The sequence below is a fragment of the Danio aesculapii genome, chromosome 21 (assembly GCF_903798145.1).
Source record: "Danio aesculapii chromosome 21, fDanAes4.1, whole genome shotgun sequence".
NCBI classification, from domain to species: domain Eukaryota; kingdom Metazoa; phylum Chordata; class Actinopteri; order Cypriniformes; family Danionidae; genus Danio; species Danio aesculapii.
In genome coordinates, this window is record NC_079455.1 from 8,958,795 (window position 1) to 9,211,593 (window position 252,799).

A 252,799-nucleotide genomic window follows, 5' to 3' on the forward strand; every position below is an offset into this window, starting at 1 on the left:
TGGAAATTAAAATTTCGTTGACGTCAGAACCCACCGTCAGGCCAATGTCAGTGTCCAACATCGGACAGACGTTGCATTTTGGTGACTTTACAACGCAACATAAAAACAACCAAATATCGTATAAATATATCAAACAACATCTAATGATGTTACAGCTTGACGTTGTGTGTACTTTACCAATGTGACGTCTATCAGACGTTGGATTTGAGTTGCCATTCCTGATGAATAAATGTCAGTATTTGACGTCAATATGGTGTTGGATTTTGGTCACTTTCCAACACAACCTAAAATCAACAAAACATCAACATCATTTTACATTGTTATTGGACATCAAAATAACATTCCAGATTGATGGTCGGCCTGAAAGAGGTGGTCTGGGATATTGTTTGCACAAACTCTGGTCCGGTTCACTTCTGATATGAATGCAATCATACCCAATAATGGAAGTGATCTGCCAACTGTAAAACAAACTTTAGTTTTCATAACGTTCATTCATGTGTGTATGACTGTGTATCATGAACTGTACCTTGGTGACAAGCGGGACTGAGCCAGGGCAAACACAGTGATAATGTCTGCTTGTGCTACTTCTGCAGACATCACATTATGTTTTTGATATTTTTGTAGCAGATAGACGCAAGTTGCTCTCTGTATGTTACCAAAACCAAAACATTCAATAAAAGCAGAATAACATTGATGTGCATAAGTCTTTCCTTTTTGGCACCTTGGCTTACATGGACGTCATCAAGCAACAGCTGTACACACAACAGCAGCTTGATGACGCAACCGCACCAAGGTTCAGAAGGACAAAAAACAATGTGAACACAAACCAGCTAAGAAAGTGGCTAGGGGGTCATTGGAACTTGGGTTCAGACCAGGCAATCGACCCAAGTGTGAAAGTACCCTAAAAGGATCACTCTACTTTATTTTACAACTCCCTTAGAGTTAAACAGTTTTATTATTTTTGAATCTGGCGAGAGCCTTTTTTGAGAGCCTAAGCTTAGCTTAGCATAAATAGTTGAATCAGATTAGACCAATAGCATCTCACTCAGAAATGACTAAAGAGTTTTGATAGTTTTTCTATTTAAAGCTTGATTTCCTTGCCCCTGCAGCAGCCATTGTACAGCAACAACATCACCTGATTGTTACACTGGAAAGAGAGTATAGTTTCTAGCTATATCAGCAAAGTAAAAAGCTATGTTTTCAAGAGTTCACATTTAGCTGATGATTGATAATAAAGCGTGTTTGGCATGCTGTCCCGGGAGAGAGCCCTGAGCTCAGGATATCCTCGATCCTGGGGCTTCCTCCCGTTTGAAGGGCGAGAGGAGAGTTTGAGCTCATGTAGGTCTCAAGAACTGCCCTGCTTGTGAATGTGCTAAGATATATCTGCCTAAGAGTTTGTTCCTAAGATTCTACTTTGAATTTACTTATGGTGTATGTCTTTGGATTGTGGGAGGAAACCAAGAAAACTCACGCAAGCACAGGGAGAACATGCAACCTCCACACAGAAACGCCGACTGGTTCGGTGAGGGGTCGAACCAGTGGCGTTCTTGCTGTGAGGCAAAAGTGCTAACCACTGGGCTGCCGTGCCAACCTATCAGGAGAAGGGGAGGAGTAGGGGTGGAAGAGGGGATTCTTCAAGATGAAGATGAATGGATTGTAAAACTGGTTATTTATAGTGAGTCAGTATTTATCTGATTGGTGCAATATACGGGGCTGATGAGGTACCAGCTGTGTTCAATCATCAGCACGTGATCCTCTCGAAATTAGTTTATAAATAAACCATATTTATTTTCCGTTGGTACACAGTGTACTGTAACTACCAAAGAATCAAGCTTTAAATTGGAAAATTATTGAAACTTTTTGGTCATGTTGAGTGAGATGCTAAAGGTCTAATCTGATTCAAAGATCTATGCTAGGCTAAGCTAAAAATGCTCCCACCAGACTCAGAGATTGGCTCAGATTTAAAATGGTTAAACTCTCATGAACTTGTTAAATGAGCATATTTTCAAAAAAGTGAAGTGTTCCTTTGATTTTATGTAAAAGTACTATTGTCTTTTTTTAATGAATACAAGATATCTGTATGGATAATGATTTTTAAAATAGTATTAAATCCATCCTCTTAAAGTGCTCCTCAGATTGATAGCACCTTGTTTGTGATGACCCATAAATGGGATTTGTCAACAGTTCATGCACGCGTGGGATTTGCAATTATTTAACAAATCATGTTCATATACTGGTGCTTCTCTGAGTTCTCTTCTCAGACTGAACTGAATCTCTTTTTGCCAGGCAGTTTTTTTCTTCTTCTCATCATCATCAATGTGGTGATTGCTACATTGTGAAAATGCTTGATTTAATTTTTTCCTTTTATTGCCATCATTTCTATTATGTCTCCATGCCCTTAAACGATTCTACCTCAATCCATCTAATGGCGTGCCATTGTCAGCTACACAACATATAACTCTACTTTCATGCATGCGCTGGATGCTTTCAAATGACATTTGATTAAAATAAGCTCCATTTTGGAAATGTGAAAAAAGCAATTAGCTGCAAATGTGGGCAAACGTTCAGCATAATGCTTTTACTACATCATAGTGATGTCCTTTGGTCCATTTTATTCAATAGGACAGGCATTTTAGACCACTGGAAAATAACAAAAGCATAAAAGAATTGTACTTCCCACAACCCACATTATATGTAGACAATATATAAGGCATTGTTCAATGCTTTATTATTAACCTGTGCTGGGTAAATTACACAATAGTAGGATTAAATAGTTCCCATGTGATATGAATATGAAATGATGAATGAATGTGCAAACATTGCCCAGATGGATTCTTCTGAAAATGTTGATAAGATGAAAAATAGGAACTAAATCAATACGCCTCTTAAAAATAACTATACTTAAAGGGACAGTTCACCCCAAAACGAAAATTTTCTCACTATGTACTCACCATCAAGTGGTTCTCTCTATGCCTTTATAAGTTTACTTTTCCTGTTGAACGCAAATGAAGATATTTGAAAGAATTTTAGAAACCAGCCCAGCAGACACAGGATGTCAAAATGACGACAGATTGGCATTGTACCCCAACGTCATGGGACATTGCATTTTGTTTGGAAATGAAAATTGGGTTGACGTCAAGCTAACATCAGTGTCCAACATCGGACAAATGTTGCATTTTGGTTACTTTACAACGCAACATAAAAACAACCAAACATAAAAACAATTATTTTCGTTTTGGAAGAATCCCCCCTTCCACCCCATCTCCACCTTTTTCTTCTTTTAGGAGCTCTTGAGACCTACCTGATCTTGGACCCCCTTACATGCTAAAAGACCTGGCGGGAGCACTGGGCTCAATTATCTCCGAGCTCAGGGTTCTCTCCCGGGACAGCAGTGCCAAACCTGCTAATAGCATCAAGCAATATCTAAGTGTGAACTCTTGAAATTACTTCTTTCATGTTGAACAGAAAAACCCCTAACTCAATCAGGTTTGTCACGAGTGAAGCGTGAGTAAATGATGATTAATAGTTTTGGGGGAACTATCCCTTTAAATGGCCAAATATTGATCAATTCAGGTATTTATTTTTTTGCACAGTGATTGCATGGAAAATCATTCAAAGACAATCAATGAATGTAATGCACCTTAATGTCATTTCATGGACAGACTTGTACAATAGGTTACACAACCGTACTCAAAATGTGACTACAGCCTCAAAATCCTTCCTCTGTAAACCGAATCAATAGTAAAGTTTTGATTTATTCTTTAATATAGCTGTTCAAAATGTGCTTGGACCCTGTATTTATTTATTTTTTGAATATTGGGTTACATCACTATAGACAAGGACGTAAACTGTCTTCAATGTGCCAGCAATGTGTTGCTAAGCAACCGTAGCAGAGCCGCATGAATCTGTTTGCATAGATGAAGTGAGCAGCACTGTCACTGCTCTGGTACACAGCCTTCTCACATCTACTATGATAAGTGGACTGCAAATTAGCATATATGAGGCATATCATGTGCCAAATATACCCCATTTGTGTCATTTTCAATGAAAGCCGTCATCAATAGGCTATGGTCTATCAATCAACAAGGTCTGCATGCGTAAATCTCTTTCCAGTCTCCATTTAGATGATATTTTGTGGCAATCTTGAAACCAAATTTACAGTCCAGGTTTTCTTTCTCCGTCACTGAACAGACTGTGAATGGCAAACTGTAGAAGTTTATCATGTTCATGTAGCATGCAGAGTGTGCGTGTATGTGTGTGCAGACAGAGTAATCGGAGCTGTACTAATTCATACACTGCAAAACCTTAATTTCTAAACAAATATTAAGTCAAGAAGTATTTTCTAGACACAAAAATACGGTTTTGTTTCCAGAAATGTCAAAACTAAGTCAGTTTTTCCTTAAAACAAGCAAAGTATTGGGGTAAGAAATCATTTTATTATAATCCGAAAAAAAATATTATTTTACTTAACCCTTTGGCAGATTATTTAGCTTGTTTTAAGAACAAAAAACAACATTTTGACTTGATATCTCTGAAAACAAAACAATATTTTTTATTTGTCTAGAACAGTGGTTCACTAAGTGGGGGTAAGGACCCCCCCTAGGGGGTCATGGGACAATGAGATGGAATCACTTGGCGATTTCCAAAAATCAAATTAATTTCATTAAACTATTAGAAATACAGGGCAGCACGGTGGCGCAGTGGATAGCACAATCAGCTCACAGCAGGAAGGTCGCTGGTTCGAGCATCGGCTCAGTTGTCATTTCTGTGTGGAGTTTACATGCTCCCCCCGTGTTTGCGTGGGTTTCCTTTGGGTGCTCCGGTTTCTCCCACAAGTACAAAAACATGGGGTATAGGTGAATTGGGTAGGCTAAATTGTGTGTCGTGTGTGTGAATGAGTGTGTATGGATGTTTCCCACTGAAGGGTTGCAGCTGGAAGGGCATCTGCTGCGTAAAACATATGCTGGATAAGTTGCCGGTTCATTCCGCTGTGGCGACCCCAGATTAATAAAAGGACCAAGCCGAAAAGAAAATGAATGAATGAATATTAGAATTACCATATTTTATCCATAACCTACTGAAGAACAAAATAGTAACTAATAGTAACATTATTATCATGTTAATGATAAACATTAAAAAAAGCAACATGCAAATAAAAAGCCATCAGCCTTTCGTTTTTTTTTTTTTGCAACCCCTGGCGTGATTACATTATATTAAAGACACAGCAATAGCGTCAGATGAAGCAGATTGATTTTATGGCACCAGGGTAAACTTTGACACCTTTACAGTACTCACGTACATTAACGATAAATACAGAAAATAAAATGAATAGACTTGGGCCTATTGGTACTGTATGTTTGCGTCGTGGTGTGCAAGGTTTATACACTACCTGACAAAAGTCTTGTCATCGATCACAGTTGTAAGAGCAACAAATATTAACTTGACTTCTAGTTGATCATTTGAAAAAAGTGGCAGAAAGTAGATTTTTCTGATGAATCATCTGTTGAACTGCATCCCAATAATCACAAATACTGCAGAAGACCTGTTGGAACCCGCACGGACCCAAGATTCTTTTAGAAATCAGTCAAGTTTGGTGAAAAATCATGGTTTGGGGTTACATTTGGTATTGGGGTGTGCGAGAGATCTGCAGAATGGATGACAACATCAATAGCCTGAGGTATCAAGACATTTGTGCTGCCCATTACATTACAAACCACAGGAGAGGGCTCGAAGACCACTCAAAGCATCTTGCTGTGAGGCAACAGTACTAACCACTGAGCCACCATGTTACCCACTTTTTAGATATTTGGACTTAAAATAATATAACATAGTAGAAAAAGCCTTTTGTTTTCATATTTGGTTAGTTTTCTAGTACTTCACACAACACACAAGACAATGGGTGATATCTGATGAATCAAACTGATGCACAAAGTCTGAGGTTTTGATCGTACTTCAACATTTTTTTGCCTCCCTTTTGTCTCAGATTGAAAACCACACAATAACTGAAGGATTTTAAAGTCTTTTATTAACATACATAAGCACGTAGCATGTCACAAAAGATCTTGTGCTTGTTTCAAAAACAGCATGTGAGAAGCGGACGGAAAAAAGGAAGAGATAGAAAAAAAATTATTAAAAAAACAGAGAGAGAACTTTCAGGAGTTGCTAAGCCTTGCTTCAGGGGCAAAGAAGAAATTACTGTAGTAGAACAGTAGTAGTAATAGTAATAATAGTAGTGGTAGTAGTAGTAGTCTCCTATAGTAGTTTGAGGGAGAAAGAGAATAATAATTACTACTAAGGAGGTGAACAGGAATACATGGAGGTCATTCCAAAAGAGGCTATAAGTTACTGTTAAAGATGCGGGTTACTTCCTGTTAGCTTTCATACCGAGCAACCTTGCTTTCTCTCTCACCAAAGAATCTAAATCCAAACGAATGCCAACCCTGGAGCTTTGAATCAATACATGTTAGTAAATGCAGTACATTTGACATAAGAGCTATTTACAGAAACAAAAATACTATTGGTTTAGTCTTATTGCTCGGTTTTTCACTCAAAAAAGATATGTAAAAGCAATATGTGACGATGCCGCTTTTCAACATGACTAAAACTAAAAAGGAAGACGGTGGTCAGTCAAGGAGCAGGACAGTGGGTGGTGGTGATAACTTAGCTGTTGATGGTGTGGGCTGGTACAACAAAAGATTACAGTTTGAGTCAGTGAGATACGCTCTCACCTTTCCGCCCTTCAGCAAGGTTGCGTTTCCCTGCAGTTGTCTTTGTGTAAAAGTAGGATACAAATCCTAATTTCATTTCAATTTTAGGTTCATAAAAACATCTTACAAATCTCAGGATGTGCTAAAGTCACATCACTTTGAAGAAAGACCTGGGTTACACAATTTTACCTAACAACGAAACATTAAAAGGATTATATCAATGTTTTTTGTTTTTTTTTAAATAATAAGGGTTACCTTGGCTTGAAATGTGTGACTAATTTAAAAGGTTGATGATAAATTGCAGTCAAAACTATACTCTATGCAAGTACATCAATCCAAAAGCTTCTTTTTTTGTAGCTTGCTGAAATGTGTTAGAAGATGCAATTCAAACTCTTCACCCAGGGGCGCTGTAGCTAGCGTTAGCATAACTGACTTCGCTATGATAAAAGCGACCACAGACTACTGTCGTATATGGAGAGACAGTTTGGTATGCGAGTGAAGCCATGGTCACACTAGAGTTTAAGCCTCATATCACAAATGCGACAGACCATAAACGGAAGGTCGTGCAGCAAGATTCGCAGTTCGCTGCATTGGAAAGTTCAAGCTTGGTGAATTCTGACCTGTGAAGTCACATCACAAGACCAATCGAAGATCAAAACATGATGTCTCTGTACAAAAATTTAAAATATGGACCAATTGCTTGCTTTTTTATGTCTAATCATCTTGTTTAATCCTGCACCTTTTTGCAAAGTCGTACAACTGAATTTTGCATGCTTGAACTCTAGTATGACAGCGGCATTAGTTAAACTGCCAGCATGTTTATAGCTTGCTACTTGAATAATAGCAATTTGACTGTTTTTATATTGGCGTCTTAAAGAGATAGTTCACTAAAATCCACCGGGCTATTGACTCACGCTTCACATGGTTTTCCAAAATGTGCTTGACTGATCATCTGCTAAACACAAAACATTATATTCTGAGGAATGCTAGAAACAAATTGGCCCAATATACTTAATGAAAACGCAATCAACGCACGGTGGCTTTTGGGCAGCATTTACACTGCAGAACTTGATGGTCAATTCCGATTTTGTGATTGTATCAGATTTTTTGATGACCCGCTTACATCATCTTTTAAAAGTGACTCGTTTCCGATCGTCTGCATTTACACAGCACACAAAGGTGCAATGAGCAGGAAAAAAAAAAGCAGGCGCTGACTGACAGCTGATAATAAAAGAGCGCCCTTTTCTCCGTTCCTGTATTTAATCTGTTTCTATGGTTTTGTTTTTTAAAATTCTTCTTGACAAGTTGTTTTTACAATAGTTTATGACAGAAAAGTTCTCATTTGGCCATCTTCTTTTAATCTAGGCCTTTTCCAGTAGGCATTTTAATGTAATGTCCATGGTGTGATTTATGCACATGATGTATGCAAGAGTTTTGTATTAGTTTATATCGGTTATGTGGTGGACATTGCGCTCTCTCGCTCTCTTGTTAACATGCTTAAATCCTTTTACTACATGATAATATAAGAGCTTTTTTAGACTTAGTCTTTGAGATTTAAGGTTTGCGACTCTGCTGAAGTCTGTTCTGGATTGAAAGTGTCAGACTTGATGTCATTTGCTACGGTGTTTAATGACGTGTGACTCGAATTGACAGGTGAAAATCTGATCAACCTACTTACACTGTAGACACGACGGCATGCATCCGATTCATAATGGATAAATGTCCACATATGAACAAGGCCTGAATCTGATTTGAGCAAATCCGAGTCCATGTGATTTTTTCCTGCTTACATGTACATGGGCCATATCCGATCTGTGCCACATGGGAGAAAAAACCCCGGAATTGAGTCACTTGAACCATGCAGTGTACATGCAGCCTAAATGCAGCCTTGGAGGCTTGAGATGCTCAAAACAGTTCTGGGAGGTCATAATACTGAACCACTGTGATGACAGACTTTGGCTGAGGGATTTTAGAATGACCAAAACAACATTTCTGATGTTTTACAATGTGGTCTTTCTGCTGGTTTGTCCGTTAATGCACACATATAATCACACGATCTGTTAAAACAAAATCACATGACTTCTTGATGCGCATGCTAGAATTTATTCAGTAAAATGTGTTTCGAGCGCAGTTTCTGCGCAATTTTTTTCAAAGAATTAAAAGTTTATTCTACTCAGTTGTGCATGTATAGATATATTAAGAATATTAAGGATAGTGCGCATGTCAGTAGGTGGATGGAAACAGATAATGTTGCTTTGATCTCAACTGAAGAAAAGAAATGACCCAGAAAAGATTTCCATGTTAAAGAAGGCGGAGCAACAGGGCCACACCTACCTATTACATCACCATGGGTCAATAGTTTTTTTTCCCCAAAGCTAATGTTTCACATTTTGAAACAAATCTCCAAACTAACTTCGAATTTAGTTTGACTTTTCAAAACAACATCACTCCTGTTTAGCTCGAAGTATATTGGAGGCTTTAAAGTCATCATGAAATCTAAATTTACTCTTCGTATTTTTATAAGTATATAGTAGTGCTTGTTATAAGCAATGTATCCGTGCACTTAGTTATTTTGTGCCGTCATAAAGTTTAATCAAACTCCATAACCTTGCTTCCCTCCCTCTCGAAACCATTTAGGGCGGGGCTCGTTCCTGCTCTGAATCTGTCCATTCGTCAGTCTTCCTTCATTTTGTTAGCAATGCCCATCTTTCAACAATCCAATCAGTTCATAAAGAACAAAATCAAGCACCTACATTTTTTATTATATCAAGTCCATTTCAAGTGGATGTACATCACGATAACGGGGAAAAAAGGACAATCTTAACTACCATTTTGTGTCGACGTTAAAGTTTTGGTTAGCCCTTTTTCAATTTGTATTGAAGAATTCACTGTCCTACCATGGAGTCCTACCAAGTCATGGAGGTGAGTAAATGATGACCAAATGTGTATTTCTTTGTGAACCAACCCTTCAAGTTAGCTGCATGCTGCTTGCACAAATGCATCAGCGCATGTGTACTTACATAGAGTATGATTCTATGATTGCTTTCTGAAAATAAGGGACTCTATTCTCCCGTTTTTCTTTAAATTAGATGTATACACAAACAGTGCATGCACACACACACACACACACACACACATACACACTACCAAATATATAACTAAAACAAATCCCAATGGAGTCCACTACGACTGTTATTGCCTAAGTTTCTCAACAAATCAAAGCTCTATTGCAGCTGCTCCAAAAGAAACGTCAGTTTCAGCCATTGTTTATACACACAGACTCATATGTAGTCAAAATATACATATGCCACCTGGCGCTAAAGTCCTAAAAGGCCGTTACACCGACTCCAAATAATTGGCACAACACAAAATTGTTTCGCAATCACAAATAAACCCCTGTCGTTTTCAGTTTGCTAAATACGAGCGACTCAACTGAAGCTAAGATCGGGTTCTGACATGCCTTTGCTTCGACCTATTGAGTCTCCAAAGCAAAAGCCCCTGTGGGCGAAAACACTCAAACGGCATGTTGGTTCAACTAATCTACTAAGATTGTGGGGGATTGAAGCTCATCGTTGATTAAGAAGAAACTCAAAACAGTACGGTCTAATCTGCTACTACACACACCTGTTAGGCACAGGGATCGATACGACACAGGTGAGCGCTAGAGACGCACTGTGCTATACTCTGCATAGCAAAAAAAAAAAAAAGATAAAGAGAAAGAAAGATAGAAATAAATAATAAACACATTCACACACATACAGGAACCGAGAGCGCTCATACCCACTGGCATCTTTAACAATAACCCCAGTCCTTTTCTTCTGTGGCTAACGTTGTTGTTGTTTGTTTATTTTTTCTCTAAAACATTTTGATGCAAGACTTCTGTAACTGCTGTGAGATCAGTTTTCGTCGCTTCTGTTTCTCCTAATCATCGTCCTCCATCACAGGGTCTGTATCCCAGCACGTAATGTCGATTTCTGCAGGAGGACAATATGACAAAAATCATATATTATCATCTGAGGCGAGGGAGTGATGTAACGTGAAGAAAGTATTTTCGACGCAGTATTCTACTCCAGAGATAAACTTGTGTCTTTTCCCACAGCACACATTCTAGAGGTAAATCAGTTAGACGCATCAACACGGAAATAAACAAAAGGTGTGTTTATAGCCACAATAACTCCCATACAGTGTAGCTAATATAAACAATACATGCACTCTGGTGTATTGTTAAAAAAAGGACCTCCACTGCACTACATGTCAATGTTAAATTTAAACAATAGTGTAGCTGGAACACTTTGAATAGCTTCATACACGTATAAAATTATGACTTCACAAAAAGTTCTCATCACGAAGGTTAACTAAAACAAAAAGCCTAATTTTAAATTCAAGTACAGCACTATAAAATAATACAAAAGTAAATACAAATAAACAATTAGTAATACAATTAAAACAACTAAGTTAAAATGTTAAAGAAAATTAACGAAAACTGCTATATTGGCTTAATGACTCTTAAGAAGCCATTTCCAATGGAATTTAAATAAATTACACTAAAAATAGCCTTTTTTTGGTTAATTTAGATCAAATTAAAATTTTTAATAAAACTACAAAAAAAAAAGGAAATATAACTAAACCTAATTTAAAAAATGAAAACTGCAATATTGGCTCAGTGACAATATTGAGCTCAATATGATGCTCATTAAGTCACCTTTAATTTGCAATTGAATTTAACTAAAATATCCTGAAAATATCCCTTTATTTGGTTCAATTTAAATTAAATCTAAATTTTAAATTCAAACTTTAAATAAAATTACCTAAAATAACAAAAAATATAACTAAAACTATTATAAAATAAAATTTGCAATAATCACTCAATGAGACCTTTAATTTCCAACTGAATTTAAATAAAATATCCTAAAAATAGCCCTTTATTTGGTTCAATTTAAATAAAATTTACATTTAAAATTCAAACTGTTAACAAAATTAACTAAAAAGCTAAAAATATAACAAAAACAATTTTTTTAAATAAAAACTGCAATAATGTCCTAATGACATTAAAGAATCCTTTAATTTACCTTTAATTTTCAATGGAATGTAATATGAACTAAATTATACAGAAAAATAACCCAGAAAAATTATTTAAGTGAATATGCAAATTGAATCAAAACAAGAGCAATTATTGTGTTTATTATACCATTTCTTGTGCTTTAACCTGCTGGGATCTCACCTGGTGGTTTGTTGTAAAAAACTGGTGTAGGGTTGACTTTTGCAGTGCAGTCATCTGACTGGACAAAATCCTCCTCCTGTGATTGGCTGAAGTAGCCTTCACTCGCCTACATGCACACAAATGTATACAATGATTATGTATAAAGCTCCATGCAAGAGTAGTATACAGTTGAAGTCAGATTTATTAGCCCCCCTTTGAAATTTTATTTCTTTTTTAAATATTTACCATATTATGTTTAACAGAGCAAGGAAATGTTCACAGTATGTCTGATAATATTTTTTCTTCTGGAGAAAGTCTTATTTGTATTATTTCGGCTAGAATAAAAGCAGTTTTTAATAATAAAAAAAACATTTTAAGGTCAAAATTATTAGCCCCTTTAAGCTATATTTTTTTAGATGGTCTACAGAACAAAGCATTGTTATACAAAAACTTGCCTATTTACCCTATCCTGCCTAGTTAAACTAATTAACCTAGTTAAGCCTTTAAATGTCACTTTAAGCTGTATTGAAGTGTCTTGAAAAATATCCAGTCAAATATTATGTAGTGTCATCATGACAAAGATAAAAATGAGTTATTAAAACTATTATGTTTAGAAATGTGTTAAAAAAAATTCTCTCCGTTAAACAGAAATTGGGGAAAAAAATAAATGGGGACTAATAATTCTGACTTCAACTGTATGTGCATCTGGCATTAGATTGTACATGTTGCCATCTAGTGGTACTTTGATGCTTCAAAACAGTCTAACATTCACAAGAATTTTTTGTTTATTTATGGTTGTGAATTGCATTATGGGACCTTGATCTCTGCTCTGTCGACTTTTGATGTTGAAAATTCAACTATACGGTTAATCAAAGTGACTTTCACATTTTATTAGTTTGTAATAATTTAATGTATAAGAAATTATATATAGAAAAATGTGTCTGTAAAATAACAGAAAATGTACTGGCGGTTAATTCCAAGGTTTTTGTAGCGTAATATACAACACAAACTCAGACAATGTATCACTTTAAACTATTACCAATGTTATTAAAAGTCACTTTTTGGAACTTTTCATAGCTAAAAGTTGTTAGCAGAAAGGTCAAGGTCTCATAATGTAATTCAAAAGCATAAATAAAAAAGCATAAATAAAAATAATAAATAACAAAATACTGAAAACTGCAAATTTTCAGATATTTTAACCAACATAGGATGCCAAATCATGGGCTAATTTTCATTTTTAACCCTTTAACAGTGAATTGCACTGACCTGAGTGCCTTCTTTAAGCAGCGTGTCTCCATTGGTCAACAGCAGCTGTCCGTCATCCATGTCCTGACTATCGGAGCCGGATGCATGCTGGAGGGCTTGCTGGTAACTGAGGGTCATCTGGTGGGGTCCAGCCACGTCCACAAGGCTGGAGGGGTCGTCTTCTGTACCGGGGCAGTAGGGGGTGTCGGGCACCTCATCGAAGCTCAGGAGAGGCTGCGCAGGAGAGGAGCCGGCAGGATGAGGCTCCGGGGTGTCCTCCATCAGATCCATAATGTGGGTGGAGGCCTGGGAGGGGGCTATGGCCGGGGCTGGGCCGCTGTCCCACAGGTCTAGCAGGCTCTCGTCTGTGCTGGGCAACGGAGCGACGCTGCTGGGCTGGGGGGAAACGCTCGGAGAGGTCTTGGCAAAGCCGGATTCCTGCACTGGAGTTTGCTTGGGAGAGTCAAAGCCTTGAGGAGGAATGAAGGAAATGTAAGAAACTATATCAATTCTGTCTAAGAGTAGCACTTTACTAAGTATTACTTAAAAACCAAAGAGCTTTTACAATCCTCTCAAGGGAAATCTCATCATCTACTACCAGTGTACATCAGCATTCACCTGGATGATGCAACAGCAGGCACAGGTCAATGTGCCTGTACACTCAGGTGGAGAGGAGAGATGGATAGAGCCAATTCAGGGCTGAAGGGGGAATATGGCTTGGACACTCTTTATAGTGAGCAAAGTTACATCTCTTGTTACATCAAAGTTACATCATCTTGAATGTACTTGTTTAATTATACTGCATAATATGATTAGGCTGCATTACACTAGGAACTCAAGGACTATTTTTAGGACAATTGTGAACAAAAAATATTATAATAATACCACTATACATCACTACCTGACAAAAGTCTTGTCGCCTATCCAAATTTTAGGAACAACACATAACTTGACTTTTAGTTGATCATTTGGTATCAGAAGTGGCTCATGTGAAAGGCAAAGGCCTCTAGATTACGCTTATTTTACCTAAATAAAATATGATCATGCCTTGATTTTTAATTATTTAATTTGGACAGTAAGGTGTGACTTTGCTTAGACAAAAGTTTTGTCACTTAACAGAAATAATGTACAGTATAAAATATAAAGTCATGGTGCAGTGGAAAAAGAATTAATATTGTCTGTGACTCCAATGAGCTTGGACGACTGCATCCATACATCTCTGCAATGAATCAAATAACTTATTAATAAAGTCATCTGGAATGGCAAAGAAAGTGTTCTTGCAGGATTTCCAGAGTTCATCAAGATTATTTGGATTCATCTTCAATGGCTCTAGATGTTTCCCAGAGATGGGTTGCGGCTGGAAGGGCATCCGCTGTGTAAAACATGTGCTGGATAAGTTGGTGGTTTGTTCCGCTGTGGTGACCCCAGATTAATAAAGGGACTAAGCCGAAAAAAAAAAATGAAAGAATGAATGAACTTTGATCACCAAACATGACGGATTTCTGTGAGAATCTTGGGTCCATGTGGGTTCCAGTAGGTCTTCTGCAGTGTTTGTGATGATTGGGATATAGTTCAACAGATGATTCATCAGAAAAATCTACATTCTGCCACTTCTGCCACAAATGTTCAACTAGAAGTCAAGTTATAATTTGTTGCTCTTCCAACTGAGATCGACGACGACAAATTTTTGTCTGGTAGTATGTATGCACCATACCCCTTTGAATTAATTTGTCATACAGCCTGAAATCCAATCACATTCTTACCTTTTCCACAAATAACTTTTCCAGCCTTTGATTTTTTTTTAGTCTTTTCCTAACCTGTGTCGTTGTACAATTTTATCCCAAAGGTCTTTTAAAAGCAGGGTGTAATGTGAGTAAAGGTATAGATTTTCACAGGGTATGATGATTTTCTATAGGCATTGTATCTTATATATTTTTACAGACATTTAAGGTACATTAGCAAAAAAACTAAAAACTAACTTTTGCAAAGGCACACAAAGATATTATATTAGTAGAATTTTTGTTGAATTTTGGTAAATTTAGACTGTTATTTCATTATTTCCATATTTCATAACATAGGAATATGATGTATTTATGTAATTTCACTATTCTGTAACACAGCAGTCAGTAGTTAAAAAGTATAACAAGGCGTCTTAAAAAGCGTAATGAGTTTTCTAACACATTATAAAGCACAAAGATCAATATTGAGATTAATATTGAGTTGTGTTTTAATGCATTATACTCTTTAAATGTACATTCAAGGCACTATTAATGCTTTTTAACTCACTGAAGTACTGTATAAACACTTGAAAAGGTGCTGTTCAAAACCTTGCATAAATGCAGAAATAATCACTCATCTTAAGGGAGAATTTGTGGTGAAATAAAACACATTATTGGTATTTTCTTCCCGTTCTGATTGTGAGTAAACCGAGCTTTCCTAAGCTCAATTATTGCAGTTCAGGTCGGACACACAAGAGCTGAGAAAGTCAGTCAGCTGTGAAGGCAAACACAACCTGGACAAACAAATGAGCCCCAGGCCACATCACAGGGGCCCGTTTGCATGCGGAAGATGATTTCTGGAGAGCAATAACAGCCTCTCATTTGAAAAACAGATAAGGCTGATGAAATGCTACATTTCACATCCCAAAGTCCTGCCTTACTTACAGCATTACCTCCTATTTTCTGGAGGACACAGTGATAGGATTTTATGTTATAGCATTTTAAAAATACTACTTTCCACCATAGTGCAAAGCAGTTTAAGTCGTTTCAATTTCAATTAAATTAAAACGACTAAACGTTAAATAAAAATGATTTTGACACCAAAATGATTTTAAAAGGTAGGATAGGTCAGTGTTTTCCAACCCTGTTCCTAGAGGCACACCAACAGTTCATACTTTGGATGTCTCCCTTATCTAACGTCAGGTTTTGAAACGTCTTCCTATGTTCTGATGAGTTAATTTAGGTGTGTTTGATTATGGAGAGGTTGAAAATTTGTACTGTTGGTGTGCCTTCAGGAACAGGGTTGGGAAACACTGGGCTAGGTTATTATAATTTTATGTAACAAACAAAACATATAGGCTAATTCATTCATTCATTCATTTACCTTTGGCTTAGTCTCTATTTTAGAGGTTGCCACCAACTTTTCCGGCATATGTTTTACATAGCGATGCCCTTCCAGCTGCAACCCAGTATTAGGAAACACCCATACACACTCACTCATTCACTATGGATAATTTAGTTTATTCAATTCACCTGTACAGCATGTCTTTGGATTGTGGGGGGAAATCGGAGCACCCAGAGGAAACCCACATGGACACGGGGTGAACAAGCAATCTCCACACAGAAATGCCAACTGTCCCAGCCAGGACTCGAACCAGCGACCTTCTTGCTGTGAGGCGATAGTGCTAACCTTTTAGCCACCATGCCGCCATATAGGCTAATTTCAGCTTTAAATTGTCTATAAATATAATAAGGCTTACTATTTTTTATGTATTAATGTATTAATATATTTTGAAACAAATTGTAAATGAAAATAACGTTTATTTTAATAGGCAAATCAAATAATTTGTTAATTTCGGTTCAACTGGTGTTCGGCTTTTTAGGCTATAACGATAAATGAAAAGGTTTTATAACATGGATCTCGATATTGCTTAAAATATGTAATGCATAATAACTCAACAACAGAGCGCTATATGCAGTGCAAACTTTATATGGGGGGTTGTTGGCAGTAATACTACTTATCACGCAATTGAACCATCCAGATTCACTGCATGAGAAATCTGCGACAGCCCTATTATAATGAATGACCTTTCAAAGTGAAACTTCACAGGTTGAATCGCATTTCTGATTCAAACTCGTATTGCCTGATGGCTTACTGTGTTGCAACACAACCACTCGGCCACAGATTTGTCATATTGATACACTAATAAGACATCAAACTAATATCAGCAAGAGCCTTACCAAACTCCTTTCGAAAGAAGTCATCTTTTTCCTCCTGAATAGCGATTCTGGGGATTGGAGTACATCCAGTGGTCATGCTGCGCTCCAGGATGCCTTCATCAAAGTCATCTGAGACATCAAACACAGAGTAAACATCTGATCTCAAACCAGCCAAAATATCAATCACAACACAGATGACAGAATTTACAAACAGTCTAAAAAGATCACCAACAATGCCAAAACAAGAGCAAGCAGTGTTTTGTCTGTCAAAAAGTGCCTCGTTCAAGTGTCCTCGCCAGTGACATTTAAACACAGACATGCCAATGTGACCATGAAGACACAACACAGTGCGCACCACACAAAATCAGCTCACTAATTGCTTGTAGTTTGCTGTTTTATTTGAAAAAAAAAAGTCAAAACAGTACTAAAGCATATATAATCATGTGCATCCACCAATATGTTGTGGCATTATGGAACAATTCATACAGAAACACTGAAGGTCGACTTCTTGATCTCATGACAAGCTAAAACAAGCTTATTTAACTTATTGAGGCTAACGTGGTTAATGTGATACAAGATTTTAAAAATAACAATGTAACTGTACAGACAGAATTTCTAAGGCTTTAAGACGATATCTAAATAATGACACGTCAATCTACTGGAGCTTTCTCTAATATCTCAGTTGTTTCTCCTGAATTTTAACGTAAAGCAAATTATCATTTTTAAAATGTATTATACTGTACGATCTACTGTAAACTGTTGCAACTTGTGCTTAGGTTGAAGAGTCTACAATCACATGTCAGACTGTCCTCAAATTAATTGCAAGACTAAATACTTTGATGTAATAACCACTGTACGGCAGCAACAGTAGTTATTAACAACAGTAGTTTTCATTTTAATTAGGGAGATCTGTAGGGAGAAACATCTGAGTAAAGTTACTTAATCATTATGTTACATTATGACTGGTAACAAATTGAGTTGTCAGAAATAAAATCATTTTAAAATAATTGAAAATGAAGATTTGATTATTAAAAACACTATGTTTTAAATCTTGTGACAATTTTTGAGTTCAAGGGTATCAACATGATATCACAGAAATTCGTAACTTTTTGATTCAGTGGCTAATTCAAATGAATTGTACAAACTCATTCGTACAATTTAGTACGATTTGCTCATCTTCCAGTGATGTTTGGGTTTAGGGGCAGGGTTGGGTGCCACGCAGCCTTTAAAGTCGTACATTTTTGTACGACTGAACTCGACAAAATTCGACAAAACATAAAATAGTTACGCTTTTTTGTGAGATCAGGCTGAGTTATTGTGAAATGTGTGTAAGATTTATCACGTATACCTTTAATTGTGTGTGTGTGTGTGTGTGTGTGCGTGTGTGTGCGTGTGTGTGTGTGCGTGTGTGTGTGTGTGTGTGCGCGTGTGTGTGTGAGTGTGTGTGTGTTTGTGTGTTGGTTTATGTGGTTTATGAGGACACAAAATTGTATAACGTCATGGGAATGACCTAGTTGTGCTCAAAGGTTTGCAAGGACGTACCTTGTGTCCCTCATAATTCATAACGTCATACTTAATCGTTTTTTTGACATTCAAATTATGGTTCGGATCACGTTATGTTTTTTAGTCACGGATCGGACCATTTTTCAGATCAGCAAAAAAGAGGAGGAGATAAATGTCATTTGCTTTCCATTTATTACAAAAACAGTACTGCAAGAAACTTTTGGTTTTAACAAACAGAACTGAGGACCTGTAATTTTATATTTAAAAAAAGAAGAAATAAACAGCTGAATAAAAATAAGATTGCAAAATATTCAGTACTGTGAAAAAAAATTACTGTTAATACTACTGTTGCTTATAATGCTAAATATATTAATCTAACATAATTTGTACAACCCATAATTATTTTTAGTCTCATTTTCATTAAATTATTCAGTTATTCACTCATAAAACTTCATTTTTGATGAATTATTCAGTGGCATATTTTTTATGGCTGGTTGTTGCCACCGTTTGGTTAAATAATATAATTGCTGTCTACAGATTTCATTTTTGAGCATATGACAGTAATTTTAATTTTCACCATAAACAATGATTTTATCTAAACAATAAACTGTTATCCCAGTACTTCTGTGTTATTTGACTCTTTGTAACTTTACTTAAAAGACTAAAGACTGAATCTGTTTCTTATTGTGTTTTTCAAACACAGATTTGAATGCAGAGATTCGAAGGATTAATAAACATATGCAAATCACCGTAATTTATAATTTATGTTGTGCGGGTGTTGAGATCCCGATCTTTTAATGAGTAATCGTGCATCTTACACTGAATGCATTAATGCAGGCTAAACAAGTGACAGAAAACACCTTAAACAACCTAAGAAACCCACCACTTCCCAAATAACCCACCACAACTTCTTCCGCCATCATTAAATTTTACAGAAAAGCCTAAATGCTTTCATACATGTGATTTTAATTACATGAGAGGTGATCTCTTTGCGATCGCTACAAATTTAGGATTAATGTACAAAAAAATTTATTAATCTGTGGGTCACATGTGTTCTGAACCGTGGGTTGTAATCTGTACGAATCATGGATTAACCGTGATACGTTACACCCCTAGTGTCAAAGGTTTCCTGTGAGGGTTGGTTAGGGTTAAGGGTTGGGTGAGGGCATGTATTACGCCTATGGAGAGTCCTTGTAAACCATATATACAAGTGTGTCCGTGTGTGTGATTGTAGGTGAACTGTATCGAATCCAATAAGGTTTAATTTATATAAATCTAAAAAATTCTGCCCAGAATTTTCAGATAGCATGAAGGTTAATATGAAACTTTCTGAAAACTCAATCTGAAAGAGTAGCATCTAAGCTACATCAATAAAGTTTTTCCTTTGAAAGACACAAACATTATAAACTCAAAACACTGAGATGCAAATTTTAAAGCCAAAAAATACAATACATAAAGACCTCACATGACACAACGAAGAAACCACAATGACTCGTTGCACAGGCAAAGTGACTCGATTCAAATCCACCCATTTCTGAAAGTGAAATCCACTGTGTTGCTTTATAGATAAACTCTAAATGTTGGGTCTTATAGTACAGACAAGGTATTTAGTCCTCATGGGCGCCATTTGTCCTCGTGTTGCTGTTTAAAAACACCACAAGGTCGGCTTCACAACGGTCAATCACGAAACCACAGTCACACAAGTCCAGAGGACGAAAGCCCAAGGGCCCGGAGACCATAGTCACATGCGGCGCAGCGTGGCAAACACTCACAGATCAACAGGACAGAAGAAGGCGCAGGCGGGGCCGCCGGTTATCCGTCAGAAAGAGCATAAGAGGAGAGGAAGGGGACATGAGGGGAGTAACATTGATGAGTTTCAAGCAGATCTCCATAACCAATAGAATCAGTTTGTTCTCCAAACGTCCACGGCATAGTCTCAAAATAACACATACTGAACGTTTCCTGTGCAAAATGCAAAGTCAATGGACAACAAGTAGAGAACACATATACTGAGAAGATGGCAGTATGGATCAATTGGTTGTCCTGAGAAGGAAATGGATTGTGACACTGAGACAGCTGTGGTTTAGTTAGCGAGTACAGAAGGTTACTCGAGATGGGACATACGAAAGGGTAGATGGACATACAGCTTTAGCACCTGAATGTCTTGAAAAGAGCTTCTGTCATCATCAGGACACCCTGAGCCTGCTCCAGAGTGGGATGAATTTAATTTCATATTGAAGGAAATTTACATTGTTTACTCTGTTATGTTGTTTCAAAGACTGAATGTGGATTTTTCCTGTGGATTGCAACAGGAGATGGATTAATGATGATTAAAGGGTAATTCACATTGAATGGGTATATGCCGACCAGTGTTGGGTGTATTAGTAACTAGTGACTGTAATTAAACAATTTAGTTTTTTGCTGGAAAAGTAAAGTAAGGGATTTCTTATTTTATTTTTAATTTATTTAATTCCTGGTACTTTTAATGTACTTATAAAGATAAATATAAGTAAATAGATAGATTAGAAATTCCAAGAGTTCAGTCAAAGCAGGGTGAATCGGCTTTCAGCTACTACGCCCCTCGCTGCTGGAACCAGCTTCCAGAAATGATCACATGTGCTCCAACATTAGGCACATTCAAATCAAGACTGAAAACACATCTGTTTAGCTGTGCCTTTACTGAATGAGCACTGTGCTACGTCCGACAGATCGCACTATTATGTTTTTCTCTTCTTTTTAATTCTTTTATAACACATTTTATCTGTTTTTGTGCTTATTAATTGCATTTTTTTTTACCATTTTGTTATTTGTTTTTATTTCTCTTATACTTGTTTCTTTTATACCTGTTTATGTAAAGCACTTTAAATTGCCACTGTGTATGAAATGTGCTATATAAATAAACTTGCCTTGCCTTGCCTTACTGGCTTTAAATATTAAAAATAAATTAAACATTACATTTATTTTTGATGAATAATTCTATTTTTTCAATTAGAGAAAGTTTCATTTAAATTAAAAAGTAGTTAGAAAAGTAATGTAAATACAATTTTAATTACACAATTAGTAATTAATTACTTTTTTGGAGTAACTTACACAACACTGATGCCAACCAATGACAAGGAAATTCATTTTTTGGGCTGCTACTTGCTACTTCAGGGCTGATCAGTTAGCATTTGTTATGGCTTGTGTGGTTTATTACTACCAATACTTGACGCGTTATCTATTGGTTGACTATTGTTATAAACAGAAATGCAGGATCAATGAAACACTTTGGACTTTCAATGGACTTTGAGTTTTTCAGAGGATGTTTTATACAATTCCTTAAAGCAGAGGTTCCCAAACTTGGGTGCGCAGTCTGACCACCAGGGGTGCGCGAGAGAATGTTTGTAATGGCGGAAAATTTAATCTTTTATAATTTTCATGCATTTATTTTGGGTAAACTTCACATGTCATATTTTTTAGAGAAAAGAAATTCACTGAGAGAGAAAAAAAATCACATTACAAATTGTAATTCACAACCTCTGCATACTCACTCATCTCGCGGTTTAACGCCTGCGTCACAATAGCCCCGCCCTTTCCCATTAGGCGCTAAGTGATAGTACATTCATAGTTTTTTTTCGCTTACTATTTTCATCAAAATGGACACCTGGTTAAAAACTGGCACTTTAAATAAGTCAAGAGACAGTAGGGATGAACCATCTACATCTGCCTCTTCTATGGAGATGTGCAGCGGGCTTAAAAATATGGACTCGGAGAATAACGAACAAGGTGAAGAGGCGCAGACGGGAACAGAGAAATTCAGCAGAGATGTACTGATGAAGGGAATTAGGCCTATGCTAGAGGGTGAGAAAATGTCACGTAAGAAACGCAAATATGGGCGACAGTTACATTGATTTCTGGTTTACATGAATTGGAGTCCAAATCCAAATTCACAATGTATAGTCTGTGGTGAGGTTTTAGCTAATAGCACTCTTAAGCTCTCATATATGGTCCAGCAATTACAAACAGACACAGCCACTTACAAGACATGTCTAAGTTTTTTTTTCAAGGAAAATAGGAGGAACTGCAGAAGAAGAAAAAAGGAGGCACAAAGAAGCAGTAGCTTTCATCCGAAAAGTTGCCCTATCCGTTTTCAGCATTCACCAAGAAGCTCTAGCTATGAAAAACACGCCTATACTTGATGATGCTGTGAAAATTGTCAACTTCATAAAAGCTTGTCCTCTTAATTCATGTATTTTATTATTTTTATTTAATCACGTCCAAGGAAAATATGTTTATTTAGTTATTGTAGTTAAAATTGTGGAGTTTAATCAGAGAAAGGGGTGCTTGACAGGTGTCAAATATTAGAAAGGTTTGCAAAAAATGTTTGGGAACCACTGCCTTAAAGGTATAATTCACCCCAAAATAATATAAATTATCTCACCATTTACTCCCCTTTATTAGTTTCTTTCTTCTGTTGAACACAAAAGAAGATATTTTGAAGAATGCTGGTTGATATTATCCATTAACTTCCACAGTAATAATAATTATGTGAGCCAACTGGTATCACCAACCAGCATTCTTCAAAATAACTCATTTTGTGTTCAACAGAAGAAAGAAACTCAAATAGGTTTCAAACAAGCGAAGGGCGAGTAAATTATGACTTTTTGAGTGAACTATCCCTTTTTATCCAATATTTCCAATTGACAAAATTTTTACATTTACAAGAAACTTTGAAATGTGATGGGTCACAATTCAGGAAGCTGTCATATGGTCAACTATGGTCAGATTTTGAATAACACAAGGCTGAGTTTAAATTTATGTCAAAGCGACTATCTAATACTAGCAGATATTGACACTGGAAGACCTGGTGCATCCCGGTGTAGTGCAGTTACAGTGAATGCTTTGAGAAGAAGTGCGGTGCTGCTGAGAAGGCCAAAAGAAAATCCGTAACCCGGTGAAGGGGTGGCTACAAGCTAGGCTGGTGACTTGGTGATCCTAGGCTGATGCCCTCAGTAAGATCTGTCCAGTACCTACCAGGTAGACCTGGCTGCCGCCGCGATTGTGGCGGAGTGCGAGAAGGGGATGGACTGCAATCAGATGGACTGTGCTGCTGCCTCAAGAATGGACTGTCCAAGCGGCCTGGTAAACGGGAGACAGGACCATCGTGCGGGACACGCGGACACCCACATACACACAAACAGAGTGACGGATGACAGATGCAACAGTGGAAGACCAGACCGGAGAGACACAAGGAAAGAAACCCAGGGATAGATAGAGAGGAGGGTAAATTGGTATAAAAGAGAAATGATTAAAGAAGCACGAGTTCAAAACAGAAGAGACGATGGATGTGGAGCGGTTGGGTGGAGGTTAAATGAGATCCAGGATCATCAGAGGAAAAGATGTAATGGATGAATGGTTGAAAATGGAAAACGAACAGATGTTAACAAGCAAATCATGGAGTGAGTAGAAGAGAAAGAAGATATTAACCGAGAAATAGAGAGAAAAAAAAGTGAGGTAGAAGGAGAGAGGTAAGAAAACAGAAGTTAGTGTGATGTTTTACACCTCCAAACTTAATGAAGCAGTTGTAGATGGTAGTGAGGAGTTTTATATTCACTCCAATACCGAAACGTCTATAATCTTATATAAGCATGGAAATCACATCCTCAACCAGTAATCGTATCGCGATATTCAACAGAAACATAGAGTCGGTTGGAAAATGCACCAATAAAGCATTCTTGACAATAAAGCAATCTTTGCTAGAAATAGTCCAGCTGAAACCACCTATATGAAAATTAAATATGACAAAATATGGTAGTTTACTGTTATAAAACCATGGTTAACTTTATAATTTTGTAAGGGTAACCTAAGCTGGTCTACAGTCAAATGACAGACTGCATGTCAAATTTTCAGTGGCACATTTTGTCCTGTCTTAACAGGAATATTTAATAGAAATTCTTTCTTTACTCAACCTTCAGATGCAGATTCAAAGCTAATGTGATAAATCTGTAACAAGACTAAACAAAACATCTTTACTTGGAACAAAGCATCTTATAAACTAGTCAGTTTAGATGAAAATAATATTAGCTATTAGAATTAGCAAACCTGAACGACTTAGCAAAGTACAATGCAGTAAAAGATTCCGGCAGAGTTTACTTGTTATTAGCATGTTGCTAGGCTAACAATACTCTATTAAGCATACAAATACCAAGTACACAAACTATTGTGGTTGTTTTTTTTTTATAGCCAAATTAGATTAGACAACATGAACTGATCAAAATGACAGCCCATTTGAATGTTATGGCTTGATTGAATCAGTGGATATCAGCAGATAGATTTGGGCCAGTAGGGGCCTTCTGCGCCTACTAGTATGCTCAGAAGGCTGTTATCATCCATCCACATGGTTAATTAGATAGATCAAATATGGCTGCAGCTGGAAGTTAACGAGAATTATTTATATTATTTATAAAATTTCCCATTAACTGTATTTTATTAACGGCTACCCCTACCCGAACCCTAAACCCAACCATCACAGTAATGTAAAAACAGATCTGGATCTGGAGTCTTCTCTAGTAGTATAGCTGATTAACCATGTGGATGGATGATAACAGCCTTCTGAGCCGACTAGTGGTCACAGAAGGCCCCTACTGGCCCATATCTATCAGCTAATGATCACTGATAACGCCCATTCAATCTTGTGAAAACATTCATGACCTACCTGAGTTGGTTTGACTGGTTTAGCCAGATTCCCACAAACTCCCCTAACAAACTCTAACCTTATGATATCCATTTTTTATTTGTAGTTAAAATGTAGTAACTTTGGCTTTTCTTACAATATATTTTTTTATTTACTAGTAATTTAAATTTAAGAATTAGTACCTCTTGAAAACCCCTGTTATATATACATATATTCATATTTTTCTATCTACATCTTTTATCTTCATACATCATCTCTCTATGACCATTACAAATCAGTGGTGATGATTGAGAGCAGAGATTTCAGCACACTGTGAGACAGATGGTCTCCCCTGAGCTCTGCTGTTCAATTCATTAAATAACAGACTGAGAGACAAGTGAAAAGCAAGTAACAGGACAAACAGAGGCTTAGGATTTAGCATCAGCTCTTTACTATGATCTTACCGGTCCTGTGTGTCATTACGGGCGAGATGTCCACGCTGTTGGCTATGGCCCTCTCTCTCTGCTTGAAGAATTCCCGTGGGTTACTGGGCCTCTGGGCAATGATGGCTGCCGCTTCCTATAAACATTTGAAACAAACCATAGTTTATGCTGTATGTGTGTGTGTTTTTAATGATCAGGATCATTATTTTATTCAAATTATGCTACATACATCATAAATATATACAAACAGATGTCAAACTGTCCACTTGTACAAAGGCAAGAGGGAAAAATATATATATTTTTATTCATTCATTCATTCATTTTCTTTTCGGCTTAGTCCCTTTATTAAGCAGGGGTCGCCACAGCGGAATGAACCGCCAACTTATCCAGCTTATCCGCGACCTGGAAGGGGTGCCCCTGGTCTGTCCTATGCACCAGGTAGTTTTTCATGAGTTTTCCGGGAGAAATTACAAAACGGGAGATAGGGCTGAAATACGGGAGACTCCCAGGAAAAATGGGACTGTTGGCAGGTATGACCACCACGCCGCCCAATAAAAAATATATAACTAAAAATCAGATTTTGTGTGTAGTAATATTTATTTTATGAGCATTGTGAGCATACCTAAATTTATAAGCATGCATGCTGAAACTAGCAGAGGGCCTAAAACAGATCCTTTTGGCACACCATATTGAACACAGGTATGATCTAAACCAGTGGTTCCCAAATTGGGAGTCAGGACCCCTCTGGGGTCGTAGCACAACGAGGGGAGGACGCTTGGTAATTTCCATAAATTCTAATTCATTTTAATATACTATAAGAATTACCATATTTTGTCCAGAAGAAAAAAATAGTAGTTAATAGTTACGTTAAAAAAAACAACATGCAATTAAAATGCTTTTCGATTTTTTTGCAACCCCTGGGGTGATACATTATATTAGACACAGTAGATGGATTTTATGGCACCAGGTTAAACTTTCTGACACCTTTACGGCACTCACATACATTAAAAATAAATAAATTTTTGGGGGTCACGGGCTGAAAAGTTTGGGAACCCCTGATCTAAACCACCTTAGTTCCTGCTATAAAACAGTAATATAGTTTTTACTGTTATATAACATATAAATTGCATTAATTTGTTGTTAATATTATTAACGACTAAGATTTTTGAAGGATGTTTTAAATCTAACTATAGTGGGCTTCAGTAAAATTACAAGAGGTCCTCAAATTAAAGTGTTTTAAAACAGGACAATGTACAAGTACAGTAGAAATTAAAAATGTTTTGTGTCCTCAGTCGTTATTCCAATAAAGGACAACAATTCTTATAAAAAAGAATATATGACTGTTTATTAATGATTTTATTGGGCTTAGAAAAATAATACAATATTTATTTTAGGTATATATTTAGTACAAAAAACATAATCTAATCCAGTAGGATATAATTGAGTGCTATCAATTGATTAATCATGATTAATCGCATCCAAAATAAGAGTTCATATTCACAAAATACATTTGTGTGTACTATGCATATTTTTGTGTATATAAATATATGCATGAATATACTGTATAAAATGCTTGTTTATATTCACATAAAATAATTAGATAATAAAAATAATACAAATTAAATATAAACTTGAATTTATATGTAAATATATTTCTTTTGTATACTTTTCATATTATGTGTACTGAACGTGTGTGTATTTATACAAATATACATAAAATATAGTATATATAAACAATAAGTATAAATTTAAGTATATATTTTGTAAATACAAACTTTAATCATGAATGCGATTAATTGCCATAATTTGACTAACAAATGATTTATTAATCATTTGACAAAGGCTATGCCAGTATACCGGAGAGGAGGATCTGGCCAATGTTTGAACCTAGGATTCAGGACCTGGGATTTAAGAGGAGCAATGCGGTTTTCGTCCAGGCCTTGGTACACTGGACCAGCTCTATGCCCTCACCAGGGTGCTCAAGGGTTCATGGGAGTATACCCAACCAGTCCACATGTGTTTTGTGGACTTGGAGAAGGCATTCGATCATGTCCCTTGTGGCATTCTGTGGAGGGTGCTCTGGGAGTATGGGGTCTGTTAAAGGGCTGTCTCGTCCCTGTATGAACAGAGTAGGAGTTTGGTTCGCATTGCCTGCAATAAGTCAGACTTGTTTCCAGTGCATGTTCGACTCTGGCAGGGTTGCCCTTTGTCACCAATTCTGTTTTTATGGACAGGATTTGAAGGTGCAGCCTTGGGCTGCAGGGGGTCCAGTTCAGGGACCACAGGATTTCGTCTCTATTATTCACAGACGATGTTGTTCTGTTGGCTTCATCGAACATGGACCTTCGGCATGCACTGGGGCGGTTTTCTACCAAGTGTAATGTGGCTGGGATGAAAATCAGCACCTCCAAGTCCGGGGCTATGGTGCTCCACCGGAAAAAGGTTGTTTGCCATCTCCAGGTTGGAGAAAAGGCTCTCGATTTACCGGTCACAGGTCACAGGTTACAGGGTGGCAGGGTGCACCCAAATAAACAGGGTGAAGAGCTCTGTCACCTGGGAGGAGCTCGGAGTTGAGCCGCTGCTCCTCCACATCGAGAGAAGTCAGCTGAGGTGGTTTCAGATGCCTCCCCCACCGGGAGGATGCCTAAAGGAAGACCCAGGACACGCTGGAGGGACTATGTCTCTTGGCTGGCCTGGGAACGCCTCGGGATCCCCCCCGAGGAGCTGGAGGAAGTGTCTGGGGAAAGAGAAGTCTGGAGTTCTCTCCTAAGACTCCTGCCCCAGCGACCCGGCCCCGGAAAAGCGGTTGAAAGTGAATGAATTATAAATGGATGAACGAATAATCATTTGACGGCACTAATTTAAAAAATGTAAAGTCTTAGAGTTTTTAAGTATTTTTGTGAAGATTGAAGAGAACCGCTGCATTGTAAATGCAATCATGTGAATATTCAAAAAGGTAACCTCTGGATTGTAAATGAAATCATGGATTTAAAACAATAATCAATTCTGTAACACACGGTAATAACTGCAGGTAAGAAAGATTTGCCCTGGGATTTTATTTGGTCACCCAGATCCTATTGACTGTACACTCACAGAAAACAAACACACACCATCCTGAAATAGTAGGAGGAATTCCAATGACCCATATGTAAACCCCAGCAGAATATTTGTCATCATAACACAAAACTGCCCCACATTTGAGCCTTTGAGGGTCAGAGTCTGTTCTCCTTTTGAAAATCCTTCTCTGTGAAATGCAGAGATGCTGGTGTGGCATTTAAAAAAAGCTCAGTTTTAACCCACCTCAACTTCAGATTCCTTCTTCTCCAGGGAAGGGTCTTCACAGCTGGGCTCTGTCTGTTGAAGGATGAAGGCGCATGTTTATTTCCAGCAGGGGGCAGCAAAGTTTAATCTGCTTTTAAGGTAATGTAAACAGGTTTCATTATGAATTGATAGAAAATGTGTAATTTTATTATTGTGAATTAAATGTGTATTATGTATATTAAAATTGTGTTATACACTGATAAACATAATGATAACTAATGATAATTTAAGTGGTCAAACAAGTAAAAATAAAATATAACATACAACCTAGTATTTAACACAAATGAATAAACACAAAATGTGTGTAAATGTGTGCTGATAAACGTTAACGTCTAATAAACAAGAGATCAAAATTTGTCAACAGTTTAACAATAATGCTATGCAAACATTCTAGTTTTATATATATGATGTGCAGCAGCAGGGAAAAATGAAAGAGCAGAAAATTTTTATTTTACATTATCTGAACATGTTCACATTCGAGTACTTCATACAGTAGACATACTATAATAAATCCTATCATTTGAAATTAGTAACTCATTACAATAAGCTACTAGCATTCAAGATGAGGGAATCTTTTGATGTTGACTCCTTTTGAATTGATTTGTAAATTAAGTAAATCATTAACTGAAAACTCACTTTGACTGAATTATTTGACTCTGTGAGTCATTTACTATAGACTCGCTCTGGGGTGCATTTCCCAAACAACGACGTAACTGGCAGCTGAACTATCATAGTAGGATGCATCGTTTGGGAAAAGAACGCTGTAGTGATGATGTAGTTTCCCATAACCCGTAGTTTCTGTCGCAGATCCATCGTTTGACCACATTAGTTATAACGTAAAACGCCCATAATGATGCTCTAAACGGGGTGGTAACAACTTCTTTAGAGAAGATCCTTTGTTCTTTGTGCAAATTATATTGTTTTACACACACACACATTTAAAAAAACATCCAATATTAGTTTTGGTAATGCACTCGCTTTCCATATTAATTGAAATATATGTACAGTAAATGGGACATGTAGGGCCTGTGTTTCCTTTACAAATATTATTAAGAACATTACATATTTTATTCTAAATTAACATAACATCACTTACAAAAGCTAACATGTATTATAATATCATATGCAAATGAATAAATAAATAATGAGGCTATTTATTAAGAAATTAAATTTAATATTTATTAATTAATAGGAAATGAAAAAATCCAACTTCAATAATAATATTAATGATGATGATGATGATGACGATAATTATTATTATTATTAAGTAGGATATTGTTATTTGAATTTTTTATTTTTTGAAAAGTCTACTTGTACAATTTGACACATGCAAACCACTGCATCAATGTTCTAACCAACAGGCCAATGTCATATACAGTACAGATAATTAATAAATAACCTACTATAAAATTTGTTTTCACACTCTTTGGAGACGTAACGTAAATTCCTCTTTTAAATAATAGGTCATCTATAGCTTTTGTCATGAGCCACGACTGTGTTCAAAATGACATCAATGTTGTCAACATGTTGTCAACAAAATTGTAAACATGAAGATCGCTAAAACTAAACTGTAAAATACTTTGAAAGAACTTTGACTTTTTTTTATCATTCCAAGTTTAAATGTCAGAATGTTCTAAATGAGTAGGGCATAGGGTGGATAACTGGGAACAGAACACAGCCAGGAACAATGTTTCTAAATACAGCTCCAGAGGTGTAGGTTGCAAGCGTACAAGTTTGCGACGAAGTTTGCGAATGTAAGTTGGAACGATGGATTTGGGAAACGTCAAATCAACGAACTATGTTTGTAATGACGGAACTTGCGACTTTAGCTGGCTAACAATGGTTTTTGGAAACGCACCCCTGAATGGATCATTTGAATCATTTATAGTTAAGACTCTAGAACAGATGCAATCAGATCAGTCCAATCCACGAATCAACTGTTCAGTGTGATTTGTCCCAATTTAAGAATTAATACATTTTATGGGAACCAATAAATGAAACCACTATCACATCTCTGACCAGGTGACAATTCCTCTGGTTCAAAATAATGTTTTACTCAGCTACATTTATGAAAAAGTGGTGAAGTAGTGAAGTAAAAAATACTGTCAGGTATGCCGCTTATAACTCTTGGGACCTCATAAAACACACTTTCCACACCACATATACTAGCCAAATTATCCAAATCTTTGTATGCAATTTAATAGCACTGACTACTTGATCCCTTATAATATTAGAAATGGTTTATTGGGACAAAATAAATCAGTTCCCACAAGCAATCTAAAGTGAGTTAACGGTCTCAATTTTTTCATGTCTTGTGTGAATCCAGGATATTTGTGACAAGGGTCAGTTATAACTCTTAAATGTTTTAGCTGTTGGATAAGGTAAATTCATGGCCACATAACTCTGGGTCACTTGTAACAACAAAACTCTTGATTAGTTGTAAAATCAGTTAAATGTTACCACCAGCTCCAAGCAAATGTAACTGTTTTGATATGATATCATTCCTGTAGCTCTTGAATAAAATCAGCATACAGCATCACACTGGAGGACATGATATTCAGTGACAAAATGTAACAAGTTCCAGTGTTTTTAGAAATATATGGATGAAGAAAAAATTATTTACTAAAATTCCAGCTTGTAAAATTAATGATTTTTACGATTTTCTTTTTAATATATACGAGCTGTATTTTACTGAACTATGCTTCACAGAGTCACATCATCGGATAGCATTGAGATTCAAAAATTCATCCATGACCAACCAAAAGAGATCCATGATGAACAACAACCACTGCAATCATCCACTGCATTTTAAAATATAACAAAACTAGTTATATTAATTTTTGTCATGTGTGTGCCAGTGAAAATGCAACATCACGTCAACAACCACCCACCCATATCCACTAATTACAAACACAGTATAACAGATGAAACATGGCTCACAGTTACCAACCACAAGACATCAAGCGCTCTAAAAATTTCTGAAACCAAAAACACTATTTCAGACACCAAACCTGGTTTACTGTACTGAAAGCGTACGCACTCTTACAATCAAAGGTTGATTCCTTGTCCTTTCTTTGGCCTCTTCTTCCTCCAGCAGCTTCTTTCTGTAAGCGCACACATAAGCACTGTGAGTTTGAGGATAATGCAGCCCAGGATCACTGAGGATATGTACTCAGGTCTACATTTCTGGGGACATTGAAATATGTACCTGGAGGTATGTCTGCTTGCAGTTTTTGTTTTCTCAAATTCACCAGAGGCTGCTTTGTATACATTTTGATGATCTCAAATTTCTTTTATGCCTGCAATTTGCGCATCCTCTTCTCATGGAAATTCACTAGAGGGCGCAACAATATACTCTTCAGTCAAACAGTTTGCTGTCGAATGACTGTCTGAGCGACCGACCTTCCCCCTTTTCTAAATAAAATCGATAGTGTTTTCAAAAGTAAACTAAAAAAGAAAAAAGTCGTGGCCATGCCATTTTACCAACTTTATCATGTTTTTAGCCTGTTATTTATTTAGTTTTTAGCTTTTGTTTCACCTGGTTTCTGAAACTGTTGTACTCCAGACTCGAATCCTGTAGTCACGGTCTGGTCCGATCTGGTCCACTCCGTTCCACGTCCCAAGTCCATCAACCTATGCAGCAAGCTACTGGGCTAACTGGCAGTGTTGGGGAGTAACTAGTTACATGTAACGACATTACGTAATTTAATTACAAAACAGTAATTAAAGAGTAATTCATTACAGTTACTGAGAAAATATGTGTAAGTAAATTACAGTTACTTTTGAAAATGTTAAAGATTACAAATGGGGTTACATCTAAAAATTTTATTTAAAAATCTGGGACATATTTATATATTAATAATATTAATCTGTTGCTTTGCCTGTTTTTGATATGCACGATGCCTTTTGCTAAGGCCATTTATTAAAGCGGTGCTCTTCTGATGCTTTTGATTGGTTTTCCAGTTTGAATTTGCAGCGCACCTCCTCTTTGCCGCTGAAAGTGTTAGGCCACTACAACCAGCCTGAAAGCTGCTGCCATGACGAGTGATAAAAATGCATTTCATTGCTGGAAATTAAAAAAATTATTTCACCCTAAAATTTGTCCTAAAAGGGCACAAACACAACAGTTCAGTTCAAAATTAGTTTGCCAGTTGTTACAATACTTTTAAAATTAAAGGCTTCAATGTCGAACCTGAGAAAGCATCTGAATGTAACCTAGCCTTTCTTTATTCTATAAAAGCAAATAGTGATTATTGTGAGTGTATAATAAAAACAGAGCCTTTCATTTCAAATGATATATTAAGTTATCGATTTGTGAAATTCAGGGCACCAACAGACTCCTTCGGCCAAAGAGATTTTATCACATTAACAGTGTTGGGCAGATTTATTAATAATTAGTGATGCTATCAGCTTAACTATATTTCTCAGTAGCGTGGCGTAGAATATAGCTTTTCAGTGGCAAAGCTATTTTATTTGTCAAGTAGCACAGTAGCGTCCACATAAGCTACATTTACCGATTGCAAATCAATAAGTGACAGCATCGACATTCACGGAGCTGTGAAGCCGGTGTCTAGCCGATGAAAGTAAATCTATATGATGGCGAAAATGACAATTTCTTTCTTCTTTCTGTTTTTCAGTGGTCAACAACAAACTTTTTGATGCATTACTGCCACTTCTTGCTCTGGTCGGAGACATCGCCAACCAATTAGGCTAACACTAGAAACTAGCTTGATGGAAAGATGACTAAGGGAGAGGAGTCCGCTATATATATCGTCACCTTAGAATTATAAGGTTCTATTTGACATTTTTGTCAAAATTGAGTTATTCACATATTCTCATTAAATGACATCTTATTTACATGATGTGATGTTTTTGTATAAGTTGTTTACATTTTAATACTTTTTATTTAAAAAACAAAAACGGTTTATCTACAAAGTTGAACTCTAGCTTGGCTCTATAAGGTTCTTTCTGTGAGCCAATCAGCATTTTGAATGCACGCATGAGGATCAATCAGGATCAGCTTTCTTTACCATTTCACCAGACTGCTTCATTGACAGCGGGAAAGACCAGAAAGACAAAATCACACAAAATCAGAGTCGACTAAATAATGCCACACCACACAAAATTGAGAAGTGTCTATATGTGATGATTTAGAAGCTTTTTTTGACATTGAGATGAAATGCTAAATTTGACATTGTTGAAAAAGAAACTAATATTTAAAAAAAATTCTATATTAAATGTGAAATATATTTATTTGTGTATTTATGGCAAGTGAAATATTTTTTAGCGTTAATTAAACTCATTTGCTTATTGTCTGTTTTCTTTTAAAGTCTTTAAACTTAATATTAAGCCTTGAAGGGCAAATACTTAATTTAAATCATGCAGCATATAATTCAATCAATATAATTCAATAATTCATATAAAGCATAAAATGTTATACATATTAACATATTAATTAGATAAAATTGACATCTGCACTGGACAAAATATTTAGCACAGCCTTGTATGCTTACTTTAAACAAGAAAAAATAGTAATCCTAAAACATGAAATAAATGTTATAGCTTTGTAACTTTCCCAAGCATCAACATTTTGTTACAACCCCAAATTATATATTTTATGATTGTATTTCTTAAAAAATGATTCTTCAATGAATGATCTGCCAGATAGAACCTTATAATTTCAAGCAGAAATGACTTTTCAGAATTAGAAGGTTCTATCTGCATTTACTGTGTTTTTTTCACTCCAATTTGCAAATGTAAGAGAACTTTGATAATTTACATTTAGAGAGCATTTAGTGTCTCTGTCATGTTAATGTATGAAAGAGAACTGTTACACACATATTGTTTGCTATATGGAATGCAAAAACTTTGAAGCTCAATATCTCAGAATCATGTAGAACGCAGATCGAACCTTTTAATTCCAAGGTGACGATATATGTATATAGTAAAGGCTAAAGTATACTATGGTAATTACTATTAGTTCATGATAGTTACTAATGATACTACATAATGTAGTGTAATTTATTAATGAAGAGTTTTAAACCTATTGTATATATATATATATATATATATATATATATATATATATATATATATATATTATAATGCTTATAATAATAATAATAAATATTTTCCTTTACTATAAATTACTACAGTATTTTACATGTGTAACATTTGCTGTTATGTACTATAATTTGTTTCTGTTTAGTACAGCAAATTATATATAGTAAATACGTGAACTGAGCAGTTTTTTTGTTATAAGGTCTGGTTTTGAGCAGCAACTTTAAAATTAAATGAATACAATCTTAATTCAAGTGCTGAAAGATTTAGAAATTCCAACAGTAAACAGAGCTACTGTAAGGTCACACCTGCTTGCTATAAATGCTTGAAAATGATTTAGTTGATAATATCCATTAGAAATTTAAAAGTAATCAAAAAGTAATCAGATGTAATCAATTACTTTACTTTTATAAAGTAATTGAAAAGGTACACTACTTATTGCATTTTAAACAGAGTAATTTATAATCTGTAATCTAATACATATCCAAAGTAACCTACCCAACACTGCTGGTAACACCGGAAAAGTCCTCCACATGGAGGTAACAATCAGCGGTAGCAAGAAAAGGAACAGAAGCTCTTGGTGGTGTCATACCACCCCTTAGCATTTGTTTCTCAAACAAAATGCAGTCAGAATCTGCCCCAGGTACATATTTATGGTTTCCAGAAATGTCGACCGGGGTACATATCCACAATGAGCCTTGTGTTGGGATAATGTGTGTCGGAGGGTCATCTGTTTTGGTCATTGTGTTTGTTTATCACCTGTGCTCCTCGATCTGCTGCTCTCTTTCGCGGTATCGCTTCTCTCTCTCCTCTTGCTCTTTTCTCTCCAGCTCCATCCGCTCATTTTCGAAGCGCTGCCGTTCCTCCGCAGCCTTCCTTCTTTCTTCCTCCTTCCTCGTCTCCTCTTCCCGCTTCATGCAACATACATCAGGAAAATATGAGTGACATGCATTCACATTCAACAGGAGGATGATGACAGTTACATCTGTAGAGAATTGATGGTTTCATCGCTATTTTTATATAGAGGTTTTTACGTTTGAGCGGATGCATTTAGATCTAAACGAGGTTGACCTCATGTAACTGATGTGTTTAAGAATTATTCTCAAAGATATATGTCTCTATTTTTATGTTTTTCCTCTGCAATTAGTTGAGTGTTTTTTTTTAATGGACAAAAAGACACTTCTAGAAAAAACAAAACTTCCAAATATTTCCAATTTAAAATTAAATCTTTTTATTTTCACAGTATTACTGAATATGGGAGAAATTATAAAAATTTATTCTCAAAACTCCTTTATTATTATTATTATTATTATTATTATTATTATTATTATTATTATTATTAGTAGTAGTAGTAGTAGTAGTAGTAGTAGTAGTAGTAGTAGTGATATTTAACACCAAAAATATATATTTTATACTTTAAATGCATTATTAAATATTTAAATAATAATAATAATAATAATAATAATAATAATAATAATAATAATAATAATGGTAACAACAAAAACAAAGACATAGTTACTATTGTTATTAATATTTAATTTTAATGTTTACATTTACAACTGTTAATGACCCTTGGCCACTTTTCATTTAAAGTAATTCTATATTTTAAAATGCATTATTAACAACAACAACAACAACAATAACAAATAAATGAATAATAAATAAATAAATAAATAAATAAATAAATAATAGTAACAACAAAAGAATACATTATTATTATTATTATAATTATTATTATTATTAGTAGTAGTAGTAGTATTTAATTTTAACATTTACAACTGGCATTTTTACAACTAAATAAAAACTAAATTATAATAATAATTTAAGTATGCAATTAATTGCAAACATTTTAGTTAAAATGCATTAGAATAAAAATTCTAGATGTGCAATAAATGACTGCAGAACAGAGAGCAAAATGATTGAGTGTGCAATAAAAATTGTGGGAACTGCATAATAGGAAAATAGTTTATTTTTTCAATCCAAAATATGTTATTATTATTGACATAAGTTTTTTAATTATACCATTTTTTTATTTACAGCTTTTTTAGTTCTTAATTACTATGTACTTAATTTCTTCCCAAAACAAAATATTTTTGATTAAGTTATAAATAAACAAAACCAACTTCATACATTATTACATATTTACTACTACTACTACTACTACTACTACTACTACTACTACTAATACTACTACTGATAATAATGATACTTATACATAATAATAATAATAATAATAATAATAATAATAATAATAATAATAATAATAATAGGGTGGCACGGTGGTGCAGTTTGTCAGCACAAGTCCAAAGATATGCGCTATAGTTGAATTGGGTAAGCAAAATTCTCTGTAAATTGTCTTTGGTAGTTCATTCCGCTAAATCCCAGATTAATAAAGGGAATAAGCCGAAAAGAAAATGAATGAGTGAATAATAACTACTATAATTTTTTCTATTAATCATGTTCCTTACAGATATCTTAAAAACAAGTAAACTACTCTTTAAGAACATATAATAGGACAAAATGTTTAACAGTGACAATGACACCACACTGTATTTTGATTATTATAGTTTTAGAATAAAATAATTAATAAAATGGATTAATAAATGGATTTTTGTCAATAATTATGTAATAAAACATTAAATATATGAGGTAGTTAATATTTATACACAGAAGAATGTTTCAAAGAAGTTCTAAAAATAAATAAATAAAATTAAAAAAACAACTTGTAGTTTATATTATATTTATAGTATTATATAAAAACGATATACTAATATTTTAGCATAATTATTTTAGTAAACTTATCTAATATATTTTAGTTTACCATATTTTTAGACATGAGACTGCATGTTAACCATGTAGTGATTAAACGACACCAAACAATCTGATGAGCCACTTCCTCATTAACATTAAAACACAAGAAACACAAGTCCATCGAAGCGAACACTAGTTGATACACACCGTCGTCCTGAAAAGTCCAGCATCCCTACAACACAAACCCCCCCAAAAAAGCTATCAAACTTGTACCTTGGCTTGCTCCCAGAACTCCTCTCGATTGATTTTCTTCATCTCGATCTCTGCATTTGTTTTCTGGTAGGTGGTGCCCTGCGGTGGAAGGAAAGGGGAAGTGTGAGGACTGACCATTTTTATTGGACAGCAAGCGGAGGACAAAGATGTTGATCCAAGAGAGGCTCTATGGGGACAGTTTGTTTCTTCTCCAAACATGAAGTCAGCTAGAGAGTGCACTCACACAAACACTAGCACAGCTATCTTTATGGGGACTTCCCATACAGTAGATGTAATATTTTTTATACTGTACAGACTATATATTCTATACCCCTACCGCTAAACCTCTTAGCAAACAATCTGCATTTTTTTTTTCAACTTCAAAATACCTTATTTGGTGTGATTTATGAGCTGTGTTCCTCATAGAGACAAATAAAGTCCCCATGAAGTCAAAATATACTAGTATTGCTATACTTCTGGGGACATTTGGTCCCCACAACGTAAGGAATACAACGATTCCTTATTTGGTTTACAGCAACATCGCTGGTGTTTGAATCTGATTGGCTGAATAGCTGTGGTGCAATATACACTGAATTTGATATTTATGCTGAACACAAAATTAATTAGAAAACATTTTGGCAACAATACAACAACTTAAAGGTAAGTACAAATGTTCAGTTGTTTTAATGTAACATTTTAAACTCAAATGTTGAGTTTGTCCATATTTTAATGTATAATTTAAAGTAAGTATATGTTTAAGTCACTAAGTCAGTATTGAAGTAGTATACATGTATAATGATAATAAAAATAATGTAATATACTTTGATATTAAAATACTGTACTTACAGCATACAGTACAGTATACGTACAATACTTGACATTAATTAAAGTGATCATTGGTTCGTTGAAAACCAAAGAAGATATTTAAAATAATGTTGGAAACCGGGAGCCATTGATTTCCATTGATTTATTATTTCTTTATGTATAGTCAAAGACTATAAAATACACAAGCTGTGTCACATAAAGTTTTATATGGGGAAAAGTGTAACCGTCAATATGACGAATGAAGCACCGTCTACTAATACAGGAGCCAATCATCGATTACTATAGACCAGGGATGTCCAAACTTGGTCCTGGAGGGCCAGTGTCCTTCAAAGTCTAGTTCCAACCCCAATCAAACCCACCTGGGGTAGCTAATTAAGCTCTTACTGGAATTTTTAGAACCATCCAAGCAGGTGTGTTGAGGCAAGTTGGAACTAAAATCTTCAGGACACTGGCCCTCCAGGACTGAGTTTGGACAGCCCTGCTATAGACTGCCGTTTCTCCGGGGGAGAAGCTCAGACCAGAGGTGTGCTTTTACGACAGTTTGTGTAGTCAACAAACACACTGGAATCTCAGCAAATACTTGCTTCACATACATATGAAATATTCCCACATAAAGCTTGAAATCTGTATTTTTCAAATGAATCAACTACACTTGAAAGCTTTTTGTAATCTGTATAAAACAAACGCGAGGTACAGTCCCTATGGTAAAACGCACACCACATGACAGCAACTACTCAAATGCCCACAAACTTGTAAACAAAAAGTTGCTGTCATTTTAGGAGGAGATTCACCATCAAGAACAAGACCAGTTTGTGAATTACTTTAGAAGACGAGCGCGATTAGACAATCAGTATCCAGAAGATGATAATGTGTAGAACGATCATAAATGAAGTTGCTGTTGTGATGTCGTTCCTTTTGAGTGCACATGTGCATTAGCTTGGACAACCTGAAATTATGCAGATTTTGTTTGATTCGAATTCAGATGTTGTTTAATTTTATTGGTGCTTTCAAATATGTAGTTCACTCATAAGCTTGGCAAACAGTTTTTGGAGCATTTGATGTTTCCCCATTTAGACAGAATGTCCGAGCATACTGCCCGAGAGACATTTTAAAGATGGTCAACGAGTGAAATGACTTGCCTTAAAGGGACTTTGGTATAGTATACTATGGATGCTGACTTGTATTGGATTCTTTGTGAGGGAGCAGTAAAACATACAAGTACAAAACTATTTTAAAAAATTTACTAAATAAGAGTCTCTTGTGCTAATCGTGGTTGAATTTATTCAATAAGGTAAAACAGTAATATTCCTAATGTATTGATGCTATATTAAATGATTTTGTATTTCAGTGTATCATAAAATGCCATTTATTTTTGTAATGCAAATCCTTTTATTTTAGAGATGATCTTTCAGAATAATACATTATATTTATTTGTTGTTTAATTATTATAAGTTAGTACTTGTACTCCAGAAGTAATGAACTGCAACCAATTTTTATTGTGGAAACTAAGGTTCAAAAGAACAGAATTTTGGCGTAATTAAACATTTAGTTCATTAGTTATTTTTATGTCTTTATGTTGTTTAGGAGGAATTTAACGAATCCTTTATTAGATTTCCATTATCCTTTATTATAGAATTTCATTACCATAAATTGTATTATTATTATTATTATAAATATATATATTTTTTATTATTATTAATTTAAAATGTACATACGCATGCATTATTCTTTCTGGATTGTGTGTGAGTATATGTGTGTTTAAATATATTCCTATGTTTAATTATATATATATATATATATATATATATATATATATATATATATATATATATATATATATATATATATATAGTTAGAAGAGCAAGGACATTTTGACAGTATGTCAGATAATATTTTTCTTCTAGAGAAAGTTTTATTTGTTTTATTTCAGCTACTATGAAAGCAGTTTTCAATTTTTTTAAAACCCTTTTAAGGTCAAAATTATTAGCCCCTTTAAGCAATTTTTTCCCGATAGTCTACAGAACAAACCATCGTTATACAATAACTTGCCTAAATACCCTATCCTGCCTAGTTAACCTTATTAACCTAGTCAAGCCTTTAAATGTCACTTTAAGCTGTATAGAAGTGTCTTGAAAAATATCTAGTCAAATATTATTTACTGTCATCATGGCAAAGATAAAATAAATCAGTTATTAGATATGAGTTATTAAAACTATTATGTTTAGAAATGTGTTGAACAAATCTTCTCTCCGTTAAACAGAAATTGGGGAAAAATAAACAGAGGGGTTAATAATTCAGGGGGGCTTATAATTCTGACTTCAACTGTATATGTGTAGGAAACAGTTGCTATTAATTGTAATAGAATTTCACACCATTACTGCATGCATTATTTACAAATGATTTGCATAAGTGAATTTTACTAAAACATCAACAAACTTTTACCCAGTAGTGCATACTTGGTTGAGCCATCATTGAGATAACTGAAAAAAAAAAAAACAGGAAGGATCTTGGCTATTTTAAAGTGTGTGAATCAACTCAGTGTTTCGCATCATACAGAAACGATCATTGTTTCAGTTCCTCTGTATCAACAATGCGGCTCTAAGAGCTCTTTCCTCTAAAAACAGTAACAAGGCTGCGCTCTTCTGTCAGACATCACACTATTAGAGAGCCATTCACAGACAACTTGATTTGACCCCTTTACCGTCCGAAGGCACGCAAACAAGCCCACACACACTCACATGCACACACATGCAAACACACACACTCACAGCAGCCACTTTTTATCACTTACCCTTCAACTGGTTCCAAACCTTTATGAGTTTCTTTCTTCTATTGAACATATTTGGAAAAATGTTGGAAACTGTAAACATTGACATCCACAGCCAATGCTGTTTACTATTTTATACTGTATTCTGTCCTATTTGAATTTTTAGAGGTACTGTTTGTTTTATGGCTTAACTGTACTTTGCAGCCCTACTTTGTTTTAACAGCAAGGACTGCAATAGAAATAAACCGAGGGCTTTATTTTGTGTTTTATTCTTGAGGACATAAATCAAAATGTATGGGTTGCTTATAATTTGTACAATTTGTTTAAATCTGTCAAGTAAAAATTCGATTAAATTAAATTCAATTCAACTGACGTCAAATTTATTCTATAGGGAAATTACAATCTACGTCGCACATGACGTCACACGGGTTGAACTGTGCATATCGGTTGCAAAAAAAGATCGGTTGCAATAGCAAACATGTCATGTTGTGCGGTAGGATGCCAAAATCGAAAGTCCAAAAATAGAAAACTTAAATTTTACTGTACACCACACTGCTGTTAATGCCAACCGCAGACGTCTTTGGCTAACAGAGCTGAATGGAGTGAGGACCAAATTTAAAATGCTCGACTCTGCACGCTATGCTGAATCATACACATTACTCGTTTTTGATTGCAGCAATGATTTCAGCAAAAACATATGTATATATATATATATATATATATATATATATATATATATATATATATATAAATGCTCTTAAATAGAAGACATGGTTTTAAATTGTGTCACATTTGGTAACAATATATGTTTGATCCAATTTGTCTTTAAAATACTTTTCTGATATTTCTGTTAATATTTCAGAATTAATATTTGTAATCTTACAAGTTTAAGATCAGCAAATATAGAAAAGACTACAATTAAAATGTATTCTAAAGAAAAAAAAAGTAAATAAAAGGTTCACATTTATTGTCTCCTTAGACATAAAATGTACCTGCAATTCTGGATCGGGTCCAGGCCTGTAGCCAGTCGGGTGAAATGGGTGGTCCTTTTTTCTCAAAAAAGTGGACCTTTTTGCAATTACACGCCTCATTTTCTATTTAATTCTGAAATTTAAATACTGCATTTTAGTGACATTTTAAGCACTCTTCTGAATTAGCTTGTTGGATGGTCATCATAAGCACACTTTTGACTATTTTATCCAAAATAGTATTCAAATCAATTTTAATTTGTGCTTTACACCTTTTATTATTTATTTTTGTTTTTGACAAGAATAGGTCCAAGATTTAGAATAAAAGTTACTTGTAAAAATCTTTTCTCAACAATACACTAGCGAAAGATGACTTCTCTTTTATCAGATTACACAGCTGGATGTTGGCTTCATGAAAAATATTTGTTAGCATTGGCCAAAACTGATTAGCTGAAGTCACACCGAAGCGACAGCCAATAGAGAATGGTTCTGTTTGGTCTTAAAGCCTTTTTCTATGGGTTATTTTCACCATAATGGCATAAAAGTTGATGTATGGGACAAATTCTGGACCTTTGTCAGTGAGAGGTGGGTCTTCCAAACCACCCAAACTCCCCCCAGGGTACACACTAGAACATTCTTGAAAAATATTTTAATCCACTTACCACTTCAAATGGTGACAAATATATCTACATGTGTGTTTTTGTCTTTTTCCATTTTTTGTGATAGAACTTATTATAGATAGATATTATAGATTATTATTGCTACTACTTACAATATGTTTAATATGCTTCTGAACATTAATCACTTTGTCGGCTTTAGCTTCAACTGATTTGTTGAAGGTCTTTGAATCTGGTGGAATTATGTGAGAAGAGGATGTGCGAGAGCAATTTGAGATCCTCAAAAAGTGTACACAACAGCATCTGGTGGATTTGCAAAAGCAAAAACTGTGAGCAGAAGCACCTCCAGTTACGTATTTAGATGTCCCCAGAAATGTAGACCTGGGTACATATCCGTAATGAGCCTAGGTTGGGATCATGATTTCCAGAATTACAATCTGATCGTATCGCTAAAGATCCCTAAAGATTTCCACCCTTATTGTGCTGAAATCACAGAGTTTAGAGAGTTAGATATGCTGTGCATCAACTAAAAATCTGCCCCAAATTTATAAGCCTCCAACTCAATCCTTTGGGAGTAAAATCTAACCGTTTATTAGCGAGTGGCTCACCATAGACTTCATTTAGTTGTCAAGCATCAAATTAGGACATGCATTCATTCATTCATTCATTTTCTTTTTGGCTTAGTCCCTTTATTAAACTGGGGTCGCCACAGCGGAATGAACCACCAACTTATCCAGCATTTGTTTTATGCAGCGGATGCCCTTCCAGCTGCAACCCATCACTGGGTAACACATACACACTTATTCACACACACATACACTATGGACAATTTACGGTACGGACCTGTACCGCATGTCTTTGGACTGTGCGGGAAACCGGAGCACCTGGAGGAAACCCATGCAAACACAAGGAGAACATGCAAACTCCAAACAGAAACGCCAACTGACCCAGCCGAGGCTCGAACCAGCGACTTTCTTGCTGTGAGGCGACAGCACTACCTTTTGCGCCATTGCATTGCCCTCAAATTATGACATACAGTTGACATCAAAATTATAGTTTTATATATATGCCAAATGATGTTTAACAGAGCAAGGAATTTTTCACAGTATTTCCGATAATATTTTTTCTTCTGGAGAATGTCTTAATTGTTTTATTTTGGCTAGAATAAAAGCGGTTTTAATAAAAAAAAAAAAAACATTTTAAGTTCAATATTATTAGCCCCTAAAGCAATATATGTATTTTAGATTGTCTGCAAAATATCTTTTTTTTATGTCCAACAGGCGAAATAAACTCAAACAGGTTTGGAACAAGTAAAAGAAGACTAAATGATGACAGAACATTCCTTTTGGGTGTTCTTTCCCTTTAAGCAGCTTTTCTGTCAGCCATCACCCACCACGTTTTCTCCATTCTCCTCGTCTTTCATCTTCAGGCGGCTCAGCACTGGACTGGCCACTGGAACCGTCCCGTTGGTGAGTCTCTGTCCGATGGCGGAGGGGTCGATGTCGTCCAAGCTGCTGGCGTTCACAATGACGTCGACACCCTGGAGAGAGAAAAAGAACATTAGTAGCACTGCAGTACAAAGAGCACCTGGCAACCAGCATCTGCCACGCATTTCAATTACACGTTCTGTTTAAAGTCGCTATGGCACAACGCCTGGCTGGCACAAGAGTGACAGACTAAAGAAGAAAGTCACTAAAGCATTGGGCTGCTCCGAAAGTCCTCGGTAAGCTAAAACAGGCACGAAATCTACTTGACAATTTAGTAAAGATAGCTTTAAGTTGTTTCCTGTCATGTAGATTTTGAGTGTTTTATGGTATGTTTATGCATTTTGGTCATTCATTTAAATGTCAAGGGTGTTTTGGGGGCCCTAAAAATATTAACTTTTGAAAACAAAACCATTATCGTCAAATGGTTCGGTGAATGGCACGCATTTATTTCATTATATTTACCACTTTTCTTAAGGGTAGAACAGTACTGGTATCTTTTGAACCACTGCTAAGGGTGTACCTTTACCTAGGGGGCTTCTATTCAAATTATTATTTGTCCTCCTATAGCAGGGCTATTCAATTAGTTTGTCATGGGGTCCAGTTCAAGAAAAGCATCCCAAACAAAGGGCCAGAGAGATATGACTTGCTATACGAGTGATAACACAACTGCAAATAAGAGCCCATATATTTTCCCTTAAGACACCCACGTTGGCTTTTTCGACATTAAAAAGTTTAGTATATTGTATTTTAGAAACTACATAATGTCAGAGCATTGTACAATAGAATTTTTTTTTTTTTTTTACAACCATTCAAATGTTGTATGTCAGAGCACAACAAAATCAGTGCATTGCTGAGGTAGGCTTCTTCTACATTCAGTGTAGGCTTCTTCTACATTCAGTGTAGGCTTCTTCTACATTCAGTGTAGGCTTCTTCTACATTTAGCTTCTACATCCATGTTTTTTAACTGCATAACAATTAGGGATGCAACAATTATAGATTTTGGTTGTACAATTATAATCTGAAAAGTAATCATGGTTTCACGGTTATCACGTCAAATGTAAATTCAAGCTTTTTATCGGGTAAGTAGCTATTTAGATTATCTGTTGTTGCCATCTGCATTCATACATACATAATCATTTTAATAATAATTCGTAACATATCTATTGTTTACATTGCACTGAAAGGCACGCGCAACTCTCACCGTGAGATGTTATCTACTGCGTGCGCCTGGAAAGTCGCAAGCTCGTTGCTCCGCTTGTGCGCACACATTGTCATATATTCTTACAATAGAAATAACAAACCTGCAAGCGGAAAAGACGTGATATGGGAACGGCCGATGCTATAGGCAATCCGGTGTGCGTGCGTATTAGCCTCGGTGTACATACTTGGAACTTTTAACTAGTGCACTGTTGGCAACTTGGCACAATTGCAGCAGTTTCGTTTTGTTCCGTGCAACAGAAATGCGAAATAAAAACAGAAATAAAACAGAAATAAAAAGCCTTTACGAATAATTAACTGTGACAAATTAATAATAATAATAATAATAATAATAATAATAATAATAATAATAATAATAATAATAATTTTTATTTATATAGCGCCTTTCCAGAGCTCAAGACACTACAAAGAATGCGAAAAAAAGAGATAGTTCAAACAGATAAATGTAGACAGCATTAGATACACAAACATACAGGAAGTCAAATATAACAAACTGGAAATACAAAAACAAGAATTAAAGTGCAGTTAATAGTGAAATCGGCTAATCGTTGCATCCCTACTGACGATATCAGGGCACATTACAAAAGGTCTTTTCTACAAACATATCCAAATGTTTTCGGCTGCCCCCGCCACTCGCTTATGATTCACTCTCCGCGCAGCTCGTGCTGTATTGAACAGACGCACGTCACTTCATAACTATAGCGGCCGATTTTCGACTGAACTAAATTTATTTTTGATGTCTTGGTCACACTATTTGGGAGGCCAGAACAAATTGCCACGGGGCCGGGTTCGGCCAGCGGGCCGCCAATAGCCCTGTCCTATAGGCAGAAACTCTTCAGATCTAAAATGCCCACACACACACCCCACCATAAAGGAGATCCTTGGTTTGACTACTTAAGGGAAAGTTTCTAAATGTTCGGGGCGATTCTGTAACCAGATTAGTCCATAGTATAGAGCTCTCATGCTCCACACTATGTTTATTTTGAAGTCAGGTGTGCATCTTCAGCCTGATCTCACGAGAAAACGTAAGTATTTTATGTTTTGACAGTTTAGTGGCTAATTCGTACAAATTAGTACGAGTTCAGTCGTACGAGATTGTACGATTTTAAAAAGGAGGCGTGGCACCTAACCCTACCCCTAAACCCAATCCTCATTGGCGGATGAGCAAATCGTACTAAATTGTACTAATTAGCTCGTACGAATTCGTACGAATTAGCCACTAAATCAAAAAGTTATAAATTGTCGTGAGATTGTGTTGGCATCTTTTGATGTTAGATTTATCTTTAAGAATTTGATCTCCAGTATTGATCATTTATGAATTGACTGAATGAATCGGCATAATACACATTTACCTGACTAATAAATTGTTATGTTTTGAATTATTAAAACAGATTTAGTGTTATTATATCTAGTAGATTGTGTTAAGTCCATAGCACCACAACCCCCTGTACAGGTTAGTAACGGACTAAAACACGATAGACGGAGCAGCGTGGCACGCTATACGATGTTCTTAGAGCTTCGACTAACACATTGGCATTAATTCAAGTATACTTAGTCTGTAAAAGACATATCTCAGGTGGATAGGCCTTCATCTCTAAACTTTTATTCTATTTAAATGACTAAGTTACTAACAGTTTAAGTAAATCAGTCTGCTTAATTCTATAGTAATGATAATGGTATGAATAAATAGCTTTGTTTTGATTTATTAGATAGCAGATCTATGGGGACCACACAAAAAATACTCCAATCTGAGAAAGCTCTGCCTTTTTAGAATAGTGGTTAATCTCCTCTGTTTAGTGACCAAGACTGACATGCTTGTGTTTAAAAGATTGTATACTCGGCTGGTACAAGACTCAGGATGTTATAGGAATCAAAAGCAAAGCTAAGAGAAACAAAAATGAAGGGAACGGAGCTGATGGAGCATAGACTAACCTACATATTATTTAGTAAAAAGATGGCGCCAAATAGTCAAAAACAGTAACATGAGACAAGCATTAATATGGATGTGAACGTATTCTCTGATGATCAGGATGATTGGAAGTACCTGGATGAGCCTGTGGAATGTCACGACTGACCAATAATAAACAGTGAATGAGTATGAATAATGTGCACAAACTTTCAAAATAAATGCAATTTAGACTTTACCTACCAAATAAATCAAGCCATCAAAATGTTTGTAAGCTAGTATGTATGAGAATACAGAGCTCTACTGATAACAACGCTTGTGTAAGTACATCAAACATCTACATCTCATGTGTATTTCTGCATGAATTCATCGGCTCAAAAAGAGCAGCCGATGAGTTGACTGGCACTTTAACTCAATTCACTCCTGATGCACGTCTCTCTTTCAAGCCAAAAGCACAATCTCTGCTGCGGCCTTGGTCGACTCGTCGATGTTTGGCGCTGGAGTTTCTGTTTCTCTTTTTCACCCACGCAGCAGCGTTGAGGAGATTGAGAGCTTTGAAAAGGCGAGCGGCCCCTCATTCACACCGACAGACACCTCCAACACAATGGCCCCTGAAGAGGAGCGCGTTAGTCATCCCAAAACATCTTCTGCTCCACGTTACCAGCTGTTAGGTACATACATGCGCACACACACATGCGGAAAACACCACCCACAGCACTCTTATCTGCTGGAGCACAGCGCTAAATTACTGCATGATGGGAAACAAAGCCCAAACAGCTGAGGAGATAAAGCATTGAAGAGCATGAAAATGAACGCTATGCTGGTGAGGATTCATGCAAGGTGAGTCAATGTTTTAAGTGTTCATTTCGAAGTAAGCCGTACAAAAATGACAATTAGGTTTTAATGGGTAAATGTTGTGAAAATGTTTCTGGGTTATATTGTAGTGAATAAAAAAGTTTGCATGCATATGTTGTTACACTGTAAAAACAACAAAAAAGGAAAGAATGTTGGATTGTTGCAACACAAAGTTGGGTCAAAATATGGACAAACCCAACTGTTGGGATAAAATAAATAAATAAATAAATAAATAAATAAATAAATAAATAAATAAATCAATCAATCAATCAATCAATCAATCAATCAATCAATCAATCAATCAATCAATCAATCAATCAATCAATCAATCAATCAATCAACCAATCAATCAATCAATCAATCAATCAATCAATCAATCAATCAATCAAATTAATCATCCAATCAATCAATCAATCAATCAATCAAATTAATCAATCAATCAATCAATCAATCAATCAATCAATCAATCAAACTATCTATCTATCTATCTATCTATCTATCTATCTATCTATCTATCTATCTATCTATCTATCTATCTATCTATCTATCTATCTATCTATCTATCTATCTATCTATCTATCAACTTATCTAGTAAATACATTTTTAAATTACATACTACAAAGCATATATGTAACAGAGGCCAGCTAGCAAAGTGCTATGCAGGTAAACCTGACAGATACTAGCCATGGTCTTTAGCCTTCTTGTTAGAGCAACCAACTCCCAAATAAAGAATTGCCAGTTGGATGCCAGCTCAAATCGGATTGAGTGAAGTATGACCAGTGAGTAACACGTGGGGGCTCGTCCAGGATGGGAGTGAGGTTTAGGGGGTGAGTGTAATGGAGGCCAGTTAGCGAAGTGCTATGCAGGTAAACCTCACTCCTCTGACCTCTAAAGTTGCTCTAGTAACAGACGCTAGAGCCCATAGTCTTTAGCCTCCCTGTTAGAGCAACCGACTTCCAAATAAAGAATCGCCAGATCAATCCCAACTCAGAGTGGGTTGGGTGCAGCAGGGACTGGTGGGTTACATGTGGGGGCTCATCTGGGATGGGAGTGAGGTTTAGGGGGGTAAGTATAACGGAGTCCAGTTAGCGAAGTGCTATTCAGGTAAACCTCACTCCTATGACCTCTAAAGGTGCTCTGGTGACAGACGCTCGAGGCTGGTCTTTAGCCTCCTTATTAGAGCAACCGACTGCCATGCAAAGAATTGCCGGTTCGATGCCAGCTCAAAGCAGGTTGGGTGCAGTATGACCGGTGAGTAACATGTGGGGGCTTGTCCAGGATGGGAGTGAGGTATAGAGGGTGAGTGTAATGGAGGCCAGTTAGGGAAGTGCTATGCAGGTAAACCTCACTCCTCTGACCTCTAAAGGTGCTCTAGCCACAGACGCTAGAGCTTATAGTCTTTAGCCTCCTATAGAGCAACCGACTCGCAAATAAAGAATCGCCGGTTCGATCTTAGCTCAGAGCGGGTTGGGTGCAGTATGAAAGGTGGGTTACACATGGGGGCTCATCCGGGATGGGAGGTTTACGAGGTAAGTGTAACGGAGGCCAGTTAGCGAAGTGCTATGCAGGTAAACCTCACTCCTTTGACCTCTAAAGGTGCTCTAGTGACAGACGCTAGAGGCTATGGTCTTTAGCCTCCTTATTAGAGCAACCGACTCCCATGCAAAGAATTGCCGGTTCAATCCCAGCTCAGACCATTTTGGGTCTGAATTATAAATCTAATAATAACAATATAATTGTTTGTGTTAATTTTTTTTTGTTTGTTTATTATTTACTATTAATTCTCTAATTAAAAGTCAAATAAAAAATATTCAAATGATAAATGTATGAATATTTATAAAAAAATACAGCAAAAATAATGCAATAAGGATTAGAATTGTACAAATCACTATTTTACACAATGAATGAATCCCTTCTTTTCACACTTCACTTTTCACTGAAAGTAACAGAAGACGAATGTACAGAAAAAAAGAACAGCAAACACCCAGAGGACAGAAAATGTGGAAATGGCTTCATGTGTCTACAATGAGTTTTTACCTAATTGAAAAGGGAAGTAAAAGATGTCCGTTTTTACCTTGGGAAGACCCACCTGGAAAAACTCGGCTATGGTGGCTACATGACTGGCACAGGCGCACTTCCGGGCATCGGGAACATCTTCACCAACCTAAACACACAAACACGGCTTTATTCGCACAATACAGGAGCAGAGTGTATGAAAAAAAACACACACACTTCAGAGTTCAGGGTCTAATTGTCTCCATTCGATACAAACACCCACAGCTTTCAGAAAAGCAGAAACCCATAATCACATCCTTAAAGCTGTAATACTGAGGTGAATTTCCTGCTCTGATCAGAATCCATTCATAACAACAAAGCTCACAGAATACATAATAACTGCTTTGAATAGCACAAAAACATGCTTGTGATTAAAGGCGCATATACAAGTGTAATGATGGTATCTTGAGTCTTTCATGTGAGTTGTGTGGTACTTCGCTTTTTTGTATGTATACTTTCAAAATAAATCATCTTGATGATTTATTTGAGGACATTTTATCCCCCAGCAATACAATCACTTAAGATTTTTTTAATTGTATTGAATTCCTATTGAATTTTTATTGCTGTAACAAAGGTAATTTTTTTAAAAAAATAAAGGTTTTAAATATTTGTGTAAACGTCTAAAAGGATAAAGAAATTAAATATACACTGTAAAAAATGCTGGGTTCCACACAATTCCTTCCTGTTGTCCCAAAACTAATCGATAACTTAATTGTTTTTAAATATTTAAGTGGACTTTTAAAGTACACTGTAAAAAAAGTTGACAACTTAAAATTTTAAGGCAACAAACCTCAGGACAGTTTTGAGTTTACTCGAGTCAAGTACAGTAATTGGGTTGAAAGTTGAGTCAACTCAAAAATGTCCTGAAGTAGATTTTTTTTTAAGTGTAGTTTGAACAAACAGAAAAAGTCAGTTTTGAGTTTTTAATTTTTTTTTTATCAATTAAAGGTAAAAATGTTTCATAATTAAATTTGTTTTTGTTTTTACTTTTGATTGTGTTTGTAAACATAGCTACTTTTGATATTCTATCTCACGGTTTTAATTTTACTAAAAAAATATATATATATGATATTGTGTGAAAAACAACTGCATTAATTACAAGCGACCATTTTCCCCAAAAGGATGATATTAAACAAATCAACCGATGAGCTAAAAATCATGCCTGGGGGCTTATTTAAGGTTATGTTCATTCATTCATTCATTCATTTTTTTTTTCAGCTTAGTCCCTTTATTAATCTGGGGTTGCCACAGCGGAATGAACCGCCAACTTATCCAGCATATGTTTTAAGCAGCAAATGCCCTTTCAGCACACTTTGGACAATTTAACTTCACCTATACCACATGCCTTTGGACTTGTGGGGGAAACCAAAGCACCTGAAAAAAACCCACATTAACACAGGGAGAACATGCAAACTCCACACAGAAATGCCAACTGACCCAGCCAGGGCTTGAACCAGCAACCTTCTTGCTGTGAGGCTATTGTGTTACCCACTGCACCACCATGCTGCCTAACATGTTATAACAGTATGGAGGCTTTCTGCCTTTTCCTCATATTTCAAGAGTTCACACTTAGATATTGCTTGATAATATTAGCAGGTTTGGCATGCTGTCCCAGGAGAGAACCCTGAGCTTGGAGATAATAGAGATAAAAGGGGTTCTTCAAAAAACAAAAATAAGGGCGTAATGCTCGATGGGATATTTATAGTGGGTTTGGATTAATCTGATTGGCTTGCTAATGATTACAGATGAGAGACCAGCTGCGATCAATCATATCACGTGCTCCTCTCGAAATTAAGGTGCAGTCACACTGGGCTATTCCTCCCAGAGACTTCCATTCATAGGCACGCGAATGCATCAGACCGGAAACGCAAGGTCATGCGTCACGTTTCGCAGGTTGCTGCGGTGCAAAGTTCAAGCTTGGTGAGCTCTGACCTGTGAAATTGCATCACTTGACTGCGTGGGACCAATTGAGGATCAAAACAGGACCTCTCTGGACAGAAATTTAAAAATGGAGCAATCGCTTGCTTTTTTAAATGTCCAATCATCTTGTTTAATCCCTCCCCTTTTTGCAGCGCCGCACGACAGAATTTCACACACACAAACTCTAAAGCTGCGGTCACATTGGGCTTTTCCTCCCATAGACTTCCATTCATACGCACGTGAATGCGTCAGACCGGAAACGCAAGGTCATGCGTCAAGTTTCGCATGTCGCTGCGGTGCAAAATTCAAGCTTGGTGTACTCTGACCTGTGAAATCGCATCACTTGACTGCGTGAGACCAATCAAGGGTCAAAACACCACCAAGCTTGAACTTTGCACTGTAGCGACCTGTGAAAAGTGATGAATGACCTTGCGTTCCCGGTCTGACGTATTCGCGTGCGCATCAATGGAAGTCTATAGGGACAAAAGCCCAGTGTGACCGCAGCTTAAAGCTACGGTCACACTGGGCTTTGTGTGTGCGAAATTCTGTCGTGCAGCACTGCGAAAAGGGGCGGGATTAAACAAGATAATTAGACATTAAAAAAGCGAGCGATTGCTCCAAGTTTTTTTTTTCATTTCTGTCTAGAGAGGTCCTGTTTTGATCCTCAATTGGTCTCATGAAGTCAAGTGATGTGGTTTCGCAGGTCAGAGTTCACCAAGCTTGAACTTTGCGCCGCAGCGAACTGCGAAACTTAACGCATGACCCCGCGTTTCCGGTCTGACGCATTCGCGTGCGTATGAATGGAAGTCTATGGGAAGAAAAGTTCAATTCACCTTTATTTGTATAGCGCTTATACAATGTAGATTGTGTCAAAGCAGCTTCACATAAAAGGTCATAGTAAATTGGAACAGTGTAGTTCAGTTTGTAGTGTTTAAGTTAAGTTCAGTTTAGCTCAGTTCAGTGTCCAAGTCAAGTGTGACCGCAGCTTAAGTAAGATAATTGAGTGATTCAGCCATCATTTCTGCTCAAGATTAGGATTACATATCAAACCACTGACTTTTACACTGAACTCTATCATCACCATAGACTATCTTTTAATCTAATGTTGGATGTCTAACCAGTACCAATTTCATAACTACTAATTGAAGATTGAGTGGGATAAATACATAAATTACATCCCACAACCACCATCACAAACACACATTTCCTGAAGAAGAAAGCACGTCTAGTTTAATTTAATTCAAGTCTGTGGTTTTATGTTGACTCGTCTGTCTCGGTCCACCTCTAGAGCTGAAACGTCTTTGCTAAAGGCTTATTAAAGTCAGTTGTGTGTGTGTGTGTGTGTGTGTGCGTGCGTGCGTGCGTGCGTGTGTGTGTGTGTGTGTGTGTGTGTGTGTATGTGTGTGTGTTTTCTCACCCAGTTGATGAGGATGTAGCGCGGCAGGGCTGATGTGGCGTCCTTCAGGCTGCAGAAACCATACATGATCCTGGTGTTATCAAAGGTCACTGCGATCTCTGCCAGACCACCATCTGTCAAAAACACACACACACAATAGGTTACAGCTTACAACATTTCTTTCTTCATTGGGTTGTTTTTTAACTAATTGAAAAGAGCTGAAAACTGTAGTAAATTTAAAAGAAAAACATGTCGTTTTTCATTGTGGGTATTTATTTTGGTTTATAAAATAAAATAAAATAAAATAAAATAAAAAATAAAATAAAAATTCAAATAAAAATAGAAAAAAATCAATTCAAATAAAAATACAATATAAAAATAAAATAAACTTAAAAAAATAAAATCAATATAAAAATTAATGAAAATAAATAAAAACTCATAATAAAAAATTTTAAAGGAAATAAAATAAACATACAATATAAAAATAAGTGAAATTTATTTATAAACTAATTTCGAGAGGATCACGTGATTATGTTTGAACACGGCTGGTTCTGCATTAACTATGTATTATCCACCAATCAGGCCAGTCCTAACCCACTATAAAGAGCCAGGGTTTCTCACTACAGTCATCTTCAATTTGAAGAATCACCCCTTTCACCCCTACTCCTCCACCTTTCCCTTCTTAGGGTGGCATGGTGGCCCAGTGATTACCACTGTTGCCTCACAGCAAGAACATCACTGGTTCTAGTCCTTTAACTGGCCAGCTGTCGTTTCTGAGAGAAGTTAGCATGTTCTTCCTATGCTCGCGTGGGTTTCCCCCGGGTTCTCCGGTTTCCTCCCACATTCCAAAAACATGCACTGCAAGTTAATTGATCGATCTAAATTTAGCACTACAGTCAAACTCTCATCCAGCAGCATATCTCTTCAGAGCAATCATTTTCTGTCATCAGCTCTTATCAAAAAAGGGGGAGTTGACGAGATCTACCTGAGCTCAAAGCTCCCCTCTTGCCCTGCAAATGGGAGGGAGCCCAGTGCTCAAGGACCTTTAGAGCTCAAGGCTCTCTCTCGGGACAGCATGCCAAACTTGCTTATAATCAATCATCAGCTAAGTGTGAACTCTTGAAAATAAATAAAACCCTCATATTAAATAATTACAAAAAAAATAAATAAATACAATATAAAAATACGAAAAAGAACAAAATTAAAACTTAAATAAAAAAATTATAATAATAATAAAAAAAAAAATCACTATTCTGGCCTGATTACACAACATTAGAGCATGCTTTCTAATCTAGTTGAATCTTCTGAATGTTGGATCTTTGGTGAAGTGGTTATTTCACAACTACTGGTATGAACCAGATGTATTTGTATCAGGGGAAAGAACATTGACGTTGTCGGACATGGACATTGGGTTCTGATATCAACCCAATTTTCATTCCCAACCAAAATGCTATATCCCCACAACGTTGGGATACAACATCAATCTGGCGTTATGTTGATGTCTTGTGCCTGCTGGGTGTTTAAGGCCATTTTGGTCATCATACAGTAAACATCTGTCATCTTCTCATCAGTGACATGCATCTAAACAGACTCTCGGTCAATATGTGTAAAGACACTTTCCAAACAGTTTGCTGGCATTATAAATCACCCATGTCTTGAGGTAGTTCATTTTGATGCGATTTACCTTCAATGTGTGATTTGATTGGACTCGCAGGACAGATTTTTCTAACCCCCATAGAAAAGAAAAAATAAAGTAGTGACTGCAGGTTAAAAGAAAGTAGAAGAGTAAAAGTACAGATACTGCACTAAAAATGTACCAAAGGGAAAGTAAAAGTACATATTTTTAAAACTACTTAGTAAAGTACAATTCCTGAGAAAAAATTGCTTAGTTTGAGTATTTGTAATTTGTTACTTTACACCACCGTTGCCAAGTCAGCATTGTCAGCAGTATTCTTGACACTGATTTGTACTGTTTGTCTTTGTCTTTTTTGTCCTCTTCTGCTGCCATTAATCTGCTTTTGTTTTTTTGGCTTTGTTTTATTGTATTTTATATATGATAGTTTATTCTATGTTATTATGCTGTGCTTCTATTTTAGTTGTGACTTTTTAGCATTCTGTAAGGGGTCTACAGATGACAAATAGCCATTCTTGGCTAATTCTGGCACATTTTATAGTAATGTTTATTAATGTGCATTGACCCTGTAAACAAATAAACTAAACTAAAGCAATTCAGGATTGTGGGGTGTTTCTGTGGGGGGTCTGGCACATTCAGAAAAGTATTTCCTGCCTTTATAAAAACAAGTTTTATCTATAGCTGTTTCCTCTGATAAATAAATAAATAAATAATTCAAGCAGACAAATATATAAGCAAATAAAATACATCTTTGTAGTCTTGAAAATGACTTTTAAGAACTTATTTGTGAAACACTCGTTTGTATGATTGTATGAATAAGTTTTTCTTCAAAATAACTTATTACAGTAATATTTAAACCACACCTAAAATCAAACTCCTTAAATCAAGCAAGCAAGTGAATATGTAAGTAAAATAAATAAATAAAATCAGTTTTTGTTTTGCTTTCAGATAAAACAACCCAAACATCATTAAAAGAAAATTAAGTTTGATATTTCAAATATAAGAAATAAGATTTTAACTACTAATTAATTCAATAACTGGCAGGAGGGTGGCTCAGTGGTTAGCACTGTCACATCACAGAAAGTCGCTGGTTCGAGTCCTGGCTGGGTCAGTTGGCATTTCTGTACGGAGTTTGCATGTTCTCCCCATGTTCACGTAAGTTTTTCCAGGTGCTCTGGTTTCACCCATAGTCCTTAATTATATGTAATAGCTTTAGCATTGCCATTTGGTATATATATATATATATATATATATATATATATATATATATATATATATATATATATATATATATATAAATAAACTATGTATATGATGGTAATTAGTATGGTTTTTTTTTAGAAAAACTATATGAAATGTATGAATTGATATTTATAAATGAAAAATTAAGTATTTCATAATAATCCCTATTTTGATCCTAACTAAATCTGTTGCAAATAATGTGTGCTGGTCACCTAAGACTGATCGGGTAGTTACTGCTTCTCATAAATGTGCCAATAGGCAGAAACAAATCTCTGAACAGACATAACAACACACACATGGACATATATGGTGTGCGTGAGATTAACAAGGAATCTCCATAGGCGAAAAGTTATATGGCCTTACCCTACCCCTAAATCCAACACACACAATGGCATGTCCTCGTAAACCCTCTTTATAAAGTGCAACTAGGTCCTACCCATGTCATAGAATTGTGTGTCCTTGTAAACCACATAAAAAAGTACACGCACAAAGACACACACGGTCTGGTGGAAGTTCTTTCCTGCTCCGGAAATAGGAAATTACCCAAAGCAGCAGACACACTGTATAAGCCCACCACTGGCCACATGAAAAATCTGATTCCATGTCTATGATATCAAATTTGACTCTGAACTGATCTAAACCAAACAGAAGTCCCAGTCATTTAAGAGCATAATTTGAGATTGCACTGATTGAAATCAGATTGACTAAAGCTATTTTTGTACAACTCAGACTTTCATACCCACAAACCACTGGCGAAACATCTGAGGAACAAGGCACAAAATTGGAAACATTCAGGAGTTTCAAAGGCACCATGTAATGCCATTTATAATGCAGCTGATTGTGCAGCCAAACCCCCTTATTAAAGGTCCTGTAAAGTGCTTTATAATATGCATTTTTATTCAGTGTTTGACGTAACCTCAATTAAAACATGAAGAGAGGGTGGGACATAGAGTAGCTCCTCCCCTTTGTAGCATTTTGTTTTATCACCTCTCTGCCAGTGAGGGTGCTTGAGCTTAAGCACATCAAATGAAGGGGGCAGGGCATGTCAGATACTAGAGAGCATTCAATTGGTCATAATTTGAAGTATAAGGTGACGTGAAAAAATTCCATTTAGACGGAAGTGACAAACTGCAAGCTGTACATGTATATATTATTTTTATATTTTCTGAATTGCAAATTTTGTCACTGTATTGGTGCGCACTAACTTACAGACTTCATAAAGACTCACAATACTGAAACTAAGAGTACGTTCACACCGAAAGCGGCGAGAGCGGCAAAGTAGCTGGAAGTCATTGATTTTCAATAGGAGCCAGCGGCGACAGGTGGCGAGGAGCAGCGCGGCGCGTCTTGCCAGTGTGAGCGTTGAGGAGAGTTGAAATCAAGTCAACTTTATGGTAATGATCTATGATGTGACTCCCTTCAGATTCATCACACAGTGCTTCCAACAAAAATCCTTCCTTGGTTTTTTCCATATTTCTTTGCACGTTGTACACACGTTGGACACGACAGTAAATAAAAAAACTGCAACTGTGTTAATTGCGTTTTTTTTAAAGGCGTTAAATATTTCAAATTAATCACACGCGTTAAGGAGCAAAATTTTGACAGCACTAATATTTATATATATCCATTTTGCGGCAGCCCCGCTAATAACCACATGGACCTGAAGTCCCCATCAAATCTTGTCTTGCATGGCACAGTTGCATCGACTGCAAAAAATAAATCCGTAAAATTTACGGTAAAAAAACGGCAGCTGTGGTTGCCAGTACTTTACCGTTAAAAATATGGTACAAACCGTAAAACTAATTCCTCATTTTTACATTAAACTACCGTATTTCATAAATTTTAGATGTAATATGTCTGTACTGTATATGTCTACACATCTTTTGTTACACAGACAGACGCGTTAGCACAGCCATATGCAGGTGGTGATGAGAAAGTTACATAATACACCAATGCTCATCACAAACAACTTTTCCCACAAGCAGAAGAGCGTATCACGCATAAAATTAAAGCCATGAAATAAACATTGTTTATCAACATTAGATGTAACATAAATCTCTAATGTACATAACGGATGGAGAAACAACTAAAAAGATCCATAGTAATGTCAACAAAATGCATAAAAAGGGATGTGTCATGCAGGGAATTCTGGGAAAGTCAATTTACTTTTATATACTGTATTAAAGAGCCCCTATTATGGGTTTCTGAGAATGACCTTCCATGTAGTGTGTAATACAGCTCTAAGTGAAAGTGAAATATCCAGCTAAGGCTTAAATCTGAACGTGGACAGTGTTTAAAACTATTGATTCATTTATAAAAGAGTCGACTCCTAGTACTTCAAATGAATCGTCTTGATAACGAGTCTTTAGCCATTTCGGCATGACGTGGATACGAAACTTAAGCCCCGCCCAGTTGTTGCATGCACAAGGCCGGGAAAAATAAAACCTGCGGTCCCGCCCACTAGCACAGTAGCAAAGAAAAAGAGGTTAAAATTAAGGGATAAATAACAAAATGGGTGGGTGGCTGGAGATAGGTCTGAAATACGGGAGATTTCCAGGAAAAACAGGAGTGTTGGCAGGTATGCTCACACATAGACTCTGCTCTCTGACTACTTCTATATTGTTGATAAGCTGTGCGGGGCATTTCACTCTGTCTTGCGCTGTACGCTGTCAGTGTCGACCAATCGCAACAGGCTGTCATCGGTCCAATCAGCGCAGATTAGCTTGGCGCTAAGAGGGGTTTGGGTTCGCTTAACGATTCATATGGGAGTCACTGGGATAATTAGGTAAAAATAAGTGCATATTATGAGACTATGAAAGTGTTTTTTTTTAACTTGCATGCATATTAGACTGTTGTTGGAGACCCTTACAGCTAAAAAAATGACCCTATTTCATGTATAATAGTGGTTCTTTAAGGAAATATACTATTAACCAGGTTACGGATTTTTACCGTAGAATTTTTACAGTTTTTTACTGTTAAATCATGGCCATTTTTTACAGTAAATAATTTAGGTCTCAGAGGCGATTTAGCTGGGAGAGCGCAGTGATATGCATTGATTTCATAATTTTCCAACATAAAATGGAATGCAAATGAAGAATATTAAATAAGTAAAAATCAGTTGAACTAAATTAAATATGTTTAGAAGTGATTAAAAAAATGAGCAAATAAATAAACATAACACTACATCTCCCCTATGCGATAGTATTTGTGACCTCACAGGGGGACGATATGGCCATCTGAAAATTTCGTATATCGCCCAACACTAATTCCTATGATGAATTTGTATTTGAAAGGAATTTAAAATATAGTTTAATATCACTGATTCTAACTTCCAAAAAAATTAAAAAATACAACATTACAAAGGAACATATTGTTGCACTTTTCAATGACAAATCCACTACAGGACCATATGTACATTTTCATGAATCTGAAATACATTACTTATAGTACGTTTTGCTGTATGTTTCAAGTACACGTCTTTCTTGTACACATTCACAAGAAGGCCAGATTTTTCATACAGATCACATAGACCAGCAAACCACTGACCTAAACCCGATAAATAATGCTTTCAAAAACAAAGTGTAAATGCAACCATGTAGATTTACCTTGATTTTACATTGATTTTATCTCTTTTGCTTCACCGGACTCGAATTTGAGTGCTCTGACCACACCAGAAAATTTATGGGTATTTTTTTTTTGTTTTACGCAAAGAACTGCATGAAAACAGTCTGTTATTTGTTGATAATATGCAACTGTAAATATAATTAGTGTGAAAAGCAACAAAAGTTGTTTGCATCATACTGCCCCGTATTGTTCATTTTACACAGAAACAGCAGTCAAACAAACGTTGACGTGCATATTTGCAGTTTCACAAAAAATGTAGATCAAAGTATTTCCAATAAGACTGTGTTGCAAAAATAAAGTGTTGTTAATCAAAATCACACAAGCCGAATCAAAGTTAAACCCCAATGAGAGGTTTGTGCAAAAATATCAAATGAAATTAGCAAAGAATAAGCAAAATTGTTTGAATCACATTCACAAATCTTATGAAAACCATTGGATAAAAAATAAAGTGTATTGGAACTTAATTTTTTTAATAGTGTATTTCTATGTTGTTTTTTTAAGTTACATTTGTTTATATTAAGCTATGCTCATTTTTATTGTGACAAATATAATTCCGTATATTCACATGTATTTTTAAAGCAAGCTAAAAGACTAAATGATAGCTTCGCATACAAATGCTGCAGGAACAAAAACACCAATTGTGTACTGCAAATAAACATTGTGGCAAATCTCTTGCAAACAATTCCCACAACAAATCAAACTTCTGAATGGTGCCCTCTGTGCTAATCAGCACGGCCCTTAATAATAACCTTCCATCAGTCACAGACTAAATGATTGTCATCAGTGAGAAATGACAGGTTTTCCTCCTCCGGCTCTGAGGGAAAACAGAAGCCATACGGTTTGATGCATTATAATAGTTTGAGGCACACTGAGATTTGAACTGCTGAGCGACAGTTATGCCTGGTATGCACTACTCAATTTTAGACACGGCTTTCATTTCGACAACACCTTTCTGAGGTTAACTGATCCTGGTTTATGTGAGTGATCATCGAATAGTATGAATTATCAATTATGCTAATTACATATAAGACATATAAGGTCATATTTGGATTTCACATATAAAAACATGTCATATATGCAACATATATTTCAAAATATTGCCAAAAATAGCCATTTACATGTATATTTTATATATCAACGGAATTATATATACAGTCAAGCCCGAAATAATTCATAGCCCTGGGTATATATGTGTTCATATATGGGCATTAAGTATATAATATTATATGTGATATATTTGAACACATATGTACATATTTCATTCCATTTATAGCATATATTACATAATTTGAGGTAATTTGCATATATATTTCCATAGATTAGATTTCTATATGGGATAAGTGCTGATGCCTGAGAAATGCACTTACTAGCCACTTTATTGGGTGCATTATGTTAGTACCAGGTTGGACCTCATCTTGCCTACAGAACTGCTTTAATTCTTTGTGGATTAGACTCAAAAAACTTGCTGAAAACATCCATTTGAGATATTGGTCTATACTGACATTATATATTAATATATATTATATATTCAAGAGACTTGAAGTTTGCCAAGAAAATATTGTACACATTACACAACCAGCAGCCTCAATCACTCATAAAAGACACAGACAAGAAGATGCATGCTTTAATGTTGTGTGTCGAATTCTAACCCTACTTAATTCACGCTACCCCTCATGTACTGCTGTGCTGACCACCTGTGAAATCTAGGTTGCTACTGAAAGAGGGGTTATTCAAGAGTTCACACTTAGCTGATGATTGATTATAAAGCTTGGTTGGCATGCTGTCCCAGGTAAGAGCCCAGAGCTCATAAGATCCTCGAGCCCGGGGTTCCTACCCGTTTGCAAGGCGAGAGGGGAGTTTGAGCTCAGCTAGATCTCAAGAACTCCCCTGCTGTAGTAGCTAATAAATAGATAGTGATTGCTCTTAAAAGATATCTACTTACTAGGTGCAGGTCTATAGTGCCGATTGGGATTAGTCAATTAACTTAAGTTGCATGTTTTTGGACGGTGTGAGGAAACCAGGGAACCTGGGGGAAACCGACGTGAGCACGGGGAGAACGTGTAAACTCCGCACAGAAATTTTGGCTGACTTGGTAAAGACTAGCCTCTTAATATTGCTTTTTAAAGGATTAACAAATGAACTACAGCCAATAAGCAAAGCACAGTGCAAAAGAAATTTCAAAATATGAGTCCCATCTCCTCAAAAATTCTCTACTTCACATTATTCTGTTGATGTTTTTTAAACTACAAATTAACATACAGTATAGACCACCTTGATCACAAACATCTTGCGGATCACCATTTTGACTGGCAGGAATTTACTAGAATTCTGCATGTATGATATTGAAAAACTGAAAGTAAGTGATGTGACATCGAAGTATACAGTAGTAATCAATACTCCAAATATGTGCTATGCATTTCACCCAAGTGCACACACACACACACACACACACACACACACACACATGGGCATCCATTTTGCAGTGCACACAGGAAGCTATTAGTGGATACAGTAGGTGCCTTGCTCAAGGGCACCTCAGTCATGGGTATTGGGGGTGGAAGAAAGCGCTCTGCTCATTCACTCCCTCCACCTACGACTCATGCAGTTACTTTGAATCAAACCTGTAATTTTTGGGTTACAAGTCCAACCCTCTAACCATTAGGTCATGATTGCACTTACATTATATTCTGTCACTGAAAACTAATGCTCAAATAAAAGTCTTATTACTTGCCAAAAAAAACGTAGTGCAAGTAAAATAATATAATCCATCGTAAATACTTAAAGCAATGGTTTCAAACTCAATTCCTGGAGGGCGGCAGCTCTCAGCTCTCTCTGAAAACCTTCGTAATAGTCTCTTGTAGTCTTGAACTCCTTGATTAGTTGGAGCAGCTGTGTTTGATCAGGGTTGGAGCAAAACTGTGCAGAGCTGCGGCCCTCCAGGAATCCAGTTTGAGATCTAGGACTTAAAGTATGAGTTAAAAGTAGGCCTCTATTTAAAAGTACTCAAGAGTGGCGAGTATTACCCTGTGAATACGCTGTGAAAGGTGTTTACATGCAGAGTGAAATCTGTGTAACCTATGGGGCAAATATCTAGATGTGATGATTAGTTTAATGCTTAGGTTATCCACTTTGACTAAAGGCTAGTTTATACTTCTTCGTCGAGTGATCGGCGTGACCCACGGTCCCTGCCTTGTGTGTAGCTGTGCATTTATACTTCTGCGTGGTGTTTGTGTTGCTCTGCAATAACACTTTTAAAATGTAGCTGGCAGTGGGTTTTTATGTTCGAGTTTCTTCGTGGGTGTTTTGTTTTTTCTGAATCGTAATGTACAAGTAGCTAAAACGTACTCATTTAGAGGTGAGAACTAGCTGATGTGCAGCGACTTTAATAATAAGGTAAACACAAAACAAAAGTTTCCAGCTGGAGCTCTTTCACAGGACTCGACACTTATAAACACTCGCTCCATCTGGCTCGCGGCTCTCAGCATCACACAAACTGGTCACCGCTACCAAGCCGACCAATCACGGAGCTTGCGCTACGGATTGTTGCGACGTGTAGTAACATTTTTTCAGAGGTGCATGTCAGCGTCGGCGTCAGGCACGGTGAGGGCTATGCGACTGTGTGAAGGCTGCGCCGGACCATTCACTTGCACTTGACGAGTGTCCAGCAGTTGGCACCATAAACCAAGCTTGTGTAGCACTGATAGAGTACATGCAAATGTGTGCATGTGTTTGAAAACGTAACATTCTGTAGTGCATTTAGCTTTTGTTTAAGGCTGTTTAGTGTCTATTAAGACAACATACAGGTTATTAAGTCATCATACAGTAGACATTCTTCATTGCCAACCTGATTTCACCAAGTAGGACATGTTCCTGGATTAACATCTATGTTGATCCTGGAACAACATTCCAATCAGCCAATCACAATTGAGTGATACATTTACTGTCTATGTTAAGTTTAGGCTTACGGTTTGGTTTATGCACTTCTACATGATTGTTGTCCAACTATTGTTTGCCTCTAATCTTGGGAATAATTTACAGTTATGGTTGGGGTTTAGGGGTAGGGAATAGGTACTGATTACATTTTTGAACAAAAATGATGTTCCAGGATCAACATGGATCGCATCGTACCTGGCAAAATCATGACGTCCAATCCTTTATATCATCCATCTCTTCAAGGGTTCACACTTAGCTGATAATTGATTATAAAGCTTGTTTTGCATGCTGTCCCGTGAGAGAGCCCTGAGCTCATAAGATCCTCGAGCCTGGGGCTCCCTCCCGTTTGCAAGGCGAGAGGGGAGTTTGAGCTCAGGTAAATCTCAAGAACTCCCCTGCTGTAGTAGCTAATGAACAGATAGTGTTTGCTCTTAAGAGATAACTACTTACTAGGTGCAGGTCTATGGTTCCGATTTGGGTTAGTCAATTAACCTAAGTTGTATGTTTTTGGATGGTGGGAGGAAACCGGGGAACCCGGCGGAAACTCACGTGTGCACGGGGAGAACGTGTAAACTCCGCACAAAAATGTTGGTTGGCTTGGTAAGGACTAGACCAGTGGCATTCTTGCTGTGAGGCAACAGTGCAAACTGGTCCACCGTGCCACCCATCTAGGAAAGGAGGAGGAGTAGGGGTGGAAGGTGGGATTATTTAAAACAAAGATGGCTGTTATATGGAACTTAGGGTATTTATAGTGACTTAGGAATTGTCTGATTGGTGAATCATAAATTGGATTATGTGGGACCAGCCGCAAGCAATCATAAGCATGTGATCCTCTCAAAATTAGCTTATAAATAAACTTCACTTGTTCATTGCGTGTAATGATTTTGTGTCTTCTTGGACAGTTTTAATGCTTCAGCACTGTACATGTTTGCTGCATTTAAAAAGTGTCAGCGTCTGAGTGGTGTAATTCGTCTATGTGTGATCTGATTGGAAAGGAATCACAGGACTAAATATTCTACTTAGCCAATTACCGTAGACAAGACAATTTAAGTAGTGCAGGGGTTTTCAAACTTTTAGGACACACGCCCCCCCCAAGTTTGTCCAATTTCACTCACGCCCCCCCAGGCACCCCTCCCTCGAGCCAAAATTATAATGTATGCGCAAACGTCATTCACATATTACTTGCTGCGTTTAAAGTGCGTAGAATTTATTACATTGGAAGATAAATACTCAGCTTACCTGATTCAGTGTGATGGCTGAGCCTGTTTCTGTGAGGACAACATGCTAATCTGTGGTCGAATTCCTGACACGCCTAACCGTATATCATCTTCCACTGTCAATATGAGCATGAGCCATAGCATACTTGCTTTTGATGTGCATACATACAGAAAATGCTGCTTCGCAAAGCCAAGTTCACAGAGCCCTGATGGTGTGATTGATCCAGTCAAACATTGAGTATTACATGGGCAACAATACTTTAATACGATTTTAATACGATTAAGACAATACTCTGATTAAGAGTCACCATGTAAACAGCAATTTTTTTTGATTACCCTAATCTGGCTAAAGTCATAACTGAACTAAAAAGTAATGGAATTAAGATGTGGAGTGTGCATATATTAGGGGCATTATTGAAGTAAACACTGCAATCAAACTATTACCGTCATATTACCGACTTTTCGCCACATTTTGTGATAAGATCCACACACGCGGCTGTCAGTAAAGGACCGCATACACACAGACAAACATCACAAATGCGGAAGTTTTTTTTCTTTCCATTTGACGTGCGGTATCAATAAAAGCAACACTCTTCCACCAGTCCTTCATATTCCCATCAAATACCCCAGTTTGTCACAGGGGCATGAATGAAATGTTCATGAGTAAAAGTTAGACAGCCGAACTGCAGTTAAAGTCGAGAAATTGAAGATGAAACATCCAAATTTACATGAGACTCTGCAGACGTGAATAGCCTGGTGATGCAACATTCCAAAAGCACTTCATGTAATTTTATTATTGTCTTTTTCAGGTTAAGGCAAATAACTATTACTGATGTCCATGTAAGCGTAGTCATTAGTGTCTTCAAAGTAAGTGAAAGATCCAGATGGGCATCCTGCTGATTTGATTCAGAAGGGCACTTTTTTGTCAGACGGCTCACCTGTTTGACTCATTCATTCACTGTCATTTGTTTTAAAAAGCACCCGGTCCATTTCATGTGTATATATTTAACTGGAACACATTAACTCTACAGGTGCCTGATAGTTAGCTGTGGAACTAAAGTTGATCATATTATTACCTCTCGTGAACGCATAAAAATCATCATCATAATTTACTCGAGTGCACGCCTAAATGTCTCGCTCCCCCCTTAATAGGTGCTGGCGTCCCCCTGGTGGGGCGTGCCCCACAGTTTGAAAACCCCTGAAGTAGTGAAGGCAGGTAGAAGGAAAACTAAGTAAAAGTAACGAAGTAAAAGTACTGCTACAGAACCAAAAATGTACTTAAGTAAAAGTAAACGTACACAATTTTACAGTACAATTAGGTAGAATTTCTGAGAAAAACGACATTATTACAGTGATTCAATTAACACTGATCAATTATTGTGCATGCACAGTATTCTGTAATGTAGTGTGCAAGCCAAATCCACTTCATGAAGCCCAAAACAAATGTGTAGTGGAGCAGTATACATGCTACGGTATCAGTACAGTCCATTGATTTTTATGAATATCATAGAAATTATGCAAATAACTACTAATTGTCTATGCACAAACCAACTGTGTTAATATAACATGTAATGCATTTGTCCTTCGTCAGGATACAATCGCATGGTGGAATTCACTAGCATTATCACGGTACATCAACATAGCAAATGAATGTTATCAGTCACAGCCGACTGGGTTATTGCTTGTGCTTGACTACATTCGGGTTGGTTATTATTAGATTGTCTTTTTTTAGATAGGAAGCACGTTGAGATGTTTCTTACCTCCTGATGCAGACAGGATCAAATCATTACTGTCATCTTCATATGTGTATAAAGCCCTGCAAAACAGAGAAAGAGGAATATCTTCAGTAAAGCCACAGTTTAAAGAATAACCGCAATACATCAATACAACAGAGATAAAAAAGACAGAAACATTTCAAAACAATTATGAATGATGTTAAACTTAAATAGTGTACATTTAATGTGGGAATGCACAATATATCAATACCATATGACTTTTAAAGGGATAGTTTGCTCAAAATTCACAATTCTGTCATCATTTACTCTCCCTTTACTTTTGCTACCTTTCTTTTGTTGAACACAAAGGACGATATACTGAAAAATGTTTTGTAAAAAATAGCCATTCATTTCCATAGTATTTTTTTTTTCTTCTATGGATGTCAATGCTGATTTCTTTTCACAACATTCTTCAGAATATCTTCTTTTGTGTTCAAAAGGAGAGAGAAAGTCATACAAGTTTAGAACCACTTGAGTAAATGGAGTGGTTATTTTCTTTTTTGGTTAAACTATGTATCCCTAATATTAGCTAATATTAGTATCTCCATCCATCCATCCATCCATCCATCCATCCATCCATCCATCCATCCATCTATCCGTTCTGTTATTCTATCTATTGTTCCATCCATCCCATTCGTTCTATCATCCATCCATCCATCCCCTACCATCCCTACATCCTTCAATCCATTCTATCATTCTATCTATTGTTCCATCCATCCAGTCCATCCATTCTATCATCCATCCATCCATCCATCCTAGTGTTTCCCCTACCATCCATCCATCCAGCCATCTTAGTGTTTCCCCTACCATCCATTCATTCATCCATCCATCCATTCATCCTAGTGTTTGCCCTACCATCCATCCATCCATCCATCCATTTATCTGTTCTATTATTCTATCTATTGTTCTATCCATCCATCCATTCGTTCTTTCATCTATCCATCCATCCATCCATCCATCCGTGTCTCCCCTACCATCCATCCATCTATCCATCCATCCATCCATCCATCTATCTGTTCCATCATTCTATCTCTTATTCCACCCATCCATCTATCCATCCATTCTATCATCCATCCATCCATCCATCCATCCATCCATCCATCCATCCATCCATCCATCCATCTACAGTGTGAATTAACAGTAACTGAGCTTGAATAAATTGTTGATAAAGTCCATATTTCTAATACTCCCTTTTATGGTCAAGCATGACAGTTCTATAGCCTTTAAATATTTCCTAGTTAGATTTCACCCTTCCTGTATATCATTATAGAAGATGTTTTATTCTTCCAGGATGTATTATTTTTATGATTTTGCCGCAAAAAACAAATAAAAACACAACAAAAAAACTTTCTGCTTATGAATATGACAGACAGTATAATAAAACAAACTTCTGTCAAAAGCCTGTAAATAAAAAAAATGTTGTAATGCATAAATGTAACATTTAAAACAAATAATTTCAACCAATTATTAGACAAAACAACTGAGATTAATCGTGCTTTATCTTCTAATGACCTTAATATGCCAATAATTATTCAGAGAACCATAAAGGTTCTCACAAAAAACAGTAACTCTGGGCATTTATACAATAACGGCACAATTATAATTGGAATCTGCGTAATATCATTGTGCCTGCTGCAACCATGGTACGACAACAAAGTTGTGATGATTATTATGCTGAAATAAGAGGATAGTTCCTAGCCATATCAGCGTAGAAAATAGCAAGTTTTCATTTCATCAGTCTTAGTACATGATGTAACTACAGAAGAATCAAACTTTGAAAGAGAAAATCATCAAAGCACTTTTTTTTTAAGAGAAAGACACTAATGGTCTAATCCGATTCAATAATTTATGCTAAGCTAAGCTAAAAGTGCTCTGGCCAGATAAAGTGGAATGTTCCTTTAATACTTCAGGTTATGGGTTCAAATCTAATGCACAGACGACAAACAAATAAAAAAGTTTTTATTTCCAGGTCAGCCCACGTGCATAACATCTTTATAAAACTCATCTCCACGGTTTGGACAAACAGGAATGCGTTTTATCCAGAGGGCCACAGCAGAGCAGTGTGGGTCAATGGTACTGTTAGCTCAGAGGAGAAAACAGCATTATCCTCCGTCATCTAAGAGCTCTGTGTAGGAGGATCACTAGTACTTGTTATGCTTCTAATAAAAGTGCAACTACTGCTTTTTTTCATCCCGCCTCATGCTCACCTGCAAAAGCAAGAGGATTCTAGTAATAACCGTGCATTCTGGAGCGATATCTCGAGATATTAATAAATTGTGTATGCTCAGATAAAACATACCCCAGTTTCTCTAACATGCCAACGCTTTGATGTTTTATTCCTTAAATATAAATAATAGAGATAATCATTAACATACCGAGCATGCAGCTAATCTCATTCTCCATCACTGAGATATAATGAGTGGGAGTTTGGTGCTAGAAAAGACAACAAAGAGAAGAACAGAAGTTCCAGCGCCGAGAGCTAAAGCACAAATCATGGGAAATGGGTGAAAATGGTGCATCTTGCTGTTTAGATGAACTCATGTACAGTGTGAATATATTTGCATATATATAATATTAATTCATGACTATATTTCTTTGTACATTTAAATGAAAAATTATTCTACATTGCAAATTACTTATAACCTAAAGACATGTTTTACACTTACGTCCAAATTACTGAACTAATATTTAGTTGCATTATTTTGATGACTCAACTTCTGGCACCCAGAAACAGGCATTTTAACCCAGGTAGAACATACTACATCCCACAAAATGTTTGGTTTTTAATGTCACCTCAGAAGTTTTTTAATAGGGTTAAGATCAGGGAATTTAGTTGGCCATTACATTATCTTGATCCTTTTTGCCTGAATGTTGCTTACTTAGGCAGCATGGTGGCACAGTGGGTAGGACAATCGCCTCGCAGCAAGAAGGTCGCTGGTTCAAGCCCCGGCTGGGTTAGTTGGTGTTTCTGTGTGGAGTTTGCATGTTCTCTCCGAGTTCGCATGGGCTTCCTCAGGGTGGGTTACCCCCACAAGTCCAAAGACATGCGCTGTGTAAACTGGGTAAGCTAAATTGTCCATAGTGTATGTGTGTAAATGAGTGTGCATGGATGTTTCCCAGTGATGGGTTGCAGCTGGAAGGGCATCCGCTGCGTAAAACATATGCTGGATAAGTTGGTGGATCATTCTGCTGTGACGACCCCAGATTAATAAAGGGACTAAGCTGAAAAGAAAATGAATGAATAACTGACATTCATACATATTAGTATGATTTGCTCGCCCCCTATTGAGGGGTAGGTTTAGAATCATATGCTTTCATCCGAATTAAATTGTATAAATTCTTACAAATTAGCCACTTTTCTAACAATACAAAAAATAGTTACAGTACGTATCCTTGTGAGCATTGGCTGAATTCTCTCTGCTGCTATTATTTTGAATACACGCCTTTCAATGCATTGGCAAATTACTCAGAACAAACAGTTGTTGTTGTTTTTTTAAATTTCACTGCTACATTCTCAAGACTATCTTTTGCAATGAACAAATTTCACTTATAATTCATGAAGTTACTAAGGTTGTACTACTTTTTTAACACTCTATAAGATATACTTTAGACAGTTCAACCAAATGTCCAACAAATTGCCCTTAAAATAAACAAAATCTTTAAACTATATTCATTTATTTTGGGAAAAAATTCTTCTTTTCAACATGCAAACAACAACAACAACATAGTCAAAGTCTGTTCACATACAGTAGATCCACAAAAATAGCTATGCATGCCAGGCCAGTATTTGGCAATGTCTCATTTTAAAGAAGCACATGTTGAGCACTAAAATCTGCTTAGATTGCATCAAAAGCACGAACAGTAGAGTTTATGTTAAACACTAAACAATATTTATTTTGCCAAGGCAGTGGTCTAAAAATCCAAAATGCAGGATGTTTCCCTAATGAAACTATCCAGAAGGCTTTATCAGGTTTTATACTGACAGCAATACAAAGAGACGAATATTATAATGCAAGGAGTCATGTGCAAATGTTCTGAGAGAAAACAAGCTATGCAACGTTTGGCTGCAGCCAAGTGTAAAATTACTCTACAGCTCTTCTGAAATATGAATTACAATATTCGATCTTGATGGTGGTAGAACAAAATGAACAAATATTTCCAAGAAGAGCTTGTGACGATCTCTGTTAAAATGAAAGTACTGTTAGTGATTGAAATTTTCATTTCCCAATTGATTCATTAAGATAATTAGCTTTAGCAAATGACATTTAGCAGAGATCAGTTTATGATGACATCCCAATGGCAGTATTAATTTATTGCAGAATGACAGGAGACTGACAGGAGTCAAGTATTTTATATTTTTTATTGACTACCAAGATGCTCTACTGTTTGAACGACATGGCATTTTTTTAATAAGAAATGCTGTAATGACTAAATTCACTTTTGACTTAAGCACTTGACGTTTCATTTATTCAGACAAATAGTAAAACATGTTAATCTCATCCATAACAGGAACATAATTATGCAAGCTATACTAATTGGAAAAAAATGGAATTAATACTAATAGGAATTATTTGTCTAGATTTCTGAAAAACATTGCTCCGGGTATGTTTTGCTGCACTTTTAAGAACACATTTTAAGGGCTACACTTTAAAAATGTAATAATTCAGTTTTTTCTGTTTTTTTTATGGTTATGAATTGCATTATGGGACATTTGTCGACTTCTGATCCTGAAAATTTAACTCTGCACTTTAAAAGTAACTTTTATGGACATTTTAGTAGTTTGGAACAATATATTCATTCATTCATTTTCTTTTCAGCTTAGTCTCTTTTGGAAAAATATAATGTATAAGAAATAATATAGAGAATGAAGTTCATAAAATGACAGAAAAAATACAGGCAGTTTATTACAATGTTTTCGTACTGTAATTTTCAAAACCAAACCAGACAATATATCACTTCGAACAATAAAAAGTTCAATAAAAGTAATTTTTTCAAACTCTTCAATGTCAAAAGTTGTTCTAACTCAAAAGCATAAATAAACAAACAAAAAAATATGATTCACAAAATATGAAAAACTGCTATTTTTTTACTATTTGCTATTTTTTTTTACAGTTGACAAGAGGCTACAAAAGTTAAAAAAAACATCTAGTGTATATTAAGGCTAAAAACAGCAGAAAAATGAATGGATATGTCCATTTAGTAAGTTGTATCAGATAGAATGTATAGTAGTGGAGTCCTGTTCCATATTTACACTTTCTAAGAAAGAAAAAAAAGTTGTTTCTGGTCTATGCTGAAGGTTGTGCTATTGTATGTTGTTTCCAGATCATTGCTTGGGGGTTGCTTGGAGGAAACCCTGAGCAAAAAAAAGTGTTCTAATGAGTTGTGCATTCACTCCTAGAGTAAGTGAATATATATTACCTGACAAAAGTCTAGTTGCCTATTCAGGTGTTAGGAACAACAAATAATAACTTGACTTTTAGTTGATAATTTGCTATCAGAAGTGGCTGATATGAAATGTAAAGGCCTCTAGATTACTGTACGCTTATTTAACCAAAATATAATATGATCATGTCTTGATTTGTAATGATTTAATAAGGACAGTAAGGTCTGACTTTGCTTAGACAAAAGTCTTGTCAATTAACAGAAATAATGTACAGTATAGAATATAAAGTCATGCTGCAGTGGAAAAAGAATTAATATAGTGTATGATTCCTGGAGCTTGGAGCATCCTTACATCTCTGCAATGGCTCAGTGAAATAACTTGTTAATAAAGTCATCTGGAATGGCAAAGAAGCGTTCTTGCAGGACTCCCAGAGTTAATCAAGACTTTGGATTTATCTTAAATGCCTCCTCCTTCATCTTACCCCAGACATGCTTAATAATGTTTATGTCTGGTGACTGGGCTGGCCAATCCTGGAGCACCTTGACCTTCTTTGCTTTCAGTAACTTGTGGAGGCTGAAGCATGAGAAGGAGTGCTAACCTGCTGAAGAATTTGCCCTCTCCTGTGGTTTGTAATGTCATGGGCAGCACAAATGTCTTGATACCTCAGGCTGTTGTTGTTGCCATCCAGTTTGCAGATCTCTCGCATGCCCCCATACTGAATGTAACCCCAAACCATGATTTTTTCTTCACCAAACTTGACTGATTTCTGTGAGAATCTTGGGTTTTTGCTAGTTCCAATAGGTCTTCTGCAGTATTTGTGATGATTGGGATGCAGTTCAACACATGATTCATCAGAAAAATCTGCCTTCTGCCACTTTTCCAAATGATCAACTAGAAATCAAGTTATTATTTGTTGCTCTTACAACTTGGATCAACAACAAGACTTTTGTCACGTAGTGTAGTTCCACCTGCAATTTTTTGAGTCATTTAAATTAAAATTTTAATTTGTGAATCCCATGGATTGCCTAGAACATAAATAATAATAATAATATAAATAATGTGAATAACATTGACCTCCCAGTGCAAGGTCAAGTATTATGTGTATATCCAATACAGAAAGTGATGAAAGAATCAATCCATTGCATGTGGCAGCTTAAATCCAGCAATTATTATGTTGATTATAGAGAAGCTGCAAATAAGTCACATGTTTGCTGGAAAATATATAGCCTACAGCACTAAAATAGACCTACTTGACTACGCTCTAATTGTTTTCCGTCTGAATGGTCCCACAATTAAGCATGTAGGGCAGAATCCTCAACTCTCGCCTTCACCAAACATTCCCCTTTACGAATTCAGTTCCACTTTCATCACCTCCAATCATTTCCCCTCTACTAAATATCACCCTTCCTGTCAGGGCCCCTAGCTTGAGTCATTAGGTCCCTGGTTCATTCACAGTCTGTCTCACGACCCCCCTGGCTAACATAATGTGCACAAAAAAAAAACCCACACACAAAGCCGAAAATGCCACGGCGAAGAGTAGAAAATGGGGGAAAATATGAGCAACTGAGAAACACAGCAAATGTCAGTGTCACAGAAATTATATCAGAGAAAAATAATACAGGAAGGAGGTGCAGCGCTTGCTGTTGCGCATCTATAAATATTCCATTTAAAGCAGGCTTGTTTTATTATTCATAACAGACTCTCATGACCTAGAAACGTGGCTCAGAGCGTCAGCGAGCCCATGGTGAAGCTGAGCGTGTTTTGTTGGAGCTTGGGAGTGGGGGGCTCCTCTATTGTCTGGTAGGGTGGGAATCATGTGAACAAACACTCTAGAGCCACGCTAATTAAACCATTCCCTTTAGGTGAATGAAGCATTGCTGCGTTCTCGCCATTTTAGCTCTACAAAACCCTCTAGAGATGTGTTGCTCTTTTTTTCTTGGTGTAAACCGTATAAAGTAACTTGAATGCTTGATGGCTCCTTTGATGAGAATAAGTTTATTTCTGAATACTTTTTTACCCACCATTTGATAGTTTGATTCAATTCATTCAATACATTTTTATTTCTATCGCACTTTTACAATGTAGATTGTGTCAAAGCAGCTTAACATAGAAGTTCTAGTAAAGTCCAGATTTCAGTTATTGTTCAGTTTAGTTTAATTCAGTGTGGTTTAAATTTCACTGCTGAAAGTTCAAACACTGACAAGAAAATCCATCGATGGTGTGCGAAAACATGTACACAAGAAAGATTCATTCTTGTCTAGTGTTTTGTTTTTTTTCTCTCTAAGGTAAATAAGAGTGATAAAAATTGCTTGTTTCTAACTGATCTTTTGTTGTCAATGATAATTCCATATTGACAACAATAATAGTTCCACATTTTTCCACCTTGAGTAGTTTGTTATTGTTCTTGTTCCATCTTACTTGCTTCCTTTTTGAATGTGAAATAATAATGCACTTCATTTCGACAACATGTATGTACAAAAAAGAGGATACACAAAGCAGAAAGTAACACAAGGTCTTAAAGTCTTATAAATCAACAGACAATTTAATACAGATCGTAATGTAAGATTAGTTTAGGTTGTAAAATCCTACGTCAACGTCTAACTACAGGGGTGCCTCAGGGCCCAGTTCTAGGACAATTTCTCTTCTCTATATGTATGTCATCAAAAGATGAAAGATGAAAGATGGCTTGGGTATGGCACAAATATTACTTTGCTATTCAATTCAATTTCAATTCAATTCACCTTTATTTGTATAGCGCTTTTACAATGTAGATTGTGTCAAAGCAGCTTCACATAAAAGATCATAGTAAATTGAAACAGTGTCAGTTCAGTTTTTAGAGTTTAAGTTATGGGATGACCTGCGCATCACTCCTGGCTAACTCTTCAGAAATGGCTTATACAGGAGGATTAGGCCCTTTCAATTGGGGAATGCTACACAACTACTTGTTGAAGTTCTTGTTCTGTCCTGGCTGTACAATGGCAATGCTATTCTGGCAGGCCTTCCAGCAGAGCAAATCTAATCTATAAAATCTACAGTCAATCAGAAAGATGGTTTCATATCGCTCCGATATTCAAGACACTCAACTCTGCAACTCATTCCAGCCTCAGGATTCAACCATAGATGCTCACGTCAACAAATTTGACAGACATTTCTAACTGGATAAAAGACAGTCACCTTCAGCTCAACCTTACCAAGACAGGACAGCTTGTGATTTCAGGCAACCTGACACTTAATCGCTTCTCCATCCAGTTAGGTGTGTCAATCATAACTCAACCCTTGACAAGCAGGAACCTTGGACTTATGATAGATGATCAGCTGGACTTTACACTGTTAGTACTGGCCGACCCTTCAGAATTGGCTTATACAGGCGGATTAGGGCCATCCAATTGGGGAATGCTACACAACTCCTTATTGAAGTTCTTGTTCTGTCCTAGCAATGCTCTCCTAGCAGGGCTTCCAGTCAAAATCTATGCAACTGATCCAGCAAGTGTGGTCTTTAACAAGAAAAAAAGAGCCCAAGTCACATTTCTGTTCATCAGTCCACTCTGTCATAAGTAGACACACATTCAAAGCACTCATTCGATTTAAGGTACTGATTTTTGTCTAAAAACAACCACTGGCTCTGTACCGCTAAAGTTACAATTGTGACATAAAAGCCCTACAGAAGCTTGTGCTCTCCAAGTGAAAAGTACACTGTGGTTCATCCCAAAAAGGTACAAATATAACTGACTTTTACCTTGAGACCTTTACCTAGTCTTTACCTTGCTAATTTTAGGGCTGATCATAGCATTTACATATTATTCCACTTTTGTTAGGCTGACTGCTTCTATTGTCCGCGTTTGTAAGTATTTTTAAAGCATCTAATAAATAATTGAGTGGAATATTTAATAATTCTCTTCTGCAAACCATGTAATGAATACATCTTTTATTTAATCTCCTTACATTATTTCCCTTATGCAAATCCTTCAAATATGTGAATAAGTAAAACATACATAAATCAGCCTTGTGACATTCCCCATTGTTTATTACGTGGCAGACATACTGAAATGCCTAAATGAAACGGAATCTCAAAAGAACAGAAAGTATGCACATGGAATTTGGTCAGTTTCTGCGCTGATACAGTTCATTCCATTCTGGGCTTTGGAATTTATTCCTGACCATGTCATTATAATTACTCCGCCGCACGCCTAAGCAGGGGCTACTAATCCGATTGTTTCTCAGAGGGTCGCCGTGTCCAATCTGCCCCATACCCATGACAGCACTCCTTTTTTTTCCAGGAAGCCAAAGCAATCAAACATTTCCGAAATGTTGCCTACAGCCTCTCAAACTGATACCACATGTGTAATACATCTCAGCTTTATGAGAAACAAGACACAGGTAATTTTCTCGAAAGTGAGTGCACATGTCCCTTAACGCAGAACTGAAAGTTTCTTTCCTGTTATGCAGATGAGGGAGAGGAATCGTTTGTGACATAAAAAAACAAAAGGTCACAGTGTTATAGTTCACGTGGGAATGAAAATGCTTTTTGGGCTGTGATAAGAGATTTCATTACATATTATCGGGTGTGCTCTGATGAAAACCACTGAAACTGATATTGTATATAAACAGTAGAGATTTGAGGTTGACAAACATGGTATATTCAGTGGTTGATGTCGATATTGTCAGGTTATGCTGGCATGTGTAGTTTTCATTTTCCACCGTAGTGCTGATAACGGAGTTCATTAGAATGTAATACAACTGCATAAGCCATTGCCTTGATAACACCAGTTTAATTTAAACAGAGCCAGCAACGCGGTGGCACAGTGGGTAGCACAATCGGCTCACAGCAAGAAGGTTGCTCATTCAAGCAAAACAAAAAAATAAATCCGGGTTAATGCTGTCAACCCTTCAGGTTACGCACATACACCCCACGCAGCAAAGGGATGTGGCCAAAGATGCTGTAATGTAGCAAAGAGTGGTAAAAATCTGTCCAAATGCTGCTATTTTCACAGAGCTTCTTCTGTTTCTGTATTTGTGCTTCCAAAGGACACAACACAAGAGAGAGAAGTGCTTAAATTTTTATTTTAATTATGTTCCAGAGCTTTATAAAAAAGATTTAGCTCTAGCATTTGACAAAGGAGAGCTTCCAGAATCTCAGTCCCAGTTCAGAGCTGGATTCGGCTGAAACTCCTCAAAGGAGCAGCGCCAACCATAATAGACGAAGCTGTGGATTGTGAGCCACAACCTGTAAGTATTTTTATTCGTTAAAATTGATATATTGCATGAATATTGTCTAGCGTTAATGGTACGTTGTAGCAAGGACATAAACAAGGATGTAAACAATGCGAAATGCTGTTTGGCACTGTTAACAATTAGCTACAAATTCATATTTATCCATCAAACCTTTGTAAACACCCACAATCTTCACCAGCACATGCAGTGTCTCACTATGTGTCCGCTCTCTGTGAGTTCTACATCTCAACTAACAATCTCAGAAAAGATATGTAAATGAAAAATAACATGCTTTTTTACAAATGAAGCATGAACACACATTGCTTTGCACCCCACAAACACAACGAAGCCTTAAAAATACACTCTGGACCACTCCTTTAAGCAAAAAAATTATAAATATTGCCAGATACGTTTGGCCAGGCAACAGAATGTTGACATTGTGCGCACATGCCTCGAATTTTGTGCGGAGAATGGTTTGTAAGCATACCAGGTACCAGGCTCATGTGAAAATACAACGGGAACCATACCTGACTGTTATTTGAACTGTTTGGTCTGATAGTGGAAACTATTGAAGGTGGCTTTCAGTGCGAAATTGTTCAATAATCAAAATTCTTAGAACTTTTACTTAAAACTGTCGCCTCACAGCACGAATGTTGCAGGTTTGAGACCAGGCTGGGTGTTTCTGTGTAGAGTTTGCATGTTCTCTTCGTGTTCACGTGGGTTAACTCTGGGTGCTCCAGTTTCTCCCCACAGTCCAAAGACATGTGGTACAGGTGGATTGGATGAATTAAATTGACCGTAGTGTATGAGTGTGTCTGAATGTGAGCATGTATGGGTGTTTCCTGGTACTGGGTTGTGGCTAGAAGGGCATCCGCTGTGTAAACATATACCGGAATAGTTGGCGGTTCATCACCCCAGATAAATAAGGGACTAACCCGAAGGAAAATGAATGAATGAATGAATGAATGAGCTACCATAGTAACCATAAGCATTTGTTATCATAGTAACAAACATTCAATTAACAACAATTTAACAGTAATGGGAAAAACAAAAAACAAAACATAAAATGGTATTGGCAGCTCTATCTAGCACAAAAGCCATTAACAAATAACGGTAACACTTTATAATAACGACACACTATGAATCATTTACTAAGCATTAACATCTAGTGAATTCATTATCTGTTAAGCATTAACTCTAAATTAATAAGTGTTAGTAAGCAGTTTATAACCGCAGCTACAAATGGTCTTTTCTTGACATAACCACATTTATAATCTGCTTAATAATTGTCCTTTCATACTTTGTTAATGATTTATTTTTCATTACTAGATGAAGTATTGCATTATTTACAAATTATTTGTATTCAAGAGTAGTTGGAGGTTTTTAAGATCATTCAGAATGAGTTAGTAAATGATTAATAAACTATTGAAAAAAAAACGTTTATATATCTTATCTTATATATCTTTATATATCTGATTATTCATGCATATAGTAATGGTTACTATGTATGTTAATAAATGTTTTATTAACTCAACTTCCTCCAGTTTTGTCACCTAATCTAAAGAGAAAACTATTTAGGCTTTATAAATCACTTATAATTTACAATTAAAGGCTTGGTATCAAATGAACAATACTTATATCTTTGCAATCTTATATCTTTTCAATCTTATATAAAAAGTAAAATTCCTGTAAAGTTTAAACATTGCTGAATAACAGGGGTGTCAAAATACGACATAAAATTAGATAAAACAACAACAATATAATAATGTAACAATATAATAGGATGCAATGTTTAAACTGTACAGTCGTTTTATTTTAGATGAGGTTGCAAAGATTTATTTGTGATTTGATACAGATTCATTTGTGTATCTTCAAACGAATAGAAATGAATAATGTCATTTATTTTCTTATTTCTGCATTTATTAATATACAAATTAACTATAAGTATATGCCTGAATAATAAAATATATGAATGTTAAATAGAATAGTTTGTATTAATTGATTTGAATAATGAATAGAATCATTTACTAACTCATTCTGAATGATCTTAAAAAAACAACCAACTATGCTTAAATAACTGGTTTGTAAATAATGCAATACTTAATTTAGTAATAAAAAATAAATCACTAACAAAGTCAAGAATAGAGCATTTGTAATTGCAGTTATAAACTGCTTACTAACGACGGTTGTTAATGTAGAGTTAATTCCTTACAAATAAAGAATTCACTAGATGCTAATATTTAATAAATGGTTCATAGTGTGTAGTTATTATAAAGTGTTACTCAAATGACTACACCGTAGTAACAGTACATGGAAGCTTTCATGGAATTTTAGTTTTTTTTGTGGATTGCTGTGTAATATCTCCATTCACGGATAGTGTGTGCAATATTTATTATTTTAACATTTATTATTATTATTTCACTATATTAAATGTCTTATGTTCACAAAGCTTGCATTTATTTTATATGAAATACATAAAAAAATAGGAATATTGTTAAACCAAATTACATTTTAAAACATTCATTCATTCATTTTCCTTCAGCTTAGTCCCTTGTTTATCAGGGGTTGCCACAGCTGAATGAACCGCCATATTTTAAAACAACTTTTGTCTATTATACTATATTTTAAAATGTATTTTTTTCCTTCATTCCTGTGATGCAAAGATGCATTTTGAGTAGCATTATTCTAGCCTTCAGTGTCAAATCTCTAGAAATCATCCATATAAGCTGAGTATAAGCTGTTCTTATTATTATCAGTATGCATTATCAGTGTATGATCATCTTAATCAGTAAAACTGTGAGAATATAAATAAATCATAAAACCACAAATATAGCTAGTAAAGATGAAGCAAATATTAAATGTATGCAATTTATTCTTGAGTCATCACAAAATAAAATGCACAGCACATCTTGTATAAAAAAACAGGAACACACATACACACACATACACAATTAATTCTCTGGGAAGCAATTGCCTCTTTGCGAAAACCGAAGCTCAGCAAAATATCCAGCCACAGAGGAGCTCATGCAATTAAATTCAGTGCATCGCAAATCAACTGTGGGAGGCAGATTCCACCTAAATATAATTATCAAAGGAAATAAAAATAACATCATTTAAAAGAGGCCAAAACAGCCAGTTCAGAGGAAGAACAGACAGTACTGTACAGTTTTTTAAAAAACATAAGTCTGTATATCTAAAAAAATATCTAATAAATGTGGAAAATAATCATACATCTAATTATAAAATGATGCTTCTACTCGGACCCGCTGTTGAAATATAATTATTTAGACAGTGGCTGTCACACTCCACTTTTGTTTTCATTTATTTAAACATCCACTAAGATGTCGCTAACAGGTTTGGTAAAACATATAGGCTAATATAATGCAAATATTTAGAGAAATACTCTTCCCTAGAGCTAATTTTTCTAGTAAACTAACAAGCTGTAGACACCAAATGACTTTTCTGAGGTAAAGCTAATGTGATGTGACGTTGTTTACAAGCTGTTTTACTGATGTATTTCCACGTTTGAGTGGTTAAATGAGATATGAACTGTTTATTAATGTTTATTTTGTGCTATAACTAAAAGTAATATACAGGAATTTGTCATGCCGCTTCAAAGAGTGTTGGATCTAATTAATAGTTTGTATTAATAATAAAATGGATGGAATTTCAAAGATGATTTTTAGTTGGTGGCTGGGACGGGGGATGGGGGTTGTAACCGAAAGCAACCAAATACAAGCCTTAGTGATTATTGGATTTGAAGTATGGCAAGCCATTTTATTATTAAACCTACTATTAATACAGACTAGTATCTATTAGTGGACGTATGTTTTAGTTATTAATAATTACATACACACTATGTGACAAAAGTCTTGTCGTCAATCCCAGTTGTAAGAGCAGCAATTAATAACTTGACTTCTAGTTGATCATTTGGAAAAGTGGCAGAAGGTAGATTTTTCTGATGAATCATCTGTTGAACTGAATGCCAATCATCACAAATTCTGCAGAAGACCTGTTGGAACCGGCATGGACCCAAGATTCTCATAGAAATCTGTCAAGTTTGAAGGAAAAATCACGGTTTGGGGTTTCAGCAGGATAGCGCTCCTCCTCAAACTTCAGCCTCCACATCAAAGTTCCTGAAAGCAAAGAAGGTCAAGGTGCTCCAGGATTGGCCAGCCCAGTCATCAGTTATGAACATTATTGAGCATGTCTGGGGTAAGATGAAGGAGGAGGCATTGAAGATGAATCCAAATCAGTCATTGCAGAGATGTATGGATGCAGTCCTCCAAGCTCATGGGAGTCATACACAATTTTAATTCTTTTTCCATTGCAGCATGCCTTTATATTCTATACTGTACATTATTTCTGTTAAGTGACAAGACTTTTGTCTAAGAAACGTCAGACCTTACTGTCCTAATTAAATAATTAAAAATCAAGGCATGATCATATTATTTTTTTAAATAATCATAATATAGAGGCCTTTGCCTTTCATATAAGCCACTTCTGATGCCAAATTATCAACTAGAAGTCAAGTTATTATTTGTTGTTCCTAAAACTTGAATAGGCGACAAGACTTTTATTCAGGTAGTGTACAGTTGAAGTCAGAATTATTAGCCCTCCTAAATGATTATCCTCCCTGTATATATTTTTACCTGAACTTGTTTATTAGATACTCATTCGTTACAGGTTAGGATTTTTATAGTTACTAGTCCAAATTGTAATATTACTTGTAACAGATTTCACATTTTTTCCATTGAGTATGAGAATCTGTCATTGTGATTTTACGTTTTAAAAATTAAATGTTTAAAACGGCTTGCCTTACTACATCTCCTGACAGCATGTAATTCACAACACTGTCCATTTATAGAGTGGCTTCAGCTCATGCATTTATATATGCACTGCGTTTGATGTTCTGAAGAACAGACGCTTTAACTGGAACACAGACTGAGAAAAAAAAAGGAGAAGCTCATTACAGAGAGAAATGACAAACACTTCAAAGAGCGAGGAAGCGCTAAAGATACTGAAAAAATGGCCTGAAATAGATCGGTACTTGTCGTTCTGGAGCTCACGGTTGATTAGGGCTGATGCTGGATTATCATCACCTCCGTCCCACGGCCAGATGTTCATTCATTTAATCTCTACAGCCTCGAAAGAAAAATGTGGATGTCACAGAATAGAGGGATGAAATTATTATAGTATCAGGTAGAAAGTCGTAGGATGGAATGAAAGGGGGAGGGGCTTCATTCAGATAAGTGAGTGAGTAGATCAACTGAAATTAAGATTAATTATTAACTGTAGCCATAAGTGTGTATTTTTATTTGTTTACAGCAACAAAAAAAAACATTATTTAATTATTTTTATTTAATTTAGAATATATATTTATTTTTGAATATATATTTAGTTTTTTTTTTTGTTTTTTTAAAGTTTTTTTAAAATATGTTTTGAGTTTTTCGTTTAATTTGATCTATTTTGCATTGGCAATGCAAGGCTAATTTATGTATAAAGCACATTTTATACACATTTTTATACACACACTTACTACTTTGACATGACTATTGAAATTCAGATCTGACTCCAGTATCACACCAAGATTCTTGACCTTCTTTTTTGTTTGACCTTTAGAGCCAAGGTACGCATTCACCTTGAGAACCTCACCTCTGCTCCCAAATGCAATGACTTCAGTTTTCTCTTTGTTTAACTGAAGAGAGTTTTGGCACATCCAACTGTTAATTTCATCAATGCATTGGCTTAAGTTAAATATAAATATGTATTTTTACAGGTGTACGTCAAAATGAATAAATTACACAAATATGACTATAGTGTATATATAATTTAGTAATACATCCTAACGTTTAAGGATTTTTTTTTAATATTTATTCCAGCGGATGCCCTTCCAGCTGCAACCTAACAACGAGAAACACCCATACACTCTACACTACGGCCAATTTAGCTTACCCAATTCACCTAAAGCGCATGTCTTTAGACTAGCAGAGAAACCGGAGCACCCCAGAGGATACCCACGTGAGCACGGGGAGAACATGCAAACTCCACGCAGAAATGCCAACTGACCAAGCCGGGGCTTGAACCAGCAACCTTCTTGCTGTGAGGCGATTGTGCTACCTAGTAATAATATTAGTAATAATAATAATAACAACAATAATAATAACTATTAATAATATTATCATTACAATCAAAATGGCGCTTAACATAAAAATTGGATCTCCCAAAATGTCACTGTGATAATTTTTACAAATATATAAATAAATAACATTTTGTTCTTTAAAAGTACAGTGGGTGCGGAAAGTATTCAGACCCCCTTAAATTTTTAATAATGAATGAGTGGCTTCACAACAACTCCGCGACTGTTCTTGAATGGCCCAGCCAGAGCCCTGACTTAAACCCAAGTGAGCATCTAAAAATGTCTATCCACCAATGTTTACCATCCAACCTGACAGAACTGGGGAGGATCTGCAAGGAGGATATGGCAGAGGATCCACAAATCCAGGTGTGAAAAACCCAAAAAGACTCATGGCTGTATTAGGTCAAAAGGGTGCTTCTAGTAAATACTGAGCAAAGTGTCTGAATACGTAAGACCATGTGATATTTCAGTTAATATATATATATATATATATATATATATATATATATATATATATATATATATATATATATATATATATATATATATATATATATATATATATTTTTTTTTTTTTATTTTATTTTTATTTTAATATATCTGCAAAATTTTCAACAATTATGTGTTTTTCTGTCAATATGGGGTGAAAATGAATTTAAATGATTTTAGCAAATGGCTGCAATATAACAAAGAGTGAAAAATTTAAGGGGGTCTGAGGACTTTCTGTTCCCACTGTATACTACAGTTTTGCTACAGTCATACACAAGAACCATAGACATTTCACTTTTGAGAAAGTAAGGGAAAAAAACAACAGATTTTTTTATGTCTAGTGTAATTATTTTGTCAGAATACACAAATAAGCTACAGCATGTATACTTAATAAAATCTGTGGAATCAGGGGGGATTCCAAACTATAGTACACGAAAGTGAAATAGAAAGGAAGAGAGAGAGAGAGAGAGAGAGAGAAAGAGAGAGAGAGAGAGAGAGCAGATGGAGGCATCTGGCGGTGCGTGTGCTGCGGGTCAGCAGTTGAGAGGGTTGGGGCGACACGTGGCCTTCACTCAGACAGCTGTCAGCAGGACACACAGCATGACAAAGAGATTCCTGACCGGGCTGTCAGCAAGCCTCGATATAATGTGTGAAGATTGCACATGCAGTACACTTACACACACCATTCACACCTCACACTAGAAGAACATGGAGATTCTGATGCTGAGCAATGGTGGAATTGGAAGGATGCCCATGTTTTTTGGCAGATTTGCTTGTTTTCAATGTAAACAGGACAAGCATCCTGTTTTTACTTCACCAGTTCGTACCAGAACACAATCAAGATACACAGGCTTCACAGTTTGGTATCAACTAATAGTAGAGGACTGATTGCTTTGAAGACTTATTCAATATGACAATAAATTTCAGTTGATATATTTGACCAGTTTTTGTTTCCAGTTAAAACTGACACACTGCATTCCCGAATGCAAACTCTATGGATTTGTAGGTTCTAATTAAATAGAATATTGTAGCAAATGCATAAATTTTTTTCAGTGAAGTGTTTAATGACGATTAATCTCATCCATAATAAAATGTGACTGTGCATATTATATATACACTTTATACCCCTCACAAATCTCTCTTTTAAATACATATGTTCTATAGGATGCTTTACAATATTACTCATACAATCATTTTCCTTCGGCTTATTCTCTACTTCAGTGGTTTTTATTTTCAGAGATTTCAAAGTGGAATTAACCGCCAACTTATACAGCATACTGTATGTTTTACGCAGCAGATGCCCTTCCAGCTGCAACACAGTATTAGGAAACACCCATACACACACACTACGGACAATTTAGTTTATTCAATTCACCTATAGCACATGTCTTTAGAGTGTGAGGGAAACCGGAGTGCCCAGAGGAAACTCACACAAACAAGGGGAGAACACGCAAACTCCTTTACAATGTTATATTTGTGCATATACATTAGATTAATCAGTACTGAAGCCAAATCTAGAGCTAATCTAACAAAATAAATTAGAATAACGGTCCAAAAATGAGTAGCCTAAATGTATATGTTAGGGAGAAATATTAAATAAAACTTTAAAAAGAGCATAAACCAAGAAAAACAAAAAATGAATCAAATTTGGTTTAATTTTTTTATTTTTAAAAAATCTTTTTATTTATTATCTAAAGATGCTCAATGACTAAAATGTTATTTTAATAAATATGTATGCTTATTAAATCTGTTTTGTTCAAATGTGCCAAAATATATTGGCTATGTTCAAAATGGATAAAAATATTCATTTTCAGACATGTATATATTTGAGTTAGGGCTGCACAATATTGGAAAAATCTGACATTGTGATGTTTTGGTTTTCTGCAATATATATTGCGATATGAATACAATTTCATCCAATGGCTTATTTTTGGTAAGAATTTAGGTACAGGAATTGAATAATCAAATTTAAAATGGCACTGCATAGTCTTCGTTGTATAAATAATTCTATAACATTTTTTTTAAATTAAACTTATAAGTGGTACAATTCCTTGTACCTGAATGTCATAAACTTTTTTGATATTCTCATACAGTCACACGACTTAAAAATACATGCAATTGATATACTTTTGCTCCATTATTTATGGTAAAAATGACAGATACAGTATCATGTTCTAAACAGAGGCTCCTGGTGAATTATTATCCCAAATCAACATTGCAGATCTTGCAATGTGACTATAGCTAATGCACACACCGCGATATCAATGCTAAAACTATATATTTTGTAGACCTAATTCGAGTATATATATTTGCATATTTAAAAATAAATCTGTATTTGCTTTGTATTTTCTGTATGTTGTCTTTATGTATAAATAATTAATATACACAGTACACACACACATACATATATTATGTACTGTACTGTAAATAATACAAACGTTTGAATGCTAGTAATAGCAATTAATAATTTAACAGCTCGACAAAAAAATTGTTTTCGATTACATTTAGTTGAATGTAAAGCTAAAATTGCTAAAAAAAGAATAAAACCTATAAACCTTTAATAAAATAGCACAATAGTACAACATAAATTATAAAAAAACTCAACAAACTGTATTTTTATACAAAAATAAAACAAATATTCTAGATAAAAAATAACAAGTAAATAAGTATAAATGTTAACCTAAAATAACATTCATTCATTCATTTATTCTCTTTCCCTCGGCTTAGTCTCTGTTTCAGAGGTCGCCACAGCATCACATCTATTCCAACATATGTTTTACGCTGCGGATGCCCTTATAGCCATAACCCAGTACTGGGAAACATCCATACACACTCATTCAGACATTCATACGATACGGCAAATTAAGTTTATTCAATTCACCTATACCGCATGTCTTTAGACTGTGAGGTAAACCAAACCACTGACCTTCTTGCTGTTAGACGACATGGCTAACTACTGAGCTACCATGCTGCCTTAATATAAAATTATATTCAAATATAAGCATTATTTTTGCCTGTGCATTAAATGACTGCTGATATCATCCAGAATTGTTGCATCACTAATAAATATGGATTTAACATAAAACACGGCTGTGGATTTTCTTCACCGTCTCTCATCACTCATCAACTCTTTTCTCCCAGACAGTTTCCCTCAGACCGTCTTAAAATCCCCAAATCAATAATTCACGCTCAGCCTCCACAGCAAAAGTGTTCTTAGCCAGAAGTGAAAAGCTGCTGACTTATTCATGACAGGAAGCCCCTCCTTTCACCCTGAAGAAAGGAAAAAGATGAGGAATGGCTGATGGGGGAGGCTGGAAACAGGGAAAATCAATAGCAGGATTTGAGATAGAGGTGAAGCCCTGCAGACATCTGCTACTACCCCAAGACAAACTGTCCCAACAGACACACACACACACACACACACACACCACACACACACACACACACACACACACACACACACACACACACACACACACACACACACACACACACACACACACACACACACACGCACACACACACACACACACACACACACACACACACACACACACACACACATGGCTCATGACAAATTTAGATGAATGTACACACATATCGTACACAATTATGTGGCATTAATCTTCAGGTTCTTTCACACCTACTCATTGTTTTGACCTTTGCTCAGTAGTTAAGAGTTAAGAGTCAATTATAAATCCTAGTTCTACAGACAATAAACTTAATTCAGAGAACTGATTTCTCACTTTCGTGACAATTCTTTTTTGATTGCTTCTTATCAGATCTTGCTAAAAATCAGGTAGCCTACACTGTACATCATTTACTGTATTGCATGTTTAGTGCATGTGTCTAAACCTTGGGACACACCAAGCCGATGGTCAGCCTTTGGGCTTCGTCAGTCTGTCGGTCAGCGTCAGTCCTGCTAAATTTGGTAAAATGACCCTTTTAGGGGTTTTTCTCCTTTTATTGAGATAGGACAATGGAGGAAAGACAAGAAAGAACCAAGAGCAGAGAGAGGGGAAGGATGGGCACAGGACCTTACGCCAGGTATTGAACTCAAGTAGCATTGAGCACCATGGCACCACATGTCAGTGCACTTAACCACTAGGCCATTGACGCCAACATATTGGATTGTTTTTAAATGCATGTGTGTGTAAAACAATATAATCTGCACAAAGAATTTATGGGGTTCTTCTCTAAAGAAGTTACTCTACCCCATTTACAGTATAATTATGGATGTTTTACATTATAACTAACATGGTTCAAATGAAGGATCTGCAACAGAGAAACTGCGGGTTTTGGAAAACACTCGTCACTACATTGTTCTTTTTCCAAACAATGCATCGTACTATGGTAGTTCAGCCGTGAGTTACATCGTTGTTTGGGAAACGCACCCCAGATTGGTTTACTGGGGTGTGAAAATAATCTGACACAACAAACCAGGCTTTATCACACTCTATGATGACTTATGTTGCACAATGCGTGGTAAATAGCAGTGTTTTTTTTCTAATGTCTTTCAGAATGAATCAATGGTGAACTTGGGAGGAAGGAATATGTGAAATGTCGAATTGAAATTTGGTCAGAAGAATAGATTTCAAAGCCTTGATTCTTGCTCAAAATTATAAAACAAATAATGATGAGCCCCAATACGCACACAGAACTGCTGTTTATCCATGAAGAATGACCCGGGTCATAAACAGATGTGCTCTGACCAATGAGATGAGAGTTTACCTGCACATGAAAAATTTTGGTCTGTTATAAAGGGAACCAAACCAAGAGGAATTTGCACCTTTTTTAATCCCTGCTTTGGGAACAAAGAATATATTAAAAACGTCCTCAGTCCAATTTGAGCACATCAGCAGCAGATCTTCACACTGTTCTCAGGGCGAGCTGAAGCTTGCCCTCTTCTTCACTCCCAGCAGAGCATCATTAGGACAGCCAGCAGCATTCCTGCCGTTACCATGGTGATGCTGGTCCACGGGTGTCTCTGTGCCAGAGCGAGTGTTCATGATCCAGCCTGAGTCGATCTACACTGAGCTGCACACACTGCGTTTGCCAGATAACACAACCATGCTGTAAAGACATTAAGTGTGGCAACTGGACAGTCGACAAAATTTCATGCACTACAAGGAGAGCAAAAAAGCATAATATAATATAATATAATATAATATAATAGTCGGCGCCGTGGCGCAGTGGGTAGCACTGTCGCCTCACAGCAAAAAGGTCACTGGTTCGAGCCTTGGCTGGGTCAGTTGTGAATGAGAGTGTATGCGTAGTGTAGTGGGCATTTGCTGCATAAAACACTATTGGATTGGTTGGCGGTTCATTCCGTTGTGGCGACCCCAGATTAATAAAGGGACTAAGCTGAAAAGAATATAATTCATTCATTCATTTTCTTTTCGGCGTAGTCCCTTTATTCATCAGGGGTTGCCACAGCGAAATGAACTGCCAACTTATCCAGCATATGTTTTACGCAGCGCAACCCATCACTGGGAAACACCCATACACTCTCATTCACACAAATACACTACAGACAATTTAGCTTACCCAATTCACCTATACCACATGTCTTTGGACTGTGGGGGAAACCAGAGCACCCAGAGGAATCCCACACCAACACGGGGAGAACATGTAGCACAATCGCCTTACAGCTGATTCGAGCCCCGGCTGGGTCAGTTGGCATTTCTGTGTGGAGTTTGCATCTTCTCCCCTTGTTCCGGTTTCCTCTGGGTGCTACGGTTTCCCCCACAGTCCAAAGACATGCGGTACAGGTGAATTGAATAAACTAAATTGGCCGTAGTGTATGTGAGTGTGTGCAAGAGTGTGTGGGAGTTTCCCAGTGTTGGGCTGCAGCTGGAAGGGCATACACTGCGTAAAACATATGCTGGATAATCTTGGCTACCCCAGATTAATAAAGGGACTAAGCTGAAAACTAAAAGAATGAATATAATATAATATAATATAATATAATATAATATAATATAATATAATATAATATAATATAATATAATATAATATAATATAATATAATATAATATAATATAATATAATTTTAGTGATTAAAACTCGAATACAAAACTGTTTATTGTTATTATTTAATAACCATATTGCCAGTCCCTTAGATGTTGATTAACCTTTCAACATAAAAAAGGCATCAAAGTGTTCATGAAGCATGAAACATATACCTTTGTGCCCTTCATTTAACTGAAGACAGACAAAACAATAGCAGAGCAGACAAAATGGTGTCAGCGTAAAAGCATGACATGGGAAAGCATCTCCGAGTGCTATGTCAATGGATTGGAATGTCCTCAGAAATGTGCCTGAAATGCAGACCATTCTTGTGGCCGACACAAGTAGGTCATTTTCATTTGAGCATGACATTTATGTGTGTGTGCATGTGCATGTCTATGTCTATTTGTCAGAGAGAGTGCAGGCTGCTGCCTTGAGTTGTCCCGTCACAGCTTGTCCAGTCGAGCGCAATGCCATCGGAGACTGCAGCTCATTTGCAGTCATCAACACTGTCTTCGAGAGTGCACAGTGTACAGTATGTGTACATACAGTAAATGTGATCACAAGATGAATCATCGCTTTATGAATCTAAGTTTAATGAGTTAATTTTTTTACAAAAATAATAGAAAAGTGTATCACTGAAGGATTTTAAGGTTTTAAACTGGCCTTTGCATCAGTAAAACACAAGCATTTCACACAGAGGCCATCCATACTTCACAACATCAAAAGGCAGCCGGTGCATAAATACACAGTCTTTGTTTTTGTTTACTCCATGTAGTTCTGAGAGCTGAGATGCATATTTTGATTTTCTCAGACGCATCAAGGTGTACAAAGGTCACTCTCACACACTCAAAGACACACATACACACATTTTAATTTGCTGTTATAGTCCATATAAAATCCAGAAACTAAGCTTTTTTTGCACAGGCCTATTTAAATGATTATTGGTGCCAACTGAAAATCATCAGTAAAAAAACGGAAAAAGAGAACATGTATTTATTTTCCTGCTGTGTATGTATTTTCTGAATTATTGAGACTCCCAAACCCCCACCCCTTAAATACCTTTGACTTTAATGTCAAAAAATCAACATCAAGTTACATTATCCAAAGATCAGTTGCTTTTGTGCTAGAAATGTAGGCTAATTAGCACATATTTATTTAATCAATGCCACAGTTGCTTATTTGGGAATGCAATTTTAGAAAACGTAATACAAATATTAGTGTATTACAAATTATGGTGCGTGTGATTCTTAGTGTAATCAAGCTACTGAGAAACTATCACTATAACTGAGAAAGTAAATACTTTCACCCCATTCACTTGCAGTGTTTTAAATATAGAGTAGGTGACTTTACCTGTACACAGAACATATACAGAGACATTGCACTGTTGTCATAGCAACCAGAAATACCCATAAATGCATAGAGTAACACAGTTTCCACAAGGAGCACCTAAAATGGCTGAGCTGCCAGAATTTGCTTCAAGGCATTGCTCTGAAGACTGTGAATATTCTGGAGCTTTATCCATTAATGTTGTGGAAATACCCAGCAGCTGTGTAATGCTTAGAAATTATGACTGTGACAAAAAAAGAAAGCCGCAGTAATAACAATAGCATTTTCCTCAACTAATGATGGTTCCAGATCTAGATGTGCCGTGGACAAACGAAAGCAAATGTGTTTTAAAAAACTGGATCATATTTGTCACACATATGGAAAAAACATTTGGCCAAAAATCCTCATGGGTGGAAAAGCCTTATGCTGACTATGACAAATAATCCTTCAGGAAAGATGATCACAAAACCTGCTTGGTTTTATGCACATTATTACATAAGGATCCTTGTTGCGAAGGAAAGATGTGAGCGGGAAAATGTGCTGAGGGTTGCAGGTTTACTGGCCCTGTTTTGGACACGCTGGTCGATGCTTAGTCACACTCCATCTCTCAGCATCTCTGTGAGGAGTGTTTAATGTGCTTAAAATTCACTATTATTTTAAATTATGACTATGCAAATCAAATGATCAGTTCAATACTGATTTGAAACATTTTAGTCATTGCGAAATGGCATTAAACCATTTTATTACCATAACCTGGCAAATTTCCAAGAAACAAATTGATTATCGATGAGTTTTTGGTGAATATTCAAACGCTGCAATGTTCATGAAAATTACGAGATGTTTGATTCCCCCTTAGTAACTGAGTAACTGAAGGTAAAATTTATAATTATTTTCTTTGTTACAACCTCTCACACAAAATTACCAGCAAAAAACATTTCAAGAAATACCAGTAGATCAGATCAGTAAATTATTTGTTAAGAGAAGTTGTAATATTAACCTGTAAATTTTTAACAATTACAATTATTATGAGCATTAAAAAAGGGCTAGTGGGGCAGTGGGTAGCAGGTTAGCCTCACAGCTAGAAGATCGCTGGTTCGAGCCTCGGCTGGGTTTGCATGTTCTCTCCATGTTGGCATGGGTTTTCTCCGGGTGCTCCGGTTTCCCCCACAAATCCAAAAACATGTGGCCTAGATGAATTGGATAAGATAAAATTGTCCATATGTATGTGTGTGAATGAGTGTGTGTGGATGTTTTCCAGTGATGGGTTGCAGCTGGAAGGGCATCTGCGTAAATCATATGCTGGATGAGTTGGCAGTTCATTCCGCTGTGGCAACCCTAGATTAATAAAGGGACTAAGCTGAAAAGAAAATGAATGCATGAATGAATGAGTGTAAAAAAGGTAAGCATGTGCTTTAAGTTCTTTTTTTTTTGTGTGTGTGCCAGTTACAAAGTTCTCACAGAGATTATGTGACTACTTGCTGTTTACAGTAGCAACCTTCACTCGGAAGTCTGAAAATGTTGCCAAACTGTAATGAAGCACTTTTATCTAGGTGGACAATGAACACAGCTTTAAAAGGCCAGTTTTGATGACTAACATCATTTTGGAGCTAACTGTTAATTGTGTGGGTGACGAGGTGGCGCAGTGGGTAGCACGTTCGCCTCGGCTAGGTCAGTTGGCATTTCTGTGTGGAGTTTGCATGTTCTCCCCGTGTTTGCGTGGGTTTCCTCCGGGTGCTCCGGTTTCCCCCACAACTCTAAAGACATGTGGTGCAGGTGAATTGGGTATGGTAAAATAGACTGTAGAGTATGAGTGTGTGTATGGACGATTCCCAGTGAAGGGTTGCGGCTTGAAGAGCATCTGCTGCGTTAAACATATGCTGGATAAGTTGGCAGTTCATTCCGCTGTGGCGACTCTGCATTAATAAAGGGACTAAGCCGGAAAAAAGAATGTTAATTATGTGAACTGCACATATGTTCAGCACAGTCTAATTGGACAATGAACCCCAATTTTGTTCCTTTTCACACTTAATAATATAAAATGAGTAAAAAAAAGCAATGCAAAATCAAGTTAATACTCTGTGGACGCCGTGCACTTTTATCTTACATTTGCTTTTGGAAAAACTACTGGTTGGGTTTAGGGAAGGGTTTAGGCCAGATGTTTGCTGGTCTAAGTAATATGTATGACAAGTGCCACGTTTTCATGATGTTTATGTGGACAAGAGGCTTCTGAAACCCACAACATAATGTAGCCGGAGAAATGTATTTTCTGTAGTGCTGTCAATTGATTTAAAAGATAACCAATTAATCACACTTTTTTGGCAATTAATCATGATTAATAACAATTAAAAGACTGAAACTTGTCATTTTGGTTATTCAAATGTAAAATTAACATATACTCAAGACAAAGAACCTATTTAAATTCAAAATTTTTGCTTAACACAGATTTCTTCATGTAAACAACATACCCACAATAAACCATCAAGATCCTCAAACTGTTTGCTTAAAAGCCATATTTATTACAGAAATAAAACACGGGCATGTAAGTTCCATTTGAATTTTAAACTAATCAGTGCCAATAAAAAACAAAAATGATTTCCATGTTGGATTCTAAGTGGACTGCAAAAAAAAAAAAGCCAAAATACAGGCATTGTAAATATGGAAATTGGAAAATTATAATAATAAAGTATTTAATACAAACAATTGTACTCATTGAAAAGTTGTATTGCTGAGAGTTGAGAACATTAATTATAAAGTAGAAACAATTTTGCTTAGTACACCTTTACATTTAGCCAGTTGCTAAGACAGTCCAGTCTTTTGACATTATCAGGGGACAATGTGGCTCTTTACTTTTTAATGATTTGATCTGAAAGTGAAAACACAAGTAGAATCACAGAATCAGCATATGAATTTCAGTGCCTAATTTTGGTGTCACTGATGCATGTGACAAGGACGCAGGAAGTACCAGGGGGTACATCAAAGGCACGCACCAAAGACTATAGACTTCTTACAGGGACTTTGGTCACACCATCTCTAAACATTTAATTCTAAACAGTTTTGAGGGATACGGACACCAACATTTTTCTGTTTTGCAAAAATGGAGGTACATTTTTCAATGAGCCTGGACTGAAAATGTAGTATTTATTGAAAGAATATCTGGCTATTTAAGGATGTTAGCGCAACATCCTTTGCAACTTTTTTTTGCCATTTATTTGCTTGACAAAGCTATTCTGAGGGCTTGACAACACAAGCTCTTTTACAGATTTGTTGGCTTAATCAGTTTGATCTATTATGGCAGATTTGGTTTACTTACAACTGACAGTCATGAAGTAATTACAATTTATAATTACAATAACAAATACTATATTTAGTAATTGTAGGCACTCAAACTCAATTAAGTGTACAGACTCATTCAGACCGGATCATATGAATTGTTGTCTTGTTATCTAAAAATGAACAATTAATTAATTTTTGAGTTACTTACTGAGTGAGATGTTTTTGATTTATCAGGGTTTTAGTGTATATTCGATTATGCCTGTATGTTTTAAACTGTCTTTTAAATTAATTGAATAATATTGTTTTAATTTTTACCTGTCTAGGGACTGCAGGTGGAAAATATCAATCCTGCTACAACCTGTCACAGGTTCCTCTTTGAGGTTAAGGTAATTTTTGTGCATGTCCCTGTTAAATAAAAACATTCACATTCACATAAAAACTCACTCTGACCGGATCATTACTAATGGGGAATGTCAAACTGACAAACACAAATTAAGTCTTTATACGTCAATAATATAGCCCTGTAAATATCATTAATGTGAAAAGGAACAAAAGTTGTTGCTGTCATGTTGCCTCTGCAGTCAAACCTATGTTGAAGTACAGTACATTGTTGCAGTTTTACTAAAGTGCAGGTTGCAACCAGATTAGCCAAATTCATGAAATCATTGTTCTGTGTGATTTGCAAAACAATTTAACAAGTTAAATGACAAGATTGGGCTGGTTCACATATCAAAACTGCATCTCTGAGCACCTGATGATTTTTCCACTTCAGAATGACTTTTTATTCTGCTATATTTATACAATGTAGTTAAGTAGAAAGTACAATAAGAAAGAAAAAAAAAGAAAGTTCAATGTACAATATGAAAAATATTTAGTATGAATGCCACCTTTGAACACAATGCCTAGTAACATCATTTGCCAGTAAGATGCAGCTTCAGGCCTGTCACAATTATCAATATATCGAATTATCTCAGAGCACATTACCTAAATCATTTTTGGTGATGCAATATATACCCATACATAAAAAATTTCTAGCAAAATTTTAGCTAATTGGGCAACATCTATACCTCTATTGGAGGTTTCAGTGTCGGTATGGATAAAAACACTGTAGTATTTACTATAAATGGCTTTAGTATATTTTCATGTGAGTGTCTGACTACCGAAAATAGATCTGGTATCAGATATCACAGCCTCTGTTACTTTTTTACCGTGCACTTTTTTATTAACATTTTTTTATTATTATTTATTTGTGATACGCATTTCACATTCTGATTCCAATGCCTAATTATTAAATTGTTAATATAAAGAGTGGCATAAAATGGTCTTAAAATGACAATAATATAATTTATCGCAATATATTTTGGTTAAATATTTTGTTCAACTAAAAATAGAAATCGCAACAGTGCTAGCTTCAGTGCCACCTTTTCAGTAGAAATATTAATTTCAGACCCTGTTGCCAAAAAAAATGGAGAATACTTTACAATCAATTGTAGGACAAACCCCAGTACGTCCAAATAGTCCAACAAAAGATCAGCAGCTCTTCTAAGTACAATAAACATCCTCAACATTGATATGCAAAATGCATGGTTTTCCAGGAAGAATGATGAATGAAGACCTATCCATATGGTGTCTGGTAGACGAGGCGATTATAGCAACTCAGATAAATCCAGTCAAAGTTTCACCTCTACAGGGGATCTCACCGCTGTGGTCAGCCAAGACAAAGTTTTCTCAGGATATCTAGACATCTACGGGGAAAACTCTCCAGCTCTTCCTGGATTAAAATACCTCACATGTTATGCTCCTGTTTCAGGCACATGCCGAAAAAATAAACTGGAATTGACGAGGCATTAGAGACTGACTATGAGGCATATGAATCATATACACATCACTGGAAACTCTATGGCCTGTAATCAAGAGCAGCCTGCTCGAAAGTGCGGTGAAGAAGGAATTTGAGATACATGAAAGAGGCAGAACAACCACTCTACCAGGCCTGAAAAGAGTGCAGTGGATGCTGACGAAAAAAATGTTTGTCCCAGGCAACCATGAAGAAGGAGGGTGGAGGGGGTTATGTCACTCTTTGACCCGCAGATAGAGATTGGTGACATCACTCCCTCGGCTTGTTCAGCCATTGTGCTGTAAGACTAGAGGGGTGGTGAATACCCGAAAGTATTTCTTCAGTCTGGGAATGCGTTGTGAGTATGTGGCAGTGTATTAACATTGGGAGGAGGTCGAGGAGCTGGGAAAATACCCTTATATAGTCATGGTTACAGCAAGGACCTGGAGTCCATGAGGAAATGACCATGTGCTGCAGAAGGAAAAAACTTTCCACCTTTTTTTGCATGTGACTACCTTCATATTAGGGGTTGCACTTCCGTTTTGTGGATCTTCTAGATACAAAAACCTAAATTACAAGAAACATGTAAGAAACACTTATGGTGTCTATTGGTAGGCTAGATTTGCCATTTTCACAATAAATCCTAATCATGCATTTACAATAATATGAAACATTATATTTAATACTGTTGCCTCACAGCATGAAGGTCGCTGATTTGAGCCCCGGCTGGGCCAGTTGGTGTTTCTGTGTGGAGTTTGCATGTTCTTCCCGTGTTCATGTGGGTTTCCTCCGGGTGCTCTGGTTTCTGCCACAATCCAAATACATGCTCTATAGGTGAATTCAATAAGCTAAATTGGTAGTGTAGTGTATGTGTGTGAATGTGCGAGTGTATGGGAGTTTCCCAGTGCTAAGTTGCGGCTGGATGGGCATCTGTTGTGGCGACCCTTGATAAATAAAAGGACTAAGCCGAAAGAAATTGAATGAATGAATAAATAAATGAATGAACCATTATAGCTCAGCAGACACCTTAAAAAAAGTTAAAAGTGGAAATTGAGTTGATGTCAAACCTTGATGTCCATTTGACATCCACAAATTGATGCCCTTTTGAGCACAAAATAACAACACAAAAAGAATTATAATATAAGAAAGGTTTTAATCATCTGAAAGCTTCATTTCCAATTACGATTTACACTGGATTTTGAAAGTTTTTTTTTTTACACTAATTTAACATCAATTGTCAAATGTCTACTTTGATGTCAAAACATCATCAAATTGACACCTAAAATTGGAGTAAAAAATCAATTACTGTAAAGTCCAAAAATCAATTTTTTAACGTATTTTTACATGCATTGTTAAGCTGGATTTATACTTTTGCTCAGCGCCGCTAACTGCGCTCGCACCTCATGAAACCGACGAGGCTTTTATACTTGCTGCGTTAGCCGTTGAGATATTTTTTAAAAGACAGGGGGCGGTCAAAAGAAAGTGACCATAAAGTCAGACGGATAAACAGAGAAGTAGAAAGCTTTCAGAACTACATCATGTCATTAATATCATTCAATATTATTAAACTAATTATTTTTATAATTTGTATAAATTATTTTAATGATTATATGGATTTTTCTAACCATTCAAGAATTTTTTTAATCAAACTTTGATGCCTCACTTGCTTGTGTTCATATCTCGGACAGTTTTACCTATTAAAGTTTATTAGAATATTATTGACAACAGAACATGAGTTGCTCTACAAATATATTTTTATTATGTCAAGACTAAAAGCAAAAAAAGTACACTTATTAAAAAATACAGATGCTTTTTTAGATTTAGCCCGCTTTACAATTCACACATTACTGTCTGGCTAGTTTCTGTTCCAACATTCCTGACCATTATCACCAATAAAGCCTAGAAAAACAGGCCATCAGTATGTTGTAAAGCGATAGGTTCAAATATTCCTTTCCAGTTATCAAAGAAGTTCCTTAATTATAGTTTTGTAACTATTAAATTGTTTTAAATTCAAAATTGTAACATATACTGTACATCAGTGTAAAACCTATGACCGGTGGAAAACCATATTTCTGTAATTGTGTACCTGGGTCTCCACTTTTGCCATGGCCTCTTTTGGCTGTAACTTATCTCTCAGGTTTTTCCAAACTTTTTAACAAAAATTTTCTTTCTTTCCCACGGCTGTTGCAATTTCTAACCAAGAATTATCATCTGGTTATCTCTATGATCACAGATCATAAAGATGTCTGTACAGTCGTACCTGTTTCAGACAAAATCTCTTCAAAGTGGTTCAGATTCAACTCAAATCAAATGCGGCGCTGCACGAACCGTTCGATTGAGTCTCACAAAAAATCATGCTCTCCGCTAGCCGAAATCATGTCGTGCGCACCCAAAGCGAACCTCTGCAAACACAGAAATGACGTCACAATTTCCTGCGCGCACTCAAGCAAACTAGTGGATGCGTCGAGTATAAACCAGGCTTAAGATCCATGCAAAATCCAGCATAAATTTGTAATTTGGAAATGAAGCTTTCAGATGAATAAACTTTCCTTGTCTTATTACTTTGGTGGTGAATAGGACATTAATGTGTGGATGTGAAATGGATGTCAAGATTTTGACATCAAATCAATTTGCATTTTTGACATTTTTTGATGTCAGGGAGGGGAAGTCAAATTTATGTATATTAACTTCTAGTTTTACTTCAGGTGAATTAAATGTTAATTAGGGGCTCAAACCACCCAAACACACCTGTACTGTCATTCGCACCCTGGTTGTGCTTGGTATTTTAAAATGATATCAGAGACAGTTGAGTTCACTGTGCTTAGTTAAACTGATTACTTTCTCTATATATTTCTGTACAGTAATATTCAACAGTATCCAAAATATTACCGCTTTTGGGCCTGATGGTTTGCTGAAAATAAATTGTTAATTCTAATAAGTTGTATTTTAATATTGGATAGATGAACTGTAGGACAAATTATCCCATCTTATTCAATGCAGTTTAAAAAAAAAAAAAACTTCCACAATTCAAGCAAAGCATCATGGGGCGTATAGGAAAAAGGTGGATGGTATCAATAAATCACGCCGCCTCAGAGGAAATACAAGCCACCTGCTGAGCGATCTGCTTTCATTACCACTTCAGTGCAGCATTTAGGAATAATTATTTGTAATTGCAGTGATTACACGGGTTCCACTAGGTTTTCTAGTTTTGAGTTTTCGGTGCAGCAAGTTAGAAGGTAAAGAGGCGCAGGGTTTGCACAGATGGGGAGGGGGAATCAAGATTTTCCACAACAGAGCACGGATGAAAGCAAATCTTAGTCACTCCGGGGGCTTCTTAAGCAATAATGGGTGGAGAGACATCTGTCATACTGATGATGACACACACACACACACACACACACACGCACACACGCACACACACACACACACACACACACACACACACACACACACACACACACACACATTCACATACAGTATATAAAACAGAGCATACACTCATAAAAAGTTTCATATTTCATATATAAGTTCCATTATCCATGAAGAACCTTTAACATCCATGGAATCACAAAAGGAACTGTATAGTACATATATAATATAGTAATGGATCTATAGGGGCAGCATGGTGGCTCAGTGGTTAGCACTGTGGCCTCCCAGCAAGAAGGTTGCTGGTTCGATTCCTGGCTGAGCCAGTTGGCATTTCTGTGTGGAGTTGGCATGTTCACCCCATGGTCACGTGGGTGTCCTCCGGTTTCCCTCACAGTCCAAAGACATTCATTATAAGTGAATTGGATGAACTAAATTGGCCGTAGTATGACTGTGTGTGAATGTGAGAGTGTATGGGTGTTTTCCAGTACTGGGTTGCAGCTGGAGGAGCATCCACTGTGTAAAACATATGCCGGAATAGTTGGCGGTTCATTCTGCTGGGGTGACACCTGATTAACAGAGGACTAAGCCATAGGAAAATGAATGAATGAATCTATTTATAGTGACAGTTCTTCAGAATATTAATTATAAATTGTTCTTCATTTAATATGAAGAGTTCACAGTCCTTAGAGCAACATCAAGTTCTTCTATTGCAAAGGAAGATCCCTCTTGGGATCTTTTAAAACTGTAGGACTAGCCAAATATTGAAATAAAATCAATATTGTTATATGGCACAGGCTGCAGTTTCATTAAATGAATATACCGCTACTGGTTTACACCTACTGTACGTAGTTCATGGTACAGTTTTTAAAATCTTTAATATGAATTCAGTTTTTCACGGCTTTAGCTTCATTCTGGAGCACATATTTTTATTTTCTGGTGTCAAAATAAATAATTAATTCTATGAATTATTTTTGTAAAAATGTGTTCAACTGAATTCAATAAGTTTTAAAAATCCATAAATTGATCTTTTTTCTATATTCAGTGGAGAAGTGGCCTTTATTGTACCTGTTTACCTGCAATTTAAAAAAGTTCAATACACCAATGGTAAAATGACATTCACTGTTCATTTTTTAGAAATATCAGTAGCATTCGTATTGAATCTATATGCATTTACATGAATTATGATTTTGTAATTTAATTACACTGTAAAAAAATTCTTTCCGCCCCTAAATTTTTTAGCTGAATCAAATTAACTTCGAGTCATCTCAACTCACATCAATCAAGCAGACTAAAATATTAAGGTAAACTTTGTACAACTTAAAAACTTCTTAACTCAACATAAAAATGTGTCCTCTTGAATTTTTGTCATTAAATTTGAAATAAATGTAAGGATTAAGGATTATAATGTGTATTTTGTAACACTTTATAATAACTACACACTATAAATAATTTATTAAGCATTAGCAAATAGTGAATTCATTATCTGTTAAGCATTAACTCTACATTAATAAGCGTTAGTAAGCAGTTTATAACTGCAGCTACAAATGCTGTATTCTTGACTTACAAACATATTTATAATGTGCTTAATAATTGTACTTTCATACTTTGTGACTGATTTATTTTTCATTACTAAACTAAGTATCGCATTATTTACAAACCATTTGTATTTAAAAGTAGTTGAGGGTTTTTAGGATCATTCAGAATGAGTTAGTAAAGGATTAATAAACTATTGAAATCAACGTTTATATGTCTTATTATTCAGGCATATGTTAAGGGTTACTATGTATGTTTATAAATGCTTTATTAACTCAACTTCATCCAGTTTTGTGACCTAATCTAAAGTGAGGACTATTTATGCTTTATAAATCCCTTATAAATGACATAAAAAGGCTCAGTTAAATTCTAAACAGGAAAAATGACATTATTCATTCCTTTTCATTTAAAGAGACACAAATAAAACTGTACTTCAAATGAAAAATAAATCTTTGCAAACTTATCTAAAATAAAATAACTGTAGAGTTTAAACATTGCATCTTATTATATTGTTAAATTATTATATTGTTGTTGTTGTTTTATCCAGTTTTATGCCGTATTTTGACACTCCTGTTATTTGGCAATGTTTAAACTTTACAGTTTACAATTTAATTTTTTAGAAAAGATTGCAAAGATTATTGTTAATTTGATTCTGAGCCTTTAATTGTCATTCATAAGGGATTTATAAAGCATAAATAGCCCTCACTTTAGATTAGGTCACAAGATTGCGTGAAGTTGAGTTAATAAAGCATTTATTAATAAATTAGTTAAATATTAGTATATGCCTGAATAATAAGATATGTAAATGTTGATTTCAATAGTTTATTAATCATTTACTAACTCATTCTGAATTATCCTAAAAACCCTAAACTACTCTTAAATACAAATGGTTTGTAAATAATGCAATACTTAATTTAATAATGAAAAATAAATCATTAACAAAGTATGAAAATACAGTTATTAAGCACATTATATAGGTGCTTATAAGTCAAGAATAGATCATTTGTAGCTGCAGTTATAAACTGCTTACTAACGTTTATTAATGTAGAGTTAATTCTTAACAAAAATGAATTCACTAGATGCTAATGCTTAGTAAATGATTCATAGTGTGTAGTTATTATAAATTGTTACCCTGTATTTTACTGTAAAAATAAAATAAGTATTATTAATTTAATAGTTTTACAATATAACAATATTACTGCACTAATATTAATATTTTATATTATTATATTATTATTACCAAATTTTTTATGAATTTTTTTTTTTTTAAATATGTATCAGAATAAATGTATTTACTTGTTTCAATACATATTCTTGATCTCACTGACTGTACATGACTCATCAGTGTATATTATTAAAAAAAAGGTTGTTCTGCCTATAAAATGACTTTTGTTCTCCCTGAAAATCCTGAAATGTCTCACAATGTAGAAGTAAAATGTGAAAAATGTCAACTTTAAACATATCCACTCTAGCTCACACATGTGCGCGCATAAATAACAGCACACAGAGATGCATTACTGCAGAAACGGGGTCACAGGGTCCTCGTGGAGATCAGGTCACATCCCATCCAGCATCAGCGCTGCTCTGACTCAAACTCTGTCAGCCATAAATACCCTCTCTAGCACTTAATGCTTACTCAAGCTCTCTAGATTCAGAAATACTACACACATTGTGCACGTATAAACAGTGTATGTTATATTACTCCTTTTAACAGCCTAGGCTCTTCATGCCTGCACACACACACACGCACGCACGCACGCACGCACGCACACGCACACACACACACACACACACACACACACACACACACACACACACACACACACACACACAGTTACATCTGTTTCATTCAGCTGAAGGATGAGTGATAACTACAAAAAATTCATTCTACAAGAGTTTCTATAATTAGGGAATCCACGCCTCTTCAAAGACCCTATAAATGTAGGACCGGCAGGAAAAAATGCATCGATTTGAAATAAGAAGACAGAAATGCTTGAAATCATTCAACTCAAGGGCTTTATGTGGATTTATTGAAAGAGAAAGATGAATATCTATTCTTAGAGCAGTGTGGATCAGTCCAGCAAAAGAATATAAAGCTATATAAACAGCATACCAAAGGTTTTTTAAAAGGAAAATGCACTTTAATCTGACTTAAACTAATCAAGAGATCTGAGAAAGATGTCAACCGCTTGATGCCGAGTCTAATTTTGAGTCCAGGATAATTTAGGCGTAACTTCCGCCACATCCAATCACAGCTGACAAACTCGCATTGTCATTTAAATGAGGCTGTTCGTCTAAATAAAGGAGCATTGCCACAATTCATTTAAACAAGTTGTGCTCCTGCCATGTGGAAGGAAAAACACAAAGAAAGTGATTAAAGTTCAAGTTAATTCTATGCTTATGGTGCAGCTGCGTGTTTATTTCCACCAACCGCTGATTAATGCTGAAGTAAATGTCATTCTCGACGAGATCGCATAAATGAGGTTATATAACATTGGAATAATTTGGAAAAAGAATATTAGTGTACTTACACTTCAAAATGGCAGATTTAAAGTGCAAACATAAACTTTACTTCAATTAAATAAATATGTATTGCAGTTATTTATATATATATTTGTATATATACAAATGCAACTAATAGCATTCAGTACAACTGACCTCTTTTGATCCACCAATGTTAAGACTTAAAGGAATAGTCAACATTTAGGCCGAATCCCAATTTTACCCCTTAGCCCTTCTCCTTACCCCTACCCCTCATTTTGCACATTCACATGAAGGAGTAGGGGTGTCCTAGTTCTCTTTAGCTTGAAAGCATAGGGCTAAGGGGAAGGGGTAGATACCCCTTTGAACGTAGATTTTTTAGGACCACACTCGAAACCAAGGGGTAAAAAAAAATTCCCAGAATACACCAGCCACAACAGCAGTATAGCTGCATCCAGAAGTCAGGAGATGCACAAATTTAATTTTTTTGTCTTTATTATGAATTTTTACAACAAACAAGCGTATGTTTTAATATATTCATAATGGTGTTCGTGTTTTACCATCATGCTTTTTAAAATAAAACGCTAAAATAAAAACCGCTAAACTTCGCTATCTATAATCCATAATAATAACTCCTGTATAGCAGTCCTACAACATTCTGACACTCGATGTCACTCGAATACCCTGTCAGAAAAGTCTAGTGGTTGGGAATGACCTTTTTACAGTGTCTGCTATATTGTTACTGTTGTTTTCACACTCTGTTTGAAGGGCCAAGGGGAAGGGGTAAGGGTACAAATCTAGAATTGTGATTGGGCCTAAGTAATGCATGTCAGATTTACAAAAATGTTGACAGTGCCCTCTAGCGGATTTGTCTTATTAAATGTGCAATGAAAGCAACAAATTTTACATTTCTCAAAAATGAGAGGCTTATATTTTCCCTCATAGCACAATACTCAGTTTAATGAGGCAGAAATTTACATTTTCAGATTTTATTTACTCTATTACTTTTTATTTACTGTGTTGCACTCATATGTTTGTTCTCTTGGCGTCCTGCAGTTCTGAAGTCAACACGACTATTCTCCTATTCAGTGTTAGAACTAAAGCTGACTGCTAAAAAAGTGCAGGACATTACCAGCAGCAGATGGTCAGCTGTAAACAAGGTTTGGGGACAGAATCGGCAAACAAAACCAAGCTGACGTGCTTGTCTTCAGGCTGTTGCCAAGAAGACCATCGCTGAACTAATCTGAGGCCTCACATTTGTTTTGGCTTCACTTCACCGTGGCTAGGCAAGGTTTCATATGAAATTATTGTCCAATTCCTGTTAGATAATCAGGTTGCAAGACACTCAAACGTGTCCTTCTACGCAAGGCCACAAAATAAATGTTCCAGTTTCCAAGAAGTCTTCTTTTGTTTTATCCGATTACCTGTAGTGACACTACGTCTTTGCCTCAGTGACGCAAAAACATATTGTTTTACAAGACAATACAATGCTTTAATTTTAGGTTTATCACAGGGCTTTTCAATGATCCCTTACAAAGTACCCTTAAGCATACTTAAAATAACTTATATACTTAAATTTTTGTGTAAAAAGAATGTAATGTTTTCAGACACTTTATTGCATTTAGTTTGGAATGGAATTAAAATGTCTAATAAATAAAATGTATATTAAATGCATTTAAACTTAAGTGTCTCTTAGAACATCTTATTATGTGTTTAATGTATTTATAAAACATTCTTGATGCAGATTATACTGAGACTATGTAGTATATAAACACAAGTGTGACGTAAAATATATATAAAGAAGTGTCAATAGAAACTGCATTAAAGAATGATTTGTAAATACATTAAATACATTAAAAATGTATTCATTCATTAATTTTCAACCGCTTTTCTGGGGCCAGGTCGTGGGGGCAGAAGTCTTAGGAGAGAACCCCAGACTTGCTTCTCCCCAGACACTTCCTCCAGCTTTTCCGAGGGGGGATCCCGAGACATAGTCCCTCCAGCGTGTCCTGGGTTATCCCTGAGGCCTCCTCCTGGTGGGACATGGCTGGAACACCTCCCTAGGTAGGCGTCCAGGAGGCATCCAAAACAGATGCCCGAGCCACCTCAGCTGACTTCTCTCAATGTGGAGAAGCAACGGCTCTACTCCGAGCTTCTCCAGGATGACAGAGCTCCTCACCCTATCCATAAGGGTGCACGCCCTGCCACCCTGAGAAGGAAACTCATTTCAGCCTCTCCGGACCGGTACATCGACCACATTACTGCTGCACCAATCTGCCTGTCAATCTCACGTTCCATTCCCTCACTCGTGAACAAAACCCCAAGATACTTGAACTCCTCCACCTGGGGTGAGGACTTTCCTCCAACCTGGAGATGCCAAACCACCATGGCCTCAGACTTGGAGGTGCTGATTCTCATCAGTTTCATTAAAAACAACTGAATAATATTAATTAACTGCATGTAGTTACTATACAGTTAGGGTTAGAATGTGGATTAGGGTTAGTTGCATGTAATAATGCATAAATAATTGTAATCACCATAGTAAGTGAATGAAGCGTGTAATAAGGACACCTTAAAATAAAGTGTTACCCACTTTTGTACATAAGTGGGTTAAGTAAAAAAAGTGTACTTAAGTGGGTTAAGTAGCTTTGTATTTAATCAACTATATTTTAATCTGCAAGTATATGTATTTAAATAAACTTTTATGATTCCAAGTACAGTCAAAGTGCACATTCAGTTATATTAACCACCTTTCTTTTACACAAGTGTACTATTTATAAAGGACTAATGTTTCTGACCAATAGGGTATATGCTGAAGTATGCTAAAGGACTTTCAATTTGTCAGTAACCTGGGTTAAACGCTTTTGGTGAACTGTATGCCATTGCAAAATCGGCACATTTTCTTTAAAAATCAGTGATGTCCACTGGCTGAGTGATATCTGATATAAAGTGGGTCATAGATTGTACAAGAAACACTCCATTAAATTACATTTTTCCCCGGCATGTCTTTAAAATATAAACATTTATTTTAACCTAGTATATTCAATGGAGCTTCTGTGCTAGCCTGCCGATTCTGACGAGCACGTGAATGGGTTTTTGTCTCAATTTACGCTTGAGCAACTAAAATGCCAGTCTTTTTAACTGATTGTATTGAAATTACAACATCGATGCTGTAAAAGGAACCGTATGAAATAGAAAAAAGTTACATTAACCGTTCACTGGAAGTTTATCAGTATGAGAAGAAACAGCAAAACAAAATCAATACAACTGTAATGCACACCACACAATATTACATATAGTCCTAACACAAATCAATTAAGTTAACTCAGTTGTTTTAACAAATTTAAGTGGATTGAACATAAAACAATTAAGTTGTCCCAAAAAAATTGCAAGATTTGTGGTTTTTCAGCTCATTTAAAATAAGTACTTTGAGCAAGCACCAAAATATAATTAGGCAAGTGTAAGCAAAGCACATTTGAAACATTATTACACATGAGGAGCTGGATATTTTCCCTCTAATAAGCATTAATGTTCCTTGGAAGATTAACTCGAATGATTCCCAAGTGAAATGCTTTTACTTCATGCTCGATCCCACATTTCATCCACCCTGGTCTGTGTCATGTGGTCATGATGTCACTGCACTGGCAGGCGGTTCGGTTTTGTGGCAGTTGAGGTCATATTCGCATTCATAGTCAACCATTTTATGCTTCGATACCAATGCTAACAACTGATTAGCATTCATTTCTTGAGCCACAAGAGACAAGGGCACATCTTGCTAATGGTTATTTCTGATTAGGACTCTCGAATCTTTTCAGGCAGCCATTAAAAAACACGGCTGGTCTTTGGGGAGACTGTTAGGCTACTTGAGCTGAAGTGCTCAGTGTGAATAATATGAGTGTTATTCATCTCAAGCAGAAGAATATGGGATCTGTCTTGCAAGGTCAGCACCGTACAAGCGGCAAACAATCAGGCCAGTCATATTATTAACCATTTGTTTTTCCTTCAGGCAATAGTTTGCCGGTTTCTCCCAGATAGCTATTAATAGATAATTGATAGCTAAATGAGAGATTTTAGACCCTTCCACGTGAAGAACAATTATAATGGTGATTATGACAATAACTATAGTATCCGCACCAATGCATAATAACATTTTGTTTATTATTATCGTTTATTAAGTGTTCGCATTTGTTTGTTAAAAATGAAATGCTAAAGCTCTGAAAATGTTGAATTTTCTGTCATCAAAGATATTCTCGCATCATTTACAGTTGAAGGTTAAATTATTAGCCCTGATGAGAAATTTTAATTCTCAAAAGATGTTTAACAGAGCAATAACATTTTTCAAAGTTTTTTCTATTGTATATTTCTTCTAGAGAGAGTCTTGCTTCATGTCGGGCTGCTAAACCAACCGCCTGGATGTACTTTATTCAACATAGGCTCATTCTGAAAACATAGCCCTATATAAATTTCTGGAGATCACCAATTATGTAGACAGAAGTACGTATGGCTGCAAGTTGTCTTTAAAAACAAACACTACGGGGTGGTATGATGCTGTTCCTTTTCGCGCTACCAGCTGACTGACTCCCTCCGTGTGGACGGCATTCCCAGTGATAACAGTTTTTCCAGTAGCTCACTACATACGTTGGCTGACTTGAGAAATCTTTTTCTGGATTAAAAAAAAAATACTGTTGGTTGGGTTTAGGGAAGTGGGTGGGTGGGTCAATCTGTGCTTTTGAAAACACTATTGGTTGGGTCTAGGGAAGGAGGGTGGGCCAGTTAATCACTCAGTCGACAGTGGCCTCTTGTGGATTTACGCAAGAACAGCAAGCGAGAAGGACACTCGCGAGAGAAATTTGAGATGTCAAAAGGTGTACACAGCGGCCTCTGGTGGATTCGCGAAAACAAAAACTGCAACAACAACAAAAAAAAAAAAAGAACAAAACTGGGACATATTTGGCGCTTTCCAAAAATGTATATAGCAGTACGTTTTCAGGATGAGCCTGAGTTGACTTTATTCCTTACATAACATACCTTGGAATGTCGTGACTGACCAATCAGAATAATCCAGAGAGATGTGTAATAAAGCAAATGAACACACAATAAGTCAACGAATTCATTTGTCTTTTATAGTAATAATCTGAGATTATTTTGAATCTTTTAATAACCAATAGTTATCGCTCCACCTGTGTGACATCACTAACCACAGTTCAAATCAGTGTGGTTCAAATTACGCCTCTAGAGTTTGGTAAACTGTGATGATTAGCTAGTTAGTTTTAATCAACAATGCAAGCACTACGGCAGTTCAGCGGCAAGTTACATTAATTGTTGTTTGGGAAACACACCCCACAAGTTTTAAACCACCCCAATCCAAATTAAATTTGAATTGAATTTGGCCCATTCGTTCCAGTTGCTGTGGTACATGTGACTGTTTTATTCAGATTGGAATCTGAATGTCAAAAAGACATGAAATACACGTCAAAAATTCTAATTGATTTGATGTGAATTGGGTATCTTGATGTCAAAATGACATGAAGTTGACATCTAACATTGGCATCAATGTCCAATGAGTGTCCTGTAATGGAGTTTTGACGTGTTTTTTGTTAATGTTAATGTCAATTCGATGTCAAAGAAGTTTACATGCATTGTAAGGTTCCAAAATCCAGTGTAAATTATGAGCTTTCAGGTGAATAAAACTTTTCTTATGATGATATTTGTGTCATTATTTTGATGGTCAAAAGGGCATCAATGTATGGATGTCAATTGGACGTAAAGGTTTTGACATCAAATCTATTTACATTTTAGACATGTTTTTTGATGTCATTGTCAATTTGGTGTAGTTTTGCTGCCTGCTGGCTATTACATACATTTTGAAAGGTTTTTAAAGCATCTTTAAGGGTCTCATTCCCTTGAATTATATGAACTATGTGTAATTTAAAAACAAAAATCTCTAAAAACTCTCAAACTGACCAATATATTTTCTAAAACATGTTTTCCTGAGAAAGACAGAAAGTCAAATTAATTTGGTACAGGATGAGATTATACAAGCAGGTATTTTTTTTTATTATTTTTAGGAGTTGAGCATCTCTTTAACACCAGCTGAACCAAATATTGATGTTAATATTGGGTCAAATCCTCAAAAAGCACATTTCACGAACATGCTCTGAAAGGTTCCACTTAGCTCAATGGCATAAAAAGCAGCATAATTCAACAGCACTCATGCCAAATATAGCGGCACATCTGCACATGATGGAGGCCACTGTAATATTCATGACAGCGTTTTTGCACCTGGACAACTGGAGGCTTCACGCCCACATGAGTACAGGTTCCAGTTGTCGTCCGCATTGTCATTTAGTGGGTGAAGTCAAGCTTCTCTGACACTTCCCTTATTGAAGTGTAGATCTGTGCCACCTGCTTTCATGCACATGCAATTAGAGGCTTCAGCGGGAGGGCAGAGGACCTGCGCATCACTGTTGCCAAAGAGAAACTGTCACGCAGGTGAAAAAAACTCACCTGTCCATATACAAACACTGCTGCAGGGATGACGGATTTATGTAGGCCAACCTATAAAGTATCACACTGGTTGACGCTCAACAACAACAAAAAAAAACAGAATTTTCCATTGGCTTCCGGATTGATGCAGAATACAATTCTTACAAATGCTTTGTTCATTATCATAATTCATGGTATATCCAGAAATCAGAGAGCAAAATTTAATATACCTTTTTTAAGACTCTTTCCATACATTTTAGGACCTCATCGCCAATTTAGGTTTCACCCGCTACCATAAGATTCCAACGGTATGATAACCTTGGACAAAATATCATGGTGTTATGGTATCACGGTATTGGTATTACTCAGTGCTTAATTTATGAATTGCGAGGTCCTGGAACAGATCGGGATAACGGATCCGGCATGTTAGCCTAGGATGGAGAGGTTTAGCGCAAGAAAGTGTATGGTGCGGTGAATGGTGCAGGGGTGTCGTGGACGAAAGTGAAGAGGGTTGGGGAGTAGCGGAAGGAAGTGAAAGTAAACAGCGGACGGGTGAGGAGGGTGGTTGAGGAGGGGATCAGCAAAATGGGGTGCCGGATCAGATTTCAGAGGTGCCAACAAATTAAGTCCTGGTATTACTGCTCTAAAATATATTCTTTTAAACGTCTGGGTAAAAAACTAAACCTTTTTCCCCTGTGAACACAATATATTTAATTTTGAGAAACATTTATAATAATTTGGAACAGTAAACGTCAGTAAATGTCAGGCTAAATAATTCAAATGAATCATTGACTTTTTGAATTCTGCTGTCTTCATTAGTTTCAAAAACACAGGTTTCTTTACGATTTAAATTGGTATCTTTGGATATCTTTTTTTGCTCAAGATGTTGTAAAAAGAAAATGTAAATTATTATTATTTTAATAAAATATATTAATAATATTTTTTTTTTTACATTTTTTTTTAATTTTGAGCGAGGTGCTAATAGTCTAACCTGATTCAATGATTTATGCTAAGCTAAGCTAAAAATACTCCCGCCAGGCATGGTAAAAAATGGTAACACTCAGCTGCTTAACTTTAGGGGAGTTGTAAAATGCCTATTTTCAAAAATAAATGTAGTGTTCATTTAACAATTAATCTATAAACTGTACTAGTATCTATTGCCATGCTAGTAGTACTTATTTAGCACACTCTAGCAAACAAATCCTGGGTTATTTCAACCTAAATCTGTGTAAAATATGGACAAATCCAAAACTACTCTCCGATGTTTTGTTCACATTTTATCCAAATTTAGGTTGAAATAACCCAGCATTTTATAGTGTAAATATTAGCATATTGTCCATATATTTCTAGTATGTATGCATTAGATTTAAGTGCTTATTTTTTACTTTTTAAGTGCTTTTTTAGCTACTAGTACTTATTAACTAGATACTAGTACTTATTCATTAAAGATCAGTATTTATTCATTAGGTACTAGCACTTATTTGGTATATTATTAATCTTATATAATGCAATAACACTAATACTTAAATCATTATACACTATGCGTATGAATCATATATTCGTACCTTTTAAATAGGCACTAATACCGGTATTTAGTTCTTATTCATAAGATACTACTGCTTGTTCTTTAAGTACTCATACCTATTAAAGTACTTAAATGTATTATTACACTGTAATAAAGACACAGCTCTTGAATGAACAGCACTGAAAACCACACAAGGACAACATATTTATAATGTGCTCAGAATATGGTTGTCTTGTGCAGTTGATGCATCAGGAGGGAGTCTGCAGCTCGCAGAAACGCTGTGTTCTTCTCCTCTTGGAGGTGACTGTAAAAAGCCCCAGGAGGAAGGCGTGAAAGCCTCCAGAACAAGCTCGGCTCCATATGGGCAGCGAGAGCTCCAAGACAAGCTCTTGCAGAGTGACATTTAGCGAAGAAGTGCATGTGAAAGCATGACCACTGAACTTCTGTGCTGGATTCCAAATGCCAGTGTGTCCATTTATTGTGCAGACCCGCAGACCATGCAAAGAGAGTAAAACGGGAACATATCAAGTGCAAACGGCTTTATACTGGAAACCTGTGGCCTGACTATATAACGTCTGGTTGACATTTAAGCATGAAAGGTTATGGGGGGAAATTGGTAAATAGAAGATTTAAAAAAGGTGTATTGCACATGCTCTTGGTTTAGGAAAGAAACACAAAATTGCAACTATAATATTGGATCAAATTATATGTAAAAATAAAAAATAATGCAGTTGAAGGTAAAATTATTAGCTCCTCTAATTAAAGATTTTAATTGCTTTAAAAAATATTTTCTGTTTAATAAATTTTCTCAACAAATTTCTAAACATAATAGTTTTAATAACTGATTTCTAACAACTTATTTATTTTTCCAAGATGACAGTGCATAATACCCAACCCAGGCTCAATGTACCGCTATATACATTTCTGGAGAGCGCCAAATACAAACCAGGAAGCACGTTTTTTGGCAGTTTTAGTTTTCACTAATCCACCAGAGGCTGCTGTGTACGCTTTTTGAGTTCTCAAATTTCTCTCGCGAGTGTCATTCTTGCGTAAATCCACCAGAGGCCAATGTCGACTGACTGAATGACTGACTAATCGACTGACCCACCCTCCTCCTTCCCTAAACCCAACCAATAGTGTTTTCAAAAGCACAGATTGACCCACCTACCCTCTTCCCTCAACTCAACAAACAGTTTTAAAATGCAAGCCAGAAAATAAATTTTTCAGATTTTACCACATTCTCACCCTGTTATTTACTTGTTTATTTTATTTTTTAGCTTCTGTTTATGTCTTACCCGCTTTCTGAAACATTTATTCACCAGACTTGAACCCCGTCTTCGTGGTCAACTCCTCTCTGCATCTCAAGTAAACTGACATACATCGCGAGCTACCTGGACAAACTGGTAACAGGTGGGAAATTGGTCCATACGGAGGTAAGCGGTCAGCTGGTAAGCACGAAAAGGAATGGCTTCATACCGCTCCATAGCGTTCATCAGCCATTTATACTTCTGGCTATTTTTTTAGAATGAGCCTATGTTGATAATATGTTACTAGTTATATTGCAAGAATGATTCTAGAGATACTAGTATTGAGCTGAAAGTGTAATTTAAAGGCTTAACTAGGTTAACTACTGTGATAATCAGGCAAGTCATTGACCAACACTTCACTGTAAAAATTTCTGTAAAATTTACAGTATTCCTGAAAATTTTGGTCGTCATTAATACAGTACATTTTACTAGTATTAGTGGCAAAATTTACAAGAGCACTGTAAATTAACAATTACAACTGTGCTGTAGTTTTCATTTACATTTTTACATAATTTATAGTGCATCTGTAAATTTTACAGTAAAATTGCCAGTAATATTATATATATATATATATTAATTATAGTGTGGTTTATTCCATAGACAATGAAAAAATAAAATACTTCTAATCATATTGACCTAAAAATGATCTTTAAAACACTATAAAAATGCTTTTATTCAAGCCAAATTAAACGAAAAAGACTTTCTCCAGATAACAAAAAAATTCCAGAACATTTCCATGCTGTTAAACATGCTTTCAACTGTATATAGCTTAAAATAATAATAAATACATTTTTTTTTTTGGTTGAACTATGCCTTTTAAGTCGTCAAAAGATGTAAATCATGCCCTAACCCTAACCTAAATTCAACAACCCCCGTTTCTTAGGTTTTTTTGTCAGACTGGCCAAAGTGAAGCACTGCCTTTTACGCAAACATAATTACACTGTTTGCTTACTGCTGCTTGAGTTAAACTTAAAAATAAAATTAAAAATGTTCCCAAATCACACCATCTACACAAACACATCTCACTCTCAGCCGCTTTCCAAAACAATTCACTGGATGATAAACATGGACAGCCATTCTTTCAGTAATTGTGTGACTGTTAATTAATCTAATGTGGACATTGTTTTGAGTTGTTTGGTCTGGTTATTTTGGCATGAGTACAGAAATGCAAAGAGGCATGAAGGAGATCCACACCCTTGTGTAACTCATTAAATTCAGGGTAAAAATAAAATAAAAAGAAAACTTCCTGATCATCCTCATTGTGCCTTTGTGATGGTAAATTAATAAGAAAGAAATATTTGGGAATTTAAATAGACACTTTATTAAGTGCATGTTAAACTGATAATTAACACATTAAAAATCAGTCGATATCATGGCAGCAACTTAAAATAGTGAGTAAATAGTGAGTGAATTTAAATTTTTGGGTAAACTATCCCTAAAAACCACTCTGTGATTAACTTATTGTAACTGTGACTTAAGTTGTTCCAGATTTCCCTTGTCTGCTTAAAACAAAAGAACAAAAAAACAGAGAAAAGCATATTTTGAAAAGATGTCAAAAATTGTTGCCGACTAATCAATCCATTTTCCCTTTTGACCAGCATCTGTTTGGTTTGCAATATTCTTCAAAATATATTTATTTATATCTGACAAAATAAAGAAACACTTTTAAGTTTGGAACAATTTCAGGGTAATCAAATAAGCCCTGGGCTCATTGGAAATATGTGCCCGAGGCTACATTTTTGCAAAACTTAAAATAAGTTGTTTCGGTTACGATTCATTGCTCACTTCCACAGGATAGCGCTGTCTACATTTTTGAGAATTTTAAATATGCTACTTGGAGTACATCTTGTTGTCAGTTTCAGATGAATGTCCTTCTTGCAGGGCTTGTTGTACAGGTCCCCTAGAACAGTGAACCATGCGCTGGGTGCACAGACTTTTTTGCCCATCCTTTAAAAAGCAAAAGTAAATTCAGCCATGCCCTAAGTGCATACATTTTCAATTTACTCTCTATTTACTTACCCTCAAGGGGTTCCAAACCTTTATGAGTTTTTCTTCTGCTAAACACAAAAGAAGATATTTTGAAGAAAGCTTAACCATTGACTAACATAGAAGTAAAGCAAATATTTTAGAATCTATTAAAATACTTTTATAATCAATGGTTTCCAATTTAAAAATATCTTTTTTTCTGTAAAAAAAAAGAAGAAAGAAACTCAAACAGCATTGGAAGAAGTTTAAGGTAGAGCCTGAATTATAACGCTGCATCGAGTTATCTGCGCAACCCATGGCGCATGCCTTACATGTACAGTGCTCAGCATAATTGAGTGTACACCCCATTTTAAAAATAAGTATTTTTGTGTTGAGTTTCTTCGCGGATGTTTTGCTTACACAGGAAATGTGTGCAGTGCTAAATTACTGTACTAGTAGATCAAACTCATTCAAGGAAGAAAGATTCAGGAACTGGTGAATGTGCAACAACAAAACAAAACAAAACAAAAGTATCTATTTGGAGCTCCTCCAGAGGACTCGACACTTTAAACGTTAAAGTTTTAAAAATTCGCACCACTGAGTTTGCTCCACTAGCATGGCTCTCTGCCCCACCCACACTCATCCCTGTGACCTATGGCTGGGCGATATGTCAGAAATGCAAATGCGATAATTATTTTGCATATAGAACGATAACGATATATATTCTGATAAAAATTATCAATGCTTCCAGCTTAAAAGAGTATCCACTGAATACAATTGAAGCCATAAAGATTGGACAGTTCATTAAATAACATTTTAAAAAATTGTTTATTACAAAAACAGATATGATTTTTTGACTCAGATTTTTTTTGGAGATTTCGATTTTCTGTAATATACCTATGATACAAAATATAAAATATAATATTCTGAAGGACTGTAATTGAAAGAATGCATACAGTACACAAACAAAAATATACTTATTGAATTTTCTAAAAATAAACAATTACAGAATTATGTTAAAATAAATGTTTTACTTAATTAAAACAGTAAAAATAATTAGCATTAAAAAAAAACAACAGTTTAACAGCTGATACTACTGGCAGGAAAGTGAATCGAGCTCGCTAAACAATACTGGGTGACATACCATATCTCTAATTTCAACACAATTACAGATTCCTGTTGTTGCATATGTCTGATGTGTGATCGGCTCTTTGCATTAATCAGTATCAAGTAAAAATCTCCAGAGCTTATCATCGTTACTGACATCAATTTTATTGCGATTCGATACGATATAGTTTATCAGCCCAACCATTCATAGCTCATGCACTATGCATTGGCATATCGTGTAGTTACATTTTTTTAAAAGGTGCACGTTTGGTTTTGTGTCAGGCTAAGACAAAGGTATGCAACTGCACAAGGGCACCACCATCCCATTTAAGAGTTCACACTTAGCTGATGATTGATTATAAAAACTTGTTTGGCATGTTGTTCCGGGAGAGAGCCCTGAGCTCATAAGATCCTTGAGCCCGGGGCTCCCTCCCATTTGCAAGGCGAGAGGGGAGTTTGAGCTCAGGTAAATCTCGAGAACTTTCCTGCTGTAGTAGCTAATGAATGGATGAAGGAAACAGGGGAACACGGGGAAAACCCACATGACCATGGGGAGAACGTGTAAACTCCGCACAGAAACGTCAGCTGGCTTGGTAAAGACTAGAACCAGTGACGGTCTTGCTGTGAGGCAACAGTGCTAACCACTGGGCCACCGTGCCACCCATCTAGGAAAGGAGGAGGAGTAGGGGTGGAAGGGGGGATTCTTCAAAACGAAGATGGCTGTGATATGGAACTTAGGGTATTTAAAGTGGCTTAGGAATTATCTGATTGGTGAATCATAAATTGAATAATGTGGGACCAGCCGCAAGCAATCATAAACACGTGATCCTCTCGAAATTAGTTTATAAATAAACTTCACATTGTGTGCACTTGATGCAAAAGTATAAACTGGCCTTAAGCAATGACAGAATTTTCATTTTTGGCTGAACCGTCTTAAAATAGAGCACCATGACTGTAATATATAATAACAATTAAGTAAAAAAATCTGTAAAATCATGTAACATGGCTTATAATGCTAATTTAACCAATAAGCTGTCATCAAATAGATGAATAGCATCTCTAAATCAGCAAATGGCCTATATGCAGAAGCAAATTTTAAGCCAACATCTCTGTCCATTTTGATGAATGGCTCGTATAACATTGCTTGAAGGCATATTTGTAAAAATGAAATGATCGATCCGCTCTGAATAACGAGTCCTCTTACAAACTCTGTGACAATTGTGAGTCATTATCGTCAACTGCAGTCAACAGCTTGCCTCTACAATGCTGACAAAAGCCTGAATCAATCAGCTTGATGGGACATAAAACCCAGTTATTAGCCGCAAAGCACTAATCAAACAAGGCAGGTTACAGTACTAAAAAACATGCAGCGTTTGACATCCAAGTCTTTTCACAAACCAGACCCACTGAGGTTTTCAGCACCAGATATTTTTTGAATAATTGTACAATAATCTAACCACGTCTAGCAGTCCACACACTCCTGTCTTCAGCTTCCATGCATGATAAACCATTTTCTATTTTGAAGCAGAGAAATATCGAGAATAAAAAAACAAATCTGAGTCAGTGCTTTAAATAACCCAAGGATTGCCTGCTGTTACTGTGTAAAATGCGAAGCAAAAACAACACCAGCTTGAGGTGTAAAGAGACAATCATGAGGTGCAATGAAGAGCGTCTCTAATATAAACCTACAAGGAATGATCGCAATCGGCTGAGGAAATACTTTTGCAATCAATTAATGAACTCGCCAATGTTTATATGTGACAACAAGCCTTCAGAAATAGGATTTTGGGTGAACAGACTCTCAGTGGAGGGACAGACATCTCTCAGATTGGATTAAAAATAGCTTCGGTTGTGTTCCAAAGATGAACTCATTTCTTATGGGCTTGGAAAGACATGAGGGAGAGTAAATGATGGCAGATTTTTGATTTAGGGGTGAACTAACCCTTTTAAGCTTCTTTTGTTGGTGGGTGATTTGTAACTAAATTCATATGTCATAAAAGACATGATCGTGACTAAAAAAAATGTGACTAGTGTGGTCTGATTTGTGGATAAATTATGCTTGTTAGCTGGATCCTTTTCGATAATCAAAAACGTCCATTAACGATGTGCCACATTGTCAAAACATGCTATCTTAGGAGGTTATGTTACATTTAGTTAATAAACTGTCCCGAAATAACACTGAGAACATCATTAAACACTGTGTTTTCCTTTCTTATGATTTAATTAAATAAAATTCAATCAATCAAACAAGCAACCAAGCAATCCAAAATGAATCAGATTCAAATTAAATCAAAGCTGTGATTTACAGCATACTTGAATTTAGAAATCTGTCGTCCCATGCCTAATGGCCATACACCCAAAGCACTTCACAATCATGGCCCCCTGGGTCTCTCCACACCACCACCAGTGTGCAGCATTTACTTGGATGATGCGACGGCAGCCACAAGACAACGGCGCAGTAACACTTTACAATAAGGTTCCTTAGTTAATGCCTTTACTAACATGAACTAATTTCATGAACAACACTTGTACAGCATTTATTAATCATAATTGAACATTTACTAATGCATTATTAACATCCAAGTCCATGCTTGTTAACATTAGTTAATGCACCGTGAGTTAACATGAACTAACAATGAACAACTGTATTTTCATTAACTAACGTTAACTAACATGAAAAACAATACTGTAGTAAATGTATTGTTTACTGTTTGTTCATGTTAGTAAATGCATTAATTAACATTAACTAATGAACCTTATTGTAAAGTGTGAACAGCGGCGCCAGTGTGCTCACCACACATCAGCTATTGGTGAAGTGGAGAGACAGTGATACAGCCAATTCAGTGGATGGGGATGACTGGGAGGCCGGTAAGGGCCGATAGAGGGAATTTAGCCAGGACACCGGGGTTACACCCCTATTCTTTACATTTTTAATAACCACAGGGAGTCAGGACCTCGGTTTAACATCTCATCCAAAAGACGAATATTTGACAAGTTTCGAAAGATGGATATTTGAAAAGTTTCAAGTAAAAACTCGCTTAATTTTGACATATTATTTCTGAAAACAAGACAATATGTTTTTCTTGTCTAGGAAATGCTTCTTGATTTAAGAATTTGTAGATATTTAGACTAGAAACAGCAGCTAGAAGGGCATCCGCTGTGTAAAACATATGCTAGTTGAAGGAAAATGAATGAATGATTATAAACAAGACAAAAAAATTTAAGTAAGAATTTTTTTTTTTTTTGCAGTGAACAACTCATTTAAAAAATGTAATCTTGATAAGCACCAATTCTCAAGTAAATATTTTACATTTAAAAAAATTGCTTGAATACTTCAACTTGAAAAAAACACAACAAATCTACTGGTCCTCGAAATCCTTTCTGAAGTGTATTTCCAGGATCAGTGGCAAGAGTGGAGCTTTCATCAGCCTCTCAAATGTCAGTGCATGCGTTGGCCTGCGATCTTTTGACTAGAAGCTCTGAAAGGGCCATCTGTGCGGACAGCACTGCCGTGACCGTCCAGATGTCAGCCAGCAAGTGGGCCGATCGCACATCCGCAGGGGTCACTTCCACTTCATCAATGAAACCCACAAAGGAAACGTCGCTGTGAAACAATATGGTGGACCTGGCAGATGCAGCTGTGAGTAAGAGAGCATTAACAACAAAGGGATGATCAGAAATAGCCTGACGCTCCAGTCAACCCACTCATCCCAACATAAATCCAGCACACATCGCATCTGTCCGCTAACAAATGTTCCGTTAACGTTTTACAATCACCTCAGTGAAAAAAAGGAACAATACCCACAGGACGTTTGATTAAGTCAGACATAGTAAAACTTTTAGATTGGCCGGCTACTACAGCTGTGTTGCTTTAGTCTTTTGCAGCCCACACATTTAAGACCTTGTAAAAAAACGACTGTGCAAATTTTAATGAATTTAATGAACTTTATGTGCAGACACTGGAAATAGCACTGGATCTCTTTGAGTGCTGGAGGTCTTGTAAAGCTAGTGAATGAATCATCTCTGGCTCTTTGTGATTGTCATAATATAATTAAAATTGAGACAGCACCACAAAAAAAAAACCTGATTCACCACAATGTACAAGATGGTGGGTGACTGAATGAGGTATCATTCTCACACCAAATTTGGTATTTTCCTCAGACGATGACAGGAAATGGAGTACTGAGTCACAGCCTCATTCCATTTCTTACAGCATGGTTTTTCTTTTAAATAAAGTAATGGGACATTTGGGAATTTTTCCTTTCAGTTTTAAAATATGACTTCTGAAATGAACTGTGACTTATTGTAAAGAATGAGCACTGAAATTGATTCTTAAAGAGATAGTTCACCTGAAACTACACATTGACTCACCATTTACTCACCAAACTAATCTCATTTATTTGCACTTTTGTAAAATCTTTACTTGCCACTTAAGTTTATTTAAATAGTTGAATTATTAGTGTTTTAGCACACTTGAATACAAATTTAAAGTGTGAACTTAATCTGCATCTTCATTACATTTCTCACGTCATATTTTTTTATGAAGTAATGGTAAATTTTTCTTTCAGTTTTAAAATATGACTTCTGTTATGAAAATGAACTGTGATTTATTGTAAAGAATGAGTGCTTCTGAACCTTAAATGATAGTTCAAACTGACTCACCATTTAGTCATTCTCAGTATGTTTAAAAATAGAAATTTCTTCCTTTGTTGAAAGATCTTTTAAAGGATGTTGGTAATCAAACTAATCTCATTGAAATGCATTTTTGTAAAATCTTTACTTGCCACTTAAGTTTATTTAAATAGTTGATTTATTACTGTTTCTTAGCACACTTAAGTACACTTGTAATGTGTGAACTGAGTCAACAGCCTCAAACCATTACTTACAACATGTTTTTTCTTTTATAAAGTAATGGGACATTTGGGAATTTTTCCTTTCACTTTTAAAATATGACTTCTGTAATAAAAAGGAACTGTGATTTATTGTAAAGAGTGAGCGCTTTTGAATCTAAAAGGGTTAGTTCAAACTGACTTACCATTTACTCACTCTCTGTATGTTTCAAAATGGAGATTTTATTTGTTGAGGGCAAATATCTTTTGAAGGATGTTGATAACCAAGCTAATTTCTGTAAAATATTTACTTGCTACTTAAGTTTATTGCAAATTGTTGATTTACTACTGTTTTTTAGCACACTTAAGCACTATTTTAAAGTGTGAACTGAGTTGATGGCCTCAATCCATATTTTTTTATTAAGTAATGGGAAACTTTCCTTTCAGTTTTAAAATATAATTCCTGATATGAAAATGAACTGTGATTTATTTTAAAGAATGAACACTTCTGAATCTTAAAGGGATAAATTTAGACCTAAAACTACAAATTTACTCACCTTCACTCACTATGTTTAAAAGAGTATGAGTTTCCTTCCTTTGTTGAACACAAAGATCTTATAAAGGATGTTGGTAATCAAACTAATCTTATTGATATGCAGTTTTGTAAAATCTTTACTTGCCACTTAAGTTTATTTAAATAGTTATTTATTACTGTTTCTTAGCACACTTAAGTACACTTATAAAGTGTGAAATGAGTCGAAAGGTCAGCCCATCAAAAAAAGGTTACTGTCATGCCTGTCAACATTGGGATGTGAAAATGAGGGATACTGCCATTTTTCTATTTATTTCAAAGTGTTTTCATGCCTAAATAAAATGAAAGCACAGAACAGACTCGCATTTAAGAGCAAGGGGCGTCCCCTGATGGTTCGCCGGTAAGGGGTATGGGAGGATCGGCTCTTTAATGTTTCTTGTCACCCTTCACAGAAAGATTAAAAACATAACAGAAATAATAACGTTTACCGGACGACAGCGGGATAAGATTTGTAAAATACAGAAGAATCTTGGGAAATACGGGAGGGTTGACACGTACGGTTACTGTACCTTTAAGAAATCTTAAAGGTACAGTGTCAAAACTGAACATGGTTATTTAAAACTCATTTCTGCACATACATTTTCCAACATTATAAATGGTTAATGAGAAAAATTATGAAGGGACAAAAGAGTAAATGTGGTTCAAGCCAAATATTTAGAAAAATACAAATATTTGGAAATACATAATTCAGCAGACATAACCAAAATGTACTTCAGCATACTGCAATTAAACAAACGACTACAGTTTTCTGGAAACATGAATGCTATGGGGCAACATGATGAGAAAACCTTTATATTCCTTATCACACTAATTATACTTACAGGGACTTATTATCAACAAAGAAATTAATATTTTGCACAAATAAATATAAATACCACAAAACAACTTAAAGGTGTCTATGATTTGTAAATGAATCTGTTTGCTTCACATATCTATCTCCATATGAATAACATTTCTAGCAGTTTACAGTGTTATATTTGGGATGTACAGCAATCAGGTTCGAGTCCGGTGAAGCACAGTTCGATAAAAGAGATACAAGCAAAGTAAAATCAAGCTAAAAGTATGTGGTCACAGTGCACTTTTCTTTTATGTTTGCTTTTAAAACACTATTAAGTTTAGGTCTAGGTATATCTGTACAACAAGCCCCGCCTTCTCAAGGACACGTACAAGAAAGACATGTATCTGAAACGTACAACAAAATGTACTCTAAGTAATGTATTTCATATTTGCAAAAATGTCGAAAGGCAAATAATCATTTAGAATTTCATAAGCTTTTATCCACAGCAAACTTGCATGTGATCTCATTTTTACAATTGTGAAATAATATGGTGTATTCATCGAAACTGTATTTTGCTGATGTTATAACCTACTGTATATAAAGTAGACTATATTTGCAAATATGATCTCGGTCAAGATTGACTTCACAGACAGCCAACATTTGAGACAATCATTGAATAATAGGATGCTTGCTCTCTGATTTTTGTTGGTTTGTTGAGGCTGTAGATTAAAGCTAATAAATATATTTTTCGAAAATATCGCCAGCGCCCTCTAGTGGATTTGTCATCTAAAACGTGCAGCAAAACATACCCTGAGCAATGTACTTTATATTTCGCAAAATGTAGGCTGAGGCACATATAGGCACAACGAGAGCCTAGGCTGGAAAAATACTAACAAATTCCATGAGAATGAACATAAATGAAACAATACTACATTGAGCTTGTGTTAGTGGCCCTCTTCAGATTTCGCCAGCATCAGCAATTGAAACTGCATAGCCCAAACACAATTTGTTCTGCCATTTCACACTGAATACTGACTAGCCATCTGTCAGAAGGAGAAAACAACATGTTGAAGCCACAGATGACTTGGCTTGTGGTTACGAGCCATCGTGTGTACTAGCCAGCTATTAGGAAAAACAGGATGCAATGCATATGGATTACATTGGTGAAAACAGTCTTCCCTCGGAATGTATAAGGAATCACTTATTAGTGGAGAGCCGAGGCTGGTCTTTCCTCCGGGACGAGATGCTGATATGTGAGTCAGCAGGCTGCGTCTACTAGGCCTTGACACAGATTTGTTTCTTGGTCACCAGCACAGTAGTCACACTATAAGTCAAGCATTGGGAGTTTTGTCCCATTGTTGCCATTGTGTGCTGTGTGCTGCATAGAATGTTTCTGTGAGCATTGAGATAGATTAAGGGAGTGTTTTGTATGTGAACTTGAACCACAAAAGCAGTTTAATGAAGCACAAGTATATTTTTGGCAATGGCATTAAATACATTGTATGCAACCCAGGCTCATTCTGAAAACGTAGTCCCGCTGATTTTTCTGGAGACCGCAAATTATTTAGCCGGAGGTACGTATCGATGCATACAATTTTTTTTAAACTAATGCTACAGGGCAGTGTGATGGATTCCTTTTCGTGCTTAGCGGCTGACAGCTTACCCAGTGTGGAGGGCTTTCCTGCCGCAACCAGTTTGTTCAGTTAGCTCGTCATGTACGTCGGCGGACTTGAGACGCAGAGAGGAGATGACCACGACGACGACAGGGTTCGAGTCTGGGGAAGAACAGTTCCAGAAATCGGGTAAGACAAAAACATAATTTAAAAAATAAAATGAACGAGTGAATAACAGGGTGAGAATGTGGTAAAATCCGAAAACGTGGTAAAAATCAGACGAGGGCTTTTCTTTTTCTGGATGGCTTTTGTAAATCGTTGGTTGGGTTTTAGGGAAGTAAGTGGGTGGGTCTGTCGATTGGTCAGCCAGCCAGTCAGTCATTCAGCCAGTCAGACAGACGCTCGGTCGAACGCGGCCTCTGGTGGGTTTACACGAGAACAGTGCTGGCGCGAACGGCCTATCAAAACATTTGGCTGGTAATGTGCAATGCTAAGCACTTCATTTGGACAACTTTAAAGGTGGTTTTCTTAGTATTTAGTTTTTATACCCTCAGATTCCATGTTTCAAATATATGTATCTTGACCAAATAATCTCCTATTCTCAAAAACACACATCAATTGAATACTATTTACTAACTTTGTATAATGTATGTGTATAAATGTATATATAGCAATGTATAAACCTAATATTCAAAAAATATACCATTTTGACTGTTTATGGTAACCCAGGCTCATCATGAAAGCGTACCTCTATATACATTTCTGGAGAGCACCAAATACATCCCAGGAGCTACGTTTTTTGCAGTTTTTGTTTTCGTGAATCCACCATAGGCCTTGTGTACGCTTTTTCAGATCTCAAATTTCTCTTACAAGTGCCATTCGTGCCTGGTGTTCTCACGTAAATGGGTCCACGTGCGAAATATCCACAGAGTGATTAGCTGAGTTGGTGGTGGTGCGCATGCAACAAGTCATCATTTGGACTGACCTTGTGCTTTTGCTGGCACAGCAGCTAACTACCCATGAAATGAATGGGTTTCCACGTCCAGTCTGAAAGCTGCTTCACTCCGCTAACTAGATATGTTTTCATCCATCTATTTTTATGCACATTTTGATCTATCACCTAACAAGTGTGTCAAATGCAAGCAGAAACTTATAATTAAAAGTACAAACTTAAGTACAAAATGTGCATAAACTATGATAGAAACACATTAACCAAATAAATTCCAGCATGTGCATCAAAAACGTAATGTGATTTTGTTTTGACAGAAATGTCACAAAAATGGGGGCAATAGGATGACATTATTGGACAAACCAGCCTGACCACATTGTAAAATATCTGAGATGTTGTTTTAGGTCAGCCTACAATGGCTCAGCCAAAATCTATTATCATAGTGGTTCAGTATTTATACCTACCCAACTATCTAGAGTAGCTGTGCTGCCACCAGAGGCTGCTGTCAACTGACTGTCGACTGACAATGACCGATCGACTAACCCACCCTCCTCCTTTCCTAAACCCAACCAATAGTGTTTTTAAAAGCACTGATTGACCTACTGCGCTACTGAGTCACCCCTATCATGACCCACTTTTAAAATACATTCAAATTATTTTTGAGCAAAGAAAAAATTCTACCAATCGGGTCGCTTTGAGAAAAAGCGAGGCCATAAAGTGAAATGCTTTATGGGTTTATCAAATTCATTTCAGTCGTGACACACCAACATATCTGGCCCAGTTATGGGTTTTTAACTTGGCTGGTCCTTGGCCCAGATATGGTTCATGTTTGGCCCTTGTATGGAAGCCAGACTTGGTTCAATCATGTACCGTAATTCACTGTGGCATGTGGGCCAAGCAAAATCTGATTGTGTGGGCCAGATCTGGGCCAGAGAAATTTTGCTATGTAGGTATACTGCTATACATGCTATACTAGCTTAGAAAATAACATCTTTTAATTTTCTGTCTGCCTTAACACCCGATACTCATAAAATAAAGGAAACTGTTTTTTAAAAGGTAGGCCTGAACAAAAATAACACCAGACACTACTTAATATCTAGTATCGTAAAACACTTTTGATAACACTTCAAGCTTTTGCGCATAAATTGAATATCAAGTACAAATCAACAGATCTGCAGAATAAACAAATCAACTTCAATATTAGGGCAGCACACGCAAGAGGAGGGTTTCCCACAAAGCCCTGATGAATAGTCCTGGTTGGCAGACATACAAAGAGATGTCCTGTTTTCCCACCTGTTTCTCTCTCTCTCTCATTCACCATCTCTGTCTGTCTCTTTTTCTGTTTCCATTCACACATATGGCACATTTATTTTCATATTCCATTTCTGTCTGTGTTCTCCCAGGCCCCGTACTTGCTCACAGCTATGCTTTTTTGGTTTGAAATATACAATCTCCTGTCAGTCCAGACAAGAGTACGTCAGAAAGAAATGTCACTCTCGGATTATCCTTACTGTGACTCCACTGGAAGGCAGTGTCATAGCTAATTTGACTTTCAGTTGTTTGAGGCTACGTCTAATATCCTTGCATAATTCACCCTAACCTCGGTGTATCTCAATGTCATGTTTGTTTTTCTAGTGGTTCATGGTCAGAGAGTTTTCCATGCATTATGCAAGCACATGACAAAGCAAAGTAGCAGACCGTAGTCAGTTTAGACGCTGTTTGTAAAGTGACATAAGTGAAAAAAAGACTGTAAGGGACCTAACAAATGTGCCAAATGTAAGCAGAAACTAAATCAAAGTACAATAATAATCAAAAGTACAAACTTATGTACAAAATGTAAACTATAATAGAAACACGTTTACCAAATAAATTCCAGCATGCGCTTCAAAAATGTAATGTGATTTTGTTTTAACAGATCGTGTGATCACAAAAATGGGCGCAATATGACAACATTAATGGACAAACCAGCCTGACCACATTGTAAAATATCTGAAATGTTGTGTTGGTCAGCCTACAATGGCTAAACTAAAATCACATAGCGCATGTGTTTGGACTGCAGGGGAAACAGGAGCACCCGTAGGAAACCCACAAGAACATGGGGAGAACATTCCAACTCCACACAGAAATGCCAACTGACCCAGCCGGGACTCGAACCACTGAGCCACCTTGTCGCTGGTGCATAAGTTGTTGGAACATAAATCAAGCTCCTATGATGTAACTTGAAAGTAGGAACCCCCATGAATCACAAAATACAGGAAATTAATCAATAAATTGTGTAAAGCTTCTGGCAAATTCATAAATATAAATATGGAAGCTAATATTAATTTGTTCACACACTGCGGTTTCAATTGGTAATGCAATTTCATGACAAAACACATTATTATTTATTAAACCAGCAAGAGGAAACCTAACGTAAATATACTTAACTATAGGTCATAATAAACTGCTTCTACAAATGACCAATATGGTTGTAAATTAGAGAGGAGGAGACTCTTAACATAACTCGACCAGGCGCCCACCCCTTGGGCAAAAATGAAATACTTTTGGGATACTGTGACGTGTACACGTGTTTCTGGGGCACTGAATTCTCAGAAATATGTCACCAGTGCCGTCAGTAGGAGCTGGAGAGATTCGCACTCTATTCTGTCCAACTCTGCGCTGTGATCACAGGCCAGCACTGATGCCATTCTTGTGAAGCTGCCTCCATCATCAGGGGCAAATCCTGTTATCCACGCAAAACACCCACAGAAGCTTCCAGTCCGTTCATAAAGGAAAATAGATCTGGACGGACTTGAGAACTAATCTCAGGCCCTGTAGGTCCAAAAACTGGGCTAAATGAATCATCTGTACTTTTCAGAGCTAGATTATTCATGTGCTTTCTCGCCACAAATGGGATTTGTTATTAAATCCACACACGAGTTTGGGTACGTTGAGTACGTTTTTTGTTTATTCGCTGTCTGTGAGTGACTTTGACTTCAAGGGAGGACATGAACAAAAGGAAGCAGCACCAAAAATATGACTAGGAATGATATTAAATATCTTAGCGGTCACCTTGATGTCAAAACAGCATTAAAAATACATTAAAATGCAAAATGATTTGATGTCAATTGACTATTTTGATGTCAAAACAACATAAAATTGACATCTATGTATTTGACGAATAAAAAAATCTCAGCAAGCTGGTGCCAATAGTCTAGTGGTTAAGTGCACTGACATATACGTGTAACAGTGACCCAAGTTCGATTCCCAGCTTGTTTATTTGATCACTAGTCTAGCTTTGGCCATTTCTTAGACGTCTATTGCACTTTCACTGACAGCCCAAATTTAGCCTTGTTTTAGCCAAGATGACTACTGTATGTTTAGACGTCTATTAGACATCTAGTAAACATCTTTTAAAAACCAAAAATGCTTGCTGGCATACGTCAAATGTTGATTAAAGGGCATTTTGTAATGTATTTCATTTTTGACACCAATGTTAGATGTCAATTAGACATCAAGATTGCAGTGGAATGCATGAAATTAGGAATTTAAGCATTTCAGAAAAATACAACTTCAGATAAATACTAGTGTAGTTTTGGTCATATTTTTAGACGTCTATTACATTTTCACAGACAGCCCAAATTTAGCCTGGTTTAGCCAAGACGACTATGTTTAGATGTCTAGACATCTATTAAACATCTTTTAAAAACAAAATTGCTAGCTGGGATATGTCAAATGTTGATTAAAGAACAGATTGTTCTGCATTTTATTTTTGACTTCAATGTTAGATGTCAATTAGACATCAATTAGACATCAAGGTAGTAGTGGAATGCATGAAATTATGAAATTTAAGCTTTCAGATGAATACAACTTCAGTTAAATAGTAGTCTAGTTTTGCTCTATTCTTAGACGTCTATTAGATTTTCACTGACAGCCCATATTTAGCGTTGTTTTAGACAAGACGACTATGTTTAGACGTCTATTAGACATCTAGTAGACATCTTTTAAAAACCAAAAATGCTTGCTGGGATACATCAAATGTTGATTTAAGCAGTGATTCTCAACACTAGTGGGCCTCAGCGATCCTGCAGGTGGGCCACGAGATTAAAATTAAGTTACATTTTCTACTATAATTATTTGATTTCATTATTAAATATGTCATATTAAAATGACCAAAGTAATAGCATTTCCCATTTTCTGTGATTGATTACTTCAGACTATGTGCAAAAACTGCTCCATTGCTAAATACAGACATAAAGACATGTATAGAGCAAAACGTCACACAAATGTAAAGGTAACGATGATTAGAGTTATAGCTTAATAACCAGCTCACACATACCTTACGTCTGTGACTCGTACTGTATCAGAGTCGCACAAGTCTGTTGATTCTCAAACTATGCACGTTCTCTTTGAGTGGATACATTAAAATATCCGCATGCTGTAGTTGTCTAAATTAATGTCTGGTGAGTGTTTTATAGTGGACATGGTCATGTACAGGAGAATCTAGCGAGGCTCATTGGTGTTTCAGTGGTGAACAGCTGGTCACTGTTCCTGTCAGTGAACTCCAGCAGCTGCCTTCAGGTCGACGTACTTCAACAGATTTATAGTGTTGTCACTGTATTTAAATTTTTTGTTTATTTTTAATTGATATGAATAGTAGATCAACAGATGAATATTAGTCAGTCCAATTCAAAGCAGCAGCTGTTTTTTGCCATCTTGTGTTGTCCTGTCAGGTTCATTTATTGAAGAAAAGGCCTAAATACTCTGCAGTTTTAACGAATAACTGGTCAAAAAATGTAAAATTCAGATAGTTTCAATCTGTGTGTGTTTAAAAAATGAAATAAAATGTAAAAATGTATAATATATATAGGGCTGCATGGTGGCGCAGTGGGCAGCACGTTCGCTTCACAGCAAAAAGGTTGCTGGTTCAAGCCTCGGCTGGGTCAGTTGGCGTTTTAGTGTGGAGTTTGCACGTTCTCCCTGTGTTTGCGTGGCTTTCCTCTGGGTTCTCCGGTTTCCCCCACAGTCCAAAAACATGTGGTATAGATGAATTGGATAAGCTAAATTGTCCGTAGTGTATGAGTGTGTATGGATTTTCCCAGTGATGGGTTGCAGCTGGAAGGGCATCCGCTGTGTAAAACATACGCTGGATAATTTGGCAGTTTATTCTACTGTGGCAACCCCAGATTAATAAAGGGACTAAGCCGAAAAGAAAATGAATGAATTATATATATATATATATATATATATATATATATATATATATATATATATATATATATATATATATATTATAACATATAATGTTTCACTTTTTAGAAAATGCTGTAGAAAATTAAGAGAATAGTAGTAGAAGGCAAAATAAATGATTTGCTAATAAATAAAGGTTTAAAATAAGCATTTTTTAAAAAATCAGTTTAAGACAAAATGTCAGACAGGTGAGTCTTCAAATTATTTTCGCAGAAGGAGGTGGGCCTCGAAGTAAAAAAAGGTTGGGAACTCCTGGATTAAAGGACAGATTTTTGACGCCAATGTTACATGTCAATTAGACGTCACATCAAGGTATAGTAGTGGAAAGCATGAAAAAAGCTTTCAGATGAATACAACGTTCAGATGAATATTAATATAATTTCTTATATTATAATAATTTTAAAAGTGTTATTATTTTGGTGGTCAAAATGGCATCAAAGTGTGGATGTCAACTAGACGTCAAGGTTTTGACATCAAATCGATTCGCATTTTCGATGTTTATTGATGTCATGCATGATGTCAATTTGATATCATTTTGAATTGATGCCACTATAGGAGGACTATAAGAACTTTTAAGAAGCTAAGAAGAACCAGTTAAAAGTACAGTTCATGTTCTGGTCACACATCATAACACATCACATTATTTTAATCATTAGGTACACTTTTACCTTGAAGGGTGATCAGAGATTGGATTAAGCGCAAAAAAAAGTGCAACATCCCTTTTCCGTTTCAATTACTGTCCCAGTCGCTTCAGCGCTAAATATAGCAAGGACAGTTATCTAGACTCCTGTAGCTGCATCAATCACAGATCTTAACTCTGGGAATGAAGGTGAGATTTCCACTGTGGGGGTTTTCTTCTTGGACAAGGAAAGTCTTCAACATTGGCAGTCCTTTTCTTGTTTAAACAATTCCTGAAACACTGCTGGCTTTGGTAAAAAGATGGAAAAATGTGAACAAAGGAATCAGTAATGAAAAGGAACGAGGAAGTCCTGGCTTATATAACCTCATGCTGACTTAATATGTCACCAAAAAGAAGGTTAGCACTCTTATTTTAGAAAAACCTGTCTCGTTTTGTTATCCCATTTAAAACAGACAGAAAGTACCTAGTATCTATTTTGTGCAGATCTAAGACAGTCTTGGTTTCTGACAGGCTTGCTCTGGAGGCGAGAGGAAGGAATTTAAAAGAGACATCATCAAAACAAATGTTCTTTCAAGACAAGTGGTTTAAAATCCTGAACAAATATTTAACGCAGATGTAGTTACCTTTTACAGAAAAGTCTCAAATCTTGTAATACATGTAAAACACAAATGAAATGTGGTTTCGGAAAAATGTGACCAGTTGATTTTTTTCAAGAGTTCACACTTGGCTGATGATTGATTATAAAGCTTGTTTGGCATGCTGTCCCGAGAGAGCCCTGAGCTCATATGATCCTCGAACCCGGGGCTCCCTCCTGTTTGCAAGGCGAGAGGGGAGTTTGAGCTCAGGTAGATGTCGAGAACATCCCTGCTGTAGTATCTAATGAACAGATAGTGATGGCTCCTAAGAGATAACTACTTACTAGGAGCATGTCTATGGTGCCGATTTGGATTAGTCAATTAACTTAAGTTGCATGTTTTGGGATGGTGGAATGAAACCGGGGAACCCAGGGGGAAACCCATGTGAGTACGGGAAGAACGTGTAAACCTCGCACAGAAACATCAGCTGGCTTGGTAAGGACTAGAACCAGTGAGATTCTTGCTGCAAGGCAACAGTGCTAACCAAAGGGCCTGCGTGTAACCCATCTAGGAGAGGAGGAGGAGGGGTGGAAGAAGGGATTATTCAAAATGAAGATGGCTGTTATATGTAACTTAGAGTCTTTATAGTGGCCTAGGAATCATCTGATTGGTGAATCATAAATTGGATAATGTGGGACCAGCCGCAAGCATTCATAAGCAAGTGATCCTCTCAAAATTAGTTTATAAATAAACTTCACTTTTGTAGTCGTTGGATAATCTTGTACTGAGAGCACACCTGTCAGTTATTACATACGTTTCCTCATTTCATATGTTCCACAATTTTCCCAAGTGTGTTCCATCTATTTCACATGTGCGTCTAACGTGTTTATTTATTTATTTTTTAATTTTAGGGGGGTCTAAAATGACAATAACAAATATATAAGCAAAACAACCAAACTTATACAAAATCATGTGTCATTTGGTCTATAAATAGGTGATTAATAATTTTTTTATTAATAATTAATAATTTTTGTGGTTAATAATTTTTTTTATAATATTTTTAAAAAATCCTTTCAATAATTTAATAATAACAATAAATAAATGTATTGAAAAATTATAATAATAAAGAAATGTTTCTATTCATTTAAATTAGTTAAAAGCTTACTATTTGATGGTTACATCACATGACCTTTTTAGCAAGTCATCGCTTGGACTCTACTGACCTTGTGCTTTTGCTGGCGCAGCAGCAAACTACCCTTGTGCACCACAAGCCATTGAAATGAATGGGTTTCCATGTCCAGTCTGAAAGCTGCTTCACTAGCCATGTTTTCATCCATCTATTTTTATGCGCATTTTGATTATCACCAAACAAATGTGCCAAATGTAAGCAGAAACTTATGTTCAAAAGTACGAACTTATTTACAAAATGTGCATAAACTGATAGAAACACGTTTACCAAATAAATTCCAGCATGGGCTTCAAAAATTTAATGTGATTTTGTTTTAACAGATCATGTGATCACAAAAATGGGTGCAATGACAACATTAATGGACAAACCAGCCTGACCACATTGTAAAATATCTGAAATGTTGTTTTGGTCAGCCTACAATGGCTAAGAAAAAATCTTTCATCAAAGTGGTTCGGTGTTAATACTAATAAACTATCTAGAGCAGTTGCGCTCTCAAAGAGCATCTCATGCCTCCAAAGTGTGTTCACTGCATTTCATCTTTATCATCTGATGTGTAAGACATTTATCATATAAGAAAAAGCCCAAAGTGGCTTCTTCTACTGCATTAAACACAATTTTTCTTTTCGATTTTTTGGCACCAGTTTATCAGGAAGTGACGATTTTGTTCTCTGTGACTCATTCAATGGACTATTTTTAGTTTAATTAAAATGTATACATTTCTTAAAAACTGTAAGTTTTGAAAGATTTGTGCTTTTTCTTCATGCCCCATTGAATTTATATGGCTCACTATGTTTTGTCAGTCACATTTGAGTGGCTGCTGGAAGATTTGCAGGGTAAGCACTCGATTATATGATATGATTTAATAAATGATTAAATGTGCCTCCTTATACTTATGCTGCATACCTATTTTTTATTTTATTCATTGAGGATGATGCATCGCAAGGGCGTCCACAACAAAAAATGCAAGGGTTAGCAAAAGTTAAACTCTCTCAAACTTGGGTTGAAAAAAAGATGACCACACTGCGTAGATATTTTTATATCTGTGGTCAGCATCTGATATTTCTTGGTCATTTCTAACACAAGTCCGAATGGCATTCCTTTGCCGAGCACTGATTCGTAACACGACCAAGAAGAGAGTCGGGAAACCAGTGAACACAGGTGGAATGTACCGACTGATTGATGCCTGCAGGGTATTAAAATTCCACTGCGGCACTACAGTTCCCCCCTCCAGAGCAGAAAACAGATGCCTTGCCAGCAATGACGTGGCTTGGTGCAGCTCCCTGCTAAAGGCCATTAGTATAGCCACCAAAATTCAATGCTAAAGAATGATCCTCTAGGGGTTTAAGTTGCACCATGCACAAGAGACAGAACAAACAGTGATGAATCAGGCGGAGGAGATTTGGATATACAGTCTGGGTGCTGTCGTTGTTATATCTGGCCAGAAAGAACAGATCAAAGCGATGACTATACAGCCTGGCATAAGCTAGTGCCCATCAATCCCCCTGTGCCCGCTCTGCCCCATCCGTTAAAGCAGTGTGCTTACCTCAGCGAAATGTAGTGTGAGCTAACGTCTACAATCATTTTTACAGTATATCCGCAGATCAAACCCTCTCAATCTTATCTCCCCTTTCTAAAGCTGCGTCTTTGCTTCAAGATCTCTTAGGCCCTGTCCACACAAACGCGGGTATTTTCAAAACTGCAGTTTTTTTCTACACGTTTACTACACGTTTAGGTGACTGAACCGAGATGTTTTGAAAACTCCCACCAGGATACAGTGGCCATGTGTCCACTTAAACTGGAGTTTTTGCCTCACAACATTAGCATACTTGCTGTTTCGTTGTTTACACCATGAGAGGATAATCTGCCTTTGTTCTTAAGTTTGAATTGGCTTCTTTGCAATTTACTTGCGCAAATATTTAATTACGCATTTGGCACAAAAGGTTTTTAATCGCCCCCTGTTGGTTCGGCATGTCCTTAACATGCATCACAGTGGGGTTTTTGCATTTTCATGTGGACAGAGATTTTAAAAAAAAACTCCTTTCATAAAAATACCTGTTTACGTGGTTTTTTCCAACCCGCAGCTCCTGTTTTTATGAAACTACTTGACCCAGGGTTGACAGTGCATGTCAAAGCACAAACCAACCATGAAGACAAAGGAACTGTCTGTAGACCACCGAGACAGGATTGTCTCAAGGCACAAGGCTGGGGAAGGTTACACAAAAATTCTGCTGCTTTGAAAGTTCCAATGAGCTCAGTGGCCTCCATCATCCATAAATGGAAGATGTTTGGAACCACCAGCACTCTTTCTAGCTGAGTGATCGGGGGAGAGAGGTCAGGGAGGTGATCAATAACCCGCTGGTCACTCTGTCTGAGCTCCAGCGTTCTTCTGTGGAGAGAGGAGAACCTTACAGAAGGACAATCATCTGTGCAGCGATCCACCAATCAGGCCTGTATGGTAGAGTGGCCAGATGGAAGCCACTCCCCACCTGGAGTTTGCCAAAAGGCATCTGAAGGACTCTCAGACCATAAGAAACTAAATTTTCTGGTCTGATGAGACAAAAATTTCTCACTTTGGAGTGAATGCCAGGCATTACGTTTGGAGAAAACCAACCGCTCATCACCAGGCTAATACCATCCCTACAGTGAAGCATGGTGGTGGCAGCATCATGCTGTGGGGATGGTTTTTAGCAGCAGGAACTGGAAGACTAGTCAGGATAGAGGGAAAGATGAATGCAGCAATGTACAGAGACATCCTCAATGAAAACCTGCTTTAGAGTGCTCTTGACCTCAGACTGGGGCAGCGGTTCATCTTCCAGCAGGACAATGACCCAAAGCACACTGTCAGAATATCAATGGAGCGGCTTTACCACTCCTCTGGGAATGTCCTTGAGTGGCCTAGCCAGAGTACTGACCTCAATCCTATTGAACATCTCTGGAGAGATCTGAAAATGGCTGTACATCATCGCGTCCCATCCAACCTGATAGAGCTTGAGAGGTACTTCAAAGAGAAATGGACAACAATTTCCAAAGACAGGTGTGCCAAGCTTGTGGCATCATATTCAAAAAGACTTGAGGCTGTAAGTGCTGCCAAAGGTGCATCAACAAAGTATTGAGCAAAGGCTGTGAATACTTATGTACATGTGATTTTTCTGTTTTTTATTTTTAATAAATTTGCAACAATTTCAAAAAATCTTTTTTCACATTGACATTATGGGATATTTTGTGTAGAATTTTGAGGAAATAAATTAATTTAATCCATTTTGGAATAAGGCTGTAACAAAAAATGTGGAAAAAGTGAAGCGCTATGAATACTTTTCGGATGCACTGTATAGAGAATTGCACGCAACATGCATAGACTTTTTTACTGTTAGTTAAAGTTTAATAGTTTTATAGAAAAAATGTTATCAGACATACTGTGAAAATTTCTTTGCTCTGGTAAACATCATTTAGAAAATATTTTATAAAGAAAAAAATAATTTAAAGCGGGGCTAATAATTCTGACTTTAACTGTATGTATAAATGTAAAAAAATAATAACAAATAACATCTGAGGTGAAGTGCTTCAAAACCAGCTATGCTATACAGAAAATGTAACAAGCTAGACCTTCTGCGATGGTGTCGTGACGCATCGCAGACATGGTATCAGTTGTAGTAAACTATGCCACTTACACGAGAAGAAATTATTGAATCTTGTATCACGACGTACATTTGTCATTTATGACTTCCCACAACACCCTACGTCATGGATATCATGCCGAAAAAGTGTGATCTGACCGGGCCTTTATAACTAGCCAATTGAGTGAGCACACTTTCATTCTACCCAATCAGAATTATGCAACTCTACTACGCCCACAATAAAAAAAAGAAAACAAACAGAAAAGTGCCTACAAGTGGGATGATAGCGTCTGCTGCTTCAGAAGCATTAATAGTTGAATTAAAATCAAATAAATTGGTAATATGGGAATATTTTGGTTTCAAAGTCATAGACACCAAACAAAAACAGGTATATTTTAAGAGCTGTCGCAGAATTGTTGCCACAGCCCACAGACTATTGAGCTGAAGCTTGAATTAAATTAAAATCAGCATTAAATCAATTCACAATTGCGGTATCTGTAAAAAAAATATCGCAATTAGATTTGTTCCCCGAATCGCACAGCCCTATTTCGAAGCATTTTCCTATGTTCTGATGGGTTGATTTAGGTGTGTTTGATAAGAAAGATGTTGTAAATGTGTACTGTTGGTGTGCCTTCAGGAAAAGGGTTGGAAAATATTGCTCTAGGCCACCATAGAAATCAATACCTGTAAAAACTAGACCTAATACTAAAAGTTTTAAAATGTTGTCACTTGGAGGTTGAATTAAAAAAACATATTTTTTATTAAATGTTAAAGAGCAATTATAACCTCAGAAAATGCTAATTGCTAAGTATCAAATCTGAATTTCCACTTTGATTTATGACTAGAAACCTGATTTTGTTGAGATGCAGCTGTATGATGTCAGACAAATAAATAAATACAAAAAAAATCAAGCATTTCTAGAGACAACAATGCAAAACACAGTAAATCAGAGCCTGCACAAATATTCTCAATTCCAGTTGGGTTCTTTATAAGTCAAACCATAAGAGATACATCTAGAAATATCCTACATTCAACGCAGCATTAATCCACCTTTTCATTTCCTGTTAAGCGCCTAAAGAACTGGGACCATTTGAATACTAACTCATTCATGCATATTCATGTATGCGTGACTTTTACATTCTGACTGGCCCAATGAGCTCTCTGGATCAATAGCTTCAGCTGAGGCTTTCTGAATGCCATTCAACATTTGCCCCGTCGCTCTGTGGGTGTGGGGGAAATAAATCTGTCCCCAATTCCCTAATCCCCATCACAGAATATCTCCTTTCCTCTCAAATATTTCATCAAAAAGACCAGAACTAGCAGTGCAAATCACTTGAGGTACAGCCATGTGGTAAAATGATGTTAAAAGAGAAAACACACATACACATTGCCTGATCAGAACCCATTTGATTATAATTTGGGTAAGATGACATAAAAAGCCATGCCTAAATGTTTTAATAAGGACTAGGCTAATTCCCCCGGAAGCTCCAAAGAACCTGACCTAAATGGTAAAATTACTTGTATGCATTTTGCGTGTGAGTGTGTGTTTTTATAATAAAACTGTGTCATTCCTGCGTATGTGTGCGACTGTGTGTAAATCTGTGTCCCTAATTCTCTGAGATTGATACAGATTACAGTCAGTGTTGAAGGATTTGGACTTGTTTCAATGGCAGGTACAGAGTCTGTCGGAGCCAGCAGCAGGTACAGTGTCCAAAACTGACTGAGCGACTGGTCTAAATATATACCGATGCACTGTTTCCAGTGTTTTGGTTGCTATCTTGTCCCTGCAGGCTGGGAGTCTGTCTGGCCGCCTGTTTGTTTGAATACACAGCCCGCCTGCCAAAATGTGCCCTTTAGACAAATTGTGCCCTCTCAACATGGTGAGCATGTTCAAGACCTTGATTTCACGAGTTAAATCATCAAGAGAGAGAGAGAGAGAGAGAGAGAGAGAGAGAGAGAGAGAGAGAGACTGGAGCCATATGTCTTTGAATACTGTTAATGGCTCTTTGTTTACCCTGGTGAAAAATTGTTTGCAAAAATCTTTAAAGTAGATACAGCTGAAGGCAAAATTATTAGCTCTGCTGTGAAATTTTAATTATTTTCCAATTATTTCCCAAGTGATGTTTAACAGAGTAAGGAGTATTTCCTATTGTATTTTTTTTCTTCTGGAAAAATCCTCCAACCCTTAAGATTGTTTTTTTTTTTTCCATTGGCTCCAGAACATAACACTGCTGTCTATTGAGTTGCCTAATTTACCAACCCAGGCTCATTATTAATACGTACCCATATATACATTTCTGGAGAGCTCAAAATTTGTCCCAGGTGGTACATTTTTTGCAGCTTTTGTTTTCGCGAATCTAACAGAGGCTGATGAGTATCTGCTTGTTAAGTCGTGATGTATGAAATACTGTTTTCGCTGGATAAGTTGGCGGTTCATTTCGCTGTGGCGACCCCAGATTAATAAAGGGACTAAGCCGAAAAAAAATGAATGAACGAATGAATGAAAGAACCCTGTCATCGCAGTCAACTCTTCTATGGAGGTCCTCTACATATGCAGCGAGCTACTGGGCAAACTGGTAACAGAGGACAAGCCGTTCACAAGGAGATAAGCGGTCAGCTAGTAGCGCGAAAACAAATAAAAACATTGGCAGCATCATACTGCCCCATAGCATTCGCTTTAAAGATGAAATGCTGCCATACTTAGCTATGTGTCAGCATAGAGGCAGATTCAAAAACAAGACTAACAAATGAGGGAGAGATCAGTAATGGGCGGAGCTTTCTCCTTCTAATGACACGTAAACTGGGAGAATGTCAATCCAAGTGTTTCTGTCGACTGTTTTTATCAAGTGTGATTATATAAATAAAATTAATACATTTTACTATTAAAAGCAGGTTATATTCACAGACTGTTGCCACACAGGTTTGTTAAACCCCTTAATAAAGTGATTTTTGCATAATAGCCCCCCTTTAAGTATCCCCAAGTCTTTATATGGAGGGTTTGACTGTACACATATGCTAAAATAAACATAAAAATACAAAGCTTTTCAACCACTGGCCTCTGAATTGAACAAAAATAGCTTGAATTGCTCATTCCTAGTGCGTCTTCCTCCTTCTTAAAATCCCCATATATCAGCTGCCGGGCAAGCAAACTTCTCGCATTGAGGGTTCAGAATTAATCATAGTGAGTGTTACTGTGGATGAGAATGCGACTAAGCACACAGCCAGATGGACTTCACAGGGGCACTTGAAGCTCGCTGTGACGCCAGCAAAAAACTGCACAAAACCAACTACATTAGTGGCGTTCACGTCAATATATCAGATCCCACTTTCAATGACGAATGAATGTGCAAATAATATACTAAACGGTGCAAACACATGCATTTTTTCTCAGTAAAACTGATTTGCGAATATGTTAAAAACAGATTTGCGCTTATAAATTTAGCTTAAAAGTCTGGTGGAGGATTTACAAACGTAAAATGTATGAAATCAAATGTATTTATAGATTGCTGTTAAAAACTGAATAACAAAAAGATGCAAGAAAAGCCCTAAACTGGCTTTATGGCATCATCTGGTTCAGTAGTTCAACTGAATTAACTGTTTTAAGAATGTCACATATATGCTTTACTCGAGTATTCATGCATGAGGTTGTGCCTTTATATGGAGATTGTTTAAATGTGTACTATGCTAATTAATAGCTCTGAGCAAATCTTGCTTGAATACTCTGGATTCATCATCATCATCATCATCATCATCATCAGAATGAGCACAAGAACAGATTGTGCATTGTGTAGGTTCATTGCTCTTTTTTTTCTTCATAGCAGCACATAACATATACAGATGAAGTCTGAATTTTTAGCCCCCCTGTTTAGCCCCCTTCTAGGTTAATTAGGTTAACAAGGCAGGATAGGGTAATTAGGCAAGTTATTGTATAATGATGATTTGTTCTGTAGTCTATCTAAAAAATATACAGCTTAAAGGAGCTAATAATTTTGACCTTAAAATGGTTTAAAATTTTAGCCGAAATAAAACAATAAATACTTTCTCCAAAAGAAAAAATATTATCAGACATACTGTGAAAATTTCCTTGGTCTGTTAAACATAATTTGGGAAATTAAAAAAAAAAAATTGTATATAGCCTTTGTATATATATATATATATATATATATATATATATATATATATATATATATATATATATATATATATATATATATATATATATATATATATATATAACAAATTCAAAATAAAATACAATGGAATTATGAATAAAATATATATAAAGACACTTCAAATCCAGTTTGCATGGGGTGAAGTGCTCTCTCATATGAAAAAATACTATAGAATTGTATAGTAAATTCTGTAGTGTTTTTGAAACCATATTATAGTAAAGTACTTGAATTAATGTGATGTGGTAATTCTGTAGTTGCTGACTGCAGTAATAAACATTTATGTAAACAAAATTACCCAATATTGTATTGTTTTCGGTTTCTACTATAAGATCAATCTCATTACACCACAGCGCACCATAGTTAAAACTAAAGTAAACTACAGTAAGTAAAACCACAGCCATGTCACCCTACAGCCTTCCCAATCATCCCCATCCATGGTGTATGGTGAGTGCACTGGCGCCGTTGTCCTGTGGCTGCCGTCGCATCATCCAAGTGGTGTGGAGAGACCACCCCCCCCACTCCAAGATTGTGAAGCATTTTGGGTGTAGCACACATTACATTACATTACAGTATTTATGAATGTTTATCAGTTAACTATGGTTAATACTACAGTATGCTATACAAGAGTTGTAGAGTAAATATTACTTTACTATAACACTTTACTATAGCACGGTTCACAAACACTATAGTATTTACTATAAACTACTACAGTATTTTTACTTCAAAAAGTTTGGCAGATATCTTCGAAGCTCTGAACATGCTAAAAAACTAATTTAAATAAAAATGTTTATAACATCAGACTGAAAACTAGGCTTTTACCAAATTTGTCTCTCATTTGCTGTATGAACAAGCTCTGCCGTATGAAACGTCTTAAGAGATAAAAGGCTCTTCATGATGGATTCAGAGCTCACTTCTCCTCCCTGTCTCAGAGAGTTCTGAGCTCTCAACAGACACCCACACTAAGCAAATCATTTCCCATAAATCCCTGAGCCTCATCCACCAGCGAGAGCCTGGTCCCTGTCAGAGACATAAATATACATTTTCAAAAAGGATTAGAGCACATTTTTTTCAGCACAGATTTCGACTGTTGCTATTACGACAAGCTCTCGGCTTATTTTAAGATTTTCTAGAACAGAATCCAGAATGTGTCCCTAAAAAAATGCCATCACTGATAACTGTAAAGTATTTAAAATAATCATATCACAAATTCTGACCACACAATCCACAAACGTCCCCTCTTAATCGAAATGTAATTCCAGGAAATGTCAGAGCCATTTGACATTTTAAGTGAGGAAAGACGATCTTAAAGCTTTAACTGATGCTGATGGTTATCGAGACTCCCCAGTGAGAGTGTGCAGCGAGATGATGTGACCTTGCCTGTAGAACAACTCTAAAAATAGATTCAATCTCAGTAATGCAATGATTTCCACTTATACGTACAACAAGAAATCCTATAGAGCCAATTTAATAATGCCCCTCGCTTTCTTGACAATTTGCTACAAATGCATGGCAGTACATTAGACAAGTCATTAAAATGCTTTTTATACGTAAAAACTGTGACGCACAAGCTATTTTTATCATTTGAGCAGACAGTGTAATTATATAGAGATCAAACACTAATCAACACCTTTAAGACATGCAGTCAGTAAGTGATAATGTACAGTCAGCCAGTTATAAGTGTAGCAGAGACCCTGAATAGGTGTATTTTGCTTTTACACTTATGGAAATTCACAATTTTCCTACAAATAAATCCCAAGAGCCATGGTTGTGTTAGCTAAAACATGGTAAGTAACCACAAATTGATCGTAGTGTTGCTACACTAACCATAATGTACCTGGGTTCCACATTTCGATTTGTGTTGGGACAAAATGAAGGATTTGAGTTAATCTTATTCGTTTTTACAAATTTAAGTGAACTGAACATAAAACCATTAAGTTGTCCCAAAAAAACTCAATAATTATGTTGTTTTAGCTCATTTTAATTAATTAGTTTGAACAAACAGCATTTTTTCTTTTTTTATTTGCATTAAACGTGTGGTTATACAAATGAAAATAAATACATCTAATATTTAACAAAGTAACTGTCGCTATCCCCATGCCTGTCAACATTGGCATGTGAAAATAAGGGATATGCCCACCATAATAAGGTCTATCCCACCCCCCAAAATAACCCAAATTACTAAATCTGTTCATCTGAAGCTGTTTCATTGTATATAAACAGTTAAATGGTCAGTAATATGTTTTAATATTATTATTTACAAAAGAAAAAATAAATAGTATACATTAGCAGCAAATAAATTAGCAAAGAGATCAGCCTATTAAAATGAATAGGTATTATAAAGAAATTGAATCAAGTTATCAAATCTCATTAACCTTTTCTTCACTGTATAACTTACACATTCTCATTAAAGAGAACAAAATTCATTATGATTTTTTGTTTGATTACATTAGATAACAGAGGTGTCACTTTAATATTGCACAGATCTAACGTTATAATAAAAGCATTCGACTGCTTTGCTAACTTTTTATGATCATTTAGGACAAAATTAGTTTGAAAAAACCCCACAATGATCGTCATCTTTGGATGTTATTATTAATTACGTGTATATGTCTGTTCAAACCCAAACTTTTCGTCAAAATCCAGACTTTCGCTCCGCTTCAAATCGCATGTACAGAATCCGTTTGGGAAACAGCATCTATCACTATGGAGCACATCAGCTGGCAGTCAAGCACCGCTATATGACTGTTTTGAGGATTGCATAGGAGGGGCAACGACACCTGTAATGAAAAGGGAAGGGAATCCTGCCGTTTTTATATTTATTTCAAAATGATTTCATGCCTAAATAAAACAAAACCAAAATAAAAAAGATAAAAATACGGGAGAATCCCGGGAAAAATGGGAAGGTTGACAGGTATGCACTTTCCCAACACATCTACTTATCTAAATATATGTGAGTGTATATTATACAACTGTAAAGAGCGAGAAGTGAGTACACAGTGATGTGCAGCTAACATTAGCAACTAAATATTTATATAGACATATTTTACCTTTAATCGTTAGATCATTTACATATCTTACATCTAAACTCTGGAACAGCCTGGCACAATTCGGGAGACAAATGACACATCTCTTGGCACTAGCATACACATTAAAACAAACACATAACTGAAATCCAAATTATCTGAAAGATTGTTAGGCTGCATTAATCAGGGGCAACTACACATGTTATGCCGCGGTCACACTAGAGTTTGAGTATGCAAAATTCTGTCGTACGATGCTGTGAAAAGGGGCGGAATTAAACAAGATGATCAGACATTAAAAATGGGAGCGATTGGTCCATATTTGACATTTCTGTAGAGAGGTCATGTTTTGAACTTTGATTGGTCTTATGCAGCCATGTGTTGCATTCACAAGTGTATGAATCAGTGTTCATACACATTTTTACTACTAAAAATCCATGACTTTTCCATGATTTGTCCAAGACTTTTAAGTACATTTTCATGATCTAATGTTTCATGCAATGTCTACATATGCGTAGTAAAAGAAAAACTATGCATGTTCAAATTTATTACAGCATATCATAAAACACGCAACAATTTATTTAGTTTCAATATATATTTATATGCAAAATTGATTCAGAGTCGGTGCCAATAATGTAGTGGTTAGTGGTTAATCCTTCCCTTCTCTCTGCTTTCCTACCAATACTCTCTACTGTCCTATCCAATAAAGGTGAAAACCCCAAAAAAATTATTACTAATAAAAAAATAATATTGATAAAGCTTACACCGCACTAATAATGTAAGAGTATGTGATTGACCAAGGACAAAAAAGAAGTAAATAACCTATATTCAAGTATACAGATATCTATTTTCCATGACTTTTTCAAAACTTTGTGGGTTTTTCTGTTTTTCCCAAACTTTTCCAGGCCTGGAAAATGCCCTGTCAAAATTCCATGACTTTTCCAGGTTTTCCATGACCGTATGAACAATGATGAATAGAAGTCTATAATGTGAAAAGAGCAGTGTGATCTCGGCTTTAGTCTGTCTGTTTCTCCTTATCCCAAGGTTCACATTATCTTGGATCTGGCCTGTATCCATATCGTTTTGGTTTGAGGAGGTTGCTCTGACTGAGTGTGGTTTTGTTCTTGACTTCAGTCAGTTGGTGGAGTTTTGGTTCCTTGGATCATCTTTTAACAGTGACATTTCTATGAAGCTGAACTGAATTAAACTGTAATAATCTTCAACTGTGATATTTGTAATAAATTGAACTGAATCTGTTTTAATTGAACTAAAACTACACTAGCATTCTAACCCCACTAGCCTACCTGCTTGATGTGCTGGAATGTTTCCACAGCCTGTAATATTTTTATTGTTTTATATTTTCATTTCTTCATCTACGTTATGCTGCTTTGACACAATCTACATTCTAAAGGTACAAATCTAAAAAGATTGACTGAAAATTCTGTGATTAACTAATAAGAATAAAGTTTTTCAGAGAGCCACGTAGGAAAAATGCTGACCTTTGTTTACCTCAACAAGAAACATATCTAAGTAGATACTTAGCTCAATGCGGAGTGTTTTTCAACTTTGTCCATACAAGGAAAAAAAGATTAACTTCTTAGTCAGACAAACTTAAGTATAAAAAACAGTTTAAACAGCTCTACTGTTACATAATCTGAGCTGACTGTTCTTATCGTGTCCATTTGAATGGAGACAACATTTTGTTTTATACACTTTATAGCACTAGACATTATGTTTTGCTGATTTGGTAGTCTACTTCTAAGAAGTGTTGCTGCTTATTGACCAGGGGTGCGTTTCCCAAACAATGATGTAACTCACAGCTGAATTATTAAGGTACAATGCGTAGTTTGGGAAATGAGTGATGTAGTGACGAGTGTTTCCCAAAACCCGTAGTTTTTCTGTCGCAGATCCATCGTTTGAACCACGTTAGTTATAACGTAAAACACCCATAATGATGCTCTAAACAGGGTGGAGTAACAACTTCTTTAGAGAAGAACCCCATAATATCTTTGGCCAAATTATATTGTTTCACATGCAAACGCATTAAAAAAATTCCAGTATTAGTTTTGGTAAAAACATGCACTCGTTTTCCATATTAATTTAAATACATGTAAATGGCACATATAGGGCCTGTTTTCCCTTTACAAATATTTTTGAGAATATTACATATTCTATTCTGAATTAACATAAAATCACTCTCAAAAGCTAACACGTATTCTAATATCATCTATAATTCATATAAATAAATAAGAGGCTTTTTATTAAGAAATGAAGTTCAATATTTATTATTTATTAGTGAATTTAAAAAATCATACCTTAATAATAATAATATTAATAATATTAATGATGATGACGATTATTATTATTATTTTTATTGATATTGTTTATTTACTTTTTTTTTTGTTTTTTGAAAAGTCTAGTTTTACAATTTGACACATGCAAACTACTGCAGAAATATTCTAACCAATAGGCCCATGTCATATACAGTACAGATACTTAATAAATAACCTTCTATAAAATAAAAGCAGTAACGTGTGCTATGTTTTTTGTATTTACAATCTTTGGAGACAGAACGTAAATCCCGCTTTTAAATAATAGGTCACCTATAGCTTTCGTCATGAGCCACGGCTGAAGATCGCTAAAACTGAACTTTAAATATGCTTTGAAACCAAATTACACCTAAGAGAGATGACTTTAATGCTTTTTTTTTAATCATTCCAAGTTTAAATGTCAGAATGTTCTAAACGAACAGGGCATAGGGGGGATAACTGGGAATAGAACACAGCCAGGAACTATGTTTCTAACTACAGCTCCAGAGCTTTAGTTGCAAGCATACAAGTTTGCAATGCAGTTTGCGAATGTTCGTTGAAACAATGGATTTGGGAAACGCCAAATCAACAAACTATGTTTGTAACGACACAACCTGCAAACTTAGTTGGCTAACGATGGTTTTCAGAAATGCACCCCTAAACAGCAAGCTGATTGAATTGTTGCAGGTCAGTTCCTTATATTTGTCCATGTTTTACAGTTTAATAAAACAATGCCCATATTTCATATAATAATGCAAGATGCAAAAAACTGTACATCTACTCAGGCTTACTAAGAAAGCTGACTACTTTTATTGTTTTAACAAAGCTAAGGGAAATGATTAAACAATTAGTTACTTATTTCCAAGACCCATGTCCAGTCAGCAGGTTTAGTTGAAGAATTACAGATTAAACAAAGAAGTATCACAGATATTCACAGGCTTTATAGTGACTCACTCCTCATTAGTTCTCTCTTCACAGCTAAAATTAAACATACTAACCGAGCTGAACTGAATGGACAGACTGATGGCACAAGACAAAGGCCTTTTTGATGTGGGGAAGTCAGTAGCTGTTACCCGAGGAAATCTGGGAAATTTATTTTAGCAGAAGAGTTTCCTGATGGGAAGTTCCTTCGGGTCAGAACCCAGTGGGATCTTACTCTCTCATTTTTGTCTAATGAAATTTCGGATAAATCTTTCTTTGTTAATGTCAACTCCGACTATGTGATTAAACATAACAGAACAGATTCACATTTTGTGATTGAACCCTTTCAGTAGCAAACTCATCACCAGTGGATATGTTTTAGTAGTTTAGTTTATTATTGTATCCAAAACACATTAGTGGGACTGTTCTCCACCAAGTATGATCTCATTGCTCTGTCTATCGCTTTGTCCAGATGTGAAAAAGTTGTGTCATCACAATCGTCCTAATCACTGTTTACTGGTTTCTCAATGATGCAGTTAATCCAGTGCGAGAAGGTTGCCAGATGTTCATCCCACCAAGAAGCTTACAGAAATCTATCCAGTGTCCTAAACTAAAATATATATCTGTCAGAGAATTTTGTTTTTAATTTATGACGATAATGTACTACAGTGCAGAAGTTAAAACCAGATAAACAATATTTCAGTTTCATATCTCCAAATGACATTGTTCCTTATTCTCATCCGCAAGCAAAAGTCCACGAACTACAGCCTGCACAAAAATTACATATGACTTTATTTTGCCAAAACAACCATAAGACTTCCCCATTGTCATCACCTCTGTGTGTATCAGTGCCTTGTCACAGATTTGGCACAACTGGTCGACAGCACAAATTAGCAGCTCAACAGTTTACCACAATTAAGGAATCATTAACTGCAAGCACAGAGTCAAACCACAACCAACGCAGCCAGAGCAAACTGACTTTTCAGTATCGTTTCATTTTCAGCTTAAGCAGAGTTTAAATATGGAAGCACGTTTGCTGAGGTTATGAAAACAAACTCCTAGAAAAAAAACAGTTCATATTATTTCTCAAAGGTCTTCTGCTTCGCATATCAGTCATGCAGTAAGTGCTTCAGATATAATAACAATTTTGATAATCCTTTAATTGGAAAGAACATTTCACATCTTATACATCTTATATTCACATTCTTAAATGGCCAGATAGGTAGATGGATGGATGGATGGATGGATGGATAAATGGATGGATATATTGAAAGATGTATAGATAGATAGATAGATAAGATAGATAGATAGACAGACAGACAGACAGACAGACAGACAGACAGACAGACAGACAGACAGACAGACAGATAGATAGATAGATAGATAGATAGATAGATAGATAGATAGATAGATAGATAGATAGATAGATAGATAGATAGATAGATAGATAGATAGATAGATAGATAGATAGATAGAAATATAAATAAGGAGGTTGCAAGCGCCTTACTATAGAAAGTTCGCTAGCAGCTAGATAGATAGATAGATAGATAGATAGATAGATAGATAGATAGATAGATAGATAGATAGATAGATAGATAGATAGATAGATAGATAGATAGATAGATAGATAAGATAGACAGACAGACAGACAGACAGACAGACAGACAGACAGACAGACAGACAGACAGACAGACAGACAGACAGACAGACAGACAGACAGATAGATAGATAGATAGATAGATAGATAGATAGATAGATAGATAGATAGATAGATAGATAGATAGATAGATAGATAGAGATATAAATAAGGAGGTTGCAAGCGCCTAACTATAGAAAGTTCGCTAGCAGCTAGATAGATAGATAGATAGATAATGTCCAAAGCTAGTCAGCTACCAGCTAGCTAGTAATTTACCTAGTTAGCACCCATAGCGAATTAATGTGTGTATTTTTAAAGAGCAATAGATAGCCACATTGCTTGGTAGAAATATATTTAGGAGGTCACAAGCCTACCTATTTTTTAAAGAGAGTTCGCTAGCAGCTAGATAGATAGATAATGTCCCAAGCTAGTTAGCTACCAGATAGCTAGTAATTTACTTAGTAAGCACCCAGAGCAAATTAATGTGTTTTTAAGGAGGTCGCAAGCCTACTTATTTTTTAAAGAGAGTTCGCTTACTAGATAGCAAGATAGTAAGATAACTAGATAGCAAATTCAGTCTGGCTGTTAAAAATATGGACTATTATTCAACTTGAGGTGTCCTGGATCTTCTCACAGCTGGGATGTGGACATGTTTGCACTCCTATAAGGTCAAGGGTCAAGAGCCAGACAAGGGGCCGCCTTTGTTATTAATATATGCCACTCACAAGGCGAGTAGATGGAAAAATAGACAGCCATGATCTGAATCAACTGCCTTTCACAGACAGCCTTGAGTCTGTGAAGAGAGAAGCCCAAGTATCATCTACCCACACAGCACACCACTATGTCTGGAAAGTGATAATGCTGCATGTACTCTCATCAATTACACGACAGTCAGACTGCATTTCTTTCAGCATGCATCACTACCCAACTGCTACTTTTATAAGCCATTCCAAAGAAGAGCGTGCTATGTTTAAGATCACTTATCATTATAATCAGATGTTTTAAAAAGGGAAATGACAGTGACTCATATCTTCTCACTGCAAAAGAAAAGACATGAGTAGTTAGAAATAACAGCGACATCACTGCATTTTTATCACATTCATGACAAATTATGACAAATTTAAACTCAATTTATTTGTAGTACTAGAGGTTAGGATTGAAAAATAGCGTCTTCAGTGTTTATATTTCTACCATTATTATGACTGTATTTGAACTGTATTTTAGAGAAAATAATTAATGTTTTTATCTAAAATGTACTGCAATATATGAAGAGTTCAGATGCAAAAGCCGCTAAACATCACTTCCGCCAAAAATTAGATAATGATATTGAGTGAATCCTTTAGGCACGTAGTACATGTTTAACAAATAGATTTGCCTCAAATCATCTAAATCCCAACGTCAGCGCATTTAGAAATAACAGTTTGTTTGCAAAAGCTGCTAAACGCCACTTGCCTTTGACATCAAAAGACGATATATCCAGAGAACCAATCAGAAGGCGCGAATCAAATCATATGTTTGTTTTCGCCGACTTTTATGAGGAGACTGTTTTATTCTGCTTTCGATTTCGATTTTAAAAGATGAAGTTTGATAAACTGGATGAGCCTGTCAGACTGTGAGTGAATGGCATATGAAAACATCCCTTTCCTCAAAACTCTGTGCATTATAAGAAAAAGAAAACACAATGTACAATCGGAAGTGTAGCATGCATTCATAAATCTTTTTGCACAGCGAGGCTACTTTGAAAGGGTCTGATTTACTATACATTAAACAGTAACGCCATTTCATGAAAGACAAAGTTAAGATGTCGTTCTTTTATCCCACGTGGATGCTATGAGGATAAACAAGAGACTAAGACCTAAAGTATTTTGAGGATGAATGAATGACGGCTTCTAAAATTGTCTGAGAGACATCCCCTTTTTGCCCAGTAGGCCCACCTTGTATTTTATTTGCTAATTTAGGCAATTTTTAAAAGATAAATATATTGTTTAAAACTATACATTATTTATATTACTTCATATTACCTATACGCCTGATAAGCTTTTAATTTTAATGGACAATGCACAGATATTGATGTTTCATGATGTTTTTACACTACATTATTTGAATCTAACAAGCTTAGTATACAATGTTTACATTGTTCTACTTACATTAAATCTAAATCCCACATATCAGAAATGACAACAGAATGTTTAAAATGTAATTAATGTCAATTTTAATATTATTGATTAATAGACTTATTTGACAGATTTCATTCATTCATTTTCCTTCTGCTTTTTCCCTGGTTTATCACAGCGGAATGAACCGTCACTTACTTGACAGATTTATATATTTTTAATTTTAGGTGGTTTGTGTAATGTGTTTTATGTTTTATGTGTTTTATTGTCTAGTCCCAAAAGGTAGATTTAATCGTTTTTGCAAAAAAAAAAAAGCACAAGTGGATTTAGCTGGTTTTGACGCAAAAGAAAATTTACCTTGTTAAAAACCAAAGATTTGTCTAATGTGACATTTTTGAAAAAAGTTAATTTATCTACTACAGTAGTTAATAACCTTTTCATAAACTATAAAATGAAACTTCTGAACCTTATTATAGGAGCCTGATCGAAAATGCTCATTTACAAGAAAAGAGGTCTGATGGATTAAGAGGGTTTTGCATCTGAACTCTTCATATATTAAATTACACTGCAAAAATGCTTTTCTTACTTAGTTTTTGTTTTTAACCAATTTTCTAGACAAGCAACAGAAATTTAGTTTTGCTTTCAGAAATAATGAAATCTAGAAAATGCTTCTTGATTTAATAATTTTTAGATATTATGATTAAACTATAAGCAAGAAAACAATTTTTTTGCAGTGTATTATATTTGCAACATAGGCTCATTCTGAAAACGTACCCCTATATACATTTCTGGAGATTGCGAATTATGTAGCCAGAGGTACGTATGGCTGCATTGCGTCTTTAATACGAACGCTACGGGGCAGTTTGACGCCGTTCATTTTCGCACTAGCAGCTGACTGCTTACCTCCGTATGGCTGGCTCTTCTGCTGTTACCAGTTTATCAGCAGCCTATTGTGGATTCACAAAAACAGAATAAACATCTCCTGGGACGTATTTGGCGCTCTCCAGAAATGTATATTGGGGTATGTTTTCAGAATGTGCCTGGGGTGTATATATTAAAACTAACCTCAAAGATGTGAAATGGTGTAAAAACAATTTGAATTAAAAAAAATCCTCATTCATTCTCTCAAATGATAATTTTTGGTGTGTTTTACATTTACTAGCAATTTCTGAGTCACAGTTGTTTTAATGAGTACATTTTACAGCAATTTTTTTATTTTTATTTAGAAAAATAGTTTGGTGCAAAAGATATTCATGGACAACTTATTTTGTGCAAAATACAGTCCTTTAAAGATTGAGTTGCTTTTATCTTGGCAAGCAAACACGGTTTTAACGCAGCTCCCCCAGCACTGGATTGGCATGATAAATGACTTGATGATTAAAGATAGTGACCTGATGCTGAAGGAATGCAGGACTGTGGAAGATAAACTCCCTCCAGGTGAGCTTGAGGTCTGGACTTCTCACACTCGTACGCTTTTGGGGGAAATCATCACATTTTATAGAGTCTGGTAGAACCAATGCGAACTGTGTATTTCCAGTGCTCTCTGTGGTTTCCCTGACATTTTTTGGCAGCCGTATACAAACAGAAGAGTTGTCTCATGGGCTCTCGTGTGCTTAGAAGACCTAAACAAAAACTGAAAAGGCTTGAGCTCAGCTTGAACAAGCAGATTTTGTCTTGCTGAAGAGGCAGCGCTTGTGTTTTGGTAGTGGCAAATGTTGCTGTCTGTTTAATTTGGAAACAGATATGAGTTGCAGTGCACCAGCGTGACACTTTGCTTCTTGTGGAGTCATCTTTTGCTAAATCAAACCATGACAAGGAAAAAAACTACAAGATCTTTTCAATATCTCATAGAGAATGTAATAAGATCAAATAAAAATATTAAAAATATCCATCTTTTGCTTTCTTATCATGAACCACCTTTTTAAAGGCATCTCTAAATAAACAGAAACCGGTCCCTGAGTTGGAAAATCAAACACTGTAATAAAATCTGTAAAATTTATGGTAAAATGGCAAAAAATACTTAAGAAATCGTTTATATATATATATATATATATATATATATATATATATATATATATATATATATATATATATATATATATATATATATATATATATATATATATATATATATATATATATATATATATATATATATTAGTGGTGGGCAGTTATCGGCGTTACCATGCTGCTTTAACGCAAGACTCTTATTGCGCAATAAAAGAAATTGCTGTGAATCTATTCTCAAAGTTGGGTAGGTAGCTGGGTCTATTCTACGCAAGCTATGATGAGTTTCACCTAGATATTTTAGCACGGATGTATACCTGACCGGTGAGCCGTCTGACAAAATGTGCCCTTCTGAATCAAATCAGCAGGAGGAATGACTTTAACTGCAGTTCGCCAGTTTCACTTTAACTCATGAACATTTCACTCATGCCCCCGTGACAAACTGGGGTATTAGACTGGTAAGGACTGGTAAGAGTGTTATGGAATTTAATAACGCACACCAAATGGAAAGAAAAAAAAACTTCCACATTTTGCGATGTGTGTCTCTGTGTGTGTGTGTGTGTGTGTGTGTGCGGTCATTTACTGGCAGCCGCGTATGTGGATCTTGTCGGAAAATATGGCGAAAGTCCTACATGACGGTAATTGTTTCTTCAATAATGCCACTAATATATGCATACTCCACATGTCTTAATTCCATTTCTGTTTAGTTCAGTTATGACTTTATTCGGATTATGGTGATCAAAAATCGCTGTTTCGAGCTTATGTGGGCCTACAGTTCAAAATTCATGTTTAACTGAATAAACAGTTAGTAAATACAAGTACATCTTACTGAACATCATTTATTTTCATCACCAATTATCATAGTGGAATAGGAATAGTGGAACAGTTTCTCAAGCAGTTTGTGATGCATTTTGGAAACAGGAGATGAGCCCCTGGTCTAATGCGCCACCTGGCTTGAGAAACCCGTTCTCAAAGACTTATTATTTGGGTAGCACACATATTCTGAATGCCTTCAGCAGAATTCAAATGAGCCCTTTTAATCTAGATTAATTCCGAGATTAATCTAAATCTAGATTAAAAAATGTATCTATGCCCACCTATAATGTATATATATATATATATATATATATATATATATATATATATATATATATATATATATATATATATATATATATATATATATATGAGCAATATCACATGAGTAGCTGTGCAATATGGCTGTGTATCAGCACCGGTGGGAGGAGTGCATTGGCACGAGGCCGCAGGCCCATATTGCATATAGTCCCTTTATTAATCTGGGGTCGCCAGCCCCAACAGCCAACTTATCCAGCACATGTTCTACGCAGCGGATGCTCTTCCAGCTGCAACCCATCACTGGGAAACATCTATACATTCTCCTTCACACACATAAATTACGGACAATTTAGCTTACCCAATTCACCTATATCACATCTTTGGACTTGTGAGGGAAAGCCACGCGAACACAGGGAGAACATGCAAACTCCACATAGAAACGCCAACTGATCCAGCCGAGGCTCGAACAACTGACCTTCTTGCTGTGAGGCGAACGTGCTACCCACTGCGTCACCGTGCAGCCCGATTCTATAATTTGATTACTATTAAATGTCCTATTAGGTAAATGTCTAATTATGAAATTTGACACTGGTGAGGTAGAACGTAAATGTCATTGTAAAATGTCCTGAATGTTATTTGTGTTATTAGTATTGCACGATAAGTTATTATATTGATTACTGTGACAGGCCTAGTATTAAGATTTTCATACAATACAGGTGTAAATAGGCCACTTTCAACCACATCCAGAGGTAGTCCAATATGGTGTTGAATTGACACTTTTTGTTTTTGAATAGACTGCTCTTTTGGACAAATTTGTTCAAACAGCCACCAACAGCAACCTACTGCTTCGCCTACAGACTGAACATGTGATTATTGTTGAAACGTGATCTGAGAAAGCGCACCAAAAAAGGTACACACACTTTGCTTCATTGTGCCAAAACACACGGTTTATGAAGCAATTGCCATCTGGATGCTTTTTTTTTATAAGCCTTCTTTCCAGCTTACTCGTGAGCTGCATAATGTTAATGAAAGCACTAATATCTTACATTATTAAACTATAATCTACACTCATGATCACGATAAAGTTTATCATTAATTGTTTGTAACCATTTGATTTTATTGAATTTGTCAGAGTATTTTTAAATGAATGTTGTCCGATATCTTAGAATCAATTTAAATCTGTTAAAATTGAATGCTATTAGATTTATCCAGTAAAAAACATGAATATGGTATAAATATATCTAGCTGTAGAAAAAGGCCGATCCAATTAGTTAAATACTATGAGATTAGTTTACAAAAATTAATGCAGCTCCATACTCTACACCAGGGTTATTCAATTGGCAGCCCGGCCCCCGGGGCAATCCAAATAGTGTGAGCAAGACATCAAAAATAACTTTAGTTCAGTCAAAAAACGGCGCTATAGTTATGAATTGCGTCTGTTCAATACAGCACGAGCTACAGTTGAAGGAGAGAGTGAGTCCCCTGACATTAAGCGAAAGGCGCAGGCAGCCAAAAACATTTGGATATGTATGTAGAAAAGGTCTTTTGTACAGTGCACTGATATCGTTAATAAGGATGCAATGATCAGCCGATTTTACTATTAACCGCGCTTTAATTAATTACGGTTAATTAATCGTAAAGGCTTCTCAACAATGTGTTTCTGTTGCATGGAACAAAGCTGCTGCAACTAAACAAAGTTATGCCAACTGTGTGCTAGTTTAAAGTTCCGAGCTTATATCGAGTCTAACATGCACGCACATTGGATTAACTATAACAGCAGGCTGTTCAGATATTGCATCTTTTCCGCACGCAAGTTCATTATTTCCAGAGGAGACGTGTGCTGTGCATATTGGGAGCGGTGCGCGCATTGGCTCGCAAGCAGACCGACACACTCGCGCCTCCAGGCGCACACAGTTGAAATTATCTCACGCTGTAGAGGTGAGAGTTGTGCGTGGCTTTCAATGCAATGTAAACAAAAGATACATTAGACAAATTATTACAAATTATTAAAATTATTATGTATGAACGCAGATAATAAAAACAGTTCATTTAAGTACTTACCTAATATAAAGCTTAAACTAACGTTAGACAACTATTATTTTTATTTATTCTTATTTTATTTATTTATTCATTGTTCTGTCATTTATTTTCATTGTAAAATTATCACTCATGTTTAAATCAAAAACTTCATTTATTTTAAGTTCAAACAGTAAAATGGACTATTCTTTGTTTTCTATTGATATTTTGTGCTTTATTATTTGGGACTAAGCGGCAGTAAACAACACTTTAAAATATAAGCAGTTTTCTTGTGATTTTCTGAACTAGTAGTGTTTTGAAATTAATAAATGCATAATAATGGTGATAACCATGAAACCATGATTATTCTTCAGACTATAATCGTACAACCAAAATCTATAATTGTTGCATCCCTAATTGTTACGCAGTTTAAAACATAACATATGAATGTGTCTGAATGTAGAAGAAGCCTACTTAAGCACTGATTTTGTTGTGTTTCGAAATACATTTGAATATGTTTAAAAAAAAGCCATGTGATCTGTACAATGCAGTGATTTTATGTAGCTTCAAAATAAAACATATTAACGTTTTAATGAAGCCAACGTGGGTGTCTTAAGAAGCAAAAATACAGCATATGGGCTCTTATATTGCTGTAGTGTCATCACTTATTTTGTAAGTCATATCTCTCCGGCCCCTCATTTCAGATACATATCATGAACTGGCCCCCATGATAAACTAATTGAATAGCCCTGTTTCTCAACCACGTTCCTGGAGGACCACCAACACTGCATGTTTTGACTGTCTCCTTGGCCTGTCAAATCCATGAGATGTCCAACAAATATCAATCAAATAAAGTTTAGTTGTGTTAAAAGTGTGCAATCCAAATAGATGGAGATTTTATATGCTATCTGAATAAATCTTATTTGTTAGGCCTAGTATTTAAACTAAACACAATCTTTATACTATATTCTACATGGACTTTCCTTTTATTTTATATATTTAAATATGTCTAGTTGACTTACTGGAATTTATCTATTGCTATAATGGGCATTTGCAATATTTTATTCGAAAAAAAAAAAAAAGCTTAAAAATAGCATTGGAAAGATCTGCAAGGAGTGTGTTTTTCCTGCCTTTTCCTGCTGCAGTGTTACACAAGACATCCTGTGCCTTGATGCCCTGCAGTGCGATCATTGGGTCCCCAGAAATCTCCAACAGCACTGAATTTAAAAAAAATGGCATTTGCAGCTGTATCACTGCTGCAATGCTGAAACTTAAAAGGGGTAATTCACCCCAAAAAAATTAATTGGATTTACTCACTATTTACTCACCCTCAAGTGGTTCTGAATCTTTGTGAGTTTCTTTCTTCTCCTTAACACAAAAGAAGTTGTTTTGGAGAAAGCTGAGAAACTGTAACCATAGTAGGATTGGTAAAAGAAAGAATCTCATAAAGGTTTGAAACCAATAAAGGGTGAGTAAATGATGACAGAAATTTCATTTTTGGGTGAACTGACCCTTTAATTATCTATTGAAATTAGAAAAGCCAAATATTATTTACAGATTCATGGATGTATAAAACTTTTGTATCAAAAACTTTGACCAAGAAAAAAGCATACCTTATTTAATACTTTACAAAAAGAAAACTTGGGACAAAAAGCTCCTTAGACCTGGTACAAAGACGCTGTTCTGTTGATCCAAACACAAGTGGACCATGCAATAAACGAGAGTTATAAATGTGTCTAATTTTTGACAGATTTAGTTAAAGTATTTATTGTGTATGTAGGTATAGTGTTTTCAAAAGTATCAATATTTCGATACATATTGATGCTGAAATAAATTAAAACGATACAGTCATGCTTTTGGTTAGTTTTGATACTAGGGGTGTCAAAATTTCGGTGCACCGCAATGCAGATGGAGACAATTCTGTATCAGTTCAGTAATAATCATAAGCGGTTATTACGTACTGATGTCATTTATCTCATATGCGCTATATTGTGGTAGCTTACTATGGCGAGGGAGGTGAGCGAAAGTAGTTAAAACACTGCAACTACTTAAAAAGCAGACAACTATGTACAATTTGCTGGACAGTCTTTCACTCACACTGAAGTACAGCAGAAGTATTTCATTGCGATTGAGAAAATGAAAGTAAACTCCATTTCTCTCTCTCACTGTGGCCCATTTGATCTGCTGGCGTGACATTTCCTCTCTCCTCTCGGCTGTTATAGCGATACTTCTGGATCTAGACACGAGTGTGTATCTGCAGAGCGAGTTTTCTCCTCTGCTTCTATCATGGATCAGCTAAGATCGCCGCTGATGTTTATCACTCATCAGTGAAATAGTTATTTATTTATAAATTTGAGCCAATCGCAACCCTTTCTGTCGAGCATGTGACCAATCATAGGGGTGTAAGAACTCGACAGGGCTCAAAAAGTGAGCTTGCGATTTACGTTTGTTTATTTGCTATAAATGCTCATGTTGCTCCGTGCATGTCCCTGAGTTTCTGTTTGTACTAAAGGACAAAATTCTATTATAAATAATATAGAAATATATTTATACATTTTTCTTGTGCTGTGAAGTAAAATATAAAATTGTGTATGAAAAGCATCGTCGTGATTCACCGAGATATCAAATTGAACCAAATCGATGGCATGATAATCGTAACTAAATCGAACTGTGAGAGCAGTGTTCACACCTCTAATTGATACTGGCATTGTTCTCTCACTATTTCAGATTTGAGACAAATGAACAAACCAATATTCAAGAGTTGCTACAGAGCAGTGCAAACTAAATACGCTAACATGATGACTCATTTAGCGTAGCACCTGAAAGACACACAGAGCCCTTATATGAAGAATCTCAAGAGGTTGGTAACTGCTCCCATTTTAACATCAGTGATTCTTTAAATTAGACAGCCTAGTTAAGTGTTCACAATATTTGTATTGTACTATTCTTGCCTTTTAAATCTCTATATTTAAGCTAGACTTAAGGACTGACATACCTGCTGTAATGTTTAATCTTACGTAAAATACAAAAGATTGTATGATTTGGTTTAGTTTTTTTCGGTTGCCTTTTTCATTTATTTTAAAGGCGCTTTATAGCATTTTAATAGTACAACTACAAGTGAACTACCACAATAAGTTTTGCTCATGTAAAATTGTTTATTATTCTTATATTATAACTTGTTTATCTTTTAATAAAAATCTCAAAATTAATATTCTTAATGGAATTTTGTTCCTTGATTGTAGTATCAAAAATGATCACATTAGTAGGTATATAGAGCCCGATATCACAAGGAAACATAACTTTTTATGTATTATCAGAAAAGTGACTAATTCATACGATTTCATTCATATTTAAATTTAAGATTTTTAAAAGGAGGCGTAATCTGGAGTTAAACAGTTGAGTCTTATGCAATGATATCATGCTGTGCTCTTAATTAGTTACTATACCTAGATGGGAACTATTTTCAAGTGCTAACTAATATGATTGCGCCTGCTGCAGCCATGGTGCAGCAGCAAAGTTCCTTGATTTTTGCGCCAGAATAAGCGTATAGTTCCAAGCCATATCAACCTAAAAATGCTTTAAACTGGAAAATTATATAAGCTCTAAACAAAATTTGTTTTTACATTTTTGAATGAGATGCTAATGGTCAAATCTGATTCAATGATTTATGCTAAGATAAACTAAAATTATCTCATCAGACCAGGAGATCAGCTGAAATGATTAAAAAATGGTAAAACTTAACTGTTTAATTCTAGGGGAGTTGTAAAATGAGCCTATTTTCAATAAAAGTAGTTTGTTTCTTTAATAACAGTAATGTATCTCAAACTTGAAAATACACAGAGGTCCGTAGAAAGCTTATATAAGGAGTCCAGAAGATCTGGCTTCACTACGCTTACTCAACATAATTATTCTTGAAGTCATTATCAGCTCTGAAGATCAAATATCCATCTTCTTTCTTCAGACCAGCACCCTGAACATTCTTTGCAACAATTCTGGTTTGATATTTGAGAGTACTCTGATATCCAACCTTTTCTTGTCTGACTTCAGACGCATGTCTTTTTAAAACCCTAAGGCTCTCCACAAATCAAAATCCTTTTTTAAAAAGGATGACGCCCTTTAAAGGGCATCCCAGACCCCGTCCTCCAATCTTATGCATGCACTCGAGACAATTTGATTTCATGTCCAATGCGCCTCAGCAGTTTTAATCTACTCCGTTTTGAAGTCTACCCTTAGGTACCGTTGACAGTGAATGGTGGTTAGTGTTGATGACCCTGTGGGCTTGACCTCATCTTTCAAATGGCGTTACTTTGTGGTAAGGTTTCACAGATAGGCTCAGTAGGTTGGTGTTGGTTGTATCGTAACACCACATGGATGAATACCAGGAAGAGGAATGCAAGTTAACTCAAACAAGGACAGACTTACTTGGTGATAAGGTCAACTATGTGGGTAAAAGCCTATAATGAGTTTTGCTGACAGGAAAGAGTAGAAAGTTGTGTTTGCATCTGGTGTAGTCAGTGGTTTGACGCAAGTAGGATAAGAGCATTGTTTGGAGCAAGGTTTAAGGGTGAATATGAAGGAAGACAAGTGTTTACAAAGGCTGAAAGTCTTTGTCTTTCTTCCCCTCACGTCATCTGTGCATAAAGGGGCAACTCTGGGACATCAGTTTATTCAAAGCAATAATCATATAATCAAGAAAATTACAGAGTGTTGAGGCAGAAAACAAACATCTCGATGAGAACGAGAGAATCTGAATCCTTCTGGAAAAAAAGTGATTAATTTTATGTCCATTTGTTTAAAAATTGTACCAATATCAATTAGACAAGACTCCCACAGTTGTGATTTTCTACTCAAACAGATGATCCTCATTAAATCAGGTCTAGTTTAGATTCTCATAATGCATCGGTCCCACTTTTTTTTAAGTGGCCTTATATAATATGTACTTACACTGAAATTAATAATTTGTTACTCATTTTGTAAATACACATTTTTACATTGTATTTATGCTTAATTTAATACCTGCATGTAACTAGATACATAATTAATTTCTGTAATTACATTTATAATTACATTGTTGACCATACCTTACATCTTAACCCACCCTTAAAACTACCCAGACCACTAAATCTGTCCCTAACTTTATCCATACCCCACCTCAAGAGCACCAGAAGATTTCTACAATACATTTATGAACACATAAAGTACTCATCTTTTTTGTATTCATCTTTTGATGTAAGTACATAGTAGTTAAGGACACTTAAGTGGGACCCTTTTATCTACAGGCATGTATCTACACTAAATTATGGTAAAACAAATTCAGAATTGTAACTTCAAGCCCTTTTAACCTGGAGGATTTTTTTTAGTTCCTAGAGCTATTTGTGGAAGTACCACTAGTTCCACCTATATCTTGGTCAAAACTGGAAATAATACTTCCTTACATTTATAAAGCGCATTTACTCAAAGTGATTTGGGGGGAATCTCCTCATCCACCACACAATTTAAATAATTTTAGTGCTATAGTGATGGCATTTATGGCAATTAAAAAAGGGCAATTATTCCGAAACAGGGTTTATTGTATAAACAATATGAACAATACGAGCTACTGAGGCTACAATGAGATTAGTTCTCAGGAAACCAGGCCTGGTGGGTAATTATTTTGAGTTCATAACCACTATGATTGTCATTGGGGGTCAGTCAATATGGGTTCAAATCCATTGATAATGGTAATACTGAATTTTCAAGAAAGCAGGTTGTCAGAAGACCAATATAATATTCATATTTATGCATAAATCAATTTAATAATCTCAAGCAGTATAATAATCTTTTATCTATATGCAATTATCTACACTAAACGATGGTGAGAAAAATTGAGAATTGTTACTTCAAGCACTATTAACCTGAAAGAACAAATTTTGAAACCAGGTCTATTGTGTAAAAATTTATGAGCCACTATGGCTACACTGAGATTAGTTCTCTGGGAACCAGGCCTGGTGGCTAGTTACTTTGAGTTCATAATAACTATGATTGTCATTGGTGGTCAATCAATATGGGTTAAAATCCATTGCTAATGGTAATACTGAATATTTGAGAAAGTAGGGTGTCAGATGACCAATTTAATAGGGCTGGATGATTAATAAAAAAGTAAGGCATAAATATATGTAATAATCTCAAGTAGATTGGTTAATTTCAGTAAATGAAGATACAAACCACAAAACATGGGTAAAAGATGGGGCGTCCCATGTTGGTGTTTACGATAAGTAATAAGTAATTTTTCCGATTTCATATATGTAAAAATCACACACACACATCTACTATGATGTTGCAAGCATCTTTTTGGAAAATAGTATGTGTAATAACTGTAATAAATGGGTGTAATAACACTGTTATATGTCCAGTGATGTGATGTGATGTGTATATATATATATATATATATATATATATATATATATATATATATATATATATATATATATATATATATATATATATATATGTACTCCATATATGGAAAACTATATATTTAATTCCTAAAAAAAAAAAAAAATTATTCTGACCTGTACCTGTACAAATACGGGAAAGTATAAATACTCAACCAGAGTATAAATGTTTTTAATGACAAGTAATTTGCTGTACTGCATCCTTGAATATACCATTTTGATATCCCATCAAATGCCACTAAAAATAATGGTAAAGATGTATTATATTCATTATTATATTTTTGCTTAAGACACATTATGATGTAGGTACAAAAAAATAGGTTGAACATAGTTTTCAATCTTTTCAACTTGCTGCAATATCAATATTAAAGCTCTATCATTCTTAGTATTGTTTATTTAAACGTATAACATGGTATACATGCTAAACACATGCATACAAATGAACAACATATACATACATACATAAAGAAATATGATTACATAAATACCATGAAGAAACGATCTTATATATATATATATATATATATATATATATATATATATATATATATATATATATATATATATTATTCCTAAGCAGGGCTGTGGGTAGACTTTACAAATGACACTGATAAATTGGCACAACAGTGAGAGTCCAGTGCTGATTATGCCAAAAAGCCCAAACATTAGCTAAGCATTGGGCCTGACCAATATATTGGTCAATCATGAGTCATCATATATCCAGAGTCAGAGTGTCCAGCCCTGCATGAGGATACATTTTCTGGATATTATCAAAACCAAAACTTCATACGCAGGGGTGCTGAACCGACAATGATCCACAGTTTCATTTTGAACACAAAGAGATCCAAAACCGTCCCGTACAACATGCACAACCACGAGGCCCATACAAAACCCATATAGACCATACAAAGAGCTCTAATACTAATGGTTATATTTCCGCCTGGTGCTAAAGACAGTGATAAGAGCACACAATGAAAAACTGATTGACAGCTCATGCCTCGCCCATCTCTCTCCGGCCATGCAAATGAAAAGAAGCTCTCAATATACTTCAATCAAACAGGTAAAATAATTAGAAAATCTCTAAATATGTTGGTTTTATGGCAATCTGGTCATGCTTTCCAATTGGCTCAGTGAAGACTCATATGAACTGAGCAAACAGTACAGAATCCCTTGCACAACTCTCTGGAGGTCAAAACATGAACTGCAACCTACTGTACGAGTACAGCAAACATACAAGCTAAAGAAATGCCAACAAAATGTGTCCTTTCAGGCTTTAAAATATAAAAAAATGCAATTATAAACAAATCATCATTTTGACTAGTGCATTAACAAATCGATTCTCACACACAAGTAGATTGAAAGATTTGAGGCATAGAAAGCATGAGATCCAGAACGCATCCCAAACGCGTTTAATCCTTGCATCCCATTTTCTGCAACGCAAGTTTCATTCCATTCAAAGCAATGAAGTGACGCCAAACAAAAAATAGGGAGTCTTCTGATTTATCTTACCAGTCGTTCGCCGAAGTCTCGTTGATAACGTCCTGGTAGGCTGTTAAGAGGGCCAGTCTGTTCTTGCTGAGATTCACAGCCATGTTGCTGCCACTGCAATCATCCAGACCAGTGTAGCAGTGATGATGGGGAGCGGAGAGTCACTGCGGAGCGCGAGAGGAGGAGGAGGAGGAGGAGATGAGATGTTGCACGCCGAACAAAGAGACGCTGCTGCCGCTGCTCTGCTGCTCCGCGCGGTCCTAGTGCCGTCTTTGTGAGGATACAATGGAGAGCAGCAACGGGGGAACTAGAGGAACGGTTTAACGGGCCTCTTAAAAAACACGACGCTTACGACACCACTAGATACAGCGAGAAGATTAAGATGTGGTAGTTTATTTTGGTATGTATAGCGTTTAAACGATAGTGAAAAGAATTGTAGACCTAAATGAAAAGGGGGCTGCTAGTATTCGATAAAATTCAGTTTTGTCAGAAAAAAATAAAGAATTTAAAGGGATAGTTCACCCAAAAATGGAAATTTACTCACTCTCAGGTGGTTCCAAATCTTTATGATGATCTTTTTTCTGTTAAGCACATGAAATAAAATATGTTTTGAAGAACTCTGAAAACCGGTGTTGTGCCGGGAGGAGCACCCCTGCCATAAAAATGCACCCCCTCTGAAATGTGCATAAACTGAAATTGATAACAAATATATTTAATAGAGTTATGACACTAATGAGAGAGACTGAGGTGAGTTTCATGAACAGAAAATAAATAAATAGAGGAATTACCAACCTATGTCACACATGATGTCACTCGGGTTCCCGGTTGCAAAAAGAGACCGGTTGCTCCGTCTTTTTTCCTTGTCTTTGGACAACAACAAACTGTACCGCATCGGATGTCATTCCCTCGCTGTAAATGCTAGCCCTCCCGTTTTTTTCTGCAACCTCGCTGCGTGTGCATCCTGAATGTTTACAAAAATGGTAATTCGTCTAAAGATTGACTTTAAATACAATACCGATGAGATCAAGTGAATTGTTTAATGTGTGGTTTAGTTTAAAATAGCAACAACTGTTTAATGTGTTCCATGCAGCCTAAATGTCTGTTTAAAACCCACCAAAATGCCTAATTTTAGGCTACACTACGGTCAATATTATTATTTTACATTTATCTGTAAACCTAGTGCATCTTAAAATGTGTTTCACTTCTCGTCCTTGCTTTATCAATCAAAATAATTATAGATTTACATTTTACGCTGCTTTTTCAAACTACTTATTTGAAATGAGCTGAAACAACACAAGTCTTGAGTTTGTTTGGCAGAACCCAATTGTTTTATGTTCAGTCCACTTAAATTTGTTTAAACGATTATGTTAAAGGTGTAGTAGGTGATTTGCCAAAATGCTAACCGGTTAGCATATTCTCTTTGGACAGCAGGGGAGGGACATGCTATTTCAGAGTGAATATTCAGAGGAGCAACTCGTTTTAATAATCGTTTTACGTTTTAATCAATTATAGTCTTTGATTTTTTTATGTAGACTAATGAAAGTCTATGAGGAGGTGCGTTTTGTGGCAGGGGTACCTTTCTCGGCACAACACGGGCATTGACTTCTGTAGAGGTGTTTTGTTTTTCCATAGAAAAAACAAACATGGGAAGATAATGGTTACAGGTTTTTGTCATTCTGGAAAATATTTTCTTTTGTGTTTAAAGGAACAAAGAAACTCGAGTAAACAGGTGAGTAAACGATGGCAGAATTTTCTATTTTGGGTGAACGAGCCAAATCTAAATCTAAATGCAATCAAAATTTTCTTATGCTCATGTGAAGGTTCAGTAATTTCAATTTTATGACTGAATAGGTTATTTTTATTGCCTTTAAAATAAAATAACTGAACATCAACTTTGTAGGTTGAGAAAAATGTTCATCTTAGAGGAAAATTCAAGGTAGCTTTAGCTTCTGAACTTCGCAGTAGAACACTTGTCAGACAGCACTAGGCATGGGCCGGTATAAGATTCTGACAGTACGATAACCTTAAATAAAAATACCACGGTTTCATGGTATTGTGATTACTGCTCTAATATATATTCTTTTTAAATGTCTGGGTAAAAAACACAACTTTTTCCCTCTTTGAACACAATACATTTGATTTTAAGAAACATTTAAAATATTATGGAGCAGTAAATATGTCAGGCTAAATATTTCAAATGAATTATTGACTTCTGCTGGCTTCATTAGCTTCAAAAACACAGTTTTCTTTACAATTTAAAACATCATCTTTGGATATCTTTTCTGCTGGAGATTCTGTTGTCCTAAAAACTAAAATAAAAATGTAAATGAAAAAAATAGACAATTTTGGCGGTTTTAAAACCTTGACTTTTCCAAACCACGGAATACCTTGAAAACGGTTATCGCCCCATGCCTAGATTGCACGTAAAAATAAATCATTTAAAGGGGTAGTTCACCCAAAAATGAAATTCTACTCACTATTTATTTAGTCACTCTCAGGTGGTTCCAAATCTTTATGATTTTCTTTCTTCTGTTGAACACAAAAAAAGATGTTTTGAAGAACTCTGAAATCCAGCATTGAATGCTGTAGAAAAAAAGCAAACATTAGGGAAGACAATGTTTACAGGTTTTTGTCATTCTTGAAAATATTTTCTTTTGTGTTCAATTAGTAAAAGATGTAAACAAGTAAATGTTGAGTAAACAAGACAGAATTTTCCAGTTTGGGTGAACTAGCCTATCTAAATACCATCTAAATTTAGGTTCAGTAGGTATTGCCTTTAAAGTGAAATAATTGAACATCAACTTTGTAGGTTGAGAAAAATGCCTATTTTACAGGAACATGTAAGATGGCTTTTGCATCTGAACTTTGCATTAGAACCAAGGGGTAGTTCACCCCAAAATGAAAACATGCACGCTTTTTACCACTCTCAAGTGGTTCCAAATATTTTTGAGATTCTTTCAGGGACACTGGATTGTTTTAAAGCCACGATTTTGCGAAGATCAGCTGGTCTGTTTATAAGCTGACATACGAGCACAACAACAGTGAGTTTGGTGAACTGATGACCTTCATGGTCAATCACAGTCATTTCTGTTGAGCACATGAACACAATAGCAAACCAACACTGTTTAAAAACGCGATCAACAGCACTCAAATGTTAGCGGGAAATGGACGTTTTAAAATTTCGGTACCAATTGATATCGAATTCCAGTATCATGACAACACTAATTAGCACTGCACTTAAACAAATGATTTCTGCTGCTTGTTCAAACTACTTCTTTAAAATGAGCTGAAACAACGCAATTCTTGAGTTTTTTTTTGGGACAACTTAATTGTTTTATGTTCAGTCCACTTAAATTTGTTAAAACATTATGTTAACTTAATTGAATAGTTGGGACAACATAAAGGAATTATGTGGAACCCAGCATTTTTTTTACAATGTATTAAAACAAAACTTGATGAAATGCACATTAACACTTACACACAGCAGATATTTTTTACATACATGCGTTTGCCATCATCTTCTTGTGTTTATGTCTGTACTCAGCATGCTGAAGGACTTCATGAGCATGCTCACTGTATTCTTCTTTGATGTTAATGTATCCTGCGGCTGTGACTGTGTTTGTTTACAGCACCACATATAGATGTGGCATACATGTTACACCGTTTTAACCCAGTTTTCAAGAATTCACATTTAGCTCATCATTTATACATAGGTTGTTTGGCATGGTGTCCCCGGAGAGCTCAAGGGATCCTCAGGCTCAGGGCTCCCTCCCTTTCACAGGGTGAGGAGAGATTGAGATCAGGACAATCTCAAAACTCCCCCGCTGCTGAGGCTAAGGATCTTCCTGAGAGTAAGACATGTAGAAAAAAGATTTAGGATTGTTTTGTCTACAATATAGAGCATATTTGGATGGTGGGAGGAAACCGAGGAACCTGGGGCAAACCCACGCGGACACAGAGAGAACATGCAAACTTCGCACAGAATTACCCGATGGCCCAGCGAGGACCTGGCACCATTGGTATTCTGGACTGCTAGTCACTGGGCCACCGTGCCGCCCATTCTGGATAAAGGTAAAGAAGTGGAGGAGTATGGGGGGGGGGTTCTTCCTGACGAAGATAGTTGTAGAAAGGAAATGAGGATATAGTGACTTTGTCCTTTGATTGGAGGATCGTGATTAGCTAATGTGGGCCAGCTGGGTCAATCATGAGCACGTGCTCCTCTTGAAATTAGTTGAATATTAAACTTTACTTCGTGTTTCCATCTGGATGTAGACATTTTTTGAAATGATAAGTGTGTGGATGAAAAAGGTTTAGAATTCGCAAATGCATAAAACCATGATCGTTGCCATGTGGATGTAGCCTAAAGCTGGATTTATACTCTTGCCTGGTGCCGCATCGCGCACCTCTGCTGACTGCACGCGCACCTCACAAAACAGACCAGGCTATCATACTTGCCGCTTTGCCATTGTGATATTCTTTAAAACGACAGACAGTAAAACCGTAAAGTCAGATGAATAAACAAAGAAGTAGAACATTTCCAGAACCATATCAATAATATCATTCAATATTTTTAAACGAATTATTTTTATTATTTTTTTTTTTATAAATTATTTTAATGACTACAAAGATTTTTATAACCGTTCAAGATTTTTTTTATCAAACTTTGATGCATCACTTGCTTGTGTTCATATCTCGGACAGTTTTACCTATTAAAGTTTATTAAAATATTAATGACAACAGAACATGGGTTGCTCTACAAATATATTTTTTATTATGCCAAGAATAAAAGCAATAAAAAAGTAGACACAAGATGGTGATTTTTTTTTTTTTTTTTAGATTTAGCCCGCTCTACAATTCACACATTATTGTCTGGCTAGTTTCTGTCCTCTTCTTATGCTAAAAAGGCAATAATGGTCCAACATTCCTGACCATTATCACCAATAAAGCCTTGAAAAACAGGGAATCAGTATGTTGTTAACCGATAGGTTCAAATTTCCAGTTATCAAGAAAATTTCCAGTTATCAAGAAAAATAATTTGGTACTTCATTTCAGTTTTATAGCTATTAAATTATTTTAAATTCAAAATTGTAACATATAAATCAGTGTAAAACCTATGATTGGTGGAAATCATATTAATTGTGTACCTGGGTCTCCACTTATGCAATGGCCTCTATTGGCTTTAACAAACTTATCTCTGAGGTTTTTCCAAACTTTAAAAAAAAATGTTCCTCCTTTCCCACGGCTGTTGCAATTTCTAACCAAGAATTATTGATCATCTGGTTATCTCTATGATCACAGATCATAAAGGTGTCTATACAGTCGTACCTGTTTCAGACAAAATCTCTTCAAAGTGTTTCATAATCAACTTAAATCAAATGCGGCGCTGCGCGAACTGTTAGCTCGAGTTTAAAAAAAAATCATGCACTTCGCTAGCCGAAATTAGTTGCACGCACCCAAAGCAAACCTTCGCAAACTCCGCGGTGACGTTGCATTTGCAGCATACACTCAAGCAAACTAGCGGATGTGTCGAGTATAAACCAGGCTTATAGTAACTGATTTTCATCCACAAACTGATTTTAGATGTCCCATGAGGGCTTAAATAAATAACCTATTTTCAATTTTGGGTGAACTGCCCCTTTAAGCAGCATGAGGACTAACTCAACCGTGGAAGACTTCTCATAGTGGGAACATTTCCATCCCTTAAAGAGTAAACAAACGCACACCTTATCCTATAGTATCCTGTACTTAACCTCTTAACAGCAGTGTCCTCAAGCTCTGTGGATTCTCTCCAATCCCGAATCATGGCACGAGGCCAAGATCGGTGAGTCACAGCATGGGTCGGTGTGTGTGTACTAATAATGTATTCAACCGAGAACAGATTTCACCCACACAAACTTCCACTAGGGTACTTTATTTCTGGCTGAAAACAATGGTACCATATCTAATCCCACGACCTACAAACATACAGTGACAGGACCTACATCTACAGTGAGCCGTACAGACAAGATGGACACACATACACAAAGAAATTAGCTATAGTGCTTAGCCTTCACTCTTCTACCAGCCCACACACACACAACAAACAAAACACACACATACACATTCACCTTCTTCTGGAGTCTTATCCAATCAGAGTCTCTGTTTGCCCCAGAGCTTCCCCTCCCCTTGGCTGCCCACTAAATGGGTTACCATTAATTAATTCTTCTCACTCATCTGGTCCTTGGCGTCTCCTGCTGCTTACAAAGGTAGCAATTATATTCAGTGGTGATGAGGATTGTTCTTAGGCAAGACATCTGTCCGGCAGAGCCTCGGCAGGCATTCAGAAAGCAGGCATGTGAGATTTACTATTCAGGAAAAGTTTGTGAACATATTACAGGACTCTGATTGAACTGCTACAGTGGGTTTAACAACTCCAGTGATGTTAGAACCAAAGGAGACTTCTCACCCATACATGTTCACTTCATTTCCGAAAATAAACAGCACAGTATCATCTTAAATTTATAGTTTAAAAATGTCTGATCGGGCTTATTATTTAACTATCAAATTAATTCAAACTCTTAATGAAACTACAATAAAAGTGCATTACAATTTCATTACATTACAATATCATTAAGCAACTGAACTAATGTTCATTCAAGTTTTGCCATTTAGCATTTGAGTTAAAATGCCAAATTACCTGCTCGCGTTATCATATTTCAAAAGACATAATCATTATAATGCATAATTACACAACAATCAACAATAATGATATCCTTTATTTAAGCAGGTAAGTCAATTGAGAACCAGTTCTCAGTCCGCATTTCCACTGTCGGGCCAGTGCAAGCTAGGGCTTTTATCAGGCCGGGCCATGCCAAAAGCCCGGGAGCATGAGCAGTGAGGCTGAAATCATGGCTGTTTCTCAATATGCGTTCTTCAGTGGTCTTGCGTCCTTGTGTTCTTGTGTAACGTCATCATCAGCTGTTAAAGTTCAGTTCTAATACTCAAGACTGCAAGAACAGAGGACGCGAAACTTCCCAGATGTGATATTGATATCTAGGATGCACCGATGCAGACTTGAGCGCCGAACTCGCTCTGGAAGTCCCAGAAGTCATTGCGACTGGAGGTGGGAAGCGCAGCATTTTATTTAGATTTATTATTAAAGTTCAGAGATATCATTTATTTACCTCAGGAGTTTCCCTAAATGAAATGGTGAAAGTAGAAATTACCATGAACATCTTAATAAAGGAATAAACACATTAAGGGTGTTTGTTTGCTGAAATTCGTATTAAAATCGTTTTTATTTATATTGTGCAACGTATAATTATAATGTTTTTATGCAGAGTATATATTTTGAAAAGGGGAAAACAATAAATCGTTGTATGAATGCTGTAATGTTTAAATAAATTACCATTAAAAACGCGTGAAGGTCATGTGACCATCAGGAAGAATGCAGCATCTCATTTCTCAGAGGACACGTTTTCTGTTCTCGTGGTCTCCCGAGTTCGTTCTTCCAAGGACACCTGGCAAGACCGGTCTCCACAAGAAAGCGAGTCCGTTCTCTGCGTTCTTGGAATTGAGAAACAGCCCATGTCGCGTTTCCACTGTCAGGCTAGTAGCTCGCAGCGCGTCACGCAAACCCCACCCCCAGTACATCACCCAAATCACAACCTGCCCAGTTCAGCGGGAATCAGGCAGGCAGATAAAGCACCATCGCATCATCATGAAATGATTCAAATGAAGACAACCAAAACAAACAAATGACACGTTACTGTACAGCATTACATTATATGTCTATACGCCTATGTATTTTTATTAATTATATTTGTTTAGGCTATTCGCCGACCAACTGTTAGCATCGAGTAGTCTTGCCACTAACGTAGGGATGACCCAGCGCACAACCCATAATATAAAACCACAGAAATTCTCCGATAATAACTCGGTTTAAAATGTATTTTATAACATTATTGTTTCGATAGATGCCTTTAAACAATCAGCCCAAATACTCCGGAGAGACCTAAAATATATGAATATTTATTTATTTAGGCTATATGACACTTAATAGGTAATTTCCCTTTATTTAAGAGAATAATTTAAGGATGTTGCATATTATTCGGTTACCTTAAGTAAAGGAAACCGTTAAGTGTTTCAGGACATAAGAGCAAGTAATAAAATAGGCTATAGCCTATATTTCGTTGCGCTCAGCAGCTATCCACTAATAAAGCTCTACATTTCAAATTTCATTTTTCAATTTTCCACGTCATATAAAACAAACACTTGTTTGAAGACATAAAACCCTTTTTTCACTTGCAGTTTTTCCCAATCCGTTTATAAAGCAGCACTGCACAGGACTGGATGACAGAAAACAAGGTAGCCTAGTTTCTGGTTTCACTCACCCAAAAAATGGCCAGTTTGCACGATTTGATTAATATCATCATATCCAAATACTTTATAAATAATATTCCAAAACTCCTCTGTTGTTTATTGTTTTTAGAAAATATCTAAAATCTTTTTTTCAGATAGGCCTTTGTAAAATGAAAGCTTAAAATGGCTTGAAACAGTTTAATTTATTTGTATTATGTATATACCTACATTGTTATCGCTTTTGTTTGATTTATATTGGTTCATTTACTTAATGTGATTTTATTATATCCAATATTTGTAATTCTTTAAATGATTTCAATATAGCTAAGGCTATTTTATCTAGATATGCACTTTTGTGTTGAGCCTACAAAAGTGAATATGTAATTGTAAAGTTTTATGTCTTTCTGTTGTATTCATATTTTGTATTATCACGAAAATAAATAAAGAAAGAAAGAACACAGCGGCGTCAAGAGCTGTCAAGTGAGGGCTCTTTCACCTGGTCTCTCACACACACAAATACATGCATTTAAATGCGCACGTTTCATGCAGACCTTTTAAACTTGACAAAAACTCTCGAGAACTGGCTGCTGTGTCTTTATTATTGTGTAAAGATTATTATTATGCATTATTGAAACATCAAGGAGGGCACAGAAAAGAAATGTCACTTATATATTAAAACTACTTTATTAATTTATGCAACACCCTTACATTTAAAAGGGAAACATAAGGGCGATCATAAGCAAAAAGACCCCTAGCCTGTAAGGTGTTTTATGGAATAGCTTACACTGACCAGCTATATATTTTTCTTTCCATTATTTATTTATTTGTTTGGCGCATGTACTCATGTGCGATTGGAAAACTAGTGTAATGACGGCACGCCATCTTAACAGACTCGGGCAAACTCCGCCTCTCTTTCCACTCCACCCTGAAGCCCCAGCTGGCCCTCTTTGGCCAAAAATTCCCAAAGACAGGTGTGCCAAGCTTGTGGCATCATATTCAAAAAGACTTGAGGCTGTAATTGCTGCCAAAGGTGCATCAACAAAGTATTGAGCAAAGGCTGTGAATACTTATGTACATGTGATTTTTCTGTTTTTTTATTTTTAACAAATTTGCAACAATTTAAAAAAATTCTCATTGTCATTATGGGGTATTGTGTTTAATTTTGAGGAAATAAATGAATTTAATCCATTTTGGAATAAGGCTGTAACATAAAAAATGTCGAAAAAGTGAAGCGCTATGAATACTTTCCGGATGCACTGTATATGCATACTGGTTTCCAACATGCTTCAAAATCTCTTTTTTGGGGTGATTAACTAAGCAATCACCAAGCATTTAGTTCAAGAACATTGACCTAGAAAAAAATATCATGCTTCTTGTTCAAACTACTTGCATAAAATGAGCTTAAACAACACAATTCTTGAGCTCTTTTGTCACAACTTAATTGTTTTATGTTCAATCTTTTTAATTTTTTTACTTAATTTGAGTTGGAACGACTAGAATGAATTGTGTGCACTTTGCAGTGTGTTTTGTAAAAAGTGTGCTATTTTTCAGTCACTGTTTTTGTAAGCTACAGTGATATATTTGTGCCTTTGTTTATGTCTAATATGTATGTAAAAATGAATTTCTGCCAAACTGAAAACAAATTAGATTGCAATCACATTTACCTTTGTATGGTGTTCTTTTTTATTCTTCATTTGAGGAGTGATGGTATGTGGTTTTCAAACACTCCTACACCACCACGCTGCAGTGGGCACCCAGCCCATAAATGTGTCACGCTTCTAAAGTGTACCTCTAAACACAAACATGGCAGCTGAGAGAAAAAAAAAACATCTGGCAAACACCCTTCTCCACTGGATGTGTCACATCTTTACATTGTTTCTATGTGCTGCAGATAAACACCTAAATGCCACTGACAGTGTATGTACACACATAAAAAAGACTTGGCATGAGGAGGTGGGCTTCTCCTCCAGTATGATTTTTTAAACCTCTCTGTAAGTGATTGTACAGGTATGGATACATCTGTACCAACTCTGCTACTCGACTTTCCAGTATATTCATGTTGCTTGTGTTGTTGTTTTGAATGTCATTCTCCTGTCTGACCTTTGTGGAATGAGAAAAGAATCAGGAGGAAGAAATCTCACATCAAAGGTGGTGGAGATCCAGAACACACCAACTGATTAGATTATCACCACAGACCAATGGTAGCTCAAAGATGTTTAGGAGATGAAACAATCTCCCTCAAAAGTTTGATTTGGTGAACTGTTGAACTCAAAATAAACATCATTTTGGCCAGATTTTGTTCAGTCACATCATTTCAGTTCATTCTTTAAAATAGTTTGAAGTATACCAGGACCTCAGGTATGCGGATAAATATAAATCAGCATAATCTGGAATTTTGTGTGAGGAATAAATTTGATCAAGTTGTTTTACATGCAAGTGGACTTAAGACATAACTAGTATCTATGTTCTTGGCATGATCCTGGGAAAGTATCAAGACCTAATTCCAATTGGCAAAACCAGTCAAGTCACCTTTATTGTTATAGTGCTTTATACAAAGTAGATTGTGGAAAAGATGGACAGGTCACATGTTCAACATATCAGGCAAAATAGCGATAGAATGCTGGTGTACAACACGTAGTTCTAGTCATTTAAAAAAGGATTGAGTTCAGTTCAATCGAAATGTCACTGTTGAAAGAGGATTTACTGAAAAGTATCTCTAGTGACCCCAGCCATGCAAGTCAAAGGTGGCAGAGGCAAGGAACCAAAACTCCACCAATTGATGGAAGTGGAGAAAAAAACTCTGGGAGAAACCAGAGTCGGTCAGGGTGGCCAGTTCTCCTCTGGCCAAACAGAAAAGAGGCAGAGCTGCAGACTAAACAGGCATCGATAGCCTTGAGAACAAATGATGCAGGTTCAAGCAGTTTCAGGCTGGCCAAGTAATTGTCCAACAAACACACAACGTTGCCTCAACATAGCGACCTTCCTCCAACGTTGTACCAACCTTGTAAAAAGAAAAAAAGATCTACGTTGTTGCTGAAGGTTGTCACAACAGTGTCATAATGTTGCCATTTATACGGCCGTTGCTTCAGGTTGTGCTTATGCAGCATGGATGACCACTGTACAACATTTACTCGCCATCAGAGAATCAGTTTAAATTTCAACAGACCGTTCAGCGTCTCATTCAACAACGACCGAGGAGACGTGAGGATTGCTTTATTTCCTCTTGCTAAGTAAGTCATTCAGTGGTCATTTGTGTAGTCCTGCTGTGTCAAACTCTGATCTGTCCTCTCTTGTTCACTGTCTATGTTGACCTGTGGCTGCTGTGGATCCATCTCTAAAACTGGATTCTCTGTTGGATTTGTTTCTTTCTCTGACTGCATCCAACATTCTACACCTGGCCTTCGGCTGCGCTCCCCGGTTTGCTGTATTCTCCAGTACAGAGCTTCGTAGGTCAGTGTTTATTGTAATCTTCGTAGGTCAAGTATTTATTGTAATCTAAAACTTATTTTATACTGTTTGCTTATAATTAGATCTGTACTGTATGTATTAAATATTGAGAAATATATAATAAAGTTTTTATATACATTTATTATATACATTTGTGTGGCATTTTTACACTTAAAATGTTCCTTTTGCAGTCATTAAATTAAAGCAATATTTAAAATTATTACTGCTCATCCTGTATTGATAAACTGCCAGAAAAACATTAATACATATAGTAAGAACATCGTCTCTCAGTTGATGAATGTCACAGGACAACATTGCTACAGCCTTCTCACGTCTTACATTTCTACGTTGTAACAGTGTAGCAAGCACGTAAGTGGCGACGTTGCTTTAAAAAATAATGTTGTACAGACATCGCTACAATGTAGATGTGTTTGTTGGGTGAGGTCTTTCTGAAAATCGGCAGCTATGAGCTAAAAGCTATTGGCATTTAAAAAAAAAAGAATATTATTATGTTCTGACCAAAAAAAACTTTTACTTTTAGAGCATAGTGATGATGAATTTGCATAGGTTGCATTATGTAGGGCTCAACCAAATGTCTTATCCCTTCTAAGGGTTTACCCGCAGAAGTGACAGCTTCTAAGGGATTAGGGCACGGCCCTTTCCAATGGACAGCACTGTTCAACACCAAACAACTTCCCTATGCAAAGGATCATGGTGGTCTGAAGTGTCCATCAGTTGTACTCTTTGAAATCATTAATTTCTTCAGTTTGGAATGACACCTCAATATGGGAGCCATGAATGTTTTCACTACAAGTGCCCTTTAGAGGGGTAAAGTCTAGATTGGATACGCGGCCGGCCAGAAGTGCCAAATGCACATTAATTATAATAGCATTTTTTATGACACTATATAACAATAATTAACATTTTAACAGTACTGTGATGGTTGGCTTTAGGGTTGGGGTGGGGGTAGGCGTTAATAAAATATAATAATGGTAAATTTATTAAATAATATAAATAATTCTCATTATCTTCCGGCTTCAACCATATCCGATCTAGCAACAACCCTTTGAAGGGAGATAGATCCCATTTGGAGAACTCTTGAGTTTTGTTATGTGTCACTGCAAAATCATTTCATAAAATTTAAATTGGCTCATGCTCAAAATGGCCGACTTTGGAAAATTGGGTATCATACTGATCGCACTGGTGTGCTCCTTAATTTATTTGTTCCATGAATTATATGCTTTTGTCAGTAGGTCCGAAGATGACCTGAATTGATTTTTATAAAGATTGGAAATTAGATCATGCGAGTAGTTTATGCACTGTTGGTTTCAAGATATTTGGTACCTTAGGATTTCTGATATTTGAAAACAAGAGTTTAGTAAAGCATAAAATCATTCCAAAGAGTTAAAGCAGCACTGGAGCTCAGTGAAAATACAATCCACATTCCAGACATATGAAAGTAAGACCCACGGAGCGCGTTTGAGTTAAAACAAGAGTCTGACCAGTGGAAAGACCCATGAGTTATGTTTTAGGGGAAAAAAACTGAGGAACTGTCAACATTTTATTCAGCTGTTAAACTCCCCTCATGAAAAACTGCACCCTTTAAGGGTATGTCTTATGTTTTTGGAAAACGCTGAAAAATCCTGTTCAAATACTGACATGACTGAGCTCCTCAATCGTCTGCTTAAGATGGGTTGATGGTCAAGTCTGCTCTTGGTATTTGACATTTTCGTTGTAAATTTCAGCCTGTTTCGACGTTTAACTTTAGTGGATGTTGTTTCCATGAGCTCTTAAAAATTTGATAATATCGCCCCCTTGTGGTCGCAAAACGCTGTATCAGGCAATATTATAAATGAGGCGTCTATTTATATCTGGCTGAAATTTCCCTCCCGTAGCAAAATTCACCATAATAACCACACTTGCAGCAAAAAACCCTGTAGTAAGTAAAATCTAAATGGCATTTTGGATTAGACGTGAACTACAACAACGTTATGAGGCAAGGACAAGAATGTTTTTAGCTGTCTTATCAAGGTTTTGTCGTTTTATGGAAAGCTTTTCATTAACAATCGGTAATGTTACATGCATTAACAAGTTATGCTTACAACCTTGCCCTGCTTAAAAAACAACTTGCTACTTTTCGTATGGATTTAGATATTTTTATATAGCTATAAATGGCTAGAATGGTAATCCTGTTAGTTTTAATGAAACTATAATGGTTCCTGTGGGTCTCAATCTTTTTGTTTCACGCTGGACATCTTGCATTTCCAAACACACACAAAAACATGAAACTATTTTAAATGGCTAAAAGTTGTTTGTAAAGTTAATGTTATTTGTCATCTTGCAAAAATTAGCTATAGCTCTTTAAAATAAACAAACAAGTTTTTATATACACAGTTAAAGTCAGAATTATTTAGCCCCCTTGAATTATTAGCCCCGTTTCTTTTTTCCCCAATTTCTGTTTAATGAAGAGCAAATTTTTTCAACACATTTCTAAACTTAATAGTTTCAATAACTCATTTTTAATAACTGATTTATTTTATCTTTGCCATGATGACAGTAAATATTTAACTAGACATTTTTCAAGACACTTCTATACAGCTTAAAGTGACATTTAAAGGCTTAACTAGGTTAATTAGGTTAACTAGGCAGGTTAGGGTAATTAGGCAAGTTATTGTATAATGATGGTTTATTCTGTAGACTATGGAAAAAATATAGCATAAAGGGGCTAATAATTTTGACCTTAAAATGTTTTTTATAAAACTGAAAACTGCTTTTTTTCTAGCTGAAATAAAGCAAATAAGACTTTCTCCAGAAGAAAAAATATCATATATACTGTGAAAATTTCCTTGCTCTGTTAAACATCATTTGGAAAAAAAAATAAAATAAATCAAAGGGGGGCTTATAATTCTGACTTCAACTGTATATAGCTGTAGAAACATTAAATTCCCTGCTCAAAAAAACTGCTTAAACCAGCCTGGGCTGGTTTTAGAGGGGTTTTGGCCATTCCAAGCTGGTTTCCAGCCATTTCCAGCCTGGTCTAAGCTGGTCAGGCTAGGAGATGACCAGCTAGCACCAGCTTGACCAGCTTAAACCAGGCTGGTTGACCAGCTAAAACCAGCCAACCATCTTAGCAGGGTAACCATGCTGGCAACACTTAATTTTGACAGTCCACTCAAAACATTCCACTAACCATAGAGTACTTTGCAATAACATGGAAGCCTGTTTCCACCACTGAATAATAATAAAAAAGGTTAGGCCTGCTGCAATTTTTTCATCTCAAAATAACATGATAGACTCAAAATTCTGACTTTCTCAAAATTATGAGTTCAGAAGTCTGAAATAAAAAGTCACAATTACAAGTTACAAAGTTAGAATTCTGAGATAAAGTTGCTGTTGTGAGTTGTCAGAATTCTGACAGTCACAATTGCAAGTTTTCAAATCCGAATTTATATATTGCAATTGTGAGAAAGTCAAAATGGTGTGATATAAATATCTTTTTTTTAATTCTGCAATCAAGTCACCACAAATTTAGGAACTTTTACTGTAAACCAACCCACAGTAAATAATGTGGAAACCTGTTACGGTTTTCTATTGCTTTTTTTTAAATCCTCAGGGCATTTTCATTTCTGTTTTTAAGTTACATTTCATATAAAACAATAAAGCTTCTCACACCTTAAAAGACCACATTTATGATTTTAGTGTAGCTTGTTACTACTGTAAAATCATAAAGGAGGTGACCTCCAAAGCTTTTAGTAATTTTATTTACATGGATTTATTTCAGCAAAATATAACAGCATGCAAGTACAACATTATTTTTTTATTATAAATATTCAGTGTTTAAACATGTCTGCAATGACAATCCGTCAGAGTCCATGTTCCATTAGCATAAGCATGCAAAATGAGAAAGAAAAATAAATTGTAACCAGGCGGCATTACAACAGTTTATAGAAAATTAAATAGGGATTAGCGTTCTGTTTGGCTGCCTTTCAAGTACAGAAATGCAAAGAAAGAAAAACATAAAATGACCAGCAGATTAATAAAGGATAATCATACAAAAGGAGTTTTACACAAGTAATTAATTGCTGTTAATTATAGCAAACTGAGTGGAAATTATTAAATATAATTTGTCATCTGTAAACCTGTAAAATACATTGCATTAAGAGAGGTCGGTCTAAAGGAGGAGTGGAAAACAAATCAAGTTAACCCATTTTATCGCAACAGGCGGTTCTACATCAGTCCTTTTGTAAACATGTCTGTGATGTCTATGGTAAACCATCCAATGGTTTAGCAGGAACACAAATCGGAATTATCTACAATATATGACTATATGTTAATAATATGCACTTTTAAAAGAATAATAATAGAGTTGGAAAAAAAAGGAAATTTGCATTGGGACCCAAAATACGCATACCATCTGCACAATACAGTACATTGTTTTAAACGAATAGCTATGGAAAATATAAGATCCAGCACAGAGGTCATACGGTGCCCAGATTTTAAATAGCCCAGTTCAACAAATACACACATAAAGTAGAAAAAGCACACTGTCTAAGAACAGTACAGAACTGAGATAGAGTAAAACATAAATAATAATAATTGAGAGTATGAGCTACTCCCACGAAATGACACTGCTTTAATCATAAAATAAAAACAAATGACCATTTATGAACAAAGCGTTTATGCCTACGAAACAATAGGCATGTTGATTCCAAATATCGGTGTCAACGGTTTTCTTTAATACCTGTATTTTTCAAAGAAGAAACCAAATGCTCCATGAGTCATATTAAATGTCCTTTATTGGCTGGCCACTTGATGATCCACTAACTACAGCATACGTTTCAGCTTAAAAGTACTAAAATATAGTATAATCAAGTTCAAGGCACCTTATCTTTGGTAGAACCATGGCCACCTGCATCAGTTCAGAGTCTCGTAGTGTTTTAAAAGCAGGTACTTTTAGTAGATCTGCAGAACAGTCTCTTTGATCATACGCAACACAAACGTGTTTGTGGAAAAGGTTGAGCAGAAAGGAGTGATAAAAAAAGTTTATAACGCTCCCATGGCTGGATGCTAACAGCTTGATGGCTTTGAAAGGAAAGAATTAGAAAGTACTTTGAGAGAAGAAACTGCATCTGACTCTTTGATATCATCAGTAGGTACACACTGCGAGTAGAGGTCACTGTTTGGTTGAGGTTCTAGATCTGGATCCAGAGATGTGATTTCTTGTTCGGCCTTAACTGTCACTGCAATTGTGCTGGTCTTGTCTTCCCCTTGTTTCAGCTGAAAAATACAAGGTAGAGTGTCCGGTGAAGCACCAATACTAGAGGGGATTTCAAGGGGGACATCTGATTTTGGCACTAAAGAGAAACAAGTGGGTTCAAGAAGAGTCGAATCTACTTTGGTCCTGTCCTGTACTAAAGCTCTGGCCCTGCTGGGAGAGCTCAGATCAGCTGGCTCATCTTGATTCAAAGGCACCATAAAGGACAAGCCATTCAATTTTACAGACACTCCAAGATCCTCAGCTTCTATCTTCTGCCTCTTGGTCCCAGACTGGACTTCTCGACTCTGAAGGTCTGTGAGCTCCATGTCCCCTGCAGGCCTCTTGGTGATTGCTCTCCTACTCAGGTTCAGTGGGAGGGATTGCTCTTGAGGAACATTACCGTTGGGTTGGGAAGTCTTGGTGAGATCCTGAGCCAGAACTTCTGAAAGTCGCTTGGTGAAGGTGTTCATGTGTGTTGAGCCAAGACGGGTGCGCATCAGCTGACGCAACTGCAGGCTACAGCCTATGTCAAGCGGGATAATCCTAAGAGGGGGCAGGGGGGCTCTGGGGCCTCCATTCTGGGATGAGGGATCTGAACAGCACCCTGAACATTGGTGCTGGGGGCTCTCAGGGGTCTCAGGTGTGCTGACTTTAGGCTGATTGACCAAAGTTTGGTGGATCATTGAAGAATCTTGAGGAGTTACCTCATGAACTCCATTAAGGCCTAGACGGGCTCTGAAGAGGTCCAAAGGACAAAGTCCTTTAGTGGGACTGAATCTTTCTAGGGAACCCCCTGCCAACACCTTGCAAGGAACTGACAAAAAAGAGGGAGCTTGAGGTTCTACGGTCTCCATCTTTACATCTCGACCCAGTATGGGCTGGTGGGGCTGCGGGGTAGAGGATACAAGGGGCAGTCCTTGGCCATGAGGATGGTTGGTAAGCTTCAGTTCTTGGAAAAAAGTCAATGGCTGGACGATCTCCTGATGGGGTCTTGCTGTTTTCTCTAAGGAAGGTTTGGGATGCAAGGGTGGCCTTCCAACTCTGCCCTTGACCAGAACTTTGGCATTGCGTTTTCCAGGTGGTCTTCCTCTTTTACGTACAACAACAGCACCATCTGATGATAACCCCTAAAGGTGTAGCCGGAGAAAGAACAATAAATTTTAGTTGCTCGTGCACATTACACACAAAACGAATACTTTTTTCCCCACCTAGTAAGACCTTTGGATGGAAACACAAAACCTAGATTGCACAAAGCATTTAAAAAAACGAAACTTTTTTTAAGAGGAGAATTTTCTGCATCTTTTTAACCATCTCACTTAGAGTACAAAAACAAACAAAAATTTGACTTTTTATATTAAGTACTAAAACCCTCACCTGGTCGATAACTGCATTCTTTTTTGGGCTGCTTGACAACCCTCTACCTCGAACTGTCTTTTTGATTGAAGTGGGGGAGGCCAATGTAGCTCTGGACTTGATAAGTTCTGGGTTTTCTCCTCTTATATACAGTTCATAAGGAAGCATCAGCCTAGAATTGGTTGACAAAGAAGAAAAGCCACAAGTTAGTTGATCAAAGTTGTCTCAGGGGGTGGGAATGAATTACTGCTGTAATCAGAGCCTCACACTTGCCTTTCATAATGCCTCCTGGTGCAGGTGGCAGCGCTGGTGCTGCCTGGGCTTCCACCCAACTCATTGTACACAGTCTTCCACAAACGGTGCGATGTCACCTGCAGGCAATGAGGACAATGATTCTGACTCACACTACAGAGTTCACAGCTATCACTTTCATTTCTTTATGATGGATTACAGCTTACTCAGCAGGACCAAGTAACGAATCGGCATGACAAACTTACCCTGTCATAGCCTCCCAGCCGTTTTACAACTGAATACATGAGGAAGAGGTCAACTGTTGACAAACCAAGAACAGCTCATTCAGTTTAGGTAAAAAACTACACAAAAGTGATTATAGTAATAAAGTCACTACTAAACAATTTTCACATGTAAATCCAGAAAATGCATACGTACTCTTCTTAAATCCAAGATTGGGGACTTTGCTTATAGGAGAACCTCTGCGCTGCATAAAGATAAATAGCTGATCCAGGAAGAGCTGCTCCTCTGGATGTGGGAGCCAGTTGCCATCCCAATGCATCTCCACACTGCCCATCACATTCTCCTGAAGGAATTAATTAGAGCACATTAAAGTCTCTGTGAATTGAAAGTTCCTATTCATTTTATTCAATATTCTGTTTTAGCTGGAAATGTGCCACAATGCTGAAGTAGAGGGTTGAGTTATTTCATTACAGCAAACTAACAGTTAGATAGGACTGATTAATGATATCCTGCCCAAGCTATAAGAATGACATATTTTTCGTTTTTGACATATTAAAGATTACAAAAATTTTTTCCTACTTTTGTAGATTACCAATGAATTTTTCACCTCATGAAGAGCAACATTAGCAGATTTGGTCAATCTTTATTTTATGCAGACTTTAAGTAAAACCAGACAAAAATTTAGATATGGTCACGGTAATGAAATTTCTCAATCTACTGGTCACAGCACCAATGAAAGTCACTTTTAAAGGGCACCTATTTTACCCCTTTTACAAGATGCAAGATAAGTCTTTGTGTCTCCAGAAGGTGTCTGTAAATTTTCAGCTCAAGATACCCATCAGATAATTTATTATAGCCTCCAGAATATAGCTATTTTGGTGTCTGAATACAGTGTAGCTGTTTTTATAGCCCATGTCTTTAAATGCAAATGAACTGCTTCTCCACGCCCACTGCTCCCACATGTGTCTGCTTTTCATGTTTTACATCAGATAAACAGCAGTCAGTGATAAAGACAGACTGAGATGAAGCTGAAATACAGCTCAGTCAAAAATACCATTCATGTATTTGTGGAGTATATTCAAGCCTTTCTGAAATTATGACTCACACACAAATGCCATTTGCAGTACACACACTCACACATATTAGCATTTACTGACAACATGTGGTCATGGTGATGATAGTGGTTAAGAGTTACATAGCGAATTTACTGTCTTTACTACAAACCTGCTCCATTTTAAAAATGTTTTAAACTTATAAAACTTATAAAAAAAAATCACTCAGAGTTGGAACTGATATTTTAATCCCAGTTTCTTTGCAAAGAAATGTTTTTTGGTTATTTGTATACATGTTATCATAGAAACATGGTGCCTGTCAATCAATTCGGTGGGCGGGGAAACTGCACTCCTACGTCACGTTGTGGTGGGCATCAAAATCACTGGGATTAGGGTCCCATTTTAACAGGAAATTTTTAAAAAGAGACTCGTGTTTATATCACACCAATATGACAGTGGACACTATACCTACACAAAGTTCTGTCCAAACAGCTATCAAAAGATTTTCATCACAGGTGCCCTTTAACAAAAGCAGCACAATTTTCTTGGTTGATTCTATCACATTTGTAACAGGGCTCGAAATTGCGACCATTTTGGTCGCATATGCACCTGAAATTTTATCTATGCGACCTCAAAATATATTTGGGAGAATTTGTGCAAGTGCATAAAGTTGTTGTCGTGCGACCAGTTTTCAAAGCAAACTGTTCACCACATGCGCAGATTTAGGAGGCATTCACGCATTATGCATCTTTGCACCTAAAAACACCAAACACAGAGCTCCGGAATTGTTTAAAACAGTTGACATGTCAACTTGCTGCAGTAAACAAAGCCAGCAATGCTTGTCCCGGCTTCAAGCTCTTCTGATTGGCCCACTGGACTAGAACAGAACGCGAATGGATTGGTTAATATTAGCTGTCGATCACTCAGTTCTGATGACAGAGAGCTACAGCCACATAAATGTAAAAGCCTGGATTCGAGAGAATGAAAACAACAGTGACAGATTTAGTTTTAGAAACCACCTGAAGTTACGAACAATGGCACATCTGATTATTGATCATGTAATGAACGTTAATACAGCATTTACACTTTTTGAAGAGTGGATAAAAGACTTCCAGTGTTTAAAGTCCGCTATGAAAAGGACTAAAGCTGTAAAGCCGGTGGAACAGAGTTTTCAGGTAACAGTGTTTGCCACTGAATTTACACATTTTAAGCATGAGATGTTCTAATGATATTTAATTCTCACGATGCTGTCAGTCGTGTGACTGGCACCGCATACACCATCGCCAAAGAGCATGCAGTCACAGACACGAAACTAATATTGCAGCTCACGAAAAGACCATTACTGCTATTAAGATGACATATGCAAATAATACGTTTATGTCAATATCATCTATGCAAAACATCAGACACCACCCGTGAGAACAGCACAGTTATTATTGTTAACTCAGTTCATCTCATTCATGTCAAGCAGTGCCTGATTAGCGTTGATTTCAAATGCAATAAATATGTTAATATAAAACATGTAGTAACTGTGCTCATATTTTTTGGTGGGTGTGACAAAATTTTGTCTGGTGCGCCTAAATTTTTGAATTTAGGAGCACCAGTGCAACAAAGAAAAAAAAAGGTTAATTTCGAGCCCTGTGTAATCTTTGTAAGTGTGCCCTGCCAATATCAATTCTTACCAGTTCAAATTGTCTTCTCCAACTTTTGAAATTGACTGCATAAAAAAAAATTGTCTATACACATTTTTATTTACAAAAAGATTCTTCCTTTAAAACATGTTTTCCATAATAAAATAAACATTACACACTTATATACAATACAAAAATAAACAACACAGTTACAAGATCTTACTTAAACAGCTCTCAAAAAATGCTTGGTGACTGGAAAGAGTAAGTATTAATTAAAGGAAATGCAACCTAATTTTCCACAATATGCTTATTTCATGTGGCCACCATTTAAAAAACAAAAACAAGACTGTAGTGGGAAGAAACCCAGAAGTAGAGGACCAACACTGTAAACATTGCAACATGCTGTGGACTACAAACCTCCAGCTGTTGCTGCGATTTCAAAGTGCAGATGTAGTGTAAACAGCACGTTAATATCATTCAGTTAAGCTTAATTTAAACAATAAAAAAAATATTAGGCATCAAACAAAATCACAATCTCTTTAAGAGCAATACGCTTAAGTGTCCTCCTAGGCTTCAGTTCATGGCACCAGATAAACACCAAACACAGATACAGGGACACTGGAGCGTTTTAAAGTTGAAAATATCAGTTGATTCCTCAGCGGATCTCTCGTTTGCACTCAGTAAACATCAGTGAAGTGTGGTGAACTGATGACCTTCAGGGCCAAATCACAGTCATTTCTGTTGAGCACTAGTGAACACTATGACAAATCAGTGGTGTTTAAGAACTCACTTAAACGTAAGTGGAAAATGGACGTTTTTTTTTTTTTCCAGTATCGATTGGTGCCAAATTTAGTTTGACAATACTAATATAATATAATCTAATATAGTGAAAGAATCAGTTCATTAACTTGAGTTTGATAAATGGCATCTATAACGTGAGTTTGGAAAAGATTACGTTAGCTAACTGGTGCCATTTCCTTTAACTTTGCTGAAAATGAAGTCTGATATCTTATTATTTTCACTATCCAGCCAGAATGGACATTCGGGTCACTTGGAAAACAGTGAAATGATAAATGTGTCACTTTCTTTCCATCATTGCAGACACCGTTTCTGTGTGACTAACTTTCGCTTTTAAAATGGCAGCTGCGTGAAAGTCTTTTTTTAAATTAACCCTATTAGTTCAACAATTACAAGCCTGTGAATAAAACTAAGAGTACACTCTTCCAAATGATATGGGTTAATAAATAAGGTGCCCTTTTGTTACAAGCATATACTGTATATATGTGATCCTGGATCACAAAACTATAAGGACACAAGGTAAAGCTCCTGTTCCATGAAGATATTTAGCTAATTTTATAGTGTAAATATATTAAAACGAAATTTTTTATTAGAAATATGCAATACCAAGTGCTTACTTTGTACAACTTTAAAAGTACATTTTACAATATTTTTTAACCCTCAGATTCCAGATATTTACAGATACATATCTCAGTAAAATATTGTCCTAAGATAACAAACCAAACATCAACAGAAAGCCAATTTTGCTTTCAGGTAATGCATATAGTACATCTCTATAGAGTAGAGAAACTATGACGTCAATTTGTATGCAAAACCCGGAAGCGAGTTAGCATTTTAGCAGTTCTGGTTCCCTCGTCCCAAAGTCAATGGGTATTTTGAATGGGATTTCAGATAAATCGCTTAAGGTTCGTGGTTAACACAAACTCAAGATACTTTCAAGTTTTATTCTACATAAAACATAAAACACATCAGTTATATCACACTCTTGACTTTTTAAATCGGTTACGCTTCTTTAAAAAGACGGTTGCTATCAAGTTACTAAATGGGACTACAGGCGGTGTCGGAGACATTATACGTCATCGAGCTGAGTTTATCTGGAACTCAGCTCACTTGTGTTGGGCATTTGAATTTGTCTATCATTTAAGTATTTTCATAAATAGTATTTTATAGTTTGTAGTATTTTTCTAATTGGGAATTGATATTGTGTGTAGATAATGCCTTCACCTGTAAAGACCATCAAGACAGATTAATTTGTTGATCATTTATTTTAATTAAACGACATTATGAAGATACTGCTTACCAGTGCAGTCTGTCTCTTTCCTGCTTAAACTAGTGACAATCACTGGAAGATGTAGTCTCTAGCATCACTGTTGGTGAGCCTTTCTAAATTCACCAGATAAAATCCCACTCATATCAGTGTGAGCAGAAAATTAAGTGGACCCAGTGTATTTTGATTCTGCTGATTGGCATCTCGACTAGCCATGGCTAGAATGAGCATTAGTTAAATGATGGTTTAACAGATTAGTTCACCAAAAATGTCAAAGTTTACATACTCAAAAATGGTTCCAAAACTTTACAAGTTCTCAGTTTTTCTGCTGAATACAAGAAAATAATTTGGTGGTAACTACTAGGGCTGTGCGATTAATTGAAACCGAATCGCAATCGCGATTTGAAATGTTGCGATTAACTAAATCGCAAGAGGCTGCGATATAAAGATATATGTATTATTTAATTTCTCCCGCCCAGAGAAAACGAGTGACTGCAATCTGTGTGTAACAGCCTTACTAGCCAATTAAGTGAGGAGACATTCGTTCTGCCCAATCAGTGTTGCGCAACTGGACTAAATGGAACACCCACAAAAAACAAACAAATAGGAAAACACAGACAAGTGGGATGATGGCTTCTGCCTCTTCACAAGCAATGACACAAAAATATCAAAGAAAATCAGGACATTGTTAATATGGGGAATATTTCTCCCCAATAATATGGGGTCTCGAAGTCACAGACAACAAACAAAAACAGGTAATTTGCAAGAGATGTCACAAAATTGTTGCCACATGACGAGGAAATACAACAACTAGCACCTACAAAAACCACAGGCGGCCATATGAAGAGCAAAAAAAGTCAACTGATAGTATTGCCATTAACACTCAACCTACTAATGTTGGAGTTAATATGTTTTCAGTTTCTTTTTTTAAATAACAAATCACTGCAGTAAGAAGCCACGCTGCATATTATTTAGCTTTGACTATAAAGCTAAAATCGCAATATGTGTCTGAAAAAATGTTTTATTAATTAATTAAAAAAAACAAAAACAAAAAATACAAAAACAAACGCAATTAGATATTTTCCCCAAACCACACAGCCCCAGTAACCACTGACGTCCATTGTAGGAAAAAATTACTACAAGTATCCAAAATTCTTCAAAATACCTTCTTCTGTGCTCAACAAAGGAAAGAAACTAAAAGGAAATAAGCACAAAAGCTTTGGAACAAGTTGAGAGAGTGAACGATGGCGTTTCTTTTTTGGGTAAGCCTAATTATTAGGTTTGCTGTTATGAATGTTTTCATGGTGGTTCAATAAAAATGTATTTTCCTGAAAATGACAAATCTTATAGAATTCCACTGAAGATTCCCCCAGTGGAAATTTTCTAAACAGTAAACATGACTGCACCTTTAAAAACCTTTTCAAACCTTTTCAAACTTTTAGATATAATACATAAACTTTCACACTGCCATAAGATTTTTAAATGCATTACCGCACCCAGAAATAAATCACCTCACATTATTTCTTGACTAATGAATGAGTGCAGGTCTCAAATAAGCTATTTTTATGGGGTATGTTTGTAAAACAAGCATGTCATACTGAAACTACGCGGCCCTTTTTGTTTGTACTGATATATTGCTTTCAATAAAATGTTGTAATGTCATATTTAGCTGTGATTTGATTTGTTGAGTTAGCGGCTTATAACCCCATCTTATGATATACTACAAGTTTAGCATTTTATCGAAATGTATTAATTGCTGTGACTCCGAAGACAAAAATGACAGTAAAGAGACAAAAAAAAAAAAGACAAATGGTGTGAACGGAAATCTAGACATCAAAGCTGAACCAAAACAGGAAGCATATAGTGACGTAACAGTACGTGTTACCATTTGTTCAAATTCTTAAAACATCCTGTTTAGCCATGAGCTTTGTATTCCTGAATGTCTCTATAGAGAACTAGTCTATAAATTGAGTTGAGCAAACTCCACAGCATACCTTCATCCTTTCCATCCACGACTCTGATAAATGATTGTGATCAGATCCACTGCCATCCAGGCCCTTTCTTTTTCGAGGTCGCCCCTTTAGACTGAGAGAGGTGCATCCTGGGACAAAAACATATGTAATTTTAAGACATCAGTACTGTACATTTTGGCAAAAATGTGCAAAATTGATTTGACAAATCAATCAAAAACAGACCCATTTGACTCTCTTGTTGAAGTAGTGTGGGCAGTATTAAACACAGAAGTGCCATTAAACGATCATATAGGGTATATTACCGTTTTCATGATACACAGATTGCAGTATACAATACTACTACTGATGAAATTACACTATTCACAATATGCATTTATTTCTGTTTCCACCAAAATAGCAAACTATGCCATACCACTTTTTGGGACCCCTTTACAAGAGTGCCTAGCACAACAATACTAGGCTGATTGGGTTTTTAAACAATCATCATCAGTGTGTAAATACGCATGACAAAAGTCTTGTTGTCTCAAACACAGCAGAATACCTGTTGGAACCCGCATGGACCCAAGATTCTCATAAAAATCAGTCAAGTTTGGTAAAGGAAAAATCATGGTTTGGGGTTACATTCAGTATGGGGCAAGTGAGAGATTTGCAGAGTAGATGGCAACATCAACAGCCTGAGGTATAAAGACATTTGTGCTGCCCATTACATTACAAACCACAGGATAGGATAGCTCTTCAGCAGGATAGCGCTTCTTCTCATACTTCAGCCTCCTAATCAAAGTTCCTGAAAGCAAAGAAGGTCAAGGTGCTACAGGATTGGCCAGCCCAGTCACCAAACATGAACATTATTGAGCATGTCTGGGGTAAGATGAAGGAGGAGGCATTGAAGATGAATCCAAGGAATCTTGATGAACTCTGGGAGTTCTGCAAGAATGCTTTCTTTGCCATTCCAGATGACTAAGTTATTTGATTCATTGAAAAGATGTAAGGATGCTCCAAGCTCATGGGAGTCAAACACAATATTAATTCTTTTTCCACTGCACCGTGACTTTATATTCTATACTTTACATTATTTCTGTTAAGTGACAAGACTTTTGTCTAAGCATAGTCAGAGCTTATTGTCCTAAATAAATAATAAAAAAAAAAAATCAAGGCATAATCATATTTTATTTTGGTAATGTAGAGGCTTTTGGCTTTCATTTAAGCCACTTCTGACACTAAATGATCAACTAAAAGTAAAAGTTATTATTTGTTGTTCCTTAAACTTGGATAGGCAACAAGACTTTTGTCAGGTAGTGTAATAATACAATGATGGAGCAGCAATGAAACATGCTCAGACCAATCTAGACAAACAGCCACACACTAAAAAGATTAGAATCTGCTGCAAGTCCTCCATTGTTGTTTACGAGGTGTTTCTCATGTCATGTGTGGAAAAGTGCGAGGGGCGCTGCTTCCTCTCTTTATTTGTGTGTGCATCTATATTTGAAATAATAAACTTGAGTGCATATGCGATTTATGAATGTCCTGTTTCTTCTTTGAGCAAAAATGATGTTGACTGCAACTTTGTTGTACACCACAACTACCATATAAGAGTTCACACTTAGCTGATGATAGATTATAAAGCTTGTTTGGCATGCTGATTCGGAAGAGAGCCCTGAGCTCATAAGATCCTCAAGCCCGGAGCTCCCTCCCATTTGCAAGGCGAGAGGGGAGTTTGAGCTCAGGTAGATCTCGAGAACTCCCCTGCTGTAGTAGCAAATGAACAGATAGTGATTGCTCTTAAGAGATAACTACTTACTAGGAGCATGTCGATGGTGCCGATTTAGATTAGTCAACTTAAGTTGCATGTTTTTGGATGGTGGGAGAAAACTGTGGAACCCGGGGAAACCCACGTGAGCACGGGGAGAACGTGTAAACTCCGCACAGAAACGTCGACTGGCTTGGTAAGGACTAGAACCAGTGACGTTCTTTCTGTGAGGCAACAGTGCCATCGACTGGCATGCCACCCATGTAGGCAAGGAGGAGGTGTAGGGGTGGAAGGGGGGATTCTTCAAAACGAAGATGGCTGTTATATGGAACTAAGGGTATTTATAGTGGCTTAGGAATCGTCTGATTGGTGAATCATAAATTGGATAATGCGGAACCAGCCGCAAGCAATCATAAACACGTGATCCTCTCGAAATTAGATTATAAATAAACTTCACTTAAAGGTACTGTTGGCAAAAAATACAAAGCTTGATGAGGGTAACCCGTACTGAATAGTATTGTACCATAATGTTGGATTATGTTGACATTTGTATAGATTGTCTCTCTACTGGATTGAGACATGATAGCTTTTAATGGATTTGCTTGTTTTGTCACAACAAAGTTCATGTATGATGTTTACTACTCCTGTTGCACTCACCAAGCTGTGTCAGTATGCTAGCATTGTTGTCTATAGTAGGGTGGTTGAAGGTGTCCCGACAGTAGAGCACTCGTGTGTTGTGGAGGGCCACTTTTATGCCCCCCAGAGCCAGCAGGTGAGGGTCCTGCAGGCCGGGGCAGCTAGCCTGATCTGGGACGCGTCTCTGAAGGGAACGGAAGCGGCAGTATTGAGGGTAACTGAGAACCTTGACCATGTGCTGGACTGGAGACTCGTCTGCAAGAGAACACATAACACCAGTCCATACATTTAGTGTGAACAAAAATATCCGTACTATCAACAAAACCAAATCAGCAGTCATCAAACAAATACTAATGAAATGTGGCCATATGTTGAAAAAAGAAAATACAACGGCCCATCAATACCAGCCCCAAGTTAATCTATGTTATCAGACACCAGAGGCATGTTCTTCGTACTTCGCTTAAAGGTGTCATTGATTGTGTAACAGTTTAATTGTTCACTATATATAAAGCAAGTATGTTTCTAAGTTGAGTTAAAAATTCATATGCTCATTTATAAAAAGAGGAATTACCCCCAGAATCAGAAGGTCCTTATTGACCATATTTTGTACAATTGTAAATATTAATAAGCTCCGCTCTAATGTAATAAAGCTCGCCGCTCAGTCATTGTGATGTCCCAATCAACTGTACCAGATAGGGCAGTTAAAATATTTAACTTGGGCCATCACCATACTGGTAGACCTGTCTCTGTGGGATAGCAGCGTAATTACAATAAATGAGATCCGAGACGTGACTCGCCACAGATAACTGTTGGGTAGGGGGGGGTTAATAGGTACCGAAAATGTCCAACAGGGGTGCGTTTCCCAAACAATGAAAAGAACGATGAGTGTTTCCCAAAATCTGTAGTTTCTCTGTTGCAGATCCATCGTTTGAAACATGTTAGTTATAACAAAAAATAATGATGCTCTAAACAGCGTGGAGTAACTATTTCTTTAGAGAAAAACCGCATAATTTCTTTGTTTTAATTTTTGTAAATTATATTGTTTTACACGCACACGCATTTTTAAAAAATCCAATATTAGTTCTTTAAAATAATATGGAATCATTCCAAGTTTAAATGTCAGAATGTTCTAAACGAATAGGACATAGGGGGGATAACTGGGAATAGAACACAGCCAGGAACTATGTTTCCAACTACAGCTCCAGAGGTGTAGTTGCAAGTGCATAAGTTTGCAACGCAGCTTGCAAATGTTCGTTGCAACGATGGATTTAGAAAACATCAAATCAATGAACTATGTTTGTAATGACGGAACTTGCAACCTTAGTTGGCTAACGATGGTTTTCAGAAACGCAACCCAGAATGGGGAAGTCCCAAAGTAAAATTTTCATCAGTTTTTATATTATTTGTTTCTATTTTATTCATACTTGTCTCTTTTATTCCCGTTTATGTAAAGCACTTTGAACTGCCACTGTGTATGAAATGTGCTATATAAATAAACTTACTCAGAAGTAACATGCAAAACAATCCTACTTCAATTGCCAAAAAATATTTTAACAGAGTAGTTGTCATGTTGATCTTTTCAACTGAAGTGGTAGAGTTTTTTTATCTAGCTATCGTTAATCCACCAGAAAAACTGGTTTATATCCTTAGTTGTGTTGTGGTTAATATATAGGCTAAATTATAAATATACTCAATCTACATGACAGACAGATATTTTTAGAGCTGTAGCTGAAACATATGAAAACATAGAATTAATATCATCCTTTGCACAGACTGATGACATTTATTAGTTCTATTGCTGCTCCTTTATTCTAGAAAAAAAATTTTAATAAAAAATTCACAAGTGAGTGAGTGATAAGTGAAGTGCTGAGTGTTTGTTGCCTTATTCGAAAACATACTTGGCAAATTTAAAAATATACACAATACATTTAACAAAAGATACAATTAAACAGACTTTATGGCTCTTTCAGAGTGGCGCTGAATAAATGTATAATATATACATTTATAATTTATAAATAAAATTAATAAAAATATAATCCATATATCGCATTTTGACAAGCTATAAACCAATCACTGGTGGTGAACTGCAGTGCACTGGCATCCATTGCTTAGCAAGACAGAAAAAAAAATCTGCAGACCTGGCTGACTGTATTGCTCTGCCTGCATATTCCATTTTGAAAATTGGAGTCCCAAATATATAACAGGTTTAATAAAAGCATAAAAACACAGTCTGTGTTTTGACTGTTGAACTTCTGATCATTTGGCTGCTCATGCAGGTCCAGTTGATGTAGAATGTGACCTAAAATACCAACCTATGTTGAGGGAATGCTAATTAACGATCCTGGCAACATAAAAGTCTGTGTTTTGTTCTGTGAGGCCTGTTTTTCACTGGGTTTTACACTCACAGGATTTACATGAGAATGGGGAAACAATAGCTTTTGAGGCTCGTGGTGTGGCCATTTTCACTTACTGTACTCTTATTAGTCAGCTTTGCTTAGGTATATACAGATTATTATTATATGACATCTTTAAAACATCTGGGATGGAAAAAGGGGGGAAAAAGTCAAAGTTAACCCTAACTTCAGTACTGTAAAAACATCTTAAGCACTATACCAGCTTTGTTGGCCTAAAACTTTTGCACAACATATAATCAATCAGTCTCTTTCTAGACCATTTTGAGGGATGTAAACAAAAACAATGATCTCGATGTATTTCCTGTTTTACATTTTTAATTTCTATAGCTTTCGAGAATCCAAAAAGAGCCACATATTAATGAGTAATGTTATGATAGCTGTTTTAACACCAAGTATAGATTGAATTCCCACTTGTTACAGTTATGAAATAGTTTGATAACAAGCAGGAAATGTTCATGGGCCAGTAACATCACCACATTGAAATGGTCTATTAAAAAGAAACAGAAAATATAGGAAATACGAAAAAAACAACAACAACAACAGCAGCAGCACAACATTTCCTCTTCAAACAAAAGCCTGTTTAATTCAGCTTTGCTTGGCACCAAGCAAAGCTTGAACTGTTTTGTTCTAATTGTCCTGGAATTTTCTGAAATAACGTTGTGTAATATCAGGCTCAAGTCCTGTTCATAAGAAATGGCATAATAGATTAAAACACATCTGTACTTTTCACATTGACAATTCCATCAATTCAGACAATATTGCTAACAACACTGGTAGAAATGCAGCTCAAACCAGGACGAACAGTCTCTTTCCAAAACTGTCTTTTACATTTCTTAATTAAACCTTTAAAAAATATTCTGACAACGAAACCGTAAAATAGCATCGGTTAAAAAATGAAATATAATCAAAACAAAAAACATGATATTACATTGTTATTTTTCTCCAATGCAATCAAATATTCTTGTGAGAAAATAACAGCAGTTGGTGGTATAGTTTTTCAGTATCACCTCTGCTTTAAATCGCACAATTTAATCCTGTTTACAGGAAACAAGCTGCTCCTGAGCAGGTTTGAGCTCATAGACCTGTTGCTATGGCAACAACACCTGGATGAGTTTTGCAAGGCTAAACTAATCTGGATCCGGTCAAACTGTTAATGATCAAATCCAGCTAACTGAATCATCAACTATAGCTGTGTCTCATTTCAGAGGCTGCATCCTCTGAAGGATGCAGACTTTAAAGGTGTGTTCTTTTAAATTACATTTGTGTATGTATATATATATACATTAGGGCTGTCAACTGATTTAAAAAAAATTAACTAATTAATAACACTTTTTTTGTGTTTTGTCATGATTAATCATGAAACGACATATTTTTTACAGAAATAAAACACAGGCATGCAAGTGCCATTTGAATTTCAAAACAATCAGTGGCAATAACAAACAAAAATGATTTCCATGTTGGATTCTAGTTGGACTACAAAAAAAAAAAAAAATCCAAAACACAGGCATTGCAAATGTGGAAATTGGAAAATTATAATAATAAAGTATTTAATACATACAATTGTACTCATTGTAAAGTTGTATTGCTGAGAGTTGAGAACATTAATTATAAAGTAGAACCAATTTTGCTTAGTACACCTTAACATTCAGCCAGTTGCTAAGACAGTCCAGTCTAATGACATTATCGAGGGACAATGTAGCCAAGGGGTACATCAGAGGCACATACCAAAGACTATAGAATTCTTACAGGGACTTTGGTCACACCATCTCTAAACATTTAATTCTAAACAGCTTTGAGGGATACAGACACCGCAAAGACTATAGAATACATATAGAATGCCTTAGAGACTTTGGACAAAGTCAGCGATGTCAGGCGTTTGGCTCTTGTTACTAGGAAATGCGCACACACACACATACACACACACAGACAACGCGCACATACAGCGCACCCGGTGAGCGAGGGAGCCCTTCAGATTCAACAACACGCACAATCGCGTTCATCAAATTTGCTTAAACTAAGCGTTCTAAAGTGTGGCTGTATTTTACAAGCAAGGATTCTGACACGGCAACATGAAGCAGACGCTCTACAAAAGTTGCGTGTAGGGTGGAAACACATCAAACTTAATGAAACTTTTGAGGACGCATGGAAGCAACCTAATCTGGCACTTTCACCGAGTACATTTACATCGACATCAATACTCCGATTTTAGGATTAAGATAATACTGATTAAGAGTCTACAATGTAAGCAGCGATTTTTGATTACCTTAAAAGACCACCCGAGTCCCGAAATGCGAAGGTTTTTCTTTCCATTCGCCATGCGGTATCAAATTCCATTAAAACAGCACTCTTCCAGCAGTCCTTACTTCATATTTTCATCCAATAATTGTCACGGGGCATGAACACTGTTGCTGAATGAAAGTGAACTGCAGTCTAAAGATAAAAAATGATATCTATCCATCCATCCATCTATCCATCTATCTATCTATCTATCCATCCATCCATCCATCCATCCATCCATCCATCCATCCATCCATCCATCCATCCATCTATCTATCTATCTATCTATCTATCTATCTATCTATCTATCTATCTATCTATCTATCTATCTAACACAGCAACAAAAAGTATTTAAAGTCATTTTTGTTGCTCACTCTTCTTCAAGAGTAAAAGCAATGTGCATAAAGTCAATATTCCTCATTTGTCTTTCATCAACAACTGGGCCTGTTAAACATTAATTGCACCACAATATGCAAGTAATATTCGAAAATATTAGAAAAGCTGACACAATCTAGAATTGCATTTGTATTTTAATGTACAGACTGTCCTTTTGTCCTTTAAAGAAAAAGCACAGTTCAGGATATTTCATCAGTAACTCACCGCCATCAACCTCTGGTTTTCCTTCCTGTGGAGAACTAGCATCTTGTGACTCGTCAGACTTTTGAGGCCCATTAACATTCGAACTGCTGCATCTCCAATGCGGAGGTTCCTGACAAGTCCATTTCACCAGATCCTCCACTCTCACCACAACCTTCTTTGATACGGCGATAACTTCATCCTGCACACAGAAAAGAAAATGAAATATTAGTTCATTTACACAATTAAAAAAATATTCTGAAATCAGGTTTTCTGCAGGTTTCTTCAAGTCAAATTCAAGTTTAAAGAGGCTTTTAAGGCTATTATGAATGCAATTTAGACTTGTACAGGGCTAAACACAATTTTTTCTAATGGCCTGGTTACTTCTGTAAATAGTTTTTGTATTAATAGAAGATCATGTAAAGGAATGAGTTGCTTTAGTTTTCTTTCCCTGATTAGGGAATTTGCTTCAGAGAATTTGCTAAACATCTTTATTTTTAATAAAATTTTAAATTTAGAATTAAAAAAAAAAGTTTTGGGATGGATTATAGGTGATTAGGTGTTGGCCGGATTGGGTAGCTTTACTTAGACATTAAGAAATTAGGACCGGTTTAAAATGATTTCATATCTACAACACGTTATTTCAGAGAATTTAAGACTTTTTAAGGCCTAAAATTTTGTTTTTGAAATTGACATTAAGACTTTATGACCTCACAGACACCCTGGAAAAGTAAAAAAAAAAAAAAAAAAAAAAACATTTTTCTGTTTCATTTATATTGTATATGCAAGTAGTTTTTTTAAGGAAACAGGATCTCCAGCAGAAAAGGACCCTCCATGTGAAAAGATAATGGCCAGCCCACAATTTAGGAAAAAAAAAATCTCGTATGCATCAACATCCAAGCACACTATAGACCTGAACAGTGCCGTGGCTTATTTATGTCCAAGGAAAAGTTATCCAAGATTCAAGTTGTAAATAACATTTGTTTTTGAAACGAATGAAGACAGCTGAAGTCAATGATTTATTTTAATTACCTGATTAGTTTATTAATATAAAATATAAGAGGGTGGGGATGTAGAGTTGTTTTTTTACTCTGACATTTAAAAAGAACATGTATTAGAGCAGAAATCACACTGTGATATTTTTATCCAAGGTTCTCATACCACCAGAATCTTATACCAGCCCATGCCTACTTCATATTGCAGTGCTTTCCACATTCGAGCTGAAAGCTTGTTGCTGAACAACCAGAGCACTCTCTTCAGCTGACGGTCGATGCGGATTGCACATGCTGAATCTGGGCGATTTGATCCGACATGAACCCTACAAGGTGACGTGTGAATTGAATTGAATTTTTATTTGACAGATGTTAGACAAGCTGTACAAAAATATGAGTATCCCATACATTTTGAAATAAAATCTGTCGAGGATAAAAATCCAAAGCCCTGGGCTTGTTTCCATTGTGGTCCTTGCTGTTAAATAAAACAAAAGTATGGCTTCAAAATACAGACGATGCATAAAACAAACAGTACCTTCACATATCAAAACAGGAACAAAATAAATCATAAATACATTTATTCCTTCATTGATTCATTTTTCTTTTTGGCTTAGTCCCTCTATTAATCAGGGCTCGCCACAGCGGAATGAACCAAACCAACTAGACGGACCAATGCTGAAGGATGACCTGATGAAATACCACCTACCAACCACCGACTTGGTCTATGCCATTTGAAACTGCATTGAATCTGCAATTTGGACGTTCAAATCACTGAGCACCATTAAAGTCCACAAAAAGGACAAAAAGTCTGCATGTTTTCTTAAAAAAAATAAATAAATAAAAAACGTAACTTATTTTTGGAGGGTGTGGAGTACAACAGAAAGTTTCAGACGACGTCATTTTTACTCGAGCAAAGTAACGACGTATGGGTCGTTCACATATCATATGAGAAGCACTTCTCACAAAACAGATGCTTTATACACAAATACTTGTGTATAAATGTTCATTACTAACCTTTCTATGAACATGATTTGATCATAACTGCAGATCAATAACATCTGCAATTATATGAAATAAATAAATAAATAAATGCAACATATATGAACACATACAGACCCTTACAGTCTCCGATATGTTATCAATTACAGAAAAACTACACACAGCACACATTTAGTCCTTATTTGGGTTCAAAAACAACACGAAATATAGCCCACAGTCAGTTGAAACCTTTCATATGTGTCTTCAATCTTCAGCAGCACATGTAACCTCTGTTAGAGAGTAATTCCATTAAGTTCATAATAGTCCAAAAGGTGAAGATAATAGTTAAACATGGCAGTTTGTTCATGTTTTAGGTTGCAGAAAGCATCATTTGCTGCTGTTTTTTGGACTTCACCCTCGCGTTTGTCCGTTTCTGAAAGTATGAGATATCAGAAGCACTTCATTGATCACTCGCACAATATTAATATGAGCTCAAGAAGTTCATTATTTAAAATATAGACGCACGGAGAGCTCTTTGGAGACAGTGAAACTGCTCGTGAAACAACAACAGACACGGCAGATTTTGTTCTTCTTGGCTTTGTGGCTTTTCATCAAGGCGACAACAAGATTTGTTTGAGCTTGGGTCGACCATGTCTTGTTATTATATGTATATATTATGGTGTAATGTCTTGGCTGTGTTTTTAAAATTGGCCCTTCCTTTGTTTTTATTCTCCTGCTTCTGCGAGTGACATATCTCTTTAAACCAATAGCATTCAGCTGCGCATCTAGCTCCACCTTATGGTACCCTTTTTTCATGCTAGGTACCCTTTGCAAAGGGTGACCAAAAAGTGGTATGATACGGCTCACTTTTAGGTACCCTTTGACAGTGGAAACAGCCATAAAAGCATACCGAACAGTACCACTCAATGGTAAGAAGCCATTGGAGCCATAGGATATCAAGTAAATATCAAGAGGTGAGTAAATGACACATTTAACAGTCATCAGCATCTTAATCCTAGACAGTTTTTTTTTTTTTTAATAAAAAAAAAACGGGTGTATATGCATTAACGCATGTATTATATCTTTTTTGCATCAAAAAAAAAAACAAAAAACAGAATCACTGCAAATCAGAGAGGTGTTTCTAATGCACAGTCTATGTACAGGACAGTAAATTTGAAGTTGTTCTCTCTTCTGGCTGCCGTTGTCAGTCTCACACAATTTTTTCCTTTTTCTGTCTTGAAAACACCCTCGTGGAGTTTTGCTTTTATTTTTTCAACAAATGGGTATGTAAAAAAAATATTTATTCTCCTAATAACTGCGCTCTAAGTTTACCCGACTATGACGACTTACACTGCTGAGAAACCTGAAAATGTGAAAAGGATCCATTATCAGATTATTTTATACTGTAAGTGTACAAATCCTTTTAAAAAACACTGAAAACGTTTACAGGAAAAACAGCATTTGCATCTCATGAATTCCCATGAGCTTACAGGCAGGACTGGGTTTCGCCTAATGGCCTGAATTATTTGAGCACCTTAAGTAAATGCTATAGAAAAGCCTCTCCCTTTTCCACCCCATGTTATACTGGTTAACAATAGGACACTCGTCACCTCAGGCAAAAAAACAACCAACAAAAACCGCTATGTTGGGGGGAAAAAAAAAAAGGTGGGGGGTAAAAGACAGATTGACATTCAGATGCTTATCTCCACAACATTCTCACATTCAATTATTTACAACAGAAACTCTGAAAGGATTTAGGATTTCTCCTTTAGACCTAGGAATAAAACAAAATGGTGTTCAACATGCTTTGTTGTGCTTCAAGGAATTTAATAAATGGGTTTCTATTTCTATATATAGAAATAACGCAACGTTTACATATCAAAGACAGTGATTGCCAGACTCCTGTGCAATCTTTCGGACAGTGTGATGGATGCGTGGTGCATCATCTTGGCTCAGTACCATGTCTTCCACAGTGGTGATATATTCAAAAGTACAAGCAGTGCATGGACGACCACTCCCTGCCACATGACATACTGATCCAGTGCCATCAATTTTCACCAAACAAGTAATCCAGTCCAGCTTTTGTCAAGTTTTTACTTGAAAATTCATGAAGAAAACGTAAAGCACTGTAGCCTTTCAGTTCTTGTAAACCTTTAAACCTCTAAAACTTTTTTATTTAAGTTTTACGCAGCTAAAAATCTCTCCGTTAAACAGAAATTGGGGAAAAGAAATAAACAACTATATATATATATATATATATATATATATATATATATATATATATATATATATATATATATATATATATATATATATATATATATATATATATATATATATATATATAGTTGAAGTCAGAATTATTAGTCAGGCTTTGTTGAACAGACAATAAACAGTTGAAGAATGCATTTGTTATCCATGTGTGGATTGTGACAAAAAGAATGCATAATAAACAAATAATACAGTCATCGTCACTGACTATTTTCTTGATAGGAAAAGGGTTTATAGTACATCTTTTCAAATATTTAGTCTAATATGCTTATTTGTTGCCCAATTAAGAAACATTAATGGTAATTTGATTTGAGTTTTTGCAGCTTAAGGTCAGTTCACACTGCAACAACAGATGAGCACAGGAGAAACACACTGATACAATAGAAGACCGTGATCGAGCAAAACATCTGTAGCTCATACAACCATTTTAAGAGATGAAAACATAACAAATAGTTTTAATGAAAAATACGAATGTCAAAAATATTTTTAAAAAATCTTCATAAGTAATAATAATAATAATAATAATAATAATTCCTTACAATTAAGGGTTAAACCGCTACTCTTTTTCGAAGGGATTTTTAACAACCACAGAGAATCTGGACCTCAGTTTAATGTCTCATCTAAAAGACGCCGTTCACTGATCAGTATAGAGTCCCCATCAATACACTGGGGCATTAGGACCCACAGCGCCCCCTGCTGGTCTCACTAACCTAGCTTTCCCCATGTGGTCACCTATCAAGGTACTGACCGGGCACAGCCCTGCTTAGCTTCAGCGGACGACCCTGCGAGAGTTGCAGAGAGCAAGTTGCTGACATACAAGTATATTTCTTTACTATTGAACTTTTCTTTAATATAAAACTTTTATTGTTCCTTCCAAGGCAGCTTTACAAAAGGTGTGTGTTATTACATTATAGTCAAAATCCAAAAAAGTTAAGATGCGAGTAAGGTGTACAAGTGTATACATAGTTAATATTAAAGGATGCAACGATTATAGATTTTGGTTGTATGATTATAGTCTGAGGAATAATCATGATTTCACAATTGTCACGATTATTATGCATTCATTAATTTTAAAATACTACTAGTTTAGTAAATCACATGAAAACGCCTTATATTTTAAAGTGTTGTTTATTGCTGCCCATTAACTAACTATTGCAACATAAAATAATACTACAAAACCAAAAAAGAGTCCATTTCTCTATGGACTTAAATTTAAGTGAAAAAAAGTTTCTGACGTTTTAACACAAGTAATAATTTTACTCTGAATATAAATGACAGAACAATGAATAAATAAATAAAAATAAGAATAAATAAAAACACTGTATTCGAGTAATGTAAATCTATTGTAAGTATTTAATCATGTAAATGCAAGTACTTCCTTTTTAAAGAGAACAAGTGTAGTCAAAAGCTGCTGTAACTCTGTCTAAAAGGTACTTTTTGAAGGCGAGTAGAAAGGTGTATATTCCAAACAAACTATGAAACTGATTGGTCCTGTTCTTGTCATGTGCCTTGCCGTGCGCTCGCGGCATTCTAAACATTGTAGAAGTTTTTAACTAGGCTTGCCTGAAAATTGCGAGTGTTGCTCCCAACATGTGAACAAAAGCCATGCACCTCCATTGGAAATAACGAACTTGAGCATGCACAAGACGAGATATGCGAGTGGCCCTTAGTTATTAGTAGGCCCACACGGAATCTGCGCATGCAGAATTCTGCAGATTTTTAGCCCATCATTGATTCTGTTTATTTACTTGTGTAAATGTGTGTAAATGTATATTCAGCTTTTAAATTAATTTTAGTATAATTATTGACTAATATAAATATATTAATATGATTTATTTACAATACAGTTTGTAAAGTAATATTATCTCTCTTTTAGTAGCTATATTATGAGACTTGCTTTGTTTACCATATAAAGTGGATCTAATTGAATTTGCAATGTAAACATTAAATAAAAGTTAAAAAGGTATTACTTTTTATTTCATATATTTAAGGTATTAGTTATGATACTGCCAAAATCATTCAACATAAATCTGCAGATTATTAAAAATTCTCTGCAGAAAAAGCAAAAACATTTTCGCAGATTCTGTCTGGCCCTAGTTATTAGCCTCAGAAATAGTTTATCCAGTGTGCATGTGTATTAGCCTTGGTGTACAAACTCGAAACTTTAAACTAGCACACAGTTGGCATAACTTTGTTTAGTTGCATCAGTTTTGTTCCTTGCAGAAATGCTGTATTAAGACTAGGGCTGCAACAACAAATCGATTAAAACCGATTACTAAAAGCGTTGGCAACGAATTCCATAATCGATTTATCGTGTGCCCCTTGCCCTCCACCTCAAAACTCCGGCCCAGCGAGCTGCCCCAGGGACCAGCCACTCTCCCTGGGCTTGCAATCTGAGGTCCTTAGGGCCCCTTGCCCTCCACCTCATGGCTCTCTGACCAAGCAAGTTGTGCCCGTGTGACGCAAAGACGTTTGATTATTGAAACAACTTTAGTTGAGAGCGGAGAGGAGTGAACGCACTCTGCCTCTCTCGCGCACTGATGCCAGCAGTTTGGCACCTCATAGACAGGACGGAGCAAAAAAAAAACAGTGGAGGTAGCGTTAGAGAAAAAGATACATGGCGAAGGCAGAGAAATCTGTGCGACCCTGTGTAGGAGTATATCACACTAAAACAAAAAAGTGTGTTAACGGCCAAATATGCAAAAGTGATAACGGGAGGACCACAGCAATGATCCAGCACCTGAGATGCAAACATGTTGGGAGTCTTTGATGAGGAGGAAGGAAGCAACAGCAGGGTAAATCATTACAGAATCCTACTTTTGTTCCATTTTTGAAGTCAGGAACGTAATGTCCCTGGTGCTGGTGTTTACTTGTTATCCAGCTGGATAAGCATGACGTGAAATTCAAACTGAGCTTTGGTGCGTTGGCTGGCGCTAAGCCAGAGAAAGATTTTTCATATCATCACAATTATGCAGTGTTTTTAACCACCCAATGCTTATTTTATGTTTTAGACATGTAAATGCACAGAAGTACTGGTAAAACAATACATTTAGAGTTTGTAAAACACACATAAAGTCTATGAAAGCCTAACAATCCATTCAAATATAATTTGATGTGTATTAATCATATCAGATACATGTAGTGAAAGTAACAAAGTTCAATCAAGATCATTTATACGTCTTTTAAACAACAAAAACACTCAAACGTTTTTGTGTACTGGAATGTAATGGAAATTTTCTTTAAGGAGGCTCTTTTAGTGGCAAAGATGACAAATTCTTATCCAAAGTGTCTTTTAGGGTTTTATTATTTGCAAAGGTCACACGATCATACATCAAGTACAGTTTCTGCAGAGAGTTCTCTTTTTATCTAGTTTGTAATACCCACAAGGTTATCAGTGACATACAGGATGAATCACCGTTACATCAGCGCTCAAACTTAATTTTTGACCATCTACATTTCAGCTTTACATCCCATCCGAACATGTAGTTTGTAAAATCACCATGTACATATCCAGATCTTGTCTGGTGATAAACAAATGTTAAAGTGGTCACACTTGGTCTAACTTAAACAGTACATTCATGGAAGAATAAAAGAACAGACCTTCATAATTAGAATAAATGAGTATATAAAATGAATTTCCACCACAGAAATATCAGGTAGTTGACGACATGATGAGCAAGTGTGTGAATACTTTGTATTAAAACGGAAAAGCATAATAAAAGGGATACATCTGTCATACAGCGCTATTGTGGCTGATGTGTCACCATGTAAACATTAAGGGTGAACGTTCTAAAATAATGATCGCCTAAAAAAAAAAAAAAAAACTCACTCCCGGGGCCAGACAGAATCTTTTAAACTCACCAGTGAAAGGGTTAATAACAGCAGTAAAGCAGCGGTGGTATAGTTACTTTGCACTTTGCATTGCAAGACTAAAGACACGTTTTTATCCACTTGCCTTTTTTGGATCATTCATTGTACATTCATTTGATCATTCATTTGTCTACATTCATCTGTAGTCATGTATAGCTGCACTGCAAAAAAAAAAAAAACCTTTCTTAGTCATTTCGTCTTGTTTCCAGTCCAAATATCTAAAAAAAAAAAAATCTTAAAATCAAGACTAGACAAGAGCAATGGCATGAGAAAATTAAGAGATGCTTAAAACTTCAAAAAAAAGTTTGAGATTATATCCCATTAAGATTATTTTTCTGACCCCATTGGCAAATAATTTTGCTTGTTTTAAGCAAACAATCACTTAATTTTGATGGGGTTTTTTTTTTTCAGAAAACAAGACATAATTTCTCGTGATATTTCATGTGTCTAATATGCATCTTGATTTTGATTTTTTTTTTAGATATTTGGATTGGAAAACAGAACAAAACTACCAAGTTAGTTTTTTATTTTAGTATTATTATTACTATTATTATTATTATTATTATTATTATTATAACAGCTCAGGGATGTTCATCGACAACATGATTGCGCACTTTCTAAAGATTTTAGTTCTATATTTGGATGAAGGGTTGGAAATGAATGCTTTTGTTGTTGTTGTTTTTTTATCCAATAAATAATTGGCAGATTAATCTACTATTAAAATAATTGTTTGTTGCAGCCCTAGTTAAGACTTTGATTAAGTTAAAGCACAGTTAATAGTGAAATCGCTAGTTATAATATGTAGTTATACAATAGAACTCGCAGGTCCCGTGAAATCAAACAATTTTTTTAATTTAGTATCAGTATGTCAGTCTTAAGGACATCCATCGTCTAGTGTGCTCCAAAACAGAGACAATCTCATTTAGTACAAATTAACATCCAAACCTTGCAGTATTATTATTTTTAAAATATTAAAAAACAACAACCAATAAGGCAGGAAAAACACTTATTTTAAATGGGCTAGATTGAACAGAAACAAGAGCTTATTTTTTCCAATAGCTTTATAGTTCCGTAGCAAGCTCCAAGTCATCAGTATTCCACTTATGTACACTGTATATTGCTTTCTGCTTGAATACATATTTTGGTTGGTAGTTTCTTTTGTTTAAATTTGATGTTTTTCAGAGATACAGCGTAATTTTTTTTGTTTGTGCGTGTTGTATCGTGTCTGCTATTGTTGTGAACCAAATAACATTAAATAACATTAACATTTAAAGATCACCTTTTGTCTGTCACTCAGCACATTTAAAGATCACCTTTTGTCTGTCACTCAGCACAAGCACACTGAACACATTCTAAGATGTGCAGTTATTTTTAGATAAACCCACAGCTAAAAGTAGTTCCAGGCAGGTTTAGACTGCAGCACAGTTTCATATTAAAATGCTGAATGATTTCATGTACATCACAGCTATACAACCATTAAAAAAAATCCAATCCAATAAACAAAACTGAAGGCTTTTGGATGATGCGCAAGAAACGCACACAGGTGCAGTTCGAGGACAAAAACCTGACAGATGTCTTGAAATACAATAATAGTGGAATTTAGTATAAGCAGAATAATTGACTATGGGCCTTTGCATTATATAAAATAAAGCACAAGCGAGGTGTTGAGATGAAAGTTAAAGGTGCAGTAGAGATCTTGGAAAATGCTAATGTTAGTCTGGTAGCACTAAAAGCATACTGTCCTACCCTGCAAATCTCCAAGCAAAGATTAGCTTCCTGAACGCATACTAGACAACATAACCCCAACAGGCTTTCTGCAGGTTTCACAAAGTTAAACGTAAGATTTAAGTCCTTTTTAGGGCCATTATGAATAAAATGTCAGACTTGTACAGGGAAAAATTGCTGATTTTTTTTAAATGGCCAAGTTGGGGCAATAGAAAAGAGTTTTACTTGCCCCCATAAAAAAAACAACAAACAAAATCTATTTACCTATTTCTTAGCCACATATTTTCAATACAAGAGTTCCTCTTAATCGTGGAAGTTAAGTTTTAAAAATAACTAGTAATAGGTGAAACCGCGAAGCAGTTCACTTAATTTTTTTATTCTAGATGTTTTAAAGCTGTAAAATCCCTCACTACACACTTTACAGACTTTTCTCAGACAGATATTAACATTTTCACATTTTGCTCTCTTGTTTAAACACTCTCAAAGTTCAAACCTTCATAAAAAATTAAGTCCAATGTTATAGAATGAAACCAAAGATCAAAACTATTTTATCTTTATTTATTTATTTATTTATTCCGTAATGGCACCTGACAGCCACGTAACTTCTACCTTTAGCATGTCTAGAACTTCAACTTTTTATGCAATGATTCCTCTGCCTTTTGGGTGCTACCGCAGGTGCCTTTGACGGTGCAGAATGTTTCGTCGACATTGTGAGGAGAAAACTTGCAAACATGCAGTACAGCACCACAGAGTTACACTGCTAGCGATTGAAGATTTATGTAAATTTGGCAAGCTGAACGCATTCTGTACTGTACAGAAAACACAGCTCTGAGTACATTGATTGACAGTGGTTTACAGCCAGTCAGGACGCAGAACACAATGCGCTGTAGAAAAAAAAAAATCTGAAAGGCATAAAACTTGACAAATTCTGTGCCCACTTTGTAGGCTCAACACATATCATGTCTAGATAAAATAGCCTAAGCTACATTGAAATCATTTAAAGAATTACAAATATTGGATATAATAGAATCACATTAAGTAAATAAATCAATATAAATCAAACAAAAGCTATTACACTTTAGGCATATACAATACAAATAAATTAAACTGTTTCAAGCCATTTTTTAAAAGGCCTATCTGAAAAAAAGATTTTAGATATTTTCTAAAAACAATAAACAATGGAGGAGTTTTGGAATATTATTTATAAAGTATTTGGATATGATTATATTAATCAAATCGTGCAAACAGGGCGAGTACAGTTAGTGGTAAGCCAGTGGTAGAGAGTACAGTTAGTGGTATAGCCAGAGACAGTTACAGATTAGGAAGGAAAGTGGAGACTAAATAGTTGAGTTTTTAGTCACTTAATGGTTTCCTTAAGATCACAGAATAATATGCAACATCCTTAAATTATTCTCTTAAATAAAGGGAAATTACCCATTAAATGTCATATAGCCTAAATAAAGAAATATTCATATGTTTAGGTCTCTCCGGAGCATTTGGGCTTATGATGTCTTTTAAAATGAGAATGTTATAAAATACATTTTATCCAGATTTATTACCAGAAAATTTCTGGGGTTTTATATTATGGATGGTGCGCCGGGTCATCCCTCTGTTAATGGCAAGACCACTCGATGCACGATGCCAACAGTCAGATGGCGAGTAAACAGATATAACGAATAAAAACACATAGGCCTGTGCGTATAGACATATAATATAATGCTGTACAGTAACTTGTCATTTGTATGTTTCAGTTGTCTTCATTTTAATCGTTTCGTTATGATGCAATGGTGCTTTATCTGCCTGCCTGATTCCAGCTGAACTGGGCAGGTTGTGTAACGTTTGATTCGGGGGATGTCCTAGGGGCGTGGTTTGCATGACTCACTGCGAGCTACTAGCCCGACAGTGGAAACGCGACATGATTTCGGCCTCACTGCTCATGCTCCCGGGCTATTGGCACGGCCCGATAAAAGCTCTGGCTCGCACTGACCTGACATTGGAAATGCGGCTAATGACTGTGAAGGGTGGGGTTAGGGGCGGGGTAAGGTGTTTTGATTAAAAGCATTGCATGCAACTTAGCTTGCATATTGCACCCGGTCTGCAGCCAGACCCTTCTCAACTCTAGTTGTATACATGTTTTTTTTTTTCAACATAACTTCTCTTTTTTTTTTTTTTTTTCACATGTGAAGTTTTAAAAACTGTTTAAAAAAAAAGTCAACAGTCTGTCCAATGAGTTTCCTTGCAGGTAGCTATAAATACATGAGGAACCTTCAAACCAGGGGTGCCCAAAACGTCTCTTATGAAGGGCCAAATAGCAAACTTGATTGAGGCTAGTGGGTGGAAGGTTAAAATAGTTGCCATGGATAATTTCCTAATTTATTTAATAATATTTCAAAATAACTAGAAAACATTGCTTTATATTAACTAATACAGCATTTTTTTGACATTTTACAATGAACTTATAACAGTACAAACAAAAACAATCTCATTGATAACAGAATGGAGTTACACATGTTTTTGCCTTGATTTGCTCACCAATGTCTAATGCATAGTCCTCCATCCATCGAGTGACATTTACATTTTTCAAAATCTGATTCATTTACAACATTTAATTGAAACATTTAATTTCAGTTTGCTTTTTTGTTTTTTGTAGCTCAACAATAAAACAAACAAACAAAAAAAAAAAGGTTACATCAAATTAGAACTGGCGATCTCTTTTGAAGGCATTCGCCCCAACCCTCTCCATCCTTCTCACTCTCTTCTCAGATGGGATGCTGGGCCAAATCAAGTTACAATAACCCAACTTTGAGCATCTCTGATAATTAAAAATATTATTTTAAGGAAGATAATAAACCATATTGGTAAATATAGCTAATGAATAAAACTTATTTCTTATTTGATAAGTTTTATCGAGTTGGATTGTTGGTGATTAAATTGGCTCGATCGGTTAGATTTAAATGGCTTTGGAAAATTAAAGGTGCAGTAGGTGATCTGCCAAAATGCTACCCAGTTAGCATATTATCATTGGACGGCAGGGGAGGGACTGTGTTTTAAAGCCACGCCTCTTGAAATCGCGAACACGTGCATCACAACATGACAGCAGACACTAGTTCATGTCATTCGCCAATTAAAAATGTAGTTAGTGCTTGGCCGGCAGTATGCAGGAATTACACCAATTACTAAGCCACACTGTTATTTCAGAGCAAATATAGGGAGGCTGTCATTGTTCAAAAATTAACCAATGTGAATATAAAAGCAACTTCAGCTCAGTAAAGCAGGCTAGACGGAATAGCGCTATTTACTGATGTTTTGTTGTTAAACTAAATAAAAATCTACATTATCGATGCTGTAAAAGGCCTTATAAAGCTGAAAATAGTCACATCGATCTTTCAACTGGAGACTTCAGTGGCTTAACAACACTTCTGTGCATTTAACCCATTCATAACACCACAATCTACATCAGCTTTGTGTGACTAAAATAGTTTTAAAACAGAACATTACCTGTCTAACAAAAATACTTCAGCCATGGTGTCGTCCTTCCTCCAGCGTGCAAAAGTATCTCCAATATTGATTCAGGATTTGATTTTACCGCAACTGTAACGGTCTCATGTGCACGTGAACGCGCGGTGCACATGCAGGCGTGTATACGCTAATGACAGATATGCGTGAACAGAGATGCGCAGAAGCTCAAATCTACATTTGTTGACAGACAGTTTGGGCTGCTTATCGAAATTATGGGAGATGTGGGCTCAACAATATTTAATTGGATGAACATGTTTTGTTTTATGCATTATCCAGAATATAAAAATACATATAAACACATATAGATCATTCCCTTAATCATTACTATTAGACTGTGAGGAGACTTTCAACCAGCACAACAAATAATGTTTCTGAAGACAACCACCTACTGCACCTTTAAGATCTACAACAAGACTTAAGATTAAAGGCCTAATGCACAATATTTCAGTGAATTTAAGACTTTTTAAGGCCTAAAATTTAGTTTTTTTTTAGATATAAGACATTTTATGATATTATAAGACCCCATGGCCACCCTGTACAATAAATCCCGTATTTCATGCATAAACCAGCTAGAATTTTTTTTTTAACAGTTAGTAAATACAATAACAAACTTAAAAAAGAAGATAGGTTGTTGATGTCTGAACCGTATCTGTGAACATGTCGATGATGTAATCTTTTCTGTGCTAACAGGGTGTGCAATCACATATTTTGACAGGCAGGTAGGACAGCCTATTTTAATGTTCAGACTGAACGTTTTGATTGGACGAACTTTTCATGGTCCTACACCTTCCACAGAGTATTAAAGGGGTGGTCCACAATGTTTTTTTAAGGTTTGATTGTGTTTATGGGGTGCTAAATAATGTGTGTTCATGCAAAAAAATAGATAATAATAATAATAATAATAATTCACATTATTTGTTCACATCTTACCTTAATTTTATACAGTTACTGAACTAACATGGACACGACCATCATATTTCCTAGTTGCTCCTATAAGCCCTGCCCTCAAAAGGCTCTGATTAGTCAGCTAATCTAATGTGTTGCGTTTGGCAGATTGGCTTCACATTACCAGGAAACGTCATGCCTCTCTCTACTAACGTGTCTGTGGCCACGCCCCTTAGCTGCGAGATGCGTGTGCGTGGTGAATGCGCGTAACCTGGAATGTTTGTGATAGCTCGAATGTATTTTTTTTTGTAGTCCTCAAATTAACTCGCTGTAGGCTTTGCTAAGCTAACTCTGTAAAAGCCAATGTCTCCCTTTGCATTGAAGTTTGAGCATCTAAAATTAATAGATGTTGTTTACGTCCACACAGCAACATTCCACATCAACTAAAGTTTAAAATATGATATTGTAGTGGACCACCCCTGTAAAATACATAAACACATATGGACCACTTAATTTAATGACTGCTATCAGGACTTTCAACCAGCATAACAAAAATGGTCTCTAAAGACAATCACCTATCGCACTTAACATTTTCCCATAATCAACAGCCTTTTGTCACATATGAACTATTTTCAGGATAATATTTGGTAACGGGATGCATTTCATCTCTCACCTCTCCATGCTCCACTGCTCTGCCCTTCGGTGTGTCTTCTGGTAAGAAGTAGAGCCTGGAGCTGGCCAGCAGGTGGCGCTGCGTCTGGTCTTCCCACAGCAGTGTGACCTCCGCTATACAGATAGGCTCCTGAGGGCCGCAGCGCATGAAGTAAAATTCCCCGAGCTTCCAGACCCGAGTCGGGCCTCCAGACTCTTGCTTTAAACCCACTGACTTATAGAAGGCGAAGGAGCCTCGCAAACAGCTGGGAGCACCTAACCACTGGCAGGACAAGAACACACCAAACAAAAATATACAGGTTAGAGAATAAAACACAGAAGGAATTAGGAGTCAAAGTGCAACATTATTGGGTAGACAAAACAATGTAGGCTACTTAATATTGATGAAAAAGCCCCAATGAGACGCCTCTGTTTTCAGATGTCTCTGCTTTCCCCCATCCACACTGACACGCAGCAGCAGTGTTTTAAAATGAAAACGACCTCTTCAACGTTTTCAAAAAGCTCCGTTTTCGGCGCTTGAAAACTCTGGTGTAACCGTAGCTTTTGTGTTTTAAAATGAAGACGCATTAGTGTAAATGGGGCCTAAAGTGTGATGGAGATGTGTTTGGGTGATTTATGGCAGGAAATTACAGGAAATTACAGGAAAACAACTAACTTTGATCAGTGCTCCAGCAGGTTTTATCAAGTCAAATTTAAAACTTTTAAAGACCATTATGAATGAAAGAAATTAATTTTAGACTTATAAAGGGCTAAACACAAATGATTATTTCTAATGGCCCAATGTATTTTTGCTTGTCACAAAAAAAAGCAATTATTTCTTAGCGAGGGGGGGGGGGGGGGATTGGAAAAAAAAATAAAAATTAAAAATATAAATAAAATAAAAATATAAATAAATAAATATATATATATATAAATAAATAAATAAATATATGTTGGTTTTTGTTCTAAATTGATGAAGTATAACTGGCGTTTCTGTTATAAAACCTTTCGTGTTTCGTTATAAAAAGTTTCTTGCCTATTTTTAAATATGTCTACTCGCCCTTAATTCTGTCAAATAGTTTTTGTATAAATGGAATACAACTAGGGCTTGACATGAACTTTTTTGATCACCAGCTACTGTGGCTAATAGATTTCCAACATTACTAGCCACTCGCCATTATCGCTAGCCACAATTTTGTTGTTGGGAAAACAAAAACCTCTGCTGACTGCGCATTCGCGTTTTTCAATTTATTCTGCTGATACTTGCTGCGTTCGCCGTAGTGATATTCTTTAAAACAACAGGGGGCAGTCAAAAGAAACTGACCGTAAAGTCAGATGGATAAACAGTGAAGTAGAAAGTTTCCGGAACTACGTCATATCATTAATGAATTTTTTTTTTATAAATTATTTTAATGATTGTAAGGATTTTTCTAACCATTCAAGATGTTATTTAAACAAACTTTGATGCATCACTTGCTTTTGTTCATATCTCAGACATTTTACCTATTAAAGTTTATTAAAATATTAATGACAACAGAATTTTTTTTTATTATGAATAAAAGCAAAAAAAGAAGACACAATACAGATGTTTTTTTAGATTTAGCCCGCTCCACAATTCACACATTGCTGTCTGGCTAGTTTCGGTCCTCTTTTCATGCTAAAAAAGCAATAATGGTCCAACATTCCTAACCATTATCACCAATAAAGCCTTGAAAAACTGGCCATCAGTATATTGTAAACCTATAGGTTCAAATATTCATTTCCAGTTATCAAAGAAACTATTTGTTCCTTAATTATAGTTTTGTAACTATTAAATTGTTTTAAATTCAAAATTGTAACATATACATCAGTGTAAAACATATGACCGGTGGAAAAACATATTTCTGTAATTGTGTACCTGGGTCTCCACTTTTGCCATGGCCTCTTTTGGCTTTAACAAACTTATCTCTCAGGTTTTTCCAAACTTTTTAACAAAAACTTTTCTCCTTTCCCATGGCTGTTGCAATTTCTAGCCAAGAGTAATTGATCATCTGGTTAGCTCTATGATCACAGAGCATAAAGAGGTCTGTACAGTCGTACATGTTTCAGACAAAATCTTTTTAAAGTAAAGTAATTCAGATTCAACTTAAATCAAATCTGGCGCCGCTCAAACTGTTCGCTCGAGTCTCAAAAATAAAAAATCATACCCTTGTGAATTGCCCTTCGAACAAAGAGTTTCCAGGACCACACTCGAAACCAATGGGTAAGAAAATTTCCCAGAATACACCAGCCACAACGGCAGTATTGCTGAACCCGGAAGGAGCTCCACAAATTTGTATTTTTTGTCATCACAAGTTCATCACAGCACATGTTTTAATACATTCATAGCCGCATTCGTGTTTTACCATCATGCTTTAAAAAAAAAAAGCTAAAATAAAAACCGCTAAATTTCGCTATCTATAATCCATAAGAATAACTCCTGTATAGCAGTCTCACAACATTCTGACACTCAAATACTCTGTCAGTAACGTCTAGTGGCTGGGAATGACCTTTTTACAGTGTCTGCTATCAGTGTCTGTTAGTGTTGTTTTGCTTGTTTACATAGATGAATATTGCCACGGTGTAAATGCACAGTATTACGATCTTATTACCCAGTGTTTCCTCTAGGATTTTTTCCAGCTGTGGCGGCAGACTCTGTTGGGCCTTTTACACAGATCTATCAACTACTTGTGATTTTATTTCATTGACAAATGTTGTGAGCGCAGTATTACAGGTCGAGATCGCATTCATGTAATACGAGCTTGTAAATCTCTGCTCGAGCGCTGATTTCCTCCATTCGTGCACAAAAACTTCTTGCACACCCTCAATTATACGCTGCTTAAGTGCGATTTAGTGTGTTTATGTAACAAGTTTGTCTCCAACATTTATTAGATTTGCTAGGAATTTTTATGAATGACTCCAATAGACCTTCAAAGCAGCATTAATGCATCCTGAAGTAAAGTGAAATGGCTATAAACTCCAGCAAGATAAAGTCATTGTATGCAGAGCCATAGACCTTTATCTATAAATAAAATATAATTATGGAAACTGTGTTCATCATAACTGAAAGCTATGTCGTGTTTGCTGGCCTCACGCACTTGTCAGTCAATCAGTACATCACCTTAAAGGGTTAGACAAATAACGCACAGCACTACGGTTACAGAAAAGTTCGCGTTGTTATAATTCACTTACCTTTTATTAAGTTTTGGTGTGATTATAACCCGCTGTTTAAAAATAATACGGCTGAATGTTTTGAATGAGAAGCTATAATGTAGCTGTGGCGGTATGAATTTTGGTGTGGCGCCCCGCCATGGAAGAAAGAATGTAGCGGAAACCATGCTACCACATTAGATCGTTATGATAACATAATATATGCCTTCAGTGATTTCTTGAAAATAAATTACAAAAAAATAACACAAGTGGAAAAACTACAGCACGATCTTCTGGTCTCATTTGAAGCAAGAGATCGCGATGACATATGATGACGTATGTAGGTGCTGTAGTGCTGTCCCAATTCTTAGGGGTACATTTTAAAGCCCTTCCCCTTAACCGTCGGTTTTAAGGGCAAGGGGAAAGGGTACAAAAATAGAATTGGGATTGGGCCTTCTTTTGCTTGCGCGAACACAATGAGTTTTATCAGTTGTGTTGCTTCTTGATTTTAAGATCACATTTGCAGGAATATTGGTCCATCCATCCTTGTAGTCTTCTTAAAACAGGGTTCGACAATAATTTAGAAATTATTTTCAACCAGCCAAAGTGGATAGTGGGAACTGCTGTGTAACCCACCACAGCTGAAATCTACCCGCATTTGGCGGGTGTTTTCTTTCCCTGATTTTATTAAGATAGTTAGTGATTGGATGGCTGTCAGCCCGATTGGGTAGCTTTAGTTGGACAGAGCAAAATTAAGACTTGTTTAAAATGACTTAAGGCATACAACACAATAGCCCCTTTCACACATACAGACCTTTTCGGTAATGCCGGTAAGAGAAGTTGTAACATTACCGGTAGTTTGCCTTCTTGATGTCAACCGTGTAAAAAATTATCGATAAAATGCTTATAATAAACCGCTGTTTGTTTACCTTCAAGCTCTACTTGACGCATGTGGATGTGAAGTTCAGAAGTGCTCCGGTGAGCAGCAGCATACACACATATTATGTACATGTCAACATGCGAAAGTGTTCCTCCCTATGTTTTCATGGAAGTTCACAATACCAATCCATCAACAAAATTTGTAATGTTGTCAAACGTGTAAACATTCAGCTGTGGTAAGTGCTTCTGCCTTTGGATGTTTCTGGGATAAGCTTTAAATAAAAGAGAAACCATCAAGCCGGATCCCTATTACGTTTACAAATACAATAGCAGCCGTTTTGAGCTCATTTCTGGTTAATGTCAGAATTTACCGGTATTTTTGAATGGTCTTTCCTGAAAAATTCTGGAACGTGTGAACAGCGTTTTTTAAAAATTTACCAGTAAAAGTAATTTTCCAGATATTTACCGGTATCACTGTGTGAAAAGGGCTAACATTTCAGTAAATGTACAATTTTTTACTGCCTAAAATTAAGACCCCACGGATACCCTGTTTGAGGAAAAATCAGCCTTTAAAAGATGTATTGTAGTTGAAATCAACAAAGTATATTTTAGATTTTTCCTTTACATTAGACTGAAAGGGCACAATCTCTCAAAACAAGCAGGTGCCTGAACAGCTCAACAGCTTTTTGCCTTCAGTGTTTCGAGTCTGTGGTTAATTAACTTATCAATTCATAAACTTCACCTGGATATTGCTCTTGCACGGATGTTTTAAGAAAAGAGAAATGTTTGGTTAGACAAACACTTCATAACTGTAAGACAAGGAAACTTAGCAAAGAAGCTCAAATACACAAACAGGCTTCACATGATTCGCATTATGTGTGTGAGCAGTTAGTATGGCTTCTCAAATCAGCTGAGTGGGAGGAAAAAACTTGCAGGACTATCTGCTAAAAAATATGGCAAGGGGTTTGAGCCATTCATCTGCAGAGTATGAATTCTTTATATCAACAATTTAATCAACAATGTTCACATGCTAAAATGCTAATTCTTGCTATAAACAATTTAGTGTTCAAGGTTAAATGCTACTTATTTACACCAATATTTTTGTGTTCACTGTAAAATGCTAATTCTTGAGACCAACAATTTAGCGTTCACTAGTAGAAAATGATAATTTCGATTCCAACAATTTAGTGTTCATAGCTAAAACGTTAATTCTTGATACCAACAATTCACTAGTATAAAATGCTAATTCTTGATAGCAACAACAATTTAATGTTAATAGCGAAAATGCTAATTATTGATTCCAACAATTCACTAATATAAAATGCTAACTCTTGATAGCAACAATTTAGTGTTTACTAGTTTAAATGCTAAACCTTGGTATTAAAAATTTTGTGTTCACAAAGCTATTTCTTGATACCAATAATTTAGTTTTCATAGCTGAAATGCTAATTCTTGACATCAACAATTTAGGGTTCACATGTTTAAATGCTATTTGTTTATATAATAATTGATTTAATATATAATATTATAATTCACATAGTCCACAATTTTAAATGCAAATTTTTGGTATCAACAATTTCATGTTCAAATGTTACTTCTTGATACCAACAAATTAGTGATCATAGCTAAAATGCTAATTCTTGATACCAACAATTTGGTTCGTTTAGGAGTTATTCTTGATACCAAAGATTTTGGGCCCTATCATACACCCGGCGCAATAAGGCCTGTTTGCCCTGATGTGTTGCTATTTTAAGACCAATGCAACCTTAATTTTCCAGTTTTCCGCCACGTTGTTTAAATAGCAAATCTATTTGTGCCACTTTGTGGACGCATGGGTGTTTCGGTCTTGTAAAGAGGTGTGTAAAGGCGCATTGTTGCCACATTGCTATTTTGGAAAACTAAAAAAGACTGAGCAATAGACCAGCTGAAAGCTGGTCTAAAGTCCAGCGCATAGAGTGTTAGTTGTGCGCCTTAAACACGCAGCATGTACAGCAATACACAAATATATAATATTATTATTAGTAATAATTTTATTTATTTTATGCATATTTATTTTAGTTTTATTAAAAACAAGCTTAGATTTGTCCACCTGTCAGGTTTTGGACCAAATGGGGCATAACGTGTGTTTGGATATAACTCAGTTTTTTGACCACTCTTTATTATTATTGTTCATTTATTCGTTTGCTGGAAATTAGAACTGAATTTAGAAATAATTTTGAAACAAATCTTTGCACATAAACTAAATTAATTATGTAAGGTCAATGGATGTCTTCAGTGAAGTGTGTAAGACACCGTCTCCTTTTCCATGAAAGAGAGAAAGTGAAAGTAAAGGCAGATTGGAGGAGGATTATTCTTTATCCTCGCACTGCAGATCGTCTGTTTAACCGCTTTCCCGCTAGTAATGCATTCAGTTTTTAGACTTACAAAGTCTGCCATGTAAATAGCAAATGTGCCATGGCGCAACACAACTGACTCTTAAAGGGAATGGAAGATGAGACTCTGATCGGTTTATTCTCAAAACACACCCAATGCTCATTAAGAGAATAAGCTCAACCCTGTTTGTGCATAAGCATACTTTTCCGTCCTTAAAATAGCAAAAGTGGATTCGGGCATGCCCTTAATGCTTTCGTGCCATGAGCTTTAGACTTTGCACCTAGATCGTTAAAATAAGAGCCCTTAGTGTTCAAAGCAAAGCTAAAATGCTACTTCTTGATACCAACAATTCACTAGTAAAACTGCTAATTATGGTGGCTTGAAAAGCCAGCATATTGTTATCTATCTTAAACTTATTATTATTCTTCTTCTTCTTCTGAGACTAATTTCTAAGTGTATCTCCTCCTAGGCCTTTCAAGCTACATACTTCAAACTTTCGTCAAACCTTCGAACTGGTCTGACTCGGGTTGCTATATCTTTTCTAACTGATCCGACCTTGGGTTTTCCGAAAAACGACCCAGAAAAATCCCAAAAGTCCCATTGACTTAACATTGGGTCAAACTTTGTGAGCTCATAACTCTGCATCAGACTGTCCTACAGACTTCTAACTGGACTCATTTAACTCAGTCTAGCCAGCAGCCAATAACTGATGACTTTTTAACTTACTAGCCACTCCCTAGCAACCAATTACAGCACCCTAGCAACTGTCCCATAGACTTCCATTGTAAAAGACTCCCATTTACTTAACATTGGATCAACCTTTGTGAGCTCATAACTCTGCATCAGACTGTCCTACAGACTAGAGTCTGGCCTCATTCAACTCAGTCTAGCCAGCAGCCAATCACTGATTACCTTTAAACTTACTAGCCACTCCCTAGCAACCAATTTCAGCACCCTAGCAACTGTCCCAGAGACTGTGACTAGCTATTCTAACACACGCTAACAGTTTTAACATCCTACTGACATGCTAATCTTGCTAGAAAGGTGCTATCAACACGATAGTGACATGCTAGTCATGCTAGTAACATGCTAATTCATGCTAGAATCATGCTAACAACATGCTAATTCATGCTAGAAACAAGCTGATTCATGCTAGAATCATGCTAGTAACATGCTAGTTACATGCTAGTTAATGGTAGAATCATGCTAATTCATGCTAGAATCATGCTAACAACATGCTAATTCATGCTAGAAACAAGCTGATTCATGCTAGTAACATGCTAGTTACATGCTAATTAATGCTAGAATCATGCTAGTTACATGCTAATTCATGCTAGAAACATGCTAATTCATGCTAGAATCCTGCTAACAACATGCTAATTCATGCTAGAAACATGCTAGTAACATGCTAATTCATGCTAGAAACATGCTAGTAACATGCTAGAATCATGCTAGTAACATGTTAATTCATGCTAGTAACATGCTAATTCATGCTAGAATCATGCTAGTAACATGCTAATCCATGCTAGAATCATGCTAGTAACATGCTAATTCATGCTAGAATCATGCTAGTAACATGCTAATTCATGCTAGAATCATGCTAGTAACATGCTAATTCATGCTGGTAACATGCTAGTAACATGCTAATTCATGCTAGAAACATGCTAGTAACATGCTAATTCATGCTAGAATCATGCTAGTAACATGCTAATTCATGCTAGAATCATGCTAATAACATGCTAATTCATGCTAGAAACATGCTAATTCATGCTAGAATCATGCTAATAACATGCTAATTCATGCTAGAAACATGCTAGTAACATGCTAATTAATGCTAGAAACATGTTAATAACATGCTAATTCATGCTAGAATTATGCTAGTAACATGCTAATTCATGCTAGAAACATGCTAGTAACATGCTAATTCATGCTAGAAACATGCTAGTAACATGCTAATTCATGCTAGAATCATGCTAGTAACATGCTAATTCATGCTAGAATCATGCTAGTAACATGCTAATTCATGCTAGAATCATGCTAATAACATGCTAATTCATGCTAGAAACATGCTAGTAACATGCTAATTCATGCTAGAATCATGCTAGTTACATGCTAATCCATGCTAGAATCATGCTAGTAACATGCTAATTCATGCTAGAATCATGCTAGTAACATGCTAATTCATGCTAGAATCATGCTAATAACATGCTAATTCATGCTAGAATCATGCTAGTAACATGCTAATTCATGCTAGAATCATGCTAGTAACATGCTAATTCATGCTAGAAACATGCTAGTAACATGCTAATTCATGCTAGAATCATGCTAGTAACATGCTAATTCATGCTAGAATCATGCTAATAACATGCTAATTCATGCTAGAATCATGCTAATAACATGCTAATTCATGCTAGAATCATGCTAGTAACATACTAATTCATGCTAGAAACATGCTAGTAACATGCTAATTCATGCTAGAATCATGCTAGTAACATGCTAATTCATGCTAGAATCATGCTAATAACATGCTAATTCATGCTAGAATCATGCTAATAACATGCTAAATCATGCTAGAAACATGCTAGAAACATGCTAGTAACATGCTAATTCATGCTAGAAACATGCTAGTAACATGCTAATTCATGCTAGAATCATGCTAGTAACATGCTAATTCATGCTAGAAACATGCTAGTAACATGCTAACTCATGCTAGAAACATGCTAATTCATGCTAGAATCATGCTAATTCATGCTAGAAACATGCTAGTAACATGCTAATTCATGCTAGAAACATGTTAGTAACATGCTAATTCATGCTAGAATCATGCTAATTTATGTTAGAATCATGCTAATAACATGCTAATTCATGCTAGAAACATGCTAGTAACATGCTAATTAATGCTAGAAACATGTTAATAACATGCTAATTCATGCTAGAATTATGCTAGTAACATGCTAATTCATGCTAGAAACATGCTAGTAACATGCTAATTCATGCTAGAAACATGCTAGTAACATGCTAATTCATGCTAGAATCATGCTAGTAACATGCTAATTCATGCTAGAATCATGCTAATAACATGCTAATTCATGCTAGAAACATGCTAGTAACATGCTAATTCATGCTAGAATCATGCTAGTTACATGCTAATCCATGCTAGAATCATGCTAGTAACATGCTAATTCATGCTAGAATCATGCTAGTAACATGCTAATTCATGCTAGAATCATGCTAATAACATGCTAATTCATGCTAGAATCATGCTAGTAACATGCTAATTCATGCTAGAATCATGCTAGTAACATGCTAATTCATGCTAGAAACATGCTAGTAACATGCTAATTCATGCTAGAATCATGCTAGTAACATGCTAATTCATGCTAGAATCATGCTAATAACATGCTAATTCATGCTAGAATCATGCTAATAACATGCTAATTCATGCTAGAATCATGCTAGTAACATACTAATTCATGCTAGAAACATGCTAGTAACATGCTAATTCATGCTAGAATCATGCTAGTAACATGCTAATTCATGCTAGAATCATGCTAATAACATGCTAATTCATGCTAGAATCATGCTAATAACATGCTAAATCATGCTAGAAACATGCTAGAAACATGCTAGTAACATGCTAATTCATGCTAGAAACATGCTAGTAACATGCTAATTCATGCTAGAATCATGCTAGTAACATGCTAATTCATGCTAGAAACATGCTAGTAACATGCTAACTCATGCTAGAAACATGCTAATTCATGCTAGAATCATGCTAATTCATGCTAGAAACATGCTAGTAACATGCTAATTCATGCTAGAAACATGTTAGTAACATGCTAATTCATGCTAGAATCATGCTAATTTATGTTAGAATCATGCTAGTTACTTGCTAATTCATGCTAGTAACATGCTAATTCAGACTCGGCTTTTCAAGCCACCATAAAGTTTGTCCTCAAACTTTAATATCTAGTTCTCATTATTAACAATTAAGTGTTACAGTTTAAATGGTAATTTTTTATATCAACAATTTGGTGTTCACTAACTGAAATGCTAATTCTTTGCATGAACAATTATTTAGTGTTCACAAGCTAAAATGATTGACAATAAAAACGTAACGCTCAAAAGCTAATTCTTCATAACAACACTTTAGAGTTCACTAGTTTAAATGCTAACTCTTGATATCAACAATTTAGTGTTCACTAGTTTAAATGCTAACTCTAGATCTATTTAATTATATTTCCACATTGGCCATTTTTAATATCTGCACTTACATTTCCACTAGTAAAATTGAATATTAAAACAAATTCCTTTTTTACAAAATAAATACAATTATTTTAGCAAAATCCTCCATTTTGGATATCATTACTTGCATGTAGTTCAATTATCTATACTTGATATCAAACAGTGAACTGCTACTAGTAAAATGCCATTGCTTTGACACCCTGAATGTAATAGTTACTAGCAAGCCATTTTAGACATCTAAAATTACTCTCCTAATTACTGATATCAGAAACACATTCATTTTTAATAGTAACAAGTGATTCATTAAGATCAAAAAACTTTTCTCTACAAGCAAGTGCAAAACTGATGTGTGAAAAAGGAACATGAAGAAATCAATTCTTGACATGAAGAACTGAAATTAAATGGCAGCTTATATGGTCACATTTAACTTGACATCAAGAATACTCAGAAATAAATAAGTTTTGCTTCTTGTTCAAACTAATTATTTAAAATGAGTTAAATAAGCAATTCTTGAGTTTTTTAAGAACAACTTAATTGTTTTATATTCAATCAACTTAAATGTTTAAAAACTATTAAATTAACTTAGATTGGCGTTGAGACAACATGAAGGAATGGTGTAGAACCCAGCATTTTTTTACAGTGAATTAAAGCTGCATGATATTGGAAACAAATTGCAATATTTTTAACATCCATTTAACATTTTATTTTTCTGCGATATTGAATACATTTCAAGTCATGAAATGGAGAGCTCTATTTGGAAATACTGGACTACTTTGTATGATAATAGAAGGATTTTGTTGCAGAGTGCATCTGCATAAAACTTTTGTGTTCTTCAGAAACCTATGTGTGACGTCCAGAATACTACATCGATATATTTTACAGTCTATGGCCTGAATGCTTTAAACTGGCTTGAAATGCATACACAGTCACAGGCCTTAAAACACAAGCAGATGATCCAATTCTGTGGTAACTTAATGGTTTAACTTTGCAATTACTCCACAATCATGTGTGTTTTACCTCCTACTCAACTATAACCCTGATTCGACAATGCAGATCCAGCGATGTGATTATTGTGGATGTGCACATTGTGAAATTGATGCCAAAACGATATATTGTGCAGCTCTACAAGAAATAATTGTTTAGTTTGTTTGTTTTACCAACTGAAATTTAATTCCTGACTCCTAACCATTTATACTAGTGTCAATGTAATTCCTGATATCAAAAACTGCCATTGTTATTATTGGAAATTGAATTCATATTTGAATTAGTGAATTGTTAGCATCAAGAATTCTTATACCGATCAGATAAAAGTCAAAACAGCTTGCCATATCCAAAACAAACGATAAAAATAAGGGTTAAATTAGACAGGAACTAATCATTGACGTAACCTACTCAGAACTGCTGGTAAAGTTTCCATGGTTGAAAACACATTCCAGTCTATTAATCTACTTAGGAATGGCTTGATATAGCAATGGAAAAAAAGCATAAAGATACAGATTTTCTTCAGTCGCAGAATGTTAAACATAAAAATTCCATTAACAAGATGCCAAAATGGGGTTTGCTGTTATTAAATATAAACATGTGCTGGCGTCACATACTGTAACTAAAAATGGAGATTAAATGTGACTGAAAGTTACGCTGAATATCTCTCTCTCTCACACTCATACTTCTTTATCTTAAAATATACTAACGGATGGTTATTTTCTTAATCTGTATTTTTGCTTAAAAGCATACATATTCTATATAAATATATTAATCTAAATACTTTCTACAACATTAAACTAAAATAAATATTGTTGCTCTTTTAATATCTTATTACAACAATAGATATTAGCATGCTTCTAAGAGTTAAAAACAACAATAAATAAAATTACATACGTTTATATAACATATGAGATTCAAAATTGGATGGACTAAAATGCAACACTGAACATCATAAAAAAGGAAGCTGATTCATTTCATAATACACATGACATCTGGTTGAAAACAAAATGTTCAATACTATATTTAAATATATTATTTAGCATTATTAAATTGCATTAAAGAGTTGAATACATGCATTTTTATTGTTTGTAATACGCTATAACACCTATTCAATTACTATTATTATTATTTGTGTTGCCTTGCTACTACAATAAGTAATAAAGAAGTGATAAATGAAATACTTAAGTAAAAATCATTGAAGGTTATACATATTACAAGCAAATAAACTAAAATAAATATTGTTTTTCTTTTAATATCTTTTTACAACAGAGTAGGTATAAGCATGCTTCTAAGAGTTAAAAACAACAATAAATAAAATACATTACATACATTTATATAATATATAAGATTCAAAATTGGATGGGACACTGAACGTCATAAAGGATGCTGATTCATTTCATAATACACATGATATCTGGTTGAAAACAAAATGTTCAATACTATATTTAAATATATTATTTAGCATTATTAAATTGCATTAAATAGTTTAATACATGCATTTTTATTGTTTTAATAGGCTATAAAACCTATTCCATTATTATTATTATTTGTATTGCCTTGCTAATAAAATGAGTGATAAAAAAGTGATAAATAAAATACTTGTTTATGTAAAAATCATTGAAGGATATACATAGTATTACAAGAAAATAAACTAAATATATAGTATTATAATTTTTTTTTTTTACATATGCTAAGAAAGACTGATGTATTTCGTTAATTTCATACTAAATTAATTACATTTTTGGTACAACCACACACGCATAATTTGGTGTTTAAACATAATCTGTTCAACTATTTTAATAAAAGGTTTTAAAAACAAGTATAATAATTATTACTAAATATTGCAATAGTGAATTTCTACGTTTTTTTAATTAACAAATTATAATAAACCATTCGATAAAAATATCTAGAAATATGATGAGCGCAGGTGTGATCAGGTAATAAATCATCCAAAAACTGCATAATAGATATTTTGATTAGAAACATCAGTGGATATACAATTGTATGTAAAGGATTTTAATAATAGGGTATATGCGGAAGGACTTTTAATTTGTCAGTAACCTGGGTTAAGCGCTTCCGTGAACTGTGTGCCATTACAAAAATCGGCATATTTAAGGTCTGTTTTCTTTAAAAATCAGCAATCTCCACTGGCTGAGTGATATCCGATATAAAGCGAGTCTCAAATTGTACACAAAGCACTGCATTAAATTATACTTTTCCCCACCATGTCTTTAAAATATGAACATTTATTTTAACCCAGTATATTCAACGGAGCTTCTGTGCTAGCCTGCTAATCCTGACGTGGCTTAAACGACTTTTCATCTCGTTTTACGCTTGAGCAACTAAATGAATGCCAAAGTCTATTTAACTGATTGTATTGTAATTACATTACAACATCGATGCTGTAAAAGGAACCGTGTAAAATGGAAAAAAAAAAAGTCACATTAACTGTTCGCCGGAAGTTTATCAGTATGGGAAGAAACACTAGCTCTGCATCTACCCTATTACACAAAACTATGTTTATTTTTTATTAATGTTGTTGTAATAATCTTAATTAAAATATCAAACATTGTTATTATATTACTATACAGCAAAAATATAATAAAACAAACAAATACTTTTATATTTATTTTATTTCAATAATACAATCATTGTTGTTCACCAAGACTGAAATCATTTAGTTATTGCATTACAAACTAAAATAAAAATACATAAAAAAAATAAAATGATATATATATAAAATGATATATATATATATATATATATAAAATGATATATATATATATATATATATATATATATATATATATATATATATATATATATATATATATATATATATATATATACATACACACATATACATATATATATATATATATATATATATATATATATATATATATATATATATATATATATATATATATATTCAAAGTGCTGTTGAAATTGCTTTTTAACTCATAATATCACTTTTTAAAAGCAAATGACCACTCTGTTGACATTGTATGAGAAAAAGGAACCGATTTTCAGATGCATACAAATTTTTATACATTTTGTTTGTGTGTGCTATAAAATATAGCCTTCGATGAGCCACATTCAATGTCCAGATTTGGATTATTTATATCTTAATAAAAAAAAAAATTATTAGCTTTTCTTGCATCATGCTGACCAAACAACATAAAATAACAAAAACAAAGCTTAAAATGTTACTTATTAATTTTAAAAGCATATTTAAACAATATTATACACTCAAAATATGTTTATTATTATATTATTATTACTATCATGGTTTTATTTATTGATATGGTTATTTGTGCACCAAGCACTAAATTTGTTGAAAACAATAAAACAACATCTAGGAAGAAAGCAAAAGGTTCATGGGAAACCATTGGATAAATAGATGTTATGGAAAATTCACATTTTGAACTGTAATATTTTGTAATTCATTATTAATAATTGATCTTAAAACACAGATTTCTTTACAATTTAAAACGGCATCTTTGGCAATTTTTTTTTCTGCTGAAGATACTGTTGTCCTAAAAACAAACAAAAAAAAGTAAAGAATAACAAATAAAAATCTTACACATACCTTAGAAATGGTATTACAGAAAATTTTGGCGGTTTTAAAACCTTGACTTTTCCAAACCGCGGTATAGCTTGAAAATGGTTATCGTCCGATGCCTAGTTGGGACAAGTAGGGATTGTGTGGAACCAAACCTTTTTTTTTTTTTTTACAGTGTATGCACATGTACATACATTTCTCTGCATGTTATCCACACAAACACAGAATTATATATGTGGTGTTTTCCACAGAAACAGGTTAGGTACAGTATCCTCCTGAAGGAGGCCTGAACTTGACAGACTTACAGTATTTTAACTTCGGCTGTCAATCACAGAGCAGCTACCCGAGTCAGACAGCCATGGGTCAGTCAGTCAGTCACCCCCGCCCCACCCCCACCGGTAACCCACATATTCACCCAAAAACTGACCAATCATAGGACACAAAACTCGGCGTCCACATGTCGAGCGCCTACTGGTAAAACAGAGAACTAGTCTTGCAGTTCAACCACAATACGCATCTGACTGTCAACTTTTTACTTTACACTCCAACAAGCACCAAAGTGAGTATCATTTAAATACAAAATAAACAACAACAATAAAAACACATAAAGAGCCAGAGAATGATTTACAAAGGCAACCAAAATGACCTTGGAGCTTTTGCGCAAAAAAAAAAAAAAAAAAATGTACATTTATTAGTACCCAAATTAAACAAAGGATCATATTATAGACAATCTGACGACGAACAGTGTTCATAATATTTATATAAATAATATTTTAATAACAACAACGACGATAAACAACGTCCTCAATCCGGGTGCTTTCCGAGGGTTAATAATACTGGTATTCATTCAATATGAACATATTTTTGTCAACTTCCGATTGCCACATACATAAAGGTCTCATATATCAAGACAAAAAACGTAGGCTACTGCTGCTATATAGCTAATCAGACATAGCAAACACGAATGACATTGTATTAATGATAAATAAACCAATAAAAATAAACAACATTAGCCTACGTTATTCCAAAACAAAACCGCAGCTCGGTAACAATAAGCTTAACGAAATAACTTCGTAATCTCAAATAAAAATCAGCAGCTCCACCAAGTTTACCTCTTCCTAGAACTTTCATTACCACGTCATTTTCAATATCGTGCTTAAAACTGGCGAGATTACATCGATTTCATCGAGATAAATAAGTCGACGGATCGAGAAATAAACGCAACGCTTTCCCTTTAAATTCGCGGGCTTTATTAGCGTCGCATTTATTAGAAAAATAAACAGAAATCTGTTTGTGAAATGTGGGGGTGGGGGGCAAGAGAGAGAATCTATGTAATCAACACGACACACAAAGAAATTAATCATTAACGGGGGGAAATCGAAATATTAAACGCACGCGTTCTTGATATTGCACTAATTCTTCACACAAAACGCGACACGGAAAATTCGGACGCGTCAGAAACGCCACAAATAAAAGTTTCTCGCCAATATATACGAGGCAAGATTTCCAAGCGTTCGCCTGGCTTGATTGGAGAGGAATCAATTCGGCATTTTAAGCGAAGTTCAAATATTACGATGTGTCGAGGGAGCTTCTGCTGCAAAATAACCACGCTTGTAATTAAAAACAAAGAGGCAAATTTGGAGCTCGCGCGCCGGAGCCCAGAGCCGCAACAAAGTAACAGTTTAAAGTTGTAATTCAGTTTACCTGTATCGTACTCTGCTCCATTGCAACTCAACATTCCCTTATCCCTCTCGATGCCCCCTATCAAGTTACACAGCCGGGTACTAACAGCACCGGCACACACATAAACGTAGCTGAAGAAAAGCTTGTGCTTTTTTGTGAAAATAGGGCAGGATCTAGGTGTGGCTTAACTCCGTTTGCCAAAAGAACTTTAATATATGTTATGTATCGCGCACAAAATTGCCTGTTTAAACACGCTCGCCGCTTAATTTCACCCGGTGACTGACAGTGATCATTAAATGCGGCACTATTTCAATATGGAGCCTTGAAATCCGTATTTCAAGACAATATATATTTATGTGCGGTACAGAGCATGCGTGCTGTCCTTCAGCGAAACTGCTGATTTTTGACCGTGTAAAATAAATAATTCGGCTTTTAAACTAATTTAATGATTGCCTTGGCGTGAAATGTTTCATATTTAATACAATTTATTGATTTAAAACAGCACAATAGCTGCTGTGTTATGCTTGTCTGTCGTATATATGGAGAAGATTTGGTTGTTTTTAGTCTTGTTGGCCATCACGGTCGATTGATGGTCGTCTGGATGAGATTGAATTTGTAAATGTTAAGTAGATATTGAGATATTACAATAATGAACAATATAAAATGAGCTATTTTTGTTCTCCAGCAGGGGGAGTGCGCACGTGATCATTTTCACGAGACAATGGCTGTGACATTTTATTTATTTATTTTTTTGCTCTTACTGACATCAGAAACCTGAAATGCATGGAAATATGGTCGACTCGTGGTTGTTTACGCCGTAGAACTGCAATTCATCTTTAGGATTGTACATGGTTATATAACATTATTTTAAAAATAGATATTTGATGGAGGAGCTCAACTCATTTCTGAAGGGAAGGGAAAATATATCCATTTGCAAAAACACTATATCTCTTTAGCTAATTTGTTATTGTGCCTTGAAGATTAATTGATCAAAATGAATAACAATGCTATCAGTTTTGAATATGAGCTTCATATATTAATTTTATTATTGATTCTTTTATTTGAAAACCCTAATACAATAAAAATTTGTTAAAATTAATATATGAAGTTCAGGGTGAGTGTGTACATGATAATTCTCATGAATTAACAGATGTGATGTTTTTTCAGTCTTTTTTAATGCTTTATTTTATTTTATAAAAGCTTAATAACATAAAATAATCAATATTAAAAATTAATACAACAAGTTCATTTGAAAATCTGATAAGCTGTTTATAATTTTTTTTACAAAACACTGAATAGTTCATTTTCAAAAAACAAAAACATGATTTGTCAAAAAATAATAGACATGTTGTCAGTTTTGCAAATCAACTTCATTCATTTTGATATTGATTAATCTTTTTTATAAAATCAAAATAAAATAATCACTATTAAATTAATTTGCAAAACTGATAATATTTGCATTATTTTTCAGAATTCATGTATTTATTTTTTATATCGTGCATTGAAGAATTAATTTGCAAAAATAAAAATATATAAATAAATAATAATATTTAATGTAAATAAAATGTTTTGCAAAAGAACTTCAAAGTAAATTTAATACAGATTATTTATAAAACCAAAATAAAATAAAAGTGATAACATTTTTATTAATTTTCACAAATCATGTTTTCTTTTATTGTGCATAGAAGAAATTAATTAGCAAAAACCCAATTGATCAAAATTAATAAAAATGTTATAACGTAAGGTAAACTTTATTGTCCCATGTGAGGGAAATTAGTCCTGGGCCCATCAACCATGCTGCAGTCATCAAAATTAAATAACAGTTACACATTTACAAATATATATATATATATATATATATATATATATATATATATATATATATATATATATATATATATATATATATATATATATATATATCTGATCATATTTTTTCTTCTTGAGAAAGTCTCATTTGTTTTATTTTGGCTAGAATAAAAGCAGTTTTAAATTTTTTGAAAACCATTTTAGGGTCAAAATTATCAGCCACTTTAAGCTACTTATTATTTTTTTCCATAGTCTACAGAACAAACCATCGTTATACAATAACTTGCCTAAGTACCCTAGTTAAGCCTTTAAATGTCATTTTAAGCTGTATAGAAGTGTCTTGAAAAATATCTAGTAAAATATTATGTGCTGTCATCATGGCAAATATAAAAGTAATCAGTTATTAGAAATGAGTTATTAAAACTATTATGTTTAGAAATGTGTTGAAGAAATCTGCTCTCCATTAAACAGAAACTGGGGAAAAAAAATAAACAGGGAGGCTATTAGTTCAGAGGGGCTAACAATTCAGACTTCAACTGTATATAAACCTGAATTAATTACCTTTATAAATTTGGTTAAATTAGGGCAGACTATCAGTTATCAGTTTTACAAATTTTTAATAAATTACTATAACAATTATAGTAATTGTTATTTAATTATATTTTCTTATCGTTTTTATTTCATTTTATTTCTTGAAACTGATTTGTCATTTGTCCTCCCCCGTGATCTTCACCCTGTGCTTGTGGCAGAACAAATGTTGAGGTCCATTAGAGACAGCAGGACGTCACACTACAGCTGCTAACTGTCCCTGCGTTTACATTTGCACTTCTGCTTTTATTATTGCGGATGGCGGTCGAAGATCTAGTGAATCTTTTGAAACTGGAAGTAGCTTTTGTTTTGGTAAACCTTCAACCACTCAAATTCATTTTTGGAATATTATTATTTGAATAAAATGATGTTAAATGTATTCATATATTTATTTATATTTTGTAAAAAGACATGGATCCACTATTTTCTGATACATTAAAATTAATGAATTGGGAATAGATTTTTGGTCAAAAGCATACCTGCATATTTGTTTTGAAATTACTTTAATGATAATAAAATGTTTTAATAATAGCAATATTGTTGTTTATATACAGCTGAAGTCAGAAGTATTACCCCCCTGAATTATTAGCCTGTTTATTTTTCCCCCAATTTCTGTTTAACAGAGTTTTTTTTTTACACATTTTTACACATAATACTTTTAATAACTCATTTCTAATAACTGATTTATTTTATCTTTGCCATGATGACAGTAAATAATATTTGACTAGATATTTTTCAAGACACTTCTATACAGCTTAAAGTGACATTTAAAGGCTTAACTAGGTTAATTAGGTTACCTAGGCAGGTTGGGGTAATTAGGGAAGTTATTATATAACGGTGGTTTGTTCTGTAGACTATCGAAAAGAAATATCTTAAAGGGGCTAATAATATTGACATTAAAATGATTTGAAAAAAAAAATTAAAACTGCTTTTACTCTAGCCGAAATAAAACAAATAAAACTTTCTCCAGAAGATAAAATATTATCAGACATACTGTGAAACGTTCCTTGCAAAACTCTGTTAAATTTGGGAAATATTTAAAAAAGAAACAAAAATTCAAAGGGGGGCTAATGATACTGACTTCAACTGTATATTACATATAGTGTTGTTTCTATAATAACTATAATTTATATGCATTGATGCTTCTAATCAAATCTATCTTATCTATTATGTTTTTTTATTAATTACATCAATTAACTTTACTTTATTATAACTGATTCATGTATGTTGCATACTGAAAGAGTTTAAATAATAGTCAAAAATGAATTGGGGGGAAAAATCTAATAAAATAGTAATAAAATATTAATCTACAACTAAAACAAAAGTCTCACTGAAATTAGATCAATCTTTGGTCACACTTTATTTTGATGGGTCATTTGTTGAATTTAAGTTATATTGCATCTACATGCCAACTAATTCTCATTAGATTATAAGTCGACTGTTAGGTTTTGGTTAGGGTTAGTGTAAGTTGACATGTACTTGCAAAGTTTTATATAGTCAGTTAAATGTCTGTTGAAGGAGCATATTATCAGATATTAAGCAGACAGTCTACTAGTACTCAAATAAACCATCAAAGTCTTACTCAATCTTTGTATTCATTTTTTTATCATTTATCTTATCATTTTAAAAACATGGAGAAAAACAATTTGGAAACAATGTTAATTAGAATAATTTTTTAAGAATAAAACAAATACTAACTGCTAACTCAAACAAATACATTATTTGTTATAATTAATAACATTGGAAGCTAAATTAGTTATAAACTCACAATATAAATAAGAATATATTTGAACATCATAGATAACTACACTACCAATCCATAAATAAAAAAGTTACAGAAAAAAGCATTATTGTTTTTATATTACTAATAAAATCATATTAATAAAACTTTCATTTATCCTACAACAATCATATACACATAAAATTAATGCTAATAATAAAGAGAGCAATAAAAGGACATGTATATAATGAAGAATTGAATAATTCTAAAGGATTTATACTTTATTACAAAAATCATAATAAATAGGCTATATAAAACATTCTGAAGGCTTTATGAATTGTGACATTATAGGCTATCAGTCAAGGTCAGATGTTTATTTCACACATGCTCTGAATATCAGCACTGATGTTGTCAGCACTGAAGTCTACTCTATTAATATTAAAAGTTTATAATATGATTGGAGTTTGCATTTTCTTCCTAAAAGTAAAATGGCTCTCAAGCACACAGAAAGCGTGAATTTAGAGCTTTAATAAAACCTCACGGGGGCGCTGTTGTCAATGCTGAATATGCACTCGCGCTTTTAAAGGGCCAGTTCAGCCCCAAAACCAACATTTCGGTCATCATTTACATTCATTTATGATTACATTCATTTATGATTTTGGGTCGCCACAGCGGAATGAACTGCCGTCACCATTTACAAGCGGTAACAAATCTGTTTGCGTTTCTTTCCTCTAAAGAAGATATTTTTAATAATGTTGAAGCCATTGACTTCATTAGTATTTAGTATTCCGTCTTAAAAACTACTTCAGTTATTTAATTTTTTCAAACTTTCAGACTAGGCTTTCTCAAGACACGATAAAGTTTGTCTACGAACTTTACTTTTCTAGTTGTTAATTAACATTACTTTTAAATTAGGGCTGTAAAAGTGTAAAATCTTTAATGCAGTAAGAATAATTTGACACAAATTAATTAGCATATAACTTATAAAAAGGGCAGGTTCTGTTGTAGAGTGTGTACTAGTACCCACTATAGAAGAAATAGCACAAGACCAAATGATGGACAAATTTGTCAATATGATGAACCTCGACTGTCATCCCCTTTATGATACAGTCCAAGCCTGTGCAAGCTCTTTTAGCTCAAGATTAATTTAGCCCCGGTGTTATAGGGAATGATACAAGAAGTAATTTTTACTAACAGTGATCAGATTGTATAATCAATGTCATTCATTCATTTTCTTCAGCTTAGTCCCTTTATTAATCAGGGGTCACCACAACGGAATGAATTACCAACTTATCTAGCATATGTTTTACACAGCGGATGCCCTTTCAGCTGCAACCCAGTGATGGGAAACACCCATACACTCTCATTCACACACATACACTACGAACAATTTAGTTTCTTCAATTCACCTATAGCGCATGTCATGTAGGGGAAACCGGAGCACCTGGAGGAAACCCACGCCAACACGAGGAGAACATGCAAACTCCACACAGAAATGCCAACTGACCCAGCTGGGACTCAAACCAGTGACCTTCTTGCTGTGAGGCGACAGTGCTAATTCAAATGAGATGAATTGCGCAGAAGTGTAATAACATTGATACTGTAGATATGGACTAGTGCCTACTTGTTGTTTGGAGTGTAGTATGGATGTAATTATATTAATATTATTGCCTTTTTGTATATGTAATGGAGCGACACGGTGCTATATAATTATTAAGGATTAAGTTGGTGGTTCATTCCACTGTGGCAACTCCTGATGAATAAAGGGACTAAGTCAAGGATGTTCAAACTCGGTCGGTGGGAGGGCCAGTGTCCTGCATTTAGCTCCAGCTTGCTTCAATACACCTGCCTGGAAGTTTCTAGTATACCTAGAAAGATCTTGATTAGCTGGTTCAGGTGTGTTTAATTGGGGTAGAAACTAAAATATGCAGGACACCAGCCCTCCAGGACTGATTTTGGACACCCGTGGACTAAGCCGAAGAAAAATTTATGAATTAATGTAGTTTATTTTATAGTATGTTGAGCTCTACTGTGATGCGAATTTCCATTTGGGACTAATGAATTCTAAACAAAAAAACAAACAAACATAAGTATATAATAATAATTGACTAAATATGTGATAAGTGAGGCTGCATGGTGGTGCAGTGGGTAGCACATTTGACTCAGAGCAAGAAGGTCGCTGGTTCGAGCCTCGGCTGGGTCAGTTGGCATTTCTGTGTGGAGTTTGCATGTTCTCCCCGTGATCGTGTGGGTTTCCTCCGGGTGCTCCGGTTTCCCCCACAAGTCCAAAGACATGTGGTACATGTGAATTGGGTAGACTTAATTGTTCGTAGATGCGTAAAATATATGCTGGATAAATTGGAGGTTCATTCTGCTGTGGCGACCCCAGATTAATAAAGGGATTAAGCTGAAAAAAGAAAATGAATGAATTAGATAAGTGAATAATTGTGATTAATCACACTAAAAATGTCCATATCGATTTGTCAGCATCAATAAAAAAACATAAATTATTCTGTAATAATATATATTTCAGTTCTCCTTATCAATAATTCAAGGATAACAGAATTTCAAAATTACATATAAAGATGATTTTTAATAAAACTAATTGCATTTAATATTAATTTTAACTATAATATACTTTATTAATAATTTAATAATTTTAATAATTTATAACTTTAAAATAAATAACATCAACTATTTTTTGTGTTTGTTTCAGCCTTGAAATAAAATAAATCCTATAATTCTGAAATTTCTCACCAGCGTAAAGCAAATTTGAAGATAAAATTCATAATTCTATAATACATAGTACACTATAATACATTTCACTGTAAGTTAAGTTCCTGAAAATATTTCATTCAATAAATATGCTGTATTAAGTCGCTTGTTTTTACTTTTAAAAGCAGCTGTTTTTGGTTTGACCTCTGTGGTAACCTCACAATCAATGATGTTAAGTGCTCAAACAACATTATGTAATGAACCAACTTTATATAACCAGAGCAGCATTAAATACTGAGCTGTTTATCTGGTCAACGACAGCTCCTGTTTCTCCTTTTTTGGTGACATCAAAAGTCCAACATAAGGTTAAACAGAGGAAAATGCATGAGCTAGAAATAGACTTTATGAAAAGGACAATAAAACAATGATGATTGGAATAAAATTCCATTTTTAAGAAACAATCAAGAAACTTTAATTGCTTTAAATGGTTTGAATGGTAAAATGGTTACAATATGTCTAAAGAATTGTAGAAAATTATGAAGTTACGTGTTTTTATCTGGAATTTATGTTTATTTTTTTTTAAATCATAAAATAAATCTGTATTTTTTTAAGCTTATTTCTGCCTTGGAATATAATAATAATAATAATAAAAAGGTATCTGCATAATGAAAAAAAAGAGTCATAATCCATTTTTTTTTTGCTGTGTTGGAGGTAATTTTAATGTTAATTCTGATCTCTTGTCTGGCAATTCTGTTTATTTCTTTATTTATGAGTTGTTCTTGTAATTAGAAGTTTACATTTCACAATTGTGCCTTTCTTTTGTTTATCTCTCAATTCAAAATTTTATCCCACAATTCAGATTTTTCGTCCTGTTATCCTTACTTTTTCAAGCTATTTTACTCTATTTTTATTCATAGTTTATATCTTGAAATTCTGTCATTTTTAAAATTTAAGTTTAAGTATTTTTAAAGTTTAAGTTTATAACCCAAAATTCGTTTTTGCCCCTGAGTGGAATAAAATGTTCAAGTTAACTGCCACTTTTTACCTCAGAATTTTCAGTTCTTATAATGTAATGAATAAATAATGAAATATCAAGAAGTTTGAGCCTTTGTTGGGTCGGTTGGCATTTCTGTGTGGAGTTTGCATGTTCTCCCCGTGTTCCTGTGGGTTTCCTCCGGGTGCTCCGGTTTCCCGCACAAATCCAAAAACATGTGGTATAGGTGAAGTGGGTAAGCTAAATTGTCCGTAGTGTATGTGTGTGAAAAAGTGTGTATGGGTGTTTCCCAGTGATGGGTTGCAGCTGAAAGGGCATCCGCTGCGTAAAACATATGCTGGATAAGTTGGCGGTTCATTTTGCTGTGGCGACCCATGATTAATAAAGGGACTAAGCCAAAAAGAAAATGAATGAATAAATGAATGAATTGTTGTGGTACAATTGTGCCTCCTTAAACACCCAAATGCAAAACAAATAAGTTGACTTTATTTTAGTGGTGCAATTGTGCCTAAAACGCCTAAATGACAAAAAAAAAAAAAAAAAAAAACTGGCTAATTGATTTCATTTCACATAATTTTTGTGGTACAATTGAGTCTCCTTAAACCCAGATATTTTCTCAGGTAATAGTCTCTTTGTGTAGCAGTCAAGCAAGATTATATTCACCTTCACGGTCTCTGAAATTTACTGTACAGCACACACACAAGCAATTCTAACAGACTTAGACAGAAATTACCTCCTGCTTTCTGTGGACATCAGAAATAACAGCATTTCACCTCAGATTAACCTGCAAATCCCGAAGACAGAGGAACTTTCAACAGAATCCATCTGTTCGGCGTCTGCAGCCGTTTAATATTTCGGCTTTATTGGCGTGTGACGTTTGCGTTTGCTGATGTTTTGTGGCGTGTGTTTTTCACAGATGGCCTGCGTTTCACAACATGCAGACATACAGATATGTGTTTGTCTTCCTCTACACATTCCAGACGCAGAACACACTATTTTATTCAGGAGAAGGGCGCAATAAATCAAACGATCCTAAAAGAGAAATTTGCAAAAATAATAGAATTATATCTTCTGTTACTTAAAGAGATAGTTCAGCCATAAGAAATGAATTCTGTCATCATTTATTACTATTGACTCCACTTCAACACAAAAGAATGCATTGCGGAATGTTGGAAATATTTCAGTTTTTTAACATATTTAAAAACATAAAATAAAACATAAAATATAAAACGAGATGAGATAAAAATAAAATGAAATAAAAATAAATAAATACACTACATTTTTTTAAACATTTTTAAACGTAAAATAACAGGCGTTAAATAACAGAAATATACCGTAAAATAACAGATGTTAAATTACAGAAATAAGCTGTAAAATAACGTACATTAAATTACAGAAATATGCTGTTAAATAATGGACGTAAAATTACAGAAATCTACTGTAAAATAACGGCTGTTAAATTACAGAAATACACCGTAAAATAAAGGATGTTAAATTACAGAAATTTACTGTCAAATAACTGATGGTAAATTACAGAAATTTACTATAATTCAAAAATATTACAGGAGTTTTCTGTAATTTAACGTTCATTTTTTAATTTTTTTCTGACAGCTTGGGTGTCGATAAACAGGACGTTAAATTACTGAAATTTGCCATAAAATAACGGATGTTAAGTTACAGAAATTTACCGTAATTAAAAAATGTACAGGATATTTCTGCAATTTAACGTCCATTATTTGATATTTATTTTTCTGGCAGATGGGGTGTGTAAAAAAACCTAAAATAATGGACGTTAAATAACAGAAATTTACCGTAAAATAACAGATGTTAAGTTACAGAAATTTACCATAAAATAACAGATGTTCAATCACAGAAATTTACTGTAATTCAAAAAATTACAGGAGTTTTCTGTAATTTAACGTTCATTGTTGCAGCTGGGGTGCCGAATAACCCCCCCGTTTAATTACAGAAATTTACCGTAAAATAACAGAAGTTAAGTTACAGAAATTTACCGTAATTCAAAAAATTACAGGATATTTCTGCAATTTAACATCCATTATTTTACATTTATTTTTCTGGCAGCTGGGGTGTCAAAAAAAACCTAAAATACTGGATGTTAAATTACATAAGTTTACTGTAAAATAACGGATGTTAAATTACAGAAATTTACCATAAAATAACGGATGTTAAATTACAGAAATTTACCATAATTAAAAAATTATAGGATTTTCTTGTAATTTAATGTCCGTTATTTTACGTTTTTTTTGCCACTCCAGTGTATGACTTATTGTACATAAGAAAAAACTTAAGTTAATAAAAATATGTAAATTCAAAGTTAAATAAATGATTTTATAATAAACAGTATTGCATATTATATTAAGGAAAATATAGAATAATTCAGAAAAAATTGTAGTTAATTTTTTTCAATATTTTATTTAAATTATTAATATTGTAATATTTATTAACTCAGTTTAATTGCTGTTGTAAAACGTTTGCTAAAAATATTATTTTCAATAATTTTTAAATAATTTAATTAAAGTGAAATACAGTACATGATCAACACCAGGGTGAGATGTTAAAATATTAAAACTTTAATTTAGGTACAGAAAATGATAGGAGAGTAAAGAAAATAAACAAAGCTCTAAAGGCAGGAAACGCAGACAGGAAGTGGCTGTAACTCATTGGACAGAGAAACAGCAGTGAAACTCTTGTGTTTTCCAGTGGAAAAGCAGACTTCCTGAAATCACAGAGACTGAATGTCAACAGTTTCCCTTCCAGCGCTTTCTGAAACTCTGTTTTCTTGCAAGAAATGCTCAGACTGAACAGCTCAGGCTTCTCAGCGAGTGTCCTTGAGTCAGTAAAGTTCATCTTATCGCTTTAGATAAAAACTAAAGTCCGTTCCAGAATTATAAACACAAAAGTCTTTGTTTTAGCTCATGCGGAGAGTAAAATGAAGGATTTGTGGAGATTACATGAGAAGTGAAAAAAACTTTTGCTGCTTGTTTAATTTACTTATTTAAAATGAGTTGAAACAACACAGTTATTACTTTTTTGGACAACTTAATTGTTTTTTGTTTAATCCACTTAAATTTGTAATAATTAAGTTAATCGATTTGTGTTGGGACAACATGAAGGAATTTTTTTGCAGTGCAATTCTTGAGATTTTGACTTAATTGTTTTATGCTGAATTCACTTAAGTTTGTTAAGATAACTTAATCAATTTGTGTTGGGACCAAGCGACAACCTCCTGCTCTCCCTCAAGAAGCCAATACAGAGTATTGTAAGTAACTGAAACTGCAATTCATCGACTCGCCTTTGGGGGCTGGCTCCAGGAAATCCAAGTGTTTTCTGACTGTAATGGAAATTGGCCAATTTCACAGCTGATTAAAATATGTTTACAGCCTGGTGCAAACGGTGGCTTGGTGCATATAGCTAATATTACCGTTCATGACAACTGTGAGGGGGTGAATTTTTTTTAGAACTCATCCATTTTGTTTATACAAAGTTATATTAAGTCTGCATAATTAAGGGCGTGGCCACTTGAGTGACAGCTACGTTTTGCTGGTCGCCGTCACTTCACCTCAGCTGATTCCGGCTTATTAGCCGCTGAACTCAGCATATACATCGTATTTTTGTTTTGTTTAATGTTTCTTTTCACAGTCAGTTGCCTTTTGGAATTATTTCCTGCAGTTATCAAATACTATAGCATGCTGTGTGCACTTTATTGTACTCACAAACCGTTCAAGCTGCCTCCATTTCCCAGGTGAGTGTAGTTATGGTGGCTTGAAAAGCCAGCATACTGTTATCTATCTTAAACTTCTTCTTCTTCTTCTTCTTCTTCTTCTTCTTCTTCTTATTCTTCTGAGACTAATTTCTAAGTGTATCTCCTCCTAGGCCTTTCAAGCTACATACTTCAAACTTTCGTCAAACCTTCAAACTGGTCTGACTCGGGTTGCTATATCTTTTCTAACTGATCCGACTTTGGGTTTTCCGAAAAACGACCCAGAAAAATCCCAAAAGTCCCATTGACTTAACATTGGGTCAAACTTTGTGAGCTCATAACTCTGCATCAGACTGTCCTACAGACTTCTAACTGGACTCATTTAACTCAGTCTAGCCAGCAGCCAATAACTGATGACTTTTTAACTTACTAGCCACTCCCTAGCAACCACTTACAGCACCCTAGCAACTGTCCCATAGACTTCCATTGTAAAAGACTCCCATTGACTTAACATTGGATCAACCTTTGTGAACTCAGAACTCCTACAGACTAGAGTCTAGCCTCATTCAACTCAGTCTAGCCAGCAGCCAATCACTGATTACCTTTAAACCTACCAGCCACTCCCTAGCAACCAATTTCAGCACCCTAGCAACTGTCCCAGAGACTGTGACTAGCTTTTCTAACACACGCTAACAGTTTTAACATCCTACTGACATGCTAATCTTGCTAGAAAGGTGCTAGCAACACGATAGTGACATGCTAGTCATGCTAGTAACATGCTAATTCATGCTAGAATCATGCTAACAACATGCTAATTTATGCTAGAAACAAGCTGATTCATGCTAGAATCATGCTAGTAACATGCTAGTTACATGCTAATTAATGCTAGAATCATGCTAGTTACATGCTAATTCATGCTAGAAACATGCTAATTCATGCTAGAATCATGCTAACAACATGCTAATTCATGCTAGAAACATGCTAACAACATGCTAATTCATGCTAGAATCATGCTAACAACATGCTAATTCATGCTAGAAACATGCTAGTAACATGCTAGAATCATGCTAGTAACATGCTAATTCATGCTAGAAACATGCTAGTAACATGCTAATTCATGCTACAATCATGCTAGTAACATGCTAATCCATGCTAGAATCATGCTAGTAACATGCTAATCCATGCTAGAATCATGCTAGTAACATGCTAATTCATGCTAGAAACATGCTAGTAACATGCTAATTAATGCTAGAATCATGCTAGTAACATGCTAATTCATGCTAGAATCATGCTAATAACATGCTAATTCATGCTAGAAACATGCTAGTAACATGCTAATTCATGCTAGAATCATGCTAGTTACATGCTAATCCATGCTAGAATTATGCTAGTAACATGCTAATTCATGCTAGAATCATGCTAGTAACATGCTAATTCATGCTAGAATCATGCTAGTAACATGCTAATTCATGCTAGAATCATGCTAGTAACATGCTAATTCATGCTAGAATCATGCTAGTAACATGCTAATTCATGCTAGAAACATGATAATTCATGCTAGAATCATGCTAGTAACATGCTAATTCATGCTAGAATCATGCTAATAACATGCTAATTCATGCTAGAAACATGCTAATTCATGCTAGAATCATGCTAATAACATGCTAATTCATGCTAGAAACATGCTAATTCGTGCTAGAAACATGCTAGTAACATGCTAATTCATGCTAGAATCATGCTAGTAACATGCTAATTCATGCTAGAATCATGCTAGTAACATGCTAATTCATGCAAGAATCATGCTAATAACATGCTAATTCATGCTAGAAACATGCTAATTCATGCTAGAATCATGCTAATAACATGCTAGTAACATGCTAATTCATGCTAGAAACATGCTAGTAACATGCTAATTCATGCTAGAATCATGCTAATAACATGCTAATTCATGCTAGAAACATGCTAGTAACATGCTAATTCATGCTAGTAACATGCTAATTCATGCTAGAATCATGCTAACAACATGCTAATTCATGCTAGAAACAAGCTGACTCATGCTAGAATCATGCTAGTAACATGCTAGTTACATGCTAATTAATGCTAGAATCATGCTAGTTACATGCTAATTCATGCTAGAAACATGCTAATTCATGCTAGAATCATGCTAACAACATGCTAATTCATGCTAGAAACATGCTAGTAACATGTTAATTCATGCTAGAAACATGCTAGTAACATGCTAGAATCATGCTAGTAACATGCTAATTCATGCTAGAATCATGCTAATTCATGCTAGAATCATGCTAGTAACATGCTAATTCATGCTAGAAACATGCTAGTAACATGCTAATTCATGCTAGAATCATGCTAGTAACATGCTAATTCATGCTAGAAACATGATAATTCATGCTAGAATCATGCTAGTAACATGCTAATTCATGCTAGAATCATGCTAATAACATGCTAATTCATGCTAGAAACATGCTAATTCATGCTAGAATCATGCTAATAACATGCTAATTCATGCTAGAAACATGCTAATTCGTGCTAGAAACATGCTAGTAACATGCTAATTCATGCTAGAATCATGCTAGTAACATGCTAATTCATGCTAGAATCATGCTAGTAACATGCTAATTCATGCAAGAATCATGCTAATAACATGCTAATTCATGCTAGAAACATGCTAATTCATGCTAGAATCATGCTAATAACATGCTAGTAACATGCTAATTCATGCTAGAAACATGCTAGTAACATGCTAATTCATGCTAGAATCATGCTAATAACATGCTAATTCATGCTAGAAACATGCTAGTAACATGCTAATTCATGCTAGTAACATGCTAATTCATGCTAGAATCATGCTAACAACATGCTAATTCATGCTAGAAACAAGCTGACTCATGCTAGAATCATGCTAGTAACATGCTAGTTACATGCTAATTAATGCTAGAATCATGCTAGTTACATGCTAATTCATGCTAGAAACATGCTAATTCATGCTAGTAACATGCTAATTCATGCTAGAATCATGCTAACAACATGCTAATTCATGCTAGAAACAAGCTGACTCATGCTAGAATCATGCTAGTAACATGCTAGTTACATGCTAATTAATGCTAGAATCATGCTAGTTACATGCTAATTCATGCTAGAAACATGCTAATTCATGCTAGAATCATGCTAACAACATGCTAATTCATGCTAGAAACATGCTAGTAACATGTTAATTCATGCTAGAAACATGCTAGTAACATGCTAGAATCATGCTAGTAACATGCTAATTCATGCTAGAATCATGCTAATTCATGCTAGAATCATGCTAGTAACATGCTAATTCATGCTAGAAACATGCTAGTAACATGCTAATTCATGCTAGAATCATGCTAGTAACATGCTAATTCATGCTAGAAACATGATAATTCATGCTAGAATCATGCTAGTAACATGCTAATTCATGCTAGAATCATGCTAATAACATGCTAATTCATGCTAGAAACATGCTAATTCATGCTAGAATCATGCTAATAACATGCTAATTCATGCTAGAAACATGCTAATTCGTGCTAGAAACATGCTAGTAACATGCTAATTCATGCTAGAATCATGCTAGTAACATGCTAATTCATGCTAGAATCATGCTAGTAACATGCTAATTCATGCAAGAATCATGCTAATAACATGCTAATTCATGCTAGAAACATGCTAATTCATGCTAGAATCATGCTAATAACATGCTAGTAACATGCTAATTCATGCTAGAAACATGCTAGTAACATGCTAGTTACATGCTAGAATCATGCTAATAACATGCTAATTCATGCTAGAAACATGCTAGTAACATGCTAATTCATGCTAGTAACATGCTAATTCATGCTAGAATCATGCTAACAACATGCTAATTCATGCTAGAAACAAGCTGACTCATGCTAGAATCATGCTAGTAACATGCTAGTTACATGCTAATTAATGCTAGAATCATGCTAGTTACATGCTAATTCATGCTAGAAACATGCTAATTCATGCTAGAATCATGCTAACAACATGCTAATTCATGCTAGAAACATGCTAGTAACATGTTAATTCATGCTAGAAACATGCTAGTAACATGCTAGAATCATGCTAGTAACATGCTAATTCATGCTAGAATCATGCTAATTCATGCTAGAATCATGCTAGTAACATGCTAATTCATGCTAGAAACATGCTAGTAACATGCTAATTCATGCTAGAATCATGCTAGTAACATGCTAATTCATGCTAGAAACATGCTAGTAACATGCTAATTCATGCTAGAAACATGCTAGTAACATGCTAATCCATGCTAGAATCATGCTAGTAACATGCTAATTCATGCTAGAATCATGCTAGTAAAATGCTAATTCATGCTAGAATCATGCTAGTAACATGCTAATTCATGCTAGAAACATGCTAGTAACATGCTAATTCATGCTAGAATCATGCTAATAACATGCTGAATCATGCTAGTAACATGCTAATTCATGCTAGAAACATGCTAATTCATGCTAGAATCATGCTAATAACATGCTAATTCATGCTAGAAACATGCTAATAACATGCTAATTCATGCTAGAAACATGCTAGTAACATGCTAATTCATGCTAGAATCATGCTAGTAACATGCTAATTCATGCTAGAATCATGCTAATAACATGCTAATTCATGCTAGAGTCATGCTAATAACATGCTAATTCATGCTAGAAACATGCTAGTAACATGCTAATCCATTCTAGAATCATGCTAGTAACATGCTAATTCATGCTAGAATCATGCTAGTAACATGCTAATTCATGCTAGAATCATGCTAGTAACATGCTAATTCATGCTAGAATCATGCTAGTAACATGCTAATTCATGCTAGAATCATGCTAGTAACATGCTAATTCATGCTAGAAACATGCTAGTAACATGCTAACTCATGCTAGAAACATGCTAGTAACATGCTAATTCATGCTAGAATCTTGCTAATTCATGCTAGAAACATGCTAGTAACATGCTAATTCATGCTAGAATCATGCTAGTTACATGCTAATTTATGTTAGAATCATGATAGTTACTTGCTAATTCATGCTAGTAACATGCTAATTCAGACTCGGCTTTTCAAGCCACCATAAAGTTTGTCCTCAAACTTTAATATCTAGTTATATACTTATATTCCATCTCTATAAATGTATTTGTTTTACTTAAGATCATTTATCATTTATAATTTTCTTTAGACCTGTAAAGCACTCCAGAATCTGATAGATTGATTAGCTGTAGACTCTAAAACAGTAATCTGAAATGTTGCCATGCAGTGTTATGCCTGTTATGCCTATTTCATAAATAGCCTTGCATTTACTAACACAGACTATATTTGAAGTGTTTGGAAGTAATTTACATTTTCCTCCAGTAGAAAGATGTCATAAGACCAATGTTTAGTGGCTCAATGTATTAATTGTTTTTAAAAGTCTAAACACGTACAGCCAAGCACATGGTCAGAACACAAATGAGTCGCATTTGTATCTTTTTTATGAGAACAATTGTGTACCATCATTTCAATAAAAGGTACAGAACAGTAAGAGGTCTTTTCTGTACCATATAAGGTACAACTTTTACAAAGGTACAAAATTGTTTCTTAAGCAACATTATTTGTACCACTGTGTACCTTTTTTCTGAGAGTGTACAGTGACAAAACACTTTGTACCTTAACAGTGTCAAATGTGTTCCTTCAAGAACTATTTAAAGGCATTTTGCAACTGTATATCCAAAATGTGTCAATTTATTTTCAGTAAATATAAAACATCAAATACATTTATAAACAATGTTTTATAAAAAAGTTTGTTTTTGTGTAAATGCACCTTTTCCATTTACAATAAAGAAAAAATACTTTAACATAAATTAAAAGATCTATTTTTTGCTAAACATTTCACAACACTTCACAAAAATGTTCCAGAAATACATTCTCTCATGTACAATATAAAACATTTTCTAGTTTTCACACAAAACCTTTGTAATCACTTAAAAGCTAATTTAATTTACTTAATTTTAAAATAGAAATAGAATTATGCAAAAGTATTGTAACGAGATATGCACAATGTTTGATTAGTTTTACAACAGTAACATGTCTGCATGAACACTTTGCAGGACGTTTGTCAGCTCACATGCATAGTGGAAAACAAATGGCAAAAGGTGCGGATATCAATAATGAAAATGTTTTTATCAAAAAATGCTTACCAAATGTTTATTAAAAGTGCATTGTATGTTACGTGTACAATACCTTTAGCTTTGTTTTACCAGTTATTTTGTATTGTTGAACTTAATAATTAGAGTTTCTTTAAACATATGCTTTGAAAAGGTACAGAACAGTATCATAAGAGGTCTTTTCTGTACCATATAAGGTACAGCTTTTACAAAGGTACAAAACTGTTCCTTAAGGAGCATTATTTGTACCACAGAGTACCTTTTTTCTGAGAGTGTACTAATTTAAAATGAGCTGAAACAACACAATTCTTAATGTTTTTTTGGGACAACTTAATTGTTTTTAAGCTAAATCCATGTAAATTTGTAAAACTAATAAACTAACTTAATTGCTTCATGTTGTCCGAACCCAGCATTTTTAATAGAGCAGTTATAGCGTCACAGTTTTTAATTGTTGATTGTCATGAACATTCAAGGCCTCTGTCGAACATTTCTGTAGCAAGTATTGTTTCCTCATTTCCTGATGCTCCTCATATTTGACACGTAATGTGTTTTCAGAGATATAAAGAGGGTGTCGTTTTTTCCAAGAATGTGAATGTGTAATCAGTCACACACACAGCCTCCAGCTATACGGCTGCAGTCCTGCCATACTTTACTGAACCTCACCATACCTGAAGATTTACTCAAACGTCACTTTAATGTGTTTAAATAGAAAGTTATTTTACTTCAAGTTAAATTAAGTTTTCAATTAAATTACATTTTCAATAAATCAATGGAGCACAACCATGCAACAGAACTCAGATAAGCTCAGAAGAAACAAAGCTTGAAAGAATAATTTATGCAGTTGTTTTCAACGTCAGGCTTCAGCCACTGTTTAAACTCGTCTTTCTCCAACCAGGAGTACGCAAACTTACATTTTCCCATTTTGCCGTCTGCTTCGCTCTATGGTTTCGCTACAAGTGGAGATCGCCGTCATTATATTATCAGGAAAATAAATATATTTATGCGTTTTTGGAGTCAAACACTTTGGACAACGTTTAAGCTAAATTTAAGACCTCGTAAAAACATGATTAAGACATTTTAATACTTTTTAAGGGCCTCAACGTTCTCATAATTGATTTATCAACTTTTAATACTTTTTAAGACCCCACGGACACGAATTCAACTACATATATATATATATATATATATATATATATATATATATATATATATATATATATATATATATATATATGCAGTTGAAGTCATAATGATTAGCCCCCCTGAATTATTAGCCCCCCTGTTTATTGTTTTTCCCAATTTCTGTTTAACGGAGAGAAAGATCACATTTCTATTAGTTTTAATTACTCATTTCTAATAACTGATCTATTTTATCTTTGCCATGATGACAGTAAATAATATTTTACTAGATATTCTTCAAGACACTTCTATACAGCCTAAAGTGACATTTAAAGGCTTAACTAGGTTAATTATGTTAACTAGGCAGGTTAGGGTAATTAAGCAAGTTATTGTATAACAATGTATTGTATAACTTTTTTTTATGTAATACTTCAGATAAAACAAACATTATTGGTATCAAAACATGAAATATATAAAAGCAATGAAAAACCACAAAGTGTTGCATGCAAAACTGTTGCAAACAATTTATTTGCGTTTAATTTAAACAAACAAATTATATTTAAAAATGTTCAACTTAATTTGTTTGTTTAAATTCAGCCGAAATAAATTGTTTACAACCACTTAACGTAAAAAAATTTAGTAAATCCAAGGAATCATCTTTGAATAATTTTTTTCAGTGTATACTGACATCAATTTCTTACTCAGTTCATTATTTCAAATCACCAATTTCATTCATTTATTTTCCTTCAGCTTAGTCCCTTTTTTGTCAGGGAATGCCACAGCAGAACGAACTGCCAACTTATCCAGAATATGTTTTACACAGCGGATGCCCGTCCAGCTGCAACTCAGGACTGGGAAACACCCATACACCTACACTACTGCCAACTATGGGGCAAACCATAGCACCTGAAGGAAACCCACTCAAACACAGGGAGAACATGCAAACTCCAACTGGTCCAGCTGGGACTCAAACCAGTGACCTTCTTGCTGTGAGGTGACAGTGCTAACCACTGAGCCAGTGTCGCCCCCAATTCACCAACAAAAAATACAATTTATCTGCTTCTCTGAATTGATTTGTTTGACTTTTTTGTAATTAATAAAAGTATGAAAGTAACCTAAAAAATGAAAAGTGATTTAAATTACAGTAACTAGTATCTTTGCACCCAACACTCTTCAGGAGTCATGATGAGACAGACTAATATACATAGTATCATGTGCTGCATATATATTTATACAGTTGAAGTCTGAAGTATTAGCTCCCCTTTGAATTTTTTTCTTTTTTAAATATTTCCCAAATTATGTTTAACAGAGCAAGGAAATTTTCACAGTATGTCTGATAATATTCTTTCTTCTGGAGAAAGTCTTATTTGTTTTATTTCGGCTAAAATAAAAGCATTTTAAAAAATTTTTAAAAACCATTTTAAGGTCAAAATTTTTAGCCCATTTAAGCTATACAATTTTTTTTATAGTCTACAGAACAAACCATCATTATACAATAACTTGCCCAATTACCCTAACCTACCTAGTTAACCTAATTAACCCTGTAAAATATTATGTACTGTCACTATGACATATAATAATAAATAAATCTGTTATTATAAATAAGTTATTAAAACTATTAACTATTAGGTTGAGAAATGAGTTAAACTGTAAAATGTGATTTTTTTATGTAAAGCTGTAGCAAATTATTGAGTAAACAATAGTGTGTGTTTTTTAAAAATACTTTTTAAAAAAGTATTTTTGTTGGTGCTTAACATTTGGCAAAGAAATCTAGCCTTTGCGCTAATTTGGTTGCATTTACATTCTTGAGTGATATTGCTAAATGTACTGTACACAATTCATTCATTCATTTTCTTTTCGGCTTAGTCCCTTTATTAATCTGGGGTCGCCACAGCGGAATGAACCGCCAACTTATCCAGCATTTGTTTTATGCAGCGGATGCCCTTCCAGCTGCAACCCATCACTGGGAAACACATACACACTTATTCACACACACATACACAACGGACAATTTAGCCTACCCAATTCACATGTACTGCATGTCTTTGGACTGTGGGGGAAACCGGAGCACCCGGAGGAAACCCACGCGAACTCCACTGTACACAATAAATCAGTAAAATGAGGTAAAAACACTGACCTGATCGTCCTCCAGGGAAAACCCCTTCGAGATGACCGCCTGTGTAAAAAAATATAAAGGGTCAAAGGGAAAATGCAAAAGACTGTAAAACACAACAAAAACCTGAAACATAGCACAAGATGGCGCTGTCAGCAAAGGGTTCACACAATATTTAAACCACACATTTTTAAATGATTAATATTTTAATTTATTTTTTTTGATTGATGATTAATAAGTTATCCTAACAGGGTTTACATGCATTCTGCATACCTGTTACACTAGTGTAAAATATTTGAAGAAAAAAAAAAAAAAAAAAGAACGTTTTCATTGCTGTTGTTGACCATGACTAGATTAATCTGGCAGTGGTTTGCTTCATTATCTGGGTACTTTCCCCTTACAAACCACTCGACAACAGCTTGTCCAGTTTTAGACCTGCTTACCCATTCATGTCCTCCAAAAATACATTCTTCCTTCATCTTTTTTAGTGGAAACCTATAAAATTTCGCTGTGGACGCCATCTTGTGGTCAGACGTGGTCATTTACTCTACTTCAAGGCAGTGCTCTCCAATATGGCCCGGTGGCTAGAGCCACTGCCCCTGTGCCCTCATTGGCTGATCGCAAGCTGATTGGTTTGACCCTCTTAATTATGAGTTAAGTCAGAGCGAGTTATAACCTAACGTCAGAATTGCGAGTAATCAAGTCAGAATTGCGAGTTAAGTCAGAATTGCGAGTAGTTTAATCAGAATTGCGAGGAATTAAGTCAGAATTGCGAGTTTTAAAGTCAAAATTGCGAGTTATTAAGTCAGAATTGCGAGTAATTATGTCAGAATTGAGTTGTCAGAATTGAGTTATAAAGTCTTGCGAGTAATTAAGTCAGAATTGCGAGTTATAAAGTCAGAATTGAGAGTTTTTAAATCAGAATTCTGAGTTAAAGTCAGAATTGCGAGTTATTAAGTCAGAATTGTGAGTAATTAGTTCAGAATTGCGAGTTTAAGTCAAAATTGAGTTATTAAGTCAGAATTGCGAGTTATTAAGTCAGAATTGCAAGTAATTAAGTCAGAATTGTGAGTTTAAGTCAACATTTAGAGTTATTAAGTCAGAATTGCGAGTTATTAAGTCAGAATTGCGAGTAATTAAGTCAGAATTGAGTTGTCAGAATTGAGTTATAAAGTCTTGCGAGTGATTAAGTCAAAATTGTGAGTAATTAATTGTGAGTTTAAGTCAAAATTGCAAGTTATTAAGTCAGAATTGCGAGTTAAGTCAGAATTGCGAGTTATTAAGTCAGAATTGAGTTAATTGCGAGTTATAAAGTCAGAATTGAGAGTTTTTAAATCAGAATTCTGAGTTATAAAGTCAGAATCGCGAGTTAAGTTGGAATTATGAGTTAATAAGTCAGAATTGCTAGTTATTAAGTCAGAATTGTGAGTTATTAAGTAAGAATTGCGAGTTATAAAGTCAGAATTGAGAGTTTTTAAATCAGAAATCTGAGTTATAAAGTCAGAATTGCGAGTTAAGTTAGAATTACGAGTTAAGTAAGAATTGCGAGCTAAGACAGAATTGTGAGTTATAAAGTCAGAATTGAGAGTTATAAAGTCAGAATTGAGAGTTATAAAAACAGAATTGCGAGTTAATAAGTCAGAATTGTGAGTTATAAAGTCAGAATTGTGAGTTATAAAGTCAGAATTGCGAGTTATACATGAGTTTCCTGTTATGGTGATTGGCCATAAATGTAGTGTTAAAGACTCTTTCTTTAGGTTCTCTGCTTGTGATCTGGTAAGGACTCGCAGCCCAGTTTTCCAATAAAGGCCAGAAGGACAGAGTATTTGGTAGACACTTTTAACAAACTGAAATATGAACTAATACAGCCCTTTTAGTTTTAGCCCTTTATAATGTTTATGCCTGCAGCTCCCAAGTAGGCTACACGACATGAGAGCACTCTTGAAATATGAAACAAATAACAGCTGCAACCAAATGTAAATCATATCATTGTTACCCATTTATTAAGATAAATAATATAGATATCTTAATTTTAGGCTTTTGGAGGAATCACACAACCTACAGCTAAAAGTTTCAGGCGCTTAGTTAATGCTTTATGGTTGCTATTTTGACCAAATGGTGCATATGGCATAATTAAAAAAATAAATCCTTATGAACAAAGAGACAGCCTAGTTCAGCTAGCCTATATATTTCCTTTTTGAAAGCGTGATAAACAATAAAAAGTCAGAATTGCGACTTTATTACTCAGAATTCTGAGTTTATAACAGAATTGCGACTTTATAACTCAGAATTGCAGCATTATAACTCAGAATGTTGACTTAATAACTGAATTCTGACTTTATTTTTTAAATCTTATTATTATTATTTTTATTCAATGGCGGGAACAAGCTTCCATATATTTCAGACCTTTATGAGTTTTTTCCCTGTTGAACACAAAAAAAGATATTTTGAAAAAAGCAAGAAACCTGTAACCATCAACTTCCATAATAGGAAAAGCAGATGGAAGTCAATTGTTACAGTTTCCAAAATTTCAACAAGTATCTTCTTTTGTGTGTAACAAATAAAAGAAACTCATAAAGGGCAAAGTAAATGATGACAATTTAGATTTTTCAGTGAACAATCCTTTTAAGGGTG

The 252,799-nt window shown here is 35.5% G+C and overlaps 3 protein-coding genes across 9 annotated transcripts in view; 1 reads left to right on the forward strand and 2 right to left on the reverse strand.

The window, feature by feature from the left end:
• The window catches only part of LOC130214886 (proline-rich protein 7), a 10,445-nt gene extending 9,871 nt beyond the window's left edge, over positions 1-574 (forward strand). For both annotated transcript variants that reach the window (XM_056446731.1, XM_056446733.1), the window contains exon 3: positions 1-574. This exon is cut by the window's left edge. The gene's annotated coding sequence lies outside the window, so the exon portion shown is untranslated.
• Positions 575-6,003: 5,429 nt separating this feature from the next.
• On the reverse strand, positions 6,004-164,312 carry dbn1 (drebrin 1). 6 transcript variants are annotated; one of them, XM_056446739.1, is made up of 15 exons: positions 164,174-164,312; positions 67,496-67,551; positions 54,108-54,220; positions 50,805-50,879; positions 44,643-44,789; positions 38,094-38,171; positions 35,829-35,980; positions 32,056-32,113; positions 28,989-29,042; positions 25,710-25,824; positions 23,607-23,711; positions 17,112-17,219; positions 13,174-13,622; positions 11,929-12,034; positions 6,004-10,681 (listed from the first exon to the last, which is right to left on the reverse strand). In XM_056446739.1, the coding sequence occupies exons 1-15, from the start codon at positions 164,254-164,256 to the stop codon at positions 10,629-10,631; spliced, it is 1,752 nt and encodes a 583-aa protein (XP_056302714.1). In that variant the 5' UTR covers positions 164,257-164,312; the 3' UTR covers positions 6,004-10,628. The 6 variants fall into 6 exon arrangements, with proteins under 6 accessions (XP_056302714.1, XP_056302711.1, XP_056302710.1 ...); XM_056446736.1 differs by having other exon boundaries at positions 32,050-32,113; XM_056446735.1 differs by having other exon boundaries at positions 50,790-50,879.
• A 15,425-nt stretch (positions 164,313-179,737) lies between these two features.
• On the reverse strand, positions 179,738-229,353 carry zgc:77151 (uncharacterized protein LOC337153 homolog). Its single transcript, XM_056446239.1, has 10 exons — positions 229,204-229,353; positions 212,308-212,568; positions 197,419-197,596; positions 192,149-192,382; positions 189,766-189,872; positions 183,219-183,366; positions 183,047-183,099; positions 182,823-182,920; positions 182,571-182,721; positions 179,738-182,323 (listed from the first exon to the last, which is right to left on the reverse strand). The coding sequence occupies exons 1-10, from the start codon at positions 229,222-229,224 to the stop codon at positions 181,007-181,009; spliced, it is 2,568 nt and encodes an 855-aa protein (XP_056302214.1). The 5' UTR covers positions 229,225-229,353; the 3' UTR covers positions 179,738-181,006.
• Positions 229,354-252,799: the final 23,446 nt, after the last annotated feature.

What these genes read in the sequence shown, in the direction of transcription:
- zgc:77151 (XM_056446239.1), bottom strand. Translation starts at nt 229,224, where the DNA reads ATGGAGCAGAGTACGATACAG. An exon ending in GAGCAGTGGAGCATGGAGAG is followed by an intron (nt 197,597 to 212,307) that starts GTGAGAGATGAA and finishes TTCTGTGTGCAG; the next exon opens with GATGAAGTTATCGCCGTATC. An exon ending in GGCTGGGAGGCTATGACAGG is followed by an intron (nt 182,921 to 183,046) that starts GTAAGTTTGTCA and finishes CATTGCCTGCAG; the next exon opens with GTGACATCGCACCGTTTGTG.
- dbn1 (XM_056446734.1), bottom strand. Translation starts at nt 164,256, where the DNA reads ATGGCTGTGAATCTCAGCAAGAACAGACTGGCCCTCTTAACAGCCTAC. An exon ending in CAGCAGATCGAGGAGCACAG is followed by an intron (nt 32,114 to 35,828) that starts GTGATAAACAAA and finishes GTGCGCTTACAG; the next exon opens with AAAGAAGCTGCTGGAGGAAG. An exon ending in GCGGCAGCCAGGTCTACCTG is followed by an intron (nt 17,220 to 23,606) that starts GTAGGTACTGGA and finishes TTGATGTCTCAG; the next exon opens with ATGACTTTGATGAAGGCATC.